The sequence below is a fragment of the Rana temporaria genome, chromosome 9 (assembly GCF_905171775.1).
Source record: "Rana temporaria chromosome 9, aRanTem1.1, whole genome shotgun sequence".
Lineage (NCBI taxonomy): Eukaryota > Metazoa > Chordata > Amphibia > Anura > Ranidae > Rana > Rana temporaria.
In genome coordinates, this window is record NC_053497.1 from 8,747,699 (window position 1) to 9,036,056 (window position 288,358).

General features: G+C 45.3%; 1 non-coding gene across 1 annotated transcript; it reads left to right on the forward strand.

Moving 5' to 3' along the window:
• Window positions 1-130,013: 130,013 nt before the first annotated feature.
• LOC120914702 lies at window positions 130,014-130,196 on the forward strand. Its single transcript, XR_005743717.1, has one exon. It is a non-coding gene; the product is annotated as a U2 spliceosomal RNA (small nuclear RNA).
• The last annotated feature ends 158,162 nt before the right edge of the window (window positions 130,197-288,358 follow it).

Genomic DNA, 288,358 nt, shown 5'->3' on the forward strand with positions numbered 1-288,358 from the left:
TAAACCTTGTGGACGGTCTTCCCAGAAGAGGTGAAGCTGTTATAGCCGCAAAGGGCGGGGCCAACTCAATATTGAACCCTACGGACTAAGACTGGGATGCCATTAAAGTTCATGGGCCAGATTCACGTAGCTCAGCGGATCTATAGATCCGCTCGATCTACGTGAATTAAGATCCGCTCCCGCAAGTTTAGGAGGCAAGTGGCTAATTCACAAACCACTTACCTCCAAACTTGCGACGGCGGATCCTAAATCCCCCGGCGGAATTCAAATTCCGCGGCTAGGGGAGTGTACTATTTAAATCAGGCGCGTTCCCGCGCCGATTTAAATGCGCATGCGCCGTCCGGGGAATTTCCCGGCGTGCATTGCTCCCACTGACGTCACTAGGACGTCAGTGGTTTCGACGTGAGCGGGACTTGCGACGCGCGTGTTCGTGAATCGGCGTACGCAAACGACGTTGGAAAATTCAAATTCGACGCGGGAAAGCCGGCTATACTTAACATTGGCTGCGCCTGATAAAAGAAGGGGTAAGTATACGACGGGAAAACCGCTACGGAAACGACGTAAGAACACTGCGACGGGTCCGCGTACGTTCGTGAATTTGCGTATCTCGCTGATTTACATATTATTTATCGTAAATCAGCGGGAACGCCCCCGGCGCCATTTTTAAATTGAAAAAAAGATCCGACGGTGTAACACAGTGTAACACTGTCAGATCTTAGCCCTATCTATGCGTATCTGATTCTATGGGCCAGATTCACAGAAGAGATACGATGGAGTATCTCAGATACACCATCGTATCTCGGATTTTTACTGGTCCTATCTATGCGCCTGATTCATAGAACCAGTTACGCATAGATAGGGCTGAGATCTGACAGTGTCACACTGTGTTACACTGTCGGATCTTTTTTTTGATTTAAAAATGGCGCCGGGGGCGTTCCCGCTGATTTACACTGAATAATATGTAAATCAGCGAGATACGCGAAATTCACGAACGTACGCGGACCCGACGCTGTGTTCTTACGTAGTTTCCGTAGCGCGGTACCCGTCGTATACTTACCCCTGCTAAAAGCAGGGGTAAGTATTGTTAAGTATGGCCGTCGTTCCCGCGTCGATTTTGAAATTTCCTACGTCGTTTGCGTACGCCGATTCACGAATACGCGCGTCGCAAGTCCCGCTCACGTCGCAACCACTGACGTCCTATTGACGTCAGTGGGAGCAATGCACGCCGGGAAATTCCCCGGACGGCGCATGCGTATTTAAATCGGCGCGGGAGCGCGCCTGATTTAAATATGACACTCCCCTAGCCGCGGAATTTGAATTCCGCTGGGGGAGTTAGGATCCGCCGTCGCAAGTTTGGAGGTAAGTGTGTTGTGAATTTGACACTTTCCTCACAAACTTGCGAGGGCGGATCTTAAAACACATAGGTTACACGGATCTAAAGATCCGCTAACCTTTGTGAATCTGGCCTCTTGAATCAGGCGCATAGATAGGACCAGTGTAAGTCAGAGATACGACGGTGTATCTGTAGATATCAGGAGATACACCGTCGTATCTCTTTGTGAATCTGGCCCCATGTGCGTGTAAAAGCAGGCGTCCCAATACTTTTGGTAATATAGTATAAGTTTGCTCCGTATTTGACAGATATTTCTTCTTCACTCTCTCCTCATGACAGCATGGAGAAGGTCCAAAGCGCTTTTCCTTGCGCCATTGATATCATTTAATCTGGTTAAGGGATTTGCAGCTTCTAGTGACACCATCCTGTATGGCCGGATGGGGGGGGGGGGGCCCCGTAAGAAATCCCTTCTGTTACATTTGGCTCGTCATGGAATTCACTCTACGGCGAGTCCCCCCGGTGTTAATATAAGTCTATAAGAGGAAGCGTACTATGAAAAAAAAAAGTCAACGTGACCGCTCGCGCTCCGTCTGGAAACGCTTGTCCGCGGCTCGTTATGTAGAGAGAGAAGTCAGATCCTCGTTATTTCCAAACAAATGGATTCTCCCGAAGAAGCCGGCGTACCCTCAGGATGATGTCATGGGGCAGAGGTCGGCCGTAACACATGTCTGCTTCGGAAATGAATTATCTGTCTAATATGTTCAAACAAAGAGATTAGCGAATGTCATACAACTCCAAACAAAGGAAGGACTAAATTTAGCGCACAACTTCCACGCTGAGGTCATGCTTGGCCTGGAATCCGTTCTCCGAGGAGGCCGAGGGGCAACGTTGCTTTGTATCAAGTGAGCTAATCATGACTTGGCAGCCGACCGCCACTTTTATTTTTTCTATAGAATCTACTATAGAGCTTGTCCAGGAGTGGAAGGACCCGATCGCCTGACGTAGTCCTAGGGAGCAAAGAAAGAAACCATAAATGAAATACGCGGACATAGAGCAAGCTTGGAGGCCATGTTCACCCAGTGAGGCCACTAGGGCTGGTATCACCTTGTGCGGTAAAACTTTTTTTTCCACGTTTTCTGAAAGTGCGCCAAAGATGTAGCTATGGCACCTCTACCCATTACACAGCCTCCTGCAGCTCTGGCACACCTTCACATTACACAGCCTCCTGTAACTCTGATTCCCCTTACATTACACAGCCTCCTGCAGCTCTGGCACACCTTCACATTACACAGCCTCCTGTACCTCTGATTCCACTTACATTACACAGACCCAGCACCTCTAGACCTCCATTTATTACACAGCCCCCTGCACCTCTGTCTCCCCTTACATTACACAGCCCCCTGCACCTCTAAACCCCTTTACATTACACAGCGCCTGAACCTCTTCTCCCCCCTTACATTACACAGCCTCCTGCAGCTCTGGCACACATTCACATTACACAGCCTCCTGTAACACTGATTCCACTTACATCACAGAGACCCAGCACTTCTAGACCTCCATTTATTACACTGCCCCCTGCACCTCTGTCTCCCCTTACATTACACAGCCCCCTGCACCTCTAAACCCCTTTACATTACAGAGCGCCTGAACCTCTGCCCCCCCCTTACATTACACAGCCTCCTGCACCTCTGGCTCCCCTTACATTACACAGCCTCCTGCACCTCTGGCTCCCCTTACGTTACACAGCCCCCTGCACCTCTAAACCCCTTTACATTACACAGCGCCTGAACCTCTGCCCCCCCCTTACATTACACAGCCCCCTGCACCTCTGGCTCCCCTTACATTACACGGCCCCCTGCACCTCTAAACCCCTTTACATTACACAGCGCCTGAACCTCTTTCCCCCTTTACATTACACAGACCCTGCACCTCTGCCCCCTTTAAACTACATAGCCCCCTGCATCTCTGATCCCCTTTACATTACACAGCCTCCTGAACCTCTGGCCCCTCTTACCTTACACAGCCCCCTGCACCTTTAACCCCCCTACATTACACAGCACCCTGCACCTTTCATCCCCTTTACATTACACAGCCCCCTGCACCTTTGATCCCCTTTATATTACACAGCCCATGGATCTCTGATCCCCCTTACATTAAACAGCCCCCTGCACCTCTAATACCCCTTCCATTGCACAGCCCCCTGCACATCTGATCCCCTTACATTACACAGCCCCTGGATCTCTGATCCCCTTACATTACACCACCCCCTGCACCTTGGATCTCCCTTACATTACACAACCCCCTGCACCTCTGACCTCCTTTACATTACACCACCCCCTGCACCTCTGGTCCCCCTTACATTACACAGCCCTCTGCACCTCTAATACCCCTTCCATTGCACAGCCCCCTGCACCTCTGATCCCCTTTTTCATTAAACAGCCCCCTGCACCTCTGATCAACCTTTTTCATTAAACAGCCCCCTGCACCTCTGACCCCCCTAACATTACATGACCCCCTGCACCTCTGATCCCCTTTACATTACACGACCCCCTGCACCTCTGATCCCATTTTCCATTATACAGCCTCCTGCACCTCTGGCACCCATTTACATTACATAGCCTTCTGCAGCTCTGGACTGCTATATATTACACTATACTACCCACCTCTGAGCACTGTCCCTTGGTTCCATCTGCTTTGTTGCAGCCAGCAACAATAGACCCTCCAAAACAATTACCCCTCCAGCAACAATAGACCCCCCTCAGAAACAAAAGAACCCCCAAGACAATTACTCCATCCAGCAACAATAGACCCCCCCAGCAACAACAGAACCCCGAAAACAATTAGCCCTCCAGCAACAATAGACCCCCCACCAACAAAGGAACCCCAACACAATTACTCCATCCAGCAACAATAGACCCCCCAAGCAACAACAGAACCACAGAAACAATTAGCCCTCCAGCAACAATAGACCCCCCCCAGCAACAAAAGAACCCCCAACACAATTACTCCATCCAGCAACAATAATTTCCCCCAGCAACAATAGAACCCCCAAAACAATTACCCCCCCCCCCCTCAGCAACAATAGATCTCCCAGCTGCCAGCATCAGTGGTACTCTCCCTCAACTGTAGATCCCTCCCAGCAACACATGACCCTCCCTCAGCAACATAAGACCCTCCCAGAAACAATAGATCCTCCTCCAGAAACAATAGACCCCCCCCAGCAACAAAAGAACCCCCAACACAATTACTCCATCCAGCAACAATAATTTCCCCCAGCAACAATAGAACCCCCAAAACAATTACCCCCCCCCCCCCTCAGCAACAATAGATCTCCCAGCTGCCAGCATCAGTGGTACTCTCCCTCAACTGTAGATCCCTCCCAGCAACACATGACCCTCCCTCAGCAACATAAGACCCTCCCAGAAACAATAGATCCTCCTCCAGAAACAATAGACACCCCCCAGCAACAACAGATACTCCCCAGCTACAGGGTATAATGGAACCAGCAAAGCAATACCCCCCCCCCCCCCAGCAAAGATAGTGCCACCCCAGCAACAATAGATCTCCCAGCATCAGTGGAACTCTCCCTCAACTGTGGCTCCCTCACAGGCAACAATTGAACCCCCCCCCCTACATAAGATCCTCCCAGAAATAATAGATCCTCCACCAGCAAAAATAGACCCCTCACAACAATAACCCCCCCCCCCCCCCACCTGCAAAAATAGACCCTCCTGCACACCCCACCACACATTACATACATTCAGTACTTGAAAAAAAAAACCCTGTCTGCTTCTCTTTTTGCTGTCCAATCACAGGCTGGGGGAGGGACAAGACTTGCAAGTGTTAGTTAACAGCAGCAGAGAAAGACGAGGTCCTCTCCCCTGCCGGAAACGGCTGTGCTGTGTAAATCCAAGGACTGGATGGACAGAAATACAAATCCTTTAGCAGGTGACACAGCTCCCTTATATGTATTCCATCTGTGGGCCGGATTCATAAAGAAGATACGACGGCGTATCTCCTGCTACGCCGTCGTATCTCTGTGATCCGCCCGTCGTAACTGTGCGGCTGATTCATAGAATCAGGTTACGCATAGATCTCCCTAAGATCCGACATGTGTAAGTGACTTACACCGTCGGATCTTAGGCTGCAATTCCAGGCCGGCCACTAGGTGGCGATTCCATTGCGGTCGGCGTAGAATATGCAAATGAGTCGTTACGCCGATTCACGAACGTACGCTTGCCCGTCGCAGTAAATTTACGGCGTTTCCGTAAGAGATACGCGGCATAAAGATAAACATGCCCCCTAGGTGGCGTAACCAATGTTAAGTATGGCCGTCGTTCCGGCGTCGAAATTTTAAATTTAACGTCGTTTGCGTAAGTCGTCCGTGAATGGCGCTGGACGCCATTTACGTTAACGTCGAAACCAAATCAACATTTAACTGTTATTCATTAGTCAAAAAAGCTCACTGCTGGAAAATGTTGGATATATAAGAATAGTTTTCTTAAAATATATGAGCCACATTAGTTTAATTGATTTGCGCATTACTGCGCCACATATGGCCGAAAAAAAACAAAAAAAAACCCATGTGGAGATCATTCAGAAATAGCTTTTTAATTGAGGACATTATTCTGCTCAGTGTGTAATTATCAATATGATTCAAGAATGGTTTTCACAAAAAAAAAGCTGGAATATTTAAAAAAAAGAAAAAAAAAAGTAGCTACACTTTGTACCAAAAAAAATCTTTTGGTGTCATGAATAAAACAAAATAAAATAGATTAAAATAAAATAGATTAAAATAAAATATATTAAAATAGATTAAAATAAAATAGATTAAAATAGATTAAAATAAAATAAAATATATTAAAATAAAATAAAATATATTAAAATATAATAAAATAAAATATATTAAAATAAAATAGATTAAAATGAAATAGATTAAAATGAAATAGATTAAAATAAAATAGATTAAAAATAAAATAAGATTTGATTTTTTTTATGTGAAAATAGAGTTTTTATTTTATTCTATTTTAATCTATTTATTTGTAATCTATTTAGTTGTATTCTATTTTATTTTATAAGTAGCTACACTTTGTACCAAAAAATACCATTGGTGTCATAAATAAAATAAAATAAAACAGATTAAAATAAAATAGATTAAAATAGAACACAATTTTTTTTAATGTGAAAATGGAAGATGGAGTTTTTATTTTATTTCTATTTTAATCTATTTATTTTTTAATCTATTTAATTGTATTCTATTTTATTTTTTAACTTTGTACCAAAAGAAATACATTTGGTGTCCTAAATAAAACAAAATAAAATAGAATAAAATTGATTAAAATAACATAGATTAAAATAGAATAACATTTTATTTATGTTTCATGTGAAAATGGAAGAAAGCGTTTTTATATTTTATTTTATTCTACTTTAATCTATTTATTTTTAATCTATTTAATTGTATTCTATTTTATATTATAGGTAGCTACACTTTGTACCAAAAAATACCATTGGTGTCATAAATAAAATAAAATAAAATAAAACAGATTAAAATAAAACAGATTAAAATAGAATACAATGTGTTTTGTTTTTTTATGTGAAAATGGAAGATTTTGGGCCCAGATTCACAGCAGAGATACGCCATCGTATCTCTCAGAGTATCTATGCGGCTGATTCATAGAATCAGTTCCGCATAGATATCCATAAGATCTGACAGGTGTAATTGTTTTACACTGTCGGATCTTAAGATGCAATACCGCGGCCGCCGCTGGGGGGAGTTTGCGTTGTAAACCAGCGTCGGGTATGCAAATTAGGAGTTTCGGAGATCCACGACGTATTTTTGCGTTCGCTACGTCGCCGCTAGTCTAGTTTCCCGTCGCAAAGTTAGTCGTCGTTTTGGGTGCCTTAACTTTACACAGCACACGTATGTGCTGTATAAAGTATGGCCGTCGTTCCCGCGTCGAAATTTAAAAATGTTTCCTTCTTGCGTAAGACGTCCGGGAATACGGAAGTACGCTACGCACATCGCCGTTCGAAAAAATGACGTCACTTCGCGCAAAGCACGGCGGGAAATTCAAAAGGGAGCATGCGTAATAGGTCCGGCGCGCCTAATTTAAATGGCACACGCCCCTTTGAATTACGCGGGCACTTGCGATGAAAACTTGCGGCGGTGTAACGTATCTACGATACGTTACGCCGCTGCACTTCTACGTGAATCTGGCCCAGAGTTTTTATATTTTATTTTATTCTACTTTAATCTATTTATTTTTAATCTATTTAATTGTATTCTATTTTATATTATAAGTAGCTACACTTTGTACCAAAAAATACCATAGGTGTCATAAAAAAATAAATAAATAAAACAGATTAAAATAGAATAAAAAAATTTTGTGTGTGAAAATGGAAGAAAGAGTTTTTATTTTATTTTATTCTACTTTAATCTATTTATTTTTAATCTATTTAATTGTATTCCGTTTTATTTTATAAGTAGCTACACTTTTTTTTTACCAAAAAAATACCTTTGGTGTCATAAATATAATAAAATAGATTAAAATAAAATAGATTAAAAAAAACTCACTGCTGTAAAATGTTAGATATAGAAGAATAATTTTCTTAAAATATATGAGCCACATTAGTTTAATGCATTACGGGCCAGATTCACCAAAGAGATACTCCGTCGTATCTCTGTTTCTATTTATGCGACTGGTTCATAGAATCAGTTACGCATAGATATCCCTAAGATCCGACAGGTGTAATAGTTTTACACTGTCGGATCTTAGGATGCAGTACCGCGGCCGCCGCTGGGGGGAGTTCGCGTCGTAAACCAGCGTCGGGTATGCAAATTAGGAGTTACGGCGGATCCACGGCGGTTTTTCGCGTTCGCTACGTCGCCGCTAGTCTAGTTTCCCGTCGCAAAGTTAGTCGTCGTTTTAGGTGCCCTAACTTTAGTCAGCAAGTGTATTGCTGTATAAAGTATGGTCGTCGTTCCCGCGTCGAAATTCAAAATTTAACGTCGTTTGCGTAAGCCGTCCGGGAATACGGAAGTACGCTACGCGTGTCGCCGTTCGAAAAAGCACGGCGGGAGTAAGGAAACGGAGCATGCGCAGTAATTCCGGCGCGGGCGCGCGCCTAATTTAAATGTTAGCCGCCCATTCGATTTGGCCCACCTTGCGCCGGACGCATTTACGATACACCGCCGCAAGTTTCCAGGTAAGTGCTTTGTGGATCGGGCACTAAACCTGAAAACTTACGGCGGTGTAACTTAAATGGCTTAAGTTTCCAAAGGCGCAATTGTACGTGAATCTGGCCCTACTGCACCACATATGGCCACTAAAAAATAAAAAACAACCCCATGTGGAGATCATTCAGAAATAGCTTTTTAATTGAGGACATTATTCTGCTCAGTGTGAAATCAGCAATATGATTCAAGAATGGTTTTCACCAAAAAAAGCTGGAATAGGTAAAAAAAAAAAAAAAAAATACCTTTGAAAAAAAAAAAAAATAGCTACACTTTGTACCAAAAAAAAATGGCTTGGCATCATAAATAAAACAAAATAAAATAGATTAATATAAAATAAGATTTGATTTTTTTTATGTAAAAATTAAAGATAGAGGGCCAGATCCACAGAGCAAGTACGCCGGCGTATCTATTGATACTCCGGCGTACTTTCAAATTTGCTGCGTTGAATCCTCAAACCAAGCTATGACAGCATCTGGGTTCGATCCGACAGGCGTACGCTGGGTGGAGTTCTCGTCATTTTCCGCGTCGAGTATACAAATTAGCTTTTTCCGTCGATCCACGAAGGTACGCGCGGCCGTCGCATTCTCTTACGTCGTCGCTAGTCGGCTTTTCCCGGCGTATAGTTAAAGCTGCTACTTTGCGACGTATAGATAGACTTGCCATGTTAAGTATGGCCGTCGTTCCCGCGTCGAAATTTGAATTTTTTGTTTTGCGTAAGTCGTCCGTGAATAGGAAAGGACGTAACTCACGTCTAAGTTCAAAAAATGACGTTGGTGCGACGTCATTTCGCGCAAAGCGCGGCGGGAAATTTCGAAACGCAGCATGCGCAGTTCATTCGACGCGGGGACGCACTTCATTTAAATGAATCACGCCCCCTACCCGCCGATTTGAATTCCGCCGCCAGAATTACACTACGCCGCCATAACTTTCGGCGCGCAATCTTTCAGGATTCAAACTAAAGCCGGAAAAGTTACGCGGCGTAGTGTATCTCTGATACGCGGCGCAAGTGTAAAGGTATGTGAATCTAGCCCAGAGTTTTTATTTTATTTTATTTTAATCTATTTATTTTTAATCTATTTTATTCTATTTTATTTTAATATACTTTATTTTAATCTATTTAATTGTATTCTATTTCATTTTATAAGTAGCTACACTTTGTACCAAAAGTACCATTGGTGTCATAAATAAAATAAAACAGATTAAAATAAAATAGATTAAAATAAAATACAATTTTTTTTATGTGAAAATGGAAGATAGAGTTTTTTATTTTATTTTATTCTATTTTAATCTATTTTTTTTTTTTAATCTATTTAATTTTATTCTATTTTATTTTTTAACTTTGTACCAAAAGAAATACATTTGGTGTCCTAAATAAAACAAAATAAAATAGAATAAAATTGATTAAAATAACATAGATTAAAATAGAATAACATTTTATTTATGTTTTATATGAAAATGGAAAAAAGAGTTTTTATAATTTATTTTATTCTACTTTAATCTATGTATTTTTAATCTATTTAATTGTATTTTATTTTATTTTATAAGTAGCTACACTTTGTACCAAAAATACCATTGGTGTCATAAATAAAATAAAATAAAACAGATTATAATAAAATAGATTGAAATAGAATAAAAAAAATGTATGTGAAAATGGAAGAACAAGTTTTTTTTTTTTTATTCTACTTTAATCTATTTATTTTTAATCTATTTAATTGTATTCCATTTTATTTTATAAGTAGCTACACTTTTTTTTACCAAAAAAATACCTTTGGTGTCATAAATAAAACAAAATAAAATAGATTAAAATGGGGCGTGGTTTGGACATGGCCGTGTGAAGACGCAGCTTTTAGGAGCTCCCGGCCCAGACCATCCCTTACCGGCTCTAACAGAGTAAAAATCGGCATGCAATCTGCCAAAAGGCGCAGGGGGAAAGCAGGATCCAGACTGACCCGATCAGGGGTGGCTACGGGCGAGATCCAGCAGTATTTTAGGCTGAATCACTGCGCTTCTCCCGGAGCCCAAGCAACTGCACCGAGAGGCTTGCCACGTGGAGATCCTGAGGAGGCCCCAGACTGCAGCGAGTGGGCTGCAGCCCTGAACACCCCACCATCCCCGATCTGCTTGCCGGACCAGCCTACAACACCCGCTCTGGATATGGCCTCACCTGGGCAGCAACTAGACGGAGCTCAGCTGGAGCCGGACATCCGAACCCTGCTGCAGGCGCTCCCCACGAGATCGGACATCGAGGCCCTCATACTCCGCCTGGAGGAGACGCATCGGAGAGACATCCAAGAGGTGAGGGCGGATGTCTCTACCCTAGCGGATAGGGTGACCACGGGGGAATCCTCCTTTGCACGCCTGGAGTCCAGGGTCTCGGAATTGGAGAGAGCCGGTGATCACCACCGGGAAACAGCCATCGCACTCCAACTACACCTCGAGGAGATCGAGGACCGGAACAGGCGCAACAATTTGCGGATCCGGGGAGTCCCGGAATCAGTGGGAGCAGAAGAACTGGACCAAGCGGTGCAGACCTTGTTTAGGACGGTACTGGAGGATCCGCAGGGGGTCGTGGAAGTGGACAGAGCACACAGGACTCTGGGTCCCAGGTCGGAGGACCCGGAGAGGCCCAGAGACATAGTCTGCAGACTGCTACGCTACAAACAAAAGGAGGACATACTCCGCAGGGCCTGGGACCAGGGCGAGGTACCTCTGGAGGAGGCTCTAATTAAAATCCTGCCTGACTTGTCTGGAGCAACCCTGAGGAGACGGGCGATGCTGAGGCCTATCCTGGAGCTGGCGAGGCGAAGCGGCTGCACATACAGATGGAAGTACCCACTGGCGGTGACATTCAGGAAGGAGGGCAAGGCCTTTACGCTACAGACCCGGGCGGACCTGCCAGCGCTCTTCAGCTTCTTGGAGGAGGAACAGTTCCCGATGCCAGATTGGCTACAGCTGCTTCCGCGACCGACAGGGAGATCCGGGCCGTCCAACTACCGCATCCCGGCTCAGCCGCGACAACAGAGGGGCTGGAGAAGACGCAGAGCCCCACCGGGGGGAGAACACCGTGAGTAGGCCCTGGGCCACACAGAAATGAGCTCTGTTCTATCTCCCTTTGCCGCCCCATAGTTGCTCTTGCCCAGTTGATGACTGTACCATTGCCCCGCGCCTCCTTGTCCCCCCCTAGCTAGTGAGGCTAACCTACACAATATTTGATCCCGGTCGAAACGAGGGGGGGGGTACCTTTATTGGGGTGGAATCCGGGTGGGAACGTTGGGGGGCTCTCTTCCAGGGTCTTCCGCCCTCTTCCCACGACCCAAGGATACTGCCCGGCAGCCATGAGAACCTCACCTCCCAAGTAATACTTGCCTTCATTACCCTGCGGCTGGGAGATGGTCCTATAGCACTACCCTGACGGGGACCGTGACGAGGAGCCCCTAGGCCGCATACCCCTGAGGACCTACCCACGGTACTGCGGTGATGAATCCCCCCCCCTCCCCCCGAAGAACAACATATCTCCTTATGACTTGGGGAGGATGGTGGACTTTGACCCTAAGGCGGGATAGTGCGGGGAACTTTGGGGGTACATTTGCTGCTCCCCACCCCCCTCCCTCCTGAAAACATGGGGATCGGTCCTCTGGACATGGAGGGGAACCCTTGGAGGATGGACGAATGCTTGAGGAGCTGCTGACCTCATTGGCCCCTCTGCGGAAGGCTCACAGGGCTCAAGTCCTGGTACATTAGAACTGTGATAAGGGCGAGTTCTTCGGTTGTTTCTTTGACTGGGGTGCGGATGGGGGGATATGAGCTCACTGTGATACCATTAGTTGCACGCCTGCCAATATTGAGCGAAGTGAGGGAGAGAGGGACCGAGATGATGATGTGTACACCTGCTTGATTCTGGTATTGCTCCCCCTCCTTTCACGACTGACCACTTCCGGTTGAAGTGCTTAGGATGCTCGTGGAATGATGGCTGGCACTGCCTACACTATTAATACTGTTTGCACTATTTGAAAATTAGATCACATGTTACTTTTCATTTGCCTGTGTCCAATGTATGTGTAGATTGGTTACCTACATTATAATGCCGTATTTTATCCTATCTATCTAGATAGCCGGTGGGGGATGGGAGGGTCGGGAGTCTCTCTTCCCGGCTCTGTACAACCCGTTACCCACTTAGGACTGCGCTCGACTACCAGTGCTCCACTGGTGAGCGTTACAGCTAAGGTTAGCTTAACTAGCTCTCTATATCTGCTGCACACACTAGTGCAGGCCTCTTACTCTCACTCTAGCTCTACTGGGTTCTCTTACCCAAACTCTCAACCTCCCCTCTACCCCTCCTCTCCCCACCCCCCCCCCACCCCCAACATCTGAAAACATGGACGCGCTTACTATAATCTCGTTAAATACGAAGGGACTGAACACTCCGGAGAAGCGAAGAATGCTGCTTCATGACATGAAACGTCTGAATGCAGACATTGTGATGCTCCAAGAAACGCACTTTGGGGACAACAGTGTGCCCATACTGAAAAATAGATTTTACCCCACAGTCTACCACGCTGCGTACGCCAAGGCGAAATCTCGCGGCGTCTCCATTCTGATTTCCGCAAGAGTGCCATGGACAGCCGCGGAGACTGAGACCGACACTGAGGGCCGCCACCTTTTCCTGAGGGGGATGATAGGTACGGAACGGGTTACATTGGCAAACCTGTACGCCCCGAACACCCACCAGGATAGATGGCTGAAACGCACACTGGACCGACTTACACAATTCACGACTGGACAGCTTATTGTGGGAGGGGACCTGAACGCAGCCCTGACTCCCTCAGAAGACACCTCCGCTGGGACATCCTCGCTCTCGAGGGAGGAACACCGACGCATCTCCCCATCGTTGCATTCCTCACAACTCATAGACGTTTGGCGGCTTTTCCACCCAGGGGAGAGGGACTACACGTTCTTCTCCAGGCCACATAAATCGTACTCACGCATCGACTACTTCTTAATCCCCCACAAGCACTTACACGCAGTCAAAAACACCACCATAGAGTCAATAACGTGGTCCGATCATGCCCCGATCTCACTGACGTACAAAATTTTGACAGCCCATGGAACACAGAGACGACCCTGGAGACTGAATGACAGCCTGTTGCAGGACACGGACGTTATGGCGGACGTAGTTAGGGAGATCGGACATTATTTTCAAACAAATAGCACGGAAGATAGCGACCCTGCCATAGTATGGGAGGCGCATAAGGCGGTGGTTCGCGGGATACTGATCAAACATGGGGCTAGACTGAAACGACAAAGGTTAGAACAACTGACGTCCCTCCTTCAGAAGCTGCAGGGCCTAGAGGTAAGGCACAAACAAACCCCCTCGGCGGAACTGGGTTCGGAACTCGATGTGGTGCGTAAGCAGGTCACGGACCTGCTGCACTACAAAGCCAAAGCGGCCCTGCAGATTTGCAGGAGGAGAGTATACGAATCAGGGAATAAATGCGGGAAGATGCTGGCACGAGCTCTCCGTGAGCAAACCCTTGCGTCATACATACCGCACGTCACCTCCACCGGGGGACATAAAAAGACATTACCCCACCAAATATCTCAGGAGTTCAGATCCTTTTACCAGACGCTGTATAACCTACCCCAGCGACCTCCTGACCCCGACAGGACAGCGGACTATTTAACGTCTTCTCTTATGCCAACTTTATCGACTGAGGCGAAGACGCTGTTGGAAGAGCCGATTACCCTATCGGAACTCCAACTGGCGCTGAAAACCGCCAAGGCAGGGAAGGCCCCGGGCCCGGACGGTCTCTCTGTGCCCTACTACAGGACCCTCCTCCCTGCTCTTGGGGAGCGAATGGTATCCCTATTTAACCACCTAAGCATGGGTAAGACATTCCACGACTCCACACTTTTGGCGCACATAGCAGTAATCCCCAAAGACGGGAAGGACCCGAGCCAATGTGCAAGCTACCGTCCGATCTCCCTACTAAACGCAGATCTAAAACTTTTCACTAAAGTCATCGCCACGAGATTGCAACAACACCTCCCTGGCCTGATTCATCTGGACCAAGTGGGATTCGTCCCGACGCGGGAGGCCAGGGACAACACGATCAAGGTCCTTAACTTGTTACATGTTGCCAATACCACGAAGACGCCTTGCGTCTTCGTGAACACAGATGCCGAAAAGGCATTCGATCGGGTGGACTGGCAGTTCATGTTCGCCACTCTGAAACATATAGGCCTAGGCGAAAAAATGAGACACTGGATAGCGGCGATATACTCAAACCCGACGGCGAGAGTGAGAACAAATGGCATTCTCTCAGAGCCATTTGCCATCACAAATGGAACCAGACAGGGTTGCCCCCTCTCGCCCCTGTTGTTTGCGCTGTCGCTAGAACCCTTTTTGAATCACGTGCGGTTAAACACGGGAATTAAGGGGGTGGAGGTAGATAAAACACAATACAAAGTCTCGGCATATGCTGACGACCTATTGTTCTCGTTGACGGATCCGGGGACGTCTTTACCGAATTTGATGGCGGAGTTCGAGCGATACGGGGAAATGTCGAACCTCAAAATAAACTTGAGCAAATCGGTGGCGATGGGCCTGCGTATAACACAACAACAACTTTCCCACCTTCGGAGCAAATTCCGTTTAAAGTGGACAGAAGAGGCGCTGACCTATTTAGGAACTCGCATCCCACCCAGACTATCTCAAGTGTACAAACTGAACTTCCCCCCTCTTCTTAAGACCATTCAGGGACTACTGACGAAATGGAATAAGGGGCTACACTCCTGGTTTGGGAGGTGTAGCATACTGAAAATGACGATTTTGCCCAAATTTCTATACCTTCTACAAGCCCTCCCGATACTCATTCCAGCAGACTACTTTAGACAAGTATACACGACTTTCAAAACGTTCCTCTGGGGGGGAAAACATCCCAGGATACATAAGAAAATTCTCTCCCTACCCAAACGACTGGGGGGTATAGCGATGCCAGACATCCGAGCCTACTATTATGCGACACAACTAGGCCGACTTGTCGACTGGTGCCGCCATGGAGACGTCAAACTTTGGCCTGGATTGGAACAGGCCCAATGTGACATTCCCCTACAACAAGCCCCCTGGTGTCACGCCGCTATGCAAGGAGACGTCAGGCGACACCCGCTCATAGGAAACACCATCGCGGTATGCGCGCGGATTATGACAAGGGCAAACCTGAGCTCTCGAACTTCACCGTTACGCCCGGTGCTGGGTAACCCACTCTTCGAACCGGGAATACGAGATGGGAAATTTAAAGCCCTGAAGGCGTTAGGCCTTTACCAGGTGTCCCATTTCAGCGAAGCGGGAAGATGGAAGACGAAGACGGAGCTCATGGACCCGGGGGGAACCTACTGCTTAGATTTTCTAAGGACTGAGCAGCTGTCCCATTTTCTTGAAACGATGACACCCCCTCCCCCCGCGACAGGTCAGCCTCTCACGGTACTGGAGGAATGGTGCTCAGACACAGGGGTCCTGCCACATGCACTGTCCCTTGCACACGAGCTGGTAATTATGCCGAGGACTGATTACCGTCTCCCGTGTTTCACTGAGTGGGAACGATTGCTGAACTGTACATTCTCCGACAAGAAAAGGGAAAAAATTCTATCTCACACACATAAATCCTCCATATGCACCAGAATACAGGAGACCAATTACAAGATCCTAACCGGCTGGTATAGGACCCCAGACCTGCTACACAAGATCTTCCCTGCGACATCGGACAGATGTTGGCGTTGCATGGAAGACAAGGGCACACTGTTACACGTATTCTGGTCCTGTCCCCGACTCCGGAACTTTTGGACCGAAGTACGGCGGATAACGCAACAGTTTACGGACCGTGAGGTCCCTGATGACCCAGCATTCTTCCTTCTCCACGCGACTGACGCCCCCACGCGGGTGTACAAGAAATCGATTGTTCGCCATCTGTTGGATGCGGCCAAGGCCTGCATTCCAATACTTTGGAAGTCAACGCTCCCGCCGACTGTTGCCATGTGGTTGCAGAGAATAGACGAAATCAATAAAATGGAAGATCTCATCCTAACGAGTCAGGACAGACAGGAGGCCTATACAGATACGTGGCGTATCTGGAATATTTTTAAATACTCCGATGAAGGGGTAGCCCTCAGGGGCGGAAGTACCTCAACCTGAACTCCTTGATTTCGTCTATGGTATGCTCTCTGGAGTAGTTGCGGGAGGAGACACAGCACTAAAGCCCTTCCCGGTGGCAAATAAGAGACGAGGTCCGTAATCAACACCCCCCCCCCCCCCCCTTATAACTACCCATCCCCTCCCTCCCTTTCAACTCTCCTCCATCTCCCTTTTCTTTGCCTGTATTTTCTAGGAGAGTGCTCGCTCTCTATATCTACCTCTATTCACCCTTTCTGCTTTCATTTTCTCTATAAATCTGAAAAGTCAGGGGATCGGGCCCGTGGGACCACGGTGACTCATTTGATTTTGAATGGGTGGGTTGAGGCACACATGCAGATAGAGGGGAATGTAAAGAGTGGGGAGGGCGGCGCCGTGAGACGCGCAGCCATGTCCACATAAAGACGGACGGATAGCCGACCCCTCCGCTGTGATGATTAATATTACCCTATATTGTTTGAATTGTTCGGTGTTTTCCTTTTTTTTTTATTTAAGAAAAATCTGTACTGGGTGCCTTGATGTTTACCCCATTTACTGTACTGTTGTTTGTAATGACGCGGTGGTTCCTATGGACCCCCTTTTTCCCTGTTTATAAATAAAGAATTTAAAAAAAAAAAAAAAAAAAATAGATTAAAATAAAATATATAAAAAAAAAAACTAACTGCTGGAAAATGTTAGATATATAAGAATAATTTTCTTAAAATATATGAGCCACATTAGTTTAATTGATTTACGCATTACTGCGCCACATATGGCCACTAAAAAAAAAAAAAAAAACATGTGGAGATCATTCAGAAATGGCTTTTTAATTGAGGACACGACTATTATTCTGCTCAGTGTGTAATCAGCAATATGATTCAAGAATGGTTTTCACAAAAAAAAGCTGGAATAGGTAAAAAAAAAAAAAAATACTTTTGAAAAAAAAAGTAGCTACACTTTGTACCAAAAAAATTCCTTTGGTGTCACAAATAAAACACAATAAAATAGATTAATATAAAATAGATTCAAATAAAATAAGATTTTTTTTTTTTATGTGATAATGAAAGATATAGGGGCAAATCCACAAAAGAGATACTCCGGCGTAAGCCGTCGTATCTCTGGTTCTAACTTTGGAACTGATCCTCAGAAGCAGTTTTCCTAAGTTAGGCAGAAGATCCGACATCTGTAAGGGACTTACACTGCCGGATCTTAGGATGCAGTACCGCATCCGCCACTGGGGGCATTTCGAGTCGAAATGCCTCTGTTAGTATGCAAATTAGCACTTAGGGCGATCCTCAAAGCTTTTGTACCTAGTTTTTTCGCCGTAAGTGTTAGTTTGCCTGGTGTAAAACTAGGGCTGCTTTTACAAGGTGTAAAGTTAGTCACACCTTGTAAAGGCCCATTCAAGCGACGGCATTTGGTATGCATTCCCGAGGGAGAACTCCATGCCAATTTTCAATGAAAAAAACGGCATGGGTTCCCCCTCAGGAGCATACCAGGCCCTTAGGTCTGTTATGGGTTGTAAGGAGACCCCCCTCCGCCGCAAAATTGACGTAGGGGGTCCCCCTACAATCCATACCAGACCCGTATCCAAAGCACGCTACCCCGGCCAGCCAGGAAGGGAGTGGGGACGAGCGAGCGCCCCCCCCCCTCCTGAGCCGTGCCAGGCCGCATGCCCTCAACATGGGGGGGTTGGGTGCTCTGGGGCAGGGGGGCGCACTGCGGGCCCCCCCACCCCAGAGCACCCTGTCCCCATGTTGATGAGGACAGGACCTCTTCCCGACAACCCTTGCCATTGGTTGTCGGGGTCTGCGGGCGGAGGCTTATCGGAATCTGGGAGTCCCCTTTAATAAGGGGGCCCCCAGATACCGGCCCCCCACCCTAAGTGAATGGATATGGGGTACATCGTACCCCTATCCATTCACCTGTAGGCAAAAAGTAAAAGTTAATAAACACACAACACAAGGCTTTTTAAAATATTTTATTATTCTGCTCCGGACGCCCCCCCTGTCTTCGTTATTAGCTCAATTACCAGGGGGGGCTTCTTCTTCCACTCTCCGGGGGTCTTCTCCGCTCTCCGGGGGTGTTCCGCTCTCCGGGGGGGGCTTCTCCGGACTCCGGGGGGCTTCTTCCATCTTCTCCCCTCTTCCGCTCTTGACTCGGCGAACCCCGGTTCTTCTGCAGCTCTCCGGTGCCTTCTTCTTCAGCGCTGGCTGCCTGCTATGTTTGTGTGTTAGCTCGATTTCAAACAGGCAGCCGGCGCGGTCTTCTGTGACGTCAGGGTCTTCTGGTCTTCTGTTCTTCCTATGTTGCCTCGTCGCCTGTTGTCGCTGTAATGATGGAAGCGCGCCTTGCATCACATTTATATAGGCATCACCGTCCCATCATGCTCCGGCAGGTACCCACGTGGTGGGTGCCTACCCACGTGCACCCACCACGTGGGTACCTACCGGAGCATGATGGGACGGTGATGCCTATATAAATGGGATGCAAGGCGCGCTTCCATCATTACAGCGACAACAGGCGACGAGGCAACATAGGAAGAACAGAAGACCAGAAGACCCTGACGTCACAGAAGACCGCGCCGGCTGCCTGTTTGAAATCGAGCTAACACACAAACATAGCAGGCAGCCAGCGCTGAAGAAGAAGGCACCGGAGAGCTGCAGAAGAACCGGGGTTCGCCGAGTCAAGAGCGGAAGAGGGGAGAAGATGGAAGAAGCCCCCCGGAGTCCGGAGAAGCCCCCCCCGGAGAGCGGAACACCCCCGGAGAGCGGAGAAGACCCCCGGAGAGTGGAAGAAGAAGCCCCCCCTGGTAATTGAGCTAATAACGAAGACAGGGGGGGCGTCCGGAGCAGAATAATAAAATATTTTAAAAAGCCTTGTGTTGTGTGTTTATTAACTTTTACTTTTTGCCTACAGGTGAATGGATAGGGGTACGATGTACCCCATATCCATTCACTTAGGGTGGGGGGCCGGTATCTGGGGGCCCCCTTATTAAAGGGGACTCCCAGATTCCGATAAGCCTCCGCCCGCAGACCCCGACAACCAATGGCAAGGGTTGTCGGGAAGAGGTCCTGTCCTCATCAACATGGGGACAGGGTGCTCTGGGGTGGGGGGGCCCGCAGTGCGCCCCCCTGCCCCAGAGCACCCAACCCCCCCATGTTGAGGGCATGCGGCCTGGCACGGCTCAGGAGGGGGGGGGGCGCTCGCTCGTCCCCACTCCCTTCCTGGCTGGCCGGGTAGCGTGCTTTGGATACGGGTCTGGTATGGATTGTAGGGGGACCCCCTACGTCAATTTTGCGGCGGAGGGGGGTCTCCTTACAACCCATAACAGACCTAAGGGCCTGGTATGCTCCTGAGGGGGAACCCATGCCGTTTTTTTCATTGAAAATTGGCATGGAGTTCTCCCTCAGGAATGCATGCCGAGCGACGCTGTCATTTTTTTTTATAATTATTTGTTTTCCCGGCGCGTCTTTTTTTCACCCGTCGTAACTTTAGTGTCCCGTCGCAATCCACAAAGCCGCCCGGCGTCAATTACGTTCGCGCGATGCACGTCGGGAAAATGACGTCACACGCATGCGCAGTACGGCCGGCGCGGGAGCGCGCCTCATTTAAATTGTAAACGCCCCCCGGAGAGGAGGAACGCCTTACGACGGCGGCACTTAACTTACACTGCTTGAAATTTTTACGTAAGTGCTTTGAGGATCAGGCACTTAGGTAAAAACTTTAAGTCAGTGTAACTTAACTGCTGAAAGTTAAGTTACGCCGCCTGGCTGAGGATTTGGCCCATAGTTTTTATTTTAGTAACTACATTTTATACCCCCAAAAAATACCTTTGGTGTCATGAATAGATTAAAATAAAATATATTAAAATAAATTCAAATAAAATAAATTCAAATAGAATAAAATTAGTTTTTTTTATGTGAAAATGGAAGAAAGAGTTTTTATTTTATTTCATTCTATTTTAATCTATTTATTTTGTATTTATTTAGTGTATTCTATTTTATTTTATAAGTAGCTACACTTTATTAAAAAAACAACAACCTTTGGTGTCATAAATAGATTAAAATAAAATAGATTAAAATAAATTCAAATAAAATAAATTCAAAAATAATAAAATTATTTTTTTTTATGTGAAAATGGAAGAAAGAGTTTTTATTTTATTCTATTTTAATCTATTTCTTTTTTATGTATTTAATTGTATTCTATTTTATTTTATAAGTAGCTACACTTTATACCAAAAAAAAAAAAAATACCGTTGGTGTCATAAATAGATTAAAATTAAATAGATTAAAAAATAAATTCAAATAAAATAAATTCAAATAGAATAAAATATTTTTTTTTATGTGAAAATGGAAGAAAGAGTTTTTATTTTATTTTAATCTATTTATTTTTTATTTATTTAATTGTATTCTATACAAATACATTACAACACATGACATCACTTCCGATTTTTTTTTTTTTTCAGTCGTACGAGAATTTTCGTGACTTTAATTTAATTTCTACCTGCGACTATTAAGCGAAAAAAAGTTGTACGATTTTCGGATCGTGTGTACGGGGGCATAAGACTGGGATGCAATTAAAGTTCATGTGCGTGTAAAGGCAGGCGTCCCAATACTTTTGGTAATATAATGTACCTAAAAATAGATGTAACTGGCCGCCTTAGTGTATAGATTTTGCATTACTTTGCGCCCGTTTTGCACCCCCCGGAGTTCAGCTCTGACTATGGGCCAGATTCACAGAAAAAGTACGCCGGAGTATCTGCTGATACTCCGGCGTACTTTCAAATTTGCCGCGTCGTATCTTTATTTGTAATTCACAAACAAAGATACGACGGCTTTTGGCATAGATCCGACAGGCGTGTGGCTTCGTACGCCTTCGGATCTTAGGTGTAATTTTCCCGCTGGGTGGAGTTCGCGTCGTTTTCCAGCGTCGGGTATGCAAATTAGCTGATTACGGCGATCCACGAAGATACGCGTCGGGGCGCCGTAATTTTGCGCAAAGCACGGCGGGTAATTTTCTAACGGAGCATGCGCAGAACGTTCGGCGCGGGAACGCGCCTAATTTAAATGGTACACGCCCCATTTGGCTTGCGCCGGACGACTTTACGATACGCCGCCGCAAGTTTACATGTAAGTGGTTTGTGAATCAAGCACTTACGCCGAAAACTTGCGGCGGCGTAACGTAAAGGGGATACGTTACGCCGCCGTAGATATTCGTGAATCTGGCCCTTTATTTTTAGTGTAATAACTAAAAAATGATATAAGGAATGATGAGTTTCGGAAGGGCTCGGAGTCCCACACTCGTCTGTTGTCACGTCCCTCCAGGACTGGAGATTTATTCCAGATACATAATATGTAAGAGATGAATCCTCGTCTCTTCTTTCCAGAGATACCCGCTGAGCCATCGCATCCTTCAGAGGTAAGCTGCTCGGCGGGGGGGGGGCGGTTTAAGGTCGTGTTGTTTTTCCATTGACTCAGAACAAAAAGGTAGACTATTGGCTTTGGCTCGGTGCCAGGCTCCCTGGGATAAGCGCTGGAGAAAAGTAATAGAGGGAAGAAAAAACACATACCACATTCTCTGTTCTTTCCATTCATTCGAGAGAAAAAGGGAATAAAGCAATGGGGGCTTCCTACGTATCTCAGCTCAGAATACCCCTCAGAGCTCTCCGTCCACTCCTACCAATCTCCCCCCACTCCTACCAATCTCCGCCCACTCCTACCAATCTCCACTCCTACCAATCTCCGCCCACTCCTACCACTCTCCGTCCAGTCCTACCAATCTCCACCCACTCCTACCAATCTCCACCCACTCCTACCAATCTCCGTCCAGTCCTACCAATCTCCGCCCACTCCTACCAATCTCCGTCCACTCCTACCAATCTCCGTCCAGTCCTACCAATCTCCGCCCACTCCTACCAATCTCCGTCCACTCCTACCAATCTCCGTCCACTCCTACCAATCTCCGTCCACTCCTACCAATCTCCGTCCAGTCCTACCAATCCCCGCCCACTCCTCTCCGTCCACTCCTACCAATCTCTGTCCACTCCTACCAATCTCCGTCCAGTCCTACCAATCTCCGCCCACTCCTCTCCGTCCACTCCTACCAATCTCCGTCCACTCCTACCAATCTCCGTCCACTCCTACCAATCTCCGTCCAGTCCTACCAATCTCCACCCACTCCTCTCCGTCCACTCCTACCAATCTCTGTCCACTCCTACCAATCTCCGTCCAGTCCTACCAATCTCCGCCCACTCCTCTCCGTCCACTCCTACCAATCTCTGTCCACTCCTACCAATCTCCGCCCACTCCTACCAATCTCCGCCCACTCCTACCACTCTTCGCCCACTCCTACCAATCTCCGCCCACTCCTAACACTCTCCGTCCAGTCCTACCACTCTCCGTCCAGTCTTACCAATCTACGCCCACTCCTACCAATCTCCGCCCAGTCTTACCAATCTCCGTCCAGTCCTACCAATCTCCGCCCACTCCTACCAATCTCCGTCCACTCCCACCACTCTCCGTCCAGTCCTACCACTCTCCGTCCACTCCTACCAATCTATGTCTAGTCCTACCAATCTCCATCCAGTCTTACCAATCTCCTGTCCAGTTTTACCAATCTCCGCCCAGTCCTACCAATCTCCGCCCAGTCCTACCAATCTCCGTCCAGTCTTACCAATCTCCATCCAGTCTTACCAATCTTCTGTCCAGTTTTACCAATCTCCGCCCAGTCCTACCAATCTCCGCCCAGTCCTACCACTCTCCGTCCAGTCCTACCAATCTCCGTCCAGTCCTACCAATCTCCGTCCAGTTTTACCAATCTCCATCCAGTCTTACCAATCTCCGTCCAGTTTTACCAATCTCTGTCCAGTCTTACCAATCTCTGCCCAGTCCTACCAATCTCTGTCCAGTCCTACAAATCTCCGCCCAGTCCTACCAATCTCCGTCCAGTCCTACCAATCTCCGTCCAGTCTTGCCAATCTCCGTCCAGTCTTGCCAATCCCCGTCCAGTCCTACCAATCCCCGTCCAGTCTTACCAACCTCTGTCCAGTTTTCCCAATCTCCGTCCAGTCCTACCAATCTCCGTCCAGTCCTACCAATCTCCGTCCAGTCCTACCAATCTCCGTCCAGTCCTACCAATCTCCGTCCAGTCTTACCAATCTCCGTCCAGTCCTACCAATCTCCGTCCAGTCCTACCAACCTCTGTCCAGTTTTACCAATCTGTCTTGCTTTGCTTGGTGCATTGTAATATTCTTCCAATGTCTGAGAAGTTTCCAAACCTCCAAACGAGTTTTATTTCCATCTTTTTAAGATGCAAACCACCTTTTATATGACAGGGGTAAAAAAAATTGTTATTACTTTTAACGTTTTTTTTTCCAGGGGACAAACTCAGGAATAATGGTAAAGCTTGGAAATTGGCTTTGATATCCCCAAATGTATCCAAATTCAAGACCAAAAATTTAATATACTGGAGCTTACCAGATGTGGTGGCTGCATTTGTTTTATTTTTCCAGCAGGAGGAAGGACCTCCTTCCTCCTGCTGGTGAGTGGTGACCCCTCCTGAGATATATAGCGGAATCAGGACCTCCTTCCTCCTGCTGGTGACCCCTCTAGTGATATAAAGATCTATAGAGGAATCAGGACCTCCTTCCTCCTGCTGGTGACCCCCCTAGTGATATAAAGATCTGTAGAGGAATCAGGACCTCCTTCCTCCTGCTGGTGACCCCTCTAGTGATATAAAGATCTGTAGAGGATTTAGGACCTCCGTTTCCTTCTGGTGACCCCTCCTGAGATATAGAGGAACCAGGACCTCTGTTTCCTTCTGGTGACCCCTCCTGAGATATAGAGGAATCAGGACCTCCTTCCTCCTCCTGGTGACCCCTCTAGTGATATAAAGATCTATAGAGGAATCAGGACCTCCTTCCTCCTGCTGGTGAGTGGTGACACCTCCTGAGATATATAGAGGAATCAGGACCTCCTTCCTCCTGCTGGTGACCCCTCTAGTGATATATAGATCTATATAGAGGAATCAGGACCTCCTTCCTCCTGCTGGTGAGTGGTGACCCCTCCTGAGATATATAGAGGAATCAGGACCTCCTTCCTCCTGCTGGTGACCCCTCTAGTGATATATAGATCTATATAGAGGTATCAGGGCCTCCTTCCTCCTGCTGGTGACCCCTCTAGTGATATAAAGATCTATATAGAGGAATCAGGACCTCCTTCCTCCTGCTGGTGACTCCTCTAGTGATATAAAGATCTATATAGAGGAATCGGGACCTCCTTCCTCCTGCTGGTGATCCCTCTAGTGATAAAAAGATCTATATAGAGGAATCGGGACATCCTTCTCCTGCTGGTGACCCCTCCTGAGATATATGGAGGGATCAGGTCCTCCTTCTGCTGGTGACCCCTCTAGTGATATAAAAATCTATATAGAGGAATCAGGACCTCCTTCCTCCTCCTGGTGACCCCTCATGCGATAAACAGAGGGATCATGACCTCCTTCCTCCTCCTGGTGACCCCTCCTGAGATATACAGATGGATCAGGACCTCCTTCTCCTGCTGGTGACCCCTCTAGTGATATTAAAATCTATATAGAGGAATCAGGACCTCCTTCCTCCTCCTGGTGACCCCTCCTGAGATATATGGAGGGATCAGGACCTCCTTCTCCTGCTGGTGACCCTTCCTGAGATATAGAGGAATCAGGACTTCCTTCTTCCTGCTGGTGATCCCTCTAGTGATATAAAGATCTATATAGAGGAATTGGGACCTCCTTCCTCCTGCTGGTGACCCTTCCTGAGATATAGAGAAATCAGGACCTCCTTCCTCCTGCTGGTGATCCCTCTAGTGATATAAAGATCTATATAGAGGAATCAGGGCCTCCTTCCTCCTGCTGGTGATCCCTCTAGTGATATAAAGATCTATATAGAGGAATCGGGACATCCTTCTCCTGCTGGTGACCCCTCCTGAGATATATGGAGGGATCAGGACCTCCTTCTGCTGGTGACCCTTCTAGTGATATAAAAATCTATATAGAGGAATCAGGACCTCCTTCCTCCTCCTGGTGACCCCTCATGAGATATACGGAGGGATCAGGACCTCCATCCTCCTGCTGGTGACCCCTTCTGAGATATACAGAGGGATCAGGACCTCCTTCTCCTGCTGTTGACCCCTCTAGTGATATTAAAATCTATATAGAGGAATCAGGACCTCCTTCCTCCTCCTGGTGACCCCTCCTGAGATATACGGAGGGATCAGGACCTCCTTCTCCTGCTGGTGACCCATCCTGAGATATAGAGGAATCAGGACCTCCTTCCTCCTGCTGGTGATCTCTCTAGTGATATAAAGATCTATACAGAGGAATCGGGACATCCTTCTCCTGCTGGTGACCCCTCCTGAGATATAGAGGAATCAGGACCTCCTTCCTCCTCCTGGTGACCCCTCATGAGATATACGGAGGGATCAGGACCGTCTTCTGCTGGTGACCCCTCTAATGATATAAAGATCTATATAGAGGAATCAGGACCTCCTCCTGGTGACCCCTCATGAGATATACGGAGGGATCAGGACCTCCTTCTCCTGCTGGTGACCCATCCTGAGATATAGAGGAATCAGGACCTCCTTCCTCCTGCTGGTGACCCCTCTAGTGATATTAAAATCTATATAGAGGAATCAGGACCTCCTTCCTCCTGCTGGTGACCCTTCCTGAGATATACAGAGGGATCAGGACCTCCTTCTCCTGCTGGTGACCCCTCCTGAGATATATGGAGGAATCAGGACCTCCTTCCTCCTGCTGGTGATCCCTCTAGTGATATAAAGATCTATATAGAGGAATCGGGACCTCCTTCCTCCTGCTGGTGACCCTTCCTGAGATATAGAGGAATCAGGATCTCCTTCCTCCTGCTGGTGATCCCTCTAGTGATATAAAGATCTATATAGAGGAATCGGGACATCCTTCTCCTGCTGGTGACCCCTCCTGAGATATATGGAGGGATCAGGACCTCCTTCTGCTGGTGACCCCTCTAGTGATATTAAAATCCATATAGAGGAATCAGGACCTCCTTCCTCCTCCTGGTGACCCCTCCTGAGATATACGGAGGGATCAGGACCTCCTTCCACCTGTTGGTGACCCTTCCTGAGATATACAGAGGGATCAGGAACTCCTTCTCCTGCTGTTGACCCCTCTAGTGATATTAAAATCTATATAGAGGAATCAGGACCTCCTTCCTCCTCTTGGTGACCCCTCCTGAGATATACGGAGGGATCAGGACCTCCTTCTCCTGCTGGTGACCCCTCCTGAGATATATGGAGGAATCAGGACCTCCTTCCTCCTGCTGGTGATCCCTCTAGTGATATAAAGATCTATATAGAGGAATCGGGACCTCCTTCCTCCTGCTGGTGACCCTTCCTGAGATATAGAGGAATCAGGATCTCCTTCCTCCTGCTGGTGATCCCTCTAGTGATATAAAGATCTATATAGAGGAATCGGGACATCCTTCTCCTGCTGGTGACCCCTCCTGAGATATATGGAGGGATCAGGACCTCCTTCTGCTGGTGATCCCTCTAGTGATATAAGAATCTATATAGAGGAATCAGGACCTCCTCCTGGTGACCCCTCATGAGATATACAGAGGGATCAGGACCTCCTTCCTTCTGCTGGTGACCCTTCCTGAGGTATACAGAGGGATCAGGACCTCCTTCTCCTGCTGTTGACCCCTCTAGTGATATTAAAATCTATATAGAGGAATCAGGACCTCCTTCCTCCTCTTGGTGATCCCTCCTGAGATATATGGAGGAATCAGGACCTCCTGCTGGTGAACACCTAGTGATGCATCCTAGAAGTCTGAAAGACCGTAGTCATATTCCATAGAGTCCTTTTGAAGCCACTATTACCAGTCCTTGGGGACTATTATTATTTTGTTGATGGGATCTTTTGTTAGTTTCATAATTTACAACAAGCTAAATTTGAGCTAGTGAAAGCACAGAATGGGTAATATATTGATGTATTCACAGGTATCTATAAAACAATAAAAAATAAGAGAAAGTAATAAATAGACGCATGAAATGAAGCCTATATTCCTCCCATAGGTGAAACATATTTGACAAACTTTAATGCATAATTCCATTGTCGCGTCGTGACTTGGCCAAGACTAGATTATACGTCATTTTGGTTTAATGTTTCTTTATTTATTTTTTATTTTTTACGAGCTCATTTAAATACAAGATAATTTCCCCCTCTTACAGAAATATTTTCAGCTTCCATTTTTTATCTTATAATGAGCTGTAAACACCGTTTTTGTTGTCGTTACCCTTGGCCATCGTTTGACTTGTAACCAACAGTGTTGTAATGTTGTAGCCCCTTTCACATGTAAACACAATTTGTTACTTTTAGCCACAGAATGTAGAGAATGGCTTTCCTGCGTCGTCGGCGTCCCCGTCCCCCTCGGGGGCCATCGCAATTTGTCCCATTTATAATGGCACTTAAGTTACATTCTTGGCCGGAAGCATGGCAAGGTTATTTACACATCAATGTGCTTTTTAAATGTGCATATTTTCTTTTTAATGCAATGCTATACAAAGTAATAATAAAAAAAACAAACAAACAGCAAAAAGAAACAGAAAATATTTGTTTGTTTTTTTAACCACTTCAGCCCCGAGCCTGTTTTTTAGACACAGGGGCAGATTCAGAAAGATCTGCGTAATTTTTCGGCGGGCGTAGCGCATCTCATATGCGCTACGCCGACGTAACTTAGAGAGGCGAGTACCGTATTCAGAAAGAACTTGCGCCCTAAGTTACGGCGGCGTAGCGTAAATGGGCCGGCGTAAGCCCGCGTAATTCAAATTATCAAGGCAGTGGGCGTGTTGTATTACAATGAGCCGTGACCCCATGTAAATGAGTGGCCGATCGAACGGCGCATGAACGCGCATTCTCAGAATCACGTCGCAAATACTCCCTAAGATACGTTGGCTCAATGCTTTGTCGACGTGAACGTAACCTACGCCCATCCCCATTCACGTACGACTTACGCAAACGACGTAAAATACGACGCTGTTCCGACGTTTCCGACGTCCATACCTTAACATGACTTACCCCTGCTTTATGAGGGGTAAACTTACGCCGGACACACGCCTTACGTAAACGGAGTAGCTAAATCCGACGGGCGCAAGTACGTTTCTGAATCAGCGTATCTTGCTCATTTGCATATTCAACGCGTAAATCAACGGAAGCGCCCCTAGCGGCCAGCGTAAATATGCACCTAAGATACGACGGCGTAAGAGACTTACGTCAGTCGTATCTTGGACAAATTCTGGCGTATCTGATTCTTTGAATCAGGCGCATAGATACGACGCCTCACATTGGGACTTACGACAGCGTATCTGAAGCCCAACTCCATACATCCTCTTAAATCAATCCGAATTTAATATATCTCCATAAAAAATACAGCAGAAGTAGACACGTTTTAGCCGCAAAGGCCTGGCGGGCGCGCGATGCGTTGATCAAGTAACGGGGGGAAGCGGCGATCAATCGAGCGAGCACCGGGGGGGTGGAAGGTGTTAAGTTGGCTGGCTGGCTGGCTGACCCTCCCAAAAAATTAAGCACCAGCCCCCACTGATGGAAACCAGGAGGAGTTGTTTCACACATCACTTCCGGGTCAATGAGAAGAAGGGGAGAAGAGCAGATGCACGTTTTCATGGCCCCCTCCCTATTACATGGTGGCACCCGCTATGCTGGTCCCGGGCCTACAGATGGGCAAACGGAGCCTGGAATACATGGTGGGGGCGTGCAAGGAGGGGGGCGTTACCGGGGACAGCCAGAAGTTGGCTTGTCAGATATGCCCATACTCCCGGTGGCTGCATCTACCGGAGTGTGTGCAAAACCCTTCAATTCAGCCAAGATCAAATTAACCGACCGGCATGTCTTTGGATTGTGGGCGGATGCCCATGCAAACTCCATGCAGCTAGTGTTCTGACCAGTGGCGGTGCGTCCATAGGGACGCAGGAGCACCGCCCCCTCTGGCTCGCTCACAGCCAGTAAAATATACAGATTCATACACTGTATGAATCTGTATATTTTCGCCGCTGCCGCCCACTATTCAGCTGGCCGGATGTTGAGCGCCGGTCAGCTGAATAGCGGCAGCTGACTGGCTGTGTGGAAGTGCCTATCAGGGCCAGCGGCCCTGAGGCTGTAGTCGGCTTCCTGAAGCTCATCCTCGGGACGTACCGGCCATACGTCCGAGGATAAGACTGACAGGCGTCCCAGCCAATCAGGTAACCTGATTGGCTGAAGCGTCATCGAGGGCGGGATGAGGGACATCGAGGGACGTAGAAGCCATAAAGGTAAGTACCAGGGGGGGATACTGGGCACGGTGGCTACAAGTGCCAGGGGGGATACTGGGCACGGTGGCTACAAGTGGGGGCACAGTGGCTACAAGTGGGGGCACAGTGGCAACAATTGGGGGCACAGTGGCGGCAATTGGGGGCACAGTGGTGACAATTGGGGGCACAGTGGTGACAATTGGGGGCACAGTGGCGACAATTGGGGGCACAGTGGCAACAATTGGGGGCACAGTGGCGACAATTGGGGGCACAGTGGCGACAATTGGGGGCACAGTGGCGACAATTGGGGGCACAGTGGCAACAATTGGGGGCACAGTGGCAACAATTGGGGGCACAGTGGCGACAATTGGGGGTACAGTGGCAACAATTGGGGGCACAGTGGCGACAATCGGGGGCACAGTGGCTGTGTTTGATGGCATAGTGGTGACAATTGATGGCACAGTAGCTGCGTTTGATGGTATGGCACAGTGGCTGTGTTTTGATGGCATGGCACGGTGGCTGCGTTTTGATGGCACAGTGGCTGCGTTTTGATGGCATGGCACAGTGGCTGCGTTTTGATGGCACAGTGGCTGTGTTTCGATGGCACAGTGGTTGCGTTTTGATGGCACAGTGACTGCATTTGATGGCATGGCACAGTGGTGACAATTGATAGGTACAGTGAGGCTGCAATTGTTTTTGTTTTTTTTCGTTTGCGCCCCCCCAAAAATTTTGAGCACCAGCCGCCACTGGTTCTGACCACGATTCGGAAGTGCTAACCATTCAGCCACTCGGCTAAATGGATAAAAGAGGTGTCAAACATCAGTTGGCCTTCACCAATAATTCATTTCTGCAGCTTTTGCTGTAAAGAAAAGTGACAGAAGCAGGCCCGTTGAATATGTATATATTTTTTTTTTCTCAAAAGGTGCCAGGCGGCCGCAATCACGAGCGCGGTAATCGGTTATGACAGGAGCGCGGCCGCGCGTGGCTTACATCGGATACGTCTCGCTATCATCTCTCTCGGTATGAGCTCAGACAAGCCGAAAAAGCTTCGACGGCATCGTTAGCAGTAGTCAGGCCTTGGCTCGCCTCGACATTTTCCTCTCGTGTTCTGGTTTTTCTTGGCTCCCTCGGCGCGGTGGCAGAGTCTTCTGTCTGCCGCGGGATTGTTCTGCGGTTTTTCTTGGCCGGGAGAAAATCTTTCCCATCTGATCATACCGTAACATAGAACTGTAAAAGTGCTAACAGCAGCAGTTTCTCACCCCCCCTCCTCCTTCGACTAGGTAATGTTCCGAAGTGTGGGCAACGTAGAGGTGGTGGGAAGATGTTGGCCGGCAAGGGCTTACACCGTCTGTAACCGGCGTAGTAATTAGGAATACAGACTCGCTACAGTTGAAGTTTCCCCCTCCGTTTTGTTTCAGTGAAATCGGAACCGGTTTAGAAGAAGGATTTTTTTTTCTCCCCAGTCGAGGAAAGAGAAGGCACAGCTTGAGAAAATGAGAAGTTTCAGCTTTCGAAAACCTCAAGTGAAAACCGGCCAGGAGAAATAATTGGACACCCACTGCAGGATTCCTGCTGACATGAAGCAAACGGCGAGGACGGTAGAGATGGACGTCATACGTTTTGTACATCTTTCAGATGGGGGGGGGGGGGGGGGGTTAGAAGGCAAAATTACAACGCTTTTTGTTTTCTTCTTGTTTGAAGTCATCTCCCGTCGAGCAATTTGCCCGTTAAACCGCTTAACCACTTCAGCCCCAGACCATTCGGCTGCTTAAAGACCAGGTCACTTTTTGTGATTCTGCACTGCGTCGTTTTAACTGACAATTGCGCGGTCGTGCGACGTGGCTCTCAGCAGTGGCGTGGTCCTTCACATTTTTAAAAATGTTTGCTACTCTAACTTATAATACATAATTTTTTTTCCTTTAACCCTGTGTCTACCAAGGAATGTTTATAAATGGCCCAGGAAACAAGGGATTAACCACTTAAGACCCGGACCTTTAGGCAGGTTTTTATAAACAAAAAAAGAGCGACAATTTAAAAAAAATATTGAATTGTTTTTCAAAATTGTCGCTCTATTTTTGTTTATAGCGCAAAAAAAAAAAAAAAAAAAACGCAGAGGTGATCAAACACCACCAAAAGAAAGCTCTATTTGTGGGGAAAAAAAGGACGTCAATTTTGTTTGGGAGCCACGTCGCACGACCTCGCAATTGTCAGTTAAAGCGACGCAGTGCAGAATCGCAAAAAGGGGCCTGGTCCTTTAGCTGCCTAAAGGTCCGGGTCTTAAGTGGTTAAAAAAGAAAAATATCTCAGCCTCAGATTATATTACATTTAATTATATAATATTTAATATCTATCTATCTATCTATCTATCTATGGGCCGGATTCAGCAAGAATTTACGCCGGCGTATCTATAGATACGCCGCGTAAATTCAAAGCTGCGCCGGCGTACCTTCTTTTTGTATTCAGAAAGCAAGAAACGCCGAAATTAGGCTAAGATCTGACTGGCGTAAGTCTCTTACGCCATCGTATCTTGGGGTGCATATTTACGCTGGCCGCTAGGTGGCCCTCCGTCGTTTTCGGCGTAGAACATGCAAATGACCTAGATACGCCGATTCCCAAACGTACGTGCGCCCGGCGGAATTTTTTTTTACGTCGTTTGCGTAAGGCTTTTCCGGCGTAACGTTGCTCCTGCTTCTATGAGGCGTACGCAATGTTAAGTATGTACGTCATTCCCACGTCGAATTTTGAATTTTTTACGTTGTTTGCGTAAGTCGTTCGCGAATAGGGCTGGACTTAATTTCCGTTTCACGTCGAAACCAATACGTCCTTGCGGCGTACTTTGGAGCAATGCACACTGGGATATGTACACGGACGGCGCATGCGCCGTTCGTTAAAAAACGTCAATCACGTCGGGTCACCACCCATTTACATAAAACACACCCCCCTCATCCTCATTTGAATTAGGCGCACTTACGCCAGCCCCATTTACGCTACGCCGCTGTAACTTAGGAGGCAAGTACATTGTGAATACAGCACTTGCCTCACTTACTTACGGCGGCGTAGTGTAAATACGATACGCTACGCCGCCGTAACAAAGCGCGATTCTACCTGAATCTAGCCCCTATCTATCTATCTATCTATCTATCTATCTATCTATCTATCTATCTATCTATCTATCTATCTATCTATCTATCTATCTATCTATCCATCTATCTATCTATCTATCTATCTATCTATCCATCTATCTATCTATCTATCTATCTATCTATCTATCTATCTATCTATAATATTATAATATAGTATCAAATAGTATTATTCCGCTTTTAGTAATAAAGGATTCTTTATAAAAAAAAAAAAAAGTAACATTTATAGTAAATTTATTTGGTATGTTGTAAATTTATAAGTGGTATCTGAAAAGCACCCCCATCCCCCCGTCTTCCTTTTTCCTTTAATTCTTACTTATTAAAAAAGAAAAATATCCCATCCTAATCCTTCCCCAACCACAGTCGGCTGGAGGAGTTTTGTGCAGATGCCTGGAAATCCATAGAAAGGCATTTTGCACAGTGAAGTGGAAAGAGGTTTCCTCCCCATCCAGGGGCACACTGAAAGCCCGGCTCGATCGAGCCGCAATTAGAATGAGGCCGGATTACATAAGCCTTGGAAATCAATGTAAATTGATCAGATGTGGTGGCCTTGGCATGGTGTCAGTGTTTCCTGGATGGCGCTACCGTTCTCGCCGTTCTCGCCGTTCCCCAAATGATTTTAAGTCCCTTCAGCTCTTCTTCACCTGAATGCACAGCTACTATGGAAAGAGTTTAAATCTCACCTATAAAAAGTAATCCCGGCGATAACTGCAATGTTTTACATAAGCTCATTTAAAATACACTCGATACACTCCATGCTGAAAGGAGAGTTTTACTTTTACCAAAGTTGTCCTTTAACCACTTAAGGACCGGACCATATTGCTGCTAAATGACCCAAGGGGTTTTTACAATTCGGGACTGCGTCGCTTTAACTGTCAATTGCGCGGTCGTGCGACGTGGCTCCAAAACAAAATTGGCGTCCTTTTTTCCCCATAAATAGAGCTTTCTTTTGGTGGTATTTGATCACCTCTGCGGTTTTTATTTTTTGCGCTATAAACAAAAATAGAGCGACAATTTTGAAAAAAATGAATATTTTTTACATTTTGCTATAATAAATATCCCCCAAAAATATATAAAAAAACATTTTTTTCCTCAGTTTAGGCCGATACGTTTTCTTCTACATATTTTTCGTAAAAAAAAATCGCAATAAGCGTTTATTGATTGGTTTGCGCAAAAGTTATAGCGTTTACAAAATAGGGGGTATTTTTATGTCATTTTTATTATATTTTTTTTACTAGTAATGGCGGCGATCAGCGATTTTTTTTTTCGATATTGCGACATTATGGCGGACACTTCGGACACTTTTGACACATTTTTGGGACCATTGGCATTTTTATAGCGATCAGTGCTATAAAAATGCATTGGATTACTATAAAAATGCCACTGGCAGTGAAGGGGTTAACACTAGGGGGCGGGGAAGGGGTTAAGTATGTTCCTTGGGTGTGTTCTTACTGTGGGGGGGGGGTGGCCTCACTAGGGGAAACACTGATCCTCGGTTCATACATTGTATGAACCGAAGATCAGCATTTCTCCTGCTGACAGGACCGGGAGCTGTGTGTTTACACACACAGCTCCCGGTCCCCGCTCTGTAACGAGCGATCGCATGTGCCCGGCGGCGATCGCGCCCGCCGGGCACACGCACGGGAGTCGGGGGCGAGCGAGGGAAAGAGGACGTCATACTACGTGCTCTCGCCCAGCCGAGCCAACTTGCCGACGTATAACGGCGGTGGGCGGTCGGCTAGTGGTTAAGGACCGGACCAATATGCTGCTAAATGACCCAAGGGGTTTTTGCAATTCGGCACTGCGTTGCTTTAACAGACAATTGCGCGGTCGTGCGACGTGGCTCCCAAACAAAATTGGCGTCCTTTTTTCCCCACAAATAGAGCTTTCTTTTGGTGGTATTTGATCACCTCTGCGGTTTTTATTTTTTGCGCTATAAACAAAAATAGAGCAACAATTTTGAAAAAAATTCAATATTTTTTACTTTTTGCTATAATAAATATCCCCAAAAAATATATAACAATTTTGTTTCCTCAGTTTAGGCCGATACGTATTCTTCTACCTATTTTTGGAAAAAAAAAAATCGCAATAAGCGTTTATCGATTGGTTTGCGCAAAATTTAAAGCATTTACAAAATAGGGGATAGTTTTATTGCATTTTTATAAAAAAAATATTGTTTACTACTAATGGCGGCGATCAGCGATTTTGTTTTGTGACTGCGACATTATGGCGGACACTTCGGACAATTTTGACACATTTTTGGGACCATTGTCATTTTCACAGCAAAAAATGCATTTAAATTGCACTGATTACTGTGAAAATGACAGTTGCAGTTTGGGAGTTAACCACAAGGGGGCGCTGAAGGGGTTATGTATGACCTCATCTGTGTTTCTAACTGTAGGGGGGTGTGGCTGTAGGTGTGACGTCATCGATTGTGTTTCCCTATATAAGGGAACACACGATCGATGACGGCGCCACAGTGAAGAATGGGGAAGCTGTGTTTACACACAGCTCTCCCCGTTCTTCAGCTCCGGGGACCGATCGCGGGACTCCAGCGGCGATCGCGTCCCTCGGTCACGGAGCTTCGCATGGGCACTTAAAGAGGATGTACCTGTACGTACATGTGCCCAGCCGTGCCATTCTGCCGACGTATATGTGCAGGAGGCGGTCCTTAAGTGGTTAAAGCAAGCTCATTGCTGTCACTGCAGCTGTGAGCCTAGTTTTTACAGCTGATCCTCATTTTCTGGGGTCCCACAGCATCTCTGCTCCTCTCCGCCTCAGATAACCCCCTCTTGGAAGCGCCCTTCCAAGGGGGTTACCTTGCAGGCGCACTCCCGAGTCCTGTAGTTGGCGGCTATAGCCGCCAACTACAGGACTTGGCCCCACCCCCCCGGAGTCCGCATCATTGGATTTGATTGACAGCAGCTCAAACCAATGGCTGCTATCAATCAATCCAATGAAGAGCCGAGAAGACCGGGCAGAGGAAGACCGTGTTTTCGACGCGGGACTTCAAGGGCTCAGGCAAGTAAAACAGGGGGGGGGGGGGGGGCTGGGGGCTGCAAATCATAGGATGCATTAAGGTGAAAAACCATGACCTTTACAACCTCTTTAGGTCTGGGGATGAGAGTTACCGTATATACTCGAGGATAAACCGACCCGAATATAAGCCGAGGCACCAAATTTTACCACAAAAAACTGGAAAAACGTATTCACTTGAGTATAAGCCTAGGGTGTCCATCTGCATGCCTCACTGTGCCTCACTTTGCCTCACTGTGCCCATGCCTCACTGTGCCCATGCCTCACTGTGTCCATGCCTCACTGTGTCCATGCCTCACAGTGCCTCACTGTGTCCATGTGCATGCCTCACTGTGCCCATGCCTCACTGTGCCCATGCCTCACTGTGCCCATGCCTTACTGCAGGGGTGCCCAACCTTTTGAAGAGCAAGGGCCACTTAAGCAACATGGTAACAAGTCGAGGGCCACAATGAGCAGAGCGGGCGGATGACAGATCATGGCTACGCTATGGCCCTCCGATCCGCCCAGACGAAAGGGTACCAGCACTGTAGAGGAAGCATCAGCTTATGAGACTCTGCTCCGCAGCCGCTTTCTTCCTCTACCACCAGCTTCATTCACAACACCGATGCTGTGGTATGGCGGGTCGGCAACCTGTGATCTGGGCTTGCCAACCCACCATTACAGAGCAGGAGGTCGCGGGCCACATCAGAGGGCTCCGCGGGCCACATGTGGCCCCTGGGCCACTGGTTGGCCACCCCTGCCTTACTGTGTCAATGCCTCACTGTGTCCATGCCTCACTGTGTCCATGCCTCACTGTGCCCATGCCTCACTGTGTCCATGCCTCACTGTGCCCATGCCTCACTGTGTCCATGACTAGACTTACGTTTACCATGGAAGTATATAGAACGGGCGCCCGGCTTTGAAAAATCGGTGCTCCCCGGCCGTAGGTCCCCCAGACGGCAAACTTTGCACACTTGTAGAGGAGGGGCTACATCTGTGCCAAGTTCCGGGTCCAGGGGACCTACAGCCGGCCAGTACCGGGTCCCCAAAGTCCGGGAGATCAGGCGCAAAAAGGTGACTCGAGTATAAGCCAAGGGGGGCAATTTCAGCAGAAAAAAAATGTGCTGAAAAACTCGGTTTATACTCGAGTATATACGGTAGATTTCTTATTGCTGGACTACGGAAATTTCCAAGAAAAGGTCGCCGTTGTAACCGAAGCAAGTCTTCTGAAGGTAAAGTTCAAATACACCGATTTGTATTCAGTGGCCCAGATTCAAGAAGCAATTGCGCCCGTGTAACCATAAGTTACACGGCGCAATTGCTTACTTGCTCCGGTGTAACGAGTGCTCCTGATTCAGGAACCTCGTTACACCGACTGCAGCCTAAAATCTGCGCGGCATAAGGCACTTATGCCTCGCAGATTTTAGGCTGCATTCTTGTGCTTGCCGCTAGGGGGCGCTCCCATTGTGATCAGCGTGTAGTATGCAAATTGCATACTACCAACTGATTCACAAGCTTGCGCGGCCCCTGTGCAAGCCAGGTACGGAGTCTCCGTACGGCAACTTTAGCGCAAGGCTGCCCTTTCTAATAGCAGGGGCAGCCAATGCTAAAGTATAGCCGGCCTTCCCGCGCCGTGAAATTTGAATTTCACGGCGTTTGCGTAAGTCCTTCGTGAATGGCGCTGGACGCCATTCACGTTCACTTTGAAGCAAATGACGTCCTTGCGACGTGATTTGCCGCAATGCACGTCGGGAAAGTTTCCCGACGGAGCATGCGCTGTACGCTCGGCGCGGGAGCGCGCCTAATTTAAATGATTCCCGCCCCCGGCGGGATCATTTAACTTGCGCGTGCTTACGCCGGGCAAATTTGCCGGCGCGCCCTCGCAGTTCACGGAGCTACTGCTCCGTGAATCGAGGGCAGCGAAAAATATTTGCGGGGGCGCAGGGCAAAATCGTTGCCCTGCTCCCCTGCAAATATCACGCAAGCTATGCTGAATCTGGGCCAGTATATCTTTAAATGAAATAAAAGCACTAGGAAAAAGTACCTCATCCTCCGCTACCCCGAGAGCTTCATTATTCTTCCCTCCAATGAATTTCCGTCATAAACCAGAAGACAGAACTTTATCACACAAAGCTTCTGGAAATGTATTTACTTGGCAGACATCAATATGTCACGTCTACTAGATAGTAACCTTTACCTAATGTACTAAACAGCGCGGTTGCTACAGAGCCTGATCATCACATACAGCGTTGTACGTCCAAATCCCCATTTCGGGCCATATTCCCGTAGATTTCCGGCGGGCGTCGCATAAGCCATTTACACTCCGCCGCCCCAACCTACAGGAGCAAGTGCCGTATTCCCCAAACACTTGCTCCGTAGTTTGGGGCGGCGTAGTGTAATTGGCCCGGCGTATCCCCGCGTATTTCAAAGGGGGTGGCTTATATTTAAATTAAGCGCGCCCCCGTTTCGATCAAACTGCGCATGCGCCGGGCTAAAAATAGCCCAGTGCGCATGCTCCAGTTCTCGGTGGAAAACGTCAATGACGCCGACGTGTGACGTAAAGTCGTATTCAAGAACGACTTAGTAAACCGACGTACCCGACGGGAAAAGACGTCGCGGACCCGACGCCATACTTAACATGGCCTACGTGGGACTGGCGTAAGGTTACCCCTCATATAGCAGGGGTAACCTTACGCTTACGCAAACGACGTTAGCGAAGGTTTACGCGACGCGATTTCGTTCGGGAATCGGCGTATCAGGCTCATTTGCATAAACAAATGAGACCTGAACGTAAACGCCACCTAGCGGCCGGCAGGCGAATTACATTTAGGATCCGACAGTGTAAGTGACTTTCACTAGTCGGATCCTAGCCTAAATCCGGTGTATCTTGTTTTGTGAATACAAAATAATGATACGCCGGCGGGAAATTCGATTTACGCCGGTGTATCGGTAGATACACCGGCGTAACTTGTTTGAGAATATGGCCCTTCATTACTAGAGAACAGGGCTGGACTGGGACAAAAATTTGGCCCTGGACTTCATCCAGACTGGCCCACTTTGACAGGTCTCTCCCATGGCGGCCGGACAACTCCCGCACCCCTCCCCTGGCCACCCAAGCCCCCTCTCCCCCTTCACTAGCCACTAGCCGTTCTACTTTATTAGAGTAGAATGGCTGGTACTGGTACTCTTATAGGCAGTACCAGTGGGGAAGCTAGACATTATTTCACCCGGGGCAAAGAATCAGTTTGGTGCCCCCCCCCCCTTATGGGACAAGATTAGGCAGAAGTGAGAAATTCCCAGGCCATAGCTGTTGAGTCAGCTGTCTGTCCCCTCCCCCATGCTCCTCTGTCGTCCCCCCCTGCTCCTCTGTTCCCCCCCCTGCTTCTTTGTTCCCCCCAGGTGAGTGCTGCGGGTAGGGAGAGGAGGTGAGAGCTGCGAAAAGGGAGAGCCAGAGGAGCGGAGGGGGGGGGGGGCGGCGGTCCGCTGTCACTGAAGCCGGCCCACTGATCCATCGGCCCACCGGGAAACTCCCTGTAGTCCCAATGGCCAGTCCATTCCTGCTAGAGAAAGTATATGAATTGACGCTTTTGCCTGAAGACACATAGGGCCAGATTCTCGTAGACTGGCTTAAAAATGCGGCGGCGTAACGTATCTCATTTACTTTACGCCGCCGCAAGTTTTACGGGCAAGTGCTTGATTCACTTGCCTGTAAAGTTGCGGCGGCGTAGCGTAAATCCTCCGGCGCAAGCCCGCTTAATTCAAATGATCCGGGTAGGGGGCGTGGATCCTTTAAATTAGGCACGTTCCCGCGCTGAACATACTGCACATGCGCCGTCCCTAAAATTTCCAGACGTGCATTGCGCTAAATGACGTCGCAAGGATTGGTTTCGACGTTAACGTAAATGGCGTCCAGCCCTATTCACGGACGACTTACGCAAACGACGTAAATTTTTCAATTTCGACGCGGGAACGACGGCCATACTTAACATTGGTTGCCCCTCATATATGAGGGGCAACTTTACGCATCGCAAATCGTACGTAAACGTTGTATCTTCACTGCGTCGGCCGGTCGTACGTTCGGGAATTTGCGTATTTTGCTAATTTGCATACTCGATCGGGAAAACGACGTCGGCGACACCTAGCGGCGGAAAAAAAAATTGCATTTAAGATCCGACAGCGTAAGAGCCTTACGTCTGTCGGATCTAATGGTTATCTATGCGTAACGGATTCTAAGAATCAGACGCATAGATACGACGGCCCAGATTAGGACTTACGACGGCGCACATTGCGTTGCACCGTCGTAAGCCCTTTCAGAATCTGGGGCCATAGGGGATGATTCACTAACGACAACTAGGATGCTCTTCGGTCCTAGGTGACTACGAGACTCTTTAATGGAATAATGTAATCTTGTTTCACCAATTTAAGATGGATCTAGCATCCTCATGGCTTCGTAAGCAACCATAAGCCTAAAACTATTGCATGCGTGACCACGTGTCCCGGATTGCCCGAGACAGTCCCACATTGCTTGGGACAGTCCCGCATTTTGCAGGTCTGTCCCGGGCACATTCATTCCAGGACAATACAGTGTCCCGGAATGAAACTACACAGCCACCCCCCCCCCCCCCCGGGTCAATCTGATGCCCCCAAAAAAGGCCACCACATCACCGCTTTACTCACACTTACTGACAGTACTTGTCCTGGCTGGGAATGCCTGGAGGAGAACAATCCCCCGCCCCCTGCTTGTGATTGGAGAAATCATAAATCCCGCCTCTTGTGTCCAATCACTGTGCTGTGATTCGTTACAGCACAAGCTGATTTTTGGGAAGGGAGGGTGTCCCTGAATGGTAGTTTGGAAATGTGGTCACCCTAATTGTATGCCCACTGCCAGCTGGGTGTGTGCTCACTAGTGGTTATGGACAGATGTGCGCTCTTATCTGGGTCATGTCTGATCAGCATGGCTTGGGATTTGTAGCGTACGCCTGTAGATAGCCGCCATTCCACCTTTAATAAGGGTATAATCTGGATATGCATTATTCTATGGAATGGCGCAGATTAGGGATTCTATCAGCGATTAATATGAGAGCTTGTGATCGGTTTTGGGTCAAGGGGGGCACATGCACTCCCTGCCCAGACACGCCCATAAGACTTTAGCCAGCATTGTATGCACCGTATTTATCGCGGTATAACGCGCTCCCGTGTATACCGCGCACCCCTAAAGTTGCCCCGAATCCTGTGGAAAAAAAGTTTTTTTTGTACTTACAGTTTTGGTGTCTTGCGCGCTGTCCATCGGCGGCCTCGTCGGGTCCGGCGTCCTTCTGCGGCTTCGGGTGTCCTCTTCGTCGGGTCTGGCCTCCGTCTGCGGCTTCGGGTGTCCTCTTTGTCGGGTCCGGCGTCCTTCTGCGGCGTCCTCGCCGCTCGTTTCCCACGCCGAGTTTGAATACTGCTCCGACATATACAGAGCGCAGTACACTCGTGTATTGTCGGCAATGCTCGGCAACTCTCGCGCTGACGTCCTGTACGTCCAGGACGTGAGCGCGGAAGGAGACGAGACAGCCCAACTATACCCGAGTGTACTGCGCTCGGTATATGTCGGCGCAGTATTCAAAACTCGGCGCGGGAAAGCGGGTATCGGCGTATACCGCGCACCCACGAGGGTGCAAAAAAGTGTGCGGTATACGCCGATAAATACGGTATTTCTATTCATTGTATTGTATTCATTGTATTATATTCTATTCATGTATTCTATGGGAATTCCTGTCAGAAGGAATGCCCTTATATGGTGTTTGCTGTGTCAAGGGGACATCCTGTGATGACCACTCCCATGGGGGAGGTGATTAACTGGTGGAGTGATCACTTCCTGTTTGTGAGAATAAAAGAGCCGTGCTAAGCCATGAGTCGGGCAATGATGGCGTTGATGGTGACTTGATAACAAGGTGATGGTGTCTTTTTGTATGAATGGTGAGTGAACCTATTTAGTTTAAAGATGGCTTATTTCATTAAGACGAAATTAGTGCGATTAGCACAGGACAAAATGGCGGTGTGCTCTACATACAGCCAATTTTGCCACGACACCGTGACTTGTTCCTGACCACCAGTTGCTGACCCTGCTTGTTTCCTGACAACAGCCCTGCCTGTGGTACTGCTTCCAACCGAGATTTCCCTTGCAAATCTTCCCTCTGTGCAGGGATGGACTGGCCATAGGGACTACAGGGAGTTTCCCGGTGGGCCGATGGCTCAGTGGGCCGTTTTTTAAAACGGAGACTCTCTCAGTCCCCCCCCTCTGTCTCTCAGTCCCCCCCTCTGTCTCTCAGTCCCCCCTCTGTCTCTCAGTCCCCCCCTCTGTCTCTCAGTCCCCCCCTCTGTCTCTCAGTCCCCGTGTCTCTCAGTCTCCCCCTCTTTTAGCCCCCCTCCTCTATCTCTCAGCCCCCTCTATCTCTCAGTCCCCCCCCTCTGTCTCTCAGTCCCCCCCTCTGTCTCTCAGTCCCCCCTCTGTCTCTCAGTCCCCCCCTCTGTCTCTCAGTCCCCCCCTCTGTCTCTCAGTCCCCGTGTCTCTCAGTCTCCCCCTCTTTTAGCCCCCCTCCTCTATCTCTCAGCCCCCTCTATCTCTCAGACCCCCCCTCTGTCTCTCGGACCCCCCCATCTGTCTCTCAGCTCCCCCCTTTGTCTCTCAGCTCCCTCTTCTGTCTCATTTACTCCCTGACTCTTAGGCTGCTTTCACACTGGGGCGGGCATTGACGGTAAAACACTGCTAGTTTTAGCAGAACTTTACTGTCGATTTAGCTGCACTTTTCGGCGTCTAGCAGGCGCTTTTAACCCCCACTAGCAGCCGAATTCAAGGTTAAGTGCGCCTGGCTAGCGCTGCTGCCGAAGTGCTTTGCAGGTGCTTCAGCTGCGGTGGCCATTCATTTCAATGAGCAGGAGCAGTTTGTACACCGCTCCTCCATTGCCCCAAAGATGCTGCTTGGAGGACTTTTTTTAACGCACTGGCAGCGCCCCAGTGTGAAAGCACTCAGGCTTTCACACTGGGACTGCAGCGGAGGCGTTTTTCAGTCGCTTTACAGGCGCTATTTTTAACCCAAAAGCGCCTAAAAAACGCCTCAGTGTGAAAGGGGTCCTACACTCACCCCCTCTCTTTTACACTCACTCTCTTTTTCTTACACTCATCCCCTCTCTCACCCCCTTTCCCTCAACCCTCCCTCTCTCTCTCATTCCCCTTTCTCTCACCCTCTCATGATATACAATAATGGATGTAGGGGCCTTTTGGTGGGCAACATTTTATTGAATTAAAGTGGGCCGGTCTGGATGAAGTCCAGGGCTAAATTTTTGTCCCAGTCCAGCCCTGCCTCTGTGCCACTACGGGGTGTAAGGTTTTAAGATATGTGGCAGTAGGTATACAGTAGCAGGAGGAGACAATTTGAAGTACAGTTCAAGGAATTAAAGTAGTACTATAGTCCACTACAGATGCCCAGGGCCACAGTGTGTAAGTGTGCACATGATATTTACACGTTTTAGAAGATTTGCCTCAAAAAGCAAACCCCACCAGCAATGTCTCCTCGACTAACCATGGGCGCTGACATCTTCTTCAGGTCTCCTTCTGACTTCAGCATCTAGAGCCATCTTGAAAGGCCAGCCTGAGAGGACGCAACTTCCCAGCATTCTGTGTATAATGTACGGCTTAGTATATACAGCATTCAATATTGCTGTCAGGCACGAAGAACAACTTTTATTGCAGAAAAATACATACACAGTCTCTTCTGTAATAACAGCCTACCTGCCAGCAATGTTTCATTACAAGGCTTTAGTTCCGCTTTAAAGGCACTGAAAAGCTAGTGCGGCGGTGTGAAAGTGAGAGCATATAATTGCTTGGCAGATGAAACAACATTCCTGAACTCCTGTAGAGCAATTTTGCATACGAGGAAACCCCTTTTAGCACTGCTTTTCTCAATGCTCCTCAGCCACCTGTAAATGCATATTCAACATGTGATTATTTGTGGTGTGCCAGTTGGCATGAATAAAGTAGGCACACAGAAGTTGTATTGTAGGAATGAGTGGAAGTAATGAAGGACATTTTTTGGGGAACGCCTTCCTGCGCTTGGCCAGGCGAGTATGAGAAATTAGCTGCCTGCAAACTCCTGGAATACCAGTGGCGGCTGGTGCTCAAATTTTTTGGGGAGGTGCAAACAAACGAAAAATTGCAGCCACTGTGCCCATCAAACGCAGTCACTGTGCCATCAATTGTCGCCACTGTGCCATCAAATGCAGCCACTGTGCCATGCCATCAAACGCAGCCACTGTGCCATCATTTATCGCCACTGTGCCCATCAATTGTCACCACTGTGCCATGCCATCAAACGCAGCCACTGTGCCATCAATTGTCACCACTGTGCCCTTTGTCACCACTGTGCCATGCCATCAAACGCAGCCACTGTGTCATCAATTGTCACCACTGTGCCATCAATTGTCGCCACTATGCCCATCAATCGTCGCCACTGTGCCATGCCAAACGCAGCCACTGTGCCATCAAACGCAGCCACTGTGCCATGCCATCAAATATGGCGATTTACGAATGTACGTGTGCCCGACGCAGGCTACGCGATGTGCGCGTACGTTGTACGTCCTGCGTAAAGTTAAGCCCCATAAAGCAGGTGTAACCCAGCAGCAGACATGCAAAGGTCTGCACCAGGGAACTCAAGCCGGCGTATTTTACGTTGTTTACGTTGGTCGTGTGTCTGGCTGGGCGTAGGTTACGTTCATGGCGTACGCAGTGATCCGGCGTATCTTAGGTAGTTGTTCCGACGTGGTTGTGAGCATGCGCAGAGGGATGCGTCCACGTCCCGGCGTATGCGCAATTCGTGATACGTATTTGTCTGGCGCTCGGACCATCATTTGTATGGATGGGGTCACTCCTCATTTGCATGGCTCACGCGGCGCCCACTTCCACCTACGCCGACTTACGCCTTCGAAACCCAGTGCAGTTTTGGGAGCAGTGGCTTTGTGAATTCAATGCTTGCCTCTCTGCGCTGCGTCGGCGTAGCGTATTTTAGTTGCGCTACGGCGGCGTAATGTGCGGCCGCTCTCTGTGAATATGGGCCATAGTGTTTACTGCTGCGGCACCATGCTGCACCTCCTCAAATGTAGTCATCTGGTTACCGGTAACCTGATTGGCTGAAGCGACATCGAGGGCGGGACTACATCGAGGGATCTTGGAGCAGGATCCCAGGATGGCTGACCAAGAAAGGTAAGTGCCAGGCGGAGGGGGGGGGGGCAATCTGGCGGCATTTTAGGGGCAAACTAGCAGCAATTGATGGCACAGTGGCGACAATTGATGGCACAGTGGCGACAATTGATGGGCACAGTGGCGACTATTGATGGGAACAGTGGCGAAAATTGATGGCACAGTGGCTGCGTTTGATGGCATGGCACAGTGGCGACAATTGATGGGCACAGTGGCTGCGTTTGATGGCACAGTGGCAACAATGTTTTTATATCACAGTGGCGTCAATTTTATGGCACAGTGGCGACAATTTTATGGCACAGTGACTGTGTTTGATGGGCACAGTGAGGCTGCAATTAAGTTGTTTTTTTTGTTTGTTTGCACCCCCCCAAAAAACTTTGAGCACCAGCTGCCACTGTTGACTTCTAAATGTTTGTTTTCTTTGTCTGAATTTCTCACTTCCTGTTCCTCCTCAGTAAGCTTGCCCCCATCATCTGAGCCGTTCTGGCTGGGGGTTAGCTAGCGTGCTCGCCCCCTCCCTTGGGACTACATCCCTGCGGGGAGACACTGTGAACACAGGGATGTAGTCCCACCTTAGGGGGGCAAGCATGCTGACTAACCCCCAGCCAGAACGGCTCGGATGATGGGGGCAAGCTTACTGAGGAGGAACAGGAAGTGAGATATTCAGACAAAGAAAAAAAAAACATTTAGAAGGGAAATCGAAGGAAAAGGTAAGTGAACCAACAATGCACTAGCTTTAAGGAACCTATTTCGAAAATAAAAAACAAATCTTTACAACCCCTTTAACCACTTAAGGACCGCCTCATGTACATATACGTCAGCAGAATGGCACAGGCAGGCACATCAACGTATATATACGTCCTCTGCTTGACGTGGGTCGGGGGTCCGATCGGGACCCCCCCCGTACATGCGGCGGTCCCCGTGGCTTCAGGAGCGATCCGGGACGACGGCGCGGCTATTTGTTTATAGCCGCTCCGTCGCGATCGCTCCCCGGAGCTGAAGAACGGGGAGAGCCGTATGTAAACACGGCTTCCCCGTGCTTCACTGTGTCGGCGCATCGATCGCGTCATTCCCTTTATAGGGAAGACACGATCGATGACGTCATTCCTACAGCCACACCCCCCTACACTAGTAAACACACACAAAGTAAACCCTAACTCCTACAGCGCCCCCTGTGGTTAACTCCCAAACTGCAAACTGTCATTTTCACAATAAACAATGCAATTTAAATGCATTTTTTGCTGTGAAAATGACAATGGTCCCAAAAATGTGTCAAAATTGTCCGAAGTGTCCGCCATAATGTCGCAGTCACGAAAAAAATCGCTGATCGCCGCCATTAGTAGTAAAAAAATTAAAAAAAATAAAAATGCAATAAAACTATCCCCTATTTTGTAAACACTATAAATTTTGCGCAAACCAACCGATAAACGATTATTGCGATTGTTTTTACCAAAAATAGGTAGAAGAATACGTATCGGCCTAAACTGAGGGAAAAAAAATGTTATATATGTTTTTGGGGGATATTTATTATAGCAAAAAGTAAAAAATATAGCATTTTTTTCAAAATTGTCGCTCTATTTTTGTTTATAGCGCAAAAAATAAAAACCGCAGAGGTGATCAAATACCACCAAAAGAAAGCTCTATTTGTGGGGAAAAAAAGACGCCAATTTTGTTTGGGAGCCACGTCGCACGACCGCGCAATTGTCTGTTAAAGCGACGCAGTCCCGAACTGTAAAAACCCCTTGGGTCTTTAGGCAGCATTTTGGTCCGGGGCTTAAGTGGTTAAAGCCTTGGTCACATTGGAGGATCTAAAGTACTCCAGCGTATTTGGAATCTTGCCCAGGCCCTAAATGAACCCAAAACCGGCATGGCCATACCTAATATTCCTACAAAACGTTCTCACCTTCCATAAAAGTTCATTCTGATGATGTCATGCTGATCACCGTCCAGATGACTTGTTCTTGAATTAAGCTTAGAAATTACAAAGTCGTCTTTTTCATTGTGATGAGAAGTGTAATGATATCAGCAACTGGATGTAAACAATGAAGGAAAACCCCAGAACACCCGAAGTGACTCACACCAGGCACCGGCGCGCGTTGTGGTTTTTGTTCGATATGGACGCTCAGCTTCCTTGAAGATGGATGTCTGTAAATTTTCTTACCAGCTGTTCTCCGACACAATATAAACCACAAGATGACATCGCAATGATGTCATCCTGCCTGCATGACCTAATGCCTAGACTGCATTTTCATAAAGTCAAGATGAAAGAAGTGCTGTAAAATATAAAATCTGCTCCATCTCTGCTGTTTTAGCCAACATGCCTATATCTATTTTTTCCAAGTCTCTCGTGTGTCTGCTTTAGGTGACGGGTCTAGGGATAAAATATTAACCACTTGCCGACCGCCGCACGCAGATGTACGTCGACACAATGGCACGGGCAGGCAAATGGGCGTACCTGTACGTCCCTTTAAATTTGCCGACCAGTCTGCTCGTGTGTACCGGGAACTCGATGTTCCCGGGCGGCCCGCGATTGCATTCGGCAAAGGCAGAACAGGGGTGTGTCTTTGTAAACAAGGCAATCCCCTGTTCTGCCTAGTGACATGTCACTGATGGCTGTTCCCCCGTGATCGGGAACGGTCATCAGTGATGTGTCACTCGTAGCCACGCCCCCTAACAGTAAGAATCACTCCTTAGTACTGGCTTAACCCCTCAGCGCCACCTAGTGGTTAACCCTTTCACTGCCTGTGACAGACTCACCTGGGACAGAGGCTTTTGGAGGGGACTGAATGCTAGCCTCTTGCCTTGCAAACATGGGCCCTGGCATTTGGGGGAACGGTGCTCTTTGTGAGCTGTATGCCTGGGGACCCTGTATATGTCATATTAGGGTGACTGATTCATACTGTTGAGACATACAGTGTAAGGAGATGCTAATGCCATCACCTCCAGCCATCTGTCTGTTCTCTGTGCTAATTGACCCTGCTATTGTGTGAAGATGTCCTGTGTTTACACTTATGATAATGTGTATTGTATAGCACAGGGATATGCAATTAGCGGACCTCCAGATGTTGCAAAACTACAAATCCAATCATGCCTCTGCCTCTAGGTGTCATGCTTGTGGCTGTCAGAGTCTTGCTATGCCTCATGGGACTTGTAGTTCTGCAACAGCTGGAGGTCCACTAATTGAATATCCCTGGTATAGCAGGTGAGCGAGGAGGCGTGACGTCTACCCTGAAAGGTCATATCTATGAGTCACCTAGTCTGGGTAAATGATTAGTTAATTAGCTCATGTTAATTTATGTTCTGTTAACTCCTCTAACTGTATATAAGGTTGTATTCTTGGTTCTAATAAAGACTCCATGTTCAGCAGACAAACAAGTCTTGTCTCGTGTGCTTGTGAGCAGTTGGAATATCTGATATCTATATCCAGACTGATAGGAAGCGGTATATGACGGAAGCACTCAAGCGGAGTGTGGGACGTTCTGTTACACTGCGAGTGTCATTTTCACAGTTATCAGTGCATTTTTATAGCACTGATCGCTGTATAAGTGACAATGGCCCCAAAAATGTGTCAAAAGTGTCCGATGTGTCCGCCATAAAGTCGCAGTCACAATAAAAATTGCAGATTTACTAGTAAAAAAAAAGTATTAATAAAAATGACATAAAACTATCCCCTATTTTGTAGACGCTACAACTTTTGCGCAAACCAATCAATAAATGTTTATTGCGGATTTTTTTTTACCAAAAATATGTAGAAGAATAGGTATCGCCCTAAACTGAGGGGAAAAAAAACATTTATATATTTTTGGGGGATATTTATTATAGCATAAAGTAAAAAATATAAAAAAAAATTCTAAATTGTCGCTCTATTTTTGTTTATAGCGCAAAAAATAAAAACCGCAGAGGTGATCAAATACCGGCAAAATAAATCTCTATTTGTGGGGAAAAAAAGGACGTCAATTTTGTTTGGGAGCCACGTCACACGACCGCGCAATTGTCAGTTAAAGCGACGCAGTGACGAATCGCAAAAAGTGGCCTGGTCATTTGGCAGCCAAATGGTTCGGGGGCTTAGGTGCTTAAGAGAAATTCCCAAAACATGGTATGCTGGGGGGTACTTGAGGACAGGGTTGAGAACCACTGGCCTAGACTATTTATTGAGGCAGAAAGAGAGGACATGATGTGTGCCTCTGCAATACAAAATTGTGGAAGGAACCAGTCCAATTACAACTGCTCCTTGGAAGGGGGAGGGGACTCTACATAAAAAATGTATTTGAAGAATAAATGAGATATAAAAATCTACTTAGGAATGTATAAAAAAAATGACTCATTATGGTTTCCATATTAGAGAAGATGTGGCTGGATTAGTAATGAAAGTATTTTCCATGAGTTGTGATCCCCCGGGTGCTGTTTGTTGTTTTTTGTATCTGTAGCTAGGGAGATATCCTCGTACCTCAACCCTATGGGCTTCCCACACTGGTGAGGTTTGTTACACTGGATCAACAATGGCCCAGATTCAGTAAGCAATTGCGCCTGCGTAACCATAGTTACGCAGCGCAATTGCTGACTTGCGCCGGCGTAACGAATGCTCCTGATTCAGAGAACTCGTTACGCCGACTGCAGCCTAAAATCTGCGTGGCATAAGGCTCTTATGCCACACAGATTTTAGGCTGCATTCTTGCGTTGACCGCTAGGGGGCGCTCCCATTGTGGTCAGCGTATAGTATGCAAATTGCATACTTACGCCGATTCACAATGTTGCGCGGGCCCTGCGTACGCAAGTTACGGAGTTTCCTTAGCGTAAGGCTGCCCCTTCTAATAGTAGGGGCAGCCAATGCTAAAGTATACCCTCCGTTCCCGCGTCGTGAAATTTGAATTTCACGCCGTTTGCGTAAGTGATACGTGAATGGCGCTGGACGCCATTCACGTTCACTTTGAAGCAAATGACGTCCTTGCGACGTCATTTGCGACGTCATTTGCCGCAATGCACGTCGGGAAAGTTTCCCGACGGCAAATGCGCTTTACGATCGGTGCAGGATCGCGCCTAATTTAAATGATTCCCGCCCCCGGCGGGATCATTTACATTGCGCGCGCTTATGCCGGGCAATTTTGCCGGCGCGCCCTCGCAATTTACTGAGCTACTGCTCCGTGAATCGAGGGCAGCGCAAAATATTTGCGGGGGCGCAGGGCAAAATCGTTGCCCTGCGCCTCCGCAAATAGAGCGCAGATCTCTTTGAATCCGGGCCAATGTCTTTGAAGTTTTTTTTGTTTTATGTTCATTTGGATCCCCATTCTAGTGGCATTTGTTTGTCATCTTCCAATTCCAATGGCCGTAGGCAGAGTATTTATTCAATTTTAGTTCAAAGATCTATGGTCAGAGGGGCAGATCCACAAAGATCTGCCCCGGCGCAGCGTATCTGAGATACGCTACGCCGCCGTAACTTACTTTTTTTGGTTTGAATCCTGAAAGAATTTGCGCCGTAAGTTACGGCTGCGTAGTGTATCTCTCGCGGCGTAACGGAGCCTAATTCAAATCGGCGAGTAGGGGGGCGTGTTTCATTTAAATGAAGCTCGTCCCCGCGCCGAACGAACTGCGCATGCGCCGTCCCTAAATTTCCCGCCGTGCATTGCGCTAAATGACGTCGCAAGGACATCATTGGTTTTGACGTGGATGGAAATTACGTCCAGCCCCATTCACGAACGACTTACGCAAACAAAACAAAAATGTTAAAATTATACGCGGGAACGACGGCCATACTTAACATTGCGTACGCCACCAAATAGCAGCTTTAACTATACGCCGAAAAAAGCCGACTAGAGACGACGTAAAGGAATGCGCCGGCCGCTCGTACGTTCGTGGATCGTCGGAAATAGCTAATTTGCATACTCAACTTAGGGAACACCACCCTGCGGACGAAGGCGTACGCCTGTCGGATCTAACCCAGATGCCGTCGTATCTTGTTTTGAGGATTCAAATTTGAAAGTACGCCGGCGTATCAGTAGATACGCCGGCGTACTTGCTTTATGGATCTGCCCCAGACTGTGTAGAGCCATTTATCTCGAAATAAAAAAGTGTTAGGGGTTTAGTGGTGTAAAAATCATTTATTTAGAAATATTCTTTCCCCGTTATGCATGACTATAGTAACCCAGATAAACTGCCTATAGCCATCTTAACAAAACTCTACCTTAACCTAGTAATAAACAGGCGACACCCATTCTGGAGTGAAATTGGCCGCATCGGCCATTTTATTAACAAATTAACCAAACATATTAACCAAAATTCTTTATTTACACTCAACAGTCCTTCAAAAATACCATTGTCCCCGGTTAAGGATACTTGAAGGCATTGACCAAAATTTCCTTGGTATCAGCGTGACCATCTAAGATCCCAGTCGCAGTGCGCTGACTCAAGGACCATAGCACTCTGAACCTTGCCCACGCTGATACCCATCAACCGATGCCAGCTAAACCACGGTTAACTGGCATCAACCGAGGATCCCATACCTTGATGGGTCCCCCACTTATGCCAAATTGGTCAAAATGTCTACTGCCTCCAAAGATCCCCAACAGCCAAGCCAAACCCAAACACAAGAACCATATAATAACCCCAACGCATTAGGGAGGGAGGGTGGTATGTTTTCCAGTCGAGAAAACTGGCGGGAATCTCAACGAGAAAAATAGAGAACCCGACGAGAAAACTGTGTGTGTATGTGTATGCGGCTACAAGCTTACCTGTCCTCCTGTAAGCCTTATTACTAACATGGGGAAAGACCTTATTAGTAATGTGAAAACAGACCTTATTGATAAAGTGTAAAGTGTCCTTATTGGCAACATGGGGGAAGACCGTATGGATAAAGTGGAAAAATACCTTTTTGGTAATGTAGAAAAAAGATCTTATTGGTAATGTGGAAAAATAACTTATTGACAACATGGGGGAAGACCTTATTGGTAACATGGTAAAAGACCTTATTAATAACGTAAAAAAAGAGACCTTATTGATAACGTCGAAAAAGACCTTATTTGCAACATGGGGGAAGACCTTATGGGTGAAGTGGAAAAATACCTTATTGGTAATGTGGGAAAAGATCTTATTGGCAACATGGAGAAAGACCTTATTGGTAACGTGGAAAAAGACCTTATTGATAACTTGGAAAAATAACTTATTGACAACATTGGGGAAGACCTTATTGGTAATGTGGAAAAAGACCTTATTGCTAACATGGTGAAAGACCTTATTAGTAACGTGAAAAGAGACGTAGAAAAATACCTTAATGGTAACATGGGGGAAGACCTTATTAACGTGGAAAGAAACTTATTGATAACACAGGAAAATACCTTATTGGTAACATGGGGAAAGGCCTTAATGGTAACATGGAAAAGGACCTTATTGGTAACACGGGAAAATACTTTATTGGTAATATGGAAAAGGACCTTATTAGTTACATGGGGAAATACCTTATTGATAACATGGGAAAAGACCTTGTTATTAACGTGAAAAAAAATGTATTGGTAACACAGGAAAATACCTTATTGGTAACATGAGGAAAGACCTTATTGGTAACATGGAAGAGGACCTTATTGATAACATGGGGAACCTTATTGGTAACACGGCGAAAGACCTTATTATTAACGTGGAAAAAAAACTTATTGGTAACACGGGAAAATACCTTATTGATAACATGGGGAAAGACCTTATTGGTAACATGAAAAAGGACCTTATTGATAACATGGGGAAAGATCTAATTGGTAACACGGGGAAAGACCTTGTTATTAACGTGGAAAAAACACGTATTGGTAACACTGGAAAAGACCTTATTGGTAACATGGGGTAAGACCTTATTGGTAATATGGAAAAGGACCTTATTGATAACGTGGGAAAAGAACTTATTGGTAACACGGGGAAAGACCATATTGGTAACATCGAAAAAGACCTTATTGGTAATGTGGAAAAAGACCTTATTGGTAACATGGGGAAAGACCTTATTGGTAATGTGGAAAAAGACCTTATTGGTAACATGGGGAAAGACCTTATTGGTAATATGGAAAAATACCTTTTTGGTAATGTGCGAAGGACCTTATTGGATATTGGTAATGGGGAAAGACCTTACTGGTAATGTCAGGGAAGACTTTATCAATATTGTGGAGAAAGGCTTTATTGGTTTTGTTAGGTGCTAATTTTTTCCTTGTATTGGGGGTTGTAGGGAAAGAAAAACATGCAGATTTACATGAAACTGAAAGTCAAACCATAAGTGAGAGATTGTTGTATTCTTGAGTGGACTGGGGAATGATGCAAAAGATATTGTGAAGCTTGTGATATCTCTCTCCCCCCCCCTCAGAAAACATGATTGTTGAGGTTTGACCAGCATATACCGCCATGAAATATGTGAATTGCCCCTATCTTGGCAAAATATGGCCAACAGAGGCAAAATAGGTGCTTTGAAAGAGCTTTTGGCGTACCCCTGGGGTGCCATAGGAACTGGTCATTACTTTTTTTTTGCAACTATTTTAATTAAATTTTGAAAATTTCTGTGATAGGCCCTGCATCTTTTCTGATTGTTCCACAAACTTTGAATCTAGATTTTCATTCCCAGGCTGCTTTTTATTTAGGAACATCTGTCTATTCCTAATCTGACAGCAGTACATATATCCAGAACACCCGACATGAAACACTCCGAGTCCCAGCGAAGGCATTTATAAATGTGGTTACGGGCCTGAGAAGGCTCTCTTCAGTCAGTTACTAACTTAGAACATTCGATCGGTATGTAGGACCAAGACGAAATTGTTTCCAATTGGGGCCTGTCATTAAAACTTGATAAATTGTACAGCCTTTCGCTCTTTATGTATTTATGGATACGCACACAGCTGGGAGGATAGGGGGCCGTTTGACCAAGATTTTTTTAGTATCTCCGGGAGGAAGGTTAAGATTTTGTTTTTTAATGTAGATGTAAACCCAACTATACAGTCTTTGTAAAGCAGTGGGTCTGACTCAAAGCATGTGGATCTTCCAGGTGCATGTGTTTTCAATGACAGTAATTGATTCACCAGCAGTAAATTCTGCATTCACTGCTTTATAAGTACGGTACGTCCTTTAGTAAGCTTAACTCCTTCTCAACGGTTCATGAATATTGAACCCTTCCCTTTAGGTTCCATGAATATTGAAAGAAGCCCATGCTTGTGGACCGTGGTGTTTTTCATCATTCCCGTTATTACCTGTAATGTAGCGCTTACCCAAGCAGGGGTCGCTGGTGATGATGGTTCCTCTGTTCTGGCATGACTCTTAAAACTGCTCGGTCCCTACTGACACACCCCGTTAGAGGTAGGTTCTTCTTCCTCCTAGATAACTTTGTATACTATTGATAAGTCTTCTTAAGCAGAGTACCAGGGCCGGCCCTACCATGGGACCCGATGGTACCATTGTACCAGGCAGCACTTTCAGGGGGGCAGCAACTTTCCTGCCTGCACACCATCCCATTCCGCCAGCTCCACTCTCCACTCCACTGTGGGGCTAATTGCCGCCCGACCGCTCCTCCCGTTCTGCTCTCTGCTCCACTGTGGGGCTATTTGCATGAATAGAGCCATAACAGGTCCTTTTTATACTCCTATATGCATGTATAGAGCCATGATAGGTCCACTTTAGTTATCATGATATAAAATAATGGATGTGGGGGCATTTTGGTGGGCGTAATTTTTTTTGGGGGGGGGGCAGCATTTCATTCTTGGTACCAGGCAGTACAATGTCTTGGGCCGGCACTGCAGAGTATCTCTAGATGTTGGTGTCTCACGTACCTGGCACCTTAGACCCCTTTCACATTGAAGCGTTTTTACATCGTTTTAGCGTTAAAAATAGCGCTGTTAAAACGCTCATAAAATGCTCTCCATGCATCCCAATGGACCCTTTCACACTGAGTCCTGCAAGCAGCATCTTTGGAGCAGCTTTTGGGCGCTAAAAATAAACGCTCCAAAAATGCCCCTGTCCATTTAAATGAATTAAGAGCGCTGTAAAAATGCCTTACCCTTTCACACTGAGGCACTGCAAAAAACGCCCTAAAACTTTAGGGTCTTAGCGGTACTTTACCAGCACATAGGGATTGCAGATGAGGCTTTGCTCGAATAACGCTAAAAAAACGCTCGAAAAACGCTCGAATAACGCTCGAAAAACGCCCCAGTGTGAAAGGGGCCTTAATGTTACTGTTGGCCAGAATGTGGTGGGGCCCTTCTGTTGGTGATGCACACAAGTCTGTTTTTTTGAGAGAAAGTGGTGTATAGATGCAGGGCTGCTAAGTAACAAGCAGTCTATGTAGAATTGGGTGTAGCAAGGGGTCAAGAGTTGTATCTCCTCTTGTCACTGGCACACAGTGGGACCGTTTTCTTACACTTGTTGATTAGCAGTCCCAACGTCAGGTCCCAGAGGCTCAGTCTCTCGCTGGATTACACACATGCAGTCTCTGGGAGATGTGGCAGCCTCAGCAGCAGGCCAACTCAATACTGAACCTTACGGACTAATAGCTGGATTCAGAGACAGTTACGCCGGCGTATCAGTAGATACGCCGTCGTAACTCTGAATCTACGCCGTCGTAAATTTAAGCGTATTCTGGAAACCAGATACGCTTAAATTAGGCTAAGATATGAGCGGCGTAAGTCTCCTACGCCGTCGTATCTTAGGGTGCATATTTACGCTGGCCGCTAGGTGGCGCTTCCGTCGATTTCAGCGTAGAATATGCAAATGAGCAAGATACGCCGATTCAGGAACGTACGTGCGCCCGTCACAATTAGTTACGCCGTTTACGTAAGAGATACGCCGGCGTAAAGATAAAGCTGCTCCCTAGGTGGCGCAGCCCATGCAAGGTATGGACGTCGGAACAGGCCTATCTTTTTACGTTGTTTGCGTAAGTCGTACGCGAATAGGGCTGTGCGTAAGTTACGTCACGTCGTAGGCAGTGTTCGACGTATCTTAGGCATTCTATCCGACGCATGCGCACTGGGATTCTTTCACGTAAAAAACGTCAATCACGTCGGGTCACCAGTCATTAACATAAAACATGCCCCCCTGTTCCACATTTGAATTAGGCACGCTTAGGCCGGCCCATTTACGCTACGCCGCCGTAACTTAGGAGGCAAGTGCTTTGTGAATACAGCACTTGCCTCTCTGACTTACGGCGGCGTAGCGTATATGCGATACGCTACGCGGCCTCAACATTAGGCCAGTCTCTCTGAATCCAGCTATAAGACTGGGATGCCATTAAAGTTCATTTGCGTATAAAGGCGTCACACTACTTTTGGAAATATAGGCTCGGATTCACAGCGGAGATACTCCGTCGTATCTCTCAGACTATCTATGCGACTGATTCATAGAATCAGTTCCGCATAGATATCCCTAAGATCCGACAGGTGTAATTGTTTTACACTGTCGGATCTTAGGATGCAGTACCGCGGCCGCCGCTGGGGGGAGTTTGCGTCGTAAACCAGCGTCGGGTATGCAAATTAGTAGTTACGGCGATCCACAATGGTTTTTCGCGTTCGCTACGTCGCTGCTAGTCTAGTTTCCCGTCGCAAAGTTAGTCGTCGTTTTAGGTGCCCTAACTTTAGACAGCACACGTATGTGCTGTATAAAGTATGGCCGTCGTTCCCGCGTCGAAATTAAAAAATTCACGTCATTTGCGTAAAGCCGGCCGGGAATACGGAATTACGCTACGCACGTCGCCGTTCGAAAAAATGACGTCACTTTGCGCAAAGCACGGCGGGAGTTACGAAACGGAGCATGGGCAGTAGGTCCGGCGCGGGAGCGCGCTTAATTTAAATGGCACACGCCCATTTAAATTACGCGGTCTTACGCCGGAGGCCGCCGGCGTAGTTTTCATCGCAAGTACTTTGTGAATCAGGCACTTGCGATGAAAACTTGCGGCGGTGTAACGTATCTACGATACGTTACACCGCCGCACTTCTACTTGAATCTGGCCCATAGGGTGTATATATATATATACCCACATTTTTTTTAAATGGACCACCAAAAATGTGTAAATACAAACCTGAAGCCAACCATTGTGAGCCCCGCTGAATCTCGGCTTGCACAAATACTTTGGCTCATCCCCGGAGATGATAATTATTGGGTAGCGGGAAGATATATTACAGAGAATAATGAGCCATTAACATCAATTTGTGAAAATGTTTCCATAACATGAAGCAATGACCCGCAGGTGACAAAGCCGACGCTGACCCTCGCAAGGTCTTCCGAGGGAGCCGCGCACGCAAAACGCATCCTCCATGTCTAATTAGACGGCAGAAAGGAAAATGCAACATGACACAAATTCAATAAAAAAAAAATGAAAAAATAAAAATACAAAATCAATGAACAATTAAAATGAAAATAAAAATTACAAATAAAATTAAATGAGCACAAATCCATATGGATTTGTGCTCATTTAATTTAATTTGTAATTTTTATTTTCATTTTAATTGTTCATTGATTTTGTGTTTTTTTTCTTTTTTCATTTTTTTTATTGAATTCGTTTATTAAAATGCCTGTAAATTTTAAACAGCAATTTTATTATCTGTTATTATTAGATAATATGGAACAATAATATATAATAATATTAATAATGATGTAATCAACAGGATCGAGATAGCAAAGGATAAATAAAAAGGTGGAAACAAGTATTTTTAAAAAATGGCAGTTTTTAATGATACTCTACAACTACTAGAGCTATACCCATATCTCATATAAGCTGTCAGAGGGGTACTATAGGAGCTTCGAAGGAAGCTTTGCCTGGGCTATTGAGCTTTTTTGACACTTTCCTTCGTATACTTGCAAGTCTAAAATTTCCCTCTTTGAGTAGGCTGTGGAAAACCTGTGGAAAACCTCAAGGCATATTCCCGTAAGAGAAATTCTGCTTCTATTTAAAAGAGAATCTTTCTGAATGTCGAGGCATTTAGCAAATCTGCATTTTGTCTTTTTCTCACTTTCCAATTTGTGTCTAGAGGCAGATGGATCTACGAAGACATCTTATCTTAAGCTCCCAACATCTTGACACTTAGGCTGCATTCACACCTGAGCGTAGGGCGTTCGGTCGTTTTTTCGGGCGTTTTTTTTCGGGCGTATTCATGCTTATTTGCGCGTTTGCATACAGCGTCGTGCGACGTTTTTGTACTTCGGCGTTTCTTATTTTAGCCAATAGGAAAAATTATCATCTTTTCATCACTTGTTGCTATGTTGGTAGATTTTTTTTAATCTTCTGCATGGGCGACAAGTTCTATTGATTAAAGCGACGAAACGCCCATAGCAAACGCCCGTTGTCGCGCGATACGCTCAATACGCGCGTTTCCCATTACTTTCTATGGGGAAAAAAAAACGCTCAAACGCCGCTGTCGCGCGACAAAAAAAGGTCCGGGACTTGTTTGAGCTTCGTGCGACAGGCGTTTGGGCGTTCAGGCGTTCAGGTGTGAACAGTCACCATAGGGAATAATGTTAATTCTCCCCTCTGGCGTTTGTGAGCAGTGCGCTTCAGGCGTAAAAACGCCTAGGTGTGAATGGGGCCTTAGAGGAGGTGAAATGTTAGTCCACCTGGGGCGAAATGTTAGTCTACCCCTGGCCTCTAGAGGTGCTTTCCTGCCTTTGGGGTGTCAGAGGGGTGCTACATGCGCTTCGAAGGAAGCCTTGCCTGAACTATTGAGCTTTTTTTGACATTGATCATCATATGAGTATACTATCAAGTCTAAAAGTTCCCTCTTTGAGTAGGATGTGGAAAACCTTAAGGCGTATTCCCGTAAGAGAAATTCTGCTTAAAAGAGAATCTTTCTGAATGTCAAGGCATTTAGCAAACCTGCATTTTGTCTTCAATTTCTCACTTTCCAATACGTGTCTAGAGGCAGATGGATCTACGAAGATGTATTATCCACCCATTAAGCTACTAACATCTTGACACTTAGAGGGAGTGAAAGGTTAGTCCACCCCTGACCTCTAGGGGTGCTATCCTGCCCTTGGGGTGTCAGAGGGGTGCTACAGGTGCTTTGAATTAAGCTTTGCCTGGGCTATTGACCTTTTTTGACATTATTCTTCATACGGGTATACTATCAAGTCTAAAAGTTCCCTTTTTGAGTATACTGTGGAAAACCTCAAGGTGTATTCCCATCAGAGAAATTCTGCTTAAAAGAGAATCTTTCTAAATGTCAAGGCATTTGTCAAGCCTACATTTTGTCTTCAATTTCTCACTTTCCAATATGTGTCTAGGGGCAGATGGATCTACAAAGACGTCTTATTCACCCATTAAGCTACTAACATCTTGACACTTAGAGGGGGTGAAATGTTAGTCCACCCCTGACCTCTAGAGGTGCTATCCTGCCTTTGGGGTGTCAGAAGGGTTCTACGGGTGCTTCAAAGGAAGACTTGCTTTAGCTATTGAGTTTTTTTAACACTTTCCTTCATATGAGTATACTTGCAAGTCTAAAAAGTTCCCTCTTTGAGTAGGCTTTGGAAAACCTCAAGGCGTATTCCTGTAAGAGAAAATCTTCTTAAAAGAGAATCTTCCTGAAAGTCAAGGAATTTAGCAAACTTGCATTTTGTATTCAATTGCTCACTTTCCAATTCGTGTCTTCAGGCAGATGGATCTATGAAGACATCTCATCCACCCATTAAGCTCCTAACATCTTGACATTTAGAGGAGGTGAAATGTTAGTCCACCTGGGGTGAAATGTTAGTCCACCCCTGGCCTCTGGAGGTGCTATCCTGCCTTTGGGGTGTCAGAGGGGTACTATAGGAGCTTCGAAGGAAGCTTTGCCTGGGCTATTGAGCTTTTTTGACACTTTCCTTCGTATACTTGCAAGTCTAAAATTTCCCTCTTTGAGTAGGCTGTGGAAAACATGTGGAAAACCTGTGGAAAACCTCAGGGCATATTCCCGTAAGAGAAATTCTGCTTCTGTTTAAAAGAGAATCTTTCTGAATGTCGAGGCATTTAGCAAACCTGCATTTTGTCTTTTTCTCACTTTCCAATTTGTGTCTAGAGGCAGATGGATCTACGAAGACATCTTATCCACCCATTAAGCTCCCAACATCTTCACACTTAGAGGAGGTGAAATGTTAGTCCACCCCTGGCCTCTAGAGGTGCTTTCCTGCCTTTGGGGTGTCAGAGGGGTGCTACATGCGCTTCGAAGGAAGCCTTGCCTGAGCTATTGAGCTTTTTTTGACATTGATCATCATATGAGTAAACTATCAAGTCTAAAAGTTCCCTCTTTGAGTATGCTGTGTAAAACCTCAAGGCGTATTCCCATCAGAGAAATTCTGCTTAAAAGAGAATCTTTCTGAATGTCAAGGCATTTGTCAAGCCTACATTTTGTCTTTAATTTCTCACTTTCCAATATGTGTCTAGAGGCAGATGGATCTACGAAGACGTCTTATCCACCCATTAAGCTGCTAATGTAGCACCCCTCAAGCTGCTCCCTCCCTCACACTTAGAGGGGGTGAAATGTTAGTCCACCCCTGACCTCTAGAGGTGCTATCCTGCCTTTGGGGTGTCAGAAGGGTTCTACGGGTGCTTCAAAGGAAGACTTGCTTTAGCTATTGAGCTTTTTTAACAATTTCCTTCATATGAGTATACTTGCAAGTCTAAAAAGTTCCCTCTTTGAGTAGGCTTTGCAAAACCTCAAGGCGTATTCCCGTAAGAGAACATTTTCTTAAAAGCAAATCTTTCTGAAGTCAAGGAATTTAGAAAACTTGCATTTTGTCTTTAATTTCTCACTTTCCAATATGTGTCTAGAGGCAGATGGATCTACGAAAATGTCTTATCCACCCATTGAGCTACTAACATCTTGACACTTAGAGGGAGTGAAATGTTAGTCCACCCCTGACCTCTAGAGGTGCTATCCTGCCTTTGGAGTGTCAGAGGGGTTCTACATGTGCTTCAAAGGAAGACTTGCTTTAGCTATTGAGCTTTTTTGACACTTTCCTTCATATGAGTATACTTGCAAGTCTAAAAGTTCCCTCTTTGAGTAGGCTGTGGAAAACCTCAAGGCGTATCCCCGTAAGAGAAATTCTGCTTAAAAGAGAATCTTTCTGAATGTCAAGGCATTTGTCAAGCCTACATTTTGTCTTCAATTTCTCACTTTCCAATAAGTTTCTAGAGGCAGATGGATCTACGAAGACGTCTTATCCACCTATTAAGCTCCCAACATCTTGAAACTTAGAGGAGGTGAAATGTTAGTCCACCTGGGGTGAAATGTTAGTCTACCCCAGATCTCTAGAGGTGCTATCCTGCCTTTGGGGTGTCAGAGTTGTGCTACAGGTGCTTTGAAGGAAGCCTTGCCTGAGCTATTGAGCTTTTTTTGACATTATTTATCATGAGTATACGTGCAAGTCTAAAAGTTCCCTCTTTGAGTATGCTGTGTAAAACCTCAAGGCGTATTCCCATCCGAGAAATTCTGCTTAAAAGACAATCTTTCTGAATGTCAAGGCATTTGGCAAACCTGCATTTTGTCTTCAATTTCTCACTTTCCAATTCGTGTCTAGAGGCAGATGGATCTACGAAGATGTATTATGCACCCATTAAGCTACTAACATCTTGACACTTAGAGGGAGTGAAAGGTTAGTCCACCCCTGACCTCTAGAGGTGCTATCCTGCCCTTGGGGTGTCAGAAGGGTTCAACAGGTGCTTCGAAGGAAGACTTGCTTTAGCTATTGAGCTTTTTTGACACTTTACTTCATATGAGTATACTTACAAGTCTAAAAGTTCCCTCTTTGAGTAGGCTGTGGAAAACCTTAAGGTGTATTCCCATCAGAGAAATTCTGCTTAAAAGAGAATCTTTCTGAATGTCAAGGCATTTGTCAAGCCTACATTTTGTCTTCAATTTCTCACTTTCCAATTCGTGTCTAGAGGCAGATGGATCTACGAAGATGTATTATCCACCCATTAAGCTACTAACATCTTGACACTTAGAGGGAGTGAAAGGTTAGTCCACCCCTGACCTCTAGAGGTGCTATCCTGCCCTTGGGGTGTCAGAAGGGTTCAACAGGTGCTTCGAAGGAAGACTTGCTTTAGCTATTGAGCTTTTTTGACACTTTACTTCATATGACTATACTTACAAGTCTAAAAGTTCCCTCTTTGAGTATGCTGTGGAAAACCTCAAGGCATATTCCCGTAAGAGAAATTCTGCTTAAAAGAGAATCTTTCTGAATGTCGAGGCATTTAGCAAACTTGCATTTTGTATTCAGTTGCTCACTTTCCAATTCGTGTCTTCAGGCAGATGGATCTATGAAGACATCTTTTCCACCCATTAAGCTCCCAACATCTTGACACTTAGAGGAGGTAAAATGTTAGTCCACCTGGGGTGAAATGTTAGTCCACCCCTGGCCTCTGGAGGTGCTATCCTGCCTTTGGGGTGTCGGAGGGGTGCTATAGGAGCTTCGAAGGAAGCTTTACCTGGGCTATTGAGCTTTTTTGACACTTTGCTTCATATGAGTATACGTGCAAGTCTTAAAGTTCCCTCTTTGATTATGATGTGGAAAACCTCAAGGCGTATTCCCGTAAGAGAAATTCTGCTTAAAAGAGAATCTTTCTGAATGTCAAGGCATTTAGCAAACCTGCATTTTGTCTTCAATTTCTCAGTTTCTAATTCGTGTCTTCAGGCAGATGGATCTACGAAGACGTCTTATCCACCCATTAAGCTCCCAACATCTTGACACTTAGAGGAAGGAAGAGACTGTGCATCAGGTAATAGCAATGATACAGTAACCGGCATGAAATGTCCTAAACATGTGCGCATCGCAATTGAAATTACACACTAGTCTGCCAATTTTTTCCTCTCGCATGAGTTTTAATAAATAGTTTCCTTCCCCGTTCCCTTGTGATTACAGAGTTTCCAAGACGACCGATAAACATCGGTATTAACATTTACTCTCCCATTAAGCCCCGTACTTAACTGGGTGAACCAAATTTATTTTCATCTTCCCTTCTTCTGCTTTAAACGTCAGGAAATGCCGGTTTAATCAGAATAAAATATGGTCCGAGCCGTGTCACTCAGCATAATTTATGGATCTCTGCTAAAGCCCCCCTAATCTATTAGAAGCAATAGGGATCATTTGTTTCTTTTAACAGTTGCTGAAGGCCTCTCATTGGGAAGCCGAACTGCTGGAGCCGGAATAACAGAGAAGCAGACGTGACGCGTCTTTTCAAAGGAAAAAAATATGATATATTGTGTATCGGAGCATGAAGAGATGCAAATATTACAGCATTACAAGCCTTATACAAAATAAATGGCCTATTTCATTGCACGTTGGACGTACGAGTTCAGGGTAGAAGTTTTTTGTTGCTGCACATAGATTTGAGAAACTTCAGAACCTTCACCAAAGTGCACAGGATCCAGCAATAAAAGGGGTCCTGGAGCTAACATGCACCCCAAATGATATTTTTAGTCAAGACTAATAGGTAGATTCAGTAAGAGTTAGGCCGACTTATCAGTAGATAAGTCGACCTAACTCAGAATCTATGCCGACCTATGTTTAAGCGTATGCTCAAACAGAGATACGCTTAAACATATCTAAGCTATCTTAGATTGCAATATTTTGGATGGCCGCTAGGTGGCGCTTCCATTGCGGTCGGCGTAGAATATGTAAATGAGGGGATACGCCGATTCACGAACGTACGCCCGGCCGACGCAGTACTTTTACGGCATTTGTGTAAGAGATAGGACGCGTAAAGTTAGAGTTAGGCCCTAGTGGAATAGTAATGTTAAGTATGGCCGCCGTTCCCGCCGCAAAATTCGAAATTTTTACGTCGTTTGCGTAAGTCATCCGCGAATCGGGATTTACGTAGTTTATGTCCACGTCGAAATCAATAGGCCCGTGCGGCGTACTTAGCCGCAATGCACACTGGGAAATGTAGGTGCCCGACGCATGCGCAGTATAAGAAAAACGTAAAAAACGTGAGGTCAAGCCTCATTAACATTAAACACGCCCCCCCCCCCAACACATTTGAATTAGGCGCCCTTACGCCCCCCGATTTAGGCTACACCGTCGTAACTTAGCAGGCAAGTACATTGAGAATCATGTACTTGCCTAGCTTACTTACGGCGGCATAGCCTAAACACGCTAAGCTACGCCACCGCAAGTTTAGGCGATTGTCTGTGAATCTACCTATTAGGCCGCGTACACACGACCGGTCCATCCGATGAGAATGGTCCGACGGACCGTTTTCATCGGTTCACCGCTGAAGCGGCCTGATGGTCTGATGTGCGGGTGTATCTTTGTGCGGGCGTAGCGTATCTGATTTACGTTACGCCTCCGCAACTTACACGGGCAAGTGCTGTATTCTCAAAGCACTTGCTCCATAAGTTGCGGCGGCGTAGCGTAAATCACCCGACGGAATTCAAATTTGGCGGGGTAGGGGGCGTGTATCATTTAAATGAAGCGCGTCCCCGCGCCGAACGAACTGCGCATGCGCCGTCCGTAAAATATCCCAGTGTGCATTGCCCCAAATGACGTCGCAAGGACGTCATTGGTTTCGACGTGAACGTAAATGACGTCCAGCCCCATTCACGGACGACTTATGCAAACGACGTAACTTTTTAAAATCTCGACGGCCATACTTAACATTGGCTGCGCCTCATATAGCAGGGGCAACTTTACGACGGGAAAAGCCTAGCGTAAACGTCGTAACTTTACTGCGTCGGCCGCGCGTACGTTCGGGAATTTGCGTATCTAGCTAATTTGCATACTCGACGCGGAATTCGACAGAAGTGCCACCTAGCGGGCAAAAAAAAAATTGCAGTTTAGATCCGACGGCGTAAGAGACTTACGCCGGTCGAATCTAATGGATATCTATGCGTAACTGATTCTAAGAATCAGTCGCATAGATACGACGGCTCAGATTAGGACTTACGACGGCGTACATGGCGCTCCGCCGTCGTAAGTCCTATGAGAATCTGGGCCATAGCGAACATCCTGTTTTGGACCCAACTGGTTGGACATACACGTTACCGATAGATGACACATGCCTACGGAATGGGAAATTATAAACTTGAACCTAAAAGTGGAGTTTTGCTTTGGTTGTACTGTATTGTTGTTGGTTTTATTTTTTCGGGGAGGGGGGGGGGAATGAAAACCAAGTATGACAAAAAATCTATGAAGCATATTCATTCACGTCGTTTTCTAAATACGCACACAAACGAAACACTTTCGCGGCAAAGCACGACGTGAGCCCGTGTGACGTTCAGTCCATTTAATGGAGTATAAAGGTTACTGCCTCGGGATTTGTATTTTTCAACTTTTTTATTTTTTTATTATTTCTGCGTTTCTTTTCAAGTTAGAATGAAAGGTTTCAAGGACTTTGTGTTATTGTAAAAAAAAAAAAAAAAAAAAAGCTGCGGCACATACGTTTTTAATTTGGGTCGTGCTTCCCATTGAAATCTGATGTCTGCGACTGAAATTTTAGTTCCGTATGGAAATAAAAGCTACTGTTGTCTAGCCAACATATTTCTGCTGTATGGCAATAGGCCGTGGATTTGCATACAGTGGAATGCAGAAGCTAAATTTTCAGCTTTTCTAAAGCAGATGTTTAGAGAGAACATCTTTATGGGCATAACCTAAAGGGAAAATTTATTCAACGGAGCCAAGGCAGAGTGAATAAAATGAGTTGAGTCAGTAAAATCTTTTAGTTAAAAAAAAAAAGAATCAGAGCTTATATTCTTGGTGGCAAGAGAATGAGAAGAGCAATACACACGGCGAGACCACCCCCTCTCGGCAGTGCCATCTTAAGAGCATTATAGGGCAATACAGTGCACTGGGGCCCCGTCTACACAATCACGTCCGAGAATAAAAATGCAAATTATCAATAAGGCTATATTTCTGCTGGAATATGGATATTAGGGATACATGGGAGAATAGGAGAAACGTTTGGGATAAGTGGTGGGACAGGAGGGACATTGGGGATAAGTGGGGGGAGAGGGGGGGCATTTAGGATAAGTGGGATAATGGGCATAAGTAGGGGGGGGGGCAGGGGTGCAGGAGGAACATTGAGGATAAGTGGGAGGACAGAAGGAACATCTTTAGGGTTTACAGAGAATGGTGGAAAAAAAGAGAAAACATCCAGTGAGCGGCGGTTGTGTGGAGGAAAATGCCTTGTTGACGTCAGAGGTCAGAGGAGAATGGGCAGACTGGTTCCAGATGATAGAACGGCAACAGTAACTCAGACCACACCGGGGGCCACTCCTGTCAGCTAAGAACAGGAAACTGAGGCTACAATTGGCACAGGATCACCAAAATTGGACAATAGAAGATTGGAAATACGTTGCCTGGTCTGGATTTCAGCTGTGACATTCAGGTGATGGGGTCAGAATTTGGTGTAAACAACATGAAAGCATGGATCCATCCTGCCTTGTATCACTGGTTCAGGCTGGTGGTCGGGGTATAATAGTGGGGGGGGGGGGGGAGATTTTCCTGGCACACTTTGGGCCTCTTAGTACCAATTTAAGATCATTTAAACATCATGACCTACCTGAGTATTGTTGGTGACCATGTCCATCCCTTAATAACTACAGTGTCCCCATCTTCTGATGGCTCCTTCCAGCAGGATAATGCACCATGTCACAAATCTCCAATCATCTCACCACTGAACAATGAGGTCACTGTCCTCCAATGGCCTCCACAGTCACCACATCTCATCCAATGGAGCACTTTTGGCATGTGGTTGATTCGCATCATGGATGTAAAGCCGACAAATCTCCAGCAACTGCGTGATGCTATCATGTCACTATGGAGCAAAATCTCTGAGGAACGTTTCCAACACCTTGTTGTATCTACACCACCAAGAATGAAGGCAAAAGGGGATCCAACCTGCTACTAGCAAGGTGGACCTCAAAATCTCTGAGAAACATTTCCAACACCTTGTTGTGTCTATGCCACTTAGGCCGGGTACACACGGACAAACATGTATGGTGAAAGCGGTCCGTCGGACCGTTTTCACCATACATGTCTGCCAGAGGGCTTCTGTACGATGGTTGTACACACCATCGTACAGAAGTCCGCGCGTAAACAATACGCGGGGCGTGTCCGCGGTGTCGCCGCGTCGATGACGCGGTGTCGCCGCGACAATGACGCGGCGACGTGGGCGGCCCGCCTTTAAAATGCTTCCACGCATGCGTCGAAGTCATTCGACGCATGCGAGGGACGGCGGGCGCCTGGACATGTACGGTAGGTCTGTACTGACGACCGTACATGTCCGAGCGGGCTGAATTCCAGCGGGCTGTTTTAAAACAAGTCCAGGAATATTTGTCTGCTGGGAAAAGGCCCGGCGGGCAAATGTTTGCTGGAATTCGGCCCGCTCGCACCTACACACGACCAAACATGTCTGCTGAAACTGGCCTGCGGGCCAGTTTCAGCAGACATGTTTGGTCGTGAGTATGGGGCCTAAGAATGAAGGCAAAAGGGGTCCAACCCGGTACTAGCAAGGTGAACCTCAAAATCTCTGAGGAACGTTTCCAACACCTTGTTGAATCTATGCCACCAAGAATTAAGGCAAAAGGGGGTCCAACCCGGTACTAGCAAGGTGACCTTCAAAATCTCTGAGAAACGTTTCCAACACCTTGTTGAATCTATGCCACTAAGAATGAAGGCAAAAGGGGTCCAACCCGGTACTAGCAAGGTGGCCCTTAAAATCTCTGAGGAACATTTCCAACACCTTGTTGAATCCATGCCACCAAGAATGAAGGCAAAAGGGGGTTCAACATGGGACTAGCAAGGTGGACCTCAAAATCTCTGAGGAACGTTTCCAACACCTTGTTGTGTCTATGCCACCAAGAATGAAGGCAAAAGGGGATTCAACCCGATACTTGAAAGGTGGCCTACAAAATCTCTGAGGAATGTTTCCAACACCTTGTTGTGTCTATGCCACTAAGAATGAAGGCAAAAGGGGATCCAACCCGGTACTAGCAAGGTGGACCTCAAAATCTCTGAGGAACGTTTTCAACACCTTGTTGTGTCTATGCCACCAAGAATGAAGGCAAAAGGGGTCCAACCCAATATTTGCAAGGTGGCCTTCAAATTCTCTGAGGAACGTTTCCAACACCTTGTTGTGTCTATGCTACCAAGAATGAAGGCAAAAGGGGGTCCAACCCTCTACTAGCAAGGTGCACCTCAAAATCTCTGAGGAATGTTTCCAACACCTTGTTGAATCTATGCCACCAAGAATGAAGGCAAAAGGGGGTCCAACTTGGGACTCCAAGGCGGCCTTCAAAATCTCTGAGGAACGTTTCCAACACCTTGTTGTGTCTATGCCACTAAGAATGAAGGCAAAAGGGGTCCAACCCGGTACTAGCAAGGTGCACCTCAAAATCTCTGAGGAACGTTTCCAACACCTTGTTGTGTCTATGCCACTAAGAATGAAGGCAAAAGGGGGTCCAACGCGGTACTAGCAAGGTGCCCCTAATACAGTGGCCGATAAGTGTATGGGAAAATGACTTTGTTATATAATATTTTTTTGTATTAAAAAAATATATATACCGTATTTATCGGCGTATATCGCGCACTATTTTCCCCTTAAAATAAGGAGAAAATCGTGGGTGCGCGATATACGCCGATAGCCGCTTCCCGCGCTCTGTTTGAAATCCTGCGTCGACATATACCGAGTGCAATACACTCGGGTACATTCGGCCAGGTTCGGCTTCGCTCGTGCTCACGTATAAATGTCACAGAGCGTGAGCTAAGCCGAGCCTTGCCGAATGTACCCGAGTGTACTGCACTCGGTATATGTCGGCGGAGGCGTTCGAACTGAGCGCGGGAAGCGGGGACTCGACGTGAGGCGCGCGCTGGAGAAGCCGGGATGACACCATCGAGGCCGCAGACGGACCCTGGACTGGAGGATGGACGCTGGGAAGACACCAAAACTGTAAGTTTTTTTTTACAGGAATTTCGGGGGCAACATTAGGGGTGCGCGGTATACGCGGGAGCGCGTTATACCGCGATTAATACGGTATATTATAACTTTTGCATTGCCTCCATTTCCTTCTTCCAGTCAGTATTACGAATTGTTGGATTATATTTTACTAATTTGTACTGAGCAGAAGGCTCAGAGGTGTTGGGAACTCAGCTTGACCCCATCTCAGAATTTATGGGGTTTTAGTCCATAACTTTCCTAGAGCTCTTCTCAGTCTTAACTCTTTGGTGGGAGGTCTGGCTTTCTACCACCATAAAGGGATAAATCTTTGTTTGTGCTGAATAAATAATAAGTGGCAAAGAAAGATTTGTACATGGTCCTCCTATCCCTGGCTAAACTGTCAACTGCACTCGTAAAAGGCATGACCTCCAACCTTCAGTAACCTGGAAAGACTTATCCTAACTATCTGTGAGACAATGAGATATAGGCCCTGGGTATTTATTTAACGAAGTGCCCATAGACTAAATTTACAGCTCTCCTGTGTTGTGGCAGCTGCTAAAAGCTTGTAAGTTAGAGGTCAGGTTGCAGATTATTGGTGGGGAGCTTCCTCCATAAAGGAAACCAAAAGTGTGTCCTCCTGGAAATACCAAATGGGCTACACATAGCATAACGCGGGTGCAAAGTGGTCTCCAAACTGTGGCCCTTTGCTTGTCTTTATCCGTCCCTTGGAGCATTATTACTCCTAGTGATACGAAATACCATTCTGCCAACTGACATCAACTATGGGGCACCATTTATCCTACGGACACAAACAATGGGGCACTGTTCCTCCCAATAATACCAATGATGAGGTACTATTCCTCCCACTGACACCAATGATGGGGCAATATTCCTTCCAATGATACTAATGGTGGGACATTATTCCTCCCACTGACACCAATGATGGGGCAATATTCCTTCCAATGATACTAATGGTGGGACATTATTCCTCCCACTGACACCAATGATTGAGCACTATTCCTTCCAATGATACCAATGATGGGGAACTATTACTCCCAATGATACCAATGAAGGGACACTATTACTCCCAATGATACCAATGATGGGACACTATTCCTCCCAATAATACCAATGATGAGGTACTATTCCTCCCACTGACACCAATGATGGGGCAACATCGTTTTTTGGACATGCCGAAAAACGATCATGTGTACGCGGCATAATGGTTAGAAACTTTAGACTTGTAGGGCAGGTGGGTGACACTTCCTCCATGTTCCCCATTAACTCCTTGGGTCGTGGGTCACATAGCTGCTTGAAGAACAGGTCTTTTCTGGAACTTTTTGATTAGAAGTTAGTAAAATTAGTATTTTCTGCTAGAAAATTACTTAGATATTTTGCAACTTTTACATTAATAAACTTTGATTGTGAAAACAAAACAAAAAAAATACTTAGAACCCCCAAACATTATATATATATATATATATATTAGCAGAGACCCTAGAGAATAAAATGTAGGTTGAGTAAATAAATACCTAAAATTGTGCACATTCGTGAGAGGAGGTACACTTGGACCCCTGAAATTGAAATGTTGGGGTTCTATCTGGACCCCTTAGCAATTGTGTAGTCAATTTCCAATTTTTTTACCATTTACAAGGTGGAAGGGTGATACGAAACCCCAAAACAAAATGTGTAGAAGCAGGTAAAAGATTTCCCAAATCTCTGGACACAAGCATTGAGGAGGTGGTCTAAACACCTTGGCCCGGATTCAGAAAGAAGATACGACGGCGTATCTCCTGATACGCTGTCGTATCTCTGAGTCCGGCTTCCCCCCCCTGATGGTGGCCCTGCCAGTATTATTATGCCGGCAGTAGTGCGGCTGCTTTATGGGGGCATTAGACTGATTTGCCTCCCGGCCCAGTCCACCCCAAGACTGGCACAACACTAAAAGTCAAGCCACAAGGACTCTTTTCGTGCTGCCCTAGGCCTGGGCCTTGGTGGCCTAGGCCAAGATACAGCATTGGAAGCAAATGTAAACTAGCCCTTAATGACAAAGAAAATGAAAAGCTCTTCAAGTTTCTTGTTACACCTAATATTATGGCCCAGATTCTCAACCGAGATACGACGGCGTATCTCCAGATACGCCGTCGTATCTCTGCGTTGAGCCGTCGTATCTATGCACCTGATTCTTAGAATAGTTACGCATAGATATCCATTAGATCCGACAGGCGTAAGTCTCTTACGCCGTCTGATCTAAACTGCATTTTTTTCTTGGACCGCTAGGTGTCGCTTCCGTCGAATTCCGCGTTGAGTATGCAAATTAGCTAGGTACGCGAATTCCCAAACGTACGCACGGCCGACGCAGTAAAGTTACGACGTTTACGTTAGGCTTTTCCCGGCGTATAGTTTCCCCTGCTATATGAGGCGCAGCCAATGTTAAGTATGGCCGTCGTTCCCGCGTCGAAATTTGAAAAAGTTACGTCGTTTGCGTAACTCGTCCGTGAATGGGGCTGGACGTAATTTACGTCCACGTCAAAACCAATACGTCCTTGTGGCGTATTAGGAGCAATGCACACTGGGAGATTTCCATTTCCGTTTGTGAAAAACGACAATCACGTCGGGTCACAGTAGATTAACATAAAACACGCCCCCCCACCTTCCACATTTGAATTAGGCGGTCTTACGCCGGCCGATTTACGCTACGCCGCCGCAACTTACGTAGCAAGTGCTTTGAGAATACAGCACTTGCCTGTGTAAGTTGCGGCGGCGTAACGTAAATCAGATACGTTACGCCGCCGCTAAAATACGCCAGTCTACGAGAATCTGGCCCCATATTCTTTGCTGCATCATATTTATACGATTTTTTCCATCGCGGCGGCATGTTGACCTAATGTTGCAAGCCGACCAAAAAAGAAAAAGGTCAGCTGAAGAGGGGGAAAAAAAAGCAGAAGTCCTTTCTAAAATGAATTCTTCCATGCTGACATCAGAGGAACAGAGGAGATGAAAGCGAGAGTCGTTGTACATTGAGTATGAAATTCCGGGGCGAAGGAAGGAGGTACATGTGATAAATCCATCCATGTTCTGATCCCCGCTCTGCAGGCACTATGCTTCCAACTGAGACGTCTTCTTGATCTATCATATTCCCCTCGCAGAATGTTACTTTCTGTGTGGAATTTACGCACCACACAGCGAGCATATCAACGAGGTTGGCTTGTCTGGTTTCATGCTGTTTGCAAAGTAGAAATCCATGAAACCTGTTGTAATAATACGCCAAAGGCACTTGCACAACACGTTTGGCTCCTGGTCTATAACTGTAGATTTTTCTTTCAGTGTGTAGCGGCCTGCTACTTTTTAGCCGGCGCTGCTTTAAATTTAGAGGGTAGTCTGAGAGTTGGTTGACTCAGACTGTATGATTCTTTCCAAATTTTGGGCCTCAGTTCCAGCCATGGCTGTACTTTGAGAGACCACTATTGTTGTCTGGGGTGCCGTTACCACCCCAGACCAAGCGTGGCGGCAGTCAGGTCAAGGTGTTTTGGGTGTTCCCCTTCGGCAGCCAATCAGTGGGAGTTGATCGTCCCGCTGTGCATGCTGGGGAGGAGTATTTAAGGGACAGACGCCATTGGACCGGGGTCGTCGATCCTGAGTCTGTCGTCCCACCACCCCCCCTGTGAGTGGCCCTCCTTGCCGGGGGTGCGTGTTCAAGTGTTCCTGGCTCCGTGTCAGGGCACCAGTTCTGTCACTCACGGTTTCGCGCACATGCGCAGAAGAACGGCGCTATCGCGCACATCTATGCAGCGCGCATGCGCTGTTTAGCGGCGCGACGGGTGCGTGGACGCGTGCACGGTAACGCGCACGCACGTGGCTCCTCTGGAGCCAATCAGAGACTTGACCGCCCTATTTAAACCTGCCTCTGACACATGACAGGTTGCTGGTTTATCATCAGCTCCTGTATGTGTTTCACTGCTTTGCCTTGCCTTTGACCCGGATTGCCTGACTCCCTGATTGGATACCTGACCTTTGCTTCACCTCGGATTGCTGCCTTCTCTGACCCTTGACCCCGACTTTGAACCTTGGACGTTGCTGCTCTCTTTAATCCCTGACCCCTGCTTGAACCTTGGACTCTGCTGCTCTCTCCAGTCCCTGATCCCGGCTTAAACCTTGGACTTTGCTTGTTTCTTCAGCCCTTGTTCCCGGCCTGTCTTGGACTGGTTCTCTGCTACGTCCTGCCTGAGCATCCCGTGTTTCTGGATTTCTCACCTGTCCACCAGGTGACACCAGTGGCTTCCTGTGTCCATCCGTACCTGCACTGCAACCCAGTACTTCGCTTCCGGTACCGGTGCCTCTTGGTGCTTTCCCCCCTCTGTTCCCATCACCAGAGGGAGGTCAGCGCCGGTTCGCAAAGGTGAGCCGCCCGCAGCCTCTTGGCCTCGGTAAGTACGATCCCTGATACTCCGGGACCACGTTGGTCCGGGAATGTGATCTACTAAGGCCTCGTACACACAATAGGTTAAACAGAGGACAACGGTCTGATGGACCGTTTTCATCGGTCAAAACCGATTGTGTGTGGGCCCCATAGGTTATTTAACCATCGGTTAAAAAAAAGCCAACTTGCTTTAAATTTTAACCGATGGATTGCTAAGTCAAAACCAATCGTTAGTAGGCACAACCATCGGTTAAAAATCCACGCATGCTCAGAATCAAGTCAACGCATGCTTGGAAGCATTGAACTTCGTTTTTTTCAGCACGTTGTTGTGTTTTACGTCACCGCGTTCTGACACAATCGTTTTTTTAACCGATGGTGTGTAGGCGCGACGGACCACCAGTCAGCTTCATTGGTTAACCGATGACAACGGTCCATCAGACCGTTCTCATCAGATGGACTGATCGTGTGTACGCGGCTTAAGTAGGCCCATAGTCAGACTGGGTCTACGTTTGCAGAGTGGTCCTGTGCTGTCCGTCCTGGAGGGAGGAAGCCACTCGATGAAGAACCTGTCTTGGAGAGCACCGAGCACGAGGCTGGTATCTCAGGAGAGGCCTTGAACTTCATCGAAGGACGCACCATTACTGAAAGGCTGAATGATGGTCGCCTGTCAGTTCTAAGTTCCTAAGAAGTTGATCGGGAGAGATCCGGGTGCTTCATCCCGTGCTGAGAGGATTTTGGACCGAACCTACTCTCATCTTTGGGAAGGTCTGTGGCAGAGACTTTACCAATTTCCGTGCGCCATCCTGGCTGCTAGGCTGGTGAGCGAGGCCTTTTCCGGGTGCACAATACCCACTCTGGCTAGAGTGGCGACGAAAGCTGTGTTGCTGGAAGGAGGAGTGTTTCCAGACAGAAATGTGCACCTGAACCTATTACCTGTTACCCTTCCACCCAGCCCTCAAAATTTGCACTCGCCTGCTCGCATTTGGCGAGTGAATTTATGAGCAGTGCGAGTATGGAAAGGGCTGTGCTGCACAAGGTATGTATCCAGTTCCCATCCCGCCGCACATACACGCAGTGCGGCCAGTTCAATATGTATTCTACAGCAAGCCCCGCACAGGCTCGCAGAGCGAGCTTTGGAAAGAAGTGGTGTACCAGCCAGCGCCACCCTGCTCCACCTTCCACACATTGCCGATTGGGACAGCCCCTCTCCACCTCCCACACATCCCCGCACTGCACAGGCTAGCAGCAAAGCAGAGAATCGAAAGGAAGGTTACCAGTCAGTGCCGCCCCTCTCCACCTTCCACACATCTCTGTGCACAGGCTAGCAGCAGAATTGTAAAAAGCAATGTACCAGTCAGCGAATGGGGGGGGGGGGCAGAATTGGAGGCATAGGTATGATAGAATGGGGGGAGGGGGCGGGATCGGAGGCATAGGTATGATAGAATGGGGGGGCGGAATTGGAGGCATAGGTACACTGGTGAGGGGAGGTTGGAAGACGAATTGTGCTGGGGGGTCATTAAAAGCACAAAGCACAAGTTTGCTGGGGGGCATTGAAGGCAGAGATATACTGGGAAGAGGGATTATAGGTATAGAGGTGTGCTAGGGGGAGAACAGGTTGAAGACATAAGTGTGATGGAGAGGGGAGGCATTGGAGGAGGCGTTGAAGGTAGAGGTGTACTTACTGGGGGAGGCGTTGGAGGTAGAGGCGTACTGGGGGAAGCGTTAAAGGTAGAGGCGTACTGGTGGAAGCGTTGGAGGTAGAGGCATACTGGTTGTTGTTGTTATTTATTTTTGAAACTTAATTCTGAATAAAACAGTTAAAAGTGTTATTTCATGATATCATTTACAAGGGTGTGTTTAGGGACTGGGCAAGGCAGGGTTTGGGTGGGGCAACAGGTGGCGAGTAACTCTTAAGGCCTGGCTAGTAGCTCAGGATTTGAAATTTTGAGGCCTGCTTCCACCTCTGCAACTACTTATTTTATTCTTTTAACAAGTTCTGCAAATAAAGCAAAGAAAAATAAGTCTAAAGTGTGAACTTTTTCTCAACTCTTATCTGATACCCTAGACGGCGAGGAAATAGAGGTAACATGCCGCCCAAAACAATCCACAGCTCTTTCGGGGGTAGTGCTACAATAGATTAACATTTTATAATGTTTTTATAAAAAAAAAAAAGAATGGCTAATTCTTTAAAAAAAGGTGAGTCCTTTATTTTAATTTGCTTATAAGGAGTTATACTTTATGGCCAAACTTGTGTGGACATCACACCTCTATGAGCCAGTTGGAAATTTCATTAAAAAACCAAGGGCAACACCCACATCTTTGTAACTATAACATCTTTCACTCTTAGGCCCCGTACACACGACAGAGTTTCTCGGCAGAATTCAGCCAGAAACTCGATCGGAGCTGGATTTTGCCGAGAAACCCGGTCGTGTGTACACTTTTGGCCGAGGAAACCGACGAGGAACTCGTCGAGCCAAATAGAGAACATGTTCTCTATTTCCTCGTTAGCCAATGGGGAAACTTGGCTTGCCGAGACCCTCGGCGGATTCACAAGGAACTCGACGAGCAAAACGATGTGTTTTGCCCGTCAAGTTTCTCGGACGTGTGTACGGGGCCTTATGAGAAGGCTTTCCACATGTTTTTTTTTTTTTTTAAGTATGTTTTTTGATCGTGGACATACCAACTTTATTTTAGCACCACATCCTTGAATTGAATAGAAGAACAAGGGATCTCCTGAACAGAGCTCTGACCTCATCCCTACTGAACATCTTTGGATGGAATCAGGTGTTCTCAGCCTACTTTTCCAAAATACATGGCTTGACCAGTTTATTGTTTGAGGAACTTGAGTGACCTGCATACAGCCCTGGCCGCATCTCTACAGAACATATTTGGTTGGAATCAGGTCTTCTCAACCCACTTCTTCATGAAGACATGGTTTGACCAGTTTGGTGTTGAGGAACTTGAGTGGTTGGCATAGAGCCCTGGTCGCATCTCTACTGAACATCGTTGGATGGAATCAGGTGTTCTCAGCCCACTTCTCCAAAATACATGGCTTAACCAGTTTGTTGTTGAGGAACTTGAGTGGCCTGCATAGAGCCCTGACCGCATCTCTACAGAACATATTTGGATGGAATCAGGTCTTCTCAACCCACTTCTTCATGAAGACATTGTTTGACCAGTTTGGTGTTGACTCGGAACGTGAGTGGTCGGCATAGAGCCCTGGCCGCATCTCTACTGAACATCTTTGGATGGAATCAGGTGTTCTCAGCCCACTTCTCCAAAATACATGGCTTGACCAGTTTATTGTTTGAGGAACTTGAGTGACCTGCATAGAGCCCTGACTGCATCTCTACAGAACATATTTGGATGGAATCAGGTCTTCTCAACCCACTTCTTCATTAAGACATGGTTTGACCAGTTTGGTGTTAAGGAACTTGAGTGGCCTGCATAGAGCCCTGACCTCAACCCTACTAAGCCCTTTGTTGTAAGAATTGAAATGCTATTTGTGAGCCAGGTATTCTCATCCAACTTTAGTCTCTGACCTCACAAATGTTCTTTTGGCTGAATATGCAAAAGATCCACAGACAGACTTGAAAAAAAAAAAAAACATGAACAAGGGAGATATTTTGGGGATTTATTAAGGTGCAAGAATGATATCAAATATATTATTTAAAAATCATTTATTTTTTCTTTTGAGAAACAAAATAAAAAATGCATTAAGAATAAAACAGTTGGCAAGTACAGCGTATCACAGTATTAGCAGGACAGTGCTGTAAGATGGATTTCCAACATGTTTCGCCCATATGTCGGGCTTCTGCAGGGGAAGCTGTCCAGTTTTGAAGTACAAGCCTTCTAACAAAAGAAACAAACAGAAAAACGAAAATCATATATATGTCGATTAATTTGAAGTCATATCATATATATTACAGAGTATTGCATCCATTTACTTACATAAACAATTTATTATATGCACATGCATCTCTACTTTCAGGGCGATGCCTCTTACCTGTATCAACTAAAATAGATCCAAATGTCACCACGCTTTCTAGACGGTTATTACATATGGTCTCTTTGGCGCAGATAGCTGTCTAAAAAGCGTGGCGACATTTGGACAAAAACGACAAAAACGAAATTCTGAAACAAAATATATCAGTGTACACACGTCTATTGTCCATTAATGTTTTTGTACATGTTTTTGTTGCAAAAATCCAACTGCTTCATGACTCCTTCAAAAATGGCAACTATGGGCCAGATTCTCGTCCAGCGGCGTATCTTTGAGGCGGTGTAAAGTATCCGATTTAGGTTACGCCTCCGCAACTTAGACGGGCAAGTGCTGTATTCTCAAAGTACTTGCTCCGTAAGTTGCGGCGGCGTAGCGTAAATCGGCCGGCGTAAGCCCGCCTAATTCAAATTCGGATCAGGGGGGCGTGGTTTATGTAAATGTGCTGTGACCCGACCTGATTGACGTTTTTCACGAACGGCGCATGCGCCGTCCGTGGAAATCTCCCAGTGTGCATTGCTCCTAATACGCCGCAAGGACGTATTGGTTTTGACGTGACCGTAAATTACGTCCAGCCCCATTCACGGACGAGTTACGCAAACGACATAAAATTTTCAAATTTCGTCGTGGGAACGACGGCCATACTTAACATTGGTACGCCGCACTTACGCCACCATATAGCAGGGGTAACTATACGCCGGGAAAAGCCTAACGTAAACGGCGTAACTTTACTGCGTCGGCCGGGCGTACGTTTGTGAATTTGCGTATCTAGCTGATTTACATATTTCGACGCGTAAATCAGTGTACACGCCCCTAGCGGCAAGTATGCAGTTACGATCCGATGGCATAAGAGACTTACGCCTGTCGGATCTAATAGATATCTATGCGTAACTGATTCTAAGAATCAGGCGCATAGATACGACGGCACAACGCAGAGATACGCAGAGATACAATGGCGTATCTGGAGATACGCCGTCGTATCTCCACTGAGAATCTGGCCCTAAGTTAATATAATCTTATAAAAGGTGTTGGTGCTATGTGTATGTTTTCTTGCAAATTACTTGCTACTCAATTTGAACTACAAAAGGAAAAAAATAAAAAAAAAGTATTTATTTTTTGGTCACACTCACGATTCTCCCAAAAGCAGTATACAGCTCCCACTAGCCATTAAAGAAATATCACTTTTTTAGAATGCATAAAGCCTTTGTCCCATCTTCCTAGGGGCCCTACAACACTTGATGCCATGTCTCACAGGTTGCCACCTTTGACCTTTGGTCAGCTAGCAAGGAGATGGTTGCATTCCAACCTCACCTTCCCTTGCATTCCCTTCCCCTTCCCTTGCATTCTTCGTGCCGTTGCTTGCATTAGGCAAATGGTGGGAGCTAAAGACAGGTGTTCCCAAGCAGAGCAGCCATCTCCTTGCTAGCTGTAGTGTTGGGTGGCCATGCATCGAGGGGGAAGTCCCCTTGAAGATGAGACAAAGTACTACATGTACTTTGTCCCATCAGGGAGAGCCCGGAGAAGCACCGGATGGTGTGAGGAGGAAGTCGACGTCCCCTCCTATCGTGTGTACAAAGCATGAGTGATGCCTGTAGCTGCACCCATCATTCAGATATCCCCGCACAAAGTCAGTGGCGTCATATGACGGCATGTGGTAGGGAAGTGGTTGGTAAATGCCGTCCATTGTGCTGATTTAAAAAAACAAACACACAAAGCTTAGGCTTTTAAAAAACGTAAACCTCGTACACACGCTCGGTTTTCTCAGCAAGAACCAGCAAGAAAACCACTGGCAGAGCTTTCTTGCCGAGTAAACCGAGCGTGTGTACGAGGCTTTCAGGTTTCTCGTCTGGAAATCTGGCCAGAATCTCGACGAGTAAAATAGAGAACCTGCTCTCTATTTTCTCGTCGAGATTCTTGTCGGCCTGTTTCCCGACGAGAAACCCGAGAGTGTGTATACTTACCTGTCGCCGTGGAAACCCGCGCATGCTCGAAATGACTTTGACGCATGCATAGGTAGGGTGAAGCAAGATGGCGGCGACGGCATCGACGAGCGCATGATCGTCGTACGCGATGATGACGTCACCACGTTCTTGCCTTTCAAGAGAACGGCGGTTCTTTTGAAAGGTCTGTGTGTACACTCGGGGCGGCAAGAGATTCTTGCCAAGAATCTCGTCGGGAAAAACAACGTTTTTTTCCTTACGAGATTCTTGCCCGTGTGTACGAGGCCTAAAACGTGTTGTCTCAATATTTTGGAATCATCGACTATGAAAAAAAAATATATAGCTATGCTACAAAAGCAAATCTATTTCTTCCCAGGTGTTTATTGTATGTTTTCATTACTTCGAAGCATGGCCCCTTTGGTACCCAGGTTGAAGGAACATATAAACAAAAGCACCGTATTCAACAGACTATCACTCACCAACTGTAGGAAGTGGCTGCCATCCTGTTCAAGGAGTAAGTGGTGGCCTGGGAGTCATTAGAAAAGGCGATAAATATTCTACCAACAAACAGTTATTGTACCAGTTGAATGGTTTACTATACATGAGAGCGCCATTGGATCTGGGGCCATGGATATCTCTATTATAGTGTCCAACGTGCAACGATTGGACCAGGATAACCACATCGGGCCACGTAATTGGAACCATGTTGAGAGCCGATCTGTCGGGAATGTTTTCCAGATGACAAATATGCGCATCTGACTCTTGTTATGGAGGTCAAAATAAAAACTTTTAAGGTGATTGCTCTTTAAAGGTTGGATGCTTACATGCTTCAATAATAAACAAAAAAAAAACATGATATATACCAAATGTGCGCAATCAAAGCTTTTGTTTAGCAATTGATAAATAACGTGCAGGGGTATTTAGATGGCTAAAACTGTAAGGAAGACTTGCCGCCATATAAAATAACGAGGCCACAGATGGCTTCAGAGAAAACAGGCTGCACATCGATGACGTCTTCTGGTTCGTTTTATTGAATGAACGAGCACATGACTTGGCGCGGAAAGGGAGTGGGCTCCTGGGCTCTGGGACCCAACTGGTCCATGCGACTTAGGAGTTAGAAGGTAGCTTTGGGGGGGTGGTGGGATGTGCTCAGACCATTCAATTAAACAAGGAGCACCATGTTCTAATATTAGGCCTCGTACACACGATCAGTCCAAACCGATGAAAACGGACTGTAGTTCAGTTTCATCGGTCCAAACCGACCGTGTGTACGGCCCATCGGTCTGTAGTCCTTCAGTCCAGAAACAGAGAACTTGCTTTAAAATTGGACCGATGGACGCCTGACCGATAGGTCAAAACCGATGGTTAGTACGCAAAAGCATCAGTTCCAAACCCGGGCATGCTCAGAATCAAGTCGACGCATGCTTGGAAGCATTGAACTTAATTTTTTTCAGCACGTCGTTGTGTTTTACATCACCGCGTTGGACTCAATCGGTTTTTGAACTGATGGTGTGTAGGCACATCAGACCATTAGTCTGCTTCATCGGTGAAGCGATGAAACTGAACGTCAGTCCGTTTTCATCGGTTTGGACTGATCGTGTGTACGAGGCCTAAGATAATGACCATCGTATTCTATTGTTACCAGGGGTCAAGTCCTGGGGAAAAAAGTGTGGGAACTCCCACCCAAGATACACTCCCCCACCAAAAAAAAAGAAAACTATACGCTCATATGCATAAATACTAAACCGCATGTTTTTTTTGTTTTTTTTTCAGATCCACTGTACCTTAGTAATCCTTTATGTTACTGGCCGCTTCCTGTATATGGATTCATCAGGTAGTGTGCGGGTATTCCGTCACTTCCTCGATGCCGCGAGTTATCGCAGGATTTAGAAAGAAGTTCTTTCTAAATCCTGCGATAACTCGCGGCAGACCTCCGCAATGTCTCCTGGGAACAACGACAAAAGCTCCCAGGAGACATTGCGGCATCAAGGAAGTGACAGATTAATTATTAATGGAATAGTAACTCAGCAGGAATACACAACACAGTTCTTCTTGTAGTTTACTTGAAGAAAAGTAAAATTCAGGTTAACATTAGTCAGCCAGGACCTGTGTAAGTACCCAGGACTTGGTTTAAACAGTTTAAAGAAAACAGTCAGGAACACTAAGCAACCAATGAAAGCAATAGGTAACAATATGTACAGATTAAATAGACTCCCCACTGACTTGTGGTGTGAGTGGGATGCTGTGGCTAAAGGGGATCCCCAGGCCGGCTTACAATGTTTCTAGTACACACCCTGTGAAATGATCTCAATACCCGTGGTGTGTCCCCTTTAAGAACAACCACGTTAATGTCCTGGAGGCAAAGCTTTGCGTTTTATTATCTTCACCGGCAATCTAGGAGCTCTGTGGACAATATTTGGATGTGGTATTCTATGAAAAGCATTAAAGGTCCCGGGGCAAAGCCCCCTCACCAGATCCTGTACACAGTCAGCGGTCCTACCCTGAGCGATCGATCGATCTTAGATGCAGGTGTGTCGCAGTGGCATTCATTCCTTGAGCTGTTGCAGGGTGTCCTTCTTTATCGTGGACAGTCTGTTCCTCTGGGCTGGAGCTGAATGAACAATCTGTTCCTCTGGACTGGAGCTGAATGAACAATCTGTTCCTCTGGGCTGGAGCTGCAGGTTGTGTGCCCCTTGGTAGGCCACGATTCCAAACACACAGAGTGCAGGAGATGCTCTCCTGATGGGGTGCAGGCAAAAAGAGGCTTTGGCCTAGTTCCTCTGGCTTTTTATCTCCTCACCCACAGTCCTTTGTTGCTGTCTAATGATTGGCTCAGGCTCTTCCAATAGGGAGTTTACAGACAACTTCCAATAGGGAGTTTACAAACAAGCAGTTATGAGTGTCTGTGTGAAGATAGAAAGGGGGGGACCCCTAATAGATTAGATCAGTCTGGAGAAGTACCCGCTACAGTAGTAAATAGGTTCACAGAGGGGGCAACGTAACAGAAAATTAACTGGATGCAGGAATTAAAGCTGAACTCCAGGCAAATAGCTTAAAGCATATATGAAATACATACAGTATATATATGGCAATATGGGGGAGCAGGTTGATGCCCCTGTAGACGTCCTTATTGGAATGAAACGCATCGGGCTGTGAATTTTGCTCCCCATATTGCTTTTAAAGAATTATGAACTGTGATCACTTTTTTATTATGTATGCTGGTTTTTATTATTAAAACCTAATTTTGACCTACACCATTGGAGCCCCCTATTTTTTCTTCTCTTTACATGAATTTGTGGAAGATAAGCTTTTTGAGTCCTCTCCAGTTGGTTTCTAGTACCCTTGTCAGGGTTACTGCTTGCCTGAACCGGATTACATTTGGATGTTTGGTGGATCTCTATGATTGCCATACCAACAGTCTAGTAGGATCTTCAGTATTGGAGTAATCGGTGGCTGATGAACATCGGGCCTATCCGCCCTTCCTGGGTTGATGACATCTGATTGCCAATGAGGTACAGTAGACTCCATTTTCTTCTGGATTCTCGCTGTCACCCCTGTGGAACAGCCATTTGGGACATCCTAAGCTCGATCGATCCGTTGTAGTACGACAGTCGGGTCCAAAGGTTTCGGTAAGCGCATATGTATTTCATCATTAATGTGAAGATTTCCGTTGGGATGTTTCCTGTAATCTCATGACATCTTTATTGTCTTATTTATGATGGACACTATATCACACTGCATGTTTTGTTTATATTGTACACTCTGTGGATTGATTTACACGTTTTTTTATTTCTTATTTTATTTCTTCTTCTTTTTTATTTATTAATCACTGCCTAGCACTTTTTGTGCCACACTATATGGTCGCACCCTATCGGGTATACACAGTTTAGTGCTATTTTGGCTCATATGTAGTGCTACATACAGTAATTATCTCCACTTGTTTGCAATCCTTGCGAGCTGTGCACATGCTTTTTTTTGGGGGTCTCCAATCAGTTTTTTTGGTTTGACCCATCAGAGCTTTGAAGATCACTGACGCCTGAATCCCAAACCATTCATACTGCCTGTAACGGAACGTCCCACACTCCGCTTGAGTGCTTCCGTCATATACCGCTTCCTATCAGTCTGGATATAGATATCAGATATTCCAGCTGCTCACAAGCACACAAGGAGATGAGACTTGTTTGTCTGCTGAACATGGAGTGTTTATTAGAACCAAAAATACAACCTTATATACAATTAGAGTAGGTAACCAGAACATAAATTAACATGAGCTAATTAACTAATCATTTACCCAGACTAGGCGACTCATAGATATGACCTTTCAGGGTAGACGTCACGTCTCCTCGCTCACCTGCTATACAATACACATTATCATAAGTGTAAACACAGGACATCTTCACACAATAGCAGGGTCAATTAGCACAGAGAACAGACAGATGGCTGGAGTTGGTGACATTAGCATCTAACAGTATGTGTCCCAACATTATGAATGAGTCACTCTTACAATTAACCCGTTGAGTTCAGAATCAACAAACAGTAAAAAGTTCTTTACAGATCTCCTGGAATATGTTGTGGATAATAATTACATAATAATCCCATCTCAGGTAGTAGAAGATATCATTTCTCAGTCATCCTATGCCCCTTGTGGACATAGGATGATTTTAGACATAAGAGGGTCCGGGGATGTCCCGGGTGAGTCTGTCACACTGCCACTTACAGATGGTCATATAGAGAATTTGGGGAATATGTAACAAGTAACATCTAATGTTTTGTGATTTCCATGTACTTTTGGAGTTGCTCTCTTTTCATCCTAAATAAATAATTTAATAAACAAAAAAATATTAATTTCACAGTGATATCTAGTTCAGTGAGATCATCAATGAACCCAATCGGTTTTTGTTCTCCAACGAAAAAAGAGGTTGATTGCTTCACAGATAATGGTAAAGCATACTGCACATAACTACATATTGCCTTTGGATCATGGCACATATTAGAACGTTTTATTTTTTTTTCCAGGTAGTGACAAAATAAATCCACTGTTAACTGGCAAGTCAGCAATAAATCAAGTTCTACGCATCGCTATCTATACACAGGTAACCAGAGCAATGAATTGTATTTCCTTACCAACAACAACGAGGCTGTTACAACGCTTATCCTCAACACACATGGTTTTCCTATAACTTAGATGGGACTTCCAGGGGTGATTTGCAATAGATTACAGATTTTAGAACATATGGTAACTGGAAATATGCAAGTCACATTTTTTCGGTTCTCATTGCATAAATATGCTATATCCCTTGCCGAGATCAAATCGATCTATAGAGCAAAATAAAGGCAAACAATGGCGAAATCACACTTCAAGATGATTTTACTGAAAGTGATTTTAATCTTTTCAGCTGGAGTGAACCCCCCCACCCAAACAGCCCCCCCCACAGGTCTTAAGACAAATGCATCATAACCTGAGGGAATGTTTCAAAGAGATTACTGTAGGCCGAGCTTGGAAGAACACATTAAAGGGGATTAGGGAGGTTTAAGCAAACTGAAGAACAAATTCTAAATCTTAGATGACAATGTTTTCAAAATTCCATTGTGCGCACATCTAAGGATAACTAACAACTGTCTGTTTTACATTTTCAAGCCACATGATGCCCAACCATCCTAATAGAAATCTCCGGGATAGGCCACGTATTTGTCCATTTGTCCCCTACCTCAACAGACCCATACACCCAACCCAACCCAACCTTATGTCATAGGTAACACCCTAAAATGTATACTTAGATAAGGGGTGTCAAACTCAATTTCATCTCTGGCAACATCAGCATTATGGTTGCCCTCAAAGGATTGGTTGTATCTGTAAGACTAGATGTTCGGAGCACCCCACACCACCTTACGTCAGATGTCAAGAGCCCCCCTATCAGAAGAAGTCTGGTTTACATTTTCAAGCCACACGATGCCCAACCATCATAATAGAAATCTCCGGGATAGGCCAAGTATTTGTCCATTTGTCCTCTACCTCAACAGACCCACACACCCAACCCAACTCAACCTTATGTCATAGGTAACGTCCTAAAATGTATACTTAGATAAGGGGTGTCAAAATTAATTTAATCTCTGGCAACATCAGCATTATGGTTGCCCTCAAAGGATCGGTTGTATCTGTAAGACTAGATGTTCGGAGCACACCATACCACCTTACGTCAGATGTCAAGAGCCCCCCTACCATTAGAAATCTGGTTTACATTTTCAAGCCACACGATGCCCAACCATCATAATTGAATTCCCCGGGATAGGCCAAGTATTTGTCCATTTGTCCCCTACCTCAACAGACCCACACACCCAACCCAACCCAACTCAACCTTATGTCATAGGTAACGTCCTAAAATGTATACTTAGATAAGGGGTGTCAAACTTAATTTAATCTCTGGCAATATCAGCATTATGGTTGCCCCCAAAGGATCGGTTGTATCTGTAAGACTAGATGTTCGGAGCACCCCACACCACTTTACGTCAGATGTCAAGAGCCCCCCTACTATTAGAAATCTGGTTTACATTTTCAAGCCACATGATGCCCAATCATCCTAATTGAATTCCCCGGGATAGGCCAAGTATTTATCCATTTGTCCCCTACCTCAACAGACCCACACACCCAACCCAACCCAACTTAACCAAACCCAACCAAACTTCATGTCATAGGTAACACCCTAAAATGTAGACTTAGATCAGGGGTGTCAAACTAAATTTCATCTCTGGCCACATCAGCATTATGGTTGCCCTCAAAGGATCGGTTGTATCTGTAAGACTAGATGTTCGGAGCACACCACCTTACGTCAGATGTCAAGAGCCCCCCTATCAGAAGAAGTCTGGTTTACATTTTCAAGCCACACGATGCCCAACCATCATAATAGAAATCTCCGGGATAGGCCAAGTATTTGTCCATTTGTCCTCTACCTCAACAGACCCACACACCCAACCCAACCCAGCTCAACCTTATGTCATAGGTAACGTCCTAAAATGTATACTTAGATAAGGGGTGCCAAACTCAATTTTATCTCTGGCAACATCAGCATTATGGTTGCCCTCAAAGGATCGGTTGTATCTGTAAGACTAGATGTTCGGAGCACCCTGTACCACCTTACGTCAGATGTCAAGAGCCCCCCTACCATTAGAAATCTGGTTTACATTTTCAAGCCACACGATGCCCAACCATCCTGATTGAATTCTCTGGGATAGTCCATTTGTCCCCTACCTCAACAGACCCACACACCCAACCCAACCCATCTCAACCCAACCCAATCTCATGTCATAGGTAACGTCCTAAAATATATACTTAGATAAGGGGTGTCAAACTCAATTTAATCTCTGGCCACATCAGCATTATGGTTGCCTTCAAAGGATCGGTTGTATATGTAAGAATAGATGTTCAGAGCACCCCATACCACCTTACATCAGATGTCAAGAGCCCCCCTACCATTAGAAGTCTGGTTAACATTTTCAAGCCACACGATGCCCAACCATCCTAATTGAATTCTCCGGGATAGGCCAAGTATTTGTCCATTTGTCCCCTACCTCAACAGACCCACACACCCAACCCAACCCATCTCAACCCAACCCAACCTCATGTCATAGGTAACGTCCTAAAATATATACTTAGATAAGGGGTGTCAAACTCAATTTCATCTCTGGCCACATCAGCGTTATGGTTGCCCTCAAAGGATCGGTTGTATCTGTAAGACTAGATGTTCGGAGCACCCCACACCACCTTACGTCAGATGTCAAAAGCCCCCCTATCAGAAGAAGTCTGGTTTACATTTTCAAGCCACACGATGCCCAACCATCCTAATTAAATTCCCCGGGATAGGCCAAGTATTTGTTCATTTGTCCCCTACCTCAACAGACCCACACACCCAACCCAACCCAACTTAACCAAACCCAACCAAACTTCATGTCATAGGTAACGCCCTAAAATGTAGACTTAGATCAGGGGTGTCAAACTCAATTTAATCTCTGGCAACATCAGCATTATGGTTGCCCTCAAAGGATCGGTTGTATCTGTAAGACTAGATGTTCGGAGCACCCCACACCACCTTACAAAAAATGTCAAAAGCCCCCCTACCATTAGAAGTCTGGCTTACATTTTCAAGCCACACGATGCCCAACCATCCTAATTGAATTCTCCGGGATAGGCCAAGTATTTGTCCATTAGTCCCCTACCTCAACAGACCCACACACCCAACCCAACCCAACTTAACCAAACCCAACCAAACTTCATGTCATAGGTAACACCCTAAAATGTAGACTTAGATCAGGGGTGTCAAACTCAATTTCATCTCTGGCCACATCAGCATTATGGTTGCCCTCAAAGGATCGGTTGTATCTGTAAGACTAGATGTTCAGCGCACCCCACACCACCTTATGTCAGATGTCAAGAGCCCCCCTACCATTAGAACTCTGGTTTACATTTTCAAGCCACACGATGCCCAACCATCCTAACTGAATTCTCATTGTTGGTGTCATTGGGAGAAATGATGCCCCATTGTTGGTCCATTGGGAGGAATTGTGCCCCATCATTGGTGTCATTAGGAGGAATTGTGCCCCATCATTGATATCATTGGGTCGCATTGTTGGTGTCATTGGGAGACATTGTGCCCCATCATTGATATTATTGGGCCCATTGTTGGTGTCATTGTGAGAAATTGTGCTCTATCGTTGATGTCATTAGGAGGAATTGTGCCACATCGTTGGTGTCATTGAGAGACATTGTGCCCCATCATTGGTATTATTGGGCACCATTATTGGTGTCATTGGGAGAAATTGTGCCCTATTATTGGTGTCATTGGGAGGAATTGTGCCCCATCATTGGTGTCAGTGGAAGGAATTTCGCCCCATGGTTGGTGTTACGTGGAGGAATTGTGCCCCAATATTGGTATCATTGGGCCCCATAGTTGGTGTCATTGGGAGAAATTGTGTCCCTTCATTGGTGTCAGTAGGGGAACCTATGTCCCATTGTTGGTACCAGTAGATGAAACAGTGCCCAAAGGGCCGAATAAAAGCAAGCAAAGGAACTCATCTGGCTGAAGTTTTTTGGAGACCACTGCACTAGAGGATAGAACAACAGGGCGGTCTGGAATATCATGTCCTTTCTTCTTTCTCTCTGTATTTTTTATTTTATTATTCCTGCATTTTTATTTTATCTCTTTTTTTCCCCTCCCTGTCTTCACTTGCCTATATTACCTATGCGGTTTTATGATGCAGTAAGTAAAAAGGAGAAACTAATGGCCACAATGAGCACACAAGCACATTTCATTATGGCAGAAGCTTCATCTCTATTTTCTTGTAAAGCATTTTCGTTTTGCGAAGTTGACATTCCGGCCGCGCTGTCTTTATACTCTCTGCATCTTATATGAAAAGTGTAGGATGCTGCCTGCGTCATCTCTCCTTCATTTTTTTCATATTTCCAGAAATTCAACAAAAGCCATTAGTGAAGATTCAATTCCAAATGTAAAAGTTGATCTCATACTTACGTAGATATTTAAGGCTGAAAAAAGGCACCAGTCCATCCAGTTCAACCTGTGTGGGCGTGTCTGTGTTTGTTTTCATCAAATACCATTTACCACATCCCAGTATATTGCATTCGCTAAGATGCCCATCTAGGAGGTTTTGTTTTTCAAATTATTGACACTGACCACTGACACCACTAACTGTGGAAGAGAGCTCCACATCCTTACCGCTCTAAAAGTAAAGAACACCCTTATGCAGCTTAAGGTTAATCGGCTTCTTGTTCAACTTCATTGAGTGGCCATGTGTCCTCTTAAAGAACAACTTGTTGTGGAAATTTTATGAAGATGTATTTAATATGTGTGACAGATCTCGAATACCCCAGGTGGGCACATCTGCCAGACCTGTGTCTCCTGTCCTCCAAACGCACCCCCAGCCTGCAGATTCGCCATAACCAGCCCTTAACCCCTCAATCACGAGACAATCCACACAGGTGTTGAGGGTTAAACATGCAGAGCATAAACTGTTTATAAATTACAAGACATACACTTTTACACACAGTTAGGGACGCTCCCCTTAGCTTTGTCATAGAGGGGAGGGGGTAGGGGACAAGGAACAACCAATGGGAACTGAACACTTGTACATTGAAACAGAAACTACAGATAAACATAAAGGCATTATGGTAAGCAGGCAGCCTCTCAATACACATCTCCTGCGGAGAGATGTCTCCAGTCCAGACCATTTGTCTATGTGCCATTTACCAACACAATTAGACACAGCAACAAGAGGGGGGGGGATGGGGGAGAAGCGATGTAGCATTACATTACATTATCTCAATGCCAGCTTGTCTCCAGGTCTCCAGTCTCTTCTGGGCCATAATCTGTGGGTTGGAGGCCCGCCCACAGTCCCTTCCAAAACACACAGTGACAGTGGGTTCTGTCACAATATGTATTGTCATAGTGTCGCCCAGTGTTGGTTCTCCCGCAGCCCGCTCTAAAGAGCTGACTGGGGCCGACTGACGCTGGTTGAGTCCTGTCTGGTAGTGGAAAACTTCCTGGGGTTGGAGAGAGATGTTTGCAGAGTGACGATATGTCCACCAGCGAAAGGGCCCCTTTTGGAGATGGGGTGGGTTGGGAATACGGAGATGGAGTGGGATGGGAACATGGAGATGGGGTGGGATGGGAACATGGAGATGGGGTGGGATGGGAACATGGACATGGGGTGGGATGGGAACATGGAGATGGGGTGGGTTGGGAATACGGAGATTGGGTGGGATGGGAACATGGAGATGGGGTGGGGAGGGAACATGGAGATGGTTTGGGATGGGAACATGGAGATGGGGTGGTTTGGGAATACGGAGATGGGGTGGGATGGGAACATGGAGATGGGGTGGGATGGGAACATGGAGATGGGGTGGGTTGGGAATACGGAGATTGGGTGGGATGGGAACATGGAGATGGGGTGGGGAGGGAACACTGAGATGGGGTGGGGAGGGAACACTGAGATGGTTTGGGATGGGGACATGGAGATGGGGTGGGATGGGAACATGGAGATGGGTTGGGGAGGGAACACGGAGATGGGGTGGGAAGGGAACATGGAGATGGTTTGGGATGGGAACATGGAGATGGGGTGGGATGGGAACATGGAGATGGGGTGGGTTGGGAATACGAAGATGGGGTGGGATGGGAACATGGAGATGGGGTGGGATGGGAACATGGAGATGGGGTGGGTTGGGAACATGGAGATGGGGTGGGGAGGGAACATGGAGATGGTTTGGGATGGGAACATGGAGATGGGGTGGGATGGGAACATGGAGATGGGGTGGGATGGGAACATGGAGATGGGTTCACGAAGGATTGTGCAATGGAACCTCAGGGAATTGTGTCTGTTGAATGCCTTTCGATCAGGGGCTCCATTCTTTTGCATTGCTCTCCATTAAGCTGGGCTGGCTCGAGGAAAGGATGTGATTGATGTCTGCAGATGCAGTAGAGCGCTCTGATATTTCAACCTAAATCCCTAACACTAACATGTAGTTAGTCTCATTATAAATACACGCATATATATATATATACACACACAATCATGTTGGAGTGTGAGGGATATATTGGGATTAGCAGTCATTAAGCCCATAAGAAATAGTCCCTTTGCTGTAGTTTCCTTTCCCATAACGCAAATAAAATTAAGCCCTGTTGGGGATTTAGGTTTTAAAGCTGAACTCCATGAAATACATATATAAAGAAAACAAATCAGCGCAATAAGATGACCCTATTAACTAAAAGCAGCTGAACACCAAGGGTCAATATTCAAATCCTTGAAGCAAAACAATGTAAACAGACAGTGCAGAGCTAAATTCCAGTCCGTATATCAATAATGAGCCGATCCGTGAGGTCTCCAGTGATGATACATGGATAAAGCATGTAGGTGACTTTGTGGATAAAAAGGAACCTCAACCAATGATATGAATCGCCGCTAACCTTACACAGTGGACCCTTTGAGGGTCTAATACACCTTCCCATACGGGCTAGAGCGGGGATAAGCAATTAGCGGACCTCCAGCTGTTGCCAAACTACAAGTCCCATCATGCCTCTGCCTCTGGGTGTCATGCTTGATGCTGCCAGAGTCTCGCTATGCCTCATGGGACTTGTAGTTTGGCAACATCTGGAGGTCCGCTAATTGCTTATCCCTGGGCTAGAGTAAAGATGATCCGAACGAGCAGCCAACCAATCCCGGATCTCCCCTTCGTAGATCAGTAAAGGATAACGACTAATAGACGCTATTACTCCAAGGTCACATGGATCATGAAATCATAAAAACAATACATAGTGCTCTAATTTTTCTCGTTGTTTTTCACGTCGTGAAAAACTGTCGTGTGTAGGCTTTAAAGACGGGGGGGGGGGGGGGGGAATGCGCATGCTCAGAAGCAAGTTATGAGAAGGGAAATTTGCATAATCAGCCCAAAGAGTGGCTCCATTCGAATGGAACTTCCCCTTCATAGTGCCGTCCTACGTGTTGTACGTCACCGCACTTTGCTCGAGCGTTTTTTTTTCACGATTGTGTGTAGGCAAGGCCGGCTTGACAAGAATCACGTCGAGAAAAACTTCGGCCTCGTACAGACATCCAAGAATCTCGTCAGGAAAAACCCGTTGTTTTCCCTGACCAGATTCTTGGCAAAAATCTCTTGCCGCCCGAGTGTACTGACTTTCATTTCAAAAGAACCACGGTTCTCTCGAATGGAAAGAACGCGGTCACGTCATCGCGTACGACGAGCATGCGCTCGTCACATTCGATGCCGTGGCCACCATCTTGCTACACCCTACCTGTGCCGTGGAAGCTACCGCACATGCGTCAAAGTCATTTCGAGAATGCGCGGGTTTCCACGGCGACAGGTAAGTATACAGACACTCGGGTTTCTCAGCAGGAAAACACTGCAGAGAATCACAGCGAGAAAATAGAGAGCAGGTTCTTTATTTTTTTCGTCTAGATTCTGGGCAGTTTTCTTGACGACAAACCTCAAAGCCTCGTACACACGCACGGTATACTCGGCAAGAAAGCTCTGCCAGCAATTTTCTTGCTGGTTCTAGCCGAGAATACCGTGCGTGTGTACGAGGCATCAGTCCGGACTTCGGCCAGGTACCGCACGGTACAGGAAACCCAGTTTCCTGTTCCCGGCCGGACTGACAGGAAGTCCGTCCGGGAACAGGAAACTGAATCTCCTGCCGCGTGGTACGGACGCGGCAGGGAGGGGGGGGCCAGGGGGGTAAGAACATAGGGAGGGAGGGGGGGCCGGGGGGGGGGGGGAGTAAAAAGAACACGGGGGAGGAAAAAAGAACATAGGGAGGGGGGAAGGGGGGAATAAAAAGAACATAGGGAGGAGGGGAGTAAGGGGGGAGGAGGGGAGTATGAAGGACACAGGGAGGGGGAGGGGAGTAAGAAGGACACAGGGAGGGGGAGTAAGAAGGACACAGGGAGGGGGAGGGGAGTAAGAAGGACACGGGGGGGTAAGAAGGACACAGGGAGGGGAGTAAGAAGGACACAGGGAGGGGGAGGGGAGTAAGAAGGACACAGGGAGGGGAGTAAGAAGGACACAGGGAGGGGGAGGGGGAGTAAGAAGGACACAGGGAGGGGGAGGTGAGTAAAAAGGACACAGGGAGGGGGAGGGGAGTAAGAAGGACACAGGGAGGGGGGAAGGAGAGTAAGAAGGACACAGGGAGGGTGGGAGGGGAGTAAAAAGAACATAGGAAGAGGGGAGGAGGGGAGTAAGAAGGACACAGGGAGGGTGGGATGGGAGTAAAAGGAACATAGGGAGGGGCAGGAGGGGAGTAAGAAGGACACAGGGGGGGAGTAATAAGGACACAGGGAGGGGGGAAGTAAGAAGGACACAGGGAGGGGAGTAGGAAGAACATAGGGAGGGGGAGGGGGGAGATTAGTGGTTCTTGTAGGCTTTGCGTGCGTGCGGGGGGGGGGGGCCTCCATTTCCATTTTGCTTGGGGCCCTCAAATTCCTTCAAACGGCCCTGCTCCCAAAGGCCTTGGTCTGTCTACTGATAGCACAGACAGAGCTGGTTTCAGCAACAGTCAGCCCTCATCAAGTCAAGCTTTACTCTCATTCTACTACACGGGAGGACATACAGTAGAACGAGATGCCGTATCTCACAAGGCCACGGTGCTACAGTCAGCAACAGTCAGCTCTCATCTCTGGGCCAACCTAACACCTGAATCTCATGTATTTATAATAAAGTCGTAGCCCTCACAATTCATTTTTCCACCCATGGATTCCCATTCCTTGCACACGTTTGACGTTCTGTTCTGGAAGCATGCACAGTGGAAAATATCCACAGCTCAAAGGTATTTCACCAGCTGTGCATGTGCAGCCGGACCAGAACGTCCAGATCTACATCTGCCTACATGGACTTCTCTAAAGACATAATCTCGGGGAGAAATGATCTAAACCAAACACCTTGGATGCCAGACTTCACCGTTAATTAAAAAAGCAATTGATTTAATACAAAGATTACTAAAGTAGATGATGAAGCCCTAACTGGATAATGTTTAGTTGTCTAAAGCAGGGGTGCCCCTGCCTTAAGACAGCCCTGGGGACAGAGCGTTGTTACCCTAGAACAGGAAGTACCTAAAGAAGGACCCTCATGGCAGAGTCACTAGGTGACAACGCAGAAGAGAAATTCGAAAAGAGGGACAGAGCGTTGTCACTGTATAATAGGAATTACCTGAAGAAGGACCCTCATGGCAGGATCATTAGGAATTATTGGACCCCATATGATAGAATGTACTAGGATTACCTTCTTTTTTATTTTTTTAAGTTAGCCCCACCTAGGCGAGAATGACTGTCAGGGAAAACGTCTGCAGAGTACAGCTGCTGTCTCCCGGCGCACGCCTGTGTGCAGGCGCCAACAAAGGACGCTCAGAGCGGGTGCGTGCGGGCGTGTGCACGTGAGTGCGGGCACGTGCGCCTGTCACCAGAACTGGCGCCTGTCGGCCTTTTTAAACAGAGCTGTGACACTGACTTATTGCTGCTTGGTCTACAGCGCTTACCTGAAATCTTTGATACCTGTGTGACTCCTGATACCTTCCCAGCTTACACCCTGACTACGCTCCTGCCTGCTGTTCTGTACCTGATCTGCCTGTCTGTTGCCAAAACCTGCCTGTGACCCAACTACGCTCCTGCCTGCTGTTATACCTGATCTGCCTGTCTGTTGTCTACCCGGCTCGTCTGACCCTGCTTCCTGCCGTGCATCCCAGCCGGCAATATTGCAAGTCTGCCAGCCTATCTGCCATCTCACCTGCCAAGTCCGGCTTCCTGCCCGTGAGTTCCTGGCTACTCCCTGCACAGACTTCAGGGGTGATCCTAGGCACTCTTACCCCGCCGTGCTCCAGCGCCAGCTGTCTCTCCCTCAGCGGGCCTCGAGCCGGAGCCGGGCGAGAGGCCTTCCTCCACACGTCAGGCTCACCCACCAGGTACGTGACAATGACGTTCTGAAGCCTTCTGAGATATGCACGTCACATTCCCCAGGATGCTTCAGGCTCTATTTGAGTAGCTGGAGGTGGGCGGGGCCCTAGCGGTGTGTCCTCAAGGGGGCTGGGCTGCCTGAAACGGGAAGAGGCACCTGATGCAATTGGGATCAAAGGTGGCAGCATGGGACCCAGACGCAGAAGCAGGGCAATGCTGGATCCACCGGACAGGTGAGTACAGTATGTGAATTGAGTACAATGCTGCATGACAGGTAAGGGGGGTGGGGAAAAAGGAGTTGAGGACTGAAGCTCATTTATATTGAAGTCCGTAGATTTCAAAATATTGAGAATTATTTGTAAAATTAAGTTTTACCTCAATAGCACAACTCAATAGTTCTCACCGCTATTGTCTGACCTTAGAATTGCTGCTGTGGAATATTCAGTTCAATGACATTCATTATTAACCACTTCAGGCCCCAATTCTGACACTTCGCTCCTAAATGAAAAATCTTTTTTTCTTTGCTAGAAAATTACATAGAACCCCCAAACACCATATACTTTTTTTTTTCTTTTTTAGCAGAGACCCTATAAAAATACAATGGTGGTCACTGCAACTTTTTATCTCGCTCGGTATTTGCGCAGCAAGTTTTCAAACATTTTTTTGGGGGAAAAAACTGTTTCATGCTTTAAAAAGTAACAAAACAGTTAAGTTAGCCCAATTTTTAAAGTTACGCCGAGTAAATAGATACCTAACACGTCACGCTTCAAAATTGCACACGCTTGTGGAATGGCGCCAAACTTCTGTACTTAAAAATCCCCATAGGCGACGCTTTATTTTTTTTTTACTGGTTACATGTTTTGAGTTACAGAGGAGGTCTAGGGCTAGAACTATTGCTCTCGCTCTAACGTTCGCGGCGACACCTCACATGTGTGATTTGAACACCGTTTTCATAGGTGGGCGGGACTTACGTATGCGTTTGCTTCTGCGTGCGAGCACACGGGGACAGGGGCACTTTAAAAATAAATAAATAAATATTGTTAATTTTACTTACATTTTTTTTTTTTTTTTACACTTTTTAAAAAAGTTAAACATTTAGATCACTTTTATTCCTATTACAAGGAGTGTAAACATAGGAATATGACATGACAGGACCTCTTTACAGTGAGATATGGGGCTCAATAGGACTCCATATCTCACCACTAGGCTGGGAAGCCTAAAAAAAATAAAAATAAAATCGATCACTGCTTCACAGCCGAGGTGGCGCCATTTTTTTGAATGCAGAGGCCGGGCGTGACGTCATAACATCGCGCCCAGCCTCCGACGATCATAGAGACTCCGGCGACCATCTGGTTCGCCGGAAATCTCTATGGTCAGCATCCAGGGCCGGCGGATCCATTCTCTGACTCATCGATAGCAGCGGTGAGTCGGTAGAAGCACCGCAGGGCGGCAGGAGGGGGGGGGGGACGTCCCCTTTCGCCGCCTGTAGGAACGATCAAGCCGTGGAACAGCCGTTATGATCATTCTTATGGTGTAGGGAATCGCCGGCATGAAAATGGCAATATCTGAATGATGCCTGTAGCTGCACCCATCATTCAGATATCCCCCCCCCCCCACAAAGCCCAGGACGTCATATGATGTCCTATGGGCGCCAAGTGGGGGGCAGAGCCATCTGGGGGGCCGTCATATGACTTTAAGCGGGATGGGAAATGGTTAAATACTATGGGCCAGATCCACGCAGCGGATCGTAATTTTCAGCAGGCGTATTAACGCTACGCCGCCGCAACTTTGAGAGGCAAGTGTTGTATTCACAAAGCACTTGCCTCTAAAGTTACAGCGGCGTAGCGTAAATCTGCCGGCGTATGGGGGCGGAACTCAAATGTTAAAGATGTGGGCGTGTTTTATGTTAATTTTACTTGACCCAACGTAAATGACGTTTTTTCTGAACGGCGCATGCGCCGTCCGCGGGGGTATCCCAGTGCGCATGTTTGAAATTAACCCGCAACAAGCCAATGCTTACGACGGTGACGTCATTCTACGCAAAGCCCTATTCGCGAACGACTTACGCAAACGATGTAAAATTGTCCATACTTAACATAGGATACGCCTCATATAGCAGGGGTAACTTTACGTCGAAAAAAGCCTTATGGAAACAGCGTAAAAAAACGCGCCGGCCAGACGTACGTTTGTGGATTCGCGTATCTAGATAATTTGCATACTCGACGCGGAATTCGACGGAAGCGACACCTAGCGGCCAGCGTAAATATGCACCTTAGATCTGACGGCGTACTAAGACGTACGCCAGTCGGATCTAGCCCAGCTTCAGGCGTATCTTGTTTTGTGGATACAAAACAAAGATACGCCGGAAGCAAAATAGAAGTTATGCGGCGTATCAATAGATACGCCGTCGTAACTTCTTCGTGGATCTGCCCCTAAATTTTTACAAAAAAAATACATTTTTTGTAGTATTTAAAAACTCCCTGCAACACTGACAGAATCTCCTGAGGAAGCTCTTTGAGCGAAACATGTAGAGTAAGAAGTGGTTGCACGTGTCATACAGACAGTATGCTTTTTATGAACATGTAATGTTGTTTTAAATAAACTATATTTATCAATAAAATGTATGTATTTTTTTATACTCTGTTTAAATATTATTTCGGTACCTTTAAAGTCCCATCATCCTCTTCAAAACATGTATTTGCCTTTTCCAGAGTCTTTAGGGTGAGTCTGCAAGGTTAGGAACGCAAAAATCATAGAAGAGTGACGGCAAACAAAAAAAAGTGGTCCATCAAGTCAATTTTTTTATTCAATTTTAATTCAAATATAAATTTAAATTTTTAATTTATTTATTTTTTCACTTTTTTTTATCAGTAACGATCAGTGGGCCATATTCTCATAGAAGTTACGATGGAGTATCTCAGGATACTCCATCGTAACTCCCTTTTTTGGCCAGTGTATCTATGCTCCTGATTCTTAGAATCATTTTTGCATAGATACACTTAAGATCCGCCATCTGTAAGTCACTTACACTGGCGGATCTTAAATGTAATGCCGCCGGCCGCCGCTAGATGGCATTTACGTGAAGGACTCATTTGCGTATGCAAATGATCCTTCTACGCCGATTCCCGAACGAGTTTGCGTCGCGTAACCGTCGCTAACGTCGTTTGCGTAAGCGGAAACTTACCCCTGCTATATGAGGAGTAAATTTCCGCAAGTCCCACGTAGGCCATGTTGCGGATGGCGTCGGGTCCGCGTCGTGTTTTTTCGTCGGGTACGTCGTTTCCGTAAGTCGTTCTTGAATACGACTTTACGTCAATGACGCACACGTCGGCGTCATTGACGTTTTCCGCCGAGAACAGGAGCATGCGCACTGGGCTTTTTGAAGCCCGGCGCATGCGCAGTTCATTAGAATCGGGGGCGCGCTTAATTTGAATACAAGCCGCCCCCTTGGAGATCCGCCAGGCTACGCCGGGGCATTTACACTCCGCCGTCCCTACTTACGGAGCAAGTGTTTGGGGAATACAACACTTGCTCCTGTAAGTTGGGACAGCGGAGTGTAAGTGCCTTAAGCGCAGCCCGTGGATTTTTAGAGAGAATATGGGCCAGTGTTTGTCCCACGTGTGTTTGAAACAATTTACTTTTGCTTGACCCACTACCACTACTACTCTTCCTGTGAAATAATACTTTATAAGATTCACTTTCCTTCTGCTAGTTTGAGGTCACGCCTCCCGTGTTTTTGATCTTAAATCCATACTGAAAATCCCGAACATCGTTCATACCCTTCGTGTATTTAAAGGTTTCCATCGCGTCTGCTCTTTCCTTTCTTTCCTCCAGATTGTACATAGTAGGTTCCTGAAGTCTCTACTGATATTTATTATCCCCCAGAGCCAGAGATCTCCAAACTACGGTCCTCCAGCTGTTACGGAACTACACGTCCCATAAAGCATTGTAAACCTCTGACATTCACAGACATGACTCGGCATGATGGGAATTTTGGTTCCTGAACAACTGGAGGGCCGTAATTAGGAGACCCCTGCCCCAGACCATTCTTTTCCACTTTGCCTCTTCTCCTAGCTGAACAGTCCTTATTAATGATGAAGAAAGCATCTATGAGGTGAGGGGGTAGGTTTGAGATTCCCCGCACTGACAGTATGTCCTCAGTCTTCCAGGTTCATTGATTCTGGGTGTTATTCAACCTGGAAGACTAAAAACCATAGATGGATCAAACCTAGGAGGGTCCATCTATGGGCAGGCTGCTTGTACCCAAGTCAATCCATTGATCGACCTGAGAACAACCAGCCTGTTGGATTTTTTACATGTGATTACTGCCAGCATCTATAGTCACTAGCAGCGATCATTGTGTTCTGCCAGCAGGATAGGTTCCCTGCCGACAGAACACAAGGAGGGATTCCCCCATCAACACTGACTGTGAATATAATAAATAACAAATAAAGAAACAATGGCCCAGATTCTCGTAGGAGTTACGACGGCGTATCTCTGAGTGTGAGGCGTCGTATCTATGCGCCTGATTCTTAGAATCAGTTACGCATAGATTTGTCTTAGATCCGACCAGCGTAAGTCTCTTACGCCGTCGTATCTAAGTTGCATATTTACGCTGGCTGCTAGGTGGCGCTTCCGTCGATTTACACGTCAAATATGGTAATGAGCTAGATACGGCGATTCCCAAACGTACGTGCGCCCGGCGCATTTTTTTACGTTGTTTCCGTAAGGCTTTTTTGGGCGTAAAGTTACCTCTTCTCTATGAGGCGTACATTAGGCGTACCAATGTTAGGTATGGACGTCGGAACAGCGTAAAATTTTTCACGTTTTACGTCGTTTGCGTAAGTCATCCGTGAGTGGGGCTGGACGTAAGATACGTTCACGTCGACTAGGCATTGAGCGGGCGCAATTTAATTTGAAAATTCGTCGTGATACTGAGCATGCGCCGTTCGAAAAAAGCGTCATTTACGTGGGGTCACAAAACATTTACATACAACACGCCCCCTACCAGCCTAGTTTGAATTAGGCGGGCTTACGCCGTATCAGATACACTACGCCGCCGTAACTTAGAGCGGAAGATGTTTCTGAATACGGGACCTGCCGCTCTAAGTTACGGCGGCGTAGTGTATCTGAGATACGCTACGCCCGCCTAAAGATAGGCGTTTTTCTGAGAATCTGGGCCAATTTATCTAGATTGTTAGCTCTAACGAGCAGGGCCCTCTGATCCCTCCTGTATTGAATTGTTTTGTAACTGCACTGTCTTCCCTGATGTAAAGCGCTGCGCAAACTGTTGGCGCCATATAAATCCTGTATTATAATAATAATAATTATATATAAAAAATATATAAAATCGAAAAATATTTCTCCTATTTTCTTCCCCAATTTTACAAGTTACAGAACCCAACTCAAATTTAAGAAAAAAAAAAAATATATATATATATATATATTGTGAGGGGTTAGCTCGGTAGCGGGGCGTGTGACCCCTTGGATGGGTTCACCACACACGGAATTTATACAGACAGGCAGTCGAAGACGGTTGAAAACAAAGTTTCTGGTTTATTTTTCCATCTTGCTGGAAAACAATTGCAAGCATCCAAACAGCATAAACAAAATCAAACATAAAATAAATCCTAGCCACTTTGGGCGTCTACCTTCACCACAGGAACCTATCTATGAAGTCTAACACAGCCTACTGCTGGGTAGACAGTGCTGGTCATACAGCACAAACAATAGTCTTTTGATTTTTATCACACAGAAAAATCAATGGTCTCCTCACCTCCTCAGGAGACTTTCAGTACGCTGCTCTCCTACTCACAAAGCCTTAGGAATGATGCAGCAAATTAGTGGTAATCCTCTGGGCTACTTATAGAGGCTTTAATTGCCTCATTCTGAACAGCTGGAGTCTTTCAACGCCCTTAGACCTTGTCTGGCTACATTTTCCAGCCGATGTCTAATAACGATTGGTGTATTGTCTAAACAAGGCAGAAATGTATGTTCCGTCTGTGACTACACCCACAGATTTACCTGACTTCCTGTCACAATATATATATATATATATATATATATATATATATATATATATATATATTGTATATCTAAATATATGTATGTTTCCCTAATTTAAAAAAACAAATAAAATTGTATTCTGAATATATAAATCAAGCGATTTTCTTTCTTCTACTTGTGGTGCAATTAAAGAAAATTGAATCATCTATGGCTTGCCTGGGACTGAGGTTACAGAACTCAACACAAATATTATGAGAAAAAGGAAATAATATATATACCTGTATATGAAAAAGTATTTCTTAATTTTTTTTTCTTAAAAAAAATAATAATAATAATAATAATAATAATAATAATAATATTTTTTTTTGTTATATATATATATATATATATATATATATATATATATATATATATAGAGAGAGAGAGAGAGAGAGAGAGAGCAAGATTCCTAAATAGAAACACCCTACAGATTCTTGCGGGGTCCCAGCTCAAAACCTAAATAATGACATGATTATGTAATTAATGGAACTTATTAGTGATAATAAATTCCCAAACATAATGGAATATATATCAATACACTGAATACCCAAATGTTATTTTAATAATTATAATCATTACAGGTGTAAGTATTTATTTAAATTAATTACAAGGGTAAATGAAAGCTAAGTTTGCCCATAGACATTTATATTTTTTATTTAAAATATTTTAAATTTAGATTTTTTACACATCCCCTCACATTCGATGGTAACAAAATCATGAGGCCGTGTTTAAAATGGATTGCAGTGTAAAAATTATATCCATGATCATTGAAGCACTGCTGTGAGTCTGATATCCTCCTCTGATGTCTCCAGTCTAAAGTGTTTTTCTTATCAGGGCTGTTCTATCTCCCTCTTAAACCTGTGTCTCATCTGCTCCCTGTCTGTGATATTTTAGGGGCCCCATCCATACCAGACATGGCTGGGGCATCCGTCTGGATCCACCTTTCAACCTTTGAGTAGGGCCTCCTGTCGTGTCTATCCTAATCTGACCTTCACTGACTTCCATGTTTTGCTCACTTTGTTATGTTGGAATTAGCCTTGGCTTCTGTTCCTGCACACCTCCTGTGGCTCTAGAATACCAAGAAAAGTACAGCCGGCCATAGATGATGCAATGTCTTTCCTGTAACCACAGTCACTGTTGATGGAGGAATCCCTCTGGCAGAGCTATTGTGTTTCCCTTGCGGGACAACACAGTGGCAATAATCGCATGTAGACATCTGGCATGCTGGTTGTACCCAATTTGATTGGTAGATCAGCCTGACCATAAATGGTTCGAATTTTGTCTGGTCCCTGCTGAATCAGCCAAGATTTGAGACATCTACGGCCAACTTAAGGGAAGGAGACCAACCTGGTGCGATAAAAGTCAACAATTATTCAATAAATGGTATTGTGCAAGTTCGAGTCACAGGCAGTGGCATAGCGTGGGGGTGCGACGGGGCCGTGGCCCCCGGGTGCAACATTTAGGGGGCGAAATCCCGGCTCTGTCCCCCAAACTTTCTATTTCCTGTGTCCCCATGGCCTGAGCTCCAGCCACCATGTTAAGACTCCGGCCGCCCCTTTGATTGGGCGAATGGGGTCATGTGTGGCTTTCCTCTTCCACCTACCGCTCGGCGCTGACGTCATTGTAGCGCGCCGGACACTTTTGGCTTAGCTCGGCTCCCCTGGTCCTTGGCTCTCTGCTTTCCAGAGACAAGGCTCTGTTTGGAATACCCCTCAGACCCCAGCTTGGCCTAGGCCGGCCCCACGTCCTCCCACACCGCAGGTACCACCATCTTATAGACACGACCGTGTCTCTGCCCATATCCTGCAGCCATCAGGTGCTACACCTCCAGAAAACTATTCCATCCTCCCCAGCATGGTCGCTGGTGCCCTTCCATGCTCCATCAGTGAACCTGACGGATGTTGTTTACCTCTCCATGCCTTCCAGTTGTCAGTGTAGTGGGTGCTGTAGTGGTCAGTTTAGTGTAGTGGGTAAAAAAACGGAAAAAACACTGCGCTAAACAAAAAATTGAAAATGCTGCAGTACCAAAAATATAGATACAAATATTTAAACAAAATAAAGAAAGGAAGAGGTACAGCGCAAATTCTAGTGTATAGAAATTCTGATGTGATACCAGAAAATTCCTGACGTGACACAAATAAGTGAAGGTGACACAAAATCGTAAGGTCAATTGCTATGCATCACTGAAACGAAACAATTGACTATAAATAAAAATGCACGTGAAAAGCAAAAATAACTTGTAAATGAAAACAATATATGAATGTGTATAAAATCTGTGAATGAATGAGATTGTGCAAGCAAAAAAGACTACAGGTGAGGTATTAGTCCATATGCTCCCAGATATCTTAAAGAAAAATTCTTTAGAAGAATGAACTTCACAGCGAATGTCTTCAGAAAAAAGGATAGTACAGGGCTGACACAACCTTCCACCAAGGCACACCTGAGTGACAAAACAATGCCCTTACCAGATGTGGAGACCACAACGGTGGTCAGACTGGACCCGGGTATATTTAGAGTCACCCAAATGACTGTATGTAGCACACTGGATCTGCTTCAAGCTATTTCCCATCAGTCAGAACGGATGAATGGCTCAGATGCAAAAAGAAAAGAAAAAGGGCCCATAGTGCAACTTTGCAAAACAATTTAATGATCAAAGTAAAATATTGCACTTACAGATAGGTGGAGAATCATAAGCCCAAAAAGGTGCACAAAGTGCGGTTTCAAAAGCTGGATCTCGGCGTCCTCTATGGCTTCCCCTTCCTGGGTCAGTTCAGGTTAGCGTGAAAAACGTCAGAGTGCAGGCCACGCCTAGTGTAGTGGGTGTTGTAGTGGTCAGTGGAGTGTAGTGGGTGTTGTAGTGTAGTGGCTATTTTAGTGGCTAATGTAGTGGGTATTGTATAGGTCAGTGTAGTGTAGTGGGTGTTGTAGTGGTCAGTGTAGTGGGTGTTGTAGTGTAGTGGGTATTGTAGTGTAGTGGACAATGTAGTGTAGTGGGTATTGTAGTGGACAGTGTAGTTGTTACGTACCTGGGTGTGAGCCTAACGCGTGGAGGGAGACCTCCCGTACAACCCCGGCTCGGTGACCACTGGAATGGGGACAGTGGTGGTAGGAGCGCGGTGGGGTACAGGTGCCTGTTCTGGTTGTTGCTGCTGGTGAGATGGGAACCGAGAGACAGGAAGCAGATGATACAGGTTTGCAGACTTAGTGGATGCAGGTCAGCAGAGGCGTGGATGCAGGTCAGCAGAGGCGTGGATGCAGGTCAGCAGAGGCGTGGATGCAGGTTAGCAGAGGCGTGGACGCAGGTTAGCAGAGCAACAGGTGCAGGTGAGCGGAGTCAGGCATGTCGGGTCATACACTTGGAGTCATAGCAGAAGCAATAGGCAGAAGAGTAGTCAGAGTCCAGGCCGGGTGTTGGCAACGGGTAATCAAGCAGGGAACAGAGCAAGGTCAACAGAGCACATTAAAGTAACCTGTCCACAAAATAAAGCTGTTGAATTTCATGTAAGGCCTATTATTGCTACATGTTTTGTGAACTTAAATTGTTATAGACTCTGGCCCCTGTTTTTTTTTTTTTTTTCTATTTAATTGCTCCTGATTACTACTGCGTTTGTGTTCTTTGGTCTATCGCATTTTGGTACTTTATTCTTGTTAAGCTCTCTTCAGCTGCCTACTGAAAGCCATACATTGATTGTTCTGGTGAAGACCAGATCCTCCTGGTCCCTGCACCCCAATGTAAGCCATTCAGCTGGCTAAGCAATTAATCACTATGGGCCAGATTCACATAGAACTGCGGCGGTGTAACGTATCGTAGATACGTTACACTGCCGCAAGTTTTCATCGCAAGTGCCTGATTCACAAAGCACTTGCGATGAAAACTACGCCGGCGGCCTCCGGCGCAAGGCGGGCCAATTCAAATGGGCGTGTGCCATTTAAATTAGGCGCGCTCCCGCGCCGGACCTACTGCGCATGCTCCGTTTCCTAACTCCCGCCGTGCTTTGCGCGCCGTGACGTCATTTTTTCGAACGGCGACGCGCGTAGCGTACTTCCGTATTCCCGGACGTGTTACGCAAACAACGTTAAATTTTAAATTTCGACGCCGGAACGACGGCCATACTTTAGACAGCAATACGATTGCTGACTAAAGTTAGGGCAGGTCAAATAACGACTAAAATTGCAGGAATTACGGGAAACTTGACTACGGACGACATAGCGAACGCGAAAATCCGTCGGGGATCCGCCGTAAGTGCTAATTTGCATACCCGACTCTGGTTTACGACGCAAACTCCACCCAGCGGCGGCCGTGGTACTGCATCCTAAGATCCGACAGTGTAAAACAATTACACCTGTCGGATCTTATGGATATCTATGCGTAACTGATTCTATGAATCAGTCGCATAGATAGAAACAGAGATACGACGGCGTATCAGGAGAAACACCGTCGTATCTCTTTGGTGAATCTGGCCCTATGTACTTCCTCATTTCATATACCCTTACTTCAGCCCTTGTCTTGGCATTAATCCCATACCAGTAATTCAGTTCCTGTACTGGCTTTGATCCCAGACTAGTACGTCTGGGCCTATGTTGGATTTCATCCCATTCCAATATTATAGTACATGTGTTGGCTTTTACCAGTTGGCTTTATTCCCATATCAGTACTTCAGTCCCTGGGTAGGATTTGATTGCATACCAGTACTTTAGTTCCTGTGTTGGATTTGATCCCATATCAGCTCTTCAGTCCCTGTGTTGGCTTTCATCCCATACTAGTACTTCAGTCCCTGGGTAGATTTTGATCCCATATCAGTACTCCAGTCTCTGTGTTGGCTTTAATTCCATCCAGTGCTTCAGTGTCTGTGTTGTCTTGATCCCATACTAGTACTTCTGTACCACCTGTGTTGGATTTGATCCTATGCCAGTAAATCAGTCCCTGTGTTGGCTTTCATTTCATACTAGTACTTCAGTCCCTGGGTAGATTTTAATCCCATACCAGTACTTCAGTCTCTGTGTTGGTTTTAGTTCCATACCAGAACTTCAGTTCATGAGTAGGGTTTGATTCCATACCAGTACTTCAGTCTCTGTTCTGGCTTAAATTCCATACCAGTACTTCAGTTCATGAGTAGGGTTTGATCTTACACTAGTACTTCAGTTTCTGTGTTGTCTTGATACCATACTAGTACCTGTGTTGGCTTTCTTCCCATACCAGTACTTCAGCCCCTGTGTTGTCTTGATCCCATACTAGTACTTCTGTACCTGTGTTGGATTTGATCATATACCAGTACTTCAGTCTCTGTGTTGACTTCCACCCCATACTAGTACTTTAGTCCCTGGGTAGACTTGTATCCCACATCAGTATCTGTGTTGGCTTAAATCTCATAGCAGTACTTCAGCCTGTGTTTACTTTTATCCATACTAGTACTTCAGTCCCTGGGTAGGCGTTGTTACCACACCAATACTTCAGTCCCTGTGTTGGCATTGATCCCATACCTTTACTTCAGTGCCTATGTTGGCTTTGATCCCATACCAATACTTTAGTCCCTGTGTTGACTTTAAATCCATGCTAGCACTTCAGTCCTTGTGTTGGCTTTCATCTCATACTAGTACTTCAGTCCCTGGGTAGATTTTGATCCCATACCAGCTAGTCAGTCTCTGTGTTGGCTTTAATTCCATACCAGTACTTCAGTTCATGAGTAGGGTTTGTTCCTACACTAGTACTTCAGTTTCTGTGTTGGCTTGATATTAGTAATTCTGTAGCTGTGTTGGCTTTTATCCCATACCAGTGCTTTAGTCCCTGTGTTGTCATGATCCCTTACTAGTACTTCAGTCCATGTGTTGGCTTTCATCCCATACTAGTACTTCAGTCCCTGGTTAGATTTTCATCCCATACCAGTACTTCAGTCTCTGTGTTGGTTTTAATTCCATACAGGTACTTCAGTTCATGAGTAGGGTTTGATCCCATACCAGTACTTAAGTTTCTGTGTTGACTTGATCCCATATTAGTACTTATGTAGCTGTGTTAGCTTTCATCCCATATCAGTACTTTAGTCCCATGTGATGTCTTGATCCCACACTAGTACTTCTGTACCACCTGTGTTGGATTTGATCCTATGCCAGTAAATCACTCACTGTGTTGGCTTTCATTGCATACTAGTACTTCAGTTCCTGGGTAGATTTTGATCCCATACCAGCTCTTCAGTCTCTGTGTTGGCTTTAATTCCATACCAGTACTTCAGTTTATGAGTAGGGTTTGATCCCATACAGTACTTCAGTTTCTGTGTTGGCTTGATCCCATAGTAGTACTTCTGTAGCTGTGTTGGCTTTCTTCCCATACCAGTACTTCAGTCCCTGTGTTGTCTTGATCCCATACTAGTACTTATGTGCCACCTGTGTTGGATTTGATCCTATGCCAGTAAATCAGTCCCTGTGTTGGCTTTCATCCCATAATAGTATTTCAGTCCCTGGGTAGATTTTCATCCCATATCAGTACTTCAGTCTCTGTGTTGGCTTAAATATCATACCAATACTTCAGTCTGTGTTGGCTTTTATCCCATACCAGTACTTCAGTCCCTGGGTAGGCATTGATCCCATACCAATACTTCAGTCCCTGTGTTGGCTTTGATCCCATACCAGTACTTCAGTCCCTGGGTTGGCTTTGATCCCATACCAGTACTTCAGTCCCTGTGTTGACTTTAAATCCATGCTAGCACTTCAGTCCTTCTGTTGGCTTTGATCCCATAAAAGTACTTCAGTCCTTGTATTGACTTTGATCCCATACCAGTTATTCTGCCCCTTTGTTGCCTTTGACCCCATACCAGAACTTCAGTCCTTATTTTTGATTTTTGATTTTTGATTCCATACTAGTACCTCAGTGCTTTCACTGGCTTTGAACTACAGCTGGGCTGCCCAGAAGGAACTTCTCCTCCTGAACAAGAACCCTGCTGCCTCTGTCCCCAGACTATTTAAGTACTCCCCAACCACTTACTGGGCACCCACCCCCAGGGATTGGCAGAGACCACGTAAATATTCAGGCTGTTGATCTGCCTGTACCAGCCCACTACATTCTGGAATGCATCAGAAGACATCTAAGGAAGCCTAGAACAGCCCCAGGCACTCACACACTTCTCCAGCAAAAAAAATAACTACATTTACCTAGCCTATCTAGCAACCTATCCAAGAGGGTGCTACAACTTCTACAAGACCAATAGGGAGAATTGACAAGTAAGAGCGGGGGGCAGGATCAACTCAATTGTACAGCAAAAGTTGAACATTTAAAGATTTTAAGCAGCTTTTATTTTTCGTTCTAAAAAATTATTAACCTTAACTTTTGAGTATGTATTTTTTCAAAATGCATGCAAAAATTTGGGCATTAAAAAATAAATAAATGGCAATTTCTTGATTAGACTGACTTGATTTTCTAATCACTGCTGATTAGATATGGAAATTTCAAAATAATATAAGCATATTATTATGTTAGCATATTAAGTTAGTAAAGTAATCACATCTTTATTTGCTGCTATTGGCAACTCAGAAGATAGCTGCTTCTGTTATACTTTAAAGTGGAGGTTCACCCAAAAAAATCAATTTTTAACATTAGATTGAGGCTAATTAGGCGAAGCACAATCGGGTGTTTTTTTTTAAATCAATGCAGTACTTACCGTTTTAGAGATAGATGTTCTCCGCCGCTTCCGGGTATGGTCTTCAGGACTGGTCGTTCCTATTTGATTGACAGCCTTCCGACGGTCGCATACAGCGCGTCACGAGTTGCCGAAAGTAGCCGAACGTCGGTGCGCAGGCGCCGTATAGAGCTGCACCGACGTTCGGCAACTCGTGATGCGCTGTATGTCACCGTCGGAAGACTGTCAATCAAATAGGAACGCCCAGTCCCGAAGATCATACCCGGAAGCCACGGAGAAGATCTATCTCTAAAATGGTAAGTACTGCATTGATTTTTAAAAAAAAACACCAGATTGTGCTTCCCACAATTATCCTCAATCTAATGTTAAAAAATTTTATTCGGGTGAACCCCCGCTTTAAGGCTGAGCTCCAGGAAAACATTTAAATATGGCTGCTGTTTTATCTTTCAAATGATTATTAATTATTTCCAGAAGGTCCTGATATTTATGCCCGGTACACACAATCGGTTTTTCTGTTGGAATAAACTCAGACGGGTTTTTCCGACTGAATTCGGCTCAAGCTCTCTTGCATACACACGGACACACCAAATTCCGACCGTCCAAAACACGGTGACGTACAACACTACGATGAGCCTAGAAAAATTAAGTTCAATGCTTCCGAGCATGCGTCGACTTGTCTCTGAGCATGCGTGTTTTTTTCTCCGTCGGAATTTACGATAGAAATTTTCTCCGTCGAAAAAAAAAGGGAACATGTTCTCCTTCTAATTCCGTCAGAATTTCCGACTGAAAAAGTCAGACGGGGCATACACACGATCGGAATATCCAATGAAAAAATTCCGTCTGACTTTTTTTATCGGTAATTCCGATCGAGTGTACGAGGCATAACACAGTCCTGCCAGACAGCAGAACCAGGCTAGTGACCTGACTTTTCTCTGCTGCGCTTAAGCAATAGAGCTAGGCCACCTATAGTCTTCTGGTAGATTTGAATATATCAAATCCTTATTTGATGTGGAATCTCTTTGAGGGTTTGAAGGTGGTCATATGCAAAATATGAGGCGTTATCTTGAGGAGCAGAAGGAGTAGTTAGCATATTCGCTTTCCACCAAAAGAAGGTGCCAGAGGAAGGGAAAGCAGTTGTTAACTCAGGATCTCCTAAGAAAAAAGTCAAGGGGGAGACCGAGAAGACTAGGCAGTATCTCTGTCTATAGAAATTATGGAGATACGTGATTGGGCTACCAAGGCATTAAGTTGGACAAAAGCTGTATATGAGATTAAAGATGACTAAAGCAGGCCCGGAAGATAATAAGGAAGAACACAACTTGTCTCAAATTTAATCCAGGGCACTATGAAATTCTCAATATTCCATTGAGCCAGCTATGTAAACCTGTCCGCGAGGTAGTATGACCAAAACTGAGGAAGACAAAGATCACCCGCAGATTGGGAGCGATAAAGAGTTTGTTTAGAAAATCTGGGACATTTCCTTTGGAGGCCACCTAGAAGCAATTTTGGGATCATGATAGGTAAAGCTCTAAACAAGTATAAGTGCCAAAATACATAATGTCGGGGGAGAGGGTAGGGGTGACTGGTGGCATAAACATAGTATGGGTGAAGACCGAGTCTGCTAGAGAATGTCATGTAGACGGTGAAAGGAGAGCTGCCAAAGACTATAGTGGAAGTATCATGGTCAATAGAAGTATACGTGACAGAACATAATGTAGATGGAGGGGGAGGCTGGTGGAGAAAACATAGTATGGGTAATAATGGAGGCTGCTAGAGAATGTTGTGTAAATGATGGAAGGAAAGCTGTCAGAGACTATAGTGGAAATAGCATGGTTAAACGAAGGATACATGCCAGAAAACACAATGTAGAGGGTGGAAGGTTGTCTGAGAAAACATAGTATGGGTAAATATGGAGGCTGCTAGAGAATGTCTCGTAGACCGCGGAAGGAGAGCTTCCAGAGACTATAGTAGAAGTAGCATGGTCAATAGAAGGATACATGCCAAAAAACATAATATGGAAAGTGGGTGGAGCAAATATGGGGCTGCTAGAGAATGTCTTGTAGACAGTGGAAGGAGAGGTGCCAGAAACTATAGTAGAAGTAGCATGGTCATTAGAAGGATACATGCCAGAAAACATAATGTGGAGGGTGGAGAAAATATGGGGCTGCTAGAGAATGTCTTGTAGACGGTGGAAGGAGAGCTGTCAGAGATTATTGTGGAAGTAGCATGGTCAATAGAAGGTTGTGTGGCAGAAAACATAATGTGGAGGGTGGAAGGTTAGCGGGAAAAACATACTATGGGTGAAGACCAAGGCTGCTACAAAATGACTTGTAGTTGGTGGAAGTAGAGGTGCCGAAGACTATAGTGGAAGTAACATGGTCAATAGAAGGATACATGCCAGAAAACAAAATGTTGAGGGTTGGTAGAGAAAACATAGTATGGGTGAAGACGGGGGCTGGTAGTGAATATCTTGTAGGCGGTGGAATAAGAGCTGCCAGAGACTATAGTGGGAGTAGCACAGTCAATAGAAGGATACATGCCAGAAAACATAACGTGGAGGGTGGATGGAGAAAATATGGAGGCTGGTAGAGAATGCCTTGTAGACGGTGGAAGGAGAGCTGCCAGAGACTATAGTGGGAGTAGCATGGTCAATAGAAGGATAAGTACCAGAAAACATAATGTGAAAGGGGGAGGCTGGTGGAGAAAACATAGTATGGGTGAAGATGGGGCTGCTAGAAAATGTCCTGTAGACAATAAAAGAAGAGCTGCCAGAGACTATAGTGGGAGTAGCACGGTCAATAGAAGGATAAGTGTCAGAAAACATAATGTGAAGGGGGAGGCTGGTGGAGAAAATATAGTATGGGTGAAGATGGGGCTGCTAGAAAATGTCCTGTAGACAATAAAAGGAGAGCTGCCAGAGACTATAGTGGGAGAATCATAGTCAATAGAAGGCTAGGTGCCAACAAACATAATATGGAGGGAGGCTGGTGGAGAAAACATAGTATGGGTAATAATGGAGGCTGCTAGAGAATGTTGTGTAAATGATGGAAGGAGAGCTGCCAGAGACTATAGTGGGAGTAGCATGGTCAATAGAAGGATAAGTGCCAGAAAACAAAATATGGAGGAGGGAGGGTTGGTGGAGAAAACATAGTATGGGTGAGGAAGGAGGCTTATATTGAAAATTATGTAGACGTTGGAAGGAGAGCTGCCAGAGACTATAGTGGGTGTAGCATGGTCAATAGAAGGATACATTCCAGAAAACATAGAGTGGAGGGTTAGCAGAGAAAACATAGTATGGGTGAAGAAGGAGGCTGCTAGAGAATGTCGTGTAGGCGGTGGATGGAGAGCTGCCAGAGACTAGTGGGAGTAGCATGGTCAATAGAAGGATTTGTGCCAAAAAAACGTGATGTGGAGGGTTAGCGGAGAAAACATAGTGTTGGTGAGGAACGAGGCTTATATTGAATATTATGTAGACGTTGGAAGGAGAGCTGCCAGAGACTAGTGGGTGTAGCATGGTCAATAGAAGGATACATTCCAGAAAACATAGAGTGGAGGTTTAGCAGAGAAAACATAGTATGGGTGAAGACGGAGGCTGCTAGAGAATGCTGTGTAGACGGTGGAGGGAGAGCTGCCAGAGACTATAGTGGGAGTAGCATGGACGGTCAATAGAAGGATACGTCCTAAAAAAACGTGATGTGGAGGGTTGGCGGAAAAAACGTAGTATGGGTGAAGACAGAGGCTGCTAGAGAATGTACTGGACAATATGACGAGAGGGGGAAGAAAATTTGGTGGGTTGAGGTAGGGGGCTGAAAATGAAAGAGAACCTTAAAGACTAAGCATCTCATATCACAAATACTCTTAAAAACAACAGTCCTTAAAAAATTCTACTTGCCACACTGCCAGCCTTGGTCTTCTATAGTTATACAGTACATGATGTTCCCTTTTCATATTATCCTTCATATTAAAATTGTGAGGAAACTTCCCATTTTCAGCCATTCCAGGTTGTAAATTCCAACATCAAAGCCTCCTTTTTTTTTCCATCCCGTTTTTGTACAATCGCAACCAATAACTTAAATTGCGTAGATTACTCATTTTCCTTAATTGTAAACAATCTCCCAGTGGGTTTTGATTTGCACTTTCACATGGAACTATAAACTTCACATGGGAGCAACGAACTTCTGTTTTATGTTACCCAAGAGCAGCTCTTTGACACGATGCTGGTCAAGTTCCTGAATCTCATTTATATACAAACTGAAAGAATAATGGATTCCCGAAAAAAAAAAAAAAACTGAACCAAAAAATTTCATGTCTACTTCGAGGTTCCAAGCCAAAGTTAACATTGGAATCGTTGGCAATAGGTTGCTATGTCAACATAATAAAGTGATGCTAAAACACACAGAAGCCTCTTTATTTCGTTCAGTTAATATGATCTCAGAAAATAGTTGAGGACGAATTTGGAGCTCCGAGCAGGGGCCACATGTACTAAATTAACCTTGAACTATGAAAATGTCACATAAACAGTTATCTACTAATGATTGTTTTTGTAACATCTAGGGAGAGCGGACCGTGGCCAGACTGCTGAATGCATGGAAAACTAGAACTATATTAAGATATAAAGATGGAACCCGAAGAGACTTTCTAGGAAATGCCACCACCATACCACAATTAAAGAGGTCGAGGCTTAGAGATTGAGCCAGTTGTCTATTTTGATTTAATGCATGATTAGAACTTGCAGAGGCGAAGCATTTGATATTTATCCAACAATTAGAGGAATCTAATATAAATAAAAGTTCATTTATTTGAAGGTTTTTTTTTTTTTGTAGAGTTCGCATTCGTAACAAGACCAAGTATTAAAGGTCACAATTAATATTACTCCATTCTGACAGTTCTGCTTATATAGCAGATAAGGGGGGGTTTATCCAAACATTTTTTTATTTCACTCAACATTTTGGGAGATCTTATTGAAGTTTTAAAGAAACCAATAAAGAGTTCATTCATTTGTCCGTTGTGTCATCATTCCGATGTTAGAAATATGAGGGCTGTACCAGGGCTGGACTGGGACAAAAATGTGGCCCTGGACTTCATCCAGACTGGCCCACTTTGACAGGTCTCTCACACGGCGGCCGGACAAATTCCGCACCCCCCCGGCCACCCAAGCCCCCTCTCCCCCTTCACTAGCCACTAGCCGTTCTACTTTATTAGAGTAGAACGGTTGGTACTGGTACTCTGATAGGCAGTACCAGTGGGGAAGCTAGACATTATTTCACCCTGGGCAAAGAATCAGTTTGGTGCCCCCCCCCCCCCTTATGGGACAAGATTAGGCAGAAGTGAGAAACTCTCAGGCCATAGCTGTTGAGTCAGCTGTCTGTCCCCTCCCCCATGCTCCTCTGTCATCCCCCCTGCTCCTCTGGTCCTCCCCCTGCTTCTTTGTTCCCCCCAGGTGAGCGCTGTGGGCAGGGAGAAGAGGTGAGCACTGCGGGAAGGGAGAGACAGAGGAGAGGAGGGGGCGGTGGTCCGCTGTCATTAAAGCCGGCCCACTGAGCCATCGCCCCACCGGGAAACTCCCTGTAGTCCCAATGGCCAGTCCATCCCTGGGCTGTACCAAGAGTAATGCAACGGTAGCATACAAGGGCAGTGTATCAGACTTTTGCTTTTGCCGGCGGAAATTCCGCTCGTGTGTATTGGGCATTATTGGTTACGTTAAATGTGGAGTGATTGTGAGGTGGCCAGGTTTTGGGCTAATAAAAGAGCCAAGGTCATCTACGATAGCTTATGAAACAAAAAAGCCACTCCAGGTGAGTGAGTCTCTGGTTAATCTCCACACACACTAGTCAGGTGCTAGCCCAGCCCAGCTGAAGCTTCATATGACAAGTAGTCGACAGATGGAGCAGGGGACAAAGTGGTAGACGTGTTTCGTGCAAATATCAGCGCTTAAGGCTCGTACACACGCACGGTTTTCTCGGCAAGAAAGCTGCTGGGAGAGCTTTTTGTGTTCGTGTGTATGGTTTCTCGTCGGGAAAACTGCCGGGAATCACGACAAGAAAAATAGAGAACCTGCTCTCTATTTTTCTCGTCGGGATTCTCGGCAGAGTGTTTCCTGACGAGAAAACCGTGCGTTTGTACGAGGCTTGTATGATTACCTGTACCCGCGCATGCTCGAAAACACTTTGACGCATGCGCGATAGCATACAAGGGCAGTGTAGGGTATAGCAATATGGCGGCGACGGCATCGAATGTGATGAGCGCAGGCTCGTCGTAGCTTGATGACATCGCTGCGTTCATGCCATTCAAAAGAATGGCGGTTCTTTTGAATGGCCATGTGTACACAGGGCTTGGCAAGGCTAGCTTGCCGGGAATCTCATCGGGGAAAACCAACGTTTTTTTTTCCCGACGGGATTCCTGCCTTAGTCACGACTAAGCGCTGATATTTGCGCGAAACGCTTCTACTTCTTTGTCCCCTGCTTCATCTGTCTACCACTTGTCATATGAAGCTTCAATAAAAGGATTTTTAGAAGTGTAGCCGTCCGGGACGTCATCTACAATAGCATTATGTCATATGAATACCTTCTGTATTCACATGTATACTGGATTTTGCACTCGTTCAATAGAAGTTTTTTGGTTTCCTTTAACCACTTGTCCACCGGAGGACGTCATATGATGTCCTCGACTTTGTGCGGTGATATCTGAATGATGGGGGCAGCTACAGGCATCATTCAGATATCACCGTCTTCTGCCGGCGATTCTGTGCACGATAAGACTGATAAAAGCGGCGGTTCCGCCGCTTGATCGTTCTTATAGGCAGCGGGAGGGGACGTCCCCCCCTCCCGCCGCCATCCGGTGGTTCTCCTGGCTCTCCCGTGCCATGGGGGGCCCGGAGAGCAAATCAGCCGCGCTGCCTGGAAAGCATAGAAATGACTGGTGACCAGATGGTTACCAGTCATCTCTATGACCGTCGGAGGCCCGGGCGCGCCGTTATGACGTCACGCCCGGTACCCAGAAGTAAACAAAGCCGCAATCACGGCTGTCAGCATGTGATCGGTGATTTTTTTTCACCGATTTCATGCTTGTAAGCCTGGAGGAGAGATGTGCGGTCTTATTGACCCCGCCTCTCTCCATAAAGAGGACCTGTCACACTGATTCCTATTACAAGGGATGTTTACATTCTTTGTAATAGGAATAAAAGTGATCAAAAAAAATTAAAATAAAAAAAAAGTGTAAAAATAAAAAAATTAAGTAAAATAAAAATAAAATACATTTTTTTTCCTTTTCAAAACGCCCCTGTCCCCGTTATCTCGCGCGCAGAAGCGAACATGCATGCAAGTCCTGCCCACATATGTAAACGCCGTTCAAACCCCACATGTGAGGTATCGTCGCGTGCGTCAGAGCGTGTGCAACAATTCTAGCACTAGACCTCCTCTTTAATTAGAAAATAGTAACCTGTAAAAAATGTTGGAGATTTTTAAGTACCGAAGTTTGGCGCCATTCCATGAGTGTGCGCACTTTTAAAGCGTGACATGTTAGGTATCTATTTACTCAGCGTAACATCATCTTTTTTACATTATATTAAAAAAATTGGGCTAATTTTACTGTTTTGTTATTTTTTAATTCATGAAACTTTTTCCCAAAATAAGGCGTTTGAAAAATTATTGCGCAAATACCGTGCGAGAAAAAAAGTTGCAATGACCGCCATTTTATTCAATAGGGTGTCTGCTAAAAAAAATATATATAATGATTGGGGTTTTGATTAATTTTCTAGCAAAAAAATTGTGATTTTTACATGAAGGAGAGAAGTGCCAAAATAGGCCCGGTGGACAAGTGGTTAAAGCGGTAGTTCCCCCTCCAAAAAAGTTTTACCCTTAGTCTGATGCTCATTTTGTCTAGGGGAATCGGCTAGTTGTTTTAAAATCGATGCTGTACTTACCGTTGTAGAGAGCGAACTTCTTCGCCGCTTCCGGATATGGGTCTTCGGGAGTGGGCGTTCCTTCTTGATTGACAGGCTTCCGACGGTCGCATCCATCGCATCACGAGTAGCCGAAAGAAGCCGAACGTCGGCGCAGCTCTATACTGCGCCTGCGCACCGACGTTCGGCTACTTTCGGAAAATCGTGACGCGATGGATGCGACCATCGGAAGCCTGTCGGAAGACTGTCAATCAAGAAGGAACGCCCATCCCCGAAAACCCATATCCGGAAGCGGCGGAGAAGTTCGCTCTCTACAACGGTAAGTACAGCGTCGATTTTAAAACAACTAGCCGATTCCCCTAGACAAAATGAGCATCAGACTAAGGGTAAAACTTTTTTGGAGGGGGAACTACAGCTTTAAGCTCACCATAATGCCTCTGGTTATACCATTATGTAAGCTAATAGGATTCCTTGGCTGATGGAAACAATGATAAGACGATGAATTAAACAAGAATAATTCACACACTGACGTTGTATTTTGCCTGTCTTCATACACAAAATGCCGCTCACTTTGTTTTATCTTTTTTTTTTTTTGGTAACTTTTTCCATGCCAAGGATTGCACTCAAACCGCGTATTGTATTATAAACGACTTGCTGAAACCCGTGATTAATGAGTCTGAGAAAATCTGCTCCATCCACGAATATGTGGACTGCAGACGGAGAGTCTCGGTGCTGAGTGATTATTTACAGTATATTTGGCATGTATAGCCAGACTAGTAAAGTTGCCTCCATAAAGATCGACACAAAGGGTTTGATGTTCTACTTGTCGTAATTATTGCTTCGTTAATTTCCCAAAAAATCCACAGGCCATAGATCATCATCATCATACTTGAGCAAGTGCACACCAAAAAAAAAAAAGAAAAGATGCTCCTTACGTCACCTTTAGCAATGTTCGAGGTTTGATCTACTTTGTTTGCAGTATGTGGTTCTCCATGACCATACTTGACTTGCCCAAGTGCAGGGCCAGGTCTAGGGAGGTGCTGGGGTGGGGCTGGATTTGAACCTTGGACCCCCCCCCCCCCCAGGAACAGTGGTATTAGTGTGAGGCCCCGTACACACGACCGGATATATCCACTGGGATTGATCCGCGGATCAGTTACAGCAGATAGATCCGGTCGTGTGTACGGCCTAGCGGACATTTCCCAGCGGATAAAAATCCAGCCGACGGATTCCCAGCGGATAAAAATTTCTTAGCATGCTAAGAAATCTATCCGCTGGAATCCAGTCCGCCGGACTTATCCGGTCATCTGTACAGACTCACCGGATCAGTCCGTCCGCTCCCATCCCTCGCATGCATCGTAATGATTCGACGCATGCGTGGAAGAATTTACCTTCCAGGGTCGCGCACGTCGCCTCGTCATCGGCGCGGCCACATCACTGCGGATGTATTCCGCGGGGATTTCGATCTGATGGTGTGTACAGCCATCAGATCCAAATCCGCCAGAGGATTTATCCGCTGGAAACGAGCCGGCGGACCGTTTCCAGCAGATATCCTCTCGTCTGTACGAGGCCTAACACTACCCCAGAAGGAGCTGCTGGTTTGTTTTGGGTGGCGCGTTACCTCTTTTTCTCCGCCGCCTAGGGTACTTGATGAGAGCTGTAAGAAAGTCAATGTCCACACTGTAGATGTCTTTTTCTGTGCTTTTCTGTGGCAGTCGTCCCACCACACAGGGGTGGTGGGACGACTGCCCAGGTGGACGATGACGACCCAGAACTAATGGCTCCTCCCCAGCATGCACAGCGAGGCGATCAACCCTCACTGATTGGCTGCCGAGGAAAAATATCCAATCTGCCTTGACCTGACTGCTGCCACCCTCGGTCTGGGGTGGGACCGACACCCCAGACAACGATAGTGGTCACTCACAGTATAGCCAAAGCTGGAACAGAGGCCCAAATTTGGAAAAAACAACACATCAGAGGCATATAAATCTCTGACCCCCCCTCTAAATTTAGAACAGCACCAGCTATGAAAGTAGCAGGGTGCTACATTAGCAAGGCCGGCCTTAAAATTAGCTTTATACCCCGTACACACGATCGGTTCTCCCGGCGGTAAAAAGTCAGCCGGGAAAACTGAGGGGAAAACCGAAAACCTGCTCAGCAGCTTTTCCCCCCTACACACCGTCGGTTTTCCTGGCAGGAAAACTGCCTTGAGAGCTTTGGCCGGGAAGCACGCCCTGTGTATGCTCCACCGCAGTGTTTCCAATAGGAAAACTGCCGGAAAAAAAGACCACCGGGAATCCCTGCAGGAAAATAAAACATGTTCTCATTTTTCCCACCGGGATCCCTGGCGGTTTTCCTGTCGGGAAAACTGCCATGGAGCATACACGCGGACAGTTTTCCCGGCCAAAAGCTGTCATGGGAAAACTGGTCGTGTGTACGAGGCATAAGGCATTGAACCCAACCCAACCCAGCCCAGTTGAAGTACAGCAGCCACTGTCAGTGCAGTGTTTAGCCTGAGGCCAGCTTCAATGGGATGCAGAGGGACAGACTGTTTGGCCCAGCCTCACTTACTAACAGTGGGCCAGATTCAGGTACCGCTGCACACTTCTTACGGAGGCGCAGCATACCGTTTTTTGCCCTGCGCCCCCGCAAATTATCTGTGCTACGCTTCATTCACGAAGCAGTAGCCACGTAATTTGCGTGGGCGCTCCTCAAAAATGCCCGGCGTAAGGGCGCGTAATTTAAATGATCCCGTAGGGGGCGTGGATCATTTAAATTAGGCGCGTTCCCGCGCCGAACGTAGAGCGCATGCTCCGTCGGAAAACTTTACCGACGTGCATTGCGGCAAATGACGTCGCAAGGACGTCATTTGCTTCAAAGTGAACGTAAATGGCGTCCAGCGCCATTCACGATTCACTTACGCAAACAACGTAAAATTTAAACTTTGCGACGTGGGAACGACGGGTATACGTAGCATTGGCTGCCCCTGCTAATAGCAGGAGCAGCCTTACGCGAAACCCGACAAACGGAAACAACGTAAACTGCGTACGCAGGGCTCGCGTAGGGTTGTGAATCGGCGTTAGTATGCAATTTGCATACTATACGCTGACCACTACGGAAACGCCCCCTAGCGGCCATCGTAAGAATGCAGCCTACGATATGACTGGCGTAAGAGCCTTATGCCACGCATATCTTAGGCTGCAGTCGGCGTATCGAGGTTCCTGAATCAGGAGCATTCGAAACGCTGGCGCAAGTAAGCAATTGCGCTGCGTAACTATGATTACGCAGACGCAATTGCTTTTTGAATCTGGGCCAGTGTGTGATTACCTCAAAGGCTTCACTCGTTGTGAGTGGGTTGGACTAGACCAATGATGGCCAACCTTTGCACCCCCAGATGTTTTGGAACTACATTTCCCACGATGCTCAACTACACTGCAGAGTGCATGAGCATCATGGGAAATGTAGTTCCAAAGTATCTGGGGTGCCGAGGATCACCATCACTGGACTGGGCCAAGCAGCCAGTCTTCCTATCCTGACAGCTGTGCGCTCTTCAAACTTACCACCCTGCTGGAGGCGAGTGGCAGAGGCATGACAAGGTAGTGCCCTCCGCCTAGGCTGGTCTGTATACCTGAATGCATAGTTTCAATGGGTTACTGCTGGGGGACATCATAGATCTGTACTGGTTATTACTGGGGACACTGATGATGTACTGGCCTGTAATGCCCACTGCTGGAGACTGTACTGGCCACTGCTGGAGACACTTAGATCTGTACTGGTCACTACTGGGGGCACTGCGATCTGTGCTGATCAATGCTGGGGCTGCTTAGATCTGTACTGGCCACTGCTGGAGACATTTGGATCTGTACTGGTCACTCCTGGGGATGCAGAAATCTGAACTGGTCTCCACTGGAGACCATAGGACCTGTACTGGTCACTCCTGTGGACACTGAGTTCTTAACTGGTCTCTGCTGGAGACACTTGGATTTGTACTGGCCGCTCTTGTGGACATTGAAATCTGCCTAATCAGCGCCCATTTATCAGTGCAGCCTATCATTGCCCATCAGTGCAGCCTATCAGTGCCCAGTTATCAGTGCCCACCAGTGTCACCTCATCAGTGCGGACTATCAGTGCCCATCAGTGCCCAATTAGCAGTGCAGCCCATCAGTGCAGCCTTTCAGTGCCCATCAGTGCGCACCAGTGCCACCTCATCAGTGCCCATCAGTGCAGGCTATTAGTGCCCATCAATGCCCAATTATCAGTGCAGCCAATCAGTGCCGCTTTATCAGTACCACATCCCCCCCCCCAGATCAGACGTGTTGTACCGCACACCACCCCCCCCCCCCCAGATCAGACGCATTGTACCACCCCCCCCCCCAGATCAGACGCGTTGTACCGCACACACACCCCAGATCAGACGCGTTGTACCGCACCCCCCCCCCCCCAGATCAGACGCGTTGTACCACACACACACCCCCAGATCAGACGGGTTGTACCACCCCCCCCCAGATCAGACGCGTTGTACCACACCCCCCCAGATCAGACGCGTTGTACCACACCCCCCCAGATCAGACGCGTTGTACCACACCCCCCCAGATCAGACGCGTTGTACCGCACACCCCCCCCCCCAGATCAGACGCATTGTACCGCACACCCCCCCCAGATCAGACGCGTTGTACCGCACACACCCCCCTTAGATCAGACGCGTTGTACCGCACCCCCCCCAGATCAGACGCGTTGTACCGCACCCCCCCCCCAGATCAGACGCGTTGTACCGCACACACCCCCCTTAGATCAGACGCATTGTACCGCACACCCCCCCCCAGATCAGACACGTTGTACCGCACACCCCCCCCCAGATCAGACGCGTTGTACCGCACACACCCCCCCCCAGATCAGACGCGTTGTACCGCACACACCCCCCCCCCAGATCAGATGCGTTGTACCACCCCCTCAGATCAGACGCGTTGTACCACACCCCCCCCCCCCAGATCAGACGCATTGTACCGCACACACCCCCCCCCCCCAGGCCAGATCAGACGCGTTGTATCACCCCGCCCCCCAGATCAGACAGGGCTGACCCCGCCATGATATAGGACAATGCAAGGAATCCCATTGTAAGATCCATGGGCCGATCATCATGCGACTCTCATATAATCAGCCCATATACAATAAATGCGCTTTGCATCCGGCTGCCAAATTCCGAGCTTATTGTGTCGCTCGATCAGCACAAATGGTATTTAAATCAGGAATATCGCTGTTTTTTATGAGGCTGACTTTGGCAATTCCCACTTTTAACACACTGCTCTGCTGCCATAAAAAATCATTAATAATAATATTAATAATTACAATAATAAAGATAGTGTGACGGAGGCTGGGACAGGCCGAGACCAGAATTCTAATGTGCGCATTTCTGTTAAACTTGCGTAAACCTATTTTTCATTCTGTTTGGCGTCGCGCCTCATTGTGTACAGCTTTCTTCAAAGAGAATTACACTTTTGTTTAAAAAAAAAAAAAAAAAAAAAAAAATGATAACATATAAAATTGCTACGTGTGCTGGTTTGTAATTTAACCACTTAAGACCCGGACCAAAATGCAGGTAAAGGACCCGGCCAGTTTTTGCGATTCGGCACTGCGTCGTTTTAACAGACAATTGCGCGGTCTCTGCGACGTGACTCCCAAACAAAACTGGCGTCCTTTTTTTCCCACAAATAGAGCTTTCTTTTGGTGGTATTTGATCACCTCTGCGGTTTTTATTTTTGGCGCTGTAAACAAAAAAAGAGCGTCAATTTTGAAAAAAATTCAATATTTTTTCCTTTTTGCTATAATAAATATCCCCCAAAAATATATAAAAAAGCTATTTTTTTTCCTCAGTTTAGGCCGATACGTATTCTTCTACCTATTTTTGGTAAAAAAAATTGCAATAAGCGTTTATCGATTGGTTTGCGCAAAATATACAGGGCCAGATTCTCAAAGGAGATACGCCGTCGTAACTCTGAGTCTGAGCCGTCGTATCTATGCGCCTGATTCTTAGAATCAGTTACGCATAGATTTCTATTAGATCCGACCGGCGTAAGTCTGTTACGCCGTCGGATCTTAACTGCATATTTACGCTGGCCGCTAGGGGCGTGTACGCTGATTTACGCCTAGAAATATGTAAATCAGCTAGATACGCAAATTCACGAACGTACGCCCGGCCGACGCAGTACAGATACGCCGTTTATGTTAGGCTTTTCCCGGCGTAAAGTAACCCCTGCTATATGGTGGCGTACATGCGGCGTACCAATGTTAAGTATGGACGTCGTTCCCGCGCCGAATTTTGAATATTTTACGTCGTTTGTGTAAGTCGTCCGTGAGTGGGGCTGGACGTCATTTACGTTCACGTCTAAACCAATACGTCCTTGCAGCGTACTTTGGAGCAATGCACACTGGGATATTCCACGGACAGCGCATGCGCCGTTCGTGAAAAACGTCAATCACGTCGCGTCACAAGTTATTAACATAAAACACGCACCCTGTTCCAAATTTGAATACAGCACTTGCCCATCTAAGTTGCGGAGGCGTAACGTAAATCGGATACGTTACGCCCGCGCAAAGATACGCCGATCTACGAGAATCTGGCCCATAGTGTTTACAAAATAGGGGATAGTTTTTTTGCATTTTTAATGGCGGCGATCAGCGATTTTTTTTCATGACTGCGACATTATGGCGGACACATCGGACAATTTTGACACATTTTTGGGACCATTGTCATTTTCACAGCAAAAAATGCTATAAAAATGCACTGATTACTGTGAAAATGACAATTGCAATTTGGGAGTTAACCACAGGGGGCGCTGAAGGGGTTAAGTGTGACCTCATATGTGTTTCTAACCGTAGGGGCTCGGGGTTGGATGTGTGACATCATTGATCGTGCGTTCCTATATCAGGGAACACACGATCAATGACAGCGCCACAGTGAAGAACGGGGAAGCTGTGTTTACACACAGCTCTCCCCGTTCTTCAGCTCCGGGGACCGATCGCGGGACTCCAGCGACGATCGGGTCCACGGGTCCTGCGGCCGCGGTCACGGAGCTTCGGACCGGGTCGTGGGCGCACGCCTGCGACCCGCGGCTGGGCACTTAAAGAGGACATACAGGTACATAGTACAGAGTTTAGGGGTGCGCTGTGTGCAGAATTCCAGGGTTCACTTGGTTTAGGGGTTCGCCCCCTTTTCCTGCAGCCTGTCAGGTTGTATGCTCGGATAAGGGTCTGGTATGGATTTGGGGGGCCCCCATTCCATTTTTTTTATTTTAAAAGAGTTCCCCTTAAAATCTATACTAGACCCAAAGGGCCTGGTATGGACAGTGGGGGGGGGGGGGGGGGAGGGGACCCATGCCTTTTCTTTCTTAATTCTGTCATAGAGCTCCCCTTAACCACTTCAATACACTATATTATATATTGTACACTGCACTATATACCCTCCAATGTTGGCGCCAAGAAAACAGAAAATTGCATCAAATACTTACAGTAATTTTCTTTTCCTGGTGCCAATCCATGTCAAATTACATGTGGCAGTATGCTGCCATGTTGGTGCCAGGAAAATTGTATCAAATACATACCAAATTTTCCTTTCCTGGTACCAGTCCATGGATGCATACATGTGGAAATATGCTGCCGTGTTGGCACCAGGAAAACCATATCAAAAATGACCACCATTTTTCTTCCTGGCCCCAATCCATGGCAGCGTTCGTGTGGTAATATGCTGCCATGTTGCTTCCAGGAAAACCGAAAATGGTATACTTATTGTGATCTTCCTTTCCTGGCACCAATCCATGGCATTGTGCATGTGGCAGCGTGCTGTCATGTTGGTGCCAGGAAAATTGAAAATTGTATCAAGTACTTATCGCAATTTTCCTTTACTGGCAGCATGCTACCAAATGTATGCTACTATGTTGACGCCAGGAAAACAGTAAAATTGTGGCAAATACTTACCATAATTTTCCTTTCTTTTGCCAAACTCTGGCAGCATACCTGTGACAGTATGCTGCCATGTTGGACATGCAGGAGAGAGCTACCTCGGACCATTTAGGCTTTGAGGAAGGGGGTACGCCCTGGATATGCGTCAGACGTCCAGGTGTATGAGGTTCTACTGGCAGGTGCCGCAAGGTCCAGTCCAGCTGTCTGATAAGCGCTTACTCAACTTTCCTTGTGAGTAGGACTATTGCTTATATTCTGTTTTAATAAAAAATAATTAAGTGGTGATGCACTAGGTCAGTGCGCCCTCCTTTCTTTTTCTCTTTGTTTTTAGCCATATGAACACCCTTTGTTCTGTGAAAGGCCGCAGGACTATAGATTTTGCCGTGAGACCACACTGCAGTACCCGGTTTTGGTGAAACACCTGTGCGCAGGAGGATTTTGTGTGTTACTGTGGCAGCGTGCTGCCATGTTGGTGCTAGGAAAGTGGAAAATTGTATCAAATATTTACCTTAATTTTCCTTTCCTGGCACCAAGCCATGGCTGCATACTACTGAATGTATGCTACTGTGTTGGCACCAGGAAAACAGAAAATTGTATTAAATACTTCCTTTCCTGCCACCAATCCATGGCATCATGCATGTGGTAGTGTGCTGCCATGCTGGTGCCAGGAAAATTGTATCAAATACTTACCGTAATTTCCCTTTCCTGGCACCAATCCATGGTACTGTACCTGTGGCCAAGAATGTGTTTCCAGCACGACAGCATCGCGCTGGTTCTCGGCGACAGGGTGCCGACATCTCGCACTCGCTGGAATAGAAAAAGCACATTCCAGCGAGCGCGTCATAGAAGCGACAGGGATCCGACTTGGATTCCCGCCAATTCTAGCCATGGCGTTTGGTATGAACCATGAGGGGGAACTCCACCCCAAATTTTAAATAAAAAACCGGCATGGGTTCCCCCCCCAGGGGCCTACCAGGCCCTTAGGTCTGGTATGGGTTGTAAGTAGAATCCCCCTACGCCGAAAAAACAGCGTGGGGGTCCCCTTACAATCCATACCAGACCTGTATCCAAAGCACGCCGGTCAGGACAGGAGTGGGGACGAGCGAGCGCCCCCCCCCCTGAGCCGTACCAGGCCGCATGCCCTCAACATGGGGGGGTTGGGTGCTTTGGGGCAGGGTGGCGCACTGCGGTGCCTACAATATCGCGGTCACCCACTGTAGCATACTACTAAATTTATGCTGCCATGTTGGTGCCATGTTGGTGCCAGGAAATATTTTTTCAGAGGTAATGCTTATTGGAACGATCAAAATACGGAACACCATTAACCACTTAAGGACCGCCTCCTGCACATATACATCGGCAGAATTGCACGACTGGGCACAAGCACGTACAGGTACGTCCTCTTTAAGTGCCCAGCCGTGGGTCAAATCTCCATGACCGTGAACGCGGGACCCGCGGACCCGATCGCCGCTGGAGTCCTACGATTGGTCCCTGGAGCTGAAGAACGGGGAGAGCTGTGTGTAAAAACCACAGAGGTGATCAAATACCACCAAAATAAAGCTCTATTTGTGAGAAAATAAAGGATGCCAATTTTGTTTGGGAGTCACGCAGCACGACCACACAATTGTCAGTTAAAGCGACACAGTGCCGAATCGCAAAAACTGACCAGGTCCTTTACCTGCATAAAGGTTCGGGTCTTAAGTGGTTAACATTACAGAGCAAGTCCAGCTGAATGTGACAAAGTTACTACTAGACATTTCAGGTGTGAGACACAAGCATGCTAAAGAGTGCAACCAGTAACTCCAGGTCACACCTGGCTACCCCCATGTGACTCATTGACTTTCATAGACTGCATTGTCTTACTTATTATAATCTTATCCTCTCTCAGCCATAAGTATGTAAAAATGTGTCTTTGCCATAAGCAAGAATAGCTGGAAATGTGCCCAGTGATTCCCAGGTGTGGAGAGCTCTACATACGGTGTAAATATGAGTCACATACATTTTGGTCCCGTTCAGGAAAATGGTTTTTACTTTGCAGGGGTGGCTTACCGGTCTACACTTCTGCAGCAGCGAGACAGATGTTCCTGCATGAATGATGGTCTCTATTGGGGGAGCATTGGAAAATACATTGGCATGCTCGGGAGTTGAGCCTGAATGACAGTTCCTTTCATCAATAGACCTTGAAGCGAAGTCTGGTGTAGAGTAATCATTTCACGATTCACTTGAATGAGCCTGACGCACATTAATATTAAAGCTGAACCCCAGCCGGCAGCTACCTATAAAAATGCAATTAGAGTGCCCCATACCACTGTATACTAATGAATTAATGCCATTTATTCGGGGGGGTATAATGTAGACTTATAGCTAGATTCAGAGAGACATAGGCTGGCGTATCAGTAGATACGCCAGCCTAAGTCTGAATTTGCGTTGGCGCTAATTTAAGCGTATTCTGGTAACCAGATACGCTTAAATTAGGCTCAGATACGAGCGGCGTAAGTGTCTTACACGGTCGTATCCTAAAGTGTAATTTTTAGGCTGACCGCTAGGTGGCGCTTCCATTGCGGTCGGCGTAGAATATGTAAATCACTAGATACGCCTATTCACGAACGTACGCCCGGCCGACGCAGTACAGATACGCCGTTTACGTAACGCATTATCATACCAGTTTCCGCGGACATGTCCGACCGTGTGTAGGGCCTAGCGGACTGGATTCCTGGCCGAGCGGACAGGTTTCCAGCGGACAAAAGTTTCTTAGCATGCTAAGAAACTTGTCCGCTGGAACCATGTCCGTCGGACATGTCCGATGCGCGGGATTTCGGGCCGCTGGTTATACGTCATAACCAGCGGCCCGAAATCCCGCGCATGCGTCGAATTGATTCGACGCATGCGTGGAAGCATTGACCTTCCGCGTCAGAGAACGTCGGTGTCGTCTACGTCACCGCGTTCTCTGTCCGCGGGGAATTTGGTCTGATGGTGTGTACACACATCAGACCAAATTCACCCAGCAGACATGTCCGATGAAAACGGTCCGCGGACCGTTTTCATCGGACATGTCTGGTCGTGTGTACGAGGCCTCAATGTCCCAAGTGAAAGAGCCCCTTCATTCCTTTAACACAAACCACACATATAAAACCCTGGATATAACAAGGGTAAAAGGAAATGCTGAGTCCGGTGTAGTTGTACAGTGAGTCTAATTAGTGCAGATCAGACTGTGGTTCTCGGTCACCCTGTTCCCCTAATAGACACAGAACAGGGTGAATTACACATAGGAGGGGGTGAGGGTGCTGGACAAGGAGTTTTTTCAGAGCTCTCCAAGGTAAGCTGGGTTGCACAAACCCCCCGCCCTAAGTGACTCCCGCCACAGCTTCATTTATTTTTTTAAGCTTACTTCCTTCTTTTTTTATCTGGTGATCCAGCTAATAAGTCTGTTGACTTTCAAAAGAACAAGCTCTCTTCCAGATGTATCAGTTTACAGGGTTGAGACAAACCATTCACCACTGACAGGGGTGCTTACAATGATCAGCTTTTATTTATACATGTAAAAAGTTCAACTTAAATTTTTTAATGTATCTAAATCTGCTAGTACATCTAACACTCCTATATACTTACATATACTGTATGTGTGTGTGGCCAGCTGAGGAACCAGCATGTGCCCGCTCCCCCACCCCTCCTGGCAGCAGATGCTTTGAGCCAATCAGAGGACCAGGGAGATCATGAATCGACCATGGGACATGTAGTCCTGGAAGGAGAGTTGTACAATGGAGGCTAATGTGCTGAAAACTGCAATGCCCAAAATTTCCTAACACACGGAGGAGGATAATGGAGACTTTTTTCAGGCTTAGAGAAGGAAATCGGGTGTCTTCTGTGCAGGGACCAGGGAAATTATGGACCTTGTCCTGGGTTCTGTGTCTACACCAGAGGCAGAGGACTGAGCCACAGAGGGAGGCTAGAGGAGGACAGACTTTCCCGAGCCTGTGAGGACCAGAGCTGAGAATTAAGCTAAATGTTCTTCTGCTGTGCTGGGAGCTGAAGGGAGAACCAGTGAGAGTCTGAGTGCTGGGTCTGAGCCTTGTGAGAACCTGATTTTGAGGACCAAGCTACTGAGGATGAGATTCCTAAGGACAGTAGAATGTCAAGTGTCCAGGAAGGTTTGCTGCATACCAGTGCTGGCGAACGGATTTGACTGTACACCACTGTTTAGCAGCTTATTGCCAGAGAAGACTGCCCTTTACTTAGCAGCCCCAAAAGATTTCACTGCATGCAGAGACAGTAAATTAAGAGCACCACTACACAGAAAGGGCCCCAATGTTAGCCGGCTTAAGTCTACAAATTAGACACCAGGTAATATACAATCACATCCCAGGGGTTATCTGCTCATGAAACATCTACATATACCCACATCCAGTGGTATAATTTCAGAGTGCACTCCAGGACTCTTTTTAGGGAGAGCCAAAATTGTCGCTTCTTTTATTGCCATTTATGTTCCTCACTGTTAATGCAGCTTTTATTAACTCTGTGTATACCATTTTTTTGGTTTAGCATTATTGCAGTCTAAGTTATTGACATATTTGAGGCTAGTGTTAACGTTGGTTATTCTAACACAATCTAATATATTATTGGACCTGTTCATTGGTTTGTGCATTGCTTTCATCTTGCCTTGCCATAATATACTGACCATCTACCATCAAGCAGACTGTGGTTTATTTCCTGTATGGTAACATATCGTAGTAGTATACTTACACTTACTGTAGGTTATGCAGGTGTGTGCAACCTTCAGCCTTTTGGCAAAGATCAAGTGTAGTATCTGTTATTATCAGGGGTGCTCTGCCTTCATTCTGTCCTTTTGACAGGAATGACTGGCTCTATAGTACCTCTGCTGGTATGATGGGGCCCCAAGGAGCCTTACTGGTAACTGAGGAATCCAAATGAGCATGCACCACATAAGGTGTGGGACCGTAGTACTGCCTTGGCACGTAGGGTTCCGAGGAGCCCAGTGCCACCTGATCTGAGTAGGGTCACCTAGTCTGGCCATAGGCTAGGAAGGCTGAGAGCCCACAGTGTCAGTGCCCCCTGGGTGTTGGTCGCCCTAGGATGCTCTTAGAATCCTCTTGGGTGTGGGAAACCCACTGTGGGAACGAGTACATGGCCACATCACCTGTTGCTTTTTCTGTACAACACCTCTTCGGGCTAGGCCTTTTGGCTAAGTCTGGGGAATTTTTGTTAAGGTCTATACACACTGGCACTTTTTTAATTCAATAATTTTTTTTCACCACGAGTTTGTCACTTCAGACTTTTGTCTGTGTTTTTTTTTAAAACTTGGAGGAAGGGTGTGGGTCCTTGGGCCTACCCTGAAGTCTAAGGGGAGAAAGTGTGGCCATCAGGTTTTGCTTTTCAGCCTTTTGACTAACATCAAGTGTAGTATCTGTTCTTATCAGTTTTCGGGAGGGAGAATATGGTGCCTCATGTTGAGTGAGGGCACTGGTTAGTATCTTTTCTGATGTAATTGGATATAGAACGGTAGGAGGGTTCCTTTTCCTTCTGGCCTGAGTCCCACAGGCTTGTCCCCAGTTGATGGCAGCGCTCGCCATAAGTTCTTATGCCTTCCTGGTAGGGATGGGGCTGCTCTTGTCTGGGCCGAAGGTCGGACTATGAAATAAGCTCTTAATGCATGTGCCCCTGAAGTTTCAGTCCAGGGGTGCAGTAATTCTCACGATGGGGGAGCTCACCTTGGGTTATTGTCACCATGGCCACTGCACCCTTTACACACTTTTTTTGCACCTGCCTCTAGGGCTGGGCCTTTTAGCTAGGACCAGAGGAATTTTCTAAATCTGTCCAGAAGGCCTGCCATGGTATTGCAATATGACATAAATACACCTATCCACTTCCCCTCTCCTTTTTTTATGTGTGTTTGTAACTTCACTTTTTTGCACAGCATGGTATGCACTTTATCAACACCAGATTAGTAGGGTGTAGGTCCTTGGGCTGCCCTGAAATTCTTGGGGTAAGGGCACGTGGCCTTTTGGTCAGGTTCTCCCCTGCCCATGGGGGGATCTCAGCAGGCTTCCAAAGAAAGGGGTCCACCCAGTTTTGGAAGGGTGGACCAATAAGTACCCCCTGTACCTGTAAGAAGCCTTGCACCCTGGGGGATCAGGACAAGGGTACTTTCTCTTAGGAGGACCACCATGTGTACACCCTGTGCACTTTTAGTGTCTTACTTTTGTGTGCTTACTTTTTTATGCACTGGGTGTTAACTTGCGTGAGCATGTTTCACTACACCGTGGGACTTAAAGCGAAAGGTCCGCCGGAAAAAAAATAATATTAAAAGCCAGCAGCTACAAATACTGCAGCTGCTGACTTTTAATATATGGACACTTTCCTGTCCAGGGCGCCCGTGACGTCGGCAGCCGAAGCTGATCTGTCCGTCGGCTCTCAGCTGCTGCCGCCGCTATCCTCGGTAAGGGAATCAGGAAGTAAAGCCTTTTGGCTTCACTTTCTGGATCCGTACTGTGCATGCGCGAGTCGCAATGCGCATCCTCACTGGTCCTCACTGGTCCCTGCTGTCATCTGGGACATGTGTCAGAGTAGGCGCCGGAAGTGGCCTAGGCCACTGCGATCACCGCAATGATATATGCCAGGAAGTGGGAGTATTACACAGGTATCTGCTCCCTCCTCCCCCCTTAAAGGTGCCAAATGTGACACCGGAGGGGGATGAGGATTTAAAAAAATGAAAGTTGCATTTTAGGGTGGAACTCCACTTTAAAAAAAAAAAGAAGTGTGGCCATCAGGTTCCTTCCTCTACTGAAGGGGAGTCTCTCTTCGGGATAGCCCCTCACTCAGTGGTTGGCTTTGGCTGACCATGAAAAGAAGGGCTGCCATGTTTTTTGGCTTGGTGGACCATGAGTGTGCCTTGTCCCTGTCAGGGGCCTTTTCCCCCGAGGGGGTCAGGGTAGGGCCCTACTTCTTTGGGAGGTGAACTAGGGACACACACTTAGGTGCACTTTTTTGTGTGTATTTTTTCACATGCACTTTTTTTGTTCACTTTTCCCCAAAAAAAGTGTGCAAACTTAAACTTATATGACCAGGTGTGTCAGAGAGGTCTACAGGGTCATGGCAGAGCAGACAACCCATCATACCAAGCAGCTCCAGTGGGAGGGTAAGCACTATGTCATTTTTTATTGTTTTCTCAAATGTCTAATTTATGATATTAATTTGGAATGGCCTGTCCTTGCCCTCGTTCTTCGGATGTCAGCTCAATGACCTCTCTTCTGGTCGTTGCTGCCCAATAACTCATATCAGCTTGTTTTTCTTCCTTTATCTCAGCGGCGATTATCTGTTAGGAGGACCAGATGGCATGTTTAAAAATTAGAAGCCACTGCCATAGACAGAATATCAGTTTTCCTAGCAGCCCAGCCTGGCTGCAGCATGCAGATAAATTAATGATCTTCCCACGAGTGATAATGGTAAGTGATCCTCACAATGAGTGAATAATAATTAGTAGTATAAAAATAGTAACAGTATGCTAATCAAATACATCAACAACAGCTAGAATGCAGAGCGTTGTGTTTCTATTCTACAAAAGGGCCAAGTGAATGTTTTTCTGCGATGCGGTACATTGGAAGCCCATTCTTTACTTTCAATATGTTTATTAAAGTTTTACAGGAATAAGATAACATACAGTAACAACCAAGTCGTTGGCCTACAAGGCCTACATTCACAGATACATATCATATGAAAACGTTGAATTGCAAGCCATGTGCTTTAGGCTAAAATGTTCCCTAGGACAGTGGAAAAGGTTCCTTTAGGTCTGAGGTTCTGTCCCTCCTCCCGGGGGGTTGTCCTAAGGATGCCTATCATATGCTACCGCTGTCCTATGCTGAGAAATTCCCTAGGGATCACAAGAGGGGGTCCTCCAACCGCACCAGGGGATGTCCAGCCTGCCACCCCAATGGGAGCAATCTGTGGCAGAGGTCAACCTCCCCCCAGTACCGCCCCCCGCCCCAGCTCCAGGACTGCGAAAAGCTAGCCATGGGACCCGCCTGATCCGCCACAGTATCAGGCTTCTTGGAAAGGCGATCCAGTATGGAAGCCCATTCCTAATGAATGGTCTACCTTAACCACTTAAGGACCAGGCCTACTTTTTACACTTGGTGTTTTACAAGTTAAAATTATAATTTTTTTGCTAGAAAATTACTTAGAACATTATATATTTTTTTTAGACACCCTAGAGAATAAAATGGCGGTCGTTGCAATACTTTATGGTGTGCTGTGACTTGTAGTGCTGTTTTGGATTTTACAATAAAGGCAATTTTTATTTCGGAGTGCGGCTGTCCGGAAGAATTCTTTCTTTTGTTTTGGTTCTGGGAGGAGTGATTACCTTGAAGACATCCACGCCTGAGCGTTTTTTCCCTCCTCGTTGAATACTTTATGTCACACCGTATTTGCGCAGCGGTCTTACAAAAGCGCAATTTTTGGGGAAAAAATACACTTTTTTTACTTAAAAAATAAGACAACAGTAAAGTTAGCCCAATTTATTTTTATATTGTGAAAGATAATGTTACGCCGAGTAAATTGATACCCAGCATGTCATGCTTCAAAGTTGCGCCCGCTCATGAAATTGGGACAAACATTGACCCGTAAAAAATCTCCATAGGCGACGTTTAAAAATGTCTACAGGTTACTATTTTTTAGTTACAGAGGAGGTCTAGGGCTAGAATTATTGCTCTCGCTCTAAGGATCGCGGCGATACCTCACATGTGTCGTTTGAACACCGTTTACATATGCGGGCGCGACTTACGTATGCGTTCGCTTCTGCACGTGAGCTCGGTGGGCCGGGGAGCTTTACATTTTTTTTATTTTATTACCATTTATTTTACTTTTTATTTATATTTTTTTACACTGTTCATTTAAAAAATATATATATTTGGTCACTTTTATTCCTATTACAAGGAATGTAAACATCCCATGTAATGGAAAAAATCATGACAGGTCCTCTTTAATGTAAGATCTGGGGTCAAAAAGACCTCACATCTCATATTTACACTTCATGCAATAATAATAATAATAATAAAAATAAAAAAAATCCCCTTTAAGACCATTAGGCGGAATTGACTGCTATAGGATGGATAGCTGCTAATGCTAACTGATGTGAATGCTGTAAATGAAGAATATTATTATTTATTATTAATTTGTTCCGTTCCATACGTTTAGATGCGGCATTCGTTATTTTGGATAATTCCTAACTTTGGATAAATTCCTATTCGTTCCCTAATGGCCAAAATTAAAAGGAAATTCCAACACCTATAATTTAATAGTTAGTTTTTATTAGTTAGTTATTTTTTCGAATTTTCTTTCTTATTTTTGCATTTTCAAATTTTCAAATTTCTGAATTTTCATATTTTCTTTCTTTTTTTGCATTTTTGAATTATGCAATTTGCAAATTTTCTAATTTGCAAATTTTCTAATTTGCGAATTTTTTAATTTCCGGATTTTCTAATTCCCGGATTTTCTAATTTAAAAATTTTCTAATTTACAAATTTTCTAATTTACAAATTTTCTAATTTCTAAATTTCCGAATTTTCACATTTTCCGATTTTCCGATTTTCCAATTTAGGAATTTAAGAATTTAAGAATTTCGATCATAACGAATGACCCCAAAAAATACCTATAATTTAATAGTTAGTTATTATTAGTTAGTTATTATCTAAAATTTTCGGATTTTCTTTCTTATTTTTGCATTTTCTAATTTTCTAATTTGCGAATTTCCTAATTTGCAAATTTTCTAATTTACACATTTTCTAATTTGCAAATCTTCTAATTTGCGAATTTCCTAATTTGCAAATTTTCACTATTCCGGAATTTCCAATCTTCCAATTTAAGAATTTAAGAAGTTCGATCATAACGAATGACCCAAAAAAATTAAAAATGAATGAAACAAAATTTAAAACGAACCCATTTTTAGTTGATCAAAATAAACTGTTACCACTTCTATTTCTGAAAGCATTCTTCCTTTCAAGGTTGGTCCCACCAAATACTGTATTTGATTAAAAATTTTCTTCTTTTGGTTCACTTTGCATTTTGTAAATTTTCTAATTTCCAAATTTTCTAATTTCCAAATTTTCCAATTTCCAAATTTTCCAATTTCCAAATTTTCTAATTTCCAAATTTTCTAATTTCTGAATATACGAATTTTCAGATTTTCCAATTTTCCAATTTAGGAAATTTAAGAATTTCGATCATAATGAATGACCCCAAAAAAATACCTATAATTTAATAGTTAATTATTATTAGTTAGTTATTATTTTAAATTTTCGGATTTCTGAATTTTCTTTCTTATTTTTGCATTTTTGAATTTCCTAATTTCCAAATTTTCTAATTTGCGAATTAGAAAATTTGCGAATTTTCACATTTCCGGAATTTCCAATTTTCCAATTTAAGAATTTGAGAAGTTCGATCATAACGAATGACCCCAATTTTTTTTTAAATGAATGAAACAAAATTGAAAACGAAAACCCATTTTTCGGCAGTGCACATGTACTTTCCATATTTTTAGTTGATCTCAATAAACTGTTACCACTTCTATTTCTGAAAGCATTCTTCCTTTCAAGGTTGGTCCCACCAAATATTTTTCTTCTTTTGGCTCACTTTGCATTTTGTAAATTGATAAAAATAAACAATTAATTTATATATATTTATATTTTAAAACATTCTTACTGTACTTTATTTATTCACAACTGCCTAAAACTTTTTCTCAGTACTGTATGCGGGAAAAAAATGTCCCTGTAGACAACAAACGCCTAAGACAACTTCTGATTTGTTCAAAAATCTCTTTCCTCCCGTTACAGAATTATTACATAGAAAAAAACATATTTTACCGAATACTTGACAGTAGACGGTGCCTCATTCGCCTCTCTCTTTAGTAAATGAGTCCCAGAGAATTCATATTTCAGACTTACGGAAGAGACAATTTCATGAATGCATAAAGACGTTATTACTCCTCAAGCTCCTTTATCTCTGTACTCCCTTGAGGTCCTCCATCCTAGGAGAACCAAAGGAATTACGGAATGGAAATAAAACTTGTAATGACGTTAAAAAAAATAGATCAGAAAATACGTATTTTTGGAAAAATTCTATCCACGCCAATTCCTGTCATTGTTATAACTCAGGATGTTCTGTTTAAACATGTGTGAGTGAAATTATAACGTGAAATTGTTCATATTACGGAAAAAAGCCTTCAGCACGTGTTTCCTTGTATAAGTAAGACAACGACGGATATTAATTTCTACTTAACTATATGAATTCCTCCAGTCGGCAAAGATATGACTATACAGAGCATCCGGAAGGTATTCACATCGCTTCACTTTTTCCACATTTTGTTATGTTACAGCCGTATTCCAAAATGGATTAAAGTCATCGATTTCCTCTAAATTCTACTCCCCATAATGACAACGTGAAAAAAAAATTTGGGGACATCTTTGCAAATTTGTTAAAAATAAAAAACAAAAAGAAATTCCATGTACATAAGTATCACAGGCTCCTCCCATGTACATAAGTATCACAGACTCCTCCCATGTACATAAGTATCACAAACTCCTCCCATGTACATAAATAGCACAGGCTCCTCACCAGGGCTGCCATCTGGGGGGTACAGGCAGTACACCTGTAAGGGGCCCTGAGGTCCCCAGGGGCCCGGATGGCAACCCCCTTTAAAAAAAAAAAGATGGCAACCCCCTTTTTTTTATTAAAAAATATATATATATTTTAAATATATTTTTATTTTATTTTTTATTAAAAGGCCAATTTTTTTTTTTTTTTTTTTTTAGGGGTCCGGAGGTCCTCAGGGGCCTGGGGATCCCCAGGGCCCCGGATGACAACCCCCTTTTTTTTATAAAAAAAAAATGTATATATATTTTTCTCTATTTCTTCTTTTTTTTGTAAAGGGCCCCCCCGCTTCTCAATTTGCGGCAGCAGCCCCCCCCCCCAGTTCTCTGCTCCAGGGGGCCCATGCCTGAAGCTGTGTAAGGGGCCCCATAATTCCTGATGGCGGCCCTGCTCCTCACATGTACATAAGTATCACAGGCTCCTCCCATGTACATAAGTATCACAGACTCCTCCCATGTACATAAGTATCACAGGCTCCTCCCATTTACATAAGTATCACAGGCTCCTCCCATGTACATAAGTATCACAGGCTCCTCCCATGTACATAAGTATCACAGGCTCCTCCCATGTACAGAAGTATCACAGGCTCCTCCCATGTACATAAGTATCACAGGCTCCTCCCATGTACATAAGTATCACAGACTCCTCCCACGGAACACGGAACAGAATCAAAATGACACCACTCAACAGACTGCCACGGGAGGAGTCTGTGATACTTATGTACATGGGAGGAGCCTGTGATACTTATGTACATGGGAGGAGATTGTGATACTTATGCACATGGGAGGAGCCTGTGATACTTATGTACATGGGAGGAGCCTGTGATACTTATGTACATGGGAGGAGCCTGTGATACTTATGTACATGGGAGGAGCCTGTTATACTTATGTACATGGGAGGAGCCTGTTATACTTATGTACATGGGAGGAGCCTGTGATACTTATGTACATGGGAGGAGCCTGTTATACTTATGTACATGGTATTTTTTTCCGTTTCTTTTTTTTATAAATTTGCAAAGATTTCAAAGAAACTATTCTCACATTGTCATTATGGGGGATTGTTGGTAGAATTTTGAGGAAATTATTGAATTTAATTCATTTTGGAATAAGGCTGTAACATAACAAAATATGGAAAAAGTGAAGCAATGTGAATACTTTTCGGATGCTCTGTACATGAACCCATAAATCCATAGATCAGTGGTTCTTGACTCCACGTATTTTAGATTTTTTTTATATATCTTCCAACATTTCAAATTCCAGGACTGAATGGACACCCAACATCAACTTACCTTTGGTGAAGGGTTATCTAAACAGTCTGCTGGGATCAAGGTCCCATTCAATATATTTAATTTTAAGGGATTAACCTGTCACCAAGGGACAGCGGACATTTGTAAATGCTAAAGAATGGCTTTATAAATAAGCAACAGGATTGATAATTAGACTGAATATTTATTGTTGTAAACACGCTCATTGTGATTGATGTCATTGGCCATGGATGGGTTGCTCTGATTGTCGTGTAGGAAGTGTGAATTTGTTTAACTAAGAAAGGAAGCAGGATCCTTGGCAGTGATTTTTTTATTTTCCAGATCAGATTTTTTTTTTTAGAAACAGGTTACATAGAACAGAATACAAAATGACACCACTCAACAGACTGCCACAGAAGTTCAAATGATATGGAAAAATAACCAAAAAAACTGTATTGGAAAACATAATGTTCAACGAAAAAGAAAAATGTATTCGTAACAGCCATGTGATCAAATGACACCTCTCTATTATACGGTGTAATGTTTGGGGGACCAGCTTGATCGCAGGACACAGGCTTCTTAAATCAAAACTATGGTTTATTAAACTTAAATGGCTTAGCAGCAGCAAAAACAAAAGAAATAACAGTCTCACCGACTTGTACAGCTCAGAACTGCTATCGCAGTTAAACAGTCCTTCCAGGTAAGTCCTTCAGTAGCAGGTTTTTAGGCAGGACACTGCCAAGTCCTTTCACAGCTTTTCATAGCTTTTCATAGCTTCCACAGCTTTCCTTGTCCACCATTCACCATGCATTGGACTCTCCTACACTCCTTCACTCTCACCTGCACTTCCTGTCTGCTTTAAACTACTTCCTTACACAGGTGCGTTAACCCTTTCCATTCCCTTAAAGGCACCACAGTCCAAACAGAGGGGAAATATAACGTCCTTCCAGGACCCAGCCATGGCGTCCTGTACATATCCCCCCCCCCCCCTGTGCCCCAACGCCAAGGAGGTGGAGGCAACAGTGGAGCTCAAACAATGGACTCGGGAGAGGGCATCTGCATTTTGATGCAGTCTCCCGGGCCTATGCTCCACTACAAACTTAAATTCTTGGAGCGCCAGGAACCAACGTGTAATCCTGGCATTAGTCCCTTTACCCTGCCTCATCCATGTTAAAGGGGCATGATCAGAAATGAGCCTAAACTTCCTCCCCAAGAGGTAATACCTGAGGGAATCCAGAGCCCACTTAATGGCCAGACACTCTCTTTCAATAATAGCGTAGTTTTTCTCCGCTGGTGTCAACTTTCTACTGAGGAAGACTACTGGGTGTTCCTCACCACAAACAACCTGTGACAACACAGCTCCCAATCCTACATCGGAAGCATCAGTTTGGACAACAAACTCTTCTGAAAAATTGGGCGCTATCAAGACAGGGTGTTGGCACAGTGCTGACTTGAGCACCAAAAAAGCCTTCTCAGCGTCTGCATTCCACTCCACCATGACCGATTTCCGACCCTTAGTCAGATCGGTCAATGGAGCCGCCAATGTGGCAAAGTTGGGTACGAACCTCCTGTAGTATCCCACCATGCCCAGGAATGCACGTACCTGCTTTTTTGTGAGGGGGCGGGGCCAACTCTTTATAGACTCTACCTTGCTGACCTGAGGTTTCACCACCCCTCTACCCACAATATAGCCCAGGTATTTCACCTCCTCCATTCCCAAAGCACATTTTTCAGGGTTTATTGTAAACCCCTCTTTCCAGAGAGAGTCCAGTACTGCCTGGACTTTGGGCAAGTGTGACTCCCAGTCTCTGCTAAAAATGACTATGTCGTCCAAGTACACTGAGGCATACTCCCGATGAGGTCGTAAAATCCTATCCATTGCTCGCTGGAACGTGGCTGGAGCAGTTTGCAGTCCAAAAGGCATTCTTTTGTACTGAAAACTCCCCTCTGGAGTAGAAAAAGCAGTTTTCTTTTTAGCAGCCTTAGTTAATGGGATTTGCCAATACCCCTTGGTAAGGTCTAATGTTGTGATATACCTAGCTGGACCTAGTCTCTCAATAAGTTCATCTACCTGGGGCATGGGGTAGGCATCAAACCGTGAAACTTCATTAAGCTTCCGGAAATCATTGCAGAATCGCAGAGTCCCGTTGGGCTTTGGTACCAACACAATCGGGCTCGACCACTCACTCTGCGATTCCTCAATGATCTCCAGGTCCAGCATCTTCTTTACTTCCTCTGAAACGGCCTTCCTTTGAGCCTCTGGGATGCGGTAGGGCCTGACAAAAACTTTGACTCCAGGTTCCGTGATAATATCATGCTCTATGATACTAGTTAGCCCCGGCAAGTCTGAAAACTTCTCTTTATTTCTCTGCAAGAACTCCTTTGCCTGCTGACTTTGGTATTTAGATAGGGTATTTGCTACTTGGACACTCTCCACCCCAACCTGTGGCTCAAGCCTTGCACTAGCCAGGGAGGTCACCGGTTCCCTGTCTGTCCAGGGCTTTAACAAGTTGACATGATATATCTGATACGGTTTCCTCTTGCCTGGCTGGTGGACTCTATAATTGACCTCTCCCACTTTTTCCACAACTTCAAAGGGTCCTTGCCACCTGGCTAAGAACTTACTTTCCACAGTGGGAATTAGCACCGCTACTCGATCCCCCACTTGGAAGTGCCTTATTTTAGCAGCCCTGTTATAGACCCGTCGTTGAGCCTCCTGGGCTTTTTGCAAATGCTCTTTGACTAGCGGCATCACGGTTTGGATCCTTTCCTGCATTTGGGAGACATATTCCAGGACACTCTTATGCTGAACAGGTTCACTTTCCCACTCCTATTTAACCACGTCAAGAAGTCCACGAGGTCTCCGCCCATATACCAACTCAAAGGGCGAAAAACCCGTGGAGGCCTGGGGCACTTCCCGGATAGCAAACAGGAGAGCTGGTAACAGGCAGTCCCAATCTTTCCCATCCCTTTGTACCACTTTCTTGAGCATAGATTTAAGGGTCTTATTAAAGCGTTCCACCAACCCGTCCGTTTGGGGATGGTAGACCGATGTGCGTAGCTGTTTAATCCGGAACAGCTTACACACATCGGCCATAACCCTTGACATAAACGGGGTACCCTGGTCTGTGAGTATTTCCTTGGGGAAACCAGTCCGTGTAAACATCTGGAATAATTCCCGGGCAATGGCCTTTGAGGAGGTATTCCGCAGGGGTAGCGCCTCAGGATATCGGGTGGCATAGTCAAGAATCACCAATATGTAGGAGTGACCTCGAGCTGACTTTACCAAGGGACCCACTATATCCATGGCTATCCTCTCGAATGGGACCTCAATTATGGGCAGAGGGACCAAAGGGCTCCGAAAATGAGTCACCGGAGCGGTCAACTGACAGGTCGGACAAGAGGTACAGTATCTCTTTACCTCTGCTTTCAGACCTGGCCAGTAAAACCGGTCGGTGATCCGTGCCTCCGTTTTTTCAACTCCCAGGTGTCCCCCTAACACATCGTTATGGGCCAGGTCCAGAACCTTTCGTCTATATTGTTGGGGTACCAACAATTGCTCTACCACATTTTCTCTCTCCTTGGTAACCCGATACAGCAATTCATTATATATTGCAAAGTGTGGCCACCTCTCATTCGCACCTGGCTCTTGGGGAACCCCATTTACTACTACCACTTGTTCCCGTGCATGGGCCAAAGTGGGGTCCTGCATCTGAGCAGTCCCAAATGCCCCATGGGGAACACCCAAATCCGGCAGCGCAGGGGTAGAGGCCACTTCCTCATCCTCTTCCCCCAGCATTACCTGAAGTGGGAAAGGCTCCTCCCCCTTAGTGTTTTGGTAGGTCTGTGGACCACATATCTTGACATCCTCAATAGTATCAACACTACTTTCATCACCATTAACCCAATCATTAGCATTTTCCCCATCTGGGTCCACATTAACGTTTGGCAGTTCAGGGTTATCCCTCTCAGCAGCAGGAACAGGGGGGCTAGTTTCTCCCCAGTCTCTGAACTGTTCTCCTTGTTCCCACAGTTTTGTAAACAATGGACAGTCTCGTCCTATTATAACATCATGCACCAAGTTCTTTATCACCCCCACCTCTTGAGTAACAGTGCCACATGCTGAGGAGATAGACAACGTGATGAGCGGGTACTCTCTAGTGTCCCCGTGAATGCATACCACCCGTAAAGTTTTTCTTACCGGACCGATCTTCCCAATCACTCTAGGATGAACCAGGGTTACCATGCTTCCAGAGTCCAACAAAGCCCGGGCAGGGAGGTGGTTCACTTGGACTTCACACTCAAACTTTTCCTCATCCAGGTCGAGGTGTGTGGTGCACACTTTGTGGGCACAAAAAGACCCCCTCCGAAGAACCCCGCATTCCATGGGTTCCTCTTGCAGTGGGCAGTGTGCCCGGGTATGACCCCAGGAATGACATCGCCAACATTGTACATCCCCTCCTCTCCGAACAGGAACAGAACGCTGCGAAGGTACCGGGAGTGTCTCTTGGCCTTCCGGGGTGTTTGTCCCAGGGCTCCTTGGAACATCCTTTCGAAGGGCAGCAGTTGGTCGAACAGGCCGTGGCAGACTAGGCCCTATGCGCTTGGTAGGTCCGAGCAGGTCCTCCACCACTGTATATCGTTCCACCATCTCAACAAGGAGGTTTGCTGTTTTGGGGTCTCCATGGCTGACCCACCGTTGGAGGTCATCTGGCAGGGACCTCAGGTATCGGTCCAGCACGACCCGCTCCACAATTTGGGGGCCAGACAACACCTCAGGCTGCAGCCATTTTTTTACTAGTTGCACCAGGTCATGCATTTGAGACCGGGGTGGCCGATCTGGACGATATTTCCATTGGTGTACACGTTGGGCCCGAACGGCCGTAGTCACCCCCAGACGAGCCAGAATTTCTGCCTTTAGCTTTTGATAGTCTTTAGCATCATCTGGTGGCAGGTCAAAGTAGGCTTTTTGAGGATCTCCAGTGAGAAAAGGAGCAATGAGGCCGGCCCATTGGTCCTGAGACCATCCTTCTCTCTCCGCTGTCCTCTCAAACGTAGCAAGAAATGCCTCTACATCATCGCTCAGGGACAACTTCTGTAGAAAATGGCTTGCCCTCACAGTCACCTGGTTGCCAGGGGCAACAGCCGCTGGCTCCTGAACCTGAGACAGCTGTTGCACCGCTTCCTTTAAGGCAGTCACCTGAGCCTGCATAACCCCTTGCTGGGCTGCTTGCTGGGCTGCTAACTGGGCCACCAACAGGCGAGTATTTTCTTGCTGCAGAGCCAGCGCCTCTTTGTGGTAAGTTTGCGCTTGTATGTTAGCCAGGGTCAGCTGTTTAATTAGCTCCTCCATTGCTTCAACTTTCAATGTTTGTGCAGCTTTAACCCAGGACATAAATTCAATGTACTGTCCCTTTAAATGTTAGTTCAATATAAAGTCCAATGCAACAGAAAAAAAAAACGTTTTTTTTTTTTTTTTTTTTTTTTCCTCTTCTTATGCCTGTTATTCAGTCCTGCCCGCATTCGAGCACCAGTGTAATGTTTGGGGGACCAGCTTGATCGCAGGACACAGGCTTCTTAAATCAAAACTATGGTTTATTAAACTTAAATGGCTTAGCAGCAGCAAAAACAAAAGAAATAACAGTCTCACCGACTTGTACAGCTCAGAACTGCTATCGCAGTTAAACAGTCCTTCCAGGTAAGTCCTTCAGTAGCAGGTTTTTAGGCAGGACACTGCCAAGTCCTTTCACAGCTTTTCATAGCTTTTCATAGCTTCCACAGCTTTCCTTGTCCACCATTCACCATGCATTGGACTCTCCTACACTCCTTCACTCTCACCTGCACTTCCTGTCTGCTTTAAACTACTTCCTTACACAGGTGCGTTAACCCTTTCCATTCCCTTAAAGGCACCACAGTCCAAACAGAGGGGAAATATAACGTCCTTCCAGGACCCAGCCATGGCGTCCTGTACAACGGTTATTATACCTCTATATTATATAAGCCAATACCCAACCGTGGTATAAGGATCCCTATTAAAACCAAACCCTACATGTTATACATAAAACCCTCATATCACCATCATCATGGTAATATGGCTGATATGAGGAACCTATGTGTACCCATGAGCGATATGAGGGTCCTATGAATACCCATGGTTAATATAAGGATGTTATGTGTACCAATTGGTGATATGAGGGTCCTATGTATACCCATGGGTGATAAAAGGGTCCTAGGTGCACCCATGGTTGATACGAGGGACCCATGTGTACCCATGAGTGATATGAGGGTCCTATGTGTACCCATGGGTAATATAAGGGTCCTATGTGTACCCATGAGTGATATGAGGGTCATATGTATACCCATGGGTAATATAAGGGTGTTGTGTGTACCAATTGGTGATATGAGGGTCCTAGGTGCACCCATTGTTGATACGAGGTATCCATGTGTACCCATGAGTGATATGAGGGTCCTATGTGTACCCATGGGTAATATAAGGGTCCTGTGTGTACCAATTGGTGACATGAGGGTCCTATGTGTACCCATGGGTGATATAAGGATCCTATGTATACCCATGGGTAATATAAAGGTCCTGTGTGTACCAATTGATGATATAAGGATCCTATGTATACCCATGGGTAATATAAAGGTCCTGTGTGTACCCATCGGTGATATAAGGATCTTATGTGTAGGTGATGAGTGTCCTATGTATACCTGTGGGTGATATGAGACTTGTATGTGTACCAATGGGAGATACTGTAAGAGGGTCCTAGGTGTACCCATGGGTGATATGAGAGTCCTATGTGTACTCATGGGTAATTTGAGGGTCCTATGTGTACCCTTGGGTGATATACAGGTCCTATGTGCATCCATGGCTAATATGAGGGTCCTATGTATTCCCACTGGTGATATGAAGCTCCTATGTGCACCCATGGTTGATATAAGGATCCTATGTATACCCATGGCTGATATAAGGGTTCTATGTGTACCCATTTGTGATATAAGGGTCCTATGTGTACCCATGGGTGATATGAGGGACCTTTGTGTACGCATGGGTGATAAGAGAGTCCTATGTGTACACATGGGCGATATACGGGTCCAATGTGTACCCATGGCTGATATGAGGGTCCTATGTATTCCAATTGGTTATATGAAGCGCCTATGTGCATCCATGGTTCATTTAAGGATCCTATGTATACCCATGGCTGATATAAGGGTCCTATGTGTACCCATGGGTGATATAAGGAGCCCATGTGTTCTAAAGTGATATGAGGGTCCTGTGTATATCTGTGGGTGATATGAGGGTTTTTTATTTTTCTGGAATGACTCCAGAATTAATAGGGACTGGCAGGGCTTCTATTTCAGATTTCTTTTTTTTTAATCCAATTTATTTTTATTTATTATTTTTTTTTCCAATTTAATACATACATCTATTCGACATCCATTACACATCTATTAAAGTACATTATACAACATTATTTCCTTCACATGATATCCCAATGTGCCACTCCCTCTCCCCCCCCCCCTTTTTTCCTTTTCCCTCCCCCCTCCCTCCCTCCCTATCCTCTGCACTCTACATTAAGAATCTATCCGTCACCAGTTTTGGTGGTGCAACACTCGCATCTCCTAACCAGGAATCCCAGATCTCCTCAAATGTACCCGCTGCTTTCCTACGTTTATATGCCAGGTGTTCTCTGCCTAACAGGGAGTTGACATACGCAATCCATTGCTTCCCTGTAGGTACCCGGGGGACATCCAGTAGCGTGCGATGAGCTTTCTTTCCAGGTACATCAACCTTGTTATCATAATGTACTTCCCTTTTGTATACTCTCCAGGGTCAATGATCCCTAGCAAGTATACCTGAGGGTCCAGTGGAACTAGTACCTGCGCTACTCTGGTAATCCCCTGTGATACTTCCTCCCAGTACCTATGTAGCTTTGGGCATCTCCAAATTAAATGTATAAAGTCCCCTTGCTGGACTTTGCACTTTGGGCACTTAGGGGTATCCCTTCTTTGCCATCTATGTATCAGATTTTTAGATCAGATACTGGCTACATCTGTTTCAGAGTGAGTTTTACTTTTCTTCTTGAAATCAGTGGACCCTTGTTCTATAAAAATGTATACACTTTTTTCGGGCAATATGTTTTTATTTACTATTAGTATATTTTGTTTTAATTTTTTTCCTACTATACACAAACCCCCTTCCCATCCCCCTACCTATCCCCCCCCCCAACAAAAAAAATCCTCTGCCTGTGTGTTTTTTTTTACTTGCTTGAGTCCGCCATAATGTAACCTTCTTTAGTGCCTTTTTTTTTAGAAGTGAAGACCATTATTTGCACGAGACACAGAGCCTTGTTAATTACTTAATGGGTTATATGTCACCATCAGGTGATTGGACACTGGCACACTTTAATTGCAAGACAACTCTATATAATCCCTCCCATATGGAGAGTACCTCAGTTTTTTTCACCAGTGTCTAAGGTGTTGGTCACAGATAAGAATGTCCTAAGAAGAAGCTCTGCTGAGGATCCCTGCGGGGGGGGGTTAAGGGGCTACACATCTGGATCCATGGACAGAAAAAAAACCGACAAAATGGATGGTACCCGGGCCTCGCGGAAGAGCAAGGTTTTGCCTGTAATGTCTCTCTTGTAGGACTGGACTCTGGGATCCAGCACTTTGGGCATGTATTAAAAAATGGCCAACGGTTTCTGGCAGAGTGCTCTACAGGTCCAGGGATGAGGCCTCCTTTAAGAAGGAACCCAGAACCCTGAAGGTTGGCAGTGGCACAACACAACCCGCTGTGATGGGTGAAGGTTGGATCTGTCTGGTCTTCAGCAGTATCCTGCGGCGGGGATAAGGTAAGTAAAAGACGACCCTGAGAAAATTCTTAGGGTTCTCTTCTGTGGGTAGTTGCATGCCTTATCTGTTTTACTTACAGTACATGCTCTCCAGGACGAAAGCTCAGTGCAGCCGGTCTGTTGATCTGCTCACCTCTGCGGCTTCAGGCTCTGCTACAAAAGTTTCTGCATCTTACCTTACCTAATTCTTTGATCAAATCTCACTTCTTCCTTCATTTCCAGCATTGCAATGTCGCCAGGGAGATGCGTGTCATCAATCCCATGAGACAACAGTCATAGATAGAGTATAACAACGGGGCGGGGCACTTCCTCCGTCTCTGCCCGTTGTTATGGCAACAAGATAATCTTCCTGCGCTATATCCTGTGTATACTGCGCACGGGCAAGTTCGGGTGGTGCATGCTGGGTAGCCAGCAGCACCATGTCCCGGGAACAGACTCCTAATGGGCTTCACATGCCCACAGTGAACATGGAAAGAAGAAATCGGTACATAAAAAAAATCGGGAAATTGGACGAGAAAATTATTAACCACAAGCAAAAAAACTAAAAAATTCAAAAAAAGAAACACCGGCTCTGGCTGCGAAAGGTTTAAAATGTATCTCTCTTTTCCTTGATTAACGTAATTTTTATACATATTTGGATAGACCAGTGGGCATTTTATTAGTTACACCTACTCGTTATATGAGCAGCCGAACGGAGACTCATGTGGCAGTAACTCAATACATAAAGCACGGGCAAGAGGTTTTGTTGGCATGAAAATGAAGAATAGAGTGGGGGGAACGCGCATGATCTACATGAATTCAAATAATTGCTGCTGACAGACGCTTTATTTGGAGACTTTCATGAATTTCAGACCTCTTACAATATTCAGGCGCTGCTACCTCTAAAATCTATAGATGCTGTGAAAAAAAAAATAAAAAAAAATAACAACATCCAACAAGTGGCTGTTCCAAGGGTAAATCAGCATGGACGTGGGTCATCGTAGAATGACCAGACGTGTTCAAGCTGGCAGGAAGTCCACAGCTTCTCATATGACCATTCAATACAGCAGGAGGGCGATCCTAAAGGAACTCCTGTCAGCTGAGAACAGGAAAATGAGTCTACGGTGAGCATGGGGGTCACCAAAACGTAAAACTTTAGAGAAGAATAATAATGCCTGCTTCTTTTTTTTTTTTTTTTATTCTGTTGCAACATACAGTGATGAAAATAAGTATTTGAACACCCTGCTATTTTGCAAGTTCTCCCACTTGGAAATCATGGAGGGGTCTGAAATTGTTATCGTAGGTGCATGTCCACTGTGAGAGACGTAATCAAAAAAAAAAAATCCAGAAATCACAATGTATGATTTTTTTAACTATTTATTTGTATGATACAGCTGCAAATAAGTATTTGAACACCTGAGAAAATCAATGTTAATATTTGGTACAGTAGCCTTTGTTTGCAATTACAGAGGTCAAACGTTTCTTGTAGTTTTTCACCAGGTTTGCACACACTGGAGGAGGGATTTTGGCCCACTCCTCCACACAGATCTTCTCTAGATCAGTCAGGTTTCTGGGCTGTCGCTGAGAAACACAGAGTTTGAGCTCCCTCCAAAGATTCTCTATTGGGTTTAGGTCTGGAGACTGGCTAGGCCACGCCAGAACCTTGATATGCTTCTTACAGAGCCACTCCTTGGTTATCCTGGCTGTGTGCTTCGGGTCATTGTCATGTTGGAAGACCCAGCCTCGACCCATCTTCAAAGCTCTGAGGGAAGGAGGTTGTTGCCCAAAATCTCGCAATACATGGCCCCGGTCATCCTCTCCTTAATACAGTGCAGTCGCCCTGTCTCATGTGCAGAAAAACACCCCCAAAGCATAATGCTACCACCCCCATGCTTCACAGTAGGGATGGTGTTCTTGGGATGGTACTCATCATTCTTCTTCCTCCAAACACGGTTAGTGGAATTATGACCAAAACGTTCTATTTTGGTCTCATCTGACCACATGACTTTCTCCCATGACTCCTCTGGATCATCCAAATGGTCATTGGCAAACTTAAGACGGGCCTTGACATGTGCTGGTTTAAGCAGGGGAACCTTCCGTGCCATGCATGATTTCAAACCATGACGTCTTAGTGTATTACCAACAGTAACCTTGGAAACGGTGGTCCCAGCTCTTTTCAGGTCATTGACCAGCTCCTCCCGTGTAGTCCTGGGCTGATTTCTCACCTTTCTTAGGATCATTGAGACCCCACGAGGTGAGATTTTGCATGGAGCCCCAGTCCGAGGGAGATTGACAGTCATGTTTAGCTTCTTTCATTTTCTAATGATTGCTCCAACAGTGGACCCTTTTTCACCAAGCTGCTTGGCAATTTCCCCGTAGCCCTTTCCAGCCTTGTGGAGGTGTACAATTTTGTCTCTAGTGTCTTTGGACAGCTCTTTGGTCTTGGCCATGTTAGTAGTTGGATTCTTACTGATTGTATGGGGTGGACAGGTGTCTTTATGCAGCTAATGACCTCAAACAGGTGCATCTAATTTAGGATAATAAATGGAGTGGAGGTGGACATTTTAAAGGCAGACTAACAGGTCTTTGAGGGTCAAAATTCTAGCTGATAGACAGGTGTTCAAATACTTATTTGCAGCTGTATCATACAAATAAATAGTTAAAAAATCATACATTGTGATTTCTGGAATTTTTTTTTTGATTATGTCTCTCACAGTGGACATGCACCTACAATGACAATTTCAGACCCCTCCATGATTTCCAAGTGGGAGAACTTGCAAAATAGCAGGGTGTTCAAATACTTATTTTCCTCACTGTATGTGTATTTTTTTTTATTTATTTTTTTAATATGATTTATTATTTATTTTTATTTATTAAAGATAAATAAATATAATATTCATAAATATTTATTTTATAAAAAAAATTCAATAGGTCCTGTAATGAGAATGGGCCAGATTCATGTAGATTTACGGCGGCGTAACGTATCCCGTTTAAGTTACGCCGCCGCAAGTTTTCGGCGTAAGTGCTTGATTCACAAAGCACTTGCCTGTAAACTTGCGGCGGCGTAGCGTAAAGCCGTCCGGCGCAAGCCCGCCTAATTCAAATGGGGCGTGTACCATTTAAATTAGGTGCGTTCCCGCGCCAAACGTTCTGCGCTTGCTCCGTTTGGAAATTTCCCGCCGTGCTTTGCGCGAAATTACGGCGCCCCGACGTGTGTTTTTTGAACGGCGACGTGCGTAATGTACTTTCGTATTCCCGGACGTCTTACGCAAAAAAAAAAAATATGAAAATTCGACGCGGGAACGACGGCCATACTTTAACATGGATGGTGTAATTTTACACCATCTAAATAGCACTCTTAACTTTACGACAGGAAAAACCGACGTAAGAGAATGCGACGAACGCGCGTACCTTCGTGGATCGCTGTAAACAGCTAATTTGTATACCCGACGCTGGAAAACGACGCAAACTCCACCCAGCGGCCGCCGGAAAATTACACCTACGATCCGAAGGCGTACGAAGCCGTACGCCTGTCAGATCTATGCCAAAAGCCGCCGTATCTTGGTTTAAGGATTCCAAATCAAGATACGACGCGGCAAATTTGAAAATACACCGGCGTATCAGTACTGCTGATACGCCTGCGTATTTCTGCTGTGAATCTGGCCCAATGTATTTAAAATAACTTTAATAATCGTGTAGCACTACTCCCGAAAGAGCTGCTGAGTATTTTGGGTGGCACGTTACCTCTTATCTTCTCGCTGTCCAGGGAGGTAAAGAGAGTTTGAAGAATTCCAATGCCCACACGATACACTTCTTTTTCTAGGATTTTATTTGCAGAACTTAGTACAAAAGTTGGAGGGGTGGAAGTGTAAGTAGGTAAATAGGTTCAGGTGTATAATCACAAATAGGAAACACTCCTGCTTCCGGCAAAAAATTCTCGTCGCCACTCTAGCCAGAGCGGGTATTGCTCACCCGGATAGGTCTCTCTCACTGGCCTAGCCGGGATGGCGCACGGAATAAAGTCCAGTCTCTGCCACAGACCTTCCTTTATAAGGAGACACTTTGGCCCAGATTCACAAAGCACTTACGCCGACGTATAACAAGTTACGCCGACGTAAGTGCAAATAGGCGCCGTCGTATCTGTGCGCCAGACCCACAAACTAAGATGCGCCTAAAAACAGGCTTCACCCCGCCGACGTAACTTGCCTACGCCGGCGTAGGGTGGGCGCACATTTAGGCTGGATGCATGATGGCGCTCCCATTGATCAGCCATTCAAATATGCAAATGAGGGAAATACGGCGATTTACGAACCTGCGTGCGCCCGACGCAGGCTACGCGAGGTGCGCGCAAGTTGTATGTCCGGCGTAAAGTTATTCCCCATAAAGGAGGTGCAACCAAGCAACAGACATGCACAGGTCTACACCGGCGTATTTTACGTTGGACGTGTGTCTGGCTTGGCGTAGGTTACGTTCACACCTTACGCAGTGATCCGGCGTAGTTTAGGCAGTTGTTCCGACGTGGTTGTGAGCAAGGGGGATGCGTCCACGTCACGGCGCATGCGCAGTTCGTGATACGTATCTGTCTGGCGCTCGGCCCATCATTTGCATGGGGTCACACCTCATTTGCATGGGTCACGCCCACTTTCACCTACGTTGGCGTACGCCTTCGAATCCCACGCCACGCTGGCGCAGCGTTGGGAGCACTGGCTTGCTGAATTCCATGCTTGTCTCTATGCGCTGTGTTGGAGTAGCGTACATTGGTTATTCTACGGCCGCGTAATGTGTGCCGTGCTCTCTGTGAATCTGGGCCTTTGGGTCCAGAATCCCCTGCCGCAGGATTCAGCACCCGGATCTCTCCAGATTAACTTCTGTAGAACTCAGATCTGGCAGGCGACCACCATCATGCCTCTCAGTGTAGGGTGCATCCTTCGATGAAGTTTCCAGGCCTTCTCCCAAGATACCAGCCTCTTCCAAGGTCCTCTCCAGGATAGGTCCTCCCCCTGGCTTCCTTCATCAAGTGGCCTCCTCCCGCAGGATGGACAGCACAGGATCACCTTTCAGGATGCAGACCCAGTCTGACTACTGGGCCTACCAAGCGAAGCCGCAACCCCGGACCAACATGGTCCCGGAGTCAGGATTCAGGAACACGCACCCCAGGCCAGGTGGGCCACGAGACGTGTGGGACGACAGACCGACCTCTGCCAACGACGTCTGTCCCTTAAGTACCCCTCCCCAGCGTGCACAGCGGGGCGACCACTCCCATTGATCCACCACCGAGGGGGAAACCCAACACACCCTGACTCTGCCGCTGCCACCCTTGGCCTGCAATAGCAACAACACCCCCAGGCGAACAATGGTGGTTACTGAGGCCAAACTGCCCTAACTACACTCGTCTGAGCCAATTAATGACCCAGGCCCCCTATAAATTTACAGCTGCACCTGTTCAACAGGAGCAGGGCGCTACATATATATATTTTGTATTTTTTTTATACATTACAGAACGTATTTAAAATATATATATATATATATATATATATATATATATATATATATATATATATATATATATATGAAAATTCCAAGGGTGAGGTACAGGTCGGTCATGCAAATATGTGCAAATGCAGTCAGGCCTTCAAAAGGGTCAAAATATAGAAAAAGAGATGGGATTGCTGCACAAAGGTATTTTAATGAAAAGATTTAAAAATACATGGTATACCATGTATTTTTAAATCTTTTCATTAAAATACTTTTGTGCAGCAATCCCATCTCTTTTTTCTAGATAGATAGATAGATAGATAGATAGATAGATAGATAGATAGATAGATAGATAGATAGATAGATAGATAGATAGATAGATAGATAGATAGATATTGATGGGACACTATTCCTCCCACTGACACCAATGATGGGACACTATTCCTCCCACTAATACCAATGATGGGGCACAATTCCGTTCATAATTCCTCCTCCTACTGACCATGCTATGCAATTTTTTTTACTCCCACTGGCCACAGTCCAGCCACCCTAAAGTCTAAAAGATTGTAAGCTGGCCCTTTGTTCAGTAAATTTCAAGACTCCGGGTATACAGTACCTTAGTAATTTTGTATTGGATATAGTGGCCCATATTCTCAAAGGACATGTACGCCGTCATAAGTCCTAATCTGACCCGTCGTATCTATGCGCCTGATTCTTAGAATCAGTTACACATAGATATCCATTAGATCCGACAGGCGTAAGTCTCTTACGCCGTCGGATCTAAACTGCATTTTTTTTTGACTGCTAGGTGGTGCTTCCGTCGAATTCCACGTCGAGAATGCAAATTAGCTCGATACGAGAATTTCTGAACGTACGCGCGGCCGACGCAGTAAAGTTCCGACGTTTACGTTAGGCTTTTCCCGGCGTATAGTTGCCCCTGCTATATGAGGCATAAGTGCGGCGTAACAATGTTAAGTATGGCCGTCGTTCCCGCGTCGAAATTTGAAAAAGTTACGTCGTTTTCATAAGTCGTCCGTGAATGGGGCTGGACGTCATTTACGTTCACGTCGAAACCAATGACGTCCTTGCGGCGTACTTTGGAGCAATGCACACTGGGAAATTCCACGGATGGCGAATGCGCCGTTCCGGAAAAAACGTCAATCACGTCGGGTCACAGTAGTTTTGCATAAAACACGCCCCCCCTGATCCAAATTTGAATTAGGGGGGCTTACGCCGACCTAATTACGCTACGCCGCCGCAACTTACGGAGCAAGTGCTTTGGGAATACAGCACTTGCCCGTCTAAGTTGCGGAGGCGTAACGTAAATCGGATACGTTACGCCGCCGCAAGGATACGCCATTCTACAAGAATCTGGCCCATACAGTACAGACCAAAAGTTTGGACACACCTTTTCATTCAAAGAGTTTTCTTTATTTTCATGACAATGAAAATTGTAGAGTCACACTGAAGGCATCAAAACTATGAAGTAACACATGTGGAATTCTACATAACAAGAAAGTGTGAAACAACTGAAAATATATTTCATATTCTAGGTTCTTCAAAGTCGCCACCTTTTGCTTTGAATACTGCTTGGCACACTCTTGGCATTCTCTTGATGAGCTTCAAGAGGTAGTCACCTGGCGCAGCACCCCATCACTCTCCTTCTTGGTCAAATAGCCCTTACACAGCCTGGAGGTGTGTTTGGGGTCATTGTCCTGTTGAAAAATAAATGATGGTTCAACTAAACGCAAACCGGATGGAATAGCATGCCACTGCAAGATGCTGTAGTATCCATGCTGGTTCAGTATGCCTTCAATTTTGATTAAATCCCCAACAGTGTCACCAGCAAAGCACCCCCACACCATCACACCTCCTCCTCCATGCTTCACGGTGGGAACCAGGCATGTAGAGTCCATCCGTTCACCTTTTCTGCGTCGCACAAAGACACGGGGGTTGGAACCAAAGATTTCAAGTTTGGACTCATCAGACCAAAGCACAGATTTCCACTGGTCTAATGTCCATCCCTTGTGTTCTTTAGCCCAAACAAGTCTCTTCTGCTTGTTGCCTTTCTTTAGCAGTGGTTTCCTAGCAGATATTCTACCATGAAGGCCTGATTCACACAGTCTCCTCTTACCAGTTCTAGAGATGTGTCTGCTACAAAAGGTGGAAGAACCTAGAATATGAAATATATTTTCAGTTGTTTCCAGGGGTCAAGTCCAGGGGAAAAAAGTGTGGGAACTCCCACCCAAGATCCACTCCCCCACCAAAGAAAAAAAATGATACGCTCATATGCATAATTACTAAACTGCAAGTTCTTTCTAAATCCCGCTATAACTTGTGGGAGACCTCCGCAATGTCTCCTGGGAACAATGACAAAAGCTCCCAGGAGACATTGCGGCATCGAGGAAGTGAGGGAATACCCGCACACTACCCGATGAATCCATATTCAGGAAGCAGGCCAGTAACATAAATGATTACTAAGGTTCGCCTGCCCCTGACAGTGACTCGAGCTGGGCATCGCCGCTTAGTGAAGGATTGGCTCGGGCGGCTCGGCTGCTCTAGTCCTGCAAAGGGAACTGCGTTCCTGCTGTGAAAAAAGTGCAGGAACTCCGTTCCCACGCGTTCCCGCAGGACTTGAGCCCTGGTTGTTTCACACTTTTTTGTTATGTATAATTCCACATGTGTTAATTCATAGTTTTCATGCCTTCAGTGTGAATCTACAATTGTCATAGTCAAGAAAATAAAGAAAACTCTTTGAATGAGAAGGTGTTTCCAAACTTTTGGTCTGTACTGTACATACATATAGAAAAAGGGCAGAACCTGGTCTTCACTTATACTTTTTTGAGTATTATTATTATTTTAACCTACAGTGCTGTTTGTTTGGAGAACTCACAATGTGTAGAATCCATTTCCCTTTAACAGGAATGCCATGGCTTTACCTCCAAGGGATAGTAAATCAAACCATAAGTTTGTAAAGTATGTTAACAGCCGTACAGAACATCTTAGTGGAAAACTTTTTAAACAATTGCAAAATTGCGAGAAGGGCGGCGGAACAATGGCGCATTCTCTGCTGCTTTGCCGATCGTTTCAGGAGATAATTTTACAGCGGTGCCTTGACCACATTAAAACGCAAAGGGCAAATCCTTTAAAAAATGTGTATGCTGCTTTTAATTGAGAACAGGATCTCAAATCTCTGTAGTGGGGGATTTACATGTAAAGGTTGACTTACGAGAGTCTGCGCCAGGAGAAAAGCGGTGCCAAATTTAAAGTCCAAACAATTCCTCATCACAGCCAAAAACATATCGCAGCAGGAGCAACTGCTAAAAAAAGAAGAAAAATCAAGGAAATGCCTGATTCATACTACGAGAAATATTGATCAATTTTACTCAACAAATAACAGTGATGGTCCTGAATAACAAACATCTAATCCAAGAACAAAAATGAAGTGTCAGATCACCTGTGGCCAGATGACAAATGCACCCCGTTGGAGTTAGGAGTGCACCACAAGGTAGTGAACCCTATGGCAGACTGCTGCGGATGGAACACAGAGTGGATATGGAAGGTGGGCCCACTGGAGCACAAGCAGGGATCCCACAGGAAGCTTGAGCCCAAGATTCCCCAGGGCGTGGAGTCTTAAATCCAGCTGATATTCACCAGAGCCTCTAGTGGTGAGGATGGCCTTAGCTGCAACTGAATCCAGGTTGCGGCCCCCAGAGTCCCCCAGGTCACGCTCCATAGGGAGAGAGGGGAAGCAGCCACTCAGGACACAAGAGATAGTGAGGGGTTAAACCAAGATCGGGGCGACAAGCAGACAAGGATAAACAAGGGACAGGCCAAGGGTCAGGGTCACAGGCAAACAGGAATAGTCGGGGACAAGCCAAGATCGGTACACAGAGATAAACGTAGCACACGGCAAGCAGGAACCCAAACACACAATGCTTAAATAACAACATTGATCAGCAAAGCAGACCTGCAGTGCACTGGTTAATATAGATTTCCTGAAATGGCCTGGGGTGGAGCCATACAGGGAGGAGAGATGATAAAGGCAGCCAGGTGAGAGGGTTTGGCCTCTAAGGTGAACACATGGAGAGCAAGGTAAGCTGCCAGACATTACTGCATATCCATGACAGAAAGTACAAGGGCCGTATCGAATGTGATGCAAAAGTGGGCTTATCTTTTTTGATTAACTTACATAGGTTGTTCAAATTTCACATGTTCATAGACATCTATCTCCAGTGTGTGGGTACTGCTATGGGAAGTAAAATGGCACCCCAATATGCAAATTTATTTATGGCTGACCTGGAGGATAAATTCTTGAACAGCATACAACAAAAGCCATACTGATATTATCGCTATATTGATGATGTCTTCATTATATGGACTGAAGGTGAAGAAAATGTAAAACAATTCTTCTCATTGATCAACACTTTTCACCCATCTATCAAACTATAAATGGATTATTCGAACACACATGTCAACTTCCTAGACACTAAAGTATACATCAGGGATGACAAGCTTCACACATCGATATATAGTAAACCAACTGACCGATCCAGCTATCTCCATAGTTCCATTTTTCCCCCTCAACACACTAAACAGGCCATCATACACAGCCAGGTCATCAGATACCAGGCAATATGTTCAGACCCAGAAGACAGAGATAAAACATCTCAGACCACTGGCAGGCTCCTTCCATAAAAAAGGTTACAAAGACAAAACCATCAACAACAGCATAAACACGGCCTTGAAACCCGAAGAGAAAATCTCCTCCAATACACAGAGAAAAAAAACAAATAACCGAGTACCTCTAGTCACCACATACAACCCAGCACTAGAAGGGATCAAAAAGATAAATCAAAGATTTACAATCCATTATAACACAGCAAGGTTTCTCAACCAGGGTTCCTCCAGAGGTTGCTAGGGGTTCCTTGAGCAATGAGCAACTTCTGCCTCTCAGATAAGTTTAAACGGACACCATTGATCTTTTTAGCTATCTGTAAGGAGGTAATTCTTCCCAATGACCACAAGCGTAAGGAGCGTACTTCCCAATTATTTCAATACATGGCTTGTGATGTAGACTATGTGGAGTAGACCTAGGTATACAGCAAGGTTTCTCAACCAGGGTCCCTCCGGAGGTTGCTATGGGTTCCATGGAAACCTAGGGTTCCTCCAGAACCCTAGTGTGATGGTCAATGGGAAGAATGTTCCTTATTCTTGTCGTCATTGGGAAGAATTACCCCCTTATAGATAGCTAAAAAGATTAATGGTGTCAGTGGGAACTTATCTGAGAGGCAGAAGTTGCTTATTGCTCAAGAAACCCCCTAGCAACCTCTGGAGGAACCCTAGGATTTCCATGGAACCCATAGCAACCTCTGGAGGAACCCTAGGGTTCCATGGAACCCATTGCAATCTCTGGAGGAACCTGAGGGTTCCATGGAACCCTGGTTGAGAAACCTGGCTGTATACATAGGTCTACTCCACATAGTCTCCATCACAAGCCATGTATTGAAAGAATTGGGCAGATTGCTCCTTACGCTTGTGGTCATTGGGAAGAATTACGCCCTTCTAGATAGCTAGAAAGATCAATGGTGTCAGTGGAAACTTATCTGAGAGGCAGAAGTTGCTCATTGCTTAAGGAACCCTTAGCAACCTCTGGAGGAACCCTAGGGTTTCCATGGAATCCATAGCAACCTCTGAAGGAACCAATTGCAATCTCTGGAGGAACCCTAGGTCATGGAACCCTAGTTAAGAAACCTTGCTATATACATAGGTCCATGCCACATAGTCTCCATCACAAGCCATGTATTGAAAGAATTGCTCCTTACGCTTGTGGTCATTGGGAAGGATTACCCTCTTATAGATAGATAAAAAGATCAATGGTGTCAGTGGAAACTTATCTGAGAGGCAGAAGTTGCTCATTGGTCAAGGAACCCCTAGCAGCCTCTGGAGGAACCCTAGAGTTCCATGGAACCCTGGTTGAGAAACCTTGCTCTATACATAGGTCTACTCCACATAGTCTCCATCACAAGCCATGTATTGGTAGCACCAATGTTGAACCCAAATCTAGAATCCTCTTTGAAAAAGTTCAGGTGTGCAGTGTAGTACCCACTTTTTCACAGCCACTTTCACTTCGACTGTTCATCAAATTGTTGCCCCACGAAGACGGTCATTCATTAGACCGAACAAGTGAAAGTCAGAGGATGCTAAATCTGAGCTGTTTGATGGACTGCCAAATTTGCAGAGTGTCTGATTTGGTGCCAAAGATGAGTGTGTATGCACATTGTCATGGTGAATGTGGATCATTTTAATGTTCTTGTTCAGTCTCCTCTTCCTAATGATGGCCAGGTGGGACTTAAGTCGTTCCAGGTGGACGTCATATGACATCTTCCTGGTATGAGCTTTGCGTGTGTCTCTGCGGAGCAATCTGTCACTGGCTGTGTAGACGGAATGCAGCTGATGACTGATCACTGTACCAGCCCACTGCCAGTACCATGTGAACGATGTGGCTAATCACAGCAAATCAAGTGGTAATTGTAAACAACGAATGGCTTCCTTTCATAACATTCATTGTGTACAATTGTGTTGCTAGCTGTGATTGGTCACAGTTATCACATGGTAAGACAAGGCCAATCACAGCTCATTTGTACCATGTGATTAGCTTTGGCCAAACACAGCAAATCACAACAATAAATTCTGAATAAATCAGTTTCAGTCAGCAAAAATTTTGAAATTTACTGGTATAAGCAATCATAATGTGTGATTGACTGTGCAATTGTCATTCAAAGTGTGACAGTGCTGAAAGCTGAATGAGCGAGTTTGGGGTGGAGGAACTTACCTGACCTCAACCTGATAGAACACCTTTGGCATGAATTAAAGTGGAGACTGTGAGCCAGGCCTTCTCATCCGAAATCAGTGCCTGACCTCACAAATGCTCTTCTGGAAGAATGGTCAAACATTCCCATAGACACCCTCCTAAACCTTGTGGGCGGCCTTCCCAGAAGAGTTGTAGCTGTTATAGCTGAAAAGAGTGGACCAACTCTTCTGGGAAGGCCGTCCACAAGGTTTAGGAGTGTGTCTATGGGAATGTTTGACCATTTTCCAGAAGCGCATTTGTGAGGTCAGGCACTGATGTTTGACGAGAAGTCTCCAGTCCACAAGGTTTAGGAGTGTGTCTATGGGACTCTGTACAGGCCAGTGAAGTTCCTCCACCCCAAACTTGTTCATCCATGTCTATGGACCTTGCTTTGTACACTGGTGTGCAGTCATGTTGGAACAGGAAGGGGCCGTCCCCAAACTCCTCCCACAAAGTTGGGAACATGAAATTGTCCAACATATCTTGGTATGCTGACGTCTTAAGAGTTCCCTTCACTGGAACTAAGGGGCCAAGCCCAACCCCTGAAAAACAACCCCCACACCATAATCCCCCCTCCACCAAGTGATTTGGACCAGTGCACAAAGCAAGGTCCATAAAGACGAGCTGGATGAGCGAGTTTGGGATGGGCCTGCACCTCAATGCGATACAAAACCTTCGGGAAGAATTAGAGTGGAGACTGCGAGCCAGAGCTTCACGTCCAGTGACTGACCTCACAAATGCGTTTCTGGACGAATGGTTAAACGTTCCCATAGACACACTCCTACACCTTGTGGGCGGCCTTTCCAGAAGATTTGAAGCCGTTATAACTGGAAAGGGTGGGCCAACTCAATATTGAACCCTATGGACTAAGACTTGTATGTCATTAAAGTGTTAATGTGTGTGTTTAAAGGCAGGCGTCCCAATACTTTTGATAATATAGTGTATATATATATATTTTTAATTACAAAAATTATGTAATTTGGAAGCATGAAATTGTCCAAAATATCTTGGTATGCTGATGCCTTAAGAGTTCCCTTCACTGGAACTAAGGGGCCAAGCCCAACCCCTGAAAAACAACCCCCTCCCCCAAATTATGTGGACCAGTGCACAAAGCAAGGTCCATAAAGACATGGATGAGCGAGTTTGTGGCGGAGGAACTTGACTAGCCTGCACAGAGTCCCATAGACACTCATAAACCTTGTGGACGGCCTTCCCAGAAGAGTTGAAGCTGTTATAGCTGCAAAGGGCGGGTTCAACTCAGTATTGAACCCTACGGACTAAGACTGGGATGCCATTAAAGTTCATGTGTGTATAAAGGCAGGCGTCCCAATACTTTTGACAATATGGGCCCGGATTCTTAAAGCACTTACGCCGACGTATCTTTATATACGCCGTGTAAGTGCACAGATGCGCCGTTGTGTCTATGCGCCTGATTCTTAATGCTAGATACGCCTGAATTGTGGCTTCATCCGACCGACGTAAGTCTCCTACGCCGTCGTATCTTGGGCACATATTTACGCTGGCCACAAGGGGCGCTTCCATTGATTTACGCGTCGAATATGCAAATGGCCGAGATACGCCGATTTACAAACGTACTTGCGCCCGTCGCAGTAGTATACGCCGTTTACGTAAGGCGTACGTCCGGCGTAAAGTTATTCCACCTATAGGAGGCGCATCCCATGCCAAGGTATGGACGACGGAACAGCCGTCGTATTTTACGTTGTTTACGTAAGTCGTACGTGAATGGGGCTGGGCGTAGGTTACGTTCACGTCGTAGGCATTGAGCCGTCGTATCTTGGGGAGTAAATTCAACGTGATTCTGAGAATGCGCGCGCATGCGCCGTTCGTTCAGCCCATCATTTGCATGGGGTCAAGCCTTATTTAAATGGATCACGCCCACTTCCTTCCTACTTTGTAATTAGGCGGGCTTACGCCGGACAATTTACGTTACGCCGGCGCAACGTTGGGAGCGAGTGCTTTGTGAATACTGGGCCATATTCTCAGAAGAGTTACGACGGAGTATCTCAGGAAACTCTGTCGTATCTCGGTTTTTTGGCCTGCGTATCTATGCGAGTGATTCCTAGAATAATTTTCGCATAGATACGGCGTAGATCCAACAGGTGTAAGTCACTTACACTGTCGGATCTTAAATGTAATTCGCCGCCGGCCGCTAGGTGGCGTTTACGTTCAGGTCTCATTTGTTTATGCAAATGAGCCTGATACGCCGATTCCCGAACAAAATCACGTCGCGTAACCGTCGCTTACGTCGTTTGCGTAAGCGTAAGGTTACCCCTGCTATATGAGGGGTAACCTTACGCCAGTCCCACGTAGGCCATGTTAAGTATGGCGTCGGGTCCGCGTCGTCTTTTCCCGTCGGGTACGTCGTTTCCGTAAGTCGTTCTTGAATACGACTTTACGTCAATGACGCACACGTCGGCGTCATTGACGTTTTCCGTCGAGAACTGGAGCATGCGCACTGGGCTATTTTTAGCCCGGCGCATGCCCAGTTCGATCGGCACGGGGGCGCGCTTAATTTAAATATAAGCCGCCCCCTTTGAATTACGCGGGGATACGCCGGGCCTTTTACACTACGCCGCCGCAAACTACGGAGCAAGTGTTTGAGGAATACAGCACTTGCTCCTGTAAGTTGGGGCGGCGTAGTGTAAATAGCTTACGCGACGTCGCCGCAGGAACTACAAGAATCTGGCCCACTGTTCTTGCCTCTCAATGTTACGTTTGGCGTAGCGCATATGAGATGTGCTACGCCCGCACAAATATACGCCGCTCTACGTGAATCCGGGCCATGGTGTATATATATATTTTTTTTAATTTGTAATTTATTTTTTATTTTTTATGTAATTAATGAGCCATAGGAGCCCACTGGAGGACAGCCTAACACGCATTGCCACCTATTGGCGTATTCCATTTCTTCAACCTCCATATTTGTATAATGGCGCACATTAGACATGCAGATGTGTCCAACCTTATTGGGATCAGGGTGGTCCTGAAAATCCTGACAAATACTTCATTGTGAAATTTACAGTTTTACTTAAAAAAAAAACAAAAAAAAAAACGAGTGTCAGAGCTCGCCATAAAACACTTACAATTTTCCAACAGTCAGGCAACTAAACTGAACTGACAGGAGCATTGCGGATGACTGAGTAACCCTAGACCAAATTCTCGAGAAAATAAATACTTTATTTCCATCTGTCGTTTGCCAAAGGCTATAGTCATCACCATGAGGAATCAACTTAGTCACACTAACATAATATTAACAAAGAAGCCCTTAACACAATAAAGCTCATTCAGACTTCGTTAAAAAGCTCAAACCCCATTAGGAAGGTAAATGTAAAAAAAAAAAAGATGGATGTAATATTTGACGGCAAAGAGCTTTTCACCGATATGCCAAGAAATCTTTTTTTTTCTTTTTTTTTTAAATTGGCTATCAAATTTATGTAAGTGTTAACCACTTCAGCCCCGGACTATTATGCAGCTAAAGGACCTGGCCCCTTTTTGCGATTCGGCCACTGCGTCGCTTTAACTGACAATTGCACGGTCGTGCGACGTGGCTCCCAAAACAAAATTTACGTCATTTTTTCCCCCACAAATAGAGCTTTCTTTTGGTGGTATTTGATCACCTCTGCGGTTTAAATTTTTTGCGCTATAAACAAAAATAGAGCGACAAAATGCAATATTTTTTACTTTTTGCTATAATAAATATCCCCCAAAAATATATAAAAAAAACATATTTTTTTCCCTCAGTTTAGCTCGATACGTATTCTTCTACCTATTTTTGGTAAAAAAAAATTGCAATAAGCGTTTATTGATTGGTTCGCGCAAACGTTATAGCGTCTACAAAATAGAGGATCATTTTATGGCATTTTTATTAATAATTTATTTTTTTACTAGGAATGGTGGCGATCAGCGATTTTTATCGTGACTGCGACATTATGGCGGACACATCGGACACTTTTGACACTATTTTGAGACCATTCACATTTACACAGTGACCAGTGCTATAAAAATGCACTGATTACTGTATAAATGTGACTGGCAGGGAAGGGGTTAACCACTAGGGGGCGATGAAGGGATTAAGTGTGTCCTAGGGCGTGATTCTAAGTGTGTGGGGGCTGGGCTACCAGTGACACAACAGCGATCGCTGCTTTCGATGAGCAGACGATCAGTGTCCCGTCACTAGGCAGAACAGGGAGATGCCTTGTTTACACAGGCATCCCCCCGTTCTGACGCTCCGTGACACCGGCGGACATCGAGTCTGCGGGTCCTGCGGGCACAGTCACGGAGCTCGCGGCAGGGGTTTGCGCACGCCCACACGGCGGCAAATTTAAAGGGATGTACCTTTTTGGAAAAAAAACAAAAAAATCAAAATGAAAAAAAAAAAATTTTTCCTTCGCTTTTGTCAGAACATTTAAGTACATTTTCTCCTTTACTGATGTGCGCTCATGAGGTGGCACTTATGGACACTGATGAGACATCACTAAAGGGCACTGATGAGCAGGGACTGATAGGCAGCACTGATGTGTGGCACTGTTGTTGTAGGCACTGATTGGCACTGAGAGGCAGCACTGACTGGCATTTCTGATGGGCACAAATTGACATCACTGATTGGCACTGACTGGCATTACTTCTGGGCACTGTTGGGGCTTCACAGATAATCAGTGCTCTTATCTGTGCAGGTCTCCCCTGTGGGAAGATGCCGCTGATCGGCTCTCCTCGCCTCACACTGTCAGTGTGAGGCGAGGAGAGCCAATAAACAGCACTTCCATGTTTACATGTGATTGGCTGTGATTGTATACAGCGGATCACCTAGGTCAAGAGCCGCACCATCGTCTCTTTTCCGAGATTGGGGTTGCACTGTGTCCCGGGAGCACAGAGCGCCCGCGACCGCTGTGCAAGGGGTGGGGGGGCACAAGTGTGGTGAGACTAGAGCTGCGCAAACTGTTGGCGCTATATAAATCCTGTATAATAATAATAATAGGGCGACATTATATGAAGTGATTTGACCAGTTTGGTGTGGAGGAACTCAAGTTCCATAAATACATTCTTTGACCAGTTTATATAGGGATGCCGGTTTCATGCTGCAAACAGCATCTGTCGCGAGGAGAGGAGAGCGGCATGGCTGGTCCTACCCTGAGGAGGTTCCTAAGTGTCCCTACTCCACTGGAACCTTTCCCTGTCCCTGACAGATGGGGAGCTCCCTGAGGAGGTTCCTAAGTGTCCCTACTCCACTGGAACCTTTCCCTGTCCCTGACAGATGGGGAGCTCCCTGAGGAGGTTCCTAAGTGTCCCTACTCCACTGGAACCTCTTCCTGTCCCTGACAGATGGGGAGCTCCCTGAGGAGGTTCCTAAGTGTCCCTACTCCACTGGAACCTTTCCCTGTCCCTGACAGATGGGGAGCTCCCTGAGGAGGTTCCTAAGACTGAGCCCCTACACCATTGGAACCTTTCCCGGTCCCTGACACTAGCCACTCACATAAAGCATTCCAAAAACCCGGGGTCAGAGTCTTAAATAGACCCAAGATGGCTACCAGAGTCACATGAGGCAAAAGCATTCAATGGACCATTGCCCTATGTTTCTAAGGAAGTCATAGTTTCCCTCCACTTCCTCTTCCCCACTACTGTCCAGCGCCACCTACAGTGGAGAAAACAGACATAATAATCATGGTTTTTGAATGGCGTGTCCACAAGTTTGCTGTGAACCCCAACATTTCAGATATCATACTTGTGACAGACCTAACCAGGACAGGGGCTTTTGGAGGGGACTAGGCGCTAACCTTCTACCCAATGATTATGACCCATGAAAGAGCCCGGGGATTTTGTCTGCTTCTCCCAGTCAGATCATGGAAAAGGGCTCAGTTAAGCCTCTGATCCCATGAAGAGAGCAGATCATTCTCTAGTGGTCGACAACACCATGATGAACGCTGAGAGCGAGGCTTGGATTAATTCTTTAAATAGAGGACAATAAGACTTCCTTTCTGGAGTGGATGGAAAGTTGTAATAATAATCTTGTACAGGGTAATGGTCGGAGGAAATATGGTTGCCCTCCTGCAGACTGGGTTGAAGAAGCTTCTCCACCTGGGACAGAAATATTTATCAACAATATCCCTCAAGAAATTGATGAAGATAAATTAATTCCACTTTTTTAGACTGCTGGAACATTTTACGAGTTTTGTCTTTTCTAGTGAACAGATTACACATGTTAAAGCCAAACACCAGAAGATGCATTGTGTAATGTATTTTGTATATTAAGGGTTGTAGACTGGTGCTGGAAGGTCTGAGGTGGGATCCCTGATTAATCAAAGCATTGTCTGGGTGGGCAGTGACCTGAGTCACCTTGGGCTTGTCAATGTTGTTGTTAATTATCTTACTGTTTATGTTTATGTTTATGTTTATGCTGGTTGTTCCTTAGATATATGTTAATGCTATTACTGTTTACAGTTTGCATTGTGTAGGGTAATGTGATCAGGCTGATCTTGTGTGGTAGATATTCTGTGTGAATTTACAATAAAGTCAGTTCCAGTTTGCACCTAAGCTAGAGTCGTCTAGTTTTTGGGTGCAATATATAGCTATAATGCCTGGTTCCTCATTCCAGAGTGGAACAAGCTGTATCTTGGCGGAAGAACCCACGTGGGTTGACAAGTAGACCGTCGCAAAAAATGCCCTCTAGTCTTTCACAAACATGGACAGCGATCCGCCGGATCATCACAGAGATTAAACTCCTTTTTGTTTCAACACCTACTCTTGCCCAGGACCAGGGGCGGCCCATCCATTAAGGGCGCAGGTATGTGTCACCCCCTCTCTCCATGCCACCACCCCTATTTGGTAATGGATAGATTCATGCATAGCATAAATTTATCTATGGCCGCCCTGTCCACCCTCTATTCATGTGTCCGGCCCCTGAATTACAGCGGCGAGGGTGATTTTTTTAAGCACCTGATTAGAGCCATAGGCAAAATAGGGTGGACTCGAAGTGTAGAGCATTGTGCTCGGATCCCACTCAGATGTGTTAGAAAAGCAAATGAAAATTCGCTTTTCTAACTCTCAATCGCCTCTCCGCCAATCAGGAAGTGCGGATCCATTACCCGTTTCCCAATTGGCTAAAAGGTCAGGCGATCCTATTGGATACCTAGGAGGAGGGGAGGAGATGCCCGGTAGAAGCCGCCGTGACCTCAGAAGGGAGGAGGACACAGGAGACACTGCCAGATGCCCGACACAACCTGTCCCCCTGCCCGATGTGCCCACTGATCTCCGATCTGCCCGCTGATCCCTGCTGCCAATTGGGGTAAGTGCCGCTGGACCGGCAGACAGCAAGGGGGTTTGAGGTGCCGCGCTGGGGGGGTTGTTTGCCACTCCACCACCAGCCGCCACTGCCCAGGATCCATGAGTCCCTCTACAACTTTCCATTTACCTAATAATACACCCTAGTATAGGTCTCATTTGAAAGCTTGTAAAGCAGCTATAACCTGACCAATAAAATAACAAAAATCCTTTTATCCAGGGAGCGAAGCCATGTTTATGAATATGACAAAGACATTCTAAGAATTTAGCTGTTGGTCAAAGGCCGGTATATGATACTTCACATCTGGGAATCAACAAAACACATGGCAATTTTACGGCACCTGGTAGAGGAACTCAGTTTTATATCCTCATATGAATTCCCTACCCGCAAATGGCCAAAGGGCTCTTCAATGTGCGATTTTCTAATCGCCATATTAGAAAATATTCCAACTAATAATTATCTTCAGTTGTTAGTGGTTTAAGCCTTTGACCGTGTCTATTATATATAATTTCTTATGCATTGGTTTTGTATACGAAAAAGATGCTTAGGGTAATCACTGAACTGATTTCAAGCAGAAGAAAAGCATTACCGGCTAAAAAATTCACAGAGCATAGCAATGTGAAACACATGATCAGTTTATTGTAAACATATCTGATTACATAATAGCATCTGAATGAAGAATATCCTGCAAACAGTCTAATTTGTTTTGTCTAGACAAGGCACGTTCAGCTTTGACAAGCTCATAATTATCATAGTAAGTACGAAAAAACATCCCATCACCGCTTAAAAGTTTAAAGAGTAACGATTACTTTCATTTCAAGGTTCTAAAGGAGAAAAAGGACAAATTGATGGGCGTACGTGTAAGAGGGGACGTGTGATTGGCTAGTAATGGTGCCTGCTTCCTCTCCAGAGTTGGGCCGAACCCCCCCTCTTCCCCCGGTTCGGTTCGCGTCAGAACTCCTGAACATCACAAAAGTTCGGACCCAGAACCCTATTAAAGTCTATGTGACCCAAACTTGAAAAATCAAAAGTCCCTATTTTGAAGGCTTATACAGTACTTGTCACTGAGAATGTGTTTCCAGCACGACAGCATCTCGCTGATTCTCGGCGACAGGGTGCCGACATCTCGCACTCGCTGGAATAGAAAAAGCACATTAAAAAAAAAAAAAACGGTGTGGGGGTCCCCCCACAATCCATACCAGACCTAAGGGCCTGGTATGCACCTAAGGGGGAACCCATGCCGTTTTTTTATTTAAAATTTGGCGTGGAGTTCCCCCTCATGATTCATACCTTTTTCCGCGGGTAGAATTGGCGGGAATCCAAGTCGGATCCCCGTCGCTTCTATGACGGTCTTTTCCCCATCGCGGCAAGCTGTCTCAGCGCTGGCTCCCGCGATGGGGCTCGTAGGTGGTCAATCTCGCCGAGAAAGGGAGCGAGATTGACACAATATCGCAGTCACCCACTGTATGCAAGTTGTTGGCCATAAAAAGGGTATAGGGGCCCGGGTACTGCCCTGTGTCAATGCAAATACTTTTTTTTTTTAAAGATAGTTTTTATAGAAGCATTGATTTTAATGTAAAACAATAAAAATTAATATTTGTTTTATCATAGTACCTGGGGGGTCCCCTTAGTCTGCCTGTAAAGTGGCACATATGTACCATGTATAGAACCTGCTTTAGCAAAACTGACATTTATAAAGAAAAAAAATTACATTTAAATTGCCAGAAAAACAATACCATTGCCAGAATACAAAAATGTCAAGAAAACGTGGGTCCCCCCCTCGATCAATACCAGGCCCTTTGGGTCTGGTATCGTTTTTAATGGGCATCCCAATCCAATTTAAAAATTAACGGCGTGGGGTTCCCCTCCAAAGTCCATACCAGACCCTTATCCGAGCATGCAGCCTGGCAGGTCAGGAAACTGGGGGGAGAGCGAGCCCCCCCAACCCCCAAACATCATGGGCTGAACTTTTGCTTGGCTTGAACTGCTCGTCCACCTCTATTCCTCTCCTGTTAGAACAGCAACTCTCCTGTTTCAGGCTTTAACCCTCAGCCATCTTGTGCTCCACTCCACGCCAGAGACCTCCTCACAACATTCCTGGCCATTAACCTTTATATCCCCAAAGGAAATAATGTCCACACAAAGAACAGCAGAGGATGCATCTGAGTGTAGCAGTATTTCCCCCTTGCCCTTGTGTGGGCTATGATCTCTAAGTGCTTGCTTCCTGTGCTCTGTGTATGACTTGGCCTGAATGACTTACCCTCAGTTTTTGTTCCTGATTTTTGCTCCTGACTTCGCCGACTTCTGGTTTTCTGACCCCGGCTCATCTGATTACCACCTTTTGCATCCATACTCTGGCTTCTGTTTTTGACTATGTTCCTGAACTGTGTTATTTTTATTATTTCTAACTGCCCTTTCTGTTTCCTTCTGTTTTATGGTTCCCGACACTACATGATGTTATCATTTTTTCAGTATAATGACATTTAGTGGCAGTTTTGGGCGACTGCAACTAGAACATGTTATGTGATTTTGGTATCTTTAAAAAAAAAATGAAAATGTGGATGAAAATAAAATCTATGAAGGCACTATACCTACCAAGTACTATAAAGAGACAATGAAAAGACTAACCTACCAACCCTGTGGTATACATCCCAGGGTGAAGAGTGGACCAACAACCTGGGACTTAAAATTGTGCCATAAAAGAAAAGGTTACACAACAAATACATAAAGTAACAAAGCTTTATAGCAATGGTTAAAGACAAATAATAAAAAAAACATGTATTTTTGACTGTCATAGGCCATATCCAAACTGTTTTCTAGAATATGTAATCAACAATTTGTAACGCGTTTCGCAAAACTTGCTTCCTCAGGATCCACACTCGTAATTTTAAAAGTTGATATGGCTAAATAGACAAACATCAAACATCAAATGTAAAATCAAAAAGGAAAAAAATGTAGAAGATCACCAAAAGACAGAGTCCTCCACAAGGCCAGATGTTGGATATCTGCCCAGAAGAGTTGTACTAAGGCATATCCAATGCACCCCATACTCCATATGTAATTGTACAATCCAAAAATCACCACCCCAATGGGCAACTAGCCATGCAGACTTCCCACGTGATCTAATGCCCAGCATAGATCCTCCATCTTCCTATGACCTTTACATAATGGTGTTTTGGTATCTTCTTCTGTCCTTCCCGCGGTTTTTTACTGAGTTATTTTAGTCCTGGTCAGACCATCCCCACTTCTTCCACGTTCCCTCAGTCAGTAGTACTTTGCAGAGACAGAGCTCATGAAAACCATTGTCTTCTTACCTTTGAAAAAGACAGGAAAACATTCTCTGAAGTGCAATTAGTTAGTAAAATTCCATTTGATTCAAAGTCTGTTTTATTGAAGAGTTAGGCTGCCTCTCGATATCTGGGAACAGATTTAATTTGAACGTCTGTACAACATTTAGCATTTTTTTTTAAGTAAAAGTCCAGCTTGAGAGCAACCACAAGATGTCTGTTCTTACTTTCATTAGACAGGAAAGCCTCTTCTGTGGCATTCTTTTATTTTGTTTACGTTAGTTACTACGGCTTGTATAGTTAAGCCTTGCTGATTGTATGATCATGTTACTTATACACTAAGCACTCAAGGGATAAAAGGAGATGTTTGCTCTGTAATTGTGTAAGCAGGGGGTGAGCTGTGTTTGATGTATCAATACCTCCACTGTAGTTATTTGACCCACTATACTAAAGTATGACTCTCTGCGTATTTTGTTCCAAAACGGCCGCCTGCGACATCGTATCTTAGCTGACTATTTACGCTGGCAGCTAGGGGGCGTGTACGCTGATTTACGCCTAGAATGCGTAAATCAGTGAGATACGCCTATTCACGAACGTACGCTTGCCTGTCGCAGTACAGATACACCATTTACGTAAGGCGTTTTCAGGCGTAAAGATAAACCACCAAAAAGATGGCGCAGCCAATGTTAAGTATGGACGTCGGACCCGCGTCAAATTAATTTTTTTTACATCGTTTGCGTAAGTCGTCCGTGAATGGGGCTGCCCGTAATTTCTTTGTCTTTGCGGCGTAATTTGGAGCATGCGCACTGGGTTATGTCCACGGACGGCGCATGAGCCTTACGTTCAAAACGTCAATTACGTGGGGTCATGCCTTATTGACATAAAACACGCCCACCTCTTCCCAATTTGAATTAGGCGCGCTTACGCTGGGACATTTACACTACGCCGCCGTAACTTAGGACGCAAGTGCTTTGTGAATTCAGCACTTGCCTCTCTAACTTACGGCGGCCTAGCGTATATGACATATGCTACGCCTGCCTAACGTTAGGCACGTCTACGTGAATCTGGCTAAGATGAGTTCAACCCAAGCTCTAGCTGTTTGAAGTTCTCAGAATGGGTAAGTAAATGGCCAGATTTGACCATCTCACCCACCAGAACCTCCAGCTTCTGTAGCCAAAAGTCATTGGCTGAATGGCAGTATCACTATCCCCACTAAATCAATGACTTCCCATCCACTGGCTTGTTCCATATTGAGAAAAAGGCAACAGGTGGGCATCCTAGCTAACTTCATTGACCAAATTAGGGTCAAATATGGAAATGTGGCTCCCATAGAGTTAAATAGGGCTTGGGCCTTATGTTCAGGGTTAGTAGATTTTAGACTGGGTTCGGCAATGTCCAGCAAACAAACCCCACTAAATCAATGGCTTCCATTCCACTGGCTTGTTTCGCAAGGATAAATAGGTAATGGGATGGCATCCCAGCTTACATCATTAACCAAATATGGTCAAATATTGAAATTTGGTTCCAATAGACTTCAATATGGTTTGGGCCTTATGTTTGGGGTTATTATTAAGAATGAGCTTCTAAGGGTTTGGGCAAATGGTGAATTTGACCCAAACTTTACCTGTTTGAGAGCTGCCAAATGACTGAAGTAGATGGCCAATTTGCCCAGTGTTATCTCCTGCTGCTGCTGCCAAGAGTCATTCATTTAGTGGTGATAGCACTACCTCTACTAAATCAATGACTTTCCATCTGCTGGATTGTTCCCCATCAATAAAAAGGGCATCTTAACTAATGTCATTGACAAAATATGGTCAAATATGGAATTCTGGCCACCATAGACTTCAATAAGTTTGTGGTTACTTTAGTGGATTTCAGGCTGGGTTCAGTAAATGTCCAGCAAACCGAGCTCAGAGAAGTGTTATTTTTTATTATTAAGGATGAACTTCTAAGGGTTTCGACAGATAGTGAGTTTGACCCAAACTCTAGCTGTTTAAGGTTTACCTAACAGGTGAACTAAATGGCCAATTTTGGCCAGCTTGCCCACCAGAAACTTTAGCTGCTGCAGCCAAAAGTTATTCATTTAGTGGAGGTATCATTACCTCCACTAAATCAATGACTTCCCATCCACTGGCTTGTTCCACATTGAGAAAAAGGCAACAGGTGGGCATCCCAGCTAACTTCATTGACCAAATATGGTCTGTTAAGACCTGGCGTGGTTATGGTACTGCGGCCTTCTTTCCATCCCTCAATCGCCAAGCATAAGTGAGTATCTCTACCATAGGAGGTAGAGGAATAGTGGAGATGAATGCAGTTTCCAGGATGATTCTTCCTAATGGTTAGAATATTCCCCCAAACATGAGCCAAGACTTCATGAGGGTGTACCAGGCATAGAACATCTTTATTGAGAAGGCAGGCTCTTATATACACCAAAAAGAATACTTGCAGTAATCAGATGGACAATTACACACTCCACCCACAACATCATACAATGGGTACTAACGAGCCTCCAATACACATTTATCATCAATAGAAATTCACACAATACAGTGTCTTGAGAGCCAGACTAAGGATAATTTACATGACAGTAGCAGACAACATTACCACAGCAAGCTTTTATAGTACCCGCCCTCTCTCTGCCTGGGAGATATTGAGATCAGTTATGGAATAAACCATTTTTCCCAAAGTTTAAACACCCCTTTCCACACAAGGTATCCCTACAATTACATATCCCCTGATAGCCCCGATCTGGGGGACCAACATATCCAAATTTCACCCAGATCGGTCCAGGGGTTCTTAAAAGAAAACCGAACTTATGAGAAATTACAGAATAAAGTCTATTTTCTTCACATGGTCAAATATGGAAATGTGGCTCCCATAGCGTTCAATAGGGCTTGGGTCTTATGCTCATGGTTCGTAGATTTTAGACTGGATTCGGCAATGTCCTGAACTCAGGGCAGTTTTATTTTATTAAGAATGTGCTTCTAAAGGTTCGGCAGTTTGTAAACTTTTTTAAATTTTAACTGTGTGAGATCTGCTAAACGGGCGAACTAGATAGCCAATTTTCCCACAGGAATCTCCAGCTGCTGCAGTCAAGAGCCATTCGTTTTCATGAAGGTATTACCACCCCCACTAAATCAATGATTTGCCATCCACTGGTTTTGTTCCACATTGATAAAAAGCCAACGAGAGGAAATCCCAGCTAACATCATTGGCTAAATATTGTCAAATATGGAAATTTGGCTCCTATAGACTTCAATATGGTTTGGGCCTTATCTTCGGGGTTAGTGGATTTTAGGCTGGGTTCAGTGAATGTCTAGCAAACCGAACCAAGGGAAGTGCTATTTTTTGTTATTAAGGATGAGCTTCTAAGGGTTCGACAGGGGTTTGACCCAAACTCTAATCCGGCGTACAGACGATCGGACATTCCAACAACAAAACCATGGATTTTTTTTCCAACGGATGTTGTCTCAAACTTGTCTTGCATACACACGGTCACACAAATGTTGTCGGAAATTGTGAACGTCAAGAACGCGGTGACGTACAACACGTACGACGAGCCGAGAAAAATTAAGTTCAATAGCCAGTGCGTCCGAGCTTAAGTCCGAGCATGCATGCAATTTTGTGTGTCGGAATTGTGAACACGCACACAAGTTCTGTTGTCGGAAAATTCGAGAACCAGCTCTCAAACATTTGTTGTCGGAAATTCCGCCCGTGTGTACGCGGCATAACTGTTTGAGGTTCACTGAATGAGTAAACTACTGTAAATGGCCAGTTTGCCAACCAGAACCTCCAGCTACTACAGCCAAGTAGGGGAAGGGAGTCTTTGCTCCAGGTGGGTCTAATAAGCAATTAGGAACTTCTCAGGAGACCAAGGGTGTTGGCAATGCTCTAGGCAGATTGTGAAAATGTCAAAAGGGATCGACAGCCGCACTCCAAAAGAACTTCTTGAGTTGTCTTTATTGATAAAATCAATAGAAATGCATCACAGGGTACAGCCAAAAAATCGGGAAAAAGCGCAGCCGACGCGTTTCACACTAGTTCAGTGCTTTGGGCCATATTCTCAAACAAGTTACGCCGGTGTATCTACTGATACACCGGCGTAAATCGAATTTCCCGCCGACGTATCATTGTTTTGTATTCACAAAACAAGATACACCGGATTTAGGCTAGGATCCGACTAGTGTAAGTCACTTACACTGTCGGATCCTAAATGTAATTCGCCACCGGCCGCTAGATGGCGTTTACGTTCAGGTCTCATTTGTTTATGCAAATGAGCCTGATACGCCGATTCCCGAACGAATTCGCGTTGCGTAACCGTTGCTTACGTCGTTTGCGTAAGCGTAAGGTTACCCCTGCTATATGAGGGGTAACCTTACGCCAGTCCCACATATGCCATGTTAAGTATGGTGTCGGGTCCGCGTCGTCTTTTCCCGTCGGGTACGTCGTTTTCCTAAGTCGTTCTTGAATACGACTTTACGTCAATGACACACACGTCGGCGTCAATGACGTTTTCCGCCGAGAACTGGAGCATGCGCACTGGGCTATTTTTAGCCCGGCGCATGCGCAGTTCGATCGAAACACGCGGGGATACGCTGGGCCTTTTACACTACGCCTCCGCAAACTACGGAGCAAGTGCTTGAGGAATACGGCACTTGCTCCAGTAAGTTGCGGCGGCGTAGTGTAAATAGCTTACACGAGGCCGCCGCAGAATATTGGAGAATCTGGCCCTTAGTCATGACTAAGCACTGAACTACAGCCAAGTAGGTGGATGGGAAGTCATTGATTTATTGGGAGTAGTGATACGCCACTAAATGTATGGTGGCATCATGTCACTTCTCTTACTAAATTAATGACTTTCCATCCACCTACTTGATACCTACTTGATACTTAATGATAATAAACCAGCGTGAGGGCTCTCAGCTCTCATCATTGAACAAATATGGTCAAATAAGGAATTTTGGTTTCCCACAGGCTAAATTAATCCCAATGGAAATTAATAAATGATTCAATTTAAAAAAAGGGGCTTTTTGGGGGGGTTACTTTACTTTAAAATTACTGTTGTTTTTTGTTTTCTTTTGCTGGAACATACCAATTAAGTTTTATATTTTGCCCGTCGTTTTTTATTGTTGTTTATTTATTCCTATGGTTAACCAAATTGCTGTTGCGGCCAATTAAATTCATGTCGCAAAGTCTGGTGTTTATCCTTGGGAAAAGTTTTGGGTGCTAAGAGGCCCCTTAATGACTAATCCTTCAGTCATGTGACGTTTAACCTTTTAGAAACAGAAGGTAATCAGGCTGATTATTACCTCAACATCGAAATCTTTATTTATTGTACGCTTTTGTTGTTCCCCCAAGTGCTAGACCATAGCGGCAGAAGCACTTTCCATAATTTGCTCTGACAAGATCTGATGAACACAAAACAGCTGTTTGCAGACCGGATAAATAAGATTATATTTAGAATGTATCTGTTATAAATCAACAATGGTGGATACACCGTTGGCTACAAAAAAACATATAGGAAAATATTTGTGCAGCTCTGCCCTTTGTCCTTATATGAATTATTAAAATTTCTGAATATGTCATCGCTTTAGAACGTGATGTATATTTTATTATACAGTACTGTATATCCCGAAGGTATTTTTATCTCCTTTCACATTTTAAAGATATAAATAATGTGTTTTTTATTTCCTCTTAAAAATTTAATCAGCAAACTACTAATTTGCAATGCAAAAAAAGAATAAGCAATTTTTTCAAGAATAAGAACCTCATGGAAACATCAGAAACAAGTCTGTAACCCTTAAGAGTCCCCTAATGAGCACAGCCATGTATTCCTTGCAGGGCAGCTGAAGATTTTAGGAATGTGCTACATGCTTATAAAGATTGATTGGCACACACTAAATCACATGTACTTTATGCACACATGCGGTAGGATCACTTTTTTACAAGCCGTTTTACAAGCCATTGCAAAACCTGGGAGGAGAAGGTGGGAATTTGTCCATTTTTTTCGAGAAGGAATGTCTGCAGAAATACAGGCTGCACAGGCGGCAGCCATACCTCCATTGGGCCATTTTAGTATATGGTTACAATTAGAGACACACTAGGTGGCCATCACAATTATTAACGCAGCCAAAAGTATGTTTTGAGTATTGGGTTTAGGTGTTTCCAATAAAGGGTACTGTTACAGTGACATCATACAAAGACCTTTTAGGCAATTGTGTGCTTCCAACTTTGTGGTTGGGGGAGGACCTTTTATGTTCCAGCATGGCTGTGCCCAAAACCAACTCCATAAACACATGGTATGACCAGTTTGGTTTAGAAGAACTCGGGTGTCCTGCTCAGAACTCTGATGTCAACCCTACTCAATGTTTTTGGAACACAGACTGTGAGCCAGGTCTTTTCATTCAACATTACCGATGGGCACGACATCATACAAATACATTTTAGGCACTTTGTGGTTGGGGAAGAACCTTTTATGTTCCAGCATGGCTGTGCCCAAAGCCAACTTCATAAAGACATGGTTTGATAAGTTGGTTTGGAGGAACTCGATTTTCCTGCACAAAATTCTAATCTCAACCATACTAAACATCTTTAGGATGAATTGGAACATCGATTATGAGCCAGGTCTTCTCTTCCAACATTACAGATGGCCACGACTGCAGTAGCCTCAGAATCTAGACTGCATCATAATGCAGATTGTGAGCCAGGTCTTCACTAGGGGACCATCACAATTTTTTACACGGCCAAAAATATGTTTTGAGTATTGGGTTTAGGTGTTTCCATTTCCAATAAAAAGGTACTGTCACTATTATTATTTATTATTACTGTTTATTATTACTGTTACTGTGACATCATACAAAGACCTTTTAGGAAATTGTGTGCTTACAACTTTGTGGTTCGGGGAGGACCTTTTATGTTTCAACATGGATGCCCAAAACCAATTTCATAAACACATGGTTTGACCAGTTTGGTTTGGAGAAACTCGAGTGTCCTGCACAGAACTCTGATATCAACCCTACTGAACATCTTTGGAACACTGATTGTGAGCCAGGTCTTTTCATCCAACATTAACGATGGGCACAACTTCCTACAGACACCCTCAAAATCTAGAATGCATTGTAACCCCGATTGTGAGCCAGGTCTTCTCATCCAACATTACCGATGGGCACGACATCATACAAATACATTTTGGGCACTTTGTGGTTGGGGAAGAACCTTTTATGTTCCAACATGGCTGTGCCCAAAGCCAACTCCATAAAGACATGGTTTGATAAGTTGGTTTGGAGGAACTCAATTTTCCTGCACAAAACTCTAATCTCAACCCTACTAAAACATCTTTAGGATGAATTGGAACATCGATTATGAGCCAGGTCTTCTCCTCCAACATTACAGATGGCCACGACTACTGTAGCCTCAGAATCTAGAATGCATCGTAATGCAGATTGTGAGCCAGGTCTTCACTAGGGGACCATCACAATTATTTACACGGCCAAAAATATGTTTTGAGTATTGGGTTTAGGTGTTTCCAATGAAAAGGTACTGTTACTATTATTATTTATTATTACTGTTTATTATTACTGTTACTGTGACATCATACAAAGACCTTTTAGGAAATTGTGTGCTTACAACTTTGTGGTTCGGGGAGGACCTTTTATGTTTCAACATGGCTGTGCCCAAAACCAATTTCATAAACACATGGTTTGACCAGTTTGGTTTGGAGAAACTCGAGTGTCCTGCACAGAACTCTGATCTCAACCCTACTGAACATCTTTGGAACACTGATTGTGAGCCAGGTCTTTTCATCCAACATTAACGATGGGCACAACTTCCTACAGACACCCTCAAAATCTAGAATCCATTGTAACCCCGATTGTGAGCCAGGTCTTCTCATCCAACATGACCGATGGGCACGACATCATACAAATACATTTTAGGCACTTTGTGGTTGGGGAAGAACCTTTTATGTTCCAGCATGGCTGTGCCCAAAGCCAACTCCATAAAGACATGGTTTGATAAGTTCGTTTGGAGGAACTCGATTTTCCTGCACAAAACTCTGATCTCAACCCTACTAAACAGCTTTAGGATGAATTGGAACATCAATTATGAGCCAGGTCTTCTCTTCCAACATTACAGATGGCCACGACTACTGTAGCCTCAGAATCTAGAATGCATCGTAATGCAGATTGTGAGCCAGGTCTTCACTAGGGGACCATCACAATTATTTACACGGCCAAAAATATGTTTTGAGTATTGGGTTTAGGCGTTTCCAATAAAAAGGTACTGTTACTATTATTATTTATTATTACTGTTTATTATTACTGTTACTGTGACATCATACAAAGACCTTTTAGGAAATTGTGTGCTTACAACTTTGTGGTTCGGGGAGGACCTTTTATGTTTCAACATGGCTGTGCCCAAAACCAATTTCATAAACACATGGTTTGACCAGTTTGGTTTGGAGAAACTCGAGTGTCCTGCACAGAACTCTGATCTCAACCCTACTGAACATCTTTGGAACACTGATTGTGAGCCAGGTCTTTTCATCCAACATTAACGATGGGCACAACTTCCTACAGACACCCTCAAAATCTAGAATCCATTGTAACCCCGATTGTGAGCCAGGTCTTCTCATCCAACATTACCGATGGGCACGACATCATACAAATACATTTTAGGCACTTTGTGGTTGGGGAAGAACCTTTTATGTTCCAGCATGGCTGTGCCCAAAGCCAACTCCATAAAGACATGGTTTGATAAGTTGGTTTGGAGGAACTAGATTTTCCTGCACAAAACTCTAATCTCAACCCTACTAAAACATCTTTAGGATGAATTGGAACATCGATTATGAGCCAGGTCTTCTCTTCCAACATTACAGATGGCCACGACTACTGTAGCCTCAGAATCTAGAATGCACCGTAATGCAGATTGTGAGCCAGGTCTTCACTAGGGGACCATCACAATTATTTACACGGCCAAAAATATGTTTTGAGTATTGGGTTCAGGTGTTTCCAATAAAAAGGTACTGTTACTATTATTATTTATTATTACTGTTTATTATTACTGTTACTGTGACATCATAAAAAGACCTTTTAGGAAATTGTGTGCTTACAACTTTGTGGTTCGGGGAGGACCTTTTATGTTTCAACATGGCTGTGCCCAAAACCAACTCCATAAACACATGGTTTGACCAGTTTGGTTTGGAGAAACTCGAGTGTCCTGCACAGAACTCTGATCTCAACTAGGCATGTGCAATTTTTTAAGTTACGAATATGTTTTCCATCAATTTTCGTTATTTTAGTCGATTCGTTAACATACGAATAAACAAATGGTTTAGCACAATTAATAACGAATAACGATATTTTCAAAATAACGAATATGAAAAACAACGAAGATACGAAAGATGAAAGAAACGAAAACATAGAAACAACAAAAATACCGAACCCAAAAAAAATAATAATTCCGAAAAACAAAATGAACGAAAATGCAAACTTAATAATATTCGAAGACCGAAAAGAAAACAACCGAAATGCCGAACAAAGACTAAAAAACTAAAATCAAAACTAACGAAAAATAAATTACGAATCTTCGGAAAACTGAAATGAAAACAACGAAAATACAAAATAATGTAAATTAGCTTTCGTTAGTACTGAAATATTTCTGGACATTGACCAATAGCCACTGAGCGCTGTCCCTTTCCTCTGAAGAGGTTTGTTCCTTCCCCCAATGAGCTTCTTTCTCATTACCTCCTGGCTCCTTGTGTCTTTTTCTGTGTTAGACTGCAGTGCATCTCATTTCTAGATTTGTATTTGTAATATCTGACATATTTTAGTTTTCTTCTACGTCAGCCTTCATTCTAGACAGGGTGTGTGTGCTAACTAAGACAGTCAAGTCAATCACAGTAAAGTACGAATTACAAAATGACGACGAGTAGTGTGTCGAATAAACGTAAAATGTATTCTAACAGAATTACGAATGCAATAAAATCTACAAAAGTACGTTTTTACAATCAAAGGAAATTAGACACGAAAATACGAATGATCATAAAGCAACGAAAATACGAATGCGGCATGATGGAAAATATAATGTAAATACGAATAGCAAAACAACGAAAATTAAACTAACGTAAAAACGAAGGAACAAATAAAATCATTTTAAAAATACGAACGCGGCAGAATACAAAATATAACGAAAATACGAATCTCGATTCAACGAAAAATAAACTAACAAAAAAAAACGGAAACGGAAAAAAGAGTGTTACGAAAATACTAAAGAGTACGAATACGATAACTAACGTCTTACGAAATTACGACTCGTTACGAATCACGATAAACGAACAGAAACGAAACAGAAATAAACGAAATTGTTTGCTGTGCACATGTCTAATCTCAACCCTACTGAACATCTTTGGAAAACTGATTGTGAGCCAGGTCTTTTCATCCAACATTACCGATGGGCACAACTTCCTACAGACACCCTCAAAATCTAGAATCCATTGTAACCCCGATTGTGAGCCAGGTCTTGTCATCCAACATTACAGATGGGCATGAATTCCTACGGACACACTCCAAAGTCTTATAAAAACCTTTCCACAAGAGTGGAGGCTGTTATACCCATAAAGAGGGATGACTCCATAATAATAACCATAGGGGGAGGGGGAAACTCCATTTGAATGGACATGGTTTTGGAATGAGATGTCCTGTTTCGTAAAGACATTGTTTGACCAGTTTTTACAAAAGTTCGAAAATCCGGGAGTATAAGGTGGGAATTTGTCAATTTTTAAAGACGGAATGTCTGCAGAATTACAGGGCTGCACAGGCAACCTTATTTCCATTGGGTCGTTTTAATGCATGGTTACAATTAGAGATACAGTATACTAGGTATCCCAAAAGTTTGGCAAAACCTAATGCTGCGTACACGATTGGATTTTCCATCGGAAAAACCTTGAATCGTTTTTCCGACGGAATTCCGCTCAAGAATGGCTTGCATACACACGGTCACACAAGTTCTCTGAACTTTTGACCGTCAAGAACGCAGTGACATTCAACACTACAATGAGCCGAGAAAATTAAGTTCAATGTTTCCGAGCATGCGTCGAATTGTTTCCGAGCATGCGTCGGAATTTTGCGCGTTGCAATTGCTATAGACGATCAGATTTTCTGATAGGAATTTTTTTCGTTGGCAAAAATTCCGACAGCAAAAGTCCGATTGAGCATACACATGGTAGGAATTTCCGTTCAAAAGCTCACATCAGACTTTTGTTGTTGTAATTTCCGATCGCGTGTACGGGACATAACCCAAACAATTACTTACATGGCCAAAAGTACTGTATGTTTTGAGTATTGGGTTTAGGTGTTTCCAGTGAAGGGTACTGTTACTGTGACATCATACAAATACATTCTAGGTAATTGTGTGCTTCCTACTTTGTGGTTGGGGAGGAATCTTTTATGTTCCAGTATGGCTGTGTCCAAGCCAACTCCATAAAGAAATGGTTTGACCAGTTGGTTTGGATGAACTTGAGTGTCCTGCACAGAACTCTGATCTCAACCCTACTGAACATCTTTGGGATGAATTTTAACATCGATTGTGAGCCAGGTCTTCTCATCCAGCATTACAGATGGGCGTGATTACTGTCTACAGACAGACTCAAAAGTCTTACGGAAACCTTTTCACAAGAGTGGAGGCGGTTATAGCCTCAATGAAGGGATAACTCAATTTTAATGGCTGTTAGGGAAAGGGGGGACATTTAATATGAATAGCCATGGTTTTGGAATGAGATGTTTAGCTCCATAAAGACATGGTTTGACTATTTTTACAAAAGTTCTAAAATCTGTGAGGAGAAGTTGGAAATTTGGCCATTTTTTGCAATGTCTGCATAATTACAGGATGCAGAGGCAACCATACTTCCATTTGGTCATTTTAATATATGGTCACAATTAGAGATAAACTATGTAGCCAAACCTTTGGGAAAACCTAACCCTCACAATTACGTACACAGCCAAGTATAAGTTTTGAGTGTTGGGTGCAGATGTTTCCAGGGAAGGGTACTGTTACGTGACATCTTACAAAGACATTTTAGGCAATAGTGTGCTTCCAATTTTGTGATTGGAGAAGGACCTTTAATGTTCCAATATGGCTGTGCCCAAAGCCAACTCTGTAAAGACATGTAGGTAGATTCAGGTACCTATGCCTAACTTTGCGGCGGCGTAGCTTAAGGCATTTAAGCTACGCCTCCGTAAGTTAGCTAGGCAAGTACATGATTCACAATGTACTTACCTGCTAAGTTACGGCGGCGTAGCCTAAATCGGCGGGCGTAAGGCAGCCTAATTCAAATGTGTTTGAGGGGGGCGTGTTGTATGTTAATGGGGCTTGACCTTAAGTATTTTACGAACTGCGCATGCGCCGGGCGCCTACATTTCCCAGTGTGCATTGCGGCTAAGTATTTAGCCTATTGATTTTGACGTGGACGTAAACGCCGTAAATCCCGATTCACGGACGACTTACGCAAACAACGTAAAAAATTTAAATTTCGACGCGGGAAGGCAGCCATACTTGACATTACTATTCCACTAGGGCCTAGCTCTAACTTTACGCGGCCTATCTCTTACGTAAACGGCGTAAAAGTACTGCGTCGGCCGGGCGTACGTTCGTGAATCGGCGTATCTCCTCATTTACATATTCTACGCCGACCGCAATGGAAGCGCCACCTAGCGGCCATCCAAAATATTGCAATCTAAGATAGCACGGCGCAAGCCGTCATATCTTAGATATGTTTAAGCGTATCTCTGTTTGAGCATACGCTTAAACATAAGTCGGCGTAGATTCTGAGTTAGGTCGGCTTATCTACTGATAAGCCGGCTTAACTCTTACTGAATCTACCTAATGGTTTGACTAGTTAGACTGGGGAAACTGGAGTGTCCTGCACCGAGGCTTGACCTTAACCCTACTGAATTTCTTTGGGATGAATTGGAACACTGATTGTGAGCCAGGTCTTCTCATCTAACATTACAGATGAGCACAAATTCCTACAGACACACTTCAATGTCCTAAGGCAGGGGTGTCAAACTCAATTTCATCATGGGCCGCATCACCATTATGATTGCCCTCAAAAGGGCCAGTTGTATCTGTAAGATTAGATGTCCAGAGCATCCCCTCCCCTTTACATTAGATGTCAAGAGCCATCCCACCTTCAGAAGTCAAGTCCTCCACTCTCCCTTACATCACGGTGCACCCCCCTTTCCTTATGCTGCTGCTGGGAAGAAGCTTGATGCATTGCTTGAAAGCAGAAAGTAGGGGTCTGGAGTAGGACCAGAGGAGGGCTGGAGCTCTCCTGCAGCTGCAGGAGAGGTGCAAGGGCCACATGAAATGGCCTGGAGGGCTGGATTCGGCCCGCGGGCCTTGTTTTTGACACCTGTGTCCTAAGGAAACCTTTCCATAAGAGGTAGTTAAAGGCCACAAATATGGGAGACTCCATATAATTGGCCATAGGGGGAAGGGGGAAACTTCATATGAAATGTCATGGTTTTAGAATGAGATGTCCAGCTCCACCAGACATGTTTTGACCAGTATGGTGTAGAGAAACTTGAGTTTCCTTAACAAAATTCTGACCTCAGCTCTACTGAACACCCATGGGCTGAATTGGAAGGCCGATTGTGATCCAGGTCTCCTTATCAAACATGAGTACTTGACCTTACAAATGCTCTTTTGGCTGTGGCATTTGCCTTGAAGGAATGCCTGGACCCCCACTCCACACTTTGGTTCCTGACCTCAACCCTACTGAACAAATGGGTACGAATTCCCACAGACACCCTCAAAATCTTGAACGAATTAGAACACCGATTGTGAGCCAGGTCTTCTCATCCAACATTACAAATGGGCAGGAATTCCTACAGACACACTCCAAAGTCTTATGGAAACCTTTCCACAATAGTGGGGGTGGTTATAGCCACAAAGGGGGGCAACAACATATTAATGGCCCTTGTGGGAGGGGAGAAGCTCCAAATGAAAGTTCATGGTTTTGGAATGAGATGACCAGCTCGATAAAGACTTGGTTTGACCAGTTTGGTTTCAAAGGAACTCCAGTGTCCTGCACAGAGCCTTGACCTCAGCCTTACTGCACACCTATGGGATGAATAAGAACATCAATGGTGAGCCAGGTCTTCTCATCCAACATCAGTCAATGCTCTTTTGGTAGCACAAATTCCCAAAGGGACATTCCAAATTCTTGTGGAAAGCCTTCCAAGAAAATGGAGAAGCCTGTTTTAGCCCCAAATCATAATGGTGATATGTCAGGTGTTGTTTCAGTGGTGCACCTAGAAGAATTTGCCATGGGTAGAGCATTTTGCAGGTGCTCTAGAACAGCAAGTCTTGCTGGACCCACAAAGCCATACCCAAAGCTCTGCAGTACTGTCTTAAAGAGCCCTGTCATACTTCAAACACTAGCAGTACAGAGCCTAGAAAATGTCCCTAAAGTTGGTTAGCCACAGAGTGCTATTGCCAAAGGGAACATGCAACCTCTGAAGGGAGCTGGAGGTCTCTCTAGGAAGCTAGGGGCTTTCCAGGAGCACTATGGGAGACTTGAGAGGACTACAGGGAATAGGGATCACTGAGGGAAGTTTGAGGGCACTGTGGAACACTGTTGGAGTTTGGAGGCCCTATGCAGACTCTAGATCAGGCTGGGGAGTACTGTGGGAAGTTGAGGGGCACTACAGGGGGCACTGTGGGAGGCTGTGTAGCACTGCAGGCCATTGTGGAAGGTTGGGGGCACTATGGGAGCTTGGGGACACTGTGGAAAGTTAAGGGTCTGTTTTTGGCTTGAGGCTTTTAGGGGACTGGCGGAGGGACACACTGGGGTGCAAATATTCCACCACTACTTCCCCAACTTACTTCAGACCTGTTATCAGTATGGACATTCACTGTAAAGGGAAAGAAAATTCTCTCCTTGGTCATATGATGAGTCACATGACTGGGAAGAGGAAGTTTGGGAACTCCTTCACTGGTAGGTGCCCATACTGATGGCAGATTGGCTACTGCTCTGCAACAAGGGATGCAATGATCTACAATGCCTCCTTGTGATGTCTAATGGAGCAGTGCTTGGAACTCTGCCTCACTGGCAAAAGACAGGGGACATTGCCTTGGATGCACCCCCCCCCCCACATATGAAAAAACAGCACCTGGGGCAGCCGTCCCTTCTTGCCCCCCTTTGCCTCAACCCTGTGGCTATGTATTTACATTTTTCATACTTATGTATATTTATTTTTATACGAAAACACAGCGCCTGGGGCAGCAGTCCTTCCTGCCCCCCTTTGACCCAACCCTTTGGCTATGTATATACATTTGACATACTTCTGTATATTTTTTTTGTATGAAAACACTGCGCCTGGGACAGCGGTCCCTTCTGCCCCCCTTCGACCCAACCCTGTGGGTATGTATATACTTTTTTCATGCTTATGTATATTTATTTTTATATGAAAACATTGCACCCGGGGCAGCTTTCCCTCCTGCCCCCCTTAGCCCCAACCCTCTGGCTATGTATATACATTTTTCATACTTATGTATATTTATTTTATATGAAAACACAGTGCCTGGGGCAGCGATCCTTCTTGCCCCCTTTCGACCCAACCTAGTGGCAATGCATATACATTTTTCATACTTATGTATATTGATTTTTATATGAAAACACTGTGCCTGGGGCAGCGGCCCCTCCTGCCCCCCTTTGACCCAACCCTGTGACTATGTATATAAATTTGTCATACTTACGGTATTTATGTTTCTTTTTATATGAAAACACTGCACCTGGGGCAGCTTTTCCTCCTGCCCCCCTTTGTCCCAACCCTGTGGTTATGTATATACATTTTTAATACTTATGTATATTTATTTTTATATGAAAACACTGCACCCGGGGCAGCTTTCCCTTCTGCCCCCCTTTGCCTTATATACATTTTTCATACTTATGCATTTTTATATACACCTCTATGTAATAATACAGAGCTCATTTGTACCTTTCTCCCTCTTCGTTCTCTCATACCTCCCCCTTATTCTAAATTTAATGTTAGGAACTCAGTATTGGAAGAAATTACAGCTGTATTTTTGAAGTTTATGATAATTTTTCTGGATAAATAAAGAATATTTGGGGGAAAAAAGATAAATACGCAAAGAAATGCTAATGGTGTGAAGCTCAATACTGTGTATCCCAGCCAAGTATTCAAGTAAGCAGGTTTTATGCATACTGATACTGGTGAGAATGAAAGCTGATGCTCTTAGGGGTGTCTCACACTTTCTCTTCTTTCTTTTGCTTGTACTCACTAAAGATGAGGTCATTGAATTTGGCCACCCCCGAGAGTCCTTATCATGTACAGGGTGTCCAAAAGTGCAAACATTTTCAGTACATCTCCGCAATACATACACATTTTCCCGTGTTTAATCTTCGTAAAGACTCACGAGTCCAGAAAAATACCCAAATGATCTGCAATCAGCTACTAAGTTCTCATATGGGCTAATAACACACAAAACTAGTTGAATGTGTGGTGTCAGCCCTGCCCAGTCACTTTTTGCTAAGCTTCGTAAACTATCTTACCCCCCTGCCCTGATCTCCTCAACATTGAGGCCAATTGTTCTGTTCAGCCCTGGTCAAAATTTTGTGAATGACTGAAATATTAATTTTCACAGTCTGTTGCTTCAATGTTTTTAGATCTTTTTATCAGTTACTATGGGATACTGAAGTACAACTACAAGCATTTCATAGGTGTCAAAGGTGTTTATTGACAATGACATGAAGATTATGCAAAGAGTCAATATTTGAAGCGTTGACCCTTTTCAAGACCTCTGCAATTCCCCCCGGCATGCTGTCCATCAACTTCTTGGCCACATCCTGACTGGTGGTCACCCATTCTTCCATAATCAATGCTTGGAGTTTGTCAGAATTTGTGTTTTTTTTTTTTTTGTTCGTCCGCCTCTTGAGGATTAAGGTCTGGGGAGTATCCTGGCCAGTGGCCATGGACCCAAAATGTTGATGTTTTGTTCCCTAAGTCAATTAGTTATAACTTTTGCCTTATGGTAAGGTGCTCGGCCTTTTGGCTAAGATCAGGTGTAGTATCTGTTCTTATCAGTTGCCAGTAGGTGGTGCTATGCTAACCGTCCTGAGTACACGGCGAGGTGGAAAGGGATGGCGGTTGGCAGATGCTAAACCTGCTGGCGTGGAGGTGGAAGCCTTCTGATTTGGGTGGAGAAACATGAGGTCAAAGCTGAGGGGCCGGGCCCCTGGCCTTTGGCCTGGATTTGGTGGTGCCTGCCCCGGTCAGTTGTTCGGGAGAGAACACTTGCTCCTCCTTCCCCTTGGGGGGAGTGGTTAGTATTTCCAGAATGTGATTAGGTGGGAGTGATGGGAGTAGTGGGAGTAGCCCATTGGCGTGGACTCTCCCCAATCTCTCAGAGCTCCTACCTTCCTGGCTGGGATGGGTGCTGCTGGTCCGGGCCAGGGGTCAGGGTCCGTTGAAAAGCCTGTGGAGATAGTGCCCCTGGAGTGGCAGTCCAGGGGTGCCATACCTGCACAAGTGTTTGAGAGGGCACTTACCTGTATGGCACCTTGGTCACATCTCCACATACACTTTTTTACCACCTGCCTCTAAGGCCGGGCCTTTTGGCTGGGACCAGAGGAATTTTTGTTTCCTGGCCGGAGGGCCAGCCATCGTATTGAACGATGGTCACTTTCTACTCACATCTCCCACCTTCCTTCTCCCCCACTTCCTTTTTTATTTTTATTTTACCCTCTTGTTGTCACTTTATGTCTTTTTTTGTTTGGTGCACGTTTTGTACACCTTGTGTGTGATTAGTAGGGTGCCGGTCCTCGGGCGAGCCCTGAACGTCTTGGGAGTGGGTGGACATGGCCTTCTGGCTTAGTTCGCCTGCTCTCATGGGGTCTCCCTTCTGGGGAGCCCCACCTGCGAGGGTTCTCTTTCGGCAGACCCTCCAAGGAAGTTGGGTCCGTGTCGGCTTCGGCTGCATGGACCATTTGATTACCTTAGTCCCCGTCTGGAGCCTAACGCCCCGGGGGATCAGGGTCAGGCCCTTCGCGAGGAGGGCCGTTTGACGCAGCACCCGTTGCACGTTTTTATGTTTCACTCTTTATGTGTGTGCACATTTTTTCTGCACCAGGTGGAGTTTTTGGGTTTGTGTTTTGCATGCCACAGGCTTTTCAATAGAAAAAATAAGGTGCTCCATCATGCTGAAAAAGTCATTGTTTCTCACCAAACTGTTCTTGTATGGTTGGGAGAAGTTGGTCTCGGAGGATGTTTTTGTACCATTCTTTATTCATGGCTGTGTTGTGAGTGAGCCCACCACTCTCTTGGCTGAGAAGCAACCCCAAACAAGACTGGTCTCAGGATGCTTTACTGTTAACACGACACAGGACTGATGGGGGCGCTCACCTTTTCTTCTCCAGACAAGTTTTTTTCTGGAAGCCCCAAACAATCGGAAATTCCAGTCCTCAGCAGTCCAATCCCTTGACCTTCTGGACCTTCTGCAGAATATACAGTCTGTACCTGATGTTTCTCCTGGAGAGAAGTGGCTTCTTTGCTGCCCTTCTTGACACCAGGCCGTCCTCCAAAAGTCTTCTCCTCTCCATGTGTGCCGATGTCCTCACACCTGTCTTCTGCCATTCCTGAGAAAACTCTGCACTGGTGGTGCCCCGATCCTGTAGGAGAAGGTCCTGAAGCTGATTGGATTTTCTTGGGCGTTCTGAAGCCTTCTTCACAAATGCTGTGGAAATGTTTTTTTATGGGATTCAATTGATTTTCATGGCAAAGAGGGACTTTGCAATTAATTGCAATTCATCTGATCACTCTTCATAACATTCTGGAGTATATGAAAATTGACATCATAAAAATTTAGGCAAAAGACTTTGTGAAAAACAATATTTGTGTCATTCTCAAAACTTTTGGCCACGGCTGTAGTTCACAATAACTAGGGGGACTGGTAGTTCAAAGCTCCATAAGTGGTAGTACCACTCAAGACCTGCAGCTCACTCGCTCTCATAAAGCTTGTCATCTAGGAATATTGATCCATGGAAGTGAAAAAACTAAAATCTTTTACCTCCAAAGATCCTAATTTGACTGTGAATTAAGGATGAGTCGAATGCCCCCCGGTGACTGTTAAAGTCTATGGGACACGAAAAATCAAAAGTGCTAATTTTAAAGGTTAATATGCAAGTTATTGTCATAAGAAGTGTTTGGGGACCCGGGTCCTGCCCCAGGGGACATGTATCAATGCAAAAAAAAGTTTCGGGAGCAGTGATTTTAACCACTTAAGGACCACCTCCTGCAGATATACGTCGGCAGAATGGCACGGCTGGGCACAAGCACGTACCTGTACGTCCTCTTTAAGTGCCCAGCCTGCGGCGCGTGCCCGTGACCTGGTCCGAAGCTCCGTGACCATGGCCACGGGACCCGCGGACCCGATCGACGCTGCAATAAAAATGCAATAAAACTATCTCCTATTTTGTAAATTTTGCGCAAACCAATCGATAAACACTTATTGTGCTTTTTTTTTTCCAAAAATAGGTAGAGGAATACGTATCGACCTAAACTGAGGGAAATTTTGTTTTTTTTTTATACCTTTTTGGGGGATATTTATTATAGCAAAAAGTAAAAAATATTGAATTTTTTTCAAAAATGTCGCTCTATTTTTGTTTATAGCGCAAAAAATAAAATCTGCAGAGGTGATCAAATACCTCCAAAAGAAAGCTCTATTTGTGGGAAAAAAAAGAACAGCAATTTTGTTTGGGAGCCACGTCGCACGGCCGCGCAATTGTCAGTTAAATCCACGCAGTGCCGAATCGCAAAGTGGTGCATGTTTCCCGTGTTTAGAACAGTCCCTGCAAAAAAATTCATTTCTAAAGGAAAACAAGTAATTGGAAAACCACTGGTGGCTATTCATGAATTGTCGGCTATTCATGAATTTTCGGGTCCCGGCAATACGGATAAAAGTCATTAAAAAAAACAGCATGTGTTCCCCCTAGTCTATTACCAGGCCCTTTGGGTCTGGTATGAATATTACCACTTGCGGACCGCCGCATGTACATTACGTCGGCAGAATGGCACGGACAGGCACATTAGCGTACCTGTACGTCCCTGCCTAGACGTGGGTCAGGGGTCCGATCGGGACCCCCCCCCCCCCCCCGGTACATGCGGCGGTTCCCGTGGCTGTCCGAGCGATCTGGGATGAGGGGGCGGCTGTTCGCTTTTGTCCGCCCCCTCCGGATCGCTCTTAGCCAATCCGCGCGCTCCCCCTGCGTGTCACTTCCTCCTCCTGTGTAAATACAGGAAGAGGGAAGTGATGTGATCTCTCCTCTCGGCGGTATTTTCAACCGACGCTGAGGAGAGATCACATCACACAGTGAGTCTGCACAACACTACACTGACACCAGTACACATAGGCACATTAACCCCCCCCCCCACCCCCCTGTCACAGTGTCACTGAATGCAGTGATCATATATGTACTGATCACTGCATTTAGTGTCAGTGTGACAGTTAGTGTGACAGGCAGTTAGTGTTAGGTCCAGGGTAGCCCCCGTACCCCCCCTAATAAAGTTTTAACCCCTTGATCACCGCCCTAGTTAACCCTTTCACTCCCTATTGCCAGTGTCACTAAGCGATCATTTTTCTGATCGCTGTATTAGTGTCGCTGTTCCCGCTAGGTAGCTATTTTTTTTTATTGCAATTTTTTTTTACTAAAGACATGTGGCCGAATAAATTTTGCCCTAAATGTTTGACTAAAATTTAGTTTATTTGATTTTTCTTATAACAAAAATAAAAAATATTGTTTTTTTTTTTTTAAATTTCGCTCTATTTTTGTATATAGCGCAAAAAATAAAAATCGCAGAGGCGATCAAATACCACCAAAAGAAAGCTCTATTTGTGGAAAGAAAAGGACGCAAATTTTGTTTGGGAGCCACGTCGCACGACCGCGCAATTGTCTGTTAAAGCGACGCAGTGCCGAATTGTAAAAACCCCTTGGGTCATTTAGCAGCATATTGGTCCGGTCCTTAAGTGGTTAAAGGGAAACCTGAACCAAAATTAAAAAAAAAATAAAAAAAAAAAATTGCGTGGGGATCCCACCAAATTCCATACCAGAGCGTTTAGGTCTGGTATGGATATTAAGGGGAACACTGCGCCAATTTTTTTTTTTTAAAAGCATTGGTTGCCCCCAGTCCATTACCGGGCCCTTTGGGTCTGGTATGAATATTAAGGGGATCCCCGCACCAAAATGTAAAAAAAAATTGAGTGGGGGTATCCCTCAAAATCCATACCAGACCCTTGTACGAGAAAGCACCACTCAAGACTTGCACCTCACTCGCTCTCATAAAACTTGTCATCTAGGCACATGGAAGTTACAAACCAAAATATCCTAATTTGACTGTGAATGATACAAGTGCATCCATATTGTCCTTGCCCAGGGACCATCACTTCTTAAGGAATTTCACCAATGATGGTTTGATCGCATGGACAGACGTGATTTACAATTTTGTATTATTGACAACAGAATAAAGTGCTTTGGTGTGCGGTTGGTAAAATTTCCCTCATCTCTTGTCAAGTGTTCGGGTATGTCCCCTTATTCTGTCTCTTCAACAATGGTCACTAAGCATTAAAATGGAGGTATGTCAGAGGGGACACAGACATCAATAAAAGATTGACAGAGGGTCTAACCCTCTATTTTCTAAAAAAAAAAAAAAATAACAAAAAAAATAACAAAAAAAAAATGTAAGTAAATGCTTTATATACACTTTATAGAGGTGTTACAGAGAATCCTACACATCCTTACAAATCCCCCTATTAGTGGACTTTTAGATATTTATTTAAAAGCCAAATAAATGAATAATACAGTAATTAGAAAAAAATATGTGAGGCTCCAAAAAATAAAAATAATAAAAAATCTTGAAATTAGATTACTTAAACAAAAAGAAAAGAAAAACAGACAACAAATTGAACATTCAGAATTTTCTATTTAATAGATAGTATGACTGAAATCACATGTATCACCAATGTTAAAATAATTATAATAATAAAACATATATATCTATCTATAGATCTATATACTGTATCTATCTAGCTATAGATCTATATATCTATCTATATATACTGTATATCTATATATATATATATATATATATATATCTATATATATATATCTATATATATATATATATATATATATATATATATATCTCTCCCTCTCTCTCTAGATATCTCTCTCTCTCTCTCTCTCTCTCTCTCTCTCCTCTCTTTCTCTCTCTCTCTCTCTCTCTCTCTCTCTCTCTCTCTCTCTCTCTCGATCCCCCCCCCTCTCTCTCTCTCTCTCTCTCTCTCACTCTCTCTCTAGATCTCTCTCTCTCTCTAGATCTCTTTCTATCTAGATATCTTTCTCTCTCTATCTAGATCTCTCTCTATCTAGATATCTTTCTCTCTCTATCTAGATCTCTCTCTCTATCTAGATCTCTCTCTCTAGATCTCTCTCTCTCTCTCTCTCTCTCTCTCTCTCTAGATCTATCTCTCTATATCCAGATCTCTCTCTCTCTCTCTCTCTCTATATATATATATATATATATTAGGGCTGTGACTGATTAAAATTTTTGTGTTCGATTAATCGTTTTTTTTTTTTAATCGATTAATCGACTAATTTCGATTAATTAACGCACATACAGATACAACTACTTTTAGCTGATCTCCTTGCATTGCAACTCTGCATTAGCCACTGGTAAATGTGGTGGGGGCAGTATGGGGGCAGATGTGTATATTCTTGCAGTATGGGGGCAGATGTGTATATTACAGCATCTGCCCCCATGCTGTAATATACACATCTGCCCCCATACTGCAAGAATATACACATCTGCCCCCATACTGCAAGAATATACACATCTGCCCCCATACTGGAAGAATATACACATCTGCCCCCATGCTGTAATGTACACATCTGCCCCCATGCTGTAATGTACACATCTGCCCCCATGCTGTAATATACACATCTGCCCCCATGCTGTAATATACACATCTGCCTCCCATACTGCAAGAATATACACATCTGCCCCCATGTGTACATTACAGCATGGGGGCAGATGTGTATATTCTTGCAGTATGGGGGCATATGTGTATATTCTTGCAGCATGGGGTCAGATGTGTACATTACAGCATGGGGGCAGATGTGTATATTCTTGCAGTATGGGGGCATATGTGTACATTACAGCATGGGGGCAGATGTGTACATTACAGCATGGGGGCAGATGTGTACATTACAGCATGGGGGCAGATGTGTACATTACAGCATGGGGGCAGATGTGTACATTACAGCATGGGGGCAGATGTGTATATTCTTGCAGTATGGGGGCAGATGTGTATATTACAGCATGGGGGCAGATGTGTACATTACAGCATGGGGGCAGATGTGTACATTGCAGCATGGGGCAGATGTGTACATTACAGCATGGGGGCAGATGTGTACATTACAGCATCTGCCTCCATGCTGTAATATACACATCTGCCCCCATGCTTTAATATACACATCTGCCCCCATGCTTTAATATACACATCTGCCTCCCATACTGCAAGAATATACACATCTGCCCCCATGTGTACATTACAGCATGGGGGCAGATGTGTATATTCTTGCAGTATGGGGGCAGATGTGTATATTACAGCATGGGGGCAGATGTGTACATTACAGCATGGGGGCAGATGTGTACATTACAGCATGGGGGCAGATGTGTACATTACAGCATGGGGGCAGATGTGTACATTACAGCATGGGGGCAGATGTGTACATTACAGCATCTGCCTCCATGCTGTAATATACACATCTGCCCCCATGCTTTAATATACACATCTGCCTCCCATACTGCAAGAATATACACATCTGCCCCCATGTGTACATTACAGCATGGGGGCAGATGTGTATATTCTTGCAGTATGGGGGCAGATGTGTACATTACAGCATGGGGGCAGATGTGTACATTACAGCATGGGGGCAGATGTGTACATTACAGCATGGGGGCAGATGTGTACATTACAGCATGGAGGCAGATGTGTACATTACAGCATCTGCCCCCATGCTTTAATATACACATCTGTCCCCATACTCCAGGAATATATACATCTGCCCCATAATGTTACCACACACAGATGGTTGTCCTTTCTTACCTGACTATCAGGCAGGCAGACCCATCTGCAGAGTAGCTGATGGACACACGTGCGCAAGGGAAGAAGATACAAGCAGGCGGGCAGGTGATGATGACGTCAGCGGCCTTTCCTATGGGCGAGACCGCGGAGCTCACTCCGCGGATCGTCATCGATCAAAATAATTTTAATCGACCAAAGAAATTAACGATTAATCGACCAATTAATCGTTAATTTCCGCAGCCCTAATATATATATATATATATATATATATATATATATATATCATATATATATATATCTCTCTCTAGATATCTCTCTCTCTCTAGATCTCTCTCTCTCTCTCTCTCTCTCTCTCTCTCTCTAGATCTCTCTCTCTCTCTCACCTTTTCTCTATCTCTAGATCTCTCTCTCTCTCTCTCTCTAGATCTCTCTCTCTCTATCTCTCCCTCTCTCTCTCTCTCTCTCTCTCTCTCTCTCTCTCTAGATCTCTCTAGATCTCTCTCGCTAAGTAAAACAACGCTATAAAAACCAACCTAATAAAATAGTGCACAACAAGTGACTATAAAATAAATACAGTATATAGGTGAGCAATAGATGACCATACATAAAGTGCTGGTACATTAAAAACATCAAAACATCAATATTCCAATGGGGATGATGGATCAAGGAGTAAAATATAATGAGTGAATGCAGAATCCTCTGACTAGTCTCTCAGAACTCTCACCCCTATTCTAGTAGTGATACACATATATTAGTGACCATGTACATCAGCCTCGAATGTTAATCTCTCCCATTTCTCTCCTCTTTCTTCTCCAATGGTAGGTATGAATATAACCTTTACCTCCTTCCTCACCCGTAAGTCACCCGGTGTCTGTGTTAATAAAATGTTCGAAATGGAGGGAAATAAGAATAGGAGAGACAGAGGGGAAGAAGAGGCCTCCAATGGTACAGTGCCATTAAAATTGTAACTTTTATTGAATGCTGAAAGGTGGACTCTTACATATGAAAGATGAGTAATAGGCATAACAATGAAAAACGGCGTTCTGGACGCCTTCTCATCTAGATTCCGGCCACTTCCGGTTTATGTCAGCAGTCCCCTGATGAAGTCACAAGGTGGGTAACGTAACGACGTAGGGAACGCGTGGCTGACGCAAACCGGAAGTGGCCGGAATCTAGGTGAGAAGGCGCCCATAACGCAGTTTTTCATTGTTTTGCCTATTACTCATCTTTCATATGTAAGAGTCCACCTTTTAGCATTCAATAAAAGTTAACATGTTAACGGCACTGCACCATTGGAGGCCTCTTCTTCCCCTCTCTTTCTCCTATTCTTATGTCCCTCCATTTGAAACGTTTTATTAACAGAGACACCGGGTTACTTACAGGGGAGGAAGGAGGTAACGGTTATATTTATATCTATCATTGGAGAAGAAAGAGGAGAGAAATGGGAGAGAGTAACATTCGAGGCTGATGTACATGGTCACTAATATACGTGTATCACTACCAGAATAGGGGTGAGAGTTCTGAGAGACTAGTCGGAGGATTCTGCATTCACTCATTATCTTTTACTCCTTGATCCATCATCCCCATTGGAATATCCCCAAGGGAACCATCTTTGGGATTCCCACATATTTAGATAGCCATCCACTTCATATGACTTTTTGTCTATATTCATTATAAGTGGAGTTTCTATCATCCATTCCATTGATGTTTTTATGCACCAGCACTTTATGTATGGTCATCTGTTGCTCACCTATATACTGTATTTATTTTATAGTCACTTGTTGTGCACTATTTTATTATTCAATGCAATGGAACCGTTCGAATAGGAGCGACGCAAGTCGCTCCGACTTAGAAAAAGGTTCTTGCACGACTTCGGGGGCGGCTCGGGGCGACCTGCATTGACTTCTATACAGAAGTCGTTTTGCAGGTCGCCTCTGAAGTCGTCTTCAGGATGACTTGCGGAGTCGCCCCCGAAGATGTGCCGCGGAAGTGTGAACCGGCTCTTAGGGTGTTGTTTTCCTTAGGGCAAGACCACTGTCATGTTAATTTTATATTTTGTGTACGGTGAACACTTTAGATTTTGAAGCTTTGGTACATTATCTCACTCACATTTTATTTATTGACTTTCATCTTCTACTCACAGTAGCGCGAAAGACACCTTCACTTATTATCTATACTGTATATACATAGGGGTAGATTCACATAGACTTACGACAGGCGTATCAGTAGATACGCCGTCGTAAGTCTGAATCCCCGCCGTCGCAACTTTAAGCGTATGCTCAAACTGAGATACGCTTAAATGTTGCTAAGATACGACCGGCGTAAGTCTCCTACGCCGTCGTATCTTAACTGAAAATTTACGCTGGCCGCTAGGGGCGTGTACGCTGATTTACGCCTTGAATATCTAAATCAGCTAGATACGCCGATTCACGAACGTACGCCCGGCTGTCGCAGTAAAGATACGCCGTTTACGTAAGGGGTTTTGAGGCGTAAAATTATTCCACCAAATACATGGCGCAGCCAATGTTAAGTATGGCCGTCGCTCCCGTGTCGAAATTTGAAAATTTTACGTTGTTTGCGTAACTCGTCCGTGAATGGGGCTGGCCGTAATTTACATTCACGTCGAAAGCATGCCGATTTGCAGACGTCATTTGGAGCGTGCGCACAGGGATAGGTCCACGGACGGCGCATGCGCCGTTCATTAAAAACGTCAAATACGTGGAGTCACTGGTATTTTACATAGAACACGCCCCCAACCAGCCTATTTTGAATTAGGCGGGCTTACGCCGGCCCAGTTACACTGCACCGCCGTAAGTTTCAGCGCACGTTCTTTGTGAATACAGGACTTGCTGCTCAAACTTATGGCGCGTAGTGTATCTGAGATACGCTACGCCCGCCTAATTCTACCTGAATCTAGTCCATAATGTATGCATATATAATAAATGAATTCTTAAAGTGATTGTAAACAATCACCTTGTAAAACAACCTAATCAGTTTAAAATAGAAATGAAAGATAAAGCTTTTTTTTTGTATAGATATAAAAGATATATATCTATAAATTAGGGCTGTGGAAATCAACTATTAATTCATCGATTAATCTTTAATGTTTTTGATCGATCAACATTTTTTTGATCGATCAAAATTATTTTGATTTGTACTCGCCTCTCCGCCGGCTTCAGGGAGTTCCGTCGGAAATCCGGTGAGGTCACCGCTACCGGCGGGGCTTGCCGTGTCCATCTGAAGGGCTCCTTTGCTGTGCCTTCATATTTGCATGTCGGCGGGACCTTACTATCTGCCACACGCAAGGGCTGTTACACTTCCCTCTATCAACCTGGGATTCTACAACCATCCATTGGGAGTTATGATAGTTCCCTTCACGGGACATCTACATGCCGACGGACTGATGTTAACCCCTCCTCATCTGGATTCAGCAGTGGTATCGTTGTACACATTTTTATACCAGTATCATACTTAGCTACATGTTTTTATGACTGCTTTTGTTACCGTTTGGTTTTACTCGCACCATTTTTACAGTTACAGTGTGGCTACATCGATTTTTATCTCCAGTGCAATATTTATTTGGTTACCTACTTGAAGACTATAAAAGTTTTAATGCTATTCCCATCGAGCACTGCCTTTGTGTGTTTTTTGTATCCTGCTATCCATTTTTCCAGTAGTTGGTGGCTGCACTGGGAATCAGCCTGCAAGGAGATCAGCTAAAAGTAGTTGGATCTGTATGTGCGTTACAATTAATTGAAATTAGTTGATTAATCGATTAAAAATAATAATCGATTAATCGAACACAAAAATTTTGATCAGTAACAGCCCTACTATAAAATATATAGTTTTTCCCTTTTTTTCAGTGATTGGCTGTGCGGGGGGATGTGTCAGGACAAGTCTGCTCATTGGAGGAGAGCTGACCACGCTGTGCTCTCCTGCTTAGTGTCATCAGTTCTTAACAGGAAAGCAGAGGAACACCAGGGATTTCACACAAAGAAATCAATACAAAGAGAACAGGATACAAGCCGATGGTACAGCAGGCACATATTAGGAATTTGAAATGCTGGGGTAACAAACACAGTAAAAAAAAAAAAAAAAAAATACATGAAAAATGTGTTAATTGAGCAGTAAGAACTGAAATTTATTAAGCTTGATGACTATTCAATATCTATCTCCGCCCTCTCCTTGAAATCATCAGTAACCAGAATTTACTCTACCATTCCTACGCGGATGACACCCAACTCTACTTTTGTATCAGCAACAAAAAGGATCATCATCTCGGACTAGAGAAATGCCTTACTCTGATAGAAAATTGGATGACGGAGAGTTACCTTAAACTTAATGGCTCAAAAACAGAACTTCTTCTGCTCCACGCCAACCGAAAGAGATTTGCCACAACAACATGGACACCCCCGCCCATTCTGGGACAAACCATCACCCCTAGCACCAAAGTCAAAAGTCTCGGAGTCACTTTTGACTCTGACATGAGAATGGATGCACAAATAGGTTCAGTAGTTAGCGGATCCCACCATCTGCTGCGCCTGCTACGTAGACTCATTCCCTTCATTCCAAAAGAAGACCTAGCAGTTGTGGTGGGAACGATAATAATCTCCCGACTCGACTATGCAAACGCCCTTTACGTCGGACTCCCAAAGTACCAAATTGCTCGTCTACAAGTCGTCCAGAATACGGCGGCATGACTTGTAACAGGGAAAAAACCCTGGGAATCAATCTCCCTCCCTCAGGTCCTTCCACTGATTGCCCGTAAAAAATCGAATTTCATTTAGGGCCCTCTGCCTGACGCGTCCTCTGATCGACCAACCAAAATCTACTCCAGATACCCAAGGCCCGCTACAAGTCCAAAGGAGAACGAAGATTTGCACTCCAAGGACCTCGACTGTGGAACGCTTTACCAACCAGCATCCGAACGGAAGTGAATCATCAGGCCTTCAGAAAAAAAACCTCAAAACCCATCTATTCTAAAGGCAAAAATATAGTAGGAAATGGATACCAAATGGATTCAGTTCGCATGTGTAGCGCTATACAAGTTTTTCACTCACTCACTGAAATCAAATGTATCAATAATGCTAAAAAATATAAGTAGAATGCATTAATTCATAAATAGAATACATTAGGCTCCAAAAACAAATCCCTCAAAATCAAATGACTAAAAAAACAATTGAACAGTCAGACCCGCAGTTTAGTAAGTATGATGAATGAAATATAATGTATCACTAATGCAAAAAAAGTAGAATATATTAATTCATTAAAGGAAAAAAAAAAACATGAGGCTCCAAAAAAATACTTGAAAGCAAAAAAAAAATTGAGCAGTCAGAACTGAAATTTAATAAGCATGATGACGGAAATGAAATGTATCACCAATGCTAAAAATAACAATTTGTAGAATAAATGAATCAGAAGTAGAAAAAAAAAATATGAAGCTGCAAAAAAAGGTTAGATGAAAAATAAATATGCATTACAAAGTTCAAGTAAACATCGAAACCTTACAATTCATTTTAAAATATGCCAGATTCTTTAATTCGCTAAATGAACCGCCCAACCGAAGCGATAGTGTCTCGGAAAAGCTCCCACCCCACCCCACTGGCCTGTCATCAGGGCCGCAATCACGGGGGTACAGGCAGTACACCTGTAAGGGTTTTTTTTGGGGGGGGAGTCCGGAGGTCCCAAGGGGCCCGGAGGCCTCCAGGGCCCCAGATGGCAACCCACCTTTTTTAATTTTTTATAAAAAATATATATATTTTTTATATATTTGTATTTAATTTTTTATTAAAGGGCCAATTTTTTTTTTTTTTTAGAGGTCCCCCAGGGCCCTGGATGGCAACCCCAATTTTTTTTTTTTTTTTTTTTATAAAATATATATATATCTTTTAATATATTTTTATTAAAGGGCCAATTTTTTTTTTAGGGGTCCGAAGGTCCCCAGGGCCCTGAATGACAACCCCCCTTTTATTAATAAAAAAAAATATTTTTTTTATATATATATTTTTTATATATATATATAATTAAAGGTCCCAGAGGTCCCCAGGGCCCTGGATGGCAACCCCCTTTTTTATAATGTTTTAATATATACATATATATATTTTTTTATTAAAGGGCCCAGAGGTCCCAGGGCCCTGGATGGCAACCCCCTTTTTTTTTTATTAATATTTATTTTATTTATTTTTTATTAAAGGGCCCAGAGGTTTATTTTTTTTTATTTTTATTAAAGGGTCCAGAGGTCCCGGATGGCAACCCCCATTTTTTGTAATTTATTTTTATAAAAAAATAAATACATTTATTAAAGGGCCCCAGATGGCAACCCCCCTTTTTTAAAAAAAAAAAAAATCATATACTGTATATATTTTCTATTTCTTTTTTTTTCTTTTTATTAAAGGGCTCAGAGGTACCCCCCTTTCTTTATATATATTTTTCTTTATTTCTTCTTTTTTTTTGTAAAGGCCCCCCCCCCGCTTGTCAATTTGTGGCAGCCCCCCACGCTTCTCAATTTCAGGCCGCAGCAGCACCCCCCCGGTTCTCTGCTCCAGGGGGCCCAAGCCTGAAGCTGTGTAAGGGGCCCCATAATTCCTGATGGCGGCCCTGCCTGTCATAGTACTGTGCCTCCTAGAAAAACACAAATATGCCATTTTAATAAAGTCAGTTCTACCATTTCTAATAGACCACCCAATAAGTCAGCAACAATTTTCCACTGTTCTCCTAATGCCCAGCACCTGCCGCTCGGAGAATCGCGGCTCCACATCTCCTCATTCCGACTCTCCTTTAAGGACCGGCTGCACAATATTACCAAAACAGAGACATCATTTCACGGAGCCGCATTTACTGTACTTTAGACAGAAGGTCTACATTCTTATAAGCTCTAAAAAAAAAAAATTGCTTTTAGAATTCCCACATTGCTCAGTACCTAGCAGAAGGAATTCGAAAATCACTCAGTTCATTACACTAAGAACACAATCCGAGTTTATTGGTCAAACAGAACTTTTTCACAATGGGGCCCTTCATAAGGTAAGCCTGATACAGATCAAATGGAATTACAGGTATGGAATCTGTCATTCGGAAAACCATTATCCCATATGTTATGAAAAAGTAGAACAGACTACTGCTACGCAGTGTTTTTCTGGAGGAATGTCATGTACTTTTGACATGAACTTCACGTATTTTTACTAATCGTTATTGTACAGAGAACTTCCAGACGAGTAGGCTGAACTTGAAAATGTGAATTCTGCCCACGTTGAACATGACTGTCACGTACCTGGTAGGAGTCTGATATGACGAGGTCGGCCTCCCTTGTATCTCCTACCGAAGCCCCACTGAAGGTGGAACAGATGGTGGCTAGGGACAGGGGGAACACGAGTGCCTGGGAATGTTGCTTGTAGAACTTGTTGTAGGCTCGGTGACAGCAGCAGAGGACAGCAGGTGAAGAGCTGGGATGGAACTCAGAAGATCAGCGGATGTTAAGGAGGAAATCCAACCAACTTGCAGGTTCAGGCTTGGTGGCTTGTCAGTACTTGCTGTGGTCAGGAGACAGGAGAGCACTGGACCCAGGAGAGCTGCGATGATAGAGAGCCAGCACAGGTTCCCAGAGACAGTGTTAGAGCTGGGCAGATGATGGAAGCAGAGTCGTGGAGATATCCGGGTTCGGTAACAGGTGGACTGCAGAGTACAAGGCATAAGCAGGAGCGAGGTCAGGTGAAGGCCGGAGTCAGGTACCAGTAATCAAGTATATCAGAGTCCAGGAGCAGAGTCAGATGAAGCCCGGATCAGTAACGGGTATCAAGCAGGTAACAAGCAAGGTTCAGAGGATCAGGACACAGCTGAAGACCAGTCAGCAAGAGTCTGGGGTTAAGGCACTTTCCTAAATAGGCCGTCTGGCACCAATTGGCGCTAGGATGCACTCGCGCGTGTGCACGGCGTCTGCCGCGCACGCACATTGATGTGCGCACATGCATTAGCGCGCCCAGGCAACTGTGGGCGCCCGTGTGTACATTGGGCAGAAACTAGTAGTTCTATTACAATGACTCTTCTATGACTTTGCAACTGTCAACTAGGTCCTGTGCTTCCTAACCCAGTCATTATGAAACTTGGCCTGTTGCTGACCACTATTCTGAACCATCACTGGTATGTAATGGGAAGCTCTTGCAGGAATGCCAATTCTTTCAGAATTTGATCTGGGCTTTCCTTTTGGTTCCCCGCAGTTCCCTTGCATGGGCTCCCCCAAGGTATTTGTAACTACTGGGGCAGTAACACATAAGTCATCCCCTGGAAGCACTGGGAGAGGTACAGCTTCACTTAATTGGCACTCGGGTCCACCTAACTACCAGCTTACACCTGCAGACAGTCCTTCTCTTTTCCCAAACACAATGGAAGCACTGGGAAAGGTTCAGCCTGCCTTAACCGGAACTTGGGTCCACCTAACCACCAGTTTGCCCATGCAGACATTCCCGCTCTTTTCCCACACATACTGGGAGAGGCCCAGCCTGGTATAGTCGGAACTTGGGTCTACCTAACCACCCACTTTCACCTTCAGACAGCCCCACTCTTTTCCCATAAGCACTGGGAGAGCTCCAGCTTGGTATAATCAAAACTTGGGTGCACTTAACCACCCACTTACAACTGCAGACAGTCCCACTCTTTTCCCACATTCACTGGAAGCACTGGGAGAGGTCCAGCCTGGCTTATTCAGAACTTGGGTCCACCTAACCACCCACTTACACCTGCAAACAGTCCTGCTCTTTTTCCACAAACACTGGAAGCACTGGGTCTGGGAGAGGTTCAGCCTGGCTTATTCAGAACTTGGGTCCACCTAACCACCCACTTACACCTGCAAACAGTCCCGCTCTTTTTCCACAAACACTGGAAGCACTGGGAGAGGTTCAGCCTGGCTTAATTGGAATTTGATTCCACCTAACCACCCACTTGCACCTGCAGACAGTCCTGCTCTTTTCACACACATTGGAAGCACTGGGAGAGGCCCAGCGTGACTTAATCTGAACTTGGGTCCACCTAATCACCAGCTCAATCCTGTAAAGAGTCTTGCTCTGTGCCCACAAACACTGGAAGCACTGGGAGAGGTTCAGTCTGGCTTAATTGGAACTTGATTCCACCTGACCACCCGCTTGCACCTGCAGACAGTCCTGCTCTTTTCACACACATTGGAAGCACTGGGAGAGGCCCAGCGTGACTTAATCTGAACTTGGGTCCACCTAATCACCAGCTCAATCCTGTAAAGAGTCTTGCTCTGTGCCCACAAACACTGGAAGCACTGGGAGAGGTCCAGCCTGGCTTAATCGGAACTTGGGTCCACCTAATCAACAGCTTACACCTGCAGACAGTCCCACTCTTTTACCGTACACACTGGAAGCACTGGGAGAGGTACAGCCTGGCTTAATCTGAATCTGGGTCTGATTAAGTATGTGCAGCTAGTGCTACTGGCTTTTAATTTTTCCAGTGGTGAGCGGACCTCCGCTTTAAGGAATAAAAAGCCCTCCATCCATAACATCCATAAAAGTTCATAGCCACAGACTGCATACATCTGGTTCAGGCTTCTTGGCCTTTACAATTATGGAAACCACCATGGAGCAGAGCTTGGGACCTAATGGGACCTTGTAACCATATAAATCAGGGTGGAAAGAGAATAAAGGAATAACAAGCCCTCCATCTTTATCAGTCCATAGCACAGACTGCATACAGATGGTTTAGGCTTCTTGGCCCTTATCATTATGGAAACCACCATGGAGAAGAGCTTGGGACCCAACGGGACATTATAACCATATAAATCAGGGTGGAAAGAGAAGGAAGGAATAACAAGCCCTCCATCTTTATCAGTTCATAGCACAGACTGCATACAGATGGTTTAGGCTTCTTGGCCTTTATCATTATGGAAACCACCATGGAGAAGAGCTTGGGACCCAACGGGACATTATAACCATATAAATCGGGGTGGAAAGAGAAGAAAGGAATTACAAGCCCTCCATCTTTATCAGTTTATAGCACAGACTGCATACAGTTGTTTCAGGCTTCTTGGCCTTCATCAATATGCAAACCATGGCTTCAATGAAGAAGAGCTTGGGACCCAACTAGACCCAATGGGACATTATAACCATATAAATCAGGGTGGAAAGAGAATAAAGGAATAACAAGCCCTCCGTCTTTATCAGTTCATAGCATAGACTGCATGCAGTTGTTTCAGGCTTCTTAGCCTTCATGGAAACCATGGCTTCCATGGAGAAGAGTTTGGGACTCAACGAGACAGGCTATGGTGAGAAAGGACTGAATTCATGAAAAAGCCCTCAAACGGAATCATTGCGTAGCATAGTAAAGCCTTCTTAGAACAGAAGGTCTTCATATGTCTCAATCCGTCCCATATCACATGTTTAGGATACGTGTTGGAATGAGATATTGGATAACTCCTGTCCTCAAAGCACCACAGACACCTGGTAGAGTATGAATGTAGGCATGACGCGGAGTGGAATGGTTTTTATTTGACATCTTCATGAAATAGAGGAAGATCTTTACAGAAGAAATTTCCTGTGAAAGATATATGAGACAAAAGATCCTACACAGCCATTTATCTTGAATCTTCTATTTACCAGTAATGATGGAATGTTCAGAAAGGTGTGACATTCGTACACAAGAAGAAGACAGAAATGATGTGGGTGCCTTGATGATGAAGTTTTCCCAACAGCAATAAAATCACATTTTATGAAACGGTTAAAAAGATGGGGCCAGATCCACAAAGAAGTTACGTTGGCGTATCTATTGATACGCCGCGTAACTTCTACGATGCCCCCTCGTATCTTTGTTTTGTATCCACAAAACAAGATACGCCTGAATGGGGGCTAGATCCGACTGACGTACGTCTTAGTACGCCGTCGGATCTTAGGTGCATATTTACGGTGGCCGCTAGGTGGCGCTTCCGTTGATTTCCGCGTCGAGTATGCAAATTAGCTAGATACAGCGATTCTCAGAACGTACGTCCGGCCGTCGCATTTTTTTACATCGTTTACGTAATGCTTTTTTCGGCGTAACGTTACCCCTGGGTCTATGAGGCGTACGCAATGTTAAGTATGGACGTCGGGCCAGCGTCGAATTTTCCATTGTTTACGTCGTTTGCGTAAAACGTTCGCGAATAGGGCTTTGCGTAAATTACGTTCACGCCTTTACCTTCAGATGTAGATTGAGCTCTTCAAAGCCATAGCTATTCAAATTACCTTTTTTTTCCTAAAATCTGCTAAAATTAAAATGGAAATTTACCTGTTGACAGTAAATACTTTAACCACTTAAGGACCGCCTCCTGCACATATACGTCGGCAGAATGGCACGGCTGGGCACAAGCACGTACAGGTACGTCCTCTTCAAGTGCCCAGCCGTGGGTCGCGGGCGCGCACCCGCGCTCCCGCGACCCAGTCCGAAGCTCTGTGACCGTGACCGCGGGACACACGGACCCGATCGCCGCTGGAGTCCCGCAATCGGTCCCTGGAGCTGAAGAATGGGGAGAGCTGTGTGTAAACACACCTTCCCTGTTCTTCACTGTGGCGCCGTCATCGATCGTGTGTTCCCTTATATAGGGAATCACAATCAATGACGTCACACCTACAGCCACACCCCCCTACAGTTAGAAACACAGATGAGGTCACACATAACCCCTTCAGCTCCCCCTTGTGGTTAACTCCCAAACTGCAATTGTCATTTTCACAGTAATCAGTGCATTTTAAATGCATTTTTTTGCTATGAAAATGACAATGGTTCCAAAAATGTGTCAATATTTTCCGAAGTGTCCACCATAATGTCGCAGTCACGAAAAAAAACGCTGATCGCCGCCATTAGTAGTAAAAAATTGTTTTTTTATAAAAATGCAATAAAACTATCCCCTATTTTGTAAACGCTATAAATTTTGCGCAAACCAACCGATAAACGCTTATTGCAATTTTTTTATCAAAAATAGGTAGAAGAATACGTATCGGCCTAAACTGAGGAATTTTTTTTAATATATATATATTTTGGGGGGATATTTATTATAGCAAAAAGTAAAAAAAAAAAAAAAAAAATTCTAAATTGCCGCTCTATTTTTGTTTATAGCGCAAAAAATTAAAACCGCAGAGGTGATCAAATACCACCAAAAGAAAGCTCTTTTTGTAGGAAAAAAAGGACGCAAATTTTGTTTGGGAGCCACGTCGCACGACCGCGCAATTGTTTGTTAAAGCGACACAGTGCCGAATCGCAAAACCTGGCCGCGTCCTTTAGCTGCCTAAAGGTCCGGGTCTTAAGTGGTTAAGTAATCGTCCCTCGGTGTGGCTCCACCCCTAGCCTCAACAGGAACCACTATTTAACACCGTGTTCTCCAAGCCTGCCTTGCCGTGCAATATTGTGTGTTTGGTGTTTCCTGCTTGCCGTGTGCTCTACATTTATCTCTGTTACTGATCTTGGCGTGTTCTTAACTGCCTGCTTGTGACCCTGACCCTAGGCGTGTTCTCAACTATCCCTGCCTGCTTGTGACCCTGACCCTTGGCGTGTTCTCGACTATCCCTGCTTGCTTGTGACCCTGACCTTTGGCGTGTTCTCTGTTTATCCTAGTCTGCTAGTCGCCCCGACCTTTGGCTTATCCCCTTACTATTCCTTGTTCTCCTGGACTGCTGCTCCCTCTCTATCCTCCTGTAGCCTACTGGGAGACTCTGGGAGCCGTGACCTGGAGTCAGTTGCAGCGCTGTCCATCCTCACCACTAGAGGCTCTGGTGAACACCTGCTGGCTCTTAGACTCCGCATCCTGGGAAATCTTAGGCTCTAGCTCCCTGTGGGATCCGTGTTGGTGCTCCAGTGGATCTGCCTTCGTGTGCCACCCAGAGTTCCATCCGCAGCAGTCAGACGTAGGGTCCACTACCTTAGCGGTGCACTCTTGACCCCAACGGTGTGCATCTGTCACCTGGCCTCGGGCGACCAGACAGAAGATGAATACATAGAATAAATTCAATAGTTTGATATACAAACTTGCTATACAAACAAATGGTGCAAACTGATTTGGTCTCTACATGTTTCGCCGTTTCACAGGCTTTTTCAGGAGAACTTTAATATCAGGCACTATGAATAAGATCACTGTGTATTCAGTAGATATGATGAATGCCAAAATATGTACCCTATACTACAGTATAGCACAGTAAAGTACAGTACAGTATAGTATAGAACAGTATAGTACCCTATATTACTGTACAGCACATTATAGCACAGTGTAGTACCCTATAGTACAGCATAGCACAGTATAATAATGTATAGTACAGTATAGCCCTCTATAGTACAGTATAGCACAGTATTGCCCAAAATAGTACAGCATAGTACCCTATAGTAAAGTATAGTACCCTATGTTACTGTACGGCACATTATAGCACAGTTTAGTACCCTATAGTACAGCATAGCACAGTATAATAATGTATAGTACAGTATAGCCCTCTATAGCACAGTATAGCACAGTATTGCCCAGAACAGTACAGTATAGTACCCTGTAGTACAGTATAGCACAGTAAAGTCTAGTATAGTACAGTTAGCCCTGTATAGAACATTATGGCCCAGATTCACAGAGAGCAAGGCGCACATTACGCAAACAATGTACGCTACGCCAACGCAACGCAGAGAGGCAAGCATTGCATTCAGCAAGCCAATGCTCCCAATGCTGCGCCAGCGTGGCGTGCGTTTCGAAGGCGCAGGCCGGCGTAGGTGGAAGTGGGCGTTAACCCATGCAAATGAGGCGAGACCCCATGCAACTGATGGGCCAATCGCCAGACAGGTACGTATCACGAACTGCGCATGCGCTGTGACGTGGTCGCATGCACAGCACACCCCCCCAACCACGCCAGCACAACTGCCTAAGCTACGCCGGATCACTGCGTACGCTGTGAACATAACGTACGCCCAGCCAGACACACGTCCAAGGCACAATATGCCGGCTTGTGTTCCCTGGTGCAGACCTGAGCATGTCTGTTGCCGGGTTGCACCTCCTTTATGGGGAATAACTTTACGCCGGACGTACAATTTACGCGCATCTCGCGTAGCATGCGCCGGGCACACCGCGCGTTAGTGAATCGGCGTATTTCCCTCATTTGCATGTTTGAATGGCTAATCAATAAGAGCGGCACCATGCGCCCAGCCTAAATGTGCGCCCACCCTACGCCGGCGTAAGCAAGCTACGTCGGCGGGGTGTAGCCTGGTTTTAGGCGCATGTCTGTTTGTGGGTCTGGCGCACAGATACGACGGTGCACATTTGCACTTACGTCGGCATAAGTGCTTTGTGAATCTGGGCCTATTTCTTCACAAACCCTGGACTCATTGTAGTGGGGAACCGGAACCTCATCCGTCCTTACTTATGGACTAAAAGGAAATATATTACAAAAAAAGGTTCCAAACCCAAATCTATCAGAATTTGATGTGGCAGCAAAGCTGTCAAATAGTAAAATCCGGTATCAGAGGGGTAGATTCAGGTACGAATTGCGCCCTCTTACGGAGGCGCTGCGTACCGTTTTAACACTGCGCCTCCGTAAATTAACTGCGCTACGCTTCATTCATGAAGCAGTAGCTACGTAATTTGCGCGGGCGCTCCTAAAAAATGCCCGGCGTAGGGGCGCGTAATTTAAATGATCCCGTAGGGGGCGTGGATAATTTAAATTAGGCGCGTTCCCGCGCCGAACGTAGTGCGCATGCTCCGTCTGGAAACATTCCCGACATGCATTGCGGCAAATGACGTTGAAAGGACGTCATTTGCTTTAACGTGAACGTAAATGGCGTCCAGCGCCATTCACGATTCACTTACGCAAACTACGTAATTTTTTTAAATCGCGACATGGGAATATACTTAGCATACTAAGTATACTTAGCATTGGCTGCCCCTGCTAATAGCAGGAGCAGCCTTTCGCAGAACCCGACGAACGCAAACGACGTAAAATGCGTACGCAGGGCACGCGTATGGGTTGTGAATCAGCGTTAGTAGGCAATTTGCATACTCTACGCTGACCACTACGGGAACGCCACCTAGCAGCCATCGTAAGAATGCAGCCTACGATACGACGGCATAAGAGCCTTAGCCCCCATTCACACCTAGGCGTTTTTACGCCTGTAGTGCTACGCCGCTGCCGCCAGAGGGATGAAAACACATGTCCCTCTATGGAGATGGTTCACATCTCCACGCTGAACGCCGGACGCCGGACGCCTGCCGCCTGAAAAAAGGTCCCGGACCTTTTTTTCAGGCGGCTTTCGGCGTTCGGCTAGGAGATGGGAAGCATCTCCATAGAGGGGGTCAATCTGGGGCACATCTAGGCGGACAATACCAGCGTTTTGTCGCCGCAAATTGCGGTACAAAACGCCGCTATTGCCGCAAATTTGTCTGCCTAGGTGTGAATGGAGCCTTATGCTAGTCATATCTTAGGCTGCAGTCGGCGTATCGAGCTTCCTGAATCAGGAGCAGTCGATACGCCGGCGCAACTAAGCAATTGCGCTGCGTAACTATGGTTACGCAGACGCAATTGCTTACTGAATCTACCCCATTGCTGGTAATTTGTGCGGATATTCCCAGAAATAAAAACAATGGAATAAAATGTAATTCTGTGGAAAGCGATGACAGTGGTTACATAATAATGTGACGGGTTCTCTTTATTTTATCTCTGGCTGCCTTTGAGGTCCCTTACATGGAGGGACTTTGGCTCTCACCCGGGACGTCGTTTGCCAAAAACGTTGGTTTATTGGAAGGAATTAGGCGCTTTATAGGAGGATTTACTGGAAACGCGATTGTGTTACATTTTTGCAACATTAACAGAGAAGCTCCAATTCTGAATCCCGAAATGACTAAAAACCAGTCCTGTGCTAGACTGGGATGACTGGGAACGTTGGCCATCAGCGCCCACAAATGGGTTTTATTATCCCGGGTACAAAGTCCAAGTGTGTCCTTCTAATCTAGAGATTACTAGAGATTTTATTTAATTATGTATGTAAAAAAAAAAATCTAAAATAAAATATCCATGAGGCAATGTGATATACAGAGCATCCGGAAAGTATTCACAGCGCTTCACTTTTTCCACATTTTGTTATGTTGCAGCCTTATTCCAAAATGGCTTCAATTCATTATTTTCCTCCAAAACGCTACAAACAATTCCCCCATAATGACAACGTGGAAGAAGTTTGTTTGAAATCTTTGCAAATAGAAAAAAATCCCATGTACATAATTATCACAGGCTCCTCTCATGTACATAATTATCACAGGCTCCTCCCATGTACATAATTATCACAGGCTCCTCCCATGTACATAAGTATCACAGACTCCTCCCATGTATATAATTATCACAGACTCCTCCCATGTACATAAGTATCACAGGCTCCTCCCATGTACATAAGTATCACATACTCCTCCCATGTATATAAGTATCACAGACTCCTCCCATGTATATAATTATCACAGACTCCTCCCATGTACATAAGTATCACAGACTCCTCCCATGTACATAAGTATCACAGGCTCCTCCCATGTACATAAGTATCACAGACTCCTCCCATGTACATAAGTATCACAGACTCCTCCCATGTATATAATTATCACAGACTCCTCCCATGTACATAAGTATCACAGTCTCCTCCCATGTACATAAGTATCACAAACTTCTCCCATGTACATAAGTATCACAGTCTCCTCCCATGTACAAAAGTATCACAGGCTCCTCCCATGTACATAAGTATCACAGTCTCCTCCCATGCACATAAGTATCACAGGCTCCTCCCATGTACATAAGTATCACAGGCTCCTCCCATGTACATAAGTATCACAAACTTCTCCCTTGTACAAAAGTATCACAGGCTCCTCCCATGTACATAAGTATCACAGGCTCCTCCCATGTACATAAGTATCACAGGCTCCTCCCATGTACACAAGTATCACAGGCTCCTCCCATGTACATAAGTATCACAGTCTCCTCCCATGTACAAAAGTATCACAGGCTCCTCCCATGTACATAAGTATCACAGTCTCCTCCCATGCACATAAGTATCACAGGCTCCTCCCATGTACATAAGTATCACAGGCTCCTCCCATGTACATAATTATCACAGACTCCTCCCATGTACATAATTATCACAGACTCCTCCCATGTACATAATTATCACAGGCTCCTCCCATGTACATAATTATCACAGGCTAATTCCTGTGTACATAAGTATCACAGCCTTTACCATGACACTCAGAATTGGACTCAGGTACATTCTGTTTCCACTGATCATCCTTGGACATGATTTGGAAAGGCACACCCCTGTCTATAGAAGGTCCCACAGGTAACAGTGCATGTCAGAGCACAAACCAAGCCATAAAGTCCAAGGAATTGTCTGTAGACCTCTGAGACAGGATTGTATGGAGGCACAGATCGGGGGAAGGGTATAGACATTTTTCTGCAGCATTGAAGGTCCCAATGAGCACAGTGACCTCCATCATCTGTAAATGGAAGAAGTTTGGAACCACCAGGACACTGAGAAGGGCCTTAGTCAGGGAGGTGACCATGACCCATTTCTCTGTGGACAGTGAAGAACCTCCCAGAAGGACAACCATCTCTGCAGCACTCCACCAATCAGGCCTGTATGGGGGAGTGGCCAGATGGGAAGCCACTCCTCAGTAAAAGAGACGACAGCCCGCCTGGAGTTTGCCAAAAGGCACCTGAAGGACTCTCAGATCATAAGAAACAAAATTCTCTGGTCTGATGAAACAAAAAATGAACTCTTTGGCCTGAATGACAAGCGTCATGTCTGGAGGAAACCAGGCACCGCTCATCACCTGGCCAATAACATCCCTACTGTGAAGCATGGTGGTGGCAGCATGGTAGGAATGTTTTTCAGCAGCAGGAACTGGGAGACTAGTCAGGATCGAGGGAAAGATGAATGCAGCAATGTACAGAGACATCCTTGGTGAAAACCTGCTCTGGACCTCAGTTTGGGGGTGAAGGTTCATCTTCCAACAGGACAACGACCCCGAAGCACGCAGACAAGATCACAAAGGAGTGGCTACGGGACAACGACCCGAAGCACACAGCCAAGATCATAGGACAACCCTGTGAATGTCCTCGTGTGGCCCGGCCAGAGCCCAGACTTGAACCCGATTTAACATTCCTCCCTCATTCACGGAATTTCCTGGGAATGAAAAGTGCTAAACAACCTCCAATCTATCTGCTGTAAATCTCCATATGTAGTGTATGGAGAGCGCAGCGCGTCGGGTAATGAATTGTTTTCTCTTCACTCTTCTCGTTCCTTTAATTAGTTTTTCCTTTTTTTTTTTGAGAGATGCGGGAAAAAAAACAACGTTAAAATGAAAGTGATAAATCACGTCCTCGTTACGCATAAAATTAACTGTCATTTCATTCCCATGTGGCCTCTGTTCCTGACAGTGATAAACTGACACTGCTACAGAGGAAAGGTAATACAACCGACAAACATCAAAAGGTGGGGGGGGGGGGGGGCCCGGGGTAACGAGGGGGGAGGGGCACAGGAGACCCCTCTGTATTATTTACTTTCTTTACTGCAAACACTGCAAATCACAGACTGGAGTCTCTTTATGTAAAATAAGTGGGAACCTACCATCCCAGCATCCCCATCCCAATCCCAGCATCCCCATCCCAATCCCAGCATCCCCATCCCAATCCCAGCATCCCCATCCCAATCCCAGCATCCCCATCCCATTCCCAGCATCCCCATACCAATCCCAGCATCTCCATCCCAGCATCCCCATCCCATCCCAGCATCCCAATCCCAGCATCCCCATCCCAATCCCAGCATCTCCATCCCAGCATCCCCATCCCAATCCCAGCATCCCAATCCCAGCATCCCCATCCCAATCCCAGCATCCCCATCCCAATCATAGCATCCCCATCCCAATCATAGCATCCCCATCCCAATCCCAGCATCCCCATCCCAATCATAGCATCCCCATCCCAATCCCAGCATCCCCATCCCATTCCCAGCATCCCCATCCCATTTCCAGCATCCCCATCCCATTCCCAGCATCCCAATCCCAGCATCCCCATACCAAACCCAGCATCCCCATCCCAATCCCAGCATCCCCATCCCAATCCCAGCATCCCCATCCCAATCCCAGCATCCCCATACCAATCCCAGCATCCTTATCCCAATCCCAGCATCCCAATCCCAGCATCCCCATCCCAATCCCAGCATCCCCATACCAATCCCAGCATCCTTATCCCAATCCCAGCATCCCAATCCCAGCATCCCCATACCAAACCCAGCATCCCCATCCCAAACCCAGCATCACCATCCCAGCATCCCCATCCCAATCCCAGCATCCCCATACCAATCCCAGCATCCCCATCCCAATCCCAGCATCCCCATCCCAAACCCAGCATCCCCATCCCAATAGCAGCATCCCCACCCCAATCCCAGCATCCCCATCCCAATCCCAGCATCCCCATCCCAAACCCAGCATCCCCATCCCAATAGCAGCATCCCCATCCTAACATCCCCATTCCAATCCCAATCCCAGCATCCCCATCCCAATCCCAGCATCCCCATACCAATCCCAGCATCCTTATCCCAATACCAGCATCCCAATCCCAGCATCCCCATACCAAACCCAGCATCCCCATCCCAAACCCAGCATCACCATCCCAGCATCCCCATCCCAATCCCAGCATCCCTATACCAAACCCAGCATCCCCATCCCAAACCCAGCATCCCCATCCCAATAGCAGCATCCCCATCCTAACATCCCCATTCCAATCCCAATCCCAGCATCCCCATCCCAACATTCCCATCCCCATCCCAGCATCCTCATCCCAATCCCAGCATCCCCATCCCAATCCCAGCATCCCCATCCCAGCATCCCCATCCCAAACCCAGCATCCCAAAACCAGTATCCCAATCTCAGCATCCCCATCCCCGCATCCCCATCCCAATTCCAGCATCCCCATCCCAGCATTTCCATCCCAATTCCAGCATCCCAATCCCAGTATCCCCATTCCAGCACCCTTCTACCACTGAAATTGAAGAAGAAGCCTCAGTAGCAGTGGTGTCCGCAGAACTTTTTTCGGGGGGGGGGGCATAATTTTAAGGTCACCCATGCTCCGCTCCCTTTCGACAATGTCATGAAGGGGAGGGGCTTAGCAAGTATTTATTTTTAAAGGTGAAATGCAGACTTTGTCCTAGGAATGTGCTATATGTATAGGGTGCAGAATCCAGGCGTGTGCTATGTACATGATGCAGAATCCAGGCGTGTGGTATGTACAGGATGCAGAATCCAGGTGTGTGGTATGTACAGGATGCAGAATCCAGGCGTGTGCTATACAGGGTGCAGAATCCAGGCGTGTGCTATGTACATGATGCAGAATCCAGGCGTGTGGTATGTACAGGATGCAGAATCCAGGCGTGTGGTATGTACAGGATGCAGAATTCAGGCGTGTGCTATGTACAGGATGCAGAATCCAGGCGTGTGCTATGTACATGATGCAGAATCCAGGCGTGTGGTATGTACAGGATGCAGAATTCAGGCGTGTGCTATGTACAGGATGCAAAATCCAGGCGTGTGCTATGTACAGGGTGCAGAGTCCAGGCGTGTGCTATGTACAGGGTGCAGAATCCAGGCGTGTACTATGTACAGGGTGCAGATTTCAGGTGTGTGCTATGTACAGGGTGCAGAATCCAAGCGTGTGCTATGTACAGGGTGCAGAATCCAGGCGTGTGCTATGTACAGGGTTGAGAATCCAGGCGTGTGCTATGTACAGGGTGAAGAATCCAGGCATGTGCTATGTACAGGGTGCAGATTCAGGCGTGTGCTATGTGCAGGGTGCAGAATCCAGGCATGTGCTATGTACAGGGTGAAGAATCCAGGCATGTGCTATGTACAGGGTGCAGATTTCAGGCGTGTGCTATGTACAGGGTGCAGATCCAGGCGTGTGCTATGTACAGGGTGCAGATCCAGGCGTGTGCTATGCACAGGGTGCAGATACAGGCATGTGCTATGTGCAGGGTGCAGAATCCAGGGGTGTGCTATGTGCAGGGTGCATATCCAGGCGTGTGCTATGTACAGGGTGCAGATTTCAGGTGTGTGCTATGTACAGGGTGCAGATCCAGGCGTGTGCTATGTACAGGGTGCAGATCCAGGCGTGTGCTATGTGCAGGGTGCAGGATCCAGGCACCGACATGCTTTTGATGTGAAAATCCCGAGATTTTAGCTTCCCTGCCTCTGCACTGCCTCCTGGCGTGGTGGCCATCTGTAAGCCCAGGGGCCCCATAATCTTCTATTGGGCCGGGGGCCCCATGAGTTGTCAGTCCGCCCCTGGGCTCTACGTGACTTGCTGAGGCTTCTAATGCACATGGTGAGAAGCTCACAGGGTGCAGAGAAATCAGAGGAAGCCATTTCAGTCCAGGAGAGGAGCCGCTACAATTGTGCAAGACTGAAGGGAAGCCCGGAGGTCGGATTCTGCTCGGTGTTTGGTGAAGTCATGCGTTGTGTTGTTGTTGTTCGGGGTTTACAGATGACCCAGATGGTACAGTATTGCTCAACCAGACAGACAGCTGGAGGTTATGAAATTTGGGGGGGAGATCAGGACTTCTACCTCTCAGCCGAGTTCTGAAGAAGAAACGGATTACGTTATTGTTCTCGTGAAACTTTTACATTTTTTTTTTGAATGGCAATTACCTTTTTATTGGTGTAGGCCGGGGGTCTCCAAACTTTCTAAGCAAAGGGTCCGTATACTTGTCCTTCAGACTTTAGGAGGGCCAGACTCTGTCAGTGGGGTAAAATAATTACATAAAGTTTTTGGGCAGCAGGAGGTATTGGTATTAGTAGGAGGAATAGTGCCTCATCATTGGTGTCAGTGGGAGGAATAGTGTCCCATCATTGGTATCAGTGGGAGGAATAGTGCCTCATCATTGGTGTCAGTGGGAGGAATAGTGCCTCATCATTGGTATCAGTGGGAGGAATAGTGTCCCATCATTGGTATCAGTGGGAGGAATAGTGTCCCATCATTGGTATCAGTGGGAGGAATAGTGTCCCATCATTGGTGTCAGTGGGAGGAATAGTGTCCCATCACTGGTATCATTGGGAGGAATAGTGTCCCATCATTGGTGTCAGTGGGAGGAATAGTGTCCCATTATTGGTATCAGTGGGAGGAATAGTGTCCCATCATTGATATCAGTGGAAGGAATAGTGCCCCATCATTGATATCAGTGGGAGGAATAGTGTCCCATCATTGATATCAGTGGGAGGAATAGTGTCCCATCATTGATATCAGTGGAAGGAATAGTGCCCCATCATTGATATCAGTGGGAGGAATAGTGCCCCATCATTGATATCAGTGGGAGGAATAGTGTCCTAAAGGCCAGATATAGGCAAGCAAAGCCACAGTTTGGAGAACACGGGTGTACTGGGATCAAGTCACTGTTTTGTTTTCAGCTGTCATCTTCTGTGCCAAAGCCTTCCTCTTCGGCCATTGGGTGGCCACTGATGATGTCATTAGTGCAAATACTGTACTCCAAATAAGAAGCAGACTGCTGAAATATTATGCTAAAAATGAGTTTTAACCTCTGAAATGAAAAATGTACCCATTTGAAACTGACAAGTTTCGGGGGGGGGGGGGGGGGGGTTGTAGACAAAGGAAGGTGTTCAGAGGTGGGGGTAAGCGGTGGAGACAAGGGACGGTGTTATGAGGTGGGTATGGGGCGGAGACAAGGGACGGTGCTCGGAGGTGGGTAAGGGGTGGAGACAAGGGACGGTGTTATGAGGTGGGTATGGGGCGGAGACAAGGGACGGTGCTCGGAGGTGGGTAAGGGGTGGAGACAAGGGACGGTGTTCAGAGGTGGGTAAGGGGTGGAGACAAGGGACGGTGCTCGGAGGTGGGTAAGGGGTGGAGACAAGGGACGGTGTTCGGAGGTGGGTAAGGGGTGGAGACAAGGGATAATGTTCGGAGGTGGGTAAGGGGTGGAGACAAGGGATAGTGTTCGGAGGTGGGTATGGGGTGGAGACAAGGGATGATGTTCAGAGGTGGTTAGGGAGGGATCCAAAGGTCGGTGATCGGAGGTGGGTAAGGGGTGGAGACAAGGGACGGTGCTCGGAGGTGGGTAAGGGGTGGAGACAAGGGACGGTGCTCGGAGGTGGGTAAGGGGTGGAGATAAGGGACGGTGCTCGGAGGTGGGTAAGGGGTGGAGACAAGGGACGGTGCTCGGAGGTGGGTAAGGGGTGGAGACAAGGGACGGTCTTCGGAGGTGGGTAAGGGGTGGAGACAAGGGACGGTGTTTGGAGGTGGGTATGGAGTGGAGACAAGGGACGGTGTTTGGAGGTGGGTAAGGGGTGGAGACAAGGGATAATGTTCGGAGGTGGGTAAGGGGTGGAGACAAGGGATAGTGTTCGGAGGTGGGTATGGGGTGGAGACAAGGGACGGTGGTCGGAGGTGGGTAAGGGGTGGAGACAAGGGATGATGTTCAGAGGTGGTTAGGGAGGGATCCAAGGGACGGTGATCGGAGGTGGGTAAGGGGTAGAGACAAGGGATGGTGCTCGGAGGTGGGTAAGGGGTAGAGACAAGGGACGATGCTTGGAGGTGGGTAAGGGGTGGAGACAAGGGATGGTGCTCGGAGGTGGGTAAGGGGTAGAGACAAGGGACGATGCTTGGAGGTGGGTAAGGGGTGGAGACAAGGGATAGTGTTCGGAGGTGGGTAAGGGGTGGAGACAAGGGACGATGCTCGGAGGTGGGTAATGGGTGGAGACAAGGGATGGTGTTCGGAGATGGGTAAGGGGTGGAAACGAGGGATTGTCTTTGGAGGTGGGTAAGGGGTGGAGACAAGGGATGGTGTTCAGCCTTGGATAGGGATGGATCCAAAGGACGGTGATCGAAGGTGGGTAAGGGGCGGAGACAAGGGACAGTGTTTGGAGGTGGGTAGGGATGGATCCAAGGGACGGTGCTCGAAGGTGGGTAAGGGATGGAGACAAGGGGTGATTCAGAGATGGGGAGGACCTGCACCTATTCTCTGAGAAAAAAAACCTGGGTAAAACTCATTGCAACACAGAGCACCACAACACATATACGGTACGTTGTGGCGCAATGCATTGTTAAAAAAGAGTCATACATAGGAAGACAATCAAAATTCTTAACAAATCACCCCCCAGAAACAATAGATCTACCCATCAACAATAGACCCCCACCAGCAACAATACACCCCCACAACAAAACACCCCCCAGAAACCATAGCGCTACCCATCAACAATAGACCCCCACCAGCAGAAACATACCCCCACAACAAAACACCCACCAGAAAAAATAGATCCTCCACCAGCAACAATATACCCCCACAACAAAACACCTTAAAAAAAACAATAGATCTACTCATCAACAATATACCCCCACCAGCAACAATATACCCCCACAACAAACCCCCCCAGACACAATAGACCCACCCATCAACAATAGACCCCCACCAGTAACAATAGATCTTCCAGCAGCCAGCAACAACAACCCCTCCCTGAACACTGTGGCCCGGATTCAGATACATTTTCGTATCTATCGGCGGGCGTAACGTATCTCAGATACATTACGCCGCCGTAACTTAGGGCGCAAGTTCCGTATTCAGAAAGAACTTGCGCCCTAAGTTAAGGCGGCGTAGCGTATGTGGTCCGCCGCAAGCCCGCGGAATTCAAATTATCCATGCAGTGGGCGTGTTGTATGGTAATGAAGGCTGACCCCACGTAAATGACGCTTTTGACTAACGGCGCATGCGCCGTCCGTGAACAAATCCCAGTGCGCATGCTCCAAATTACGCCACAAATAGGCAGCCCTATTCGCGAACGACTTACGCAAACGACGTAATCGACGGAAAATTCGGCACTGGCCCGATGTCCTAACTTAACATAGGATACGCCTCATATAGCAGGGGTAACTTTACGCCGGAAAAAGCCTAACGTAAACGACGTAAAAAAATGCGCCGGGCGCACGTACGTTTCTGAATCGGCGTATCTACCTAATTTGCATATTCCTCGCGTAAATATACGGAAGCGCCACCTAGCGGCCAGCGTAAATATGCAGCCTAAGATACGACGGTCTAAGAGACTTACACCTGTCGGATCTTAGGGAAATCTATGCGTAACTGATTCTTTGAATCAGGCGCATAGATACGACCACGCACACTCAGAGTTATGACGGCGTATCAGGAGATACGCTGTCATAACTCGTATCTGAATCCGGGCCTTGATCTAGATCCCTTTCCAGCAACTATAGACCCTCCCAGTGATAACATTAGACCCTCCAGCAGCCAGTAACAGTAGTCTCCTCCCTCAACACTGGATCCCTCCCTAGCAAGAATAGATCCCCCACCAGCAACAATAGACCCTCCAGCACCCCCTTGCCAGTACATACATTCAGCGCTGAGAGTGCCGGAACTAAGTTTTCATTGAAAAAAAAGAAAAAAACCTTCCGGCTTTACCATACAAATGTTAGGGTGCAGCGGGTTCAGATGCGGGAACACACATTGAACGGGCTCCAAATGTATTTTAAGACCTCCCTGGGGTTGTTTTTCCGGTACTCAGAAATAAATTCCTATTCCTTGCAAACAAAGTGAAATCAGCATGAAAAAAATAAAAATTATGCAGAATAAAAAATAAAAAAGTATGACCTAAACCCCCAGACACCGATCCCATTACAATCGCCGATTGTGCAGACTCAGCGCGTTCACACTTCAGGAATGTAAGTGAGACCACAGGACTGACCTCAGCCCGCGCGTCCAAAACACAAAACATACTGCAAAATGTTCAATGCGAGGCTCACGTCATAACCTGGCAGGGACGGCGACGCAGACGGGGGATTTGCGGCTAAGCCCTCGGTGAGAATCCATCGCAGTAGCTTTTCCTTATGAGTAATAGACAGGAACGGTTACTGCATTCCCATTCGCTCTGATTTCCTGGACACAAAACACAAAACTACAATTACACTACAAAGGAAATCTTTTTTTTTTTTTGTAGTAATCAAATAATCAAATAATAAAAAATATAAAAAATAAAAAGAAATTACCAGTAGAATAACCACTTGTTGACCGTTTCTGGCACTTTTTGTTTAGACGTTTAAATCAGTATTTTTTGCTAGAAAATCACTTATATTATATATATATATATATATATATATATATATATATATATATATATATATATATATATATATATATATACATACACACACACAAATATATATAATTTTTATTTTTTGCAGAGACCCTAGGGAATTAAATGGCGATCGTTGAATTTTTTTGTAGGTCACTAGGTATTCATGCAGGAGTTTTTCAAAAACTGTTTTTTTTTTGGACTTTAACCACTTAAAGGGGTTGTAACGGTAAATGTTTTTTCACCTTAATGCATCCGACAGTAAAGACCCCGCCCCCCGCGAACGGGCGTCCTCGTGATCCTCTTCGGTTCCCAGCCTGGCCGTTGATTGGCTAGGCTGGATGGATTAATAGGCTGGCGCTGCTGTCAATCACATCGGATGACGCGGCGCACCGGGGGCGGGGCCGAGTGATACAGTGTGCCTACAATTCCGGCTTCTTAAAGGGAGACGTATATATACGTCCTTCTGCCTATCCGTGCCATGCTATCGACGTATATACTCGTGCGATGGTTGCTAAGCAGCTACAATAAAATGGCAAAAGTAAACTTATTTGAATTAAAGAATAAGACAACAGTAAGGTTAGCCCAATTTTTTTTTTTTATATTGTGAAAGATAATGTTACGCCGAGTAAATTGATACCCAACATGTCACGCTTCAAAATTGTGCCCGCTCGTGGAATGGCGACAAACTTTTCACCTTAAAAATCTCCGTAGGAAACGTTTAAAAAATTCTACAGGTTGCATGTTTTGAGTTACAGGGGAGGTCTAGGGATAGAATTATTGCTCTCACTCTAACGATCGCTGCGATACCTCACGTGTGTGGTTTGAACAGCGTTTACATATGCGGGCGCTCAGGGCCGCCATCAGGAGGGTACAGGCAGTACACCTGTAAGGGGCCCGGAGGCCCCCAGGGCCCCAGATGGCAACCCCCCTTTTTTTTATTTATTTTTTTATAAAAAAATATATATATTTTTATATATTTTTATAAAAATTTTTATTAAAGGGACAATTTTTTTTAGAGGTGCAGAGGTTCCCAGGGGCCCGGAAGTTGTCCACCTGAAAAGTTGTCCACCCGAAAGTTGTCCACCCTAAAGTTGTCTACCCTGAAGTTGTGTGTCTTGAAGTTGTCTACCCTGAAGTTTTCCACCCTGAAGTTGTCCACCCTGAAGTTGTCCACCCGAAAGTTGTCCACCCGAAAGTTGTCCACCCTGAAGTTGTCTACCCTGAAGTTGTGTGTCTTGAAGTTGTCCACCCTAAAGTTGTCCACCCTGAAGTTGTGTGTCTTGAAGTTGTCCACCCGAAAGTTGTGTGTCTTGAAGTTGTCCACCCAAAAGTTGTGTGTCTTGAAGTTGTCCACCCTGAAGTAGTTGTCCACCCGAAAGTTGTCTACCCGAAAGTTGTCTACCCTGAAGTTGTCTACCCTGAAGTTGTGTGTCTTGAAGTTGTGTGTCTTGAAGTTGTCCACCCTGAAGTTGTGTGTCTTGAAGTTGTCCACCCTGAAGTTGTCCACCCGAAAGTTGTGTGTCTTGAAGTTGTGTGTCTTGAAGTTGTGTGTCTTGAAGTTGTCCACGCGAAAGATGTGTGCCCTGAAATTGTCTACTTTGAAGTCCTGAAAGTAATTTGTTCAAAATGTATTTGCCTCACCTCTTGCTACTAATGGTTCATCCTTGAAATTGGTACCAGGCTCAACTGGGAAGAGTGCGAGGTGAAGTTTTGGGCATGGTAATGTACTATCTAGCCTATCGCCCTATTCTGCCCTATTCCATCTCTTGCACTTATAAAAAACACATAAGAAGGCCAGTATGGTGGCCTGAGTTTATGGGAGGAGCCCGGAGGGTATTTAACCAGCCCACTCACACATGCTCTTTGTCGGTTCAGTGTGCAGTACTACACGTCACTGGGCCGACTCTTCCCAGCTCACCTCATGTCCGTGAGTCTGCGCATTCAATCGCATTCGACATCGCAAGCGCTTTGCGGCTTCTCCCTTCATGGTCTTCGCCGGCGGTTCCCGCTTACTGTTGCAGGTAGGATTCAAACCTTTTCGTATCTTGTGCAATCTTACAATTCGTTATGCTTCCTATCCTGCATCCCTTTTGGGAAAAAATCTGCCTCTGAGTTACTTTTGCTCATGTTCCAACATCATTTGGCTCAGGCGTAGTACATTTGTAACTTCCTTCTGCCAAACATACGATTCATTTGTAAATCCATTTGGAGATTGACATGTGTTTGTATGGGTTCTTTGGCAGATTGGGGTGGTAATTGGACTCACATGGTGCCTTCTCTGCACTTGATTAGCCTGGGGGGATGGGTGGTTGGTAGGTGTTCGGTTTCAAAGCAAGGGGTAGCATACACTCTACAACCAATTCGTATCAGATTCGTTCAATACTCCTTACTATCAATTGGTATCGGATTCATTTCATGCATTTTACAACCGTTTTGTATCAGATACATTGCATACTTTCTACCGTTGTCATTCATTGTTTCCCCCATGTCGTGTGTTTTAGTTCCCGCAGTGGAACTTACGAATTGCTTGTACACGGTTCTTCTCTCTCATTTATTTACCAAAGTTATTGCCTGTGCGTCATGCATGGCGCCACACCACACTCTTCGGATGTGTTGCACATCCACTCCAGTCCAAAGCAAACCCAGTCGCACATTCACTGTCCCAGGTAGGATTCGTTAGCTTATTTGTCATGTCAAATTTGTGGCCACTCATGGTGTCACCTGTGCCATATGTTTGGTTCCCGCAGTGGAGCTTACAAAGCATTGATACACACTTCTCGTGTTCTATTTTCTACACCAAACCTCGTTGTTTTGCCCCATGCACGGCATCACGCTACACGTTCCCGACATGTTTCACTCCAGCCACAGTCCGCCGCAAACTCACTCGCATGGCCCACTGTCGCAAGTAAGATTTGTTATTACATTCTTTATGTCTTATCAATTTGCTACCATTCGTTGTCTCCCATATCGTTCATTAGTGGCCCCTATGGAACCTATGATTCAAACAGGCGTTGTCCTTCTACCTTATACTGCTTGCTTAAGGTACAAACAAACCAGGTGTTTCTATCCTTTCTCAGTAACCCAATTCTTATTGATTGAGACCTTGCAACCATGCAAATCATCTCAGCAGTCTGATACCCTTGCTGAGACCCTTGCAACACACGACCCTTACAAAACGCAAAAAAATAAAATAAAAAAAAACGCAAAAAAAAGAAAAAAAAAACGCAAAAAAGAAATATAAAAGTGCAGAAAAAAAAATTGCCACCACACAATCTCAGCCCCGCAACCTGACACCTGTTGAGACCGTTGCAACGACACAAAATTCGTCTTCGCAGCCTGACACCCTTGTTGAGACCCTTGCAAACGCAATACCGTCTCAGCAGCCCCACACTCATGGAGACTCTTGCAAGCACAGCAAATTGTCTCAGCAGCCTGACACCCTTGTTAAGACCATTGCAACACATGACCCTTACAAAACGCAAAAAAAAAAAAAAAAAAATATGCAAAAAAAAAAAAAAAGCAGAAAAAAAAATAATTGTCACCACACAATCTCGGCCCAGCAACCTGACACCTGTTGAGACCATTGCAATCATGCAAAATCGTCTCAGCAGCCTCACACCATTGTTGAGATCCTTGCAAACGCAATACCGTCTCAGCAGCCCTACACTCATCAAGACTCTTGCAACCACACAATACCATCTCAGTAGCCTCACACCATTGTTGAGACCCTTGCAAACGCAATACCGTCTCAGCAGCCCCACACTCATCAAGACCCTTGCAACCACGCAATACTGTCTCAGCAGCCTTACACCATTGTTCAGACCCTTGCAAACGCAATACCGTCTCAGCAGCCCCACACTCATCAAGACTCTTGCAACCACGCAATACCGTCTCAGCAGCCTCACACCATTGTTGAGTCCCTTGTAAACACAATACCGTCTCAGCAGCGCCACACTCATCGAGACCCTTGCAACCACACAATACTGTCTTGAGCAACCTCCCACTCGTCAAAGACCTTTGTGACCATACAGTCTCACCCCAGCAACCTGGCATTCATTGAGACCCTTGCAGCCAGACAAATCATCTTTGGCCTCATGTACACTGCTGTTGGTAAAAAAAAAAAAAAAAATGGGTTCAGACGGATGTTCAGAGGCATTCGAAACACATTTAAAACGCCAATGCCTGTAACAGCTTGTAAACACTGCCAGATGCGGTAACTCATGTTTACCAGCGTTTCATTCACAGTCGTTTTCATAAAAAAATTAAAATAAAGGGGAATATTGTCTCAGCAACTTGACACTCATTTGAGACCCTTGCTAAATGTAATATCATCTCAGCTACCTCACACCCTTCTAGACCTTTGCAACCACACAATCTCATCTCAGCAACCTGACACCCGTTCAGACCTTTGCAGCCATACAAAGTCATCTTAGCAACCTGACACTCAATTGAGACCATTGCAAATGCAATATCGTCTCAGCAACCTGACACCCATTCAGACCCTTGCAGCCATACAAAGTTGTCTCAGCGGCCGACACTCATTTGAGACCATTGCAAAACACAACATTGTCTCAGCAACCCCTCACTTGTTGAGACCTGTGCAACCACATCATGCCATCTCAAAACAAACCTCATAATCATCGAGACCTTTGCAACCATGCAATATCGTCTCAGCAAACCAGACTGAGACCCTTGCAACCACCAATACCATCAAACCTTCATACTCAAGGCCCCTGCCACCACACAATATCGTCCCAGCAATCTGACACTCACTGACACCCTTGCAACCGCACAATATTGTCTGCAGTAGTATAACACTTAGCGGCACGCACCTACGTGCAAACCCGAATACAAACTAAACTTGCAAACACACCTCAGTGACAAACAATCAGCCACACAAAGACACAGTGGCACCCAGTTGGCCATTCATCTTCAGTGGCACGCGGGCCACTCATCTTTTCTCAGTTTTTTCCCTGCGGTTAGTTCAGGTTTTCATCCAGCACCAGCGAGTGCACGTTGGCCTGCGAGTGCACGTTGGCCTGCGAGTGCATGTATATCGTCTTGTTGAGCACCTGTGTATTATCTTGATTTTCTCACACCAATGCAAGATCCAGTCCAAGTTCTCAAACTAGACCAAGCATCAGTAGCAGACTTAGCTATGTGGGACAACTTCCCCACCTGATAGAACATCATTTCAATCTTCATCCCGGCAGTGTCAGCCGAGCCACCAAAGGCTTTTGCAGCCATTTTTAGGCTGCCACTGGTTCTCCAAAACTTGGCCCCCAGAAATTCTCTTAAATTTTTGCTTCACCCAGTCTTCATCACGCCTCGTGCTGCACCCCATCGTGGCAGCTGCCCAGGTCTGGGACCACACTTGAACAGGACAGACACTGTTCTTCACCACAGACAATCAGGCCACAGCCGACATCATCAATTAAGATAGATCTAAGTCACTCCCCATCACTTCCTGCGCAGGCTCGCGCAGCTGTCACTCCGTCACCAGTTAATATCTTATGTAGACCTTTTCCAGGCAAATGCAAAAAGCAGCTGATGCGCTTTCCTATTCCAACCTTGGAATGGATGTTTTTTCCAGCAAGAGCCTGGAGCCGACCCAACAACTATCCCTGTCCCACCATGGACATTGCTGACGATGGACTGAAGTCGCATCTCGCCAATGCAATCCAACTTATTAACCACTCCTTGGCACGCAACACACTGAAGGCCTATCGCACTGCTTGGAACACTAATCGCAAATTTTTGGCCCCTTGCCCCGGAGCAGCAATAGGCAACGTTGGACACATCCTAGCCTTCATATCGTATTGCCACATGCAGCTGACCATTTCTCAATACTATCACGCCATATCTAGATGGCATCCAGCATTTCCTGTCCCTGCAGGACCCCAGTAAACCGTCAGTATTCTCGAGCCCATGCAGTCAAGTCCCTCCTACAGGGCATACAGAAGCACCAACCTGTAGTCAGTGGCAAGCACCTACCTTTCAAGAGTCCCCTCTTTAGGGACATGTTTAAAATCCTTACTCGTTCCCTGTTTAGGGCTTTGCCCAGTCTAGTCACCCAACAGCCATCTACCAGGCCTTCTACGGTTCCCTACAACCTAGTGAATTTAGTCAGCGGCTCCGGCAGTCACACACTGCTCCGACGCCACCCGACTCGCTTTCGAACCACTACACTCTCACAGTCTGCAAACGCAACAAACCAGCCCCTGGGGTTGACATCAACCTGTTTCAGACTGACAACGCCTGACGCCCAGTGACGGTGCTCGACCCACTACTGCTCCATCTACCCAGCCAATCTGATGGTAGCTTGTTGCTACCCTTTCTAAACCAGCTCCCTGAGTGTCAGCCAGTGTGTCAAGCATGTCAGAATCCTCCTAAGTAACTTGGGCTTCAAACCCCAGTCAGTTCTCTGGACATTCTTTCCGAATTAGAGCAGCCTCAGTTGCCTCCCAACAGGGAGTACCAGACTACGTAATCAAGATACCAGGCTGATGGAAGTCTCCTTGTTTTGCCACATACATCCCAAATCCTCATGAAGGAATGGCACAAGCCTTTACCAAGCTGGCTCAATAAATACAAGAAATCAATATAAACTATTTCCCTATCTGAGTCTTTTGCCCCCTTTTCTTGGCATACTGACCAGACCACCAAGGCACACTTCAGGTCTATTTATGTTGTAAGTCTTGTCGCGTTTTTATGTGATCCACATCTCTCTCGGTCAGAGGGTAACGACCATAAATAAGAAGGCCAGTATGGTGGCCTGAGTTTATGGGAAGAGCCCAGAGGGTATTTAACCAGCCCACTCACACATGCTCTTTGTCGGTTCAGTGTGCAGTACTACACGTCACTGGGCCGACTCTTCCCGGCTCACCTCATGTCCGTGAGTCTGCGCATTTAATCGCATTCGACACCCTCCCGCCCTTCCCTTTTTCAGGGCACTTCTCAGCATGTCCTTCTTCAATTAACTACCCATTACTTACCTTGGGTATGCCCCCTTTTCTTGGCATACTGACCAGACCACCAAGGCACACTTCAGGTCTATTTATGTTGTAAGTCTTGTCGCGTTTTTATGTGATCCACATCTCTCTCGGTCAGAGGGTAACGCCCATAAATAATAAAAGTATATATAAACACACAGCAGAAAATAATACAAATCTGTCGGTAGAATGAACACCACTTGTCCCGGTTTGACATCTCATTCCTAAACGCAACTTAGTCAGCTTGGCAACGAATCAGGACGTATTTCCTTGCGGGCAACGTAAAGCAATCAGAGAAAAGTTTGGTTATACCGCGCCAGAGGCAACATCATCAACATCGAATGTACACGGTCTCTGAAGCAGAGAACAACGACGTACTTGAAATGCTATACAACAAAAGAATCTGCGTGAGATTACCGCCGAATATATATATTTTGTGGCTGCGCGGCGGAAACAAAAAGGCAGTTTTGCGGCGGAGTCGTTCCTAAATATAACAGAGCATATGGAGATCAGAGTCGTCTTGGTGGAACGTAAACATCTTGTCAGGCCCGTTCCCCGGCGTAGGTTTTTTTTAATGACTTGAACCGATAAATCTTTCCTTGAATTCCATTTAACCGTCTTTAACTCACGTCGGCACGTTTTTTAAAAGTGGGGATTAGAAATATTACATACTTCCAACATAAATATACAGGAAATAAACACGCCGCTTAAATTCTTTTTACACTTTAGCGTGGAATGTGCCAACCTAGGAACGGTTGATTAATGCTTATTTATATGCAGAGCTAATTATCTTTTCCAGCAGCAATTATCTGTTAAGGGGTCCCTTTGTATCGGGAACGAGCAATTCAGATGATAATTAAAAAAAAGCTCTTTTTACTATTTTAAAAGATCGTGGCTGTGTTTCACCTCATTTAACCGGTTAAGCCCCCGGACCATTATGCAGGTTAAGGACCTGGCCCCTTTTTGCGTCCTTTTTTCCAACAAATAGAGCTTTCTTTTGGTGGTATTTTACCACCTCTGCGGTTTTTATTTTTTGCGCTATAAACAAAAACAGAGCGACAATTTAAAAAAAAAACAATATTTTTTACTTTTTGCTATAATAAATATCCACAAAAAATCTATAAAAAAAAAAATAATAATTCCTTCAGTTTAGGCCGATACGTATTCTTCTACCTATTTTTGGTAAAAAAAAATCGCAATAAGCGTTTATAGATTGGTTTGCGCAAAATTTATAGGGGTAGATTCACGTAGATCCGCGTATTTTTGCGGCGGCGTAACGTATCCGATTTACATTACGCCTCCGCAACTTAGACGGGCAAGTGCTGTATTATCAAAGCACTTGCTCCGTAAGTTGCGGCGGCATAGCGTAAATCGGCCGGCGTAAGCCCGCCTAATTCAAATGTGGGACAGTGGGGCGTGTTTTATGTTAATGTTCTGTGACCAGACATGATTGACGTTTTTCACGAACGGCGCATGCGCCGTCCGTGGACATATCCCAGTGTGCATTGCTCCTAATACGCCGCAAGGATGTATTGGTTTTGACGTGAACATAAATTACGTCCAGCCCCATTCACGGACGAGTTACGCAAACAACGTAAAATTTTCAAATTTCGACGCGGGTACGACGGCCATACTTAACATTGGCTACGCCACCTAGGGGGCAGCTTTATCTTTACGCGGCTTATCTCTTACGGAAATGGCGTATCTTTACTCCAAAAGGGCGCACGTACGTTCGTGAATCGGCGTATCTAGTCATTTACATATTCTACGCCAAAATCAACGGAAGCGCCACCTAGCGGCCAGCGGAAAAATTGCACCCTAAGATACAACGGCGCAGGCCGTCGTATCTTAGCTAGGTTTAAAGCGGGGGTTCACCCTATAAACAAGAAAAACATTTTTTTTTTCTTCTAGCATAAAATCAGGCATTGTAGCGCGAGCTACAGTATGCCTGTCTCAAATTTTTTATCCCCGTACTCACTGTTATATCGTACATAGACGATTCCGACTGCCCACGGGGAATGGGCGTTCCAATCCAGACGGAAGGTGATTGACGGCCGGCCCTGGCACGTCACGCTTCTCCGGAAATAGCCGAAATAGGCTTGGCTCTTCACGGCGCCTGCGCATAGCCTGTGCACAGGCACCGTGAAGAGCCGAGACCTACTCCGGCTGTCTTCGGGGAGCGTGACGTGCCAGAGCCGGCCGTCAATCATCCTCCCTCTCCATAGGCACGCCCATTCCCCGCGGGAGTCGGAATCTATAATGTACCAGTACACTGTGAGTACGGGGATAAAAAATTCGAGACAGGCATACTGTAGCTCGCGCTACAATGCCTGATTTTATGGTACAATGTTGACACTGAGGGTGAACTACCGCTTTAAGTGTATCTCAGTTTGAGCATACACTTAAACTTACGACGGGCTAAGATTCCGAGTTACGTCGGCGTATCTACTGATACGCCGGCGTAACTCTTTGTGAACCCAGCCCATAGCATTTAGAAAATAGGGGATAGTTTATGGCATTTTTATTAATATTTTGCGTTTCGGCACTGCGTCGCTTTGACTGACAATTGCGCGGTCGTGTGACGTGGCTCCCAAAAAAATTGGCGTCCTTTTTTTCCAACAAGTAGAGCTTTCTTTTGGTGGTATTTGATCACCTCTGCGGTTTTTATTTTTTGCGCTATAAACAAAAACAGAGCGACAATTTTGAAAAAAATTCAATATTTTTTACTTTTTGCTATAATAAATATCCCCAAAAAATCTATAAAAAAAAAAAATTCCCTCAGTTTAGGCCGATACGTATTCTTCTACATATTTTTGGTAAAAAAAAAATCGCAATAAGCGTTTATAGATTGGTTTGCGCAAAATTTATAGGGGTAGATTCATAAAGAAGTTACGCTGGCGTATCTATTGATACGCCGCGTAACTTCCAGGATGCTCCGGCGTATCTTTTTTCTGTATTCTGAAAACAAGATACGCCGGAATTTGGCTAAGATCCGACTGGCGTAAGTCTCTTACGCCGTCGTATCTTAGTTGCATATTTACGCTGGGCGCTAGGTGGCGCTTCCGTCGATTTACGCAAGGAATATGCAAATTAGGTAGATACGCCGTTTCAGAAACGTACGTCAGCCCGGCGCATTTTTTTACGTCGTTTACGTTAGGCTTTTTCCGGCGTAAAGTTAACCCCTGCTATATGAGGCGTATCCTATGTTAAGTATGGACGTCGGGCCAGTGTCGAATTTTCCGTCGATTACGTCGTTTGCGTAAGTCGTTCGCGAATAGGGCTGTGCGGAATTTACGTTCACGTCGAAAGCATTGGCTTTTTGCGGGTTAATTTGAAGCATGTGCACTGGGATACGTTCACGGACGGCCCATGCAGCGTTAGTCAAAAACGTCATTTACGTGGGGTCATGTTTTATTTGCATAAAACACGCCCACCTCTTCACAATTTGAATTAGGCGCGCTTACGCTGGCAGATTTACGCTACGCCGCCGTAACTTAGGGCGCAGGTTCTTGGTGAATACAGAACCTGCCTCACTAAGTTACGGCGGCGTAGCGTATCTGAGATACACTACGCCCGCAGAAATTCACGCCAATCTAGCTGAATCTACCCCATAGCGTTTAGAAAATAGGGGATAGTTTATGGCATTTTTATTAATATTTTGCGTTTCGGCACTGCGTCGCTTTGACTGACAATTGCGCGGTCGTGCGACGTGGCTCCCAAACAAAATTGGCGTCCTTTTTTCCAACAAATAGAGCTTTCTTTTGGTGGTATTTGATCACCTCTGCGGTTTTTATTTTTTGCTCTATAAACAAAAATAGAGCGACAACTTTGAAAAAAAAATGCAATATTTTTTACTTTTTGCTATAATAAATATCCCCCAAAAAATATATATTAAAAAAACATTTTTTTCCCCTCAGTTTAGGCCGATACGTATTCTTCTACATATTTTTGGTAAAGATCACAATAAGCGTTTATCGATTGGTTTGCGCAAAATTTATAGCGTCTACAAAATAGGGGATAGTTTTATGGCATTTTTATTAATATATATATTTTTTTTTACTACTAATGGCGGCGATCAGGTTTTTTTTTCATGACTGCGACATTGTGTCGGACACATCAGACACTTTTGACACATTTTTGGGACCATTGTCATTTTCACAGCGAAAAGTGCTATAAAAATGCACTGATTACTGTGAAAATGACAATGGCAGTGAAGGGGTCAACCACTAGGGGGCGCTGTAGGGGTCAAGTGTGACCAAATGTGTGTTTCTTACTGTAGGGGGACGGGGCTGGACTTGTGATGTCACTGATCGTCGTTTCCTATGACAGGGAACAGACAATCACTGACACTGACACAGAGAAGAACAGGGAAGGTTTGTTTACACTCACCTCTCCCCGTTCTTCAGCTCCTATGACCCGATCGTGTGACACTGACGGCAATCGGGTCCCGCGGGCGCGGTCACAGAGCTTTGGACCGGGTCGCGACCCACGGCTGGGTTCTTAAAGGGGACGTACATGTGCGCACTTGTGCCCAGCCGTGCCATTCTGTCAACGTATATCGTTGTGCGGCGGTCCTTAAGTGGTTAAAGTCCCAGGGCATACTTGTGCTTCTTATATGTACAGTGGAACGTCGGATTGCGAGTAACGCAGTTGGGGATGCACAAGCTTTAGAAGTGTGTTCTTTGGGAATGTTTGACCATTATTCCAGAAGTGCATTTGTGAGGTCAGGCACTGATGTGGATGAGAAGGCCTGGCTCACAGTCTCAACTCTAATTCATCCCAAAAGTGTTCTACATATACTTGTGTTTCTATTCCCCCCACTGACACCAATGATGGGACACTATTCCTCCCACTGATACCAATGATGGGACACTATTCCTCCCACTGATACCAATGATGGGACACTATTCCCCCCACTGACACCAATGATGGGGCACTATTCCTCCCACTGATACCAATGATGGGACACTATTCCTCCCACTGATACCAATGATGGGACACTATTCCTCCCACTGATACCAATGATGGGACACTATTCCTCCCACTGATACCAATGATGGGACACTATTCCTCCCACTGATACCAATGATGGGACACTATTCCTCCCACTGACACCAATGATGGGACACTATTCCTCCCACTGACACCAATGATGGGGCACTATTCCTCCCACTGATACCAATGATGGGACACTATTCCTCCCACTGATACCAATGATGGGACACTATTCCTCCCACTGATACCAATGATGGGACACTATTCCTCCCACTGATACCAATGATGGGACACTATTCCTCCCACTGACACCAATGATGGGACACTATTCCTCCCACTGACACCAATGATGGGACACTATTCCTCCCACTGATACCAATGATGGGACACTATTCCTCCCACTGATACCAATGATGGGACACTATTCCCCCCACTGACACCAATGATGGGGCACTATTCCTCCCACTGATACCAATGATGGGACACTATTCCTCCCACTGATACCAATGATGGGACACTATTCCTCCCACTGATACCAATGATGGGACACTATTCCTCCCACTGATACCAATGATGGGACACTATTCCTCCCACTGATACCAATGATGGGACACTATTCCTCCCACTGACACCAATGATGGGACACTATTCCTCCCACTGACACCAATGATGGGGCACTATTCCTCCCACTGATACCAATGATGGGACACTATTCCTCCCACTGATACCAATGATGGGACACTATTCCTCCCACTGATACCAATGATGGGACACTATTCCTCCCACTGATACCAATGATGGGACACTATTCCTCCCACTGACACCAATGATGGGACACTATTCCTTCCACTGATATCAATGATGGGGCATTGTTTACTCACAATAACGCCAGGGCATTTTCTGCTCATGCTGGCCACAGTCCACCAGTCGATCCCAACCCCCTACCACGTGATCAGCTGTCAGCCAATGACAGATGATCATGTGATGTAAACAGACCGGGTAATTGGCTATTTTTTCTCCTCACGCTAGTAGCATGAGGAGAAAAAAAAAGCCGATCACCGGCGGCTGTCATCAGGACATCGGTCCCGATCAAGGAAAGCAGCTGCCTACTCATCTCTGCCACATGTGCCACCTAACAGTATACAACAGTGCCGCCTACCAGACCCACCCGTCCGTGCTCACAGTGCCACCCATCAGTGCCCACAGTGCCACCCATCAGTGTCACCGATCAGTGTCAACTACCAGTGACGCCCATCAGTGTCAACTACCAGTGCCCATCAGTGTCACCTACCAGTGCCCATCAGTGCCACCTTTCAGTGCCCATTAGGCTGCATTCACACGTAGGCGACAAAACGCCTGAAGCGCGACGCTACAATACGCTGGAGGGGAGAAATAGCATGATTCTCTAGGGAGATGGTTCACATCTCCATGCCGAACGCCTGAAGCTCAAACAAGTCCTGGACCCTTTTTTGTCGCGGCATATCGGGCGGCTTTGGCGTTCTCCATAACTGACAATGACCTATACAAAACCGCGGTTAAAAACGCCTCATTTTGTCGCGGCAAATCGCGGTAAAAAATGCTGCAATTTGTCGAGGAAAATTGCGGTAAAAAATTCCGCAAATCGCCTATGCCTAGGTGTGAATGCAGTCTTAGTGCCATCTATCAGTAACACCTATCAGTGCCACCAATCAGTGCCACCCATCAGTGGCATCTTATCTGTGCCCATCAGTGCCGTCTTATTTGTGCCTATCAGTGCCACCTTATCTTTGCCCATCAGTGCAGCCTATCAGTGCCGCCTCATCATCGCATATCAATGAAGGAGAAAAATTACCTGTTTGCTAAATTTTAACTATGAAACGTGTTTTTTTTTTCAACATTTTCCATCTTTTTTTGTTTGTTTAACAAAAAATAAAAACCCCAGCAGTGATCGAATACCCCCAAAGGAAAGCTCTATTAGTGTGGAAAAAAATTATAAAAATGTAATTTGGGTACAGTGTAGTATGACCGCGCAATTGTCATTCAAAGTGCGTCACCGCTGAAAGCTGAAAATTGGTCTGGGCAGAATGGGGGGTTTAAGTGCCCAGTAAGGAAGTGGTTAAATAATAATAATAATAATAATAATTAAAAAAAATAATAATAATAATAACAACAAAAATAATAATAATAATAATAATAATAATAATAATAATAATAATAATAATAATAATAATAACAATAATAATAATAAATCATGGATAATGGAATCCAGAATAATATCCCCAATGCTGGAGGCTTTTAGGAGCTGCTCCCGCCCTCGTAATATCCTCAGGGGTTCCACCCATTGGCAGGATTAATATAATGAAGTTACAGAGTCGTCCTAATTGATCTATTGGAAGCCCCAAGCTCTGATTGGTTACATGATATATTTAGTAGGAACTATTGTTGTAACAAAGAAAGCCTTTGAACTTTAATAGCTCTTATTAAATGAATTGCCTCATTTGTAAAGATGACACCATGGGAAATGGACCATGGGAATCTCCCAAGTTGTGTGGTCACATGACTAGGAGTCCTTTAAAATGTTCAGACCTTGGATAAAAAGCCATTGTGTATACATGGGAACAGACGACTCCTGACTTCATCCTTTGATGGGTTTTCGACAGAAGAGGAGACCCGCAGGAAAGACAGAAGTATCCAGTCAACCACCATGCCCTAAAGCTGACGTTTAGTTGGGTTATATTTTGCCCTTCCCTGCTTCCTTCCCCCTTTATCACCATGTACAGTAAATGTTCAGGTAAAAAACGTTTCCATTTTCATTACATTCCTTTTTTTAAACCCGTCAATTTCAGTACACGAGAAGGGTCTGTACAACTGGGCAAGACTGAAGGGACAGCTGGAGGCCACCAAATAAAATATCTTAAAACTGGTATCTCTATACCAGCTTTTCTCAACCATGGTTCTGTGGAATTCTAGGTTCCTCCAGGTTGCAAGAGGTTCCTTGAGTAGTGTGCAATGGCAAATTGGCCAGGTGATTGTCAGGTCACCCGTAGCCAGGTGACAAGTGCACCCCGTTGGGGTCAGGGATGCACCTTAGGGTAGTGAACCCTATAGCCGACTGCTGCTATCAGGGAGGAAGCGCGAACCAAAGATCACCCAGGGCGCGGAGTCTAAGACCCAGCTTTGTGTTCACCAGAGCCTCTAGTGGTGAGGATGGCCTTCGCCGCAGCTGGATCCAGGTCGCGACCCCTGAGATCCCCAAGGTCACGCTCCGCAGGGAGAGAGGGGAAGCAGCAGGCAGGACAAACGGTAGTGATGGGTAGGCCGAGGTCAGGGCAACAGGCAGACAAGGGTAACCAAGAGACAGGCAAAAGGTCAGGGGCACAAGCAAACAGGAAAAGTCAGGGACGAGCCAAAAACGTTACACAGGAAGACAATAGTAGCACACTGCAGACAGGAACTTAAGCAAAGCAGCACTGTTGAACAGCACTGCAGACCTGTAGTGCAACAGTTAATATAGACTTCCTGGGATGGCCTGGGTGGGGCCATACAGGAAGAGGAAGTGATAAAAAGGGAACCAGAACAGGGTCAGGCCTCTAATGAACAGATGGAAACAGGTAAGCTGAGAGACTACTGCATATTCATGACAATGATGCCTGCAGAAGTTGGGGACCAGTGGAGCTTCTTCTCTCATCTCTCAGATAAGTAACCATTGACGGTCATGATCTGCTGTGCATATGGGTGGCATTCATTTCATTGACCACCAATATAGTAGGGCATTCTTTCAGTTGCCCTTCATTGTAAAGGGCTACCTTTCTCCCCTAACCACCAATGCACGAGGGTCAGAGATAACCTATGGCAAGGCAGATGCTCGGGCGGGCGTTCCTACGAGGATGCACCAGACCGGGCAGCGGCACGTGTACGTGCGTAGAAACACGCAGCAGGCGCACGTGTGCACGAACAAACTCGACTTGGTGCCAGTGACCCTTTAAAAGGACAGAAGCTGCTATAGTGCAGTGCTGTCTGATCTGCAGCTTTACCTGAGTCTGATCCTGTACCTGCTTGCAATTACTGACCCAGCTCTGTTTGACTATGCATAGGATATGAAGAGAAGAATGGATAGCCGCACTCCGATGACCATTAAGGTTGTCTTTTATTCAAACGAACAGCAGGCACATCACATCACAGGGTTACAGCAAAGGAACAGGGGAACAGCCGACACGTTTCGCACTTAACTAGTGCTTATTCATGGCTGAGTGCGGCTATCCATTCTTCTCTTCATATCCTATGCATGTTTAGTGCACTGCCAGCACCCACGGTATCCTGAGTTAGTCTATTATTACATAGTTGACCCACCTGGAGCGGTGATCCCTTCTTCTAAATTTGTTTTAGCTCTGTTTGACTACTGCTGCCTTCTCATATCCTGACCCGGCTTGCCTTGACCCTGCTATACCTGCACTTGTTGATCTTCTGTTGCCAAATCTCTGCCTGTCTGCTGACTACTCTCTGCCTGCTGTATTACCTACCCGTTACCTGTGCCGACCCGGCTTGTCTCACTCTGCTCCAGCCTATTCCCGATCCTGCCTCTGACAGTATCCTGGGGTCGCTGACCCACACCTGTAACCACCGCCTCCAACTGCTTCTACAGTCCAGTTCTTCTGGTGGATCATCTCTACTTATCTGTATCAGCTACTACGGATCTTACAGGCACTCCTACCTCACTACGCTCTCGTAACCACTGTTGCAACCCCAGTGGTCCCCGAGCCAGGGCTGTAAGAGAGGTCTCCTTCTACTATTGGGCTCTGATACCCGGTATGTGACAACAAGGTTCTTTAACAAATTGCATGGGGGCACCTTTCCCACTGGTGGTTACTGACCACTAATAAAAGAAGGTTGCACCAATCTAAGGGAGACCTTCCCCACTGAATACCAAGGTAAGGAGCCCATCTAAACTGACCACCATTATAAGTAGGACACCTTTCTACTGGCCAACAGTGTAATGGATCCACGTTTCCATTGACCACCCAGTATAAGAAAGGCATTTATTAATCGACCAATGTAAGGCAGTCCTTCTCCAAAGACCACCAATGTAAGGTTGTCCTTCTACACTAACCACCTATGTAAGTGGTGGCAATTTGCTCAACTGACCACTGATATCATTGGGCACTTTTCGATTGACTATCAGGGTAATGGCAAAGCTTTTCAATTGACCACCAATGCAAGATGGCCCTTCTCCAAGGACCACCAATGAAGGGTGAGCCTTCAATACTAACCACCAAAGTAAGCGGTGACACTTTTCTATTGTCTATCAGTGCAAGGGGCCCTTCTTCACTAAGCATTATTGTAAAAGGCGGGGGCCTTTTCTACAGACCAAGATCGAAAGGTGGCACTTTTTGATCACCATATGTACCATGATCAATGATCAGTAGCTATAACCATTTTTAGCGAGGGTTACCTGGGACCTTAAATCATTTTAAGGTCCCCTCGAAGGTAAAAAATAGTTGAGAAAGGCCATTCTAGCATTGAAAAGACTCTAACGCCTCATACACACGATTGGACTTCCATCTGACTTTTCTGTGGATTTTGGTCTGAATGGGCGTTGGCCATGAACTTGGTATGCATACACACGGCAGAATTTTTTCTGCCAACATTCACTAAATTACGTGGTTTTTCAGCTCTTTACCGCCACCCTTAGGGCAACTTCTGCTATTGTCTGATCTTTAGCATTGCTTCGGACCATGCGTGTTTGTACTTTGGATTTTAGTCCGATGGACTTGTATACGCGTGATCGGATGATGCTCCATCGGACATTTGAGTGAGAAACTTATATAGCGCAACACATGCAAACTGAATCGCCTCTGGGTGCTTGGTATCCATTCCCTGGGCCCTCAGAAGAGATGGATCTTGATCTTTTTCCTGAAGGCCAGGTGGTTTACCTCCAATCGGATGGTGGTTGGTAGAGCGTTCCATAGTCTGGGTCCTTGGACCGCAAATCTTCGTTCTCCTTTGGACTTGTATCTGGCTTTGGGTATCTGGAGTAGATTTTGGTTGGTGGATCGCAGAATGCGATTGGTGTTGTGAGCTTTTAGTTTCTCGCATAGATATTGGGGGGCATTTCCCAGAATACACTTATGCGTTAGACAGAGTGCTTTGAAAGTGATTCTGTCTTTTACTGGCAACCAATGAAGGGATCTCAACGAAGGTGAGATTGATTCCCATGTTTTTTTCCCAGTCACGAGTCGAGCGGACGTATTTTGAACGACTTGCAGACGAGTGATTTGGCATTTTGGGAGTCCAAGATAGAGGGCATTTGCATAGTGAAGTCTGGAGTTGATGAGTGTCCACCACGGTTGCTATGTATTTTTTTGGGATAAAGGGAGTGAGTCTGCGTAGAAGGCGCAGCAGATGGTGCGATCCGCTGACTACTGACCCTATTTGTGCATCCATTGTCATGTAGGTGTCAAAGATGACTCCGAGACTTTTGGCTTTGGTGCCTGGGGTGTGCATGTTGTTGCGGCATGTTGTCAGAAAGTTTGAGAGCATGCACAGCGAACATTTGTCCTTTGAAAAACTGAAAACAGTTGTCCGATGGAGCGTACAGACGGTCAGATTGTCTGATTAAAACACGTCCGTCGGACCGTTGTTGGTGAAAAGTCTGATCGTGTGTATGGGCCTATTGTACCATGTAGTGGACTGACAGAAATATAACTCCTTTTACAGGCAAAACGGCTACCGTATATGTATTTCATCTGTCTTTTAAGCTGTTGGCCTAGGACTCTTTTTTAAACTGCATGTCTCCTTCAACCACTTGCTTATACGCAAGCTATCTGGACATGTTCATTGAAGCAGCTGTTCTTCCCTTTTCCTTGGAATGGACAGATCTGCCATTATGGATGTGCGCTCTTTCCACATGACAAATAAAGTGCTAAGCTTCCAAACATGTTATAAGTATGGTGTGTGCACAAGTACTATACTCTATTTGGATGGAAAAAGGAAAAGCAATAAATCGTATTATGTTTACGTCACATTTTCTGAGTAACTATGTGATCATTTAAAAGTCTGTTGCCTAAAAAAAAAAAATTGAGTTTTAAAAAGCCCTCGAAAAAGAAAAAACTATTTTTTTGTGGTTCCATTATCTGTCCCTTGCCTTGGGTCTTTGTCCTCCTGAACATCTAGGCATCTGAAGGGTCTTTTTGGCATGTCAGATGCCTGACTTTGGCTGTACGCTAAGATTCTATCCACCAGACCCAACATTCCTAGCCATATAGCTCCCAAAGGGTCAAACCACATTGTGCATTGGGAGTTTGCTTAGGCAGTGCCAGGAGATTCCAACTGTCACTCCGGTTTCCTGACCGGTAGTCTTGTTATCCCAGTATCAGGTGGAGGGACGGTTGAGATCCTGCAGCCAGTATTAAGGGACCACAATAGATGGCGCAAACAGCCTAAAAGGGAACCGCCAGCAAATAGTTTGCGGTTAGTAGAGGCCGAAGACAGGAACCCGGTGGGAGAAAGGATGATCCTAAACGAACCAAGTCAGCGGACCAAGGCAGAAGTACACAGGGTCAACCAGAAGGCGGCGCCGGGAACTGGCAGGGTCAGCAACAAGATCAGCGTAAATCCAAGGGGTAATCCAAGAAGACGACAGCAGGTTCCCCAGCCCCTGAAAAGCAAATTCAGCAACCAGAAATGCATTAGCATAACCAAACTAACAGTAACAGGAACCTATACTAGGGCAAAGACAGGAAGGGGAAGTGATAATTCATAGGGTCATGAGATCAGGTGACTGTCTACAGCTGGTTACAGCATCCAAACTCAAGTAGCAGAATATGACAAGGATTCAACCTCAAAGGAAGTTCCCTGGTGGCTCAGGAAAGAGAAAACTGACCAAAAAAAACAAGTCCCAGGATCTAATCCCAGACATGATGTGACATGAAGATGTTATAAATGCTATCATTGATCGTAACTCTTCAAGAGAATGAAGAGCTGAGGCACAAGTGGAGATTTGGGGAAGTCTCGATGGACCTCTTGGTCTTTTTGTACCATCACTCTTTTATGTTGCTTCAATATGTTGTCAGGGAAAATGCAAAAGATTCTGCCGTTGGGTGTAGCCTTTCAAGAAAATTAAGAGCTGAGGCACAGGTGGAATTTTTTTGCAGACTTGATGGACCACTTGGTCCCTTTTTGCCATCACCCTTTTTGTAGCTTCAATGGGTTTGCTGAGGAAGATGCTAAAGGTTGTGCCATTGGCTGTATCTCTTCAACAGAACAAGAGCAGAGGCACCAGTGGTGATTTAGGGCAGACACAGTGGACTTGGTCTTTTTGTGCCATCACTCTTCTATGTTGCTTTAATGGATTGCTAACGAAGATACTAAAGGTTCTGCCATTGGCCTTGGTTCTTCAAAAGAACAAAGAGCTATGGCACAGGTAGAGATTTTTGGTAGACCCAATGAGTCACTTGGTCTTTTTCTGCCATAACTCTTCTATGTTGCTTTAATGGGTTGCTAAGGAAAATGATAAAGGTTCTGCCATTGGTCATAGCTCTTAAACAGAACAAAGAGCCAAGACACAGGTGGAGATTTGGGGCAGTCTCGATGGACCACTTGGTCTTTTTCTGCCATTGCTTCTATGTTGCTTCAATAGGTTGCTAGGGAAGAAGATTCTGCCCTTGGCTGTAGCTCTTCAAGAAAATGAAGAGCCGAGGCACAGGTGGAGATGTTTTGCGGACTTGATGGACCACTTGGTCTTTTTCTGCCATCACCCTTCTATGTTGCTTCAATTGGTTGCTAAGGAAGATGCTAAAGGTTCTGCTATTGAACGTAGCTCTTCAACAGAACAAAGAGTCATGTCATTGGTGGAGATTTTTTGGTAGACCCAATGAACCACTTGGTCTTTTTCTGCCATCATCACTCTTCTACATTGCTTTAATGGGTTGCTAAAGAAGATACTAAAGGTTCTGCAATTGGCCATAGCTCTTCAACAGAACGAAGAGACGAGGTACTGGTGGTATTAGGAAAGAAGAAATATGCCCAGGCACATAGTTATGTGCAGAAGGAGAATTTGTTAGCCAAATCCATTGATGGATAAATCCCATTAGCCAAACCCATGGACAGAGTATCCCTGTTAGTCGGACCTGCGCGCAGGTGCATACACGCACACATGTGTGCGCCAGCATGCACCGCCACTAGAGTGGCACCAAGTAGGCTATTTAAACACCTCTGCTCCACTAGGACATTGCCTTATGGTCAACAGCATGCTGCTACCTTTTCCTTGTGTTTGATCTCATGTTGCCCTTCTGAGCCATCTGACCATGCTTGTACTCCACCTGAACCGACCCCTGGATTGCTCTTCGACCATGTCTCTGCTTGATCCCTCTGTCTGTTTGCCCTTATTAACTCCTGCCTGAACCTGACTACTCTGGTGCCTACTGCTCCATTCCTGACATGCCTGCTAGTGACCGACCCCGCTTGCCTGACCCTGAAGTCCAGCCACCCTTATACCTGCTGTTTGCTACCCAACCTGCCAGTCTGCCAATCACCTACTCCCTGTGACCTGCTAGCCTGCCAAGTTCCTGCTGTCTGCCATCTGCCACCCTGTCAGGTACCCGCTGCCCTGCATCATGATCCAACCTGTATCCAAGTATGCACAGACCTCTCATGTTCAGCCTTCACTATCTGAACTCCTAGGCACTCATGCTACTTCTGTGCCTCCTGCTTACTTTATGAGGGGTACCAGGCCTAAGTAGTAAGAGATCACCTTCCTCTTCACGTAAGGCTCCATCTCCAGGTACGTGGCAGGTGGCGATTTTTGGTAGAGCCTATTGACTCTTTTTTTTCTGCCATCACTCTTCTATGTTGCTTCAATGGGTTGCTAAGGAAGATGCTAAAGGTTCTGCCATTGGCCGTAGCTCTTCAACATAACGAAGAGCTGAGGCACAGGTGGAAATTTTTGGTAGACCCAATGGACCACTTGGTCTTCTTCTGCCATGACTCAGTGTTGTTGCTTCAGTGGGTTGCTAATGAAGATGATGAAGGTTCTGCCATTGGCCGTAGCTCTTCAACAAAATGAAGAGCCAAGGCACAGGTGGAAATTTTTGGTATTTCCAATCGGCCACTTGGTCTTTTTCTGCCATGACTCTTCTATGTTGCTTCAATGGGTTGCTAAGGAAGATGATAAAGGTTCTGCAGTTGGCCATAGCTCTTCAACAAAATGAAGAGCCAAGGCACAGGTGGAAATTTTTGGTAGACCCAATGGACCACTTGATCTTTTTCTGCATCCACTCCTATGTATGGCTATGCTTCTATTTGAGCACTAATGCTCATCTTTTGCAAGTATTATTTAATTTTTTTAAACAATGACAGGACCACTTAAATAGTTATGCCCAAGATACAACGGTCATTAGAATAGTCAACACACTTTGGCTCATAGTTCTCTCTTCATCAGGGCTAAGGAATAATAAAATATAGACAGAACCAAATGTCAATAGATATATAATAATAATAATAATATAATATAGACAGAGACAATTGTCAATAGAGACAATGGAAGAAAAAAAGGAAAAAAAAAAACGTTATAGTTCTGCACATAAAGTTCAGTAAATGTTTACTGCACATGGCAGAAGGTCACAAGAATAGTCAATGAGCTTCAGCTCATAGGTTTCCCATTATCAGTTCTAATGAATAATATAATAAAGACAGAGCAATTAGTCAATAGATAGGATGAAAAAAATATGAAAAAATATATATAATACCATACATAAATTAAAATTAATGAAAAACATAAAATGGCAATACTTCATTATACGGAATATAATTGTTATACCCTTATCGTGATACACATACAAAATAATAATTAAATGTTTTTCATAGTTAACCACTTTGTTTATGGGTTTATACAGAGACATAGGTTAATAGACATTATAAAAAAAAAAAAACATTGCAATGCTACACATTAATTAAAAGTCATGAAATCCATACAATTTTATTACCTTATTCTTCTGCATATAAATTAGATTTTTTGACTGTTATCAGGCTGCATATATTATTACACGTGAATTAATGCTACACATGAATTGACTGGTAAATTACTCATTAGCTAAACCATAATAAAAATTAAGAATTTGTTAAAATAAAAAAATGATAAAAAAAAAAGAAAAACCTGTTTTACCTTGCTGTCTGTGTCGTTGTTATTCGCCCACTCTGGGGACCAGGAGAGAAAGTAATGGGAAAACCAAAATGTAATATCAGTCACTGGAACAGGAGTTGAAGGAAAATATTCTAGCAGGGACACCTGTTCTGGTGCCAATTATCTAAGAGAATATTTGGTGATATTTCCACTTGCCTCCAGTTGTGTGATTTTAATACACAGTGAAAATGTTCTGCTCAGATTGTGTCTGTGTGCCCAACCACTCTCTAATGTGTTATAACATGCAGATATATTATTTGTGAAATTGGGCTCTATTTAATCAGCTTTGTTAGCAAAAAAAAAAAATGTAAAAAGAAATGTAAAAATATTAGGCTTGGTGAGTGAAGTACTGCTAGGACTTCTGTCTTCTTTGCCCCTCCCTGGGGACCATGGGCCAGATTCACGAACAATTACGGCGGCATAACGTATCCCCTTTACGTTACTCCACCGCAAGTTTTCATCGTAAGTGCTTGATTCACAAAGCACTTGCGTGTAAACTTGCAGCGGCGTAGCGTAAAGCCGTCCGGCGCAAGCCCGCCTAATTCAAATGGGGCGTGTACCATTTAAATTAGGCGCGTTCCCGCGCCGAACGTTCTGCGCATGCTCCGTTAGTAAATTTCCTGCCGTGCTTTGCGCAAAATTACGGCGCCCCGACGTGTTTTTTGAACGGCGACGTGCGTTACGTAATTTCGTGTTCCCGGACGTCTTACGCAAAAAAAAAAATATTGAAATTTGACGCGAGAACGAGGGCCATACTTTAACATGGCTGGTCTAAATCTAAGCCATGAAATAGCAGGCTTAAGTTTGCGACGGGAAAACCCGACTAGCGACGACGTAAGAGAATGCGACGAACGCGCGTACCTTCGTGGATCACTGTAAACAGCTAATTTGCATACCCGACATGGAAAATGACGCGAACTCCACCCAGCGGTCGCCGAAGTATTGCATCCTAAGATCCAAAGGCGTACGAAGCCGTACGCCTGTCGGATCCTAGCCAAAAGCCGTCGTATCTTTGTTTGTGAATTACAAATAAAGATACGACGCGGCAAATTTGAAAGTACGCCGGAGTATCAGCAGATTTTTCTGTGAATCTGGCCCCATGTGTTTGTTGAGAGCATAATTGTGTTCAAGTGCAGAGGTTGGAGTGAGTTGCTAAAGAGTAAAGAAGGAGATTTGGGACAAACTTGATGGACAACTTGGTTTTTGCTCTTCTATGTTGCTTCTATGGGTGGCCTAAAGAGTAAAGAAGGAGATTTGGGATACACTTGATGGACAACTTGGTTTTTGCTCTTCTATGTTGCTTCTATGCATGGCCTTCTTAATAGCATCATGCCCCCCTGGGCAAAGTAATGCTCTGGGGCCCCTACAATGGAGACACTGCAGGTAAACAGACATCAAGTAGGTAGCAGGCAGGCAAGCAAAGCTTCCCAATTTGGGTGGAGATCCGCATTAACTACATGAACAATCATTCTGTACAGTAAGGAATAGTGGGACAGTGGGAAAATACTACATGCATAAAGTAACAAAGCTGCTAGATTTATGCCCCCCAGCACTCTGACCCCCCCCTTACACCCTAGATATCTCCCCAGCACTCTGACCCCTCTACACCCTAGATATCCCCCAGGTACTCTGACCCCTCTACACCCTAGATATTCCCCAGCACTGTAACCATATACCATAAGATATCCCTTGTATTGTGACCCTACTACATCCCTGATACTCCCTATACTGTGGCCTCTCTACATTCGTGATACCTCTAGAACTATAGCCACTCAAGCTACCCCAAGCATTGCTACCCCCTATACATCCCAGATCCCCCCTCAGCATTGTTTTCCCCATGCACCCTTGATATCCCCCCAGCACCATTATTCCATCCATGTAGTACCCCCCTTTTCCAGTGGAGATACAGTGCATGTAAAATTTGGCTCTGTGTCCACCTCCAGCACTACACTCACCTATACCAATCAAGCAGGCAGAAGGGGGGCGGAGGAGGGAGCATCCCTCCGGGCATTCCAAGCCTTTTCGGTGCAAACAATGCTGGACAGCTGGGCTCAACATGACACCATCCACAATGCTACTTCTGCAAGTGGGCTCTCAGTGCTGCCGACTCAGCAGCTCCCACTCCAGCTCCTACCCTGCAGCCTTTGAGTCCCGGGCATTCAAGCTGCATGAAGTAGGGTCAGAGAATAACTGGCGCTCCGCCCCTGCCCCTCCCTGCTGGCTGTGAAATAATAGGTATCGGTCTGCACAGCGCACCGCTGCCAACCTGCCTTCCCTGTGTATCATCACTCTCAGTGCCACCATGGGGCCCCCAATATCGTGGCAGTGTGGGCTCAAGGACCAGCTGCTTTGGGGAAAGTGCAGTTGCCCCCCATGCAGATGGGGACCATGGGCAGTGCCCAGTTGTGCCCTCTCATTAATACAGCCCTGCTTCTATGGGTGGCCTAAAGAGTAAAGAAGGAGATTTGGGACAAACTTGATGGACAACTGGGTTTTTGCTCTTCTATGTTGCTTCTATGGGTGGCCTAAAGAGTAAAGAAGGAGAATTAGGGCAGACGTGATGGACCACTTGTTTTTTTTTTTCTGTCATTGCTCTTCTATGTTGCTTCTATGGGTTGCTAGGAAAGATACAAAAGATTATGCCTTTGGCTGTAGCACTTCAAGAGAGTGAAGAGCCGAGACACAGGTGAAGGTTTGTGGCAGACTCAGTGGACCACTTGGTCTTTTTCTGCCATCACTCTTCTATGCTGCTTCTATGGGTTGCTAGGGAACATATGAAGGATTATTCTGTTTGTGGTAGCTCTTTAAGGGCAAAAAGACCAGAGACACAGGTGAAGATTTGGGGCAGACTCAGTTCTATGCTGCTTCTAAGGGTTGCTAGGGAAGATATGAAAGATTCTTCTGTGTGTGGTAGCTCTTTAAAGGCAAACAGAGCTTAGGCACAGGTCAAGATTTGGGACAGACTCAATGAACCACGTGGTCTTTTTCTGCCATCACTAGTCTATGTTGCTTCTGTGGATTTCTAGAGAAGATGCAAAAGAGTCTGTCGTTGGCTGTAGCACTTCAAGACAGTGAAGAGCCGAGACACAGGTAAAGATTTGGGGCAGACTCAGTAGACCACCTGTTTTTTTTTTCTGCCATCGCACTTCTCTGTTGCTTCTATGGATAGATGCAAAAGATTATGGCGCTGACAATAGCTCTTCAATAAAACAAAGAGCCAAGGCACAGTTGGAGATTTGGGGCAGACTCAATCACCCACCTGGTGTTCTTCTGCTGTCACTCTCCCAAGTTGTCAAAGAGTAAAGAAGGAGATTTGTGACAAACTTGATGGACAACTTGGTTTTTGCTCGTCTATGTTGCTTCTATGGGTTGCTAAAGGGTAAAGAAGGAGAATTGGAACAGACTTGATGGACCACTTGGTCTTTTTCTGCCATCACTCTTCTATGCTGATTCTATGGGTTGCTAGGGAAGATATGAAGGATTCTTCTGTTTGTGGTAGCTCTTTAAAGGCAAAAAGAGCAGAGGCACAGGTGAAATGTTGGGACAGACTCAATGAACCCCATGGTCTTTTTTTGCCACCACTCGTCTATGTTACTTCTGTGGATTGCTAGAGAAGATGCAAAAGATTCTGCCGTTGGCTGTAGCTCTTCAAGAGAACGAAGAGCAGAGGCAAAGATGACGTTTAGGGACAAACTCTGTGGATCACTTGATCTTTTTCTGCCATCATTCTTCTATGTTGCTTCAATGGGTTGCTAAGGAAGGTACAAAAGATTCTGCCATTGGCTGTTACTAGGGAAGATATGAAAGATTATTTTGTTTTCCATAGCTCTTCAAGGGAAAGAAGAGCCAGGGCACAGGTGAAGATCTGGGTCAGACTTGATGGACCACGTGGTCTTTTTTCTGTCATCACTTGTCTATGTTGCTTCTGTGGATTGCTAGAGAAGATGCAAAAGATTCTGCCGTTGGCTGTAGCTCTTCAAGAGAACAAAGAGCCGAGGCATAGGTAATGATTTGGGGTAGACTCAATGGACCACTTGGTGTTTTTCCTCTGTCACTCTTCAGTGTTGCTTCTATGGATTGCAAGGGAAAATGCAAAAGATTCTGCAGTTGGCCATAGATCTTCAAGAGAACGAATGAGCCAAGGCACAGGTGGGGATTTGAGGTAGACTCTTCAGTGTTGCTTCTATGGCGGGGATATGCAATTAGCAGACCTCCAGCTGTTGCTGAACTACAATTCCCATGAGGCATAGCAAGACTCTGACAGCCACAAGCATGACACCAGAGTCAGAAGCATGATGGGACTTGTAGTTTTGCAACAGCTGGAGGTCCTCTAATTGCATATCCCTGTTCTATGTGTTGCTAAGGAAGATATGAAATATTCTTTTGTTTGCCGTAGCCTTTCAAGGGCAAGAAGAGCCAAGGTACAGGTTAAGATTTGGGTCAGACTTAATGGACCAAAAAAAATGTGTTTTTTTTTTATATACAATTTGGGGATATTTATTATAGCAAAAAGTAAAAAAATATTCATTTTTTTCAAAATTGTCGCTCTATTTTTGTTAATAGCGCAAAATACCACCAAAAGAAAACTCTATTTGTGGGGGGGAAAAGGACGTCAATTTTGTTTGGGAGCCACGTCGCACGTGCAATTGTCAGTTAAAAACGACGCAGTGCAGAATCGCAAAAAGTGGCCCGCCAAATCCTCCAATGCTAAAGTGCTTAAGGAGATTCCAAGAATATTAATTATTTTATCCTTTAATTCTATTTTGAATTATAATTTTTGAAAATATAATTTTTTTTTTATTATTTTGTAATGGGCTATTTATTTTGCCCAGTACTCTGCCGTAAGCTACCCATGATAGCCAGCCGTGATCTAAAAACAAAAAGTCGAGTCTTCTAAATTTAAGGAGATTCCAAGAATATTAATTATTTTATCTTTTAATTTTATTTTGAATTATCATTTTTCAATATATATTTATTTTGTAATGAGCTATTAATTTTTTATTTTGCCAAGTGCTCTGCCGTAAGCCACCCATGATAGACAGCCGTGATCTAAAAACAAAAAGTCGAGTCTTCTAAATTTAAGGAGGTTCCAAGAAAATGAATTATTTTATCTTTTAATTTTATTTTGAATTATAATTTTTCAATATATGGTATATTTATTTTGTAATAGGCTATTCATTTTTTATTTTGCCCAGTGCTCTGTCGTAAGCTACCCATGATAGACAGCCGTGATCTAAAAACAAAGGCCCGGATTTACGTAGACGCGCGCATCTTTGTGTGGGCGTAACGTATCCTATTTATGTTACGCCTCCGCAACTTTGACAGGCAAGTGCCGTATTCCCAAACCAAAGTTGCGGCGGCGTAGCGTAAATAGGCCAGCGTAAGCCCGCCTAATTCAAATGTGGAAGATGTGGGCGTGTGTTATGTAAATTTAATGTGACCCCACATAAATGACACTTTTTACGAACGGCGCATGCGCCGTCCGTGAAAGTATCCCAGTGCGCATGCTCCATATTAACCCGCAAGAAGCCAATGCTTTCGACGTGAACGTAAATGACGCCCAGCCCTATTCACGAACGACTTACGCAAACAACGTAAAACGTGAAAAATTTTACGCTGGCCCGACGTCCATACTTAACATTGGTACGCCTCATGTACGCCTCATATAGCAGGGGTAACTTTACGCCGGGAAAAGCTTAACGTAAACGGCGTATCTGTAATGCGACGGCCGGGCTTACGTTCTTGAATTGGCATATCTAGCTGATTTACATATTTCTAGGCGTAAATCAGCGTACACGCTCCTAGCGGCCAGCGTAAATATGCAGTTAAGATACAACAGCGTAGGAGACTTACGCTGGTCGTATCTTATACAAATTCTGGCGTATCTGATTCTTTAAATCAGGCGCCAAGATACGACGGCTCAGACTCAGAGTTACGACGGCGTATCTGGAGATACGCCGGCGTAACTCGTACGAGAATCTGGGCCAAAAAGTCGAATCTTCTAAATTTAAGGAGGTTCCAAGAACATTAATTATTTTATCTTTTAATTTTATTTTGAATTATAATTTTTTAATATACAGTATACTTTTTTTTTTATTTATTTTTTTATTTTGCCCAGTGCTTTGCCGTAAGCCACCCATGATAGACAGCCGTGATCTAAAAACAAAAAGTCGGGTCTTCTAAATTTAAGGAGATTCCAAGAATATGAATTGTAGAACAGCTGCCTAATAAGAGTGTCAGATGTTGACTTGTCACGTCTCCCCCATAAACCACACATCCTGCTCCCTTCTGCTATCCCTGGCACAGAATTCTTCTTCACGTCCTCAACGTCTTCCCTGTGGAATGTCTGCTGGTGATTGGTGATTGATGCATGTAAATATATACTATCAGCTGGGCCCGGTGAGTGTTATTTCCAGAATTCAGATGGCGATGCGGTTAAGTTGATCCATCAACAATAATGTTTTCCGCATCTCATTGTTTTTACGGATAGTTTGATGATGAAGTCATGGAGAATGTCCAGTCTACAGAACTCAGCGTGACTACTGTTACATCACGGCCTAGTTCCCGGAACACGGGGTAGACGACAGAGATATCCCCGGGCTTAACGTGTCAACGGTATAGGCAACGTTAATTTTTTGTAACACCAATGGACATGAACTGATTGGCAATCTCCATAGGATACATTAAATAATGAGTTCTTTTATCTTTGTAAGATCTCATACATTTAACTACATTGCTTTTGCCAGAACAGATGTTTCTGAAGTAGCGCTTGCCAATGACTGCAACACTTAACAGCTGACCAAGACAGAAAAAACTAAAAAAAAAATGTTTTTAAAAATTGGTTATTACAAATTTTTAACTTGTATTATAATGAATATGTGTCTCAGATTTATTGAGACTTATTTTAAAACTTTACCAAGGGATAAATTAATTGTTGCGGTTTTTAAATTTACTTTTACAACTTTTTTTTTTTTTTTACATTTTTACAATGTTAACGTTTTATAAAGAAATTAAAAAATAAACTTTTTACAACTTTTTAAAAAAAAATTACAACTTTTTTACAACAACACGGGGCCAGATTCTCGTAGAAGAGCGTATCTTTGTTCCGGCGTAGCGTATCCTATTTACGCTACGCCTCCGCAACTTAGACGGGCGAATGCAGTATTCTCAAAGCACTTGTTCCGTAAGTTGCGGCGGCGTAGCGTAAATAGGCCGGCGTAAGCCCAGCCTAATTCAAATGTGTAACAGGGGGGCGTGTTTTATGTAAATAGCTTTTGACCCGACGTGATTGACGTTTTTCACGAACGGCGCATGCGATGTCCGTGGAATATCCCAGTGTGCATTGCTCCAAAGTACGCCACAAGGACGTATTGGTTTCGACGTGAACGTAAATGACGTCCAGCCCCATTCACGGACGACTTACGCAAACAACGTTAAATATTCAAAATTCGACGTGGAAACGACGTCCATACTTAACATTGGTACGCCGCATGTACGCCTCATATAGCATGGGTAACTTTACGCCGGGAAAAGCCTAATGTAAACGGCGTATCTGTATTGCGTCGGCTGGGAGTACGTTCGTGAATTCGCGTATCTAGCTGATTTACATATTTCTAGGCGTAAATCAGCGTACACGCCCCTAGCGGCCAGCGTAAATATGCAGTTAAGATCCGACGGCGTAAGAGACTTACGCCGGTCGGATCTAATACAAATCTATACGTAACTGATTCTATGAATCAGGCGCATAGATACGACGGCTCAGACTCAGAGATACGATGGCATATACGCCGTCGTATCTCCTTTGAGAATCTGGGCCACAGCTTTTTACAACAAAGTTTAAATTTGTTTGTTAAACTTAAATAAGCTTAACAAAAAAATGTAAACCCTGTTGTAAACAGTTGTTTTGTTGTTGTATTATAATAATAGATATGTGTCTCAGATTTGTTGAGACTTATTTTAAAACTTTACCATGGGAAAAATTTATTATTGCGGTTTTTACATTTACTTTTACAACTTTTTTTTTTTACATTTTTACAATGTTAACAATGTTTTACAAAGAATTTAAAAAGTAAAAACTTTTTACAACTTTTTTTTTATTTTTTACAACTTTTTATACAACAACAAAACAACTTTTTACAACAAGGTTTACATTCTTTTTTTTTTTAAACTTAACTAAATTTAATAAAAAAAAATTAAACATTGTTGTAAAAAGTTGTTTTGTTGTTGTTAAAAAAAGTTGTATTATAATGGATATAATTTTGTTTTTTTTAAATTTCTTGCATTGGCATTAATGCGCATTTAGCCGCATAAGCCTTTAGTAGCATCACTCTACCTCTAGTCCAGATTCCGAGAAGCCCCCTGCCCGCAGACCCCCACAACCACCTCCCAGGGTTGTTGGGAAGAGGCCCTTGTCCTTATCACCATGGGGACAGGGGCCTCATCCCGACAACCCTGGGGGGTGGAGCATGACACCGGGTACAGGGTGAAGATCCCCCTGTAGCAGACAGATTTAAATCACAATAAAATACATGTACATTTTTGGTTGTAACATGAAAACATTTGAAAAATTACAAGCCGTATGAATACTTCTTTAAGGCACTGTAAAATATAAATAATGTAACAATTTGAATATTTTAAGTCTATTTTTTTTTTAAATATCATGAGCGGTGCATTTTTATTTTTGACTTTTATTCAACCTTTAGACAGACTCAAACTATAAGAGATCGGCTTTGGTTTGAGACTATATATCCTTGGCCTTTGATGGTGAACATTCTTGATGGGTTATGTGACTTCACAAATCACGGCTCAGCCATGATGAAGACACGTGTTTGGACAGGTTTGTAGACTTAGGTTTCAAATTATGAGACAAAACTGATCCCTTTTCCCACTTCAAATGTTCTTTACTGCGGTTAAAGACCTGTATGGAACGTTTTGATTTAATGTTTAGGATCAGAAAACTGAAATCCTTCACACCTCCAGCAGGTTGACTCTTTTTTTACTGCAGGGTCTGCAACTGAAAGTTTTACATTCTTCTTCCAACATATTGCTCGGATATTTTTTGTGTGTTTTGAACATCTGCGTGAACAAATCATAAAATTATGGCATGCAATTAAGATTCAAGATCCTCTTTCGATTAATATGTATACACATTGGTGTCAGGGATTAGCAGCAAGGATGGCCAACTTATCATACCTACACTGGGAAACTATCTATCTATTATCTTTTTTCAAGCAGGAACACGGGGGGGGGCACAGTGTCAGGATCTCCATCACTAAATGTATGTAATGGCAAGGGGTGCTGGGGTGTGCTGAAGGGTCTGTTGATGCTGGCTGCTGGGGGATCTATTGTTGCTGGAGGGGATCTATTTTTGCAGGAGGAGGGTCTGTTGTTGCTGGGTAGGTCTGTTGTTGCTGGTGGGAGATCTATTGTTGCTGGGGGTGAGTCTTATGTTGCCTTTTTTTATTGAGGGTGGTCTATTGTTGCTGGGGGCATCTATTATTGCTGGCTGTAGGGGATCTATATTACTGATATTCTTGTTATCATTAACAAGTTCTATACAAATTACTTAGTACTACAAATGTTACATGCTTCTGTAAGGAGTGGAAACAAGGGATAGTGCTCGGAGGTGGGTAAGGGGTGAAGACAAGGCACAGTGTTCAGAGGTGGGTAACGGGTGGAAACAAAGGACGGTGCTCGGAGGTGGGTAAGGGGTGGAGACAATGGACAGTGTTCAGAGGTGGGTAAGCGGTAGAGACAAGGGATAGTGCTCAGAGGTGGGTAAGGGGTGGAAACAAGGGATGGTGCTTGGAGGTGGGTAAGGGGTGGAGACAAGGGACGGTGTTCGGAGTTGGGTAAGGGGTGTAGACAAGGGACAGTGTTCAGAGGTGGGTAAGGGGTTAAGGAAACAAGGGATGTGTTCAGAGTTGGGTAAGGGAAGTGATGGAGACAAGGGACAGTGGTAAGGGGTGGAAAAAGGGACGGTGTTCGAAGGTGGGTAAAGGGTGGAGACAAGGGATGGTGTTCGGAGGTGGGTAATGGGTGGAGACAAGGGACATAGTTCGTAGGTGGGTAAGGGGTGGAGACAAGGGACGGTGCTCGGAAGTGGGTAAGGGGTGGAGACAAGAGACGGTGCTCGGAGGTGGGTAAGGGATGGAGACAAGGGACGATGCTCGGAGGTGGGTAAGGGGTGGAGATAAGGGATGTGTTCGGAGTTGGGATAGTGACAGTGCTCGGAGGTGGGTAAGGGGTAGAGACAAGGGACAGTGTTCAGAGGTGGGTGAGGGGTGGAAAAAGGCACAGTGTTCGAAGGTGGGTAAGGGGTGGAGACAAGGGATGGTGTTCGGAGGTGGGTAAGGGGTGGAGACAGGGGACAGGTTCGGAGTTGGGTAAGGGGTGGAGACAGGGGACAGTGTTCAGAGGTGGGAAAGGGGTGGAAAAAGGCACAGTGTTCGAAGGTGGGTAAGGGGTGGAGACAAGGGATGGTGTTCGGAGGTGGGTAAGGGGTGGAGACAAGGGACAGGTTCAGAGTTGGGTAAGGGGTGGAGACAGGGGACAGTGTTCAGAGGTGGGTAAGGGGTGGAGACAAGGGACGGTGCTTGGAGGTGGGTAAGGGGTGGAGACAAGGGATGGTGCTTGGAGGTGGGTAAGGGGTGGAGACAAGGGACAGTGTTCAGAGGTGGGTAAGGGGTGGAAAATGGCAGTGTTCAAATGTGGGTATGGGGTGGAGACACGGGATGGTGTTCAGAGTTGGGTAAGGGGTGGAGACAAGGGACGTGTTCGGAGTTGGGTAAGGGGTGGAGACAGGGAACGGTGCTTGGAGGTGGGTAAGGGGTGGAGACAAGGGACAGTGTTCAGAGGTGTGTAAGGGGTGGAGACAAGGGACGGCTCTCGGAAGGGGGGAGACAAAGGATGGTGTTCAGAGGTAAATAAGGGGTGTAGACAAGGGACAGTGTTCGGAGTTGGGTAAGAGGTGGAGACAAGGGATGGTGTTTGGGAGGTGGGTAAGGGGTGGAGACAAGAGATAGTGTTTGGAGGTGGGTAAGGAATGGAGGCAAGGCGTGGTCCTGGGAGGTGGGTAGGGAGTGGAACCAAGGAACGGTGCTCAGAGGTGGGTAGGGAGCAGAGACCATGAGTGACTTGTAAATGGGGAGTTCCTGCACCTATTCTCTGAAAAAAAAAGCCATATATACAGTATATATATATATATATATATATATATATATATATATATATATATATATAAAAATAAATATGTGATTTTAATAATAGTAAAACAAAAAACACCCAAACACAAGCAAACCGCAAACATATAGCTATAAGTGAACAAAAAAAACAGTAGCAAAGTAACTAATTAAATAATCTGTTAATAAAAAATAATTCTGTAACAGAGTAACGGAAATTCTAACAAACAAACAAACAAACTATATACAATATATACAAATGGGTAACACAGAAAAACAGGAGTAGCAGGGAACATAATGATGAGACAAAAATAGAGCTTTTTGGTCTAAACTCCACTCGCCGTGTTTGGAGAAAGAAGGATGAATACAACCCGTGAAGCATGGAGGTGCAAACATCATTCTTTGGGGATGCTTTTCTGCAAAGAGAACAGGACGACTGCACTGTATTGAGGGAAGGATGGATGGGGCCATGTATCGTGAGATCTTGGCCAACAACCTCCTTCCCTCAGTAAGAGCATTGAAGATGGGTCGTGGCTGGGTCTTCCAACATGACAACGACCCGAAACACACAGCCAGGGCAACTAAGGAGTGGCTCCGTAAGAAGCATCTCAAGATCCTGGAGTGGCCTAGCCAGTCTCCAGACCTGAACCCAATAGAAAATCTTTGGCGGGAGCTGAAAGTCCGTGCTGCCCAGCGACAGCCTCGAAACCTGAAGGATCTGGAGAAGCTCTGTATGGAGGAGTGGGGCCAAAATCCCTGCTGCGGTGCGTGCAAACCTGGTCAAGAACTACGGGAGACATCTGATCTCTGTAATTGCAAACAAAGGTTTCTGTACCAAATATTACGTTCTGATTTTCTGATGTATCAAATACTTACGTCATGCGGAAAAAAAGGCAAATTAATAACTTAAAAATCATACAATGTGATTTTCTGGATTTTTTCAGTTTTTTTAGATTCCGTCTCTCACAGATGAAAGGTACCTATGATAAGAAATTACGGACCTCTACATGCTTTGTAAGTAGGAAAACCTGCAAATTCGGCGGTGTATCAAATACTTGTTCTCCCCGCTGTATATTAAATTTGGGTACAGCGTTGCGTGACCGCGCAAAAAACAGTTAAAAAAGCAAAAATAATAATAATAATCCTGGTCGTGAAGGGGGTAAAATCTTCTGGAGCTGAAGTGGTTTATTTCACCGTCCCCAACTGGTGCCAATGCATTTTTCCCACAAATGGTGACATTTGACCAAAACCTCACAATTTCTTTTTTTTCGTTTGCTAAAAGTTTGCTCGTCCCTGAAAAAAAAAAAAAAGGAAACACACAAAGATGTACATAAACCAAATCCCTCAGCAGTTGTCACGGCCCTTGAAAATGAAACACCTAAGCCATGACATGTCCGAACGCGTATGTGTGGGCATACGCCAAACGCCCGTGTTTTTTGTTTCTTTTTTTATGCCATTGCTAAGCTAACACTGTGCTATTTTTGAGGGTATTAATCCATTTGTGTTTTTTTTTTTTATGTGTCTCAGTTTTCCCGCAATACAGGTGTTCTATTATTTATTATTAACCATTTCAAGACCGCGATACGTACAGCGGGGAAAATAATTATTTGATCCCCTGCAGATTCTGTCAGTTTGCCCACTTACAAATGTAGCAGTAAACACCCCCCCCCCCCCTGGTAGGGGCTGCTGGATATTGTGGTCCACCTGTCACCCTGCCCAGCCCAGTTTTCTAACGAGAAAGGTCCGCCGTCGAATAATGCCTGCCCTATTCTGCGCAGGCGCAGCGCTTGCGCAGTACGGAGCACAACGGATCCGCCGAAAGTCTCCGAACATGAACAGCTGTTGATCAGCTGTACACAGCGCCTGCACAATTTCCTCCCTTTTTCCTTCCCCCCTCCCCGTCCCTCCATGTCTCTTGCCCCTTTCCTACCCTCCCCCTTTTCCCCCCTTCCCCCTCCCCCTTCCTCCCTTCCCCTCCCCCCTATCTTTCTTCCCATCCTCCCATTCTTTTCTACCTTTCACCTTCACTACCCCCACTACCTCACGTTTCAATTAACTTTCAATATCACTGATTGATCACGTTTTTTGTGCAGCCCCCCCCCCCCCCCATTCTGAATCTTATTGGCCAAATAATTATTATTTATGGTTACCTTATATACCTAGATATTAAAGGGGTTGTAAAGGAATTTTTTTTCCTAAATATCTTCCTTTACCTTAGTGCAGTCCTCCGTCACTTACCTCATCCTTCCATTTTGCTTTTAAATGTCCTTATTTCTTCGGAGAAATCCTCACTTCCTGTTCTTCTGTCTGTAACTCCACACAGTAATGCAAGGCTTTCTCCCTGGTGTGGAGAAAGCCTCTTGAGGGGGCGAGCAGGCAAGTCAGGATACTCCCTACTTTGCAGATAGAGAAAGGAGCTGTGTGTTAGTGGGCGTCCTGACACTCCTGCTCGCCCCCTCCCCTTCACTTACCTCATCCTTCCATTTTGCTTTTTAAGTCCATTCACATAAACATCCCCCTTGGTCGCCGCTGGAGACCTTGACTGGTGACTCGGGATGAGCCAAACAGCCCCCCTCCGTTCGGTTCGCACCAGAACCTGCGAACAGACCAAAACTTGAACTTTAGAACCCTATGGGTTTGAAATCTAAAGTGCTAATTTTAAAGGTTAATATGCAAGTTATTGTCCTATAACAGTGTTTGGGGACCCGGGTCCTGCCCCAGGGGACATGTATCAATGCAAAAAAAAAAAGTTTTAAAAACTGACGTTTTTTTCGGGAGCAGTGATTTTAATAATGCTTAAAGTGAAACAATAAAAGTGAACTATTCCTTTAAATTTCATACCTGGGGGGGCAGTCTATAGTATGCCTGTGAAATAGCGCATGTTTCCCGTGTTTAGAACTGTCCCTGCACAAAGTGTAATTTCTGAAGGAAAAAAAGTAATTTAAAATCACTCGCGGCTATAATGAATTATCGGCTCCCGGCAATACAGAGAAAAGTAATTGATAAAAAAAATGCGTGGGGGTCCCCAAAATTCATCTACCAGGAACCCTGCATCAAATTTAAAAAAAAATGACGTGGGGTTCCCCCAAATATCCATACCAGACCCTTTAGGTCTAGTGTGGATTTTAAGGGGAACGCCTCCCCAAATAAACAAAAAAATGGCGTGGAGTTCCCCCCTAAAAATCCAAGGGTTTTCCATTGCATCAGAGGGGGACGGCGTCACGTGACGGGTGGCCCCGCCCTCACCTACATAAGAGCTGTCACTGGCTGTAGCCGCATCATTCCCGGGGGGTGTCTCCGGTGGAGACAGGTGATGCGCTGCGGACATCTCATCGCTGGATCCTGGACCTGGACAAAGAGGTGATCTTCTCATCACTGGACCCCAGAGAGGAGGGCATCCGTCGCAGGATACCGACAACGTTGGAGCGGAGACCGAGAGTGGATTACCACCGCTGGAATCTTTTTAAAAACATTTTAATAAAGGACTTTCCCAACGGTGTCTGTGGGCCGGATTCAGATACATTGCAGTATCTGTCGGCGCGGCGTAACGTATCACATATACGGTACGCCGCCGTAACTTAGGGCGCAAGTTCCGTATACAGAAAGAACTTGCGCCCTTAGTTACGGCGGCGTAACGTATGTGTGTCAGCGTAAGCCCGCCTAATTCAAATGGGGATGATGTGGGCGTGTTTTATGTAAATTCACTGTGACCCCACGTATTTGACGTATTTTTCGAACGGCGCATGCTTAGAATTACGCCGCAAGTCGTCATTGCTTTAGACGTGAACTTAACTTACGTACAGCCCTATTCGCGAACGAATTACGCAAACGACGTAAAATTTTCAAAACTCGACGCGGGAACGACGTCCATACTTAACATTAGCTACGCCTCATATAGCAGGGGTAACTTTACGCCGAAAAAAGCCTAACGTAAACGACGTAAAAAAATGCGCCGGCCGGACGTTTCTGAATCGGCGTATCTACCTAATTAGCATATTCATTGCGTAACTATATGGAAGCGCCACCTAGCGGCCAGCGTAAATATGCAGCCTAAGATACGACGGTGTAAGACAGTTACGCCGGTCGGATCTTAGGGAAATCTCTGAATCAGTCGCATAGTTACGACCAGGCACACTCAGAGATACGACGGCGTATCCGGAGATACGCCGTCGTATCTCCTTTCTGAATCCGGGCCTGTGTGTTTTTTTTTTACAATTTGTTACACTTTCTTTGTGAAATGGTAGCGGTACAATGTACCCCAAGTTTCTAAATATTTTTTTTATATTTGTGTCGGTGACGGTGAGCAAACTATGAACCTGGATGAACGTCTTCATTGTGGAATTAAGTGGTTATCTGTATTCCGTGGCGCTCCCCGTAAATCTCTCTGTTTGCCAGCTGACGAGCAGAGAGACGGGTATGGCACGGCACCAACACAACAACTGTTTTGGTCATGGTGTCGCTGGCACCACAAAAGACCAGAAGGAGCGATCCTGTCACCTATCGTAATGCAAAGGCGCAGAGAACAGTAAATTCAGCCTTGTCCAGATGCTAACCAATTAATAAGCTCTTCCTGGAGACAATAGGAAACTTTAGACCCCCTTTAGGCAAAAAGCAACTGATACCAGGGCATAGAAATGGCATCTGGTACAAGGCAGCTGACCGCCTGTTCATTTATCCCACCGCCTCATTATTGACTTCTACAAAAAGTGCAGGCACCTTTAGTCTATATGTCATATTATTGTGCAAGGGACATATGAAAGCTCTTCCTATTTTCCTCTGTATATCCCTTTCCTATTTTTTATATTAAAAATATATATATACATTATATTATATATATCATAAATATATTTATTTATTCATTTGTTTATTTATATATTTAAATATTTATTTAATATTATTTAATTATATGATATATTTTATATTTATTTAATGTATTAATGATATGATTAACATATTTTTTATTGAATACTATTTTATTTATGACTGGAATATCATTTATAGAGTATTTTTTCAATCATTTATTTATTTACTTATTTGTTCATGCATTTGTTTATTTATTTGTTGATTTAAATTATTAATTATTTATTATTTAATATTTATTTATTAATGTACAGTATTCATTATATCTAATATTATATGTATACATATGACAGTTCTTAATATTTTCCTCTGTATATCTCTTTCCTATTTTTTTATATTTAAAAAAATATATACATTATATTATATATATCATAAATATATTTATTTATTCATTTGTTCATTTATGTGTTTAAATATGTATTTGATATTATTTAATTATATGATATTGATATAATTAATACATTAAATAAATATAATTATAACATATTTTTTTTCAAACATTTTTTTATTTACCAATTTTTTCATTCATTTGTTAATGTATTTCTTCATTTAAATAATTATTTATTTATTATTTAATATTTATTTATTAATGTTCAGTATTCACTATATCTAATATGTTATTTATACATATGACAGCTCTTCCAATTTTTGTCTGTATATCCCTTCCCTATTTTTTATATTTTAAAAATATTATACATTATATTATTAAATATATTTATTTATTCATTCATTTGTTTATTTATGTATTTAATATTTATTTCTTATTGTTTAATTTTATGATATAATTATATTTATTTAAGGTACTCATTATATCATATAATATATATATATATATATATATACGGTATATATATATATATATATATATATATATACGGTATATATATATATATATATATATATATATATATATATATATATATATATATATATATATATACGGTATATATATATATATATATATATATACGGTATATATATATATATATATACGGTATATATATATATATATATACGGTATATATATATATATATAAAAATATATGACATATATTATATTATTATTTGTACATCTAACAGCTCTTTCATTTTTCCTCTGTATATTCTTTCCCTATTTTTTATATTTAAAAAAAAAAAACTTATATAGGTATATTGATTTATTTATTCATTTCATTTAACTGTTTATTTATGTATTAAAATAATTCTCTATTTATTATTTACTTATATGATATAATTATATTTATTTAATGCATTAATTATATCATTAACATATTAATTTTTTCAATCATTTATTTATTTACTTTTAAAAAAATTACTTATTTATTCATAGATAGGGTAAACTCCTGCGCTGTCTGAGAAGTGAAGAGAAGGGGAACAGACTAAAAATACTGCTGCAAATATAAAAGTCTACCTCGATAGACTAAAGTGAAACAGAAAAAATTTAAATACAATACTTGCGCTGTAAGGTGTGGGACAAAAAGTGAATAATAGGTGGTAACGTTTATAAGTGACTAGTGAAAATCTTATTTGGTGAGAACAATATTATAAGGCATATATAGCAATGAAACTAATACAAGGACAGTCCATAGTGAAAAATCTGCACTCTAAGGAGGTCCAGATCCGGCGTAGTCCTGCCGTGTATTGGTGTGCTCCAACAGAAATAAATCCTGATCTCCAACGGTGCAGGTGTTGTGTAAAAATAAAAATCAAAATAAAAATGAAAAAGATACACTTTAGGAAAGGAAACACGGAACAAAGTTCTAAAGGAAATGAATATAAGACCCTTGGATCCGGAATATAGGTGGAATAGGATAGTTGAGCCAACACCAAAGTTACATGTAAACACCTTTGGTGAACCCAGCTGCTCACCTCGAATTGACCGCAATATGTCCAGGTCAACCTGGTCTAGATGGTTATAGTCCACAAATAACACACGTAAGTCTCCATCCGATGTTTAACATGAAAAAAACAGAGTAAAAGGACAAAAAGAGGCTGATGGTGAAATACCGTCACAAGAAAGATTGGCAATTGGGATCTTGGCGGGTGGGAGTGCACTCACATGTAGGTGAGAGATCTCAGGCTCATATCCACGAGTACCGCACTCGTCAGTCCCTCTATCTTTCCTCTGCTTCTTTCTACTAGTTCTCGGAGTTCAGATGCTGGCTGTTTTGGTCTCCCCAAGATTTCTCAGTGTGTAAAGCTGTCTCAGCTGCTGTGGGCTTATGGTAACTCCTATCTCTTTCTCATTGGCTCAGATGGAGCGCTCAGATGGCGTTGTGATGGGAAAGAGGTGAAAGAAACATACCCATAGTATAGCCCGGTCAGCAATGTAAACAGGTTTTATTAAAAACAAAAGTTAAAACTCACATGTAAATACAGGAACTCTGCAACAATCCTTACGAGTGGCGAACTCGTATGTCCGTCCGTCAGATGCTGGGGTGTGTCCTGCCTACCAATCCCTGTCTACCAATCCCTGGGATTGGTAGGCAGGACACACCCCAGCATCTGACGGACGGACATACGAGTTCGCCACTCGTAAGGATTGTTGCAGAGTTCCTGTATTTACATGTGAGTTTTAACTTTTGTTTTTAATAAAACCTGTTTACATTGCTGACCGGGCTATACTATGGGTATGTTTCTTTCACCTCTTTCCCATCACAACGCCATCTGAGCGCTCCATCTGAGCCAATGAGAAAGAGATAGGAGTTACCATAAGCCCACAGCAGCTGAGACAGCTTTACACACTGAGAAATCTTGGGGAGACCAAAACAGCCAGCATCTGAACCCCGAGAACTAGTAGAAAGAAGCAGAGGAAAGATAGAGGGACTGACGAGTGCGGTACTCGTGGATATGAGCCTGAGATCTCTCACCTACATGTGAGTGCACTCCCACCCGCCAAGATCCCAATTGCCAATCTTTCTTGTGACGGTATTTCACCATCAGCCTCTTTTTGTCCTTTTACTCTGTTTTTTTCATGTTAAACATCGGATGGAGACTTACGTGTGTTATTTGTGGACTATAACCATCTAGACCAGGTTGACCTGGACATATTGCGGTCAATTCGAGGTGAGCAGCTGGGCTCACCAAAGGTGTTTACATGTAACTTTGGTGTTGGCTCAACTATCCTATTCCACCTATATTCCGGATCCAAGGGTCTTATATTCATTTCCTTTAGAACTTTGTTCCGTGTTTCCTTTCCTAAAGTGTATCTTTTTCATTTTTATTTTGATTTTTATTTTTACACAACACCTGCACCGTTGGAGATCAGGATTTATTTCTGTTGGAGCACACCAATACACGGCAGGACTACGCCGGATCTGGACCTCCTTAGAGTGCAGATTTTTCACTATGGACTGTCCTTGTATTAGTTTCATTGCTATATATGCCTTATAATATTGTTCTCACCAAATAAGATTTTCACTAGTCACTTATAAACGTTACCACCTATTATTCACTTTTTGTCCCACACCTTACAGCGCAAGTATTGTATTTAAACTTATTTATTCATGCATTCATTCATTCATTTGTTTGTTTATTTATGTATTAAAATAATTATGTGTTTGTTATTTAATACAGACCTTGTTCACAGCAAGGGGTTGGATGAAGCTGGGTGGGCCATTGACAACTGTGCATGGGAGATACAGACCTTGTTCACAGGAAAGGTTTGGAAGAAGCTGGGTGGGCCGGTGACAACTGTGCAAGATGGATACAGACTTGGTTCACAAGAATGAGTTGAATGAGTCTTGGTGGGCTGGATAAAACTGTGTAAGGGGGACACAGACTTGGCTGACAGGAAGGAGTTGAGGAAGCCTTGGTGGAGCGGTGGCAATTGTGCAAGTGGGATACAGACCTTGCTTACAGGAAGGGGTTGGAAGAAGCTGGGTAAGCAACTGTGCAGGAGGAACACAGACTTGGTTTACACAAAGGGGTTGGAAGGCTCTTGGTGGGGCATTGACAACTGTGCCAGGGGGATTCAGACCTTGTTCACAGGAAGGGGTTGGATGAAGCTGGGTGGGTCGTTGACAACTGTGCAAGGGGGACACAGACCTGGTTCACAGGAAGGGGTTGGAAGACTCTTGGTGGGGCATTGACAACTGTGCAAGGGGGATACAGACCTTGAGACCTTGTTCACAGGAAGGGGTTGGATGAAGCTGGGTGGGCCAATGACAACTGTGCAAGGGGGACACAGACCTGGTCCACAGGAAGGGGTTGGAAGACTCTTGGTGGGGCATTGACAACTGTGAAAGGGGGATGCAGACCTTGTTCACAGGAAGGAGTTAGTGGGCTGAACACAGTTGTGCAAGGAAGACACAGACTTGGCTGACTGGAAGAAGTTGGGAAACTCTTGGTGGGGCAGTGACAATTGTGCAAGGGGATACAGACCTTGTTCACAGGAAGGGGCTGGATGAAGCTGGATGGGCCAATAGCAACTGTGCAAGGGGGACACAGACTTGGTTCACAGGAGTAGTGTTGCTCACGAATATTCGCATTGCGAATATTCGACTCGAATATAGCATATTCGAGAAATCGCGCTATATTTCGAATTTCGCGGTGAATATTCGCAATTCCGAATATTCGCATTTTTTCAATTTGATTTTTAAAACAGATCACATCCTATCGACGTCTAAAAGCATTGCTGGTATGATTAGAGACCCTGGGCCGAGTAGCTAAGCTGAGGCGATCCTTTTATGTTGCCAAATTGAAAAAAAAAAAATTGCGATTTTTCGCTATTGCGAATGCGAAAATGATTGCGAATTTTCGATAACTGTGGTAGGAGAACTCTGATTGTCTCTGATGCAAAAGGGGGGGGCTTTGTGTATGTGTATGTTATGAATATTTGTATGTTTGATATTATTATTTTTTGTAAGAAGGAAAAAATTGCGCATACCTTAAAAAAGGGGAGAATACAGCAGCAACTCAAAAATGTTATACAACATAAATTAATACAAGACAGAAAATGGAGTCGCTCTACAAGAATAAAAAATATGTCTAGTGGCAAGACATGTGGGCAAATTATAAAATAAGCAAGCGCAAATAACTTGTGAAATACACAGTGAAACAAATATATAAAGAAATATAGTCCCAATAATAGAAAAATAATCTTTCATAAAAATGTCTTTGATATGTGAAGTGAAAAAAAGTCCAAAGCATGCAGCATGAACGTGTTCAATCTTCAAGGTGTTTGATTGACAAATGGCTGTGACAGATGGATAGAGTAAAGAATCACCACCAATGCAAAACACTTTTTATTTTGTATTGTAAAATATCACGAATATTCTGAGCCAATCAGAGTGCTCCTTCCGCATTTGCCGAATATTCGCAATTATTTTGTATTGTAAAATATCAAGAATATTCTGAGCCAATCAGAGTGCTCCTTCCGCATTTGCCGAATATTCGCAATTATTTTGTATTGTAAAATATCAAGAATATTCTGAGCCAATCAGAGTGCTCCTTCCGCATTTGCCGAATATTCGCAATTATTTTGTATTGTAGAATATCACGAATATTCTGAGCCAATCAGAGTGCTCCTACAGCATTTGTCGAAATTGCGCAATAAATATCGCATTCGCATGTTGCGATATTTCGATAAAATATCACGAATATTCTGAGCCAATCAGAGCGCTCCTCCAGCATTTCTCGAAATTGCGCAATAAATATCGCATTCGCATGTTGCGATATTTCGATAAAATATCACGAATATTCTGAGCCAATCAGAGTGCTCCTACCGCAGTTATCAAAAAATCGCAATTATTTTCGCATTCGCAATAGCGAAAAATCGCAATCATTTAATTTCGATAAAATATCACGAATATTCGAATTTAGCGAATATATCTCGAATATTCGAATATATATTCGAGATATATCGCGAAATCGAATATGGCATATTCTGCTCAACACTACACAGGAGGGACTTGGATGACTCCTGGTGGAACAGTGACAACTGTGAAAGAAGGACACATACTTGGCTCACAGGAAGGAGTTAGATGACTCTTAGTGGGCTGGACACAATTGTGCAAGGAAGACACAGACTTGGCTGACTGGAAGAAGTTGGGAAACTCTTGGTGTGGCAGTGGCAATTGTGCAAGGGGAATATAGACCTTGCTCACAGGAAGGGTTTGGGCGAATCTGGATGGGGTGGTGACAACTGTGCAAGAGGAACACAGACTTGGTTCACAGGAAGGAGTTGGATGACCCTTGGTGGGGAAGTGGCAACTGTGCAAGGGGGACACAGACTTGGCTAACAGGAAGGAATTGAAAAATTCCTGGTGGGGTGGTGGCAATTGTACAAGGGGAATATAGAGATTGCTCACAGGAAGGGGTTGGATGAAGCTGGTTGGGCTGGTGACAATTGTGCAAGGGGGACACACACTTGGTTCACTGGAAGGGTTTGGAAGATTCTTGGTGGGGCAGTGGTATTTGTGCAAGTGGGATACAGACCTTGTTTACAGGAAGGGTTTGGAAGAAGCTGGGTGGGCCGGTGTCAACTGTGCAGGAGGAACACTAACTTGGTTTACAGAAAGGGGTTAGAAGACTCTTGGTGGGGCATTGACAACTGTGCAAGTGGGGACACAGACTTGGCTCACAGGAAGTTAGATGGCTCTTAGTGGGCTGGACACAATTGTGCAAGGCAGACACAGACTTGGCTGATAGGAAGGAGTTGGGGAAACTCTTGGTGGGGCAGTGGTAATTGTGCAAGTGGGATACAGACCTTGCTCACAGGAAGGGTTTGGTAAAAGCTGGGTGGGCCGGTGTCAACCATGCAAGAGGAACATAGACTTGGTTCATACAAAGGGGTTGGAAGACTCTTGGTGGGACAGTGACAACTGTGTAAGGGGGATACAGACCTTGTTCACAGGAATGGGTTGGATGAAGCTGGGTGGGCCAAGGACAACTGTGCAAGGAGGACACAGATTTGGTTCACATGAAGGAGTTAGATGACTCTTGGTGGGGCGATGGTCCCGTTGCCATGGGTCATGGGGTGGATAAGTAGGGCATTTGCAAAATTAGAAACACAAAGGAACCCAATTTTTTTTTTTTTTTTCAAAGGAAGATTGGCCTATGAAACATTGTTTCTTCTCCTGGCTGTTGGGTTTTTAAGAAGAAGTAAAAGAATTGTGGGCTTCAGCTTCTGACAATAACTTTATGCATCCTGCCCAACTATGGAGAAGGATCCTGGCCAAAGACAACGAGTCTGGGGTTTTTGTGGTACGTTTACCAGACCTTCCAAATGATCTAGAAACCAAAGGTTGCCAACCCTTCAGAAATTTACAGACTGTCGAAAAAATTAGACATTGTAAGACTCGTCCATGAAAAAAGAAACGCTTGTTTTAAACCAGTATTGCTGGGTGTCTGCATTCGAGAACCGTTCAGTCACAATATTTATATTAGAATGGTCTTTGCTTGGATCCAAGGTGCTACAGGGGCGTGAAGACTTATTACTGAATGTGTAAGAGTGTACGATGGTGTGTAGAAGGGTCATCAAGAATTTTAGCAGTTGTGGGTTGATGCACAACTGAAATATGTTGGGTACCTACCAACCTGTAGGGTCTGCAAGTCTTGGGAAGCGTCCCCCACCAGTGGTGGTGCGTCCATAAAGGGTGCACGGGTGCCACCCCCTTTCTCCTGCCACCTCTCTCTCACCATAAATAGATTCATGCATTGCATGAATCTATCTATGGTCGCCGCTGCCACCCGCTATTCATGTTCCTGACTCGTTTTCGGGTGCCGGGCACCTAAATTACAGCAGCGAGGTATTTTTTGGAAGCACCTGATTCGAGCCGTAGGCTCTAATAGGCGTCCAAAAAGGTGAACAGCGGGCGCCATGCTGGGCGCTCGCTGTTCACTCAGCGTTGTGTTAGGAAAGCGAATGAATCGCTTTCCTAACACTGAACCGCCTCTCAGCCAATCAGGGGCTCGAGTCAGTTACCTGTCACCTGATTGGCTGAAACTACAGTCGCTGTGATTGAACGCCGCCTATCAGGCATCCGATCATAGCAGAGGAAGGGAAAGAGGACGTGAGAAGAGGTTGAGGAGCGTGGAGGACACCGCCGCTTGACCCGCTGCACCACCGAGACAAGGTAAGTGTCAGGCGGGCAAGGGAATGCACAGTGGCAGCATTTGATGGGCACAGTAGCGGCAATTGATGGGCACAGTAGCGGCAATTGGTGGGCACACTGGCAGAAGTTGATGGGCACAGTAGCGGCAGTTAATGGGCACAGTAGTGGCAGTTGATGGGCACACTGGCAGCAGTTGATGAGCACACTGGCAGCAGTTGATGGGCACAGTAGCAGCAGTTGATGGGCACACTGGCAGCAGTTGATGGCCACACTGGCAGCAGTTGATGGACACAGTGGCTGCATTTGATGGCACAGTGGCAGCAATTGATGGGCACAGTGGCTGCGTTTGATGGGCACAGTGTCAGCAATTGACAGGCACAGTGTCAGCAACTTATGGGCATAGTAGTGTCAATTGATGAGCACACTGGCAGCAAATGATGGGCACAGTAGCAGCAATTGGTGGGCACACTGGCAGCCATTGATGGGTACAGTGTCAGCAATTGATTGGTACAGTAGCTGCGTTTGATGGCACAGTGGCGGCAATTGTTGGGTACAGTGACTGTGTTTGATGGCACAGTGGCGGCAATTGATGGGCCCAGTGGCTGCGTTTGATGGACGCAGTGGCGGCAATTGATGTTTTTTTTTCCAGTTTGTTTGCGCCCCCCAAACATTTTGAGCACCAGCCGCCACTGGTCCCCACCTAGGTAGGGAGAAATGGGTGAAGATGGGGTCAAGTCGGTATATACAGTTGGGGCGTAGTGTAAGGTATAGTAGTGTAGTCATTTTTTTTGAGAGAGAGAAAGTCCTTTTTAACCACTTCCCGCCCAAGGCCGTCATATGACGTCTTGGAATTTGAGAGGAGATATCTGGATGATCGGTGCAGCTACCGGCATCATTCAGATAACTCTTTTTTTTGCCGGCGATTCCCTGCACTGTAAAAACACCCCCACCCTCTTGCCGTGCTTCTACTGACTCTCCCATGCAATCGGCCAGCCGGAGAATGATGGTCCCCGTCAATCTCTATGATCTTTGGAGGCCGGGCGCAACGTTATGACGTCACGCCCGGCCTAGGCGGATGTAAACACTGAATTTTTATTTATTTTTTTTTTACCTGGAAAGGCTGAGATCGCTTTTTATTTATTTTTTGATCTCAGGCTTTCCAGGCTAGAGGAGAGATGTAGGGTCTTATAGATCCCAGATCTCTCTGTAAAGAGGACCTGTTATGCCTTATTCATATTAAAAGAGATGTTGTAATAGGGATAAAAGTGATAACAAAAGATGTAAAGGGAAAGTAGTTGTTTGCTCTTTCTGAGGCCATTTCTCTTGTATACCTTCCCGTGACCCCGGTAGCATCTTTTTTGGTATGTTATTACATACAGCTTCCCTTGAGGTTCATGAACCTTCTTTGCTCCCTGCTGGTGTTTATCCAGGCATAACATTGTTATTATTGCTACTCACTTCCGATTCCTATACTCTGTTATCTGTGTTTGCTGTTTACTTAGATATGCCGGATTTACCGGGTCGCCATTTTTGTTTAGTTTACCTGATTTGGCAGCAGGAATATAGTAGAGGTCTTCAACTGCCATTGTTGTGTGCTGGGCTTCTGGTGTGTCCCTGAATCTTTAAATCTGGCCTTACACCTGTAGAGTTTGGTTTGAACATTGAGATGAGAAAGTGTAAAAAGAAATAAAAAAATATGTAATTCTTCCACGACCTGACGATACACACCGCCACAAACGATTCCGCCTCCATGGGAGATGCCCGCCGAATGATGCGAGACTCGCAGTGACAGCTCTTCAATAGCTGAGAGCGGGGCCACCCATCACGTGCGCGGGTGGCCCCAACCCCCTCTGACACAACGGAGGTTTCCGGCGGTTTCCCCGTGGCGTCACGGGTGACCTCACCTCCTCTGACGCAACAGGGTTTCCGCCCTCAGCTATTTAAGAGCTGTCACGGCAGGTCTTCCGTCATTCGGCGGAATAGATTGTGGCGGCGTGGTGTATCATCAGGTCGTGGAAGGATTACATTGCTGGAATTTTTGTATTTTATTTTTTTATTAAAGGACTTGTCCCAAGCTGTGTCTGTTTTTTTATTTTTTTTAATTATTTTTGTCACTTTTTTGGGTGAAATGGTAGGAACACAATGTACCCCCTTACCAATTCACATGGGGGGCCGGGATCTGGGGGTTCCCTTTGTTAAAGAGGGCTTCCAGATTCCAATAAGCCTCCCCCACCGGAAGACCCCCACAACCACCAAGCAAGGGTTGTGGGGATGAGGCCCTTGTCCCCATCAACATGGGGACATCCTCCCCATGTGGCCTTATATGGTTCAGGAGGAGGGGTGGGGTGCTCTCTCGTCCCCCCTCTTTTCCAGCGGCCTGTCAGTTTGCGTGCTCGGATAAGGGTCTGGTATGGATTTTTGGGGGAACCCCATAACATTTTTTTTATTTTTTTGGCACGGGGTTCCCCTTAAAATCCATACCAGACCTGAACAATTTGGTATGGATTTTGAAGGGGGCCCCTACACCATTTAAAAAAAAGAATTGGCACAGGGTTCCCCTTAATATCCATACCAGACCTGAAGGGCCTGGTAATGGAATTTGGGGGGACCCCCATGCATTTTAAAAACATTTTTGGGTTTGGGGTTCCCCTTAATATCCATATCAGATACAAAGGGTCTGTTAATGGACTGGGGGGAACCCATGTCGTTAATTTCAATGACTTTTCTCTGTATTGCCGGGACCCGAAATTCATGAATAGCCGCTAGTAGTTTTAAATGACTTTTTTACTTTAGAAATGTCATTTTGTGAAAGGACAGTTCTAAACACAGGAAAAATGCGCTACTTTATCGGCATACTATAGACACCCCCCAGATTTATTTAAATTTAATGGAATATTTCACTTTTATTGTTTCACTTTAAGCATTATTAAAATCACAGCTCCCGAAAAAACTTGTTTTGCATTGATACATGTCCCCTGGGACAGGAACCGGGTACCCAAACCCTTTTTATGACAATAACTTGCATATTAACATTTAAAATTAGCATTTTTGATTTTCACGTTTGTGCCCCATAGACTTTAACAGTGTTCGCGTGTTCGAATACATTTTTTGCCTGTTTGCATGTTCTGCTGCGAACCGAACCGGGGGGGGGGGGGGGTGTTTGGCTCATCCCTAGAAATATGTGAGTTTCCATCAGATTCAACAAACTCTAAACCAGAGGTAGGCCACCTTAAAGAGGTGGAGATCTACCTGAACAACGTAAGAGGAAGTCAAAGATCACCGGGCACAGTGTCGCCTCCTCAAACCTGATTTAACCACTTGCCGACTGCTTCATGAACTTATACATCGGCAGAATGACTTGGCTGGGAAAAGCAACGTACCTTGCTTTGAAAAGCCCACCGTGTGCCAGCCGCAAGCTCCATGACCGCGCCCGCGAGACCCGCAGACTCGATGTCCGCAAGTGTCCCGCGATTGTGTCACAGAGTCTCATAACTGAGAGATGCCTGTGTAAACAAGGTATTTCCCTGTTCTGCCTAGTGACAGGACAGTGATCTACTGCTCCCTGTCATCGGGAGCAGTGTTCACTGTCGTGTCACAGTAAGCCCCCACACAGTTAGAATCGCTCTCTAGGACACACTTAACCCCTTCCTCGCCCCCTAGTTGCTAACCCCTTCCCTGCCAGTGCTATTTACACCGTTATCAGTGCATTTTTATAGCACTGATTGCTGTATAAATGATAATGGTCTCAAAATAGCGTCAAAAGTGTCCGATGTGTCCACCATAATGTCGCAGTCACAATATTGCCGCCATTTCTATTAAAAAAAAAATATTAACAAAAATGCCATAAAACGATCCCCTATTTTGTAGACGCTGTGGGCCAGATTCAGGTATAATCGCCTATCTTTAGGCGCGCGTAGCGTATCTCAGATACACTACGCCGCCGTAAGTTTGAGCAGCAAGTTGTGTATTCACATAGTACTTGCGCTTAAACTTACGGCAGCGCAGTGTAACTGGGCCGGCGTAAGCCCGCCTAATTCAAAATAGTCTGGCTGGGGGCGTGTACTATGTAAAATAGTAGTGACCCCACATTTTTGAAAATTTTAACGAACGGCGCATGCGCCGTCCGTGGAGATATTCCAGTGCGCATGCTCCAAATGACATCGGCAAATCGTCATGCTTTCGACGTGAACGTAAATTACGTCCAGCCCTATTCGCGAACGACTTACGCAAACGACGTAAAAAATTAAAATTTCGTTGCAGGGACCACGGCCATACTTAACATTGGCTGCGCCTCATAGACCCAGGGGTAACTTTACGCCGGAAAAAGACTAACGTAAACGACGTAAAAAAATGCGCCAGACGTACGTACGTTTGTGAATCAGCGTATCTACCTAATTTGCATATCCTACGCTGAAATCGACAGAAGCACCACCTAGCGACCAGCGTAAATATGCAGTCTAAGATACGACGGTGTAAGAGACTTACACCTGTCGGATCTTAGGGATATCTATGCGTAACTGATTCTCTGAATCAGGCGCATAGATACGACCGAGCGCACTCAGAGATACGATGGCGTATCAGGAGAAACAAACAATATATGTTTATTGCAAAAAAAAAATGTTACCACAAATATGTAGAAGAATACGTATCGGCCTAAACTGAGGAAAAAAAAACATTTTTATATATATTTTTTGAGGATATTTATTATAGCAAAAAGTTAAAAATATATATATATTTTTTCAAAATTGTCGCTCTATTTTTGTTTATAGCGCAAAAAATAAAAACCGCAGAGGTGATCAAATACCACCAAAAGACAGCTCTATTTGTGGGGAAAAAAAGGACATCAATTTAGTTTGAGAGCAGAAGTTGCCCAAAGGGTGGCGGTAAAGAGCTGAAAAAACACGTGATTTGGTGAATGTTGCCTGAAAAAGTTCTGCCGCGTGTACGCAGAACAAGTTTCAGGGCCAACGCCCCTTCGGACCAAAATCCACGGAAAAGTCAGATGGAAGTCCGATCGTGTGTATAAGGCCGGGAAAACCAAGAACCTGCTCGCTAGCTTTTCCCCCCCTACACACGACCGGTTTTCCCATTGGGAAAACTGCCATGAAAGCTTTGGTCGGGAAACCTGGGCCGTGTGTATGCTCCCCCGCAGTGTTTCCCCATAGGGAAACTGCCGGCTTAAAAACCACCGGGAATCCCGGCGGGAAAAAATGTACTAATTTTTCCCGCCGGGATTTCCGGCGGTTTTCCTGTTGGGAAAACTGCAATGGAGCATTTGACGGGAAAACCAGTCGTGTGTACGAGACATAAGAGCCAACAGATTCTGCCCTCTACGTTTAACCAAAAATAAAAGGACATGAAGAAACAACGATTTTTCTAGAGGTTTGGTAAGATATAATTATTTAGAGAAGAAATACTTCGGAGTCACGATGGAATGGGAGCCTTCAAAAATGTATTCAATCTAGCTTCTGGTTGTACCATAAATCATACTGGGAGTAGGAATAACCCCCGACCTCGGCGGCTCCTTACTCCACATCCTTCCTATGCGAGGAATTAGTAGGGAAGAGGAACAAAAGAAAAGAGAAAGGACAGGATAGAGAGGTGGGGGGAATAGGGGGGTGAACCTCAAGGGGAATATGTGGGGGGGAATGGGGGGGTGAACCTCAAGGGGAATAGGTGGGGAGGGGGGTGGGATGGCCACCAGCTATCCTCTCCGATAGACCCCACGTGTTGTGAGTGGCATATGGAATCCACTGATCCCTCAGATCACCCTCTATAAAGGAGGAAAGACCCGTATTGCACACTTCAAGTGTTATTCCCGATCAGATCCTGATATCGCTGTGAGCTTCGATATTCAAGCCAGGGTGCCCATGTTTCCGAAAAGTTTGATATTCTGTCTTGGGGCGGTACAAATCAGCCCCTCCATCGCTGCCATATGGTTAACCCGCAACGCCCAGTCCTTCATTGACAACTTGGACCTCCGATGGACCGGCAAACACAGCCTAGCGGCATTAATCATATGCATAGCTATTGACCTATAGTATTTTTTGCAGGACATTTTGGAGAGGTGAAGGAGGTACCGCGCTGGTGAGAACTCCAAAAGGAAAAGCGAGAATATCTCAGTCACCACTTCATGCACTTTACGCCAATACGACTGGATCAATGGGCATCATATATGGAGGAGATTACCTAAGCCCTGTTCACACCTCCAGCACCGGTTTGAGACTGTTCGGATGAATTGCATCGTGGTATTACCGCCCCCCCCAATCCCTACCCCAAGCAGCCAAAGGTGTACACATTCTTCAGAAGGAATTAATAACCCTGTTGCTTTTGTTGGGTGCTTCCACCTGGCCAAACACAATGCATTCAAGTAACAGGGACCACTCTGCAAGTGCCCCGCAACTGCATGCTTCTGCGGGTCCAAGGTGTTAAGGTAGGTGAAGAGATAGCATGCGCGCAGGAGCTGCCAGTCACGGCACGGCCTCCTTTAGGAACGGCACGATCGCCGTTGGTAAAGTGCGCCTGTGCCATTGTCTACAGCTCATGCGCCAATGTCATCATTTTTGTAAATATCTTCTGAACCGTGGCGGTTTAGGAGATATTTAGATCACCTACAGGTAAACCTTAATCTAGGCTTACCTGTAGGTAAAAGTGGTTGTAAAGGGTTTAAAACAACTTTAAACGTGTCTCAGACGTAACATACCAAGATTAGTACAAAGGCACACAGGTTTCATTCCTCAAACAGTTAACAAACAAAAAAAAACGTAGATCTTTGCAAAAATCTATTTGGCTTCCCAAATCACTACTCAAAACACTATATACCAACATCATTATACCAACTGTGAAGCATGTCGTGGAGAATATTTTGCTGCTTATTTGCCTCATGATGACCCAGGGGCAGGGTGATTTTCTGTGTTTTCGTCATGGGTATGCAGTAATGTTTGTCTGGCAGCTTACCTCTCCGTGTGTTCAGCTTTAGAGGCCAGCCCCTCTCACCTGGCTCCTTCAGTAATCTCTCCTCTCTCCGCATGGCTCCACCCCAGCCCCTATCAGAGAACTCTATATTAACCTGTGCACTGCACGCGAGCCGGTCTGATCAATATTGTGTGTTTTGGCTTCCGTGTGCTCATTGCTCTGTGTTCTACGTCTGATCCTGTTTACCGACTTTGGCTTGTTCTTGACTGTCCTCGTCTGCTTCATACCCCGACCTTTTGGCGTGTTCTTCAACTATCCCTATCTGCTTGTTGCCCTGACCTTTTGGCTTATCTCCTGACTATCCTTGTGGTTCCAGGCTGCTGCTTCTATCCTCTTTCTACTGTAGTCTACCGAGAGCGTGAGCTGGGAAACCCTGTGGGCCACGACCTGGAGCCACTTGCAGCGCAGTCCATCCTCACCACTAGAGGCTCTGGTGAACACCTGCTGGCTCTTAGACTCCGTGCCCTGGGGAATCTTATGCTCTAGCTCCCTGTGGGATCCGTGTTGGTGCTCCAGTGAACTTGCCTTCCTAAACCTCCCAGAGTTCTTCAATCCTTAGCAGTCAGTCCTAGGGTCCACTACCTTAGCGGTGCACTCCTACGGAGTTCATCTGTTACCTGGACTCAGGTGACCTGACAGTTCTAAAAGGAATAAACTCTAAACTGTCTCAGGCTATTTTATACAAAAATTGCAACAGCAAGGTGTCTGTGATCTAAAAGTTAAAAAAAAAGAAAAGTAAGGTCATGCAACACAACAATAAGCTGACAGTGGAGTGCCTTAGGCAATACAGCAAAATAAAGTCTACATTTTTCTCCTTCTCTGAGTCAGAGCCTTTACCTTTTTACCATTAGTCATTAATTACATGTTTTAACACAAGTCTTTCATCCATGAACCCAATTTTTTTCAGTAAAGATACGTGAATGATGTGTTTATTGTTTCTTGAATAAAACTGTCTCGATCAGATCCCATTTTACGAGCTGTTAGTGCCAAAATTCAGATACAGTACATCCTTATGGTCTGTACGTTTTTTTTGTTGCAAACGTTGATATATTTCTTGTTCAAGGATCTTCATAAAATTTTCTGAGAAAAGGAGAGCCATTATAACTACGACACCCACAGAGAGGCTATAGCATTAGAAGGCATTAAATCAAGTCAGGCAAATCAGATGTAACGGTAGTTATGCACATGAATGGTGGGAATGTCAACTACTACAAGGATTTGAGATTGAGTAGGCAATTCCATGCAGGAGGATAGAAAAAAGTGGGAAAGCGAGGGAGAAGTGGTGTTGATCAGAAGGGGAATGTTACAGGGGGAAGTTGGGGGGGGGCAGAGACTAGAGGATAACCTCCCATGAAGCTCGGGGTCGAAGTGAAGAGAGCAGAGGTGTCACTAGGGGGTGGCTATTGAGGCTATAGCCTCAAATCTGGGGCCCATAGAACCGAGTCTCTAGGGCAGGGGTCAGCACCTGGCCCACCACCGCAGAATGTGGTCGTCCGGCCTGCAGACATTTTCACCCCTGTCCACTTTATTGGACAGAGGCGAGCGGCCACAGGGCTGGATGGGGGCGGAGTTATTTTTTTTCATTAAACAGCAGGTGATTGGTTTCCAGGAAATCCTATCAACCAATCACCAGCCTGTTAATGTGAATATGCTCTGCTTGCTGTACACCTGTGTAAGGTAGGAGAGTTCTACCTACAGTGTGCGTTTGTGTGGTGGGACACTACGGTGAGGTGCAGGGGACAGAGGACACTATGGTGAGGTGCAGGGGACAGAGGACACTACTGTGGGGTGCAGGGGACAGAGGACACTACGGTGAGGTGCAGGGGACAGGGGACATATGTATGGCTGCCCAACCGTATGACTTTCTTTACTTCGCCGCTACTTCACTGGGTGTAAAGAAGGTTCTTCTTCTTGTATTTACCTATATGGTGACAATCTTTGGAACTCTGTATTTTAAATTAATATTTAACTTCTTGAGCCCCGGACCATAGTCAAAAGACGGCCTCACTGTGGCTCTGTAAATCCAGGAGGACATCATATGACGTCCTCGGGTCCTCCGGCCACTGGGGGGTGCGCGTGCATACCCGGCGCGTCCCTGAGATGCCGATGCGCGTGCCTAGCGGACGCGATGTCTGCTAGGTACCCGCGATCGGCAAAAACAGAGCCAGGGACGTGGAGCTCTGTGTGTAAACACAGAGCTCCACGTCCTGTCAGGGAGAGGAGACAGATGTTGTGTTCCTTGTACATAGGGACATAGATCGGTCACCTCCCCCAGTCAGTCCCCTCCACACACAGTTAGAACACACCCCAGGATACACATTTAACCCCTTCCTCGCCCCCTAGTGTTAACCCCTTCCCTGCCAGTCACATTTATACAGTAATCAATGCATTTTTATAGCACTGCTCGCTGTATAAATGTGAATGGTCCCAAAAATGTGTCAAAGGTGTCCGATGTGTCCGCCGCAATATCGCAGTCCTGACAAAATTCGCAGATCGCCGTATTACTAGTAAAAAAAATAATATGTCAGAATTCTATTCCCTATTTTGTAGTCACTATAACTTTTGCGCAAACCAGTCACTATACGCTTATTGTGATTTTTTTTTTTTACAAAAAATATGTAGAATACGTATCGGCCTAAACTGAGAAGAATTTTATTTATTTTTTTTAAAAATGGGATATTTATTATAGCAAAAAGTAAAAAATATTGTGTTCTTTTTTAAAATTGTCGCTCTTTTTTGTTTATAGCGCAAAAAATAATTACCGCAGAGGTGATCAAATACCACCAAAAGAAAGCTCTATTTGTGGGGAAAAAAGGACGTCAATTTTTTTTGGGAGCCACGTCGCACAACCATGCAATTTTAATTTAAAGCATCGCAGTGCTGAAAGTTGAAATTTTGCCTGGGCAGGCGGTGTCATCGATCGTGTGATCTCTTTTATAGGGATCCACAATCGATGAGGTCACACCTACAACCACACCCCCCTACAGTTGTAAACACACATTAGGTGACACATAACCCCTTCAGCGCCCCCTGTGGTTTACTCCCAAACTGCAACTCTCATTTCCACAGTAAACAATGCATTTTAAAGCGGGGGTTCACCCTATAAACCCCAAAAAAAAAAAAAAAATTCTTCTACCATAAAATCAGGCATTGTAGCGCGAGCTACAGTATGCCTGTCCCGATTTTTTTATCCCCGTACTCACCATGTACTCGTACATCGAAGATACCGACTCCCCTCGGGGAATGGGCGTGCCTATGGAGACGGAGGATGATTGACGGCCGGCTCTGGCGCGTCACGCTTCTCCGGAAATAGCCGAAATAGGCTTGGCTCTTCACGGCGCCTGCGCATAGCCTGTGCGCAGGCGCCGTGAAGAGCCGAGACCTACTCTGGCTGTCTTCGGGGAGAGTGACGTGCCAGGGCCGGCCGTCAATCATCCTCCCTCTCCATAGGCACGCCCATTCCCCGCGGGAGCCGAAATCTATAATGTACGAGTACACAGTGAGTACGGGGGTAGAAAAATCGGGACAGGCATACTGTAGCTCGCGCTACAATGCCTGTCTCGATGGTAAAATCGTGTCACTGAGGGTGAACCACCGCTTTAAATGCATTTTTTGCTGTGAAAATTACAATGGTCCAAAAATGTGTCAAAATTGTCCGAAGTGTGCGCCATAATGTCGCAGTTATGAAAAAAATCGCTGATCGCCGCCATTAGTAGTAAAAAAAAAAGAATTAATAAAAATGCAATAAAATGATCTCCTATTTTGTAAACGCTATAAATTTTACGCAAACCAACCGATAAACGCTTATTGCGATTTTTTTTACCAAAAATAGGTAGAAGAATACGTATCGGCCTAAACTTAGGAAAAAAAAATTTTTTTTTATATATTTTTTGGGGAAATTTATTATAGCAAAAAGAAAAAAATATTGAATTTTTTTCAAAATTGTCGCTCTATTTTTGTTTATAGCGCAAAAAATAAAAACCGCAGAGGTGATCAAATACCACCAAAAGAAAGTTCTATTTGTGGGAAAAAAGGATGCCAATTTTGTTTGGGAGCCACGTCGCACGACCGCGCAATTGTCTGTTAAAGCGACTCGCCGAATCGCAAAACCTGGCCTGGTCCTTTAGCTGCATTTTGGTCCGGGTCTTAAGTGGTTAACGCAGTATATTTCTGTGCGCTACTGCATGTTTAATGCCGTATATGCCAGTGCGTTACTGCACATTTAATGCAACATATTTCTGTGCATTAGTGCACGTTTAAAGCAGTATATTTCTGTGCATTACTGCATGTTTAACGCAGTATATTTCTGTGCGTTACTGAATGTTTAACGCAGTATATTTCTGTGCGCTACTGCATGTTTAATGCCGTATATGCCAGTGCATTACTGCACATTTAATGCAACATATTTCTGTGCATTAGTGCATGTTTAAAGCAGTATATTTCAGTGCATTACTGCATGCTTAACGCAGTATATTTCGGTGCAATCTGCACCATACAGAGTGATTAGGGTGTGCCCTGGCACACCCTGTGCGCACGCCTATGTTTGTCTCTAATTTTCCATGACAAACAGGAAGCCCCATGAAAACTCATAAGGAAAATGTTCTAAATTGGAGCAGATTTGTAAGTCGCATCAGAGATAAGAGGGGGAAGGCTGGATGAGTAGATGCTCAGATATCCGCTCTACTCGGTCCTCGCATCGTCTGAACATGCCAGATTCCAGTAACTTCTAGGTTAGCAAATATTCCAGTAAGACAAGACCTTTGACAATGGATATAAATACATCTTTGCTTCATAATTTCTCTACTCCCTCTTTCATGAATAGCATTGTTCTGATCCCACACAGAAGAGCGGAACGCCAAGCGAATAGCACTTCTGGAATCCTATGACTCAAGATGGTAGCCAGACTGGGAGAACAGTAGGTGTCCCGGAAACACGGAGGCGGAGGAGCAGGGAAATCCAGCGTTCCCAAAAGGGGACTCCAAGTACATGAGATACATCATAAAATAATTCATCTGGGATGGAGATTAGCTTAATATGAAACACTACTGATTAGAACTGCAAACCAAGACATGTGCATGACAAGGGAGGGAGAGCAGCCATATGGACGAAGGCCAAAGCCGAAGTCCCAGAGGAAACGTTCTATGACTACGTCTATCTGACGATTCCACAGATGTGTCTGAGGAAGGATCCGCAATTGCTGACTCATTTAAATGAGGAATTAATGTATGTCTACAGTATGGAAGGGATGACATAAAACAGGCACCTTCTAGCAATGTCTTTTTGTAGAACTTCAAAAAATTTGATTGAAACAAAGACGGTAAATAAACAAATTGAAGAAAAAGTTTAAACTTGAAACAAAACAGCTTAAATCTTATAGACACCAAACATTGTAGTTTCCTCTTGAACCCCCCAAATATTGTTATTATTATTATTGTTATTATTATTATCATTAGTAATAAATATTGTTGAACCTAAATCATTATGGTTTCCTCTATAACCCCTCCCCCCAATAAATATTATTATTACTATTATTATCATTATTAATACATATTTATGATCCTAAACCAAGTGCAGGTTGATTGGAACAGTCTTCAGTTCACAGCTGGGGACCATGAAGCATCGTTAGCACAGGAAAGGCAAACCGCAACAGTCTATAGTTATACAGCTGGGGACCATGAAGTAGCTTTAGCACAGGAAAGGCAGACTGAAAGAGTCTACAGGTTCATGGCTGGGGACCATAAGGTAGCTTTAGCACAGGAATAGCAAACTGCAAAAGTCTACAGGTTCACAGCTGGAGACCATGATGTAGCTTTAGCACAGGAAAGGCAAACTGCAACAGTCTACAGGTTCACAGCTGGGGACCATGAAGTATCTTTAGAGCAGGTAAAGGCAGACTGGAAGAGTCTGCAGGTTCAAGGCTGAGGACGACAAAGTAGCATTAGTACAGGAAAGGCAAACTTCAACAGTCTACAGGTTCACAACTGGGGACCATGAAGTAGCTTTAGCACAGGAAAGGCAAGCTGCAGCAGTCTATAGTTTCACAGTTGGGGACCATAAAGTAGCTTTAGCACAGAAAAGGCAGAATGAAAGAGTCTACAGGTTTACGCCTGCGGACAATGAAGTAGTTTTACCACAGGGAAGGCAAACTGTGACAGTCTAGAGGTTCACAGCTGGGGACCACAAAGTAGTTTTAGCACTGGAAAGGCAAGATGCAACAGTCTATAGGTTCACAGCTGGGGACCATTAAGTATCTTTAGCACAGGTTAGGGCAGACTGGAAGAGTCTGCAGGTTCACAACTGGGGACCATGAAGTAGCTTAAGCACAGGAAAGGCAAACTGCAACAGTCTACAGGTTCACGGCTAGGGACCATGAAGTAGCTGTGTAGCAGTCTACAGGTTCACAGCTGGGGATCATGAAGTAGCCACTTTTTTTCTCCACAGGGTCCCCCTTAACATCCACACCAGATTTTCAAGGCCTGGTATGAATTTCGGGGGGACCCCATGCAGCTTCTTTTTTTTTTTTCATTCAGCACAAATGTTGAGACATTAGCAAAGCATTGTTTTTTCTATCAACGGACTGAATGTTGCTCATCTCAATTCATAAATATATTAGGGAAATATGAGAGGTCTTCAAAAAATGCACTTTTTTATATTTAACAGAGTCAAAAAATGTGTGGAACATTTTTGAAGAACCCTCGTAAATAAATAAAATAGCTAGACCTGGAACATACAGAAATAGTCAGAAAAAGCATATGCCGTACATCTCCCCGTAATTTTTTGGAACATTTTTCAAGGGACATTAATGGTTAGGAAAGCTTTGCTGATAACTATACAGCTACTCAAATATTTTCATAAGCCAACGCTTGGATCTTGAGGGAGCAATTTGCCAAAGACTTCAACCTTTTGGTAGTTTGTTGACACAAGTTCACTTCCATCCTGTCCATCAACCGTAACACATCTAAAACGGACAGAATAAAGACAAAGGAAAATAAAGACTTCGGTAATGGTACGGTCCATGAAAAAAAAAAATGTTCAGCCCTTCCTTCGTCCAGTAGTTGTATAAAGACATATCGCGGAAATCTGTTCCCAAGCATGTGAGTGAGTAACTTTTATAACGCTACAAATGCAAACTAAATCGCCTCAAGGCGCTTGCATCCAGTGACGTCCTGATCCTTCAGAAGAGGTGGGTCTTAATTTTTTTTCGGTGGCCCGGTGGTTTTCTTTCATGCGGATGTCCGTGGGAAGAGCGTTCCATAGCCGTGGTCCTTGGACTGCAAATCTACATTCTCCCTTCGATTTGTAGTGGGACTTGGGGATGTGGAGGAGGTTTTGGTTGGTTGATCGGAGAATGCGATTGGGGGTGTAGTGTTTTATTTACCCTTGAATAAGTATTGAGGAGTGTTTCCTTGTGTACACTTATGGGTGAGACAGAGGGTCTTGAATAGGGATGAGCCGAACACCCCCCGTTCAGTTCTAATCAGAAACTGCGAACAGACCAAAAGTTTGTGTAAACTTTAGAACCCCATTAAAGTCTATGGGACTCGAACGTTTGAAATCTAAAGTGCTAATTTAAAAGGCTAATATGCAAGTCTTTTCCTGCGGCCTGCCAGGTTACGTGCTCGGATAAAGGGTCTGGTGTGGATTTTTGGGGGGAACTCCACGCCATTTTTTTTAAAAATTTGGGGTGGAGTTCCCCTTAAAATCCATACCGGGCCTGAAGGGTCTGGAACGGATATTTGGGGGAACCACACGTCATTTTATTTTTTATTTGACGCGGGGTTCCCCCTAATATCAATACCAGACCTGAAGGGCCTGGTAATTGAATTTGGGGGGACCCCCACACATTTTTTTTTTATGAATGACTTTTCTCTGAATTGCCGGGACAATTCATTATAGCCGCGAGTGATTTTAAATGACTTTTTTCCTTTAGAAATGTCATTTTGTGCAGAGACAGTTCTAAGCACGGGAAACAAGCGCTATTTTACAGGCATACTATAGACACCCCCCAGGTACGAAATTTAAAGGAATATTTCGCTTTTATTGTTTCACTTTAAAGGGGTTGTAAAGGTTGGTTTTTTATTTTCTAAAAAGGTTCCTTTAAGCTCGTGCATTGTTGGTTCACTTACCTTTTCTTTCCATTTCCCTTCTAAATGTTTTTTTCTTTGTCTGAATTTCTCACTTCCTGTTTCTCCTCAGTAAGCTTTCCACCATCATCCGAGCGGTGGAAAGTCATTTAGAACAGCTTACTGAACAGCTTACTGAGGAGGAACAGGAAGTGAGAAATTCAGACAAAGAAAAGGGAAATTTATAGCCGTGAGTGATCCTGTGTCTCCGTGCGCCCCCACCACGCGATCGCGTCGGGCCTCGCCGGCCAGTAATTGAGGCCGCGGCTTTGTCGCCTTCTGCAGGCCTATGCTTCCTTCCCCAGGCGCCAGGTCGCTAATTCTAGTCGCAATTACGACCTGGCGCCCGGATTTCGTCGAGCCCTGCTTTAGGCCCTGGTGGTCAACATTCACCAGTGCCTCCTTGAGACTCTTTCCTGGTCTCTCTCTTCTCCCCTGTTGGGTTTATAGTTAAGTTGTCCTCTTCAAAGTTGATATTGCTTCATTATTTCCCCACCATAGCTCTATGTACCCTTGTGGCAGAGCGAGGCTCTGTCCCTATGAAAATGGGGTTTAAGAGTCTGCATATGGGCGGATTGCAGAGCTACAGAGCGTAGATTTGAAACAGGCAGAACTGCTCTGGCAGCTTTCTCCGGATCGTGCTATTTCTGGATGGGGCTCTGTAGTTTGGAGATCCTTCAGAGTCTTGGGTGGGACGGGATCTCCAACCCTGTGTCTGGGTCTTGAGGATAGCCAGCAGGGTGTGTGCTCAGGTGCAGCCAACCCATATAATGAGGGGCTGGTGAGAGCAGAGAGGGGAGGAAGGTGGAGATGGAGCAGTGGCTGCTAGTGAGAGTTCCTGTTTGAAGATAGATGCTGTGTGCATTAAGAAGTTCAAAGCTGTGTGCGTTGAAGGGCTTGAAGCTGTGTGCGTCCAAGGAGCCACAAGCTGTGTGCATTGAGTTGCTTGAAGCTGTGTGCATTGAGTTGCTTGAAGCTGTGTGCATTTGAAATGAGTTGAGAGGTATCTTAATATAGCGCTGTCTTACCCCAAAGGGTCCCGACGTGCATAGCAGAGTTCCTGGGAAAAGAGGACCCAGGAACCAAAAGCAGCGGAGAGCGGCAGAAAGGGTGGAAGAGAGAGGCTATTTAGGAAAGGTTTGCATGAAAAGCCAAGTCTTCAGTAACCCACGGAAAACCGGAATAGTAGGGTCCTCCTGGAGCTCGACAGTGAGGACGAGGATGGGGCGGGAGGGGCGTAGGCAGCCCCTACATTTAAGGAGCCCAAAGACTGTATGCACCCAAGATGGTGGGCCTGCCGCCTGGAAGATGGTGGTTTGAGGGACCAGTGCCTATAGCAGCAGTGCTGTTGAAGAGTAACCAGGTGGGCTTGTATTTTCAGTTATGTCTGAATGACGTTTAAACCCCTGCGTGGGATTCCTGAGTGGACTTTTGTTTTGTTTTTTTCTCATTTGGGTACCAGGCCCCTAACTATAAATGCCTGTCTGATGTGGACTCACTACAGAAAAATGCATCTATAACTGAGCTGAACAATCCCATATGTCATACCCTATATTTTAAAAAGTATTGGGACGCCCGCCTTTACACGCACATGAACTTTGTTGGCATCCCAGTCTTAGTCCGTAGGGTCCAATTTTGAGTTGGCCCCGCCCTTTGCAGCTATAACAGCTTCAACTCTTCTAGGAAGGCTGTCCACAAGGTTTAGGAGTGTGTCTATGGGAATGTTTGACCATTCTTCCAGAAGAGCATTTGTGAGGCCAGGCACTGACGTGGACGAGAAGGCCTGGCTCACAGTCTCCACTCTAATTCATCCCAAAGGTATTCTATCATGTTAAGGTCAGGACTCTGTGTAGTCCAGTCAAGTTCCTCCACCCCAAACTCGCTCATCCATGTCTTTATGGACCTTGCTTTGTGCACTGGTGAGCAGTCATGTTGGAACAGGAATGGGCCGTCCCCAAACTGTTCCCACAAAGTTGGGAGCATGAAATTGTCCAAAATGTCTTGGTATGCTGACGCCTTAAGAATTCCCTTCACTGGAACTAAGGGGCCAAGCCCAACCCCTGAAAAACAACCCCATACAATCTTCTTGAACCGGGGGGATTCTCTGCTGCTCCTTCTAGCGGCTCCCTGGCTGCCCGCACCCCTCCTGCACCATCCTCGTCCTCACTGCTGGTGCTGGAGCAGAGAGGAGGTAGGAGGAGTCCAGGCTTTGGGGCTCTGGGGGTGCTGTGCAGGTATAGGGGGAACCAGTAACCAGCAGCTCCGGTGGGGGTAGCGCTACAAATGTATTTAGCATCTTGATGAGAGGGGGAGGGGGTTAATGAGAGGGTTGATGAGGGGGGAGGGGGTTAACGAGGGGGTTGATGAGGGGGTAGGGGGGTTATTGAGGGGCGGAGGGTTGATGAGGGGGGAGGGGGTTGACGAGTGGGCTGATGAGGGGGGAGGGGGTTGACGAGGGGGAAGGGGGTTGACGAGGGGGAGGGGGTTGATGAGGGGCAAAGGGGTTGATGAGGGGGAGGGGGTTGATGAGGGGGGAGGGGGTTGATGGGGGGCAAGGGGCTGATGAGGGGGGAAGGGGGTTGATGAGAGGGTTGATGAGGGGGGAGGAGGTTGATGAGGGGGGAGGGGGTTGACGAGGGGGCTGATGAGGGGGGAGGGGGTTGATGAGGGGCGGAGGGTTGACGAGAGGGCAGGGGGTTGAATGAGGGGTGGGGGTATATGAGGGGTGGGGGTTGACGAGAGGGGAGGGGGTTGATGAGGGGCGGGGGTTGATGAGAGAGGAGGGGGTTGATGAGGGGCGGGAGTTGACGAGGGGCGAGGGGGTTGACGAGGGGCGAGGGGGCTGATGAGGGGCGAGGGGGCTGATGAGGGGCGAGAGGGTTGATGAGGACGAGGGGGTTGACGAGGGGCGAGAGGGTTGATGAGGACGAGGGGGTTGATGAGGGGCGAGGGGGCTGATGAGGGGCGAGGGGGTTGACGAGGGGGAAGGGGGTTGACGAGGGCGGAGGGGGTTGATGAGGGGCAAAGGGGTTGATGAGGGGGAGGGGGTTGATGAGGGGGGAGGGGGTTGATGAGGGGCGAGGGGCTGATGAGGGGGGAGGGGGAAGGGGGTTGATGAGAGGGTTGATGAGGGGGGAGGGGGTTGATGAGGGGGGAGGGGGTTGACGAGGGGGCTGATGAGGGGGGAGGGGGTTGATGAGGGGTGGAGGGTTGACGAGAGGGCAGGGGGTTGATGAGGGGCGGGGGTATATGAGGGGTGGGGGTTGACGAGAGGGGAGGGGGTTGATGAGGGGCGGGGGTTGATGAGAGAGGAGGGGGTTGATGAGGGGCGGGGGTTGATGAGGGGCGGGGGTTGACGAGGGGCGAGGGGGTTGACGAGGGGCGAGGGGGCTGATGAGGGGCGAGGGGGCTGATGAGGGGCGAGAGGGTTGATGAGGACGAGGGGGTTGACGAGGGGCGAGGGGGCTGATGAGGGGCGAGAGGGTTGATGAGGACGAGGGGGTTGATGAGGGGCGAGGGGGCTGATGAGGGGCGAGGGGGTTGACGAGGGGCGAGGGGGCTGACGAGGGGTGAGGGGGTTTATGAGGGACGAGGGGGCTGATGAGGGGGAGGGGGTTCATGAGGGGGAGGGGGTTGATGAGGGAGGAGGGGGTTGACGAGGGGCTGATGAGGGAGGATGGGGTTGATGAGGGGGAGGGGGTTGATGAGGTGGAAGGGGGTTGACGAGGGGCAAGGGGGTTGATGAGGGGGGGAGGGGGTTGATGAGGGGCAAGGGGGTTGATGAGGGGCGAGGGGGTTGACGAGGGGCGAGGGGGCTGATGAGGTGCGAGGGGGTTGATGAGGGGGTTGATGAAGGATGAGGGGGCTGATGAGGGGGAGGGGGTTGACGAGGGGTGAGGGGGCTGACGAGGGGCGAGGGGGTTGACGAGGGGTGAGGGGGCTGATGAGGGGGGAGGGGGTTGATGAGGGGGGAGGGGTTGACGAGGGGGGAGGGGGCTGATGAGGGTGTTTTTCAGGGGAACCAGGGAAGGTAAAATATAAGGAAATTAAACTTCAGCTTTTCCAGACCATAAAGAAACAAACAGAAGAAGTGTCGGGGTGTTCACACCCTTTAAGTGCACACCTGTGTTTTTATAACTATGCGGTAAATCTCTGAATAGGTGTAAATTACTCTTCCAATTATTATACAGAAGATCGAGATACAACAATAGACAATGTTTTATCACAATAAGATTTTTTTTTTTTTTTGAAGAGTTCTGGGGAAATTTTCAAAAAAGAAAGAAAAAATAGAAAAGATGAAATGAGACGCCATGACTAGTAGAAGGACGCCTGTCTCTGTGGTTACTCTAGCGGAACGTTGGTTTCATCTCCTCTGCCATTGTGTGAAATTGATGATCTTGTGTAATAAACCTCGGGGGACCCCGCAGTGATCCTCTCTGTGGCCGGTGCTGCGCCGGATATTGCCGGTCCCCGGAGAGAGGTCATCGCTCAGCCAATAATGAATGAGCCTTTCTTCCAGGGCTTAGCCCTGTCTTTAATGAAAACATGTGTTGGAGGACCAACCAGAACTTCTCATTCTGTGCCGTGAAAAACTCAACAATTTCTACTTTTGCAGTCAAATTTGAGAAAAAAAAAATAATAATAATTTTGTTGGATGGTCCTCTCCGTACCGCATAGCCATCAAAAACATTTTTCATTATTATTTATCATTATCCACTTCCGGACCGCCGCACGCCGATAGACGTCGGCATTTTAAAGAGGGATATCTCTGTTATGACAGCAGCTAGCTACCGTAACCGAGCATAAAAAATATAATAATAAAACAGTAAATAAATAAGTAAAATAAGATAGTAAAATTCAATAACAGGTCTATCTAATAAATGGCCCGCAGGCAGGGCGGGTGCCGCGGAAGTGTAGATCGAGGTGCATGAAGAGTAGCGCAGGAAGCGTCTGTCAGAGGTTCACTTGTCTCTCATGTCACGCTGCTACTCCCCGGCGGCCCCTCCTCTCTTCTCGTCCATCCCTATTTGCTTGTGACATCATCTGGGATGGACGAGAAGAGAGGGGGGGCGCCGGGGAGTAGCAGCGTGACATGAGACAAGTGAACTTATGACAGACGCTTCCTGCACTGCTCTGCATCTGAAGAAAACAACAAGTAAACGCTGACCTTGTGCCCTGATGTGCTCTCATGTGCCCTGATGTGCTCTCATGTGCCCTGATTGTGCCCTGATGTGCTCTCATGTGCCCTGATGTGCTCTCATGTGCCCTGATGTGCTCTCATGTGCCCTGATTGTGCCCTGATGTGTTCTCATGTGCCCTGATGTGCTCTCATGTGCCCTGATGTGCTCTCATGAGCCCAGATGTGCTCTGATTGTGCCCTGATGTGCTCTCATGTGCCCTGATGTGCTCTCATGTGCCCTGATGTGCCCTGATTGTGCCCCATGTACCCTCATGTGCCATGTGCCCCGTGTACCCTGATTTGCTGGGCTTTGTACCCTGATGTGCTGTTTCATGTGCCCTGTACCCTGATGTGCCATGTGCCCTGTCCTGATGTGATGTGCCCTGATGTGGCCTGTTGTGCTGTACCCTGATGTGCCATGTGCCTTGTCCTGATATGTCCTGTCCTGATGTGCCGTGCCCTGTACCCTGATGTGGCCTGTTGTGCTGTACCCCTATGTGCTGTGCTCTGATGTGCCCTGTACCCTGTTGTGCTCTGATGTGCTGTGCCCTGATGTGCTGTGACCTGTGCCCTGATGTGCTGTGCCCTGTGCCCTGATGTGCTGTGCCCTGTGCCCTGATGTGCTGTGCCATGATGTGCTGTGCCCTGTTGTGCTGTGCCCTGTGCCCTGATGTGCTGTGCCATGTGCCCTGATTTGCTGGGCTCTGTGCCTTGATGAGCTGTACCCTGATGTGCTGTGCCCTGTACCCTGATGTGCTGTGCCCTGATGTGCTGGGCTCTGAGCCTTGATGTGCTGTGCCATGATGGTGAGTGGTCAGAGTGTAGTGGTCTGTCGGCAGTGTAGTGGTCTGTCGGCAGTGTAGTGGTCTGTTGGCAGTGTGCAGTGTAGTGGCCAGTGTGCAGTGGTCCGTGTGTAGTGGTCCGTGTACAGTGCAGTAGGGATAATAATGCGTTTGCTGACACCAATACTAGGGGTTAATAATGTGTCCACTGACACCAGTCCTGAGGGTTAATAATACGTTCGCTGACACCAGTACTGTTTTTGAAGTTTGAAAGTTTGCATGTGGCCCCCCATGGGATATGAAAACTTGTCTTGCGGCCCTCAGGTAATTTGAGTTTGAGACCCCTGCTGTAAGCGGTTAAAACTACCTCCATTTAAATAACAGTTAATAAAAAAATAATAATAATAATAATAATAATAATTAATAAATAAATAAAATAAGCTAATAACATACAATCTAAAAATAATCTAAACAACAGTGCATACAAAATATAATAATAAAA